This window comes from Stenella coeruleoalba (assembly GCF_951394435.1).
Source record: "Stenella coeruleoalba genome assembly, chromosome: 11".
Lineage (NCBI taxonomy): Eukaryota > Metazoa > Chordata > Mammalia > Artiodactyla > Delphinidae > Stenella > Stenella coeruleoalba.
In genome coordinates, this window is record NC_137157.1 from 1,811,272 (window position 1) to 2,095,349 (window position 284,078).

Sequence of the window (284,078 nt, forward strand, 5' to 3'; positions counted from 1 at the left end):
GTGTGGTCTGACTGGTGGCCACACTCTCCCGACCCTGGGGGGAGGAGAAGCTGCCGTCTCCCCGCACAGAGTCTATTCCTGGCTGTCCTGGCCCAGGGCTTTGCTGAGCTGTCTGGGACAGATGGGGACAGTTGCCTGGTTACCAGCCATGGATCGGGGGTGGTCCGACCCTCCTAAGGGGACAGGGTGAGAGGAGGCCCCTCGGTCCCACTGGGCTGCCCCACAGCTGAGCACCTTGGAGACGCCATCCAGCCTCCTCGATTCCTCCAGAAGCATCCAAAGGGCACAGTGGGTGCCCACCCTGACACAGTCAGCCCCTAGTGCCCAGCTCCTGGGGTGCCGAGATGCTGAGCTGTCAGCCCAGGTGAAGGGCTGTGTCCCTCATTGAGCTGTGAGTGACTCTGGGCTAGGGGCCACCCGAGCTGCAGATGAAAGCCCAGGGACACTTGTGTGAGGGCTTCTGTCCCCAGGGTCCTCAATGCAGGGCTCCTGGGCCCGTGCCAGGCGGTTCTACAGGGAGCCCCTACCTGGCCCTGAGCCGGTGGGCTCGGAGGGAGCAAGGGAAGGCGAGGTCCGGGCACTGCTGAGGGGGGCGGTGGCAGCCAGAGAAGCCCGTCCCCCAGCTGGCAGCAGGCGTGGGTAGGCGAGGGAAGACCCTGCCCGTATTGCCCAGCTCCCGCCTGCTCCAGGCAGGAACCCTCCTGCCCTCGACCCCTTCCCTTCCTGAGGGCAGCCAGGCCATCCCTGGGTGGGGGCAGCAGTGGGGAGGCGGGGCAGCACAGGCAGAGCCCCAAAAGGGGGATTCAGGATGAAAAGAAACACACGTGTGCAGAGGCGCTGGGTGGCCTGGAGGGGCGCAGACCTGGTTTGGGTCCTAGCTTTGCTCAGCTGTCCTCCGAGGCCTGGGATCCACAGAGCAGGGTAATCCTCCTTCCCCCAGGGCAAGGCTTGGCCCAGGTCGCCCCAGGCTGGCCCCCAATTCCCGACTCCAGCAGGGTCCGTGAGGATGCCTCAGCCTCCCTGGAATTCCATGTTGACTCTTCCAAGTGTCCAGGGGTCTTCCTGGCACCACGGTAGCCTTGCATCCCGGTCCCTGTTAAACCCCGCATTGCAGGAGTGTCTTCAGTGCCACAAAGTCTCCTTTCCTAAGTCGGGTTTCCTCCCGACGCTTCACCACGGGACCCGTTGCACGCGTCTCTTGGCCCCGTCGGGATGCATCCCTGGTCCTGCAGCTCCTCGGGCGTAAGGTCTCTCCTCTCTTAGCAGCTGCTGCACTGCCCACAGCCGAGCTTGCATCAGCCTTTCAGTCTGGCTGTTTGAGGGGAGGGGTGGGCAGACCCCCGGTTCTGGCGGGGGCAGCTCGCTCCTGCCGGCAGCTCTGGGTCTGCAGCTCTGCTCCATGGCTCTTCCACCCCAGTCACGAGGGACACCAGCCATTTCCCTCCCTTACATCAACGGCTTCTCCTCACAGGCAGGGCCCCACTTGCCCATCTCAGTTTCCCTGCATCTGTGAAGTCGGGGCCCCTCCCCATGGCTCTCCATCCCCGGGGCACCCACGGGGTGACGTCCAGCACTGGCTGGGGGCCCCTCCCAGTGGCGGTGGCCCTTCTCCACTTTGTCCCCCACAGCCGGCCCTGGGCTCCAACGCCCGCTGCAGAGACTCCGATAAGTATTCCAAGCCGATCTCCCCACGGTCTCCCCACGGTCCTCTGACCTCCGAACGCAGACTGAGATGGCTCTTTTCTCCCGCTGGCAGCCTGGACCCAGAACCCTAATCCGCCCGGTGCTCTCCCCCGAATCCCAAGTAGCGTCCTCCACACAGACGTAACACAGCCACCGACTGTGGCTGGCAGCTGTGAAGAAACGATTACCAGGGCCCGCAGGAGTGAAAAGAGCCCATTGCTGTCCCTAATGGTATTAGGGACGCTCGGAAGAGACGCTTCCTGTCCCACGGGCAGTGCAGGCTCCATGGTCACACCCCCCGCTTCTGCCCTGCTCAGGGGGTCCCCCGTGACCTGGAGGGCCAGGCCGTCAGTGCTAAGGGGTGACACCGACCTGCATCCCTGATGATACATTATCCCCTGATAATACCTCTCCATGTGCATGTCCAGCGACCTTCCAGACAAGGGGGCACAGACCCCCAATCCTCCTGGCACCCCAGACGCGTTCCTCCCATCTCTCCAGCTCAGTTACTGGTGCTGTGGCCTCTGCCTGGGATCATTCTTGGTCCCCTCTTCCCCTGACCTGCATCCAATCCTCCCAGAAGCCCTGGGGACACTTCCTCCGAAACCAGTCAGAACCCCTCTCTTCCTCACGCCCCTGCTGGCTCTTGTCTGGGCGCCGCTCTGGGCCCCACTCACCCCCTACTCCCTCTCTGGGCCCTGCAGCCCATCTTCCCACGAGAACAAATCCTTTCGAACACCACAATGTAAGTCTGTTAAAGGCAAGCCCTGGCTAAGCGCTTCCACGCCCTGCCCCACATCCTGCATTCCAGCCACATCCGGAGCTGACCCGCCCACCCCAGAGCTCATCACGCCCCGCCCTGCCGCAGTGCCTCTGACACCCAGCAGGAGGCGGGGCTCACCTGGGGGGGGGGAACAGGTGTGATGGCCGGTAGGACTGCACAGAGGAGTGGGGGTGGGGAGAGCCGGCCGCCAGGTGGCCTCACCCAGGGCGCTCTGTACCTGCAGGACAGCCCGCTGGGGCGAGGGGACGAAGTATCCCATTTCTGTGTATTAGTGCTTATCTACACGCGTTTCACGTTGCCCTCGGGTACCACTTCCGCAGAGTAAACTACCCCAGACACCAGTGTCCACCCCAAGCATCGCAGGAGAGCAGGTGTCTGTGAGGCCCGTCCCTCTTCCCGGCCCTACCTCCCCTCAGGTGACCGATAACTGTCCTCTGTCACCAAGGGGAGACTCCGTGTTCTTGAACTTAGCGTAAGTGAACAGTTCTGCCCATGGGGAGGGATGAGCGCACACTTACAGCCCAGTGACCACCTACAGCCAAAGGCTGCAGGTCTCGGGCAGGAGGACAGAAGACAGGAGCTGCGCTGAAGGCCCCTTGGGAAATTCTCGGGTGGGAACCCAAAAGGAAGAGTCCCAAGCCCTGAGTCCCAGTTGCAGCTCTTCTGTGACAAGAGTGGAAACCCACCCACGTAGTGAAATTTAACACAGGGTCAAGGCAGTAGACACGAGTGCCCGGCCGAGGCCCAGGGCCAGACCTCAGGGCCTCGGGGTCGGGCAGGCGTCCGGCAGAGCCTGGTCACCACACAGCCCACGTGACACTCAGCTTGGCCCCCACGGCCCCTGGCCCCTTCTTCGTGGCCAAATTCAGAACTCGGGGCCAGGAATCTGGTCGGCCAGAGGTCTTTCCTGACAGACCATGTGTCTGGACAGCAGTGGGTGGAAAACGTGGTGTGGCCTGGGGACATGGGCCTGGGGCTGACGGAGCGGGGGGTAGTGCCCGGCTCCCCAGGGGGCCAGGATCTCCTGGGAGCCTCTGGACTCGCACTCCCCCACCCAGCTCCACCGCTGCCCCTACCAGTTGCTGCGGATTCAGCAAGCAGGCCATGTGACGTCCTATCTTTGCAGACAGGGGGTGTGGCCTGACAAAGCCCCTCCCACCATCCCTGGGAAAGCACGGCTCCCAGCCTGGAGTGATGGCTTTTCTTAGGCAAGAGCCGTGAAAGGAGCACCCTTTTCCCCGGTCATCACTGGGCAGTCATAATGCTGCCCTCACTGACTGTGTCCGGAGCTTCCTCCGGACCCAGTGCTGGGCGGCACTGGCCGCATGGCCTTGGAATGACGGTCAGCCAGCCGGGCGGTCCTGGGACCCTGCACTGTGCTTCCACTGAGGAGGCATGCGCAGGCCAGGGTCCCAGTCCCGGGACCCTGCTCAGCGCCAATCCACCAGGAGTTTAAGGAAGTGGTGTGGCAGCCGCCAGGCAGGGATGCACGGGCTTTGATGTAGTCTTCAAAGCACAAGGTGGGGGTTCACAGGGGCAGCAAGGGTGGGGGACACAGAAGCCTAAATCGGGGTCCCCAGGGACCTCCCATCAGGCCAGACAGCGCTCTCCAGGGACCACGGCCTTCCCTTCCCCTTGGACACGTGACTCCACCTGCAGGGCAGACAGACACAAAGACTGAAACGTGGATGGACAGACTCATGGGCCCTGCTGCGGACCGAGAGACCCCCAGACAGTGGGCGAGGCCAGTGCAGGGGTGGAGGCTGCGTCTGCATTTCTGTGTGACGCACAGGAAGTTGGCATCTCCAGGCGGCTCCGTCACAGCTAATTACCCATAATCAGAATCCCCTGAATGTGTCACCGTGTTTCCTGAAGAGAAGAAGAACCACTTGCCTGACATCATGGAGCTCGTCTAAGGCGACAACAGGTCGGATGCTCTTGGCAGGCACAGAGTTCAGTGTGTTTTACCCCATTAATACGCAGCTGCTCAGGCTTCCACTCGTGGGCTCAGTGTCCAGGCCGACTGCCCCTGGTAACCCTGCCCCATGGACGCTGACCGGCCCCGGACACGGAGGAGAGACACGCCGTCTTCCTCATTTGGCCCCGTGAAGACAGACTCCAACTCCCTGAGGTCAGAGAGAGCGGAGGGGGCTTCTCTCCGTCAGAGACAATGGATTCCTCCAGCTTGGCCCCTGGAGCCCAGAACCCCAGTTCACCCAATCCTCCCCACTGAGTCCCACCGAGAACCCCTCACACGTAAACTCACAGTCCCCCTGGAAAACCACATCCCCTGGTGCATAATCTGACCAGGACATCCACTTTATCCCTGGGGGACCCACCGAATCAAAGACAGTCCTTCCTGAGACTCTCGGGACTGCAGATACCTCCTGAGAGTTTTTCCCTGATTTCAAATGTCATGGGTTGAATTGTATTCCCCAAATTCATATGCTCAAGGTCTAACCCCTTGACCTAAGAACGTGACCTTATTTGGAAATAGGGTCATTGAAGATGCAGTGAGTTCAGTTAAGATGAGGTCACACAGGGACAGGTGGACCCCCTCATCCAATATGACTGGTGACCACATACAAAGGGGGAATGTGGGCACAGAGACAGACACACAGGGAGAAGGACTGTGAAGATGGAGGCAAAGATCGGGAGCTGCGTCTACAGGCCAAGGACGCCAGAGATGGCGGCAAAGCCCCAGAAGATGCTGGAACAGATCTTTCCCTCACAGGCTCAGAAGAAGCCAGCCCTGCCAACACCTTGATCTCCGACTTCTGACTTCCAAACTGTGCGGTTTCTGCTGCTTAAGCCTCCTGGATTTGGGTGCTTTGTTACGACAGCCAGGGGAAAGCGATGGACCAAATCTCTCCCCAGATGGCAGAGGGGTGTCCAAGCATCTCAGCTCAGCTTAGAGAGGTCATACTCTCCTTATAAAGAGGGCTTCCCTTCAGTGCAAAGCGTCCCTTTGTCAAGGCTTGCAACCCTGGTGTAGGTGAGCTTCCAGAATGCAGAACTACCAAGCCACCAGACCCCCCCCGCCAACCTGCTCAAGGTCGCTGCCCCTCTCCCCTGAGACTCTCGGCTGCCCCGTCTGTCCCTGTCCCAGTGGCCCCAGTGGCACTGGAGCTCGAAGACCAGGGCCAGGTACTCAGACAGGAACTCTATTAAAAGAGGTAATTAATAGAAAGAATGAGAGATAGATGATAGATAAAATAGATAAATGGATATTAGGTACAATAGAATTAAACAGATAAAATACATAACTTAAAGGGATAAAATAAACAAACACGACAACATGATGGTCAGTTCTCAGAATACACCAACTTCATCAGCCAACAGAGCTGAGCCTCAGAATCTCCTGGGAAGGTTTTAGAACACGATGCCCACGCGGTCCCCCTCCCCATTCCTAATGCGGAGGTTCTGGTCCTGAGTCTGGGTTGCAGACGAGGTGATTCCATATTTCATAAGCGCCCCCCGTGATTCTGATTCACGGGGCTGGGAGCAGGGTCTGCAGATGATGGTTCCTGCCAGCTACAACCCCAGCTGAAGAGCAGATGTGCTGAATGGGAGGAACCCCATCCCTGCATAGGAGACACGCAGGCTCTGAGGCATCATCTGGAGAAACGCATCTCCCAAACCAGGATTTGTTTCCATAAGAATACCTTTCTAGGGGAACGTTTGCAAGAAGTGAATAACAGAGCCAAAGTGTGGTGTCATTCTGGCTGAAAAGAGAGGTGGCCTCCTTCAGGGAAGGGGAGAGACAAGAGGGGACCTCGCAGAAGTACTGGAGGACCTAGGGAAGGTCCCCCCCGCCCGCCCGCTCCCCCCGCTAAAGTATGATTCCTCCATATCCGGCACTACCCACCCTCTCTGGGCACGACGTTGCTCAGATCTACCTGAGAGAGGTCTTCTGTCTGGGGTCCACACAGGTAGGGGGATGCTGGCATCTCCGGTGCTGCCTCTTCCAGCCTCTCTCTCAAGCTCCAGGAAATGTCTTTAGTTACCTGCGGATCTCCCTCGGGTGATCCTTCACATCCTCGCACTCAGCAGAGCTGTCGCCTGCACATTCGGTGTCCCCTGTTTCAACTATTGTCACCTGTCGAGGGCTCTCTTTGCTCACCGAACACTAAACAAGTATTTACCAGCCTTCTCCTGTTTACCAGGTACTGTTCTAGACTCTGGGGATGCGGTAAACGAGACACATAACAAGCTAGAAGCCTGACTTGAACGCCGAGCTGTGCTGGAGTAGCTTCTATTAGACCGACCCTCCCACCGAGGGCAACTATAACAGCTTGATGAAGTTAAAAAAAAAAAAAAAAGGCTGTTAAAGGACATCAAAGAGCGAACAAGGCAGCCAGAATTTGAGGAGCTAAGAGTCCCCCCAAAAAGGGACACACGTTGGGTGACCCTGAATTTGTCCCCGATCTCCCTCCTCGGGGCAGCTGGCGTGCCAGCATGTGGAGCAGACCGTAAACGGGTCTCCCTGGGCCGGGAAGAGAAAGCGGGGATTCGGGGCTGTCGAGATGCCAGGACCCGAGACTCCAAAAATCCCAGAAGCAAGAGCTGGGAGGGAAGCGAGCCCGAAATTCTACACACAAGGTCCCCTCAAGGCACAGGCTGATTCCCAAGCTATGTGCCCGCCCGGAGGAGAGGCTGGGAAAACAGAATTCAACAGCTGGGACAACTGGAAAGGTAAGTGTCGCTTCAGCAAACCTCACAGGACAGGGAGGTAAAAACTGAGGGTTTCGGGGCTTCCATGGAAAAGGGGCCAAGGGAAGCCACCCGGCCAGCAGTTCATGAGATCTCAGAGGGAGTGAGGGTGAAGGAGAAACAAAGGGGACACTCCTTAAAGGAGGAGAGAAGGAAGGGAGGAAGGAAGAAAGGAAGGAGGGAGGGAGGGAGGGAGGGGCCGCATGGTGAGAACAGGTCAGGGGACACAGGGCACCTGCGAGAGCCCCCAGGGTCAGAGCTGGAACCATCTGGGCATCATGAAGCAGTGGTCTAGGACTACACCCGAAGTCTGAAATCTCCGTGAATTCATAGTGATATAAATTAATGATTGAATAGATATATAAAAAGGAGAAAAGAGACCAATCTCTGCAAAACCGTCACAAATAGTGTTTGTAGACACTCTGCCCCTAGAAGCTGGGGCATGACCCCCGCCCCTGGGCTGTGGATTCCCTCCAAGGACGGCAGGGGGGGGGGGGAAACAGGACCATACAGCAGATAGCCTGACAGCACACCTGAGCCAGGTGACGAGGCCGGCACCACGGTGATCCGTCATGGTGACAGCACGCACCCTTGGTACGTCTCCTTCCGAAATAACCGTAACGGCAACAAGGGGAATACCAGACGAGTTCCAACAGAGGGGCCTTCTGCAAAACACCTGCCCCGCCTCCCAGACGGTCAAGGTCACAGAGGCAAGGAAAGTTGGAGACACTGTCACAGCCGGAGGAGAAGCCCGAGGAGACCTGACGACTACATGTCACGTGGGGTCCTGGACAGGGTCCTGGGCAGAAAAAGGGCATTGGATAAACCCCGAGGATTTTAGCTAAAAGCTAAGGCATTTTGAGTCATGTGTGGACTTCATCTCATAATTATACAGCTAATATATCGACACTGCTTTATTCGTTGTAACAAGTATACTAAGGTGGATGAGACCCTGGGGGGTGGGGGGAATGGGAACTCTCTGAACTACCTTCACAGCTTTTCTGCAAATCTAAAACAGGTGTGAAAAATGAAGTCTACTTTTGAAAATTAACGTGGAGTTCTGATAGAACAGCACCACGGTCTGCAGACCTCCCCACCCGCATCGTGGTGGCCCTGACGCTAGCCTCTGGCCCTCACCAGCCCCCTCTGGCTTCCCTGCCCCGTCTAGCCCCTTCCAGCCTGTCCCCCTGCAGCCGGACCACATCTCTGAAACATCGGAGCTTTCCCACCCCATCTCTGTTACAAACCCTGTCACAGATCCTAGCTTCCCCCGCTGTCAGCTCTGAGTTGTTGACCACGAGGTCCGGGCTGCACTGTCCTCTGTCCTCAGCTCCCATGTCACTCCCTGGGGTAACGCATCCTGTGGTTTCCTGGTTTCAGTGCGCTTTGATCACAACGTCCCACCCACCTAGGACTCTGTCCCCTTCCTGCCCAGGGGCGAACCCCTCCTCACACGCCAGTGCCTCCCCACCTTGGAAAACCTGCCCAGAGCTCCCCATGCCAGGAGAGGGCGGACTGGTCACCTGGGGTCTCCAGGACCCGTGGGGATCACAGAACCCACATGCAGGCGTCCCTTTTAAAGAGAAATGACCAAGGGAGGGACCGTGAATAGGACCCTGGGGCGAGGCTGCCGCCCAGCAAGGGTGACACGGGGGTTTGGGACAGAGGGCCCGCTCGGGGGCTGGAGGTCTCACCAGCTGTCCTGGACCGGGAAGTGGGGGACACGGAGCCCACCCACAGGGTGTCAGCTAGAGCAATCAGAGAAGCACGTCTTCAGAGACCCTGCGGGCCCCTCTCCACCATGTCTGTGTCTGGAATGAGGCTGCTCGTGAGGTCGATCTCATCCACAGAGACGGCTGTACGTTCCATCCTGTCTGCAAATCCCAGGGAACTGCAGCTCAGCACCCCACACACCCCAACCCTGACCACCCGGGGCTCCGGGATAACAAGTGAAGCCTGGCCTCCCGCTGGAAGCCTGGCCTGCCTCAGGGTGCAGAAAACCAGGGTCCACTCGAGATCCTCCACCACCACCCCCAGCCCACCAGGACCTCTGCCATTTCTCCTAAATGCTGCCTAGTTCCTTCACCTGGCCTCCTCCCAGGCCCAGCACGACGCCCCTGCCAGGATGGTGTCAGGAGCCCCCTAACTGCACGCTAACATCATGGGGGAGGGTAAGTCACCTGTTGCCCGTCCCTCCCAGCACTTCTCGCCCAGCGTCCCCACCCCTGACTCCCAGGCCTCTGTTCCCGAGTGCCCAGTCTCTGCCGCAGGGCCTTTGAACGGCTGCTGCCTCTGCCTGAGCTCGGCTCAGGTACCTGTGCAGCTCGGACAGGCAGTGGTCACAGGTGTTGGCAGGACGCCCACCTGCTGTCCTAAGAAGGACGCTCGCAGGGCTTCCCTGGTGGCGCAGTGGTTGAGAGTCTGCCTGCTGATGCAGGGGACACGGGTTCGTGCCCCGGTCCGGGAAGATCCCACATGCCGCGGAGCGGCCGGGCCCGTGAGTCATGGCCGCTGAGCCTGCGCGTCCGGAGCCTGTGCTCCGCAGCGGGAGAGGTCATAGCAGTGAGAGGCCCGCGTACCGCAAATAAATAAATAAATAAATAAAATAAAAAAAGAAGGCCGCTCGCCACTGTGTCCTCAGACCAACTCCAGAAGCAGTGTCCCTGCAGGAAGCACTGCACCCCACCTGACCGCCCAGCAGTGGTCTGGGCCGCCTCACAGACCCCACCTGAGCCGGCAAAGGCCAGGGCAGGGGCCAGCACGACCCCCACGGGGGCGTGCACCTGCGTTCTGAGGATGCGGTGGGAGGTCCCCATCTGCCTCAGTGGCCCCAGATGTGTCCCCTCATCTGTGTCCGAGCACAGAGACCCCACGCCCACCAGCTCCCGGCTCCTGGGGCCGCCTGCATACCTGGACCCACGTTACAGGAGGGGGGCCTTTGGGAGGCCCTGCCCCCGAGACGGGGGGGCCTCGAGCATCTTGCAGCCTGCGCCGCATTCTGCCCGGTGGGGCTGGCCTGTGGCTTCCCCGGACCCAGGCTGAGCCTTGGGGTCACTTGCCCCCAGGCCTGCTGGCAGCCCTCCTCAGCCTCCATTTGCCAGCTCCTGTCCCCTCCATCCTGCAGGTCAGGCGCCCGCTGGAGCTGGGAAGCTACTAAGCATAGCTAATTTACACCAGCCACTCAGGCTGTGAAATGGACCTCAGAGGTGGGTGACAGAGCAGACGGATGCCCCTCCTGGAGGCACACTCCGCGTGGGGGCCCTCTGCTCTCCCTAAGCAGCTCACCTTCAGCTCTGTAGGAGAGGCCAGGCCAGCCAACGTGCAATTACGGAAAATCCTTATCTGGTACTTTTCTTCCGAGAGCACGTCTCCTGTCCTTGTAAATAATTAGCTGAGACCGGCTCCGGGCCACAGGTGACCAAGCTGGATGGCCGGGCGCTGCCACCAGCGCCACCCTCCTCCTGCCGGCCCCGCAGTCCGACAGAAGCCCCAAGCCCAGCAGAGCTTCCTCAGCACTGGCTAGCAGGCTCCTCTGTCCCTTCTGGGCTCAAGCGTCCAGCTGCCCAGCCCTGCCTCCCGGGGCTGGAGGCCTCCTGAAATCCCAGCTCCTGCAGAGCCCGGCCAGGCTTCAGGGGCCTGGAGTCGAAGGCACAGCCCTGCCCGAGAGCCTGCAACAGGAGGGGCACTGGCTGGACGCCGACGAGGCTGCCCCGCGTGGGGCCGGGGGTCCTGGGGGCAGGGGTCGCTGACCTGATGGGCTTCCCCGGTTCTACCGCTCCCCCAGATCTAGAGGTCGGATCACGTGACCAGCTGGCCGCTCCCTCCTGCAGGAACTAACCCTGATGGGTGAGCGCCCACGGGTTCGACTGAGGCCTCGACACCCCGGCCACGCATCTGCTGGGGGAAGCGCAAGCCTGGAATTTGTGGCGAGAGCTGCTGTTTAGGGACAAATGTGTGACTCCTGGTAAAGGAACTGCTCGTCCCTGCAGGGGATCCCCTGCGCCCTCCACACATGTGGGCAGAGGGGCTGCCCTGCCCCAGGCTGCCCTCCTGCTGGCTCAGCCCCTTCCTCTCCAGCTGGACTCTGCCCCCCCGGGAGGGGGTCCTTCCGGACCAACACCTTCCCCCAACCCGTGGGCCAACTGGCCCAACCCTTCCCCGCAGCCCAACCCCCCACCCAGATCCTGGGCTAACCCCATTGCCTGGCTACGCTTCCCGTGACTTTGCAAATTTCTCCCCCGACCACAGTGCCTGGGACCCCCCTGAATCCAGGAGAGATGAAAGAAGGCAGGACCCTGCCCGTCCCTGAGAACCATTTCGGGAAGGCAGACACACACGACTCGTCCAGCTGGGAAATTCAGGCTGACTCAGCGTCGGGCCTGGGCTCCTGGGTGGACGGGCGTCATTCACGGAAGTGGGGCTGCAGAAGGCAGAGCAGGTCTGGGGGAGGTGACACTGGGTTTGGGGTTCAGGGGCGGGCCCCCGGCAGCTGGTCTGGGGGTGTCCACCTGTCCTGGCTGAGTGGGGCAGTAGGAAGTCGCCAGGAGGCGCGGGGGTCTGGCCTCACCCCTTTGCGCCGGGAGGCCTGGGAACATGATAGATGCTGGGAGCTCACACCCCCGATTCTGCAGACACCTTCGGGGGATCCTCAGCCCCAGAGGCCGCTCACGTCTGTGTCTGCAGCGTGGGGCGTCCTGGTTCAGAGTGAGGCCAGGACGGAGTCTGCGGCTCGTGGCTTCTGTCCCTTGATCAGCGCAGGCCACTGTGTACCAAACAGCACAGCACAGGCGGCTTCAAGCTCAGACACCTGCTTCTCAGTCCTGGAGGCCAGACGCCAAAATCAAGGTGTCGGCAGGGCTGGTGTCTGGGGAGGACGGTCCTCCTGGCTTGCAGACGGCAGGCTTCTCGCTGTGCCTTTTCCTGGTAAAGAGCAAGCTCTGGTCTCTCTTATACGGACACCACCCTATAGGACCAGGGTCCGACCCCACGACCCCGTTTCACCTTCATTGTCACCCTGGGGGTCAGGGCCCCAGTGTGCGGTTTTGTGGGGAGGGGGGTACATAAGAGGCAGGAGGGCCAGGCGGAGGAGACGGCGGCTGCAGACTGAGCGCCAGGAGGGAAGGTCTCAGTCAGAGAGGGGGTGTCGGAAGAGTCGAGGGGCTTCTGCCCTGCCCCCCGAGAACCCCAACCCTGGAAGTCAAGAGGATGCCACACACCCACCCCTGCCCAGCACCAGGTGTGCCTGCCAGGTAGAGTTTATTGTTGACTTTGAAATAATTTCAAGTTTATAGAAGAGCTGCCCCGACAGCAGAAGTCAGTGCAGGGCATCCCCCCGCCCACCCCGCCCCAGGTTAGGACATGAGCCCCAGCCTGCACCTCCCCTCCACGTCCACGGGCCTCTCTGCCCTTCCGTTCTTCAGCGTGCATTTCCTGAGATCAGGAAACAGGGCACCATTAGCCACTTGGGGACATCCCACAGCGACACCAAAGCTCTTTTCTGATCTGCAGACCGCCCAGGTGGACCGAGGTCATCAGTGGGGGAGGGGCCGCAAGGCCCAGGCCCGCCCGGCCCCCTCCTTGCGCCTGTCCCTCCTCTTCCTGTGTCTCCCATCATGCTCTTTTCCGGTTGCTTTCCTAAGACCTTAATTTACGGTAAACCAGCACATCGGGCCCCATCTCCTCCGACGGTCTCAGGCCCCGGGCCCCTGCGTGGATGTCGCCCAGAGGGCTGCCGCGCGTGCAGACCCGCGGCCCAGCAGAGCTGGGAAGTGGGGGTTTCTGGTCGGGGGTCTGGGGAGTTCTACCTTATCAACCCCCTGTTGGTTGGAAAGCTACCTCCTTGGCCCTCACTGTGGTCTATGGCTGGGAATGATGGTCTCACAGGGGGTCCCCAGGACATATTGATGGGACAGGTCGGGGAGAACCCTTAAAACCTGCAAGGTCCCCACAGAGCTGGGTCCACCACAGAGGGTCACGACCCCTCACCCACAGGGGCCACCAGGCAGTCTTCTCCAGGAGCAGGTCCTCCGGGATGGCCTCAGGCTCAACCGGACAGGTGAGGCCACCTCCAGGGCCAGACCGGACCCTGCACCGGGCCCTGCAACTGTAAAGCCACCATCCTCAGATACCAGATGAGTTTTACGAGCAGACAATGCATTTCATCGCCTGATTATTATTTTTTAAATTTTGGAATTAATCATCCAAGAACCAGCTACATTTTTTTTTTTTTTTTTTTTTTTTGCGGCACGCAGGCCTCTCACTGCTGTGACCTCTCCCGTTGCGGAGCACAGGCTCTGGACGCGCAGGCTCAGCGGTCATGGCTCACGGGCCCAGCCGCTCCACGGCATGTGGGATCTTCCCGGACCGGGGCACGAACCCGTGTCCCCTGCATCGGCAGGCGGAGTCTCAACCACTGCGCCACCAGGGAAGCGCACACCCGGCTACATATTTTATGAAAAGTTCTATCTCCCATTTAATGAGCTCCATGCAACTAATCAGAAAATAAAATGTGAAAGGTAGGATGATTTAGCTGGTGGAATGGAGAACAAAGGGTAGCAGATTAAGTTTAGGAGAGCTACCTGGGGCAGAGTTGACCTTGGGGACAGTTTAGGATGGGGGGGTCCTTCCAAGGGAGGCTTTGCAGAGGCCAGAGCGGGGAGTGGTTCTGCTGGGCGGGAGCTGGCTGGGGCCCTGGTCCCACACACGGCTCACCTCTAGGACTCGGGGGACGGGTGCCCCTGACGCTGGGCACCTCCATGGGCAGGACGCGACTATGACTTCCTTGCCCAGGGACCACCCCTTCACCGGTCCACTCCGCCCTCCACCGTGGAGCAGACCAGGCAGGCATGCTGGAAAGCACTGGCCACCATGCGTGTGTTTACTGTCGATTTAGCTTCTAAAGGCGCTTAAAGAGCTGAACCCCCAGAGCCCAGGTTGGGTTTTCAAATCTCTAGCCTGGAGCAGAGTTCCCTGTTAACACGCGAATCTCTCTGAGCTGAGGCCTTGCCAAGCAGCTGTCATCCATCCACAGGACCGCGGAGCCCAGGGGGAGGCTGCTTGGGGCACACGGGGGGAGTGGAGTGCCGCGTGGGCATCCTTGGGGGCGGCTGGACGCCCTCTGAAGCAGGGTGACTGGCCCTGCTGGGGGGCGCCTCCCCTGCCCTCCTCCTGCCCGGGGCCCCAGTCCTAGAGCCCCTGACGGAGGATTCAGCCGGGCATTTTTGAAGGCTTCAGGAATGTTAAGGACTTATTTACATAAATGGCCAATAAACATGTGAAAAGATATTCAAACTCAATAGTCATCACAGAATGCAAATCCAAACAACAAAGCCATTGATACCTTTTTGTGTTTAGCAAATTGGCAGAGATTAAAGAGAAGCTAATTCCTGGTGTGGGCGGCCCTCTCCCCGGTCAGTGGGCTTCTGAAGGCTTCCGATTTGCAGGGTGTGATCCTGCCACGTGCAGCAAATGTGCAAACTCACAGAGCTTTTCTACCCCTCACCTAACGATTTCCTAACGTTTAGGGTAACGAATTATTAAATGAGTTGCAGGAGTTTTACATGAATATGTTCGCGGCAGCATCAATCCTCACAACACAAAGCAGAAAGTGGGCTGGATCAGTGTGACTGCAGAGGGGCTGCCGTCCCTGGAGGGACTCCGGGGCCCACATTTTAAGTAACAGGACGCATTTCTATTTCTGGACGTGCAACAGGGCTTGGTCCTACCGAGGTGACTGAGGAAAACAGTGTATAAAACACCGCGCATATAGTGTTCACGTATTCACCCAGCAAACGTTGATTAAGCGCCTACCAGGTGCTCCGTCGACCGAAAAAAAAATGCACACCGTGGGAGCTGTGAGTTAAGTTTTATTTGGGGCAAAATGAGGACTACAGCCAGCGAGACAGCATCTCAGATAGCTCTGAGGGACTGCTCCAAACAGGGGAGGGGAGGTCAGTATATAAGCGATTTTGGTGACGGGGGAGTACCTGCAACCCAGCACACGCTTTTGCAGAATGTTTCTGCTCGTCTCATGAAGGTTCCCGCTAGCCACAAGGAGCAGGTCTCACCATGAAGGACTTTAGTGCTTTTCTAGATATGAGGAGATGCAAGAATTGGGCTCATAAAATCGTCTCCTGAAAATATCTATCTGAACACCTGCTCTGACGGTTTTTCCCAGAGCACAGAGGGCCTCATTCCTGATCTCCACCCTGAACTCCTTTCCGGGGGTGGGGTTGAAGGTCAGCAAGTGCAGCGGCTCAGGATCTGATCCTTGTAGAGGTGGCTGGCGAGTGCCAGTTTGTGGTGTGCAGCCTGGACGAAGCTGGGGATGAGCTTCCAGAAGACAGCAAGACAAAGGTTTGCCCACGAAGAGCAAATACAGAAAGACGAGGGGGTGTTAGTCTCCAAGGGCTGCTGGGCAAATGATCACACACTGGGTGGCTTATGACCACGGCAATGAATCGGCTCGAGGCTCTGGAGGCCAGAGGTCTCAAGGTGTGGGCAGGGCCCTGCTTCCTCAAGGGGCTCCAGGGGAGGAGCTTCCACCCCTGGGCTTGTGGCCTGCATCAGTCATCCCTGCTTCCGTATGCACGGCCTCTCCCTGAGTCTGTTTCTCCACGTCTCCCATGAGGACCCCAGTCACCGCATGCAGCGCCCGCCCTACTCCAACACGACCAGGTCTTCACTTGACCACAGCTGCAAAGACCAACGAAGGCTGCATTCATGGGCGGGGGGTCAGAACTTCAGTGCGTCTTTCTGGAGGACATAGTTCAATCCACACCAGATCACAGTCGTCCACTTCCGAATCCAGCATCTCCTCTGGTTGTCACGACAACCCTGAACTGCCCACTTTACCAATGGGGATGGTCAGTCAGGAGATCAGGAACTCGCCCAGGGTCGCAGAGCCCATGTGGAGGGTGGGTCGGCGTTCTAACTCACCCTCCGTCCCCATGCCCGGGGAGCAGAGCTGTGACAGCCCTGGGGAAGCCCCCATCACAAGTGCCCCCTCCCCTCTCTGGGCTGGCCGCCTTCCTGATCTCGAGTCAACCAGTCTCCTTAGTGTCATGGACATAACTTCCTCGTTTTTCTTTATGGTTTCACTGCCTGTGTCTACAGCCCTGAAACACAAGTGTGGTTTTGTCTTTTTTGGGAACTTTATAAAAACAGAAGCATAGGCATGTGTTCTTTCAGTGCCCTGTGTCTCCCATGCAGCACGGCGGTCTCAGGATTAATCCCTGCTTTTCCCAGATTTGTGTTTAATTCCTTTTCACCACGAGCTATGGATTCATTTTGCTGTTAAGTGTCTCTGGCTTGCCCCTCGAGGCTGTAAAGAGCAGTGAGACGCAGTGCTGAGCCCCTGCAGCGAGGGTCCCCGAGGGGAGCAGGGCTGCCTGGGGGTCTCCAGGCTCACACGCCGGACGCAGCCTCCACTGCCCTTGGAAAGGTCAGCCTGGCTCCCGGTGGGGCTGGACTAGGTCGGTCTTCATTTTCTCTTCTGTATTTTAGAGATCGCTTACATTTCTAAACATTTACTGTTTGAATAATTAAATTATTTTGCAATAATGTTAAGAAAGAGAAAGCGTAAGGCGTTGTGTAGAATTGTGTTGAAAGCTTGGACTCTGCAGCCAGTGGGACAGCCAGCGACTGCGTGTCCCCGAACGACGCTGGGCGAATATCGCCACCTCTCTGGGCCTTGGGTCTTCACAGTGTTGCCTCGTGGGCAGAGGGGGATTGAAGAAATCACTGCCAGATGGGTTTGCTAGGATTGCTATTATCAGAGAGACAAAATCATTTTCAGTTTGGAAAACGATAAAGCCACACAGAGAGCAGATGGACAGACAGCCCCATGCATGGAGCTGACATTCCTTGGAGGGCCCACCCCCAGTGCCACGGCCAGGGGACGAGGAGACTCCACCCCAGGTTCCACGGGGTCCGCGTCCTGCTCTGTCCCAGCCACACTGTCGGGGGGCGACTCTGCCTTCTAGGGGCCTCGTGCCTCCAGGGACAGCCCTGCCCCGTGAGTTAGACTGTGAAGCCACAGGTCAGGGTCAAGGTCCAGCGTCTGAAGATTTGCAGCCAGATTTTAGCTCAAGGTTTAGTGAGGGGACTTGGCTCCTGCGTCCCCCAGACACCTCAAGGCAGCAGTCTCTGTACTTGGGCCTGCCCTTCACACTGACCTGCTATGGGGCTGAACTGTGTCCCCCGGAGTTTCATGTGTTGAAGTCCCCACCCCCAGGACCTCAGAATGTGACTGTATGTGGAGATAGGCCTTTAAAGAGGTGATGATGGTAAAATGAGCTTACACAGGTGGCCCCTGATCCAGCGTGACTGGGGTCCTTATAAGAAGAGACCAGGATGCAGACACACACAGAGGAAAAACCACGTGAGGACACGGGGAGAAGACAGTGTCTACAAGCCAAGGAGAGAGGCCTCAGGAGGAACCAGCCCTGCCCACACCCTGACCTTGGACTTCCAGCCTCCAGGATGTGAGGAAGTAAAGATCTGATGTTCAAGCCGCCCAGGCTGGGGTGTTTGTTACACAGCTCTAGGGAACTGATACATCTGCACCGTCTGTCCCTTTCAAGCTCAGCCTGATTCTTAGGAAACTGTCTCCACAGTGGTTCCAAAAATGGTCCATCCTTTCCGTCTTCTTCTCTACCTTTCTCTTCCCCTCTCTTCCCCTCAAGTCTGTCCCCGGCCACCTTGTCGCGGTCACGGTTAGTTTTATGTGTCAGCTCAGCCGGCCATGGGGGCCCTGACAGCTGACCAAACGCTAATCTGGGTGTGACTGCGTGGGTGGCTCTGGCCGAGATGGGCATTTGAACCAGTGGACGGAGTAAAGCAGGTCCCCTCCCCAGTGTGTGTGTGTGTGTGTGTGTGTGTGTGTGTGTGTGTGTGTGTGTGTGTTGGGGGTGAGGGTGTCATCCACTCCCTCGAGGCCGGGATAGCACAGAAAGGAGAGGAGGGGCAGACTCTCTCTCTGCGAGCTGAGACCTCCATCTTCTCCTGCCCAGAGACATCGGGGACATCGGAGCTCCTGCTTCCAGGGCTTTGAGATCCACACTGGGACCAACCCTCCCCTTCTCAGGCCTTCAGACTAGGGCGGGAGCTGCCCACTGGCCGTCCTGGGGCCCCAGCCTGCAAGAGGCACCTCTCAGGGCCTCTCAGCCTCCATCACCATGGGAGCTGATTCCTACAATGAATATCCTCTTCTGTTTATTGCTCTGCATCCCATTGGTTCCGTTCCTCTGATGACTCCTGACTGATATACCCAGAAAGGCCCAGGTAGAGTTTTGCCAGGAGGGGAAGGCATGGGTTCCAGCCTCTGCTGGAACCTCCCCACGGCACAGTCCCCTGTCCCCACAGTCCCCTGACCGGGTGACACCCATGGCGCCCAGCCAGCTGCACGGCCTTCACGGGTCGGCAGCTCTCTCTGTGTCTCCTGTGCAAACAGGGAGCTGCCTGGGAGGCTGTTACTCGGATTAAACAAGATGAGGGTCCAGTCGGCCACACCGCCCACAGCGGCCAGGGCCCTTCCTCCATCCCTTCCTCTCTCCCTCTCCTCTGGTGAGACCGGCCCCCTCTGGCATCTCGTGGGTAAGGAGGGAAGCCCGGGACGCCCTGCATCAGCTTGTGTCGGGGTGCTCGCCCTGCCTGTCCAGTGGAAACGGCTCCGGGGTGAGAGGAGGGAGACCCAGTGGGGCAGGAGCGTCACTGAGGCTGATGTTCAGGTAAATTTCAAGGAAGTTGCTCGGAGGGTTTTGCAATGTCCAAGGTTACAAGAAAGCAGAGGCAAGTGGCCCACTTCATGATTTCACATCAGCCTCCATCGCATGGTAAGTGGGCACCTCGCCAGAGAGACAGATGCATCCACGCTGTCCTGCCCTGGAGACCAGCTCCCTGTCCTTCGCCTTTCCTGGGCCCTTCAACGCTGGTGGGGGCTGGCGTCGGGTCACGGGTCAGTGAGGGCAAGGGCCTGGCTCAGGGAACGGGGAACAGTCTTCGGGGCTTTCCCCACACGTGCATCGGCCCCCGCTCCCCCGCTCAGCTGTGCCGTCCCACCCTGGACCCAGTGCCCTGCTTCTGCCCTGGTCTCCCCACATCTGACGTCCCACAGCGGCCAGTGGGCCTGTGGACCCCAAGTCAGAGCTGCTGCTTCTCTGCTGAGAGCCCTGCCCTGATTCGGAGGAGCAGTGAGAGGCCCCAGGGGTCCCCAGGCCACGGGATGCAGCTCTGTGGCTCCCTGGCCTCGACCCCCGCATCCCATGATCCCCGCATCCCTCCATTCCATCCCCAGCTGTACTCGGGGGCACAGAGGGCTCCCCCTCACGCAGGCCTCCATGTCGTGTCTGCGCTTCTCACCCCGTATCCCCCAGGTCTCCTTCCCAAGCCCCTCAGGTCTTTGCAAAAACACCCTCACCTCCCCCGGGAGGCCCTCCCACCCCTCATCTGCTCTGGTCCCCACACGCCTTTGCCACCTGACAGAAACGTCAGCCTCAGTGGGGAGTGGGCTCCGGTCCCTGCAATCGGGCTGCTTCCTCGGAGCCGAGGATACGGTGGACAGAGCAGTGCTGAGCTCTCACCTCTCAGGCGAGTTCTGGGAGGTTCTGCTCAGGGCCAGTCCCCTGAGACACAAAACCACCTGGCTGTGAGTCACCATAACAGTGGGCTGACTTCTCTCATGATGCAGAGGAAAACAAGGCGGAGGGGTAGAAGTGGGAGCTCCTGCTCTCATCACTCTATAAAATCTAATCTCTGGGAGGCGTAGCAAGCCAGGCCAGGCCCCCCCACTTCTGCAGACCTGGGGAAGCCACACAGCGCACACCTTTACCCAAGCACTCTCTGCGGGTCACCTGCCCCCCGACATGGGACAAAGAGGTGCCTGGGCTGGTTACACGGGCGTCCTTAAAACTCCTGACACCGCAAAGGGTCAAACAATTGGGGCGAACAAGGAAAAGCACAGTCTGCCATCTTTGCAGGAGACAGTTAGTCCAACACATGATTGAAGAAAGGAATCCTGCCCATGAGAAGCAGCTTTGGAACCACCGACCTCCTGGGTGGAAGCTTAGTGTAGACCAACGTCAGACAATAGGCCACGTGCATACCTGCATGCGCGTGCGCACACACACCCTGCATCGCACAGAGCTCAACTCTGAGTCAGAGGGAGAAGATGAGGTACCAGCCAGGGGCACGTAAGTGCATTCCTCACCTTGTCTCTCTACCAATACCTGATCAGGAATGAGCCCTTCTCATTGAAATAAAAATAAGCGTAAGAGGAAAAAATTGGAATGATGTAGAGGAGGAGATTAAAAATATACAACAGAAAAAGTTGACCAGGGAGCCGTTAATAAAAAAATAGTATCCAGAAAAAAATAATATCTCACAGACCTAAAGGTCCTCATTTAGAATAAGTGGTAGTGAACCAGGAGCTTAGAGCCAAGACACAAGAGAACCATGAGGCAATGATAAAACAGAAAAAAAGAGATGAAAATAAATTGCTAGACTTGGAAGGGAATGCCAGAGGGCAACAAGGCTGTCACAGAAAAGTCCCCACTGGAAGCATCATGAGGACGGACAGCCATAGGCGGGGGTGGGGGCACGTGGAAACTTTGAACAAAATGAAAAATTTGGTTAAGTTTTCAAATACAAGAAAGAATGTGACAGCCATAAACGAAAACGATTTCTGCATGTATGTGATTGTTTGCTCTAAAGAAGAGGAGGTGAAATTCCTGGACTTGAAAGATAAAGAAATAATATTGTGAGAATCCACCTCTTGCCCCCAAACTTACTCCAATATTAGGGGGAGATGTTGGTCCGTCTCAGGAATTTTCTGTCGGAACCTTCAATGTCGGAAGAGCGTAGAGGGATGTTTATCAAGGTTCACGGGAAGAAAATGCCACTCAGTAGTTTTATACCCAGGTAAACTTGAGTACAGAACAAAAAGACAGACCTTTTCTCGTATGTGAGAACACCCGTCACCTTCCTGAAGAATTTCCTAGAGGACGAAAGCCAGTCAGCTCCGAGCTTAATAAAAAAGCTGTAACAAGTGAACTGGCAGGGAGCTCATTATGGAACCTCATAAATTTAATACTCAGGCTGAACCAAGGGTAGAAATGATGGTTATGGAGCGAGCAATAAATATTATAGGCTATAACACGTGGAAATAATGACATAACGAACTAAAGAGCAGGTGGGTGGGGAAGTATGCCGGGCGTTGGGTAAACAAGGATTTTATCCTTCTCAGTACAGGTCAACAGACGTGGTTTAATGTTCTTAAATCAAATAATTGAAGTATGATTCTATTAAAGCGTATAAAGTTGACTACCAAGATAAATAAGAATACTTGTGAAGCCAGAAGTGTTGCTAACTTACCTTGCCCGTCCAGCTCCCAAGTCCACTGGCTTGAAGTTGAATTTGATCAATAGGGAGACTCAACAAGAGAGCGAGGAGAATGGACTCGGGGGTTTTCTTCCTCCGTGTGTTCCCCCAGGTCCCTTGGAGCTGCTGTGTCCTTTGACAGAAGGTCGCTGTTCCCTCCACGTGGCCGGCATTACCCACATTCCAGGAAACTCCTTCCACATTCCGGCAAACTCTCCTTCTCCTGGTGCCTTGGGGTATAGAGCTGACTCTTCCTACATGAAAGGTACACCCACAGCCTGCTTTCAGGAGAAAGAAAAGAGAGGAGAAAAAGTAAATAAATTCAGATAAGAAAGAAAAAACAGCACAACACCAAGCTGTACACACGTGAAAATATTCCAATATAATTAAGTATAGGAAATGAAGGATTTAAGAAAAGCAGTCATAGGACAAACACAAGAGACAAGCCTACAACATAAGGAGACACTTTGCAAGCAAAGGAAGGGGCGAAGCCTTGGAAGCAGATGAAACGACAGCGTCTTGGAGCAGCTAATGTTAAACGTGGAGTGTGAGTTACTGGAGACAAGGAGGGTGACTAGACGATGAAAAGCCAGATTCATCAGGGGAACATTCAAAAGTCCAGATACGTATGCACATAGCATAGCTCCAAATCTTAGCATGCCAAAGTTAATAAAACTGCAAGCGGAAACAGACAAATCCACCACCCATCTGGAAGATTGTAATAGAGCTTTCAAAGGGAATCAAGAAAGCAAAACTATTTATAAGTATATGAAAGACTGAAACAACACAATTAACAAATAGATCGCATGAAAATACAGACTGTAGAGGTCTACACCTCAGAACGGCAGGATCGACTTTCTGAGTATACGCAGAAGACTTATGGACATTGACCTGGATTAGACTATAAGTCAAATCTCAACGCGTTTCAATACCAAAACCAGTTTTACCACGAAACAAAATATACTTTGTGAACATAATTATATTGCAAATCAATGACAAGAAAATAACTTAAAAACCCATACCTTTAGAATGGTTAAGCAAACTGGCCCACCCACACCATGGGATAGGAGTCAGCAATGAGGTAAACTAACGGTGCCCCTGCATATGCAGCTTCGGGGAATTATGTGGGGCAGAGACACAATGCCCAAGGCTGCGTGGTGAGCGGTTCTCCTTATATAACATGTTTAAATGACAAAGTCTTAGGAATGGAAGATGGATCAGTGTTTGCCGGAGGGTGGGGGTGGGGAGGTGAGAGGGCGACGGGTGTGGGAACTGTTTGCTATCGTAACTGCTGTTGGGTTCATGGGGATAACATTGTACAGGGCTTAATGCACGCACAGAAACATACATACACCTGCCTCACCACACACACACACACACACACACACACACACACGAGTCCAAGTAAAGACGGGGCAATCTGAATAAGATCGGTGAATGGTGCCACTTTGGTGTCATGCCGTACTATAATTTTATGTGATGTTTGAATCGGGGAAAACGGGGTGAAATGTACCTGGGATTCTCTCTATATTATTTCTTATACCTGCATGTGAATCTCCAATTATCTCAATAAAACTTTCAATTAGAAAACCTGTATATTAAAAAACTTTAAAATTAGTTGGGGTTTAAAGCATAAATAGTAATCTTAACTATACTACAGTTATTTCTAAATAATACAAAAATTCTATGCATCCAAACATGTTGGACACAGCTGATGCAAAACTAGAGAAAAGTTTACATCCTTAAATACTTTCATTTGGGAAGAAGAATGACTGAAAATAAAGGGCTTGGCAGGTAACTTAAGAAGTTAGGAAAAATAAGAAAAACAAAAACAATAATGTAAATACCAAAAGATTAGAATGAAGGTAATAAAAAGAAAAGAGTAGAAATTAATAAAATTGAAACCAAACTAAAACTAGTGAATACCCCCAAAACTAAAAGTTAGACTTTGGTGGGGAAATAAAAATGATTAAAATTGACAACCTCCAAGAAATTTGTCTAGAAAAAACTTCCAAAAACTAAAAGTTCATTGCACTTCGAGGACAAATAAACCAATATTAGGGATGTAAAAGAGGCTGTAACTATAAATCTATCATGGTCATATTATCTCCAAAGATAAGACAATTTCTAGATTAAGATTTTGCAAGTTCCCCAAAACTCCATTAATAAAAGAGAGAATTTTTTTTTCACCTGAAAATCTTTTCAGAAGTTCTAAAAAGATGGGAGGGGGGAGGAATAAAAATTTTGAAGCTGAGAAACAAACCAATGAAAAATAGCTAATAGAGTGAGTCTGAGAAATCTGAATTCCAAGCAGCAAGCAGGAATATGGAGAACAAAACTGATTTATCCTAGAGAATTCAAAAGGAATGAGGGAGGGAGAGAGGAAAGGAGGGAGAGAGGGAGGGAAGGAGGGAGGGAGGGAGGGAGGGAAGGAGGGAGGGAGGGAGGGAGGGAAGGAGGGAAGGAGGGAAGGAGGGAGGGAGGGAAGGAGGGAGCGAGGAAAGGAGGGAGGGAGGGAGGGAGGGAAGAAAGATGCCCAGGACCCGGCAGCAACAGTTTCAACTGCTGTTGGAGAGTGACTGTGTTTCTAGCTTTTCTCCCCGACCTCACATCCCCTCCTCTACCCCTGCTGGAGTCTGGAGATGTATTTTCTACATTTGGCAAAACTGAGATGTGGGTACCATATGCAAAAGACTAAGACATAACCTGGCAGGCAAACCTCACCTTTTAGGTGAGAAACACAAGTAGTTTTCTGGGGAGTCGGGCCAACCAAAAAGAAAACACCTAAAGACACCTTGTGTCTCCAAGGTGAGGAGTTCCCACAAGAGGACCCATCCAAATGTCCTCATAGCAGAAGTCAAAGTGAGTGGACCCATAGAAGGCTTGTAAACACACTCCACCGTGAGCCATTGGCTCAGGATTGTCAAGTATGGGGACAGTTTCCAACGGGGGAGATAGAGGCCAGAGCTACAAACAGAGCGGTGCCACTTGGAGGGAACAAGGGCTTTTCAGAGAGCAGAAACTTTCCAAAAAGTCATTGAATACCCCAGAGAAATAAGGAAAATATTGCAATCATAAAAAAAGAACAAGATGTTATCTATAACACAACAGGAAATTCAAAGAACAATAACAAAGTAGCGACTGGAAATTAAAAACATGGCGATCAAAATGAAAAACTCTATAGAAAGTCTGCAAGATACAATTGAAACAATCTCATAGTGAGACAATCTTACAAAAAGTTAGCAGAGCTAAAGATGAAGGGATGAAAAACAGAGAAATAAAATTAGAAGACCAGTTCAGAAGGTCCAACACCCAAATAATAGATGTTGTAGAAGAGAGAACTAAAAAAAAATAAATAAAGAGATTCAATCATCAAAAAAAGTCAAGAAAATTTCTCAGAAATAAAGGGCTGATAGGTTAAAAAAGCCCTATAAACACCTAGAACAGGAATGAAAATAGAGGCACAGCAAGGTCCTCACTGTGAAACTGCACAACAGAATAGAGGCGATACTAGAATCCTGCTTGTAGAACAATTTGGCTAAAAGGATGGAGAATCAACAAGGCTTGGGGCTTCTCAGTAGCAACAGAGGAATCCAGAGCACAGTGATGGGCTTCCTTCAAGTCAGAAGGAAAATGGCTGCCAACCAAAATTCTTTACCCAGCCAGACCCTTCGATATGTCTTAATATTCAACAACAAAGTAAAGTAGGTAGGATAAAATAAAAACCGCTATGGATAGGCAGGGTCCAAGAACACTGCTTCCCTTGAACTCCTTCTCAAGAAGCTCGGGAGGCTGTGCCCACCCAGCTGAGAGCAGGGGCCCACCAAGGGGGCTCAGGACACTGGAGATGTGATGCAGGGGGCAGGACCACCACCCTCAGGAGGCTGGTGGAGGCCCCTCTGTGGACAGCCGTCCACAGGACGCAGAGGTTACCCCGCCCAGATTGGAGTGCATCCCCACCGATGCGTGTGGAGGTTAACCCGGGGCCTCACCCCCACTGCATCAGCTGTTTGATCCAAGCTCTGTGCACCTGGGGTGCTGGCCGGGGTTCTTCTCTGTGCCTTACCTCGGCTGTGTGCTCCTCTCCATGCCGGGATCCTGGGCCAGCTGAGGGTGTGCATCCCACCGCACAGATGGAGCTGCTGTAATCCCAGGAACTGGAGGAGGACGTGCAGAGAGAGCAGCCCAGCTCCTGGTCCGCACGACAGTCCCTGAAGGGGCCCCAGCCAGGGCGAGCCCTTGGGTCCCCGCCTCACGCATGACCTGCTCAGGGAATTCTGCAGGAGGCTCCTGCAAACTCTCCAAGATGCTGAAACCAGGCTTCCCCACACACTCTCTTGAGCTTGTTTTCTGTGGGTGCCTTCCCTAGGTGGTGGCCACAGTACTCTGACCTCATAAAGCTTGTTTTGTGTCTATTACTCCCACTGTAAACCCAATGATAGAACGTAAGGATGCATTCTTAGACTATCAACTCTTAAAAATGTGAGAAGATGATTTTCACAAAGTCAAGTAGATGATTAGTCTGGGGAGAGGGTGGTAGAGGGTGAAGTTGTGAGGGCTTCAACAGGGCTGGTGAGGCTCTGACTCTTCACAGAGATGCTGGAAGGATGTGTGTTTCGTGTGTTACTATTGTTGGAACTGTTCACATGCATCATTGAATGCACGATGCATTTCATAGTAAAGACATCAAAGATGAGAGAACTCTATAAACAAATTTGTCCTGATAAATGTGCAAATTTAAGTAAACTTGAAAACTGCCTGGAAAAGCATAACTTCCAAAAAAATGACCCCAAAAGAAATAGCAAGCCTAAATAGACCTACTGGATCAGTATTATAAAGGCCACCCACGTTATATTTTCAGTTTTAAAAGAGGTACGGATAGTTTTATGGGTGACTTCTACCAAATAGTCAATGAACAGATCATTCCAATTTCATAAAAATTTTCCACACAATAAAAAATGAAAAGACTTATTTTATGAGATGAGTATAATCTTGATCCCAAGCCAGTCAAGGACACTATAAGAAAAGAAAATATTAACAATTCAAAGGCAGTAATCCATTAAAAATTGTTCATGATCAAACTGGGTTTTCTTAGAAGTAAAAGGATGCATTATAATTTAAGTGGTGTATAATTCACCACTTAAAAAACATACAATTATTCCAATAGAGGCAAGAAAGTGCATTTAAAAAAATTTAACTCCATTATTGATAAAAGCTCTTAAAAAACTATGAATAGGAGAGTACTTCCTTAAGTTGATGTAGGTTATCTATGAAAAATGACCACAAACATCATACTTCAGTATAAAGCTTCCGGACACACTCTCTTTAAAATCTGGGACAAGTTAAGGATACTTTGATTTGGCAGAGTAAGACAAGATAAATAGTAAAATATATAAAGATTAAAAAGGAAAACTTTGACACTATTGCCAGACAATTTTGTGGTTATCAACAGACACATTATTCAAAATAATAAGTGTAAAAACAAAAAGAATGAAGCCTTAATACATAAAAATCCGTCAAGCAGAAAATAATGCAATGATAGTAAAAGACAATCAGAAGATCTAAATAAATGAAGAGATCTGTTATGTTCATTCACGTAAAGTCTCAATACCTGAAAAATGTCCATTTGCCCACATTATTCCATAAATTCAGTACACATCTCATCAAAATTCTAATAAGATTTGTGGTAGAGCTAGACAACTGAAATTAAAACATATATGTTTAGATATGTGGTATTTATAAACAGTTGATATTTACAAGACACAAATGCAACATTTACCAGATATACATTTATTCGAATTAATATAGTACATTCACCATGATAGATCATACAATGGGCCATAAAACAAGGCTTAATAAATTTAAAAGGGTTGCAATCATACAGAATACTTTCTTTGGCCACAGTGCAACTTAGACATCAGTAACACTAAAATATCTAGAAAATCCCCAAATATTTAGAAGTTAAATAACACATTTCTGAACAATCCATGGATCGAAAAGAAATAACCAAGCAAATTAGAGAAATACTTTGAACAGGACGATAATGAAAATACAACAGACCCAAGTGTGTGCGATGCAGCAGAACCAATGCTTGGAGGGAGATTTACAGCTTTAAATGTTTATGTTAGAAAAGAAGAAAACCTAAAATGAGACATGCAGACTTTCATGTTAATAAGGCAGAGAACAGGAGGAGAGTAAGCCCAGAGCAGGAGGAAGAAAATGAGAAAGACAAGAGCACAGATCAATGGAGCAGAAAACAGACTGGGTAGGTAAGGAGGGACCAGAGGCTGCTTTGGGCTGGTGGGCATCTTCTTTATCTTGACTGTGGGTATTAGGAGCTGAATTGTGCCCCCTCAAAATTCCTATGTTGAAGTCCCAACCTCCAATGTGATGGTACTTTGGGAGGTATTTAGTGTTGGATGAGGTCATGAGGGTGGGGCCCTTGTCCTCTGGGATTGGCGCCCTTAGGAAGAGACACCAGAGTGCTCTTTCCCTGTCTCCCTGTCTCTCTCTACCTGTCTCTCTCTCTTTCCCTCCCTCACTCCCTCCTTCCCTCTCCCCACCCCATGAGTTCACAGTGAGGGGCAGGTGACCACCTGTAACCCCAGAGGAGAGCCTTCCCCAGGAACCCAATCAACCAGCACCTTGATCTTGGACTTTCCAGCCTCCAGGACTGTGAGAAATAAAACCCCCTTATCAAAGCCACTCTGTCTGTGGTATGTTGCTACAGCAGCCAGAGCAGACTGACAGTGGTGATGGTTTCAAGGGTGTGTGTGCATGGCAGCATTCTGATGTGTTTGACAATAGCGTGCTTTAAATATGTGTGGTTAAATACACCTCAGTCGTAATCCTGTAAAGCCGCTTTTTCTAAAATCAAGCTCTTGGTTTCATTGTTTTGATTACTTATTCACTTCTTACTTCACTGATATCTGCTCTTATATGTGTTATTTCCTTCCTCCTATTTACATTGAGTTTACTCAGCTCCTTTTTCTAGTGTCTTAAGGAGAAAGCTTAGGTCAATCACTTCAGACCGTTTTCCCTTCCAATATAAGCTTCCAAAGCACTGCACTAGCTACATGGAAGAGATTTTCACCATAATGTGTTTTCTCATTCAAGTCAAAATATTTAAGTTAATTTAATTAAATCTGTAAAATTTAAATTTCTTCTTTTTTTCTTTTCTTCTTGCCTCATGGATTGTTTAGAAGGTATTTGCAAATATTCGGGAATTTTCCAGATATCATTTTCTGGTTGATTTCTAATTTAATTCAGTTGTGGTCAGAGAACATATATTATATGATTTTCATTCCTTGAAACTTTTTGAGATTTGCTTTTTGTCCAGCACTTGGTCTGTCTTGGTTCATCTTCCATGTGTCTTGAAAAGAGTGGGTGCAAAATTAATTCTATAGTATGGCTAAAATTAATAAAGACTGATCAGATAGGTATGGCCACTTTTGAATAGAGTTTAGCAATTTAAGAAAATATAAGCACGCAGCCCTACCATGGGTTCCAGCACTACGAGGGGTCCACTCTTGGTTGGTGGAATATTCTAGAAATGTAATTAGGTATTGGCTGATCTTGTCTGGGTCCTCCATGGACTTACTGATTTTGTCTCTGTTTTATCAGTTACTGACGGCAGAGTAATGGAATCTTCATTCCTAATGGTTATGGTCTCTGATTTTCCTTTCAGTGCCGTCCATTTTGTTTCATGTACTTTGCATTTATTTTCAGGCACATATCCATCTATTATTCTTTTATTTTCCTTCTATATTGCTATATTTTCCTGCTATATTGACACTTTGTTATTATTAAATGTTCCTTTTTGTGGTACTATTCCTTGTCAGAAAGTCCATCTCGACTACTATTACCAACACATCCCCTCTCAATTTCTCATGCCTATTGTCCGCATGGTATATGTTGTCCATTCTTTTACTGTGTGTGTCTTTGTGTTAGGGTTTGTCTGGGTAAAGCACATATTTTGTTCTCGCTATTTTATCCCATCTGCCAACTCTTGACTTTTGATTGGAGTTTCTTCTATTTGTATTTAATATAACTGTTGAGGTGCTTGGAATTTGGGGCCACCTCGCTCTTTCTTTTCCATGCTCTAATCTCATGTTTGTTTCTATAGCCCCTCTTTCCTGCCTACTCTGGGGTCATCACATATTTCTAGCATACCACTTCAATTCCACTTTCAGCTTTCGAGGTAAAACTGCATTATTTTCTGGAGGTCTCACTATGGATTTATATTACGTTATCACACTCAATTTAAGGTTAATATTAAGTGATTTCTGAAAAAAAAATAGGAACCTCGTCATATTTTCTGTTTGTACCACAATCTTTGGGCTATATGCCTTTATACAGAGACAAATAAAACCTCTGTACATTTTAAACCCAATAATACGTATTCTAAAGAAATTATGAGATTGTGTACACAGGCATATTTGTTTTTATTTATAGAATACTTTAGCATTTCTTGCACTGCAGTACCACTACTGGCAGGGACCTTTCTCAGCTTTGTTTTACTGGAAATGTCTTGACGTCACATTCTATTTTGAGGAATAGTTTTTCTGGAAATAGAATCTTTAGTTGGCAGACATTTTTTCCCTTGGACACTTCAGATTGTCTCTGCAGTGTCTGGTGTCTCTGTTTTTTTTTTTTTTTTTTAAATTGAAATATAGTTGATTTACAATGTTGTGTTAGTTTCACGTATACAGCAAATTGAGTCAATTGTGTATATATATATATATTTATATATATATACACACATATATATATATATATATATATATGGGGGGAGTTTTTCAGATTATTTTCCCTTATAGGTTATTATAAAATATTGAGGATAGTTCCCTGTGCTATATAGTAGGTCCTTGTAGGTTATCTATTTTATAAATAGTAGTGCGTATATATTAATCCCAAACTCCTAATGTATTCCTCCCCCCTTTTCCCCGTTGGTAACCATACGTTTGTTTTCTATGTCTGTGGATCTATTTCTGTTTTGTAAATAAGTTCATTTGTATCACTTTTTATATTGCTCCTATAAGCGAGAGCCTATGATAGTTGTCTGTGTCTGACTTACCTCACTTAGTATGATCATCTCTAGGTGCACTCACGATGCCGCAAATGGCATTAGTTCATTCTTTTTCATGGCTGAGTAGTATTCCATTGTATATATGTACCACAATTCCTTTATCCACTCCCCTGTCGATGGCCTCACTGGTTTCTGTTGGGACATCAGCCATGAGTCCCATCACTGTACCCTCCATGAAATGCACCATTTTCTCTTACTGGTTTCAAGGATGTCTCTTTGTCTTTGTCTTTCGGAGGTTTGAATACCACGTGCCTTGTTGTAGCTTCTTGTGTTTATCCCGCTTTGGGTTGTTGATCTGGTGGATCTGTATGTTAATGTTTTCACCAGATTGGGGGCCTTGGCCATTGCTCCTACAAATGCTGTTTCTACTCCACACTTTCTCTCCTCTCATTCCAGGGACCTAATTTCCACCGATACTGGGCAGGCTCATATTGTCCCCAAAGGTCTCTGAAGCTTTTACGACTTTCTTCCATCATTTCTGTCCTTTTTTTTTTTTTTTGCGGTACGCGGGCCTCTCACTGTTGTGGCCTCTCCCGTTGCGGAGCACAGGCTCTGGACGCGCAGGCTCAGCGGCCATGGCTCACGGGCCCAGCCGCTCCGCGGCATGTGGGATCTTCCCGGACCGGGGCACGAACCCGTGTCCCCTGCATCGGCAGGCGGACTCTCAACCACTGCGCCACCAGGGAAGCCCCTGTCCGTTTTTCAGGTTGAGTCCTTTTACTGGTCTCTCTTCAGACTCACCAGCTTTCTCCTCTGCTGGCTGCAGTCTTCTGTTGAGCCCATCTGGTCAATTTTTCAATTTATTTCCTGATGTTGTACTTTCCTCCTGTAGAACTGCTCTTCTGTTGTCTTAATTTCTTGCTGAAATTCTCTATCTATTTACTCCTGAATACCACATTGTCTTTTAACTATTTGGACATCTTTATAAGAGCTACTTGGAAGTCTTGCTAAATCCAACGGCAGGGCTGGCTCCGACTGGTTTCTACGTCTGAATTCTTTCCTGAGTACACACCACGCATTCCTGCTCCTTTGCATGCCTGATAAATCTTGGTGGAAAGCTCGTTGTAAGTAGTATGTTGTGGGCACTGTGAAATGTCTGCTGTTTTTCTGAGGGTTGTCGGTTCTTGTTACAGTTGGCAATTACTTTGCCTGCCCTCAGAAACTGAGAAACCTGTCTTCCCCGAAGTGTGGAGCAGCTGAGGTTTCAGCTCAGGGCTTTGTTTTGTGTTGTTCTGGTTTCCAGCTGTGCTTATTTTCTCCTGACTCCCTGTGTGCATCCTACACCCATGTGGTCTAGTGCTCACCTGAGGATTTGGGCAGAGTTCATTCTCAGGTTTGGGGGGCTAGCCCACTTTCTGGGTCTCTGGTGTCTGTCTTCCTCGACCACCCCGTGTTCTTTCTTCTGACACCTCAAGCCGGAGACGCTCCTCTCTCGGCGGCCTGGACCGCGCAGGTTGGGGAATGTCCTCGGTCAAAGTCACGGCCTTCCTAAACACATCATCACGAATAATGTCTCCAGTTTCTGCCCCACGGTCCTATGCTGCCTAGTGGTCAGCCAGGCGCTCGGGCAAACCTGACGCTCAGCTTTGGATCTGGACCCATTGGTGCCCTTTGCTCACAAAGGTCCCCCTTACATTCCCTGCTGCCCTGCTGCCCCGAGCTATGTCACCTGCTGCCTCACGCGCCAAAGCTGCGTTTTCTATCACCAAACCTGGGGTTTTGGGAGCAGCCCCAGGAAGAAAGCCACAAAAATGCAGCTCTTACCTGATCAGCAGCGTTCTTTCAAAAGTAAATTCCTCGTCATTTCGTCCTGCCTTTATTCAGTGCTTTCAAAGGGCTGTGCTGGGGAACTGAATTCGGGCTGTGTGGTTGTTTCCTTGGGAAGAGTTGCTGAACCTCGCCATCCTACCATTACCAGCATCCCACCTCCCGCAGTCCTTGCTCCTTCCTGAACCTCCAAGCTTCCACCTGGGGTACTTTCTTTCCTGTCTCATCCCTTAGTATTTCCTGGAGTAAGAGTCTTTTAGCAGTGCATTCTCTCAGTTTTAATTTTTCTTCAAGTATCTTTATTTTGCCATCGTTTTCAAAGCGTACCTCTGCTAGACATAGAATTTGAAGTCGGAATGGTTGACTTTTCTCCCCCAGAACTTCCCAAGTAACCCACTGCTGCCTGGTTTACACAGTCTTGTTTGTCCATGGCCCTCGTGTGTCCAGCACATGGTCTGTCGGGTGTTTCCTCTGCTGATCTCGGCTGGGCTCACGATGGTTGCCAGCTGGGCTTGGATGGCCTCACGTGTTATTTCGTCCTCCTGTGGCATCACCTAGACTGGGTCACATGGTAATAGGATGTGACAGCATTAAGAGTGGGGAAATTCTAAGAAGCCAGTGCCTTTTAAACGTTTGCCTGCATCACATTTGCTGTTGTTTGATTGGCCGAAAGGTGTCACATGACCAAGCTCAGCATCAGTGTGGGGACATGGGGGTGTGAGCCACGGTGGCTGTCACGGCAACGATCCACCATGGTGGCCCCATGAGTCCCATCCCCAAAGTCTCCTTCCTTAGGGCTCAGCTCGTGGTCCGGGGTCACGCTCTGTCCCCTAGTGTGCCTGGTTGATTGTTCATCTGCATGTGTCCAGGGCAGGGCTTGCCGTACGGCTCCACTCTTGATGCTAACGGCTGTGATGCGTGTGCCGTGGAACCTTCCAGAACACACAAGCTGGCTGGGAAACTGAAGTGCAGAGGAGTCAATCCACGCTGCTCACAGGGCTACCTCTCCTTCACCCAGGGCCTGGCCAGGGACTGCTGTACCCTCCCTTGGAGCCTCAGCTGACTGTCCCCTCCCCTTTCAAATAGGACCTTCGGAAGCATCCCAGCAGGCCACCCTCACATTCACACTGAGAGCCCCCAAGGCCCTGTATGCAGACACTCAGTTTATTCCACCAACATTTGAACATTCACTTAACAGGTGTGGTGAGAGTTGACGGTCACCAGGCTCTGGAGATGCAAGAGAAGATGCAGCCCCTTCCCGGGGGTCTTTATGTCCAGGACACTGGGGAGACGCACGTGACCCTTGGGCTGGGCAGAGGGCGGGGGAGGAGGACCCTTGGGGAGTCCACGTTTCAAGATGGGAAGAATCTTATTCCCTGAAAAGCCAAAAATGGAATCTGACCGGGAGAGCGAAGGCAGAGTTTAAAGAGGGCGTCAATCTGAGACACGTGAGGGGAAGCGGGACGGAAGCTGACGTGTGGGGCTGTAGGCAGCTCCCCTTCACGGGGGCTCCGCGTCCTGAGGCTCGGCTGCGGCCGTGTCCTGGCCTTGATGCTGTCTCCACGCCTCTCCTTCTTCTTCTTCAGATGCTCCGGCGTGGCTTTGAACCCACAGGATGCAGGTTGACCCACACAGTCTCTGTGCTCTGCGTGCCTGCACCAGGGAGTGGGTCCTCGGCCCTGGGTGCTCGGGGGGTCTGTGGCCGCCCTGACGCTCACAGGCCCATCACCCAGCTGGTGACCTGCTTGGGCCCGTCTCTTGGTGGCCGGGAGGATGGTCAGTCTTCTCTTGGAATTCCTCGTGCAGGCAGGTTGCCATTCACTTCATTAAGAAGGAAAGGGTTGAACAGAGCCCAGGAGCCGGTGCTTTGAATGTGCATCTTGTTTCTGGCAGATGTGCTGGGTGTGTACAGCACAGGGCGTGGTGGTGATCCTGGGGGGGTGGCCATGGAAGGTCCGCCACGTGTCCTGCCTGTGCTCTGCGGGGGTGGGGAAGCGACCAGGGTCCGTGCCCCAAAGAAGTCACATCCAGTGCCGCCTGGCACGTCACCGTCGGACAGGGCACCACTCGGGGCCCGGTCTGGAGGCCGTGCCGTGAGCCTCAGAGAAGCAGAGTGCAGGTCTAGACCGGCTTCTCAAAAAGCCTGAGTGGAAAGGAAAGCAAAGCAGAGACCCAAACTTCAAATTTCAACCAATCCTAAAAGAAGGTTACTCTGGGTTCAAGCTTTGTCTCAATCAGATGAGGACAACTTACGTCGTGATGGGCCCTGACCCCCTCATCGAGCAGCGGGCCCCCCTCCCCTCCCCACGCTGACCCTGATGGAGACATTTACCCATCTGCTTGGTGGGGGGCTGCCTTCCCCGGGCCTCCCCCTACCCTGCAGCAGAGTCTGGACCCAGCAGGACCGACATTTCGTCTGCTCTGTTCCCTGCTGTCCCCCAGCGCCAGGGCTCAGCCACGCCAGGTGGGCTGCCATGAAAGCGCAGGTGAGCGGTGAGTGAGGGATTCCTGTCATGGGGAGGGGAGTGCGGGGCATGCTAGTGAGAAGGGGCAGGCCCACCACAGACGGCACCCAGGGGAGCATCTGGGAGCAGGGATGGCCCCTTGGGGAGCGATGGCCACTGCGTTTGGTTCCCCTGTGCCTGTTCCCTACAGCATCTTTCCCCCTTCTCACATTTTCTTTTCCTTCTTTGAAAAACCGCAGTTTCTCTGGAAGTCCACGTCGGACGCTGCTGTCCGTGCTCTGGGGCTGATTCCGTTGCCAGACGTTTCTGGGGTCCGGGCTCCTGGGTGCCCCTCTCTTTGTCTCTGGTCCATGGGACTCACGTTTGGGGGACACATCTCAGGAGGGCCCTGAGTGGCCGAGTGGAAGGTGTGTCCCTGCAGAGGGACGCTGGGCTTGTCTCTGCCACCCACCGTGCCAGGCCAGGAGAACAATTATGTCACTGAGCCCCCAGGGAACCCCTCCTCCCCGAAGACAGGTCAAGCTCAGGGTCTGGGCCCAGGACCCCTCCTCCTGTGGACAACAGATGGGGCCTGACACAGACACCAGGATAATGACACACATCATGGACACTGCCACAGACACACACACACACACACAGACGTTCACACGTGCACAGACACACGCAGACACCTCCGAGGATCAAACAACCACTGGAAAGCTAATTTTGAAAACAAAAATTTCCCTGACAATCTGACAGAGTAGGACCCTGCTAACATACACCCCAATTTAGCGTCTGAACACAGTTTTCACCCACTGCTCTGGCACATTTGCATCTGTATTGCTTCCCCAGCAGGTATTTCCCTGGAGCCTCACTGGAAGGGCCTGGAGAACAGCACTGACCAGCAAAGGGAGGAGAGGCCCTACTGCCGGGCTCTGGGAGCTTCCTCAGGACCTCACACCATCCCCACGTGGTGGAGCCTCAGGGCATCTGAGCCTGGCTGACACGCCCCCCTGCCCCCCCCCCCCCCCCGCCCCAGCCATGAACCCTCCCACACCCATTACACAGGCTACTTCCCCAAAGGGATGGGCCGCCTCCGGCCTCACCCCCCCCCCCCCATGACTGAAGGGCTCTCATAGTCCTAATTTAAGGGGAATTTTATGAATCCCAAGCAGAAACCTAAGTTTAATTATTCGAAAGTCAGAAGCTCATTCTCTCTGGGCGACTCACGACAGTTGACCTCCAGCCTCGGGGGTGAGATCGGCTCCGATTCAGGCATTAAACTGATAACGTGACCGAATCGATTTCCTTAATGGATCTGTCATCATCGCAGTTCATGATGGGAGCTCGGCACCGGGAACTGACAACAGCCCTTGAGAAACTGGGCGGGGGAGAGCCCATCGAGCCGGCAGCCACGCACGTTAACGGTCCTGCCGCTGGGACCAGCTCTCCCCGCGGGCGGCGTCCGCCCTCTGGCCCTGGGTCCCCTGGGGTTGCTCTCGTCCTCCTGCGTGCAGGGGCCCAGAGACCCTGGAGGCATCTGGAGGACCCAGGGCACCTGCTCAGGGAGGGTGAGTCGCGGGCCCCCTGAGCATCAGGGGACTTTCCCGGTAGGGACACCAGCATCCTCCCAACGCGCACCGCGTATGGAAGCTACTCCCGGACCACGTGGATTCTGGGGACTTGTGTCCCGCGTTCACGCTCCCGACTCCTAAGCCCTGAGGCTGCTCCGCCTCCTGCCTCCAGCCATGGGGCTGAAGGGAGGCTGCAAAGGGCTGACGGGGCTCCCGCCACTGTCTGTGTCAGCAGGAGCCCCGGGCCCTGGGCTTTCGGCCCCGACGGGGCCCCTCCCGCCTCGGCCCCGTCAGACTGTCTCCCAGTGGGCCGTGTGCCTGAGCGTGTTAGCTGACGTGGCTTTTCTGGGGCGAGACTGGGCAGGCACGTGGGTCCAGGACTCTGCACGTGGACATGGAAAGCCCGTCCAACTCTCTCGGGAGGGAGTCCAGGCCGCCTGTCTGCCCGGCTTGGTGAGGCCTTATCCCTCGGGAAAGGTCCTGGGGAGCCCCGGCAATGGGACCCCAGAACTGCAGAGGCAGCAGGGCCCATCCTTGGAATACGGGGGCCTGGGCCTGGACATGTCCGCTGGGCCACAGCCCGTCACTCAGGGCAGTGCAGCTGCACTCCCCGGACAGGGAGGGGAGGGCTTTGTTCCAGGGTTTACGGCCAACCTCTGACTGAGGGCTGACCCTGCCGAAGCCCGGGCAGCGTGAGACCCAGCTCCCAAAGGAGCCTCCGAGAATGACTCTCCTCTCCCCTCTCCAAGGAGCGTCAGAACCCTGGCGGCGACCACGGGCTCAGCGTGAGTCTCGGTGTCTCCCTGGCAACGGGAGCTTTTCCTTCCTCGGTCTTCCCAGAAGTGAGGCTGGGCTCAGACGGGAGGGTCGAGCTGTGAGGTTTGTGTGGAAGGCACCATTTCTACGCTTAGCGACAGCGCATGACCGAAACGCTCCCCTTGACCAAATTTTATCAGGCCCCCGGAGTCCTGCGCTCAGCCAGACCTGGCCTTGGGATCCCGTGTGCATTCTCGATGGGCCCCATCTTAGCTAGAGTCCTACTGAGTCAGTCTAGAGGGACCCCCATCTTCACCGACGTGCCTACAGCAAGAACCCCCTGTGCCCGGCGTCTCCGGTCCTGGTCTCCCGTCCACTCTGCTCCTTGGCTGTAAATCCCCAGCCGTCTGCTGCGTTGGGAGGGGAGCCTGACCTCCCCTGTTGCCATGGTCCTCCATGAAATCTTCCTGACCGTTTTCCTACGCGTCAGAGTAACTTTTCCTTAACGCTCACCCTCTGCAGAGCCGGTGGGCTGTACGGTGGGGACACGTCCTCGGACGGCACCTATGCCGCTTCCCACGCTCACTTCCCACCTTCACGACGGGACTGGATGGCGCAGCTGGCCGAGATGGGCGACTTTCAGGCTCCTATTGCCCCAGGGACGAAGGGCGACATCACATGCAGGTCCACTGGGTGCTGCCCCAGCTGCAAGGGCCCCCTGCCCGCCACCCCACTAAGGAAAGAGACAGATTTCATCCCTGCAGCCCTGGTGGAAGGAATAAATGAGGTGACCTCTGTAAAAGCGGAAAATTAATATTATTTTGAAGCAATTCCATGACCCTGGGCACAGAAGGAAGAAATAGAAGATATCTCAGAGGCAGCGTGGCCCTAAAGATGCCAATGACTAAATGGAAAAATATATATACGACCAGGAAACCAGACAGCCAGCCGGAAAGGCGGCACACGCGTCCTTCAGGACAACGAGACTGGGGAGACCACCCCCATGTGCAGCGGGGACACCCAGTGCCCCAGGCTGGGACCCCAGCCAGAGTGGAGAGGTGGCGGCTCGTGTGCTGGGCGATCAGGCCCTGCCTTTGAGGCCTGGGGGGCGGCTGAGAGACAGAAAGACACACAGACCTCTGGAGACAGACCAGGGGCTCTGATCACTCACCCCCCGGGAGCAGCGGGGAGCACGGGGCAGCGCTGACTCACAGCCATCACTGCAGCTCCCGCAAAGGCCTGCGCGCCGCCCCTCGTCTGGGAGCAGCTGAGCCCTGTGTCCACGTGGCAGTGCCCCTGGGGGCAGGGTGGAGGGCGTGAGCAGCACCCGGGGAGTGGGCGCCTGGGAACCTTCATCTTAGCGTGTGTGGGGGTGGCCAGCAGGTCCGGGTGGGCACAGGCGGGCACGTGTCTGCGGGGGCGGCTGCTGTCCCCAGCTGTCCTGAGGTCCTGCGCCTGCGCTGAGCAGCCCAGACGCCCGTCCCAGCCCCACGCCCACTTCCTCCCCTCCACCTTCTGCCTTCTGTAGCCCTTCCCCTGGGGCTCACCTGCCCCACCCTCTGCGGAAGCAGACAGGGGCCCCTCCTGCACCCCACTATGGACTTTCCCTGGGCCGGGCTGACCCAGACCACTAAGGGAGCAGGGCCAGTGTGCCGGGAGCCTTTCTCAGCCCTGAAGTGGGTCCTCTCCACACATGCAGGACACTGTCACTGGCCCTGCTGGGGGCACGGTGCCCACCGTCAGTCAGATCAGCAGGCCGGGCGGAGGCCACCACCGCTCCTCGCTGAGCCCAGCACCCTGGGAATCTTCGGGAACCTTCCGGTCCTCACGTTCCACGAGGGGGTTTCCAGAGAAGCACACTTTCTGTGGGCGCCAGCCTCTCTGGGCGATGGTCAGCTCAGGACAAGGATGGCAAAGGGGTCCCCTCCCAAAGGCCAACGTGACAAGTTACTGTGGCACGTGGGACATCAGCAGGAGAGGCCTTGGCAACATCGGGGCTGCAGCGTCCACTGGGGTCGACCCACCCCAGGTGCCCTCTGGACCGACACGACGCCTCTGGGCATGACCTGGGGCTCCTGGAGTTTCCTCCTCGGACCCCTGACTTCGAAAGTGCCCAGAACATGAAGGTGACCGTGAAAAAAACAGGCACGTGTACGCACACATGCACAAACCACCTACACAGGCTTGTACACACATCCTGTCTGGCCGGTCCCGGAACTGACCACGAGGCTTCGCCTGGTCACTGTAGCAACGGTGACAGTGGGACCCACGAGGAAGCCCTGCTGGGACCCTGACCCAGAGCTGCACTTGCCCCACAGCCACGGCCTGCAGCCTGGGTTCACATTAACACCCTCGAAGAGGCAGAGCCAGGATGCAGGCCAACAGGTGGCCATGGAGACTAGCCGTTAAAGGTGGCCTCAGGACCGGGTTCTGAGAGATGGAGCAGTGCGCCGGTGGCACTAATCACAGAGCCGCCCCTAAATAAACAGGCCTCCCGTTCTCTAAGGACGCCGCCCCGCGCGCCAGGAGAGTCTCGTGCCGAACGAGAACGGTCTCCCTTGATCTTCAGGAAACCTGGTGAACTCGGCCCAATTCCCTCTATTCCGCCAACGGGGAAACTGAGGCCCAGAGAATAGGCTTATCTCAGCTTTGCTGGCAGCTCAGACGGGACTGATGCCAGATTCCCGCCCTTCCCATCACACAGGGGGGCGGCCACGCCCAGGGCCAGGCCGTGTGCCGAAGGAACGCTGCCCTCGGAAAAGGCTGCCCTGTAGGGGCTGCGGGAGTGGCCAGCCGGCGGCAGTCGGGGGGGACGGTCTGAATCCTCCCGTTCCTGGGGGCAGCGACCGCGCCGTCTCAGCCTCAGGTCACAGCAGGGCTGGGACGGGCCGTGGAGGGAGGGCGTGACCGTCCATCCCCCACACGGGGAGGTGGACCTCACGTCTCTTCCCCAGCCTGGAGGTGGGCAGCACCGATGCCTCTCGAATTCGGTGGGTCAGGAGACTGAGGCCAGCAGCTCAGGTCAGCGAACAGCAGACGCGCGGCTTCCGTGGCAGAGCCAGACTCTCCCCAGACTTGGGACGTCGGGCGTGGCTGGGAGCAGAGGAGGTGCAGGCAGACGCCGCTGCCCGCAGAAGCCTCTGCAGGCGGCTCTGGGCGCTCGTGTGTCCCCCGATCACGGAGACGTCCCCAGCAGGCACACGGGCTTGGGGCAGGAGGAGAGAGCCCTGCTTAGGGGAACGTTGGACTTGGACAGGCGGACTGTTTGTTCCTGCAGCGCCACCCGGCCCATCCTGACCGGTACACACCCTTGGATCCGGATGGAGGCCCGTGTCCGCTTTTACGAGCCCTGGTGGCCCAGAAGCTCTTTTCTTTTCCCTAGCTTCATGATTTTGCTTTTCCCCCTGTTTTGCCCAGAAGTCTCCGGAGTAGCGGCTGTGAGTGCGGCTCTCCGGTGGGCTGCTTCACCTCCTGCACGTGAACCCCGGCCCCTTCCAGCTCGTTTCTCCGTGTGGACAGAGGGCGGAGGCGAGGGTGGGCCCCTCTCCCCATCAAGCTGCCCTGTTCTGTTTGGGCTCCATGGCAAAGCCCCCAAGCTGCTCCCTGAGGTATCACCCCCGGGGAAGGCCCTTTCTGGCAAGGGCACCCAGGCCCCCTCGAGAGGGGAAGGGTCCACCTGGGGGTCCCTGTGGCAGCAGCTAGGCCTGCACTCTGTCCCTTTCCCTACCTCCCAGGACAAGCCCGGCTCTGTGCCAGTGGGCGGGGCTCTCCTTACTCCCTGTAACTGCTCCAAAGGCCATGAGGTCTCCTTAAAACAAGCACAGAACTCGAATGGCCCGCGGCCCACCCCCCAGGCCACAGGTCCCAGGGCTGACATTTTATCAAGAGCAGCTGGAAGCAGACAGGCAAGGCCTCCCCCAATGCACACATGCCTGGAGGTGATGGACCCTGAACACGCCCAACAGTGCTCTCCGGGGGTCCGAGCGGATTTCCCGGGGTCCTTTAGACGAGGGTCTCCTTCTGGAGCCCTTGAGTGGGGTTCTGCTCCTGGAACTGGGGGCATGTGCGGGAACGGCCTGGCTCACGGACCCTGGGGGAGGGCTGAATGGACGTGGCTGTCAACTTCCCACTGGCTTGGCCAGGAGCACACGGCTTCCCAGGGGATAGTAGTTACGGGCCAGATGCTGTCTACGCGCCGGGGGCTGGGCTTCAGGGAGTATCCTTGGGGGTCCGGGAAAGCCTGGAGGGCTCCTGACTGTGCACCATCACGGTGGGCCTGCCTCCCGGGAAGCGGCCCTGTCACCACCTGTGCCCTGGGCTCTGTCTCCACCAGCCACGCCGGCGACAGCCCTGTCCCAGGACACCGCGGCCAGCGAACAAAAGCCATGCTTATCAAAGGAGTTTTTCTTTATTTTCATAATTTAGCTGAATCGACACAAAACTGAATACTGTAAAACAAGGGAAAAAATGCTGTAACATCTCAAATCTCCCAACCTCTGCCCTCGGAAGGTGTCTACACGCACTGTCCAAAGAAACAGGCGAGGGTGGTGGCGGTGGGGCTGCTGGCGCTGCGCCGGGCGACCCTCCCGGGGCCTCCCTCGCTGCCCCCGGGGTGAGCCCGGGCCGCGGAGCTTGGGGCTGGCCAGCTCGGGACAGCACACTGCGCAGTTCGCCGCCTCTGTGATGCCAAACCCCAGCCTCGGCCAGTCCTTTTACCCCAGGACACACGTACCCATAAATTTGTGGTGACTGAAGGTAAATTATATACTCGTGGGCATTGAAATGGGTCTTAAATAAATGGATTTTCTCTCCTGTCTTTAGTCTATGGGTGGCTAGAGCAGCTTCTATATAGTTTTTTTTTTTCCTTTTTTTTTTTTAGTAGCATAGACCTAGCATAATACTCCTGTTAATTGGACTCTTAGGTAGCATACTTAAGCTGAAACTCAGGAAAATAAAGGGACCTGGCACAGGGTGGACAGGGGAAGGTAAACCGTAACTGTCCCTTACTCGTGGGGCCTGGTGACCCCGCCTTGCAGGAGGGAAGTGGGAAGACGGGGGCTCCCCCATCCCCCGCTGTCTCCACCCTCTGGCATGAAGACTGAGAAAGATAAGGGTGTCCGCTTGAGAAGACGAGGCCGGCCGCACACTGCCCTCGAGTTGCATGAACGGGAGAGGGGTAAGAAAAAGGGAAACAAAATCCATTGGAAGAAGCGTGATCAAAGGACTGGCCACTCCCACAACAGAGCCCCAGGGGGCAGGGACCACCCAACCCAAACAGAGCAAAAGGCAACGGGCCTCTCCGCTAGCACCGGCCGGCATGTCTGCGCCACACCCCTGGTCCTCAGCTCGCTGCCCGCAGAGTCCTGCCCCTCGGCGGTGCCGGGCGCCCCCACGTCCGGGATGCCGGTCCCCCCCGCCCACCCCAGAGACTTCGGGAAGCCCCAGCCCCGGCCCACGTTGCACGACGGCCGGGGCTACCACATGAATTGTTATATAGGATTTTCTACAAATATACAACATATAAAAACTGTTAAATATATAACTTCCGGCTTTGCAAAATACATTTAATGATCTCTTTCAAACAAGTGTTACTTTCGCTTTCTTTAATTTGCTTTCTGGAGCTAAATGGTGATCGGATGAGACAGCAGTCATGGGAGACCCGACATGCTCTCGGCGAATCCTGGATTATCCCACTATCAGAATGGAGCTGCAGAGAGGCGTGTTTAACTGGTTAAAACAGAAAGGGATTTTAGTACGAGGAAGTCCATCTAAGTACAGAGGAGCAGGTGTGCACAGCGAGCTGTGCTCCCGGCCAGGCGCACCCGCGGGGTCCACGCGGGGACGTCGCCGGCCGTGTGTCCTCCGGCCGCATCCTCCGGCTGCTCGGGGGCCCCGCAGCGTTCGTGGGCTGTGCCTCTCCAGCGTGTCTCTGCCCCCGTGCCCCCCAGTCGAACCCAGGGACTCTGATGGTAAGTACGAGTCCGCGTTAAAATAGATTTTGCTCTTTGGTCTATTGAATATACTGAAAGGATAAGAAAATAAAAGCGATTCGGACAGTCTGGGGCACAAGGAGAGGCCACGTCTGCGCCCGAGACTCAGTCCTCCCCGGCCCGGCGCTGTCCTCCTCTCTCGGGCTGGCTGGGCTGCAGCTGCCTCCGCCTCCTTGTCTGCGGCCGGGAGGGTGGCCAGGCCAGGTTCCAGGGATGCCCGGTGGCGCAGCCCTGCTGTATGTCCCAGGACTGACTCCTCGGGGAGGCCGGACAGACTCAGCTCAGGCGGCCGAGGAAGCAGGCTGTCCTTGACAGGCTAGAGAAGCGGAGGGCGGGCGGGTGGCAGAGGGTGGGTGGCATCCACGACCGACCGAGGATTGTGGCCTCTCCAGGGAGCCAAGGTCACTCCTGGGGCCCCTGTGGGGCTGCGTTTGTCAGGAGACCTGAAGGGCAGAGAAGAGAGCCGTCAGCCTCCGCAGACACCAAGGGTTCCCGTCGGGCATGGCGGGAACCCAGAGATCGTCCGCGAGGCTGGCCTCGCCCGGACAGCACACTTAAAAGATGCCAGCAGACCTCCTCGAGGACAAAAACTAGATCTCGGGCCCCAGTGCTGGAGGAGAACCCTACGCCTGTCACAGAGGGCAGCCCGGGGGCACCCGCTTCCTCTGGGCTCTGGGTGGGACCCCGCCCTTGGCCATGATGGGGGCACTGGAGCTCCGTCAGCGGCCAGTGTGAGCTGCGTGTCCTCCGCCCCGTGCTGGCCAGGGCCTCGGGTCTGAGTTGCATCCAACTGTTTCCCTAACCGTGTCTTGCACTGTGCTCTGTACACAGCAGGTACTGCATAACTGCACGGAGCAGAGTGATGGACACACGTGTGTCTCACCCCTACAGAGCCCCGGGAGGCTGCAGAGCTGGGGTGTTCATGCTGGTTGATGAGGCCCGAAGCACCCACACCCAACACCCCAGGGTCCCAGGACATGCGACACAATAGGCCAGCTCACAGCCGTGAGGTGATGTGAGGGTTCCAGCCTCTGCTCTGGGGCAGCGGAGGCATCACCTATAGAGTGACGGAGACAGGAAAGCAGGGAGTGTGGTTTCCACAGAGCATCACAGCCTCAGGTGGTGGGACCCGTGTCCAGCAGCCTCCCATCCCATGTCCCCGCTGGACCACTGGCTCCCTCATCCCCTAGGGTGGACCCTATTTGAGGCAGAGACCCCGAGGCCTGGGGTCCCACAGACAGTATGCAAGTGGCCACTGCCTTTTAGGACCCCAGACCTGGGTCAGGCGCATGGGGCTGCCCTCCCTGTACCGACTCCCAGCAGGCACAGCTCTGCAGGGAGTGGACGGTGTCCTGGGGGTCCCACACATGCCATGGGAATGGGACGCAGCGGGTGTGATGGCCCGGGAGGGGCCTCTCCAGATGTGCTGGGGGAGACCTCCCCCAGAAAGCCCCTCCCCTCTCCCTGCAGCTGCTCGTCCGCCTCCGGGCTGGTCCCGCGTCTACCGCATCCGGCCCGAGCCCCGGCCCTTTGCCACCTGCCTGCGGCCCCGGTCACACTCCCACCAGGCCCCGCCCACGACGCAGGCCCCGTCCCTGTCACGCGGACCACACCACGGCCTCCTGGCTCCTCCCGAGTCCTCAGCCGCCGGGCTGTGTGCAGGCTGTCCGGCTCACACGGGCCGCTCCCCAGGCCCCGCCCCGAGGGCCTCACGCTACCCGTCCGTCCTGTCCTGCGCTGCAATTAGCCGCCGCGGGCCGTAAACCGGGCAAGCGCTGCTCACATCTTCACTGTCTTCCGTCGGTGGCCGGCTCGGGGGGAATGTGGACTGACTGCCTCCGGCCTGCCGTCCTCCAGGACAGACAAGGCCCCTCCCCAGGTGGCTGGGCTGCACATCCCACCCCAGCTCTGACAGCGCCTCGGCACTGCACTCAGAGCCCCTGCAGGGACCCTGCTCTCCACCTGCAGCTCCCAGACAGCAGCCAGGAGCCATGAGGAAGGGCACCTGCCGGACAGGACTCAGCTCGGCCCCCCCTCCTCCAAGCCCGTGGTCCTGGGCACCTGCCAGGCAGGACTCAGCTTGTCACCCCCTCCAAGCCCGTGGTCCTGGAACCCCGAGGCCGGCACAGGGTTCCAAGGAGCAGCTCTGAGAACCTCAGGTTTCCCTGAGGCCCCGCCGGACCGTGCTGTCTCCTCCCCAGCTCTGTGTGGAGCCCGCGCATGCGGGCGCCCCGAACGCATCAGTGGCGAGGGGGTGTTAACTGGACTTAGGTGTTTCAGGCCCTAGCAGGTTGATGGCAGAGCTGGACCAGAGCTGAGGGTGTCCAGGGAGGGTCAGAGCTCTCTGCCCCCAGCCCCAAAGGACTCAAGGCTGCCTGAGGCTCCAGGTTGGCAGGCGCCCACTCTCTCGGCAGGACTAGGGCCCCCACGGGGCTGTGGAAGCAGGGCTGCTGTGGGACCCCAAGGCCGCGAGCACACGTCCGGAGGTGACGGGGGCCCGAGAGAACCTCCACGTGCGGTTGTGGGCGTGCGTGGGCTCAGCCCTCACTCCGTCTCCGCTGCCTGAAGCCCATCCCAGAAGCAGGAGGGCACGGGGAGCAGAGCCAGGGCACGAGGTATCTTTGGAGGGGGGTCACCGTTCCGACCACCGCAGGGTCCTAGCTGCAGATCTCTCTCCACATCTGGCCAGCTACCTGATCTCGGCCCAGGGACCCTGACCCTGACCCCAGTGGACACGTCCAGCCCCAGCCTTCCCGAGTTTGGCAAAGGCCTCCTTGCATATGGCATGCTCGACCCAGGAGTCCAGGAGTGGTGGTGACCCCCGCCTCACTCGGACCTTGTAGGCCTGTCCGTCCAGGCCCATCGCCCTGCTGACCATAGCACGTGGCAGCCACCCCCTCCCCGACCTGTCCAGCCACGTCCACGACGGAGACCGTCCAGCACAGTCACTCACTGGCACCTGAGGGGTTAACCAAGAAAGGAGGCACTGATTCTACTTTTTCTACCTACAAAATTGTATACATTCTTACTTGTAGAGAAACGGGGAAACACATGAGTATAAAAAGAAAATAAAAATCCATCCACGTTTCCATATCAGAAGCTATTTGGTTAAATTTAGTGTATTTCCTTCACACCCTTTAGAACATATCCATGTGTACGATGAGGGCTGGGTTCCGCGTGAACGTCTGCACTGTTTGTGAGAGCAGGTCGGCAGCCTGGTCTGTGCGATCGGCAATTCCTGGGCTGCACACGTGCTCACGGGGCCCCCACTGGATGGACTCCCAGGGACCCGGGCTGTCTCGGTGCCCCCCGCGCCCCGCCTGGGGGGCTGCTTCTCGTCGTCTGCGAGCTGAGATGACAGAGGCTCCACGTCCGCCTTCATTCGACAGAAGAGAAGCAGGATCTGGCTGAGGGCTCATCTTCACTTCTCCTGACGACCAGAGGAGTAGAATAATCTCGCCAACGCGGTCCCCGGCCACTTGCACCGGTCCATCTTGTCAGTTCATCTGCTCAGGTCCTGTATTTCTTACTGATCCGAACAAGACCGCGTGTATAATCTCAGCTGCGCCCACGTGCGCAGGCCAGGGAGAGTCCCGGGCACGTTTACTTCAGGCCTGTCTCCCAGCTCGGTCCACCCTTAGCTTTCATTCATGGTGCCTCACACACACGGAGGTTTTCGTGTGGGGGGAGTAAGCACGGCTGATGTCTCGTTAGGAAGCCCTCACGGCTTGAAGCAATGCAGGCACTTACGTTCTAGTCATTTCTTACAGTCACAGGTGTTTGCCCCTGTAGGTCCCCCATCCTTGGGGGGGGTCTCCACTTTCCTGCAGGCACCCTGGCCTCTGGCGCTTCCTGCCCCTGGTGGGGGGGGGGGGAGGGCTGGATACAGGTCCCTGTCTGCTCTGGCCAGTTCCCCCAGTCAGGTCCGCCTAGAGACAGAACCCCTGAGCCCAGCGGGTCTGGAGGGACACAGAGGCCCGTCCAGCTAACTTCCGAGCCCTGGATGTCGGCTGCCTTCTCCTACCAGGCCCAGGCTAAGTGGGGAGGGAGGCAGGCCCAGAGCTGCCCAGAGAGGGTGGGCTGTCACCGGACACCCCCAGCCAGAGCTCAGACACTCTCTGAGGCGTCTGTTGCCAGACCCCGGGGCTGGCTGCCCCCGGCGCCTGCCTGGCCTTCAGGAACAGACAGGAGGCAGCCTGATGTCCGCAGCGGCTGTGCTCAGATGGGACCCAAGTCCCGACCCAGCCAACAGCCGAGTGCTGGCTGCCAGCTCGTCCCCAGGCCTCGGGACCAGAGAAGAGGCCTGGAAGTCGGGTTTGCAGCCCAGAAAAGTAGTCAGAATGGCCAGGACGAGCTCCAGCAGAGCCACACAGGCTTTGCAGAAGCCAGCAGAGCCCTTCTGGCCTCAGAGAAGCGTTTCCAGCTGGGGAAGCACACGGCTGAGGCCCACCTCGGGCCTCACAGGGGTCCCCGCTCAGGGCCCTGTGCTGGTCCTCACAGCTCACTGGAAAACCAGCGCTGGGCTGGTCGCTGCAGGCGGCAGGATGTTCCCGTGCTGGGAAGCGGCCCACTGGTCTCCGGCGCCCTTCCCCAGGGAGCGTCTTCTCAAGACAATCGGCCAGACCCCCGGGGACACCCAGGAAGCAGCCCCTGCTCTCCTGCAGGCTGCCCCCCACCCCGCCCGGGATCCTGAGCCCCAGGGATGACCCATGAGAAGTGAGTCATGTCTCATCCACATGGCCCTTACCTCCCACCTGCTCAGGGACACGCAGGGCCAGTGACCAGGACCCCGGGCCTGGCGGGACCATGACAGCCACCTGGCCAGATGCTCGGGCTGTGTCATGAGGGCCCTGCTGGATCCCTGTCTCTGGAGAGGGCATCCAACCTGGGGTCCCTTCCCCATCTGTGCATCTGAGGGCCCAGGACGCTGCCCCAGGTCAGCAGGTGGTGTCCTTGTGGCCACGTCCTCCCCCTCCCTGGTGAAGGCTCCCGGGTAGGGGTTTCCCTGCTCCACTGGCCCCCGGACAGTCCCACTAAGCAGCCCTGCGACCCCAACCCCGAGCTGAGCTTGGTCAAGAAACTCGACGTGGGCCCCGGCTCCTTGGAGGGCCCTGAGCTTTGCCAGAGCTGGCCTCCCGGAGGGCACTTGCTCGTCCTGCTTATACATTTCTCATGGGTCAGATCTGTCACTGCACTGGGGGTCTCCCCAAACCCCCGTGGGCTCCTTCAGGGCCGCGGTCACCTCCCTCCCCTCTGAACTGGGCAGTGACGCCCGCTCTGAGCCCGTCCTGCTGACCATGGCTCCGTACGCAACATCGCCCAGACACCCTTTGACCGCACGGCTTTAGGACCTTCTATCCCAGTGGGAACAGAGGCCCAGGGAGGCAAAGCGGCCGGTCCCAGGTGACTGACGAGGCTCCAACACCCCACTTTTGCTGCCAGGGAGCTGTCCTCAACTCTGCTCTCCCCCCCGAGGGGCTTTCTGGGAGCTGCACCCAGCTTCCTGAATCCCGGTGGTCAGTGCCGCTGCTCTCCTGGTGTGCGGAGATCCAGAGTGTCCTGGGGTCGCAGCCTCTGTGTGACCCCCTGGTGTCCCCGGGCCGGGAAAGCAGCCGGCACTCGGCGGGCTCCAGCTCTGCGCATGGCCGTCCAATACCCCAAGGTCATGGGCTGCGTCCTCGGGGTCTGCGGCTATTTCTCTGGGACTCCGCCCCCGAGGTGGACAGAGCTGGTCTCAGGGTCACCTCGCCTTGCACGCTGGACACAGGAGCCGGCCCAGCACTGCCCGCGTCCCCTGCGGTCACCGGGCTCAGGGGACAGAGCCTCTCAGTCAGTGGCGAGAGCCCCGGGAGTGTTTGGTCTGAGGACTGAGCTGTGGACACGGCCGGGGTTCCCGTCCAGGGCAGTCCTTCCCGCCGGGCAAGGAGGTGACGAGGAGGTTTTTCTTGGTATTTGGACGCTATAAAGCATCGTTTATAAAACAAAAGGAAACCTTCCAGCCCTGCGAGTCCCCTGTGTGATATTCCCTCTTCCTCTAAAAGTTTCCGTTTGCCTTTGGGGGCAGGTTGAGTCTTCTGTTTAAAGAGCACAATGTTCTGGGCTGAAAGCCCCGAACAAAAGGTTCTAACGGACCGTGGAGACGTAGAAACTGCAGGGCAGTGAGATGACCATGGCCTGCGTGAGAGAGCTTGACCATGAAGGCTGCTACCACGGAGAGAGTAAAAACAACCGGGGAGAAGCTTCTGGAAAGGCTGTGCATCATCCCATCCATGCCCAGCCACGTGATTGAGTTTCTGGGACCATTTCCTGACCTTATCCGGCCAGTTCACACCCGAGAAGTGTGGTTAACTAACTGACTCCTGAGCCTGGGATGTCCCAGACGCCCGAGGAGGGAGGGCACACGATCGTCCGCAGAGGGGCCTTGGCTGCTCAGACACGTCCCCCTCTGCCCTGCTGTGAGGGAGGAGACGACCGGCCACCTGGAGACCCAAGGCCCTGTGAAAACTCGCACTGGCGTCTAGCGCGCAGGCAGGGAGACGGGACAGAGAGATGCGGCACCTCGAACGGCGGGGCCGGGGACAAAGTGGGGGCGGGCAGCACGAGGGCCAAGGCCTGGTCTGAGGATGCCCAGCGTGAGAGAGCAGGGCCCCAGTCCCTCCCCCGCCCCTCGAGCACCAGCCCAGCTGCCCCGGACGCACCTGTGTCTTGTCACTACGGCTGCTTCTAAGGACCTCTGCCCCTCACCCAATCTCCATCACTCCTCTGCCCCCATCTAGGGGCTGCTAAACGCCAAGAAGAATGACAACTACACCACCTCCTGATACTTAGGGGTCCTTAGTAGGCAAGGAGTGGAGGGTCTCGTCTCCTGGAGCCCACTGCACGGCAAGGTCACGTGAACTGCCCCCAAACAGGGAGCACAGCCCTGATGACATGGAACATGCCCGGCCCATGACGCTCTGGGGAATCTGCAGGGCTGAGGGCTGCGGACAGTGCCTGGAGGGACCTTGCTGGGCCAGTTCTGAAGGGCCAGGCCACGACGGTGCCACGTAGGAGAGAAGCTGGGGAGGGGATGGAGCGGGGCAGGCGGACAGGGGAAGCCTGGGTGGGGTGCTGAGGGCCCTCTCAGCCGGAGGGGCAGTTCCGTCCCTGCCCTGTGGCCTCAGGACATGTCCCCTTGTGCTTAGGAAGCAGCATGAAGTGGCGACCCCGGCCCTGCACCAGGCAGAGCAGACGGGCGCCTCTGTGCACCACTATCTTCGCAGCCCCGCCACGGCCCGAGTCTGGAAGCCCCAGGGCGGCACAGCCAACGAGGACGCGCGGGGTCTGACCCCGGGAGCCCCCTCCTTCCATCCTCACACCGCAGCCCTTGGTGAGGGCTCGGGGGACCACATCTGCCCTGCAGCCTCAGCTCCGGCCGGAGTGGGTCTCTCCTCCTGGGGTCCCTCGCTAACAAGGCCTCCATCTGGCTTCGATCCCCCGAAGCCACTCATCTCCCAGGGCCTGAGGAGACAGACCGCAGCCCTCGCTGGGCTGACGGAGAGCCAGCAAAGGCTGGGAGGGCCGTCTGGAGCCAACTGTAAAGGGTCGGCACATCTGGGTGCTCACTGACCTCCCCCTCGCAAAGCGGGCCCTGCGGGTCGGAGGACAGGAGTGGATTCAGTGCCCGCTCACGCGGGGCGAGGCTGCTGCCGCAGACCATAGGGTGACTGAACCTCAGGGGATAAAGGGACAAGGGCGCAGCAAGTCAGACAGGGGCTCAGCGCCGACATGGGGGTCCCAGCAGAACGAGAGGGAGAAGACCTGAGAGCAAGAGCTTAGGCTAAACCCGGGGATGGCCAGAACCACCCCAAGCCCCGCACCCGCACCTGTCGTAAGCTGCTTCTTAGCCCTCCCTTACCCGAGCAGGGAGCCCGAAGATGAGACACCAGCTCTGGGTGCAGCCGGGCTGCTCCAGGCATCTCACCTGTCCTCACCGTGAAAGCATCCGCCACTCGGTCACCGCTAGGATGCAGCACCTGCACGTGAGGGACCGGGGGCCAGGCAGCAGACTGCTCTAACCAGGGCATCAAGTGATGTGCGACGGCACAGACAGCGCAGCCCTTCTGTGCCACGAGGCAGAGAGCTGCGGGAGGATGGGCGGGAGCTGCCGGGGCCCTCTGGGGGAAGGTTTGTGCTCTTCTATTTAGCTTTTATAGACAAGCAGACTGGAGTGTCCTTACTTTAGGCAGGCTGATAGCTGTAATAATACAGATTTATTGTGTAGCTAAATGTTCTAGCTTCTCTTTCTAATAAAAAAACCTGTTTCTTGATTCTGATGTGGGAAAGTCATGTCTATCTTTAGAACCATTTGTTTATTTTCTTTGGCCTATGACTCGTTCTTGGAGTCTGTCTTCTGAGAGAAGTTTCTAGAAAGTCTGCCCCAGGCTGCGTCGCAGTGGCGGGGTTCTGAGGGGGGCTGGTCCTCGTGGACCGCAGTTTCCATTTCTGTTGAGCTGCCTCGTTATGGACAAGCTGTGTTGTTTCCTCCTCCGGGAGGGAGGGGAGCATCCTGGAGCCTCTGGTTTGGGGTCAGGAACGCTAGGATCCAGGTCCAATCCTGATACAAGGGGTGGCTCCGGTTATAAGGCCCCTGTAAAAGGAGGAGGGGTGACTGAGAGTTCACGCCACCAAAGCAAAATCGCCCCTGAGCCTCGAATTCCGAACAGGGGCAGGTCAGGGGCCAAGCTGTCCCTGTGATGAAATATTCACCCTTGGCTCTGAAGGGTGATCAGCACGTAGCCATTATGGCAATGATCCGGACCCTGTTTACTGGATGGTCCTGTGGTGAGTGACCGCCCAGCACACCCTTCATCAGAGGCTTCACCATCTCCAAGGGCCTCGTTCCCCGCTTTTCTGTGACGAGAAGCCATATTGAAAAAAAGAGTTACAAAGGCCTCAGAGATGCTGGGGGTAGATTAAATGCCCAGTGATGCGAGGGTCCCAACAAAACCGACAGCAGCCTCCACGGGCATTTGAACAAGAACGTCGACGCAAGTGTGTGCACGTGTGTGGAGATGTGTGCATGTGAGTGTATGTGCATTTATGTCGATGTGTGTGCAGGTGTGTGGAATTGTGTGCGTGTGTATGCGTACATGTGTGTGCACGTGTGTACCTGCCGGACAACTCCCTGCTTGGCCCTGGAGGCCTGTGGAGGGTCGTTCTGACTCAGGTCTCAGAGGGGGCAGAGGGCTGTGGTCCAGGACCCTGGCAGCAGCTGCCTCCCTGGGGCCACCCCAGTGTGCATTTCCTGCCCCACCATTGCCCCACCATACCCCCCCTCCCTACAGCCTGGGGTCTGTCACTGGTGAGATTTGGGGTCTTAGGAAGGACCCCATTGAGACAGGTCTGGGTTTGAATCTCAGCTGGGTTCTTCCTGTCCTGTGGCCTCAGGAAAGGGGCTTGGCTGCCACAGCCTCAGTTTCCACATCCACTAAATGGGAGCCTGAAACGGGAGCACCCAGGGGCACAGTTTCCCCCTTTTCACAGGAGTAGAGGCTGTGAGCAGAGCACGGCTGCCGTCCGACAGCCTCACCCAGGACCACGTCATCTTTTTCTGCATGGCGCCCGCATGTCTGCAGAACTGGGGCCTGACGGTACTTTGTCTAGGCTCCTCTGGGTTTATACGGCCTCTGAACAAATAAAGGGATACTGGTGTCCTCGTCCTAAATAAAGTGATGATGCTGGTAATAGGATTTCACCGAGAATGTGGAGGTTTACTGAGGACATCCATCAGGTACTGCAAAGCCCCGCTGCAGCCCAGGCCTCCTTCTCTCAGGAAAACACCCCTCCACAGCCCAGGGCCCCCCTCGAGCAGCCGTGGGTCTGTCCCCTGGCCGAGCAGCATGCCCACACCACACAGGGCAGCCAGCAAGGTTATGGAAATAAACCACACGCCACGTGAGGACGGGCAGGCGAGATGAGATAAAGGATGCAGAGACAGACGACTCCCCAGACCTGGAAGGACTCTGCATTCACGGCGTCTCCTAAGTACCTGTAAGTTCTTACTCCACTTCCTACAAATGAAAGCAGAACACAGAGGTGGCGCCAGTGCAAGCACGTAAGGGGGGCCCCACCAGGGGAGCCGCGCTAATGAAATGCAGCACGGCCACGAGGTGACACCGGGGACGGAGGCCACAGGCCACCCTTAGAACCCACCCACTCCCAGGGTCAGGGCGCGGCCTGGCGAGGAGTGAGGTGACCTCTAGGGACAGCCGAGAGGAAACCGGCCTCAGCCCTATAGCACCAGGGACCTGAATTCTGCCATCAACCGAGTGAACCTGGGCGGGGCTCTTTCCCGGAGCCTCAGGTGAGACGCAGCCCGGCCCACACCTGGGTTTCTGCCCTGTGGGACCTGGGCCGAGGCCCCGGCCACGCGGTGCTGATGTCTGACTGCTGAGCTGTGAGATGGCCAAGGCTCTCCGTCACCAAGTGCGCAGCAGCACAGAAAATTCATCCGCCCCGAGCCAGGCTCCCGGGCCCCAGCCCCACACAGGGGCCTCCAGCTCCACCTGCCCCGAAGGCGGGTGGGTGCCTGAGTCCTGGGGGAGGGAAGCGGCTGAGACCAGCCCGTGCCCCTCACGGGTCGCACGTGGTCCAGTCCAGCTCCACTCATGACCTTGACGCTGCCAGGGTCACGTCTCCCCGGCGGGCCAGCCTCAGCCCAGGCCCCCTCCAGCTCTGCAGGGGGCTGCCCTCGACCTCCCCACGGGCTCAACTGCGCTGGGAACGGCCGCCTGGCCAGGCGGCTTTTCTAAAGGGAGTGTGGGTGGTGCGGGCCGGCCCCGGATCCCTGTCTGCTTTGTCTCCTGGCAGAGTCGGCCTCTGACGTCCCACTCACCCGCTCCGCCAATCCCAGCAGCTAGAGCCCGGCCGGCATCGCAGGATGACGGCCTCGGCCACCGCAGCTCGCGGCCGACCCACCGTCCCAAGTTCACAGGCGATGTCTGGCGATGACGGGGTTGGGGTGGCGTGGGTGGAGGTGTGTCCTCAGAGGTGTCATCAGACACGCTCTCCCCGACACCTGGCCGTCCACAGCGGCGAGGGAGGCCCCGTGTGCCCAGGAAGCTCAGGGTCAAACCCCTTCCCTGCGCTGCCTCCTGTGTCCACTTTCAGGGGCTGGGCGGGTCACCTGCTGGGCCCGGGCAGGCTCCTCACGGTGCCACACGTTGGCAGAGGGGGCGGTGGCCTCGCCAGGCCCCTGTCAGTCAGAAGAGTCCCAAGACCGGGCCGAGGACAAACCTTTCTTGTTCAAATGTCCATCCACATCCAGCTGCTAATAGCGGCTTCACGGAGGGAGAGCTCACAGCCCAGACCACGTGCCCCGCTACAGGGTCAAGTCAGTGGTTTTGCTCTATTCAGAGCTGTGCAACCACCACCACAGTCAACTTAGAACATTTCTATCCCCCCAAACTACACTCGTCAGCAGTGACGCCCCCATCCCACCCCGGGAATCCCCCCAGGAGAGGGATCCTGAGTCACACGGTAGCTCCGTGTCTCACTTTTTGAGCAAATGCCAGACTGTTTTCCAAAGGGTCTGAAACATGCATTTCGGATTCTCTTGATGACACACTGCCCAGGACGTCCCAGAACGACTGGCAAATTCACATGCTTATAACCAGCATCCTTCACGAGGCCTCAACATGAAGGTAAAGAAATGAACACCAACCACGGCGAGGCCGGGGAGCAGTGCCCATTCGTGTTTCAGCTGCTGACCCCCGACGGAGAATCTCTCGCCACACCTTGTCCCCACTTCATGTTTCAGGAACTTTCCACCCCTGGGCTGTGTGCCTTTTCGTCTGCCTGCTGCCCCCGGCCCCAGGGTTAGAAACCAGCTCCTGCCAGGCGGGTCCCCCGACGCCCACCTTGCCATCTGCCTCTGTTCTCGAAAGGTGAGCTGGACTTTCAGAAGTTTGGGATATCAAGGCGAGGCAGGGCTGCCCCTTGAAGGCGGGCCTAGCGTGAGTCTCTCGGTCACTGGGTGGCCTGCAGAAGGCCTCAGTGTTCTCATCTGTAAAATGGGGTGGTAACAGAGCATGGCCCACGGTGGCCGTCAGCCTGAGCAGGTCGACCTGTGCACGTGCTCAGAACAGCCTAGGCGAGTGTCTGCGATCGTCACCGATTCTTACTATTTTCAGGCTCATGGACCGTTTCAGCATCCTTCCTCCCCCTGAACTCAGGTGTCCACCTGGACTTGTCCTTAACCATCTCATGGTTTCATGTGTCATAGTTTAGTCTGTAATCCTTAGGGAATTTAATTTGGAACATGGTGTGAGGTAAGGATGCAAGTTGAATTTCTCCCAAGTATGAAGCTGGTTTTCCCAGCATCTGCTGTTGGGGGCTGCCCCTTCCGCACTGTACCCCCAGTCCGTGCTCACCAACACCCAGGTTCTTCTCAGGACCACATGGTCTGGTTCGTGGGTCAGAAAGAGCAGCAGAAGAGCCAACGTCTTCTCGGGTTTTAACTGTATCCTGGGCACTTGGCCAGACAGGGTCCGCTGTTAACTCGGGAGGGGGATGAAGGGCAGAACAAAGCACTGGCTGCATCACCCAGGGCTGAGCTGCTCACCAAGCTCCCTTTACCCCCTTGTCCGTCCCCAGCAGGAGGCGGACACTGCGGCGTGTCCCAAAGCCTTCCTACACACCGCGGACGAGTCCCACCCAATATAAAATGTGAAAGCATTTTGTAATGTTCCAGAAAAAACTCACTGGAGATTTGATTAAAACTGTATTAAAACTAAGCATCAAATTTGAAAGAAGAGGCAACCTCATAACATTCAGACAATCCCTCACCTTATCAAAGTATGTGACGTCTTTCTATTAATTTATTCAAGTCTTTTAAGTCTCCCATGGGGAGGTTTTGCCATTACCTTCATAGGTGCCTTTTCTTACCAAAGTTATTCCGAGTTATTTTATGTTTTCTCCTGCTACTAACAGGGCTCTCCCCTCTCTCTTTCTCACTTTTATTTCACTTATTTATTGTAATTAAATCATTACACATACTTGCTTGGAGGTGAGAACACACAGGCTTTTGTCCAGTCTCTCTTTCCTGAGTCAGCGGGCATGTTTCTTCCTTAAAGCTGCCTACAAATTTCACCTCCCGTTTTCACCTCCTAACTGACACTTGTGTTCAAGCTACTGCTGACTCCGTGCCCTGGCCCTCAGGGTTGAAAGCCTTTACTGATCTAGTCTGGGGTTGGCAAACTTGCGCTACCAAGGGCCGGGTAGTGTATATTTTCAGCTTTGCGGGCCATAAAAGTCTTTCTGCAAAGACTCAACCCTGCCATTGCAGTGTGCATGCATGCCTAGACAACATGTGAGTGAATAAGCAAGGCTGTGTGCCAATAAAACTTTATTTAAAAAATAGGTGGGGGGCCAGATTTGGCGAGCAGGCGGTAGTCGTCCGACCTCTGATCTAGACCAGAGCTTGTTTGTGTCTATGAAAGCTTACAGTTGAACACAAGTAGAGAAACTTCTATATTCATAACTGGTCCAATTTAATAAATTCTCGAATTAGTTTTCAAGGCATTTCAGGTGATTCTCCAGAGTTTTGGAAATACCTGTTCATTTACCTTCTGTAAGTAATAATGATTGCATTTTCTCATATCAAATAGTTGTGTGAGTTCATTTGCCAGGACTTCCAAAAAGTAACAAGTTCCCGGGTGGCTGCAGGCTAGCCTCACGAGGGTCCATCTTCAGTGCAAGGGCAGCTTTGGTTTCGGGGGGAACACTGGGTTCCAGGGAGAGCCCACCTTCTCGTCCAGGTTAGCCTGGAGGTCTGTGACCATCGTTCTCTTGGTATTTTTCTGAGGAATAAATACAGGGTCTGTCTGGCGCCTTTTTCTGCATCTTCTGAATCAGACACACATTTTATTTGATCTCCGTACAGGGCTTTTCGTTCTACCTGATTCTGAAATATTAAAGTATATTTCCATTTCTTACATAAAGCTACTGTGTGGTGGCCTTTTTTCTGGTTCTTTTAAAGGACTGCAGAAATCAGTCGGCTGTCATTTTAGGCAGGTGCGGGTGGCCTATGTCCCAATCACTACTCCCACCAGGGGGCAGCATCCTGAAAACAATGCCAGGTCCTGGAGGGCCTCGGGGTGCTTTGCTGAAGGATTTCTGTGCCTGGAAGGGCTCCCAGCCCACAGCACAGACTCAAAAGTCTTTATTGAACAAAATGACTTTCTGGGTATTTTTCTAATTCCAGCATCAGGGTTTCACTAGTTCCTAAAATGCCCTGGGTAACTTTCCACATTCCCCAGTTGGCGGGGAAGAGACACCTGTACACTGAATGCTTTCAAGAACATGCCAGTTAAAACCTCTCCGTCTGGAACTTTTACTGGAGAATATTAACATTTTTCTATGCCTTTACTTTTGGTAATCCCCCTTCCCCAGAAAATCATATCTTTAATCAGATTTCCATATGTAGTGATCAGCAGGCTAGCTACGCATGCACTCTTGAATAAGTTGAGGCCCCAACGCAGGCTGATTCTCCCTTCTTCCTTTCAGAACTATTTTCTAACATAAAAAAAACTACACATGACAGAAGTAAAAATGCATTTTTATAGTTTTGCCAGCGATGCAACGATTAATGCCATGCCTTTAAAATATCATTAATATTTCTTTTTCATCTTTACAGGTTTTCTCCGATCTTTTTGAAGGTGGCTTTTTCCATAGCTTGGTTTCTTCATTTTCGTTCCTTCTGAGTTAAAAATAAAGTTATTTAAGACACAAGTATACCGACGAGTCCATCCTTCCCTGTACCCACAGGTGCACTCTCTTATTCTCGTCACATTTTAAATGAGATTTAACGGTCAGTCAGATGCGTACACTGTATCGTCCAGTAAGTGCTGGCCCGCGTCATGGTGTTAACATTCTAACTCCGTCAACCTTACAGCAGCCCTAGGAAGCAGGGAATAGCATTCTGCCCATTTTATAGATGTGGAGACGGAGGCACAGAGAGCAAGGTCACGTGTTCTGAGTTAAGCAGATCACAATTGTTTTTCCAGCGGAGCTGGAAAGACTGACCTCACACCTGCATGTGACTCGTGGGTCGGTCTGCATGTTTTATTTCATCCTTCAACCAACAAATTACACGAAGGTTCTGGTTGCTAGGGTTAAGGTCATTATTTTGGGTATAGTTTTAAATATATCGCATTGTGGCTGGAAAAGAAAGTTGGCACATGCCTCCTCTTAGGTTGGTCAGTAACCTGGATTATGGATATTTTTGTAAATTTCATAAATAATAGAAAGTTAGAAGCAGCCTATTTGTATGTTATAATGTTCACTATGTTGCTGCAAATTCAACCTTGGTAATTTCATTTCTCAAAAGATCTATGCCCTGGTTCTTTTTATTGTTGTTATCAGTGGTGTTTACTTGACCTTAACACAGATTTAAGAGCTGTTTAAATTCCAACTAAAAATTGTGTTTCTGATCACTCTGTTTATTTGTACTTGGGTTTGCTTCCTGTAAACTTACGTTAATCAGTACATAAAGGTTTCTGTGATACTTCTACTAGTTTGAACTGTTATGGATCAGTATCTGTCAATAACTATATACACACCTTAAATGTATCAATATATGCCACCATATTGTTCCAATTTAATCACTTTACGTACTGGTTTCCTTTCCATTTCACTTGCCTAGTAACTTTGTTTATTATTTGCTTTTAAACTTTTTGGTTTGTTTGTAGGAGTGCCCTTAGAAGGCAACACATATTTGACTATTTAAAAAACCGGATTTGATAGTCTCTGCCTTTTAGAAGAGAAGGCTAACCCACTTACATTTATTGTCACCACTGAGGCTGCATTTCTGTCTTGATCAGCATGTTCCACACTGATTTCTGGTTCTGCTCCTTTCATGGTTCATTTCCTTACACACAGTTTTACTTGCTTTTTCTTCCACTGTAGTTTAGGAGAAATCATGTTCTTGTTTCTATTAGTGGTGGCCTTTATGTTAATCAAATGCACTTTTAATGATTAAGCCATTTCCCTAGTGATGTAAGTTCTTTCTTTCCATGAAGAGACATTAAGTGACTCTTTTCTTCGTCTGCAGCTGCCCCCTGCAGCTGTTGTCAAGTTAACCAGAAGTTACAAATCAGATTATACAAAAATAGTCTTCACAACATACAGAGTACGTTAAATAACAGCATCGCCAATTTTGTGTTCAACTGCATAACCACAGTTACAGGAATAATTTATATCTAAGCCCCATGCAGTTAATTGGTATCTAGTCACCACTGATCTTCTTACATATGACCTATGACCTTTCCGAGGTCATCAGCCACCCATTCGTATTTCTTTGATTGGCTCCAGGGCATCTTTCATTGACTCTTTCAGGAAAGGTATGTGGGTGGTACACTTTCTAAATCCTTGCAAATTTAAAGCCATCCTGTTTACTCCCTGTGTCCAGAACAACAACCAGAAATAGGACTGAACTTACAAGTAAAAGCATTTTTTGACAAATCCCTGGAGATGGTCTGTCCTTCACTCTGGTTCTGGGTCTCCTGGGTTCAGAGGTGGCTTGTTTGTGCCTTCAGAGGTCTATGGACTTGTCCTCCTGCCTTAATTTTTTTCTCCAGTACAACCTGGATGATTAGAGAGTTTTCCTTCACTCTTCCGATTCACAGATATTGCCATGGGTGCTTGGGTCCCAGATGCTCTCATTCTGCTTTAATTGGGGGTTTCCCCTGGCTCAGGACAGCTTCTCGGCAACTCTCTCTTTTCACCTTAACGTGGTTATTCTTTGTTCTCGCCACGTGGCTCCCCGCAGCGGCATCCACTTTCCCAGGTTGGATTTCTGTCCTCTGTCTTCTGTACTTATAACATCTCTCTCTTTGGCTTCATTTTCTGGGTCTCCTATGAACTGCCTCTCGGTTTAAGGTTGGTTCACATCCCTGTGTTGATTCTCTGCAGTGACATGTCCATTATCTGCAGCTTCTGTACACATCTCAATCCACTCTGATGTTTTGGGTCCCATGGAGTTCAGCCTCTATTTGGCCCTGCAAACCTTTGGACGTTTGCCTGCATTTCATCCCAGGCTGCCCTTCCTTCAGGCTTCTTGCTCTGGGGTCACAGGTCACAGCCTCTTTTAGCTCTTTGATGCCCACAAGCAGACACTGACCAGAAGCCTCACGTTTACTGCAGGGGTTATTTCCAGAGCTAACCCTGCCTTTCGGTCTGCAGAAAGTGCTCCTCTCCATAGACGGTGCCCATCCTTTCAGAGGCTCCTGCTTATATTTTGGCTGTGATGCTTTTCTTATTCCCTTTTAAACAGGCAGAGGCCAATCCCGGCCAGGAACGAGCCAGCAGGCTCAGGGGGAGGGAGTCTGCACCCTTCCTCTCAGTTCCAGGGGCTGTGGGAGGCTCCGCCTGACCCAGGCTGGCCCAGAGGTTTGGGGTGATGTGCAGAGACCCTCGATCTTCATGGGACCCAAAAGGCAGCTCTCAGTGGGGTCTGATCCCACCAGGGAGGTCAGGTTTTCTGTCTGAGCTGCAGAGTTTTGAGAACGGAAGACTGAGGCGGGAAACATGGCCTTGGTGAGCCCGTCATCTGGCTTCTCCTGCCCCAGGTGAGAGGCTCTTCCTGCTAACTCTGCCCCTTCCAGTGGAGCTCACCTCTGCGCTGGCATCTTTTCCTGGTCCTGCTAGAGCCGCGTATTCACAGAGGGAAGGGGGAACCACGGTGCGGGGAGGCTCCACCTCTGCCTGATTGTTTTCTGACCACTGCAGGGGTCTCTAGGTCCGAAGGTTAGGTCCAGGCACCAGGAGGAGGCCCTGGGCTCTTTGTATGTCACAGGAGGTCTTAGAGCAGGGGCTCAGAGGATAAAAAAAGCAGGGGCATCCTGAGGTTTCTACCGTCCACTCTGGCAAAGCACCCAGCGGGGTCTTACCTGACCTCAGTGCACACTTCTCTTCTCTCCAAGTCATGATGCTATTGCCAGTCGTCCTTATTTTCAAAATCTTTTGAAATTGGAAGCTGGGCAGAGGCTGTTCAGCCAGTGTGATGCGTCTGTCACCCTAGTAATCCAGAAAGCCACGGCCACTTCTCCACAGACTTGGCACGAGGACCAGACTCTTCCTCTCTCCCCCAAAGGTCTGGGGAGCATGCCATCCTCGTGGCGTGGAAGGCAAAGGTCATGGGGGAGAGGGAAAATGCAGGTCTCCACTTGTCTGTTCCTCGCCCATCACAAGCCCATCTGTCCTATGAAACCCTTAAGCCTCACGGCCATGACCGCACAAGGCCAGGTGCAGCCCGGACACGCAGAGCGGAGAGACACCCCCGGGGCCTGGGAGTCCCTGCTACAAGGCACCAAAGGGTTTCAGGAGGGAACGAGGGTGTGGCTTCATTCGGATGCAGCCATTGGGAACATGAGCACATATTCTGGAAGTTGCCACAGGAGGAAAGTCACCAACCTTTCACCTACAGAGACTCCCCTGGGGTTTAGAAATGCTTCTCATCCACTACTGCCCTTTCCCCAAACCCCAAGGCCCTGTGACGTCAGCCTGGGGTCATGCTTACCCCTTCCACAGATGAGGAAACTGAGGCTCTGAGAGGTGAAAGTGACTCCCTTAAGGCCCAGGTGTGCATTACACCTGCCAAGCCTGCAGGCGGCAGGGGCGGGGCAGGGGGCGGCCCTGTCGGGGGTGCCCAGAGAACAGGGCTTGACACAACAGGGCAGTGTGGGGAGGTGCGATCCCACACGGGTCCAGGTGAGCCTGAGACGACGTTCTGGTTGGGGGAGGAGGGGACCCAGGGGTAGAACCGCAGAGACGACAATGCCGGCCTTGGTACCATCCCGACACTTACATCGCCGGGTATATCTCAGTTTAATGGGGAGCTGGCATTTAAAGGGATTTAGATTGAGACACAAATCCCTCTATTTCATTTTTCAAGACTGATCTTTAACAAATGTCTACGCCAAATGCCGTATTTCACACCCTCTGCGGCGCCCAGAAGCCATCAGAGCTGCTCTGTGGGCGGAGGGGCTGGGCTGGGGACCGTGGGTCACACCCGGACCGCAGCGAGAGGGCCGAGCGCAAGACACAACCACAGAGAGAGGTTTGGGTGTCCAGACCCTGGGGCGTGAGGGGCAGGCTGGGGTGGGTGGAGCAGATGCCAGGGGCCCGTTGTTCCGAATCAGAGCCAGAGCCGCACGGGGTTAGGAAGCACATCACTGCCCTGGCGAGTTCTGCCGCGCTCGTGCTGACTTAACTTCCATCTCAAATACACGATCTGCCTTTTCACAGTAAAGCAGCATCAGATTTACCTTTGTCTTTCATGAAAAAATAAATCACTAGGTAATGAAATGCCACGTGTAAGATTACAAGGATGTAGTAAACCAACAGGACAAAACCGTGTTCTCAGCAGCTTTGCCTGTCGTTCTGCCCAATTAGTTCATGAAACGTGGACTCAACAAAGAGTATCAACTCAAACAGCTCTGCTGGAAACCGGGGATGACTCTGAACTTCGCGCATCCTTAATGAAGGCTCACGTTGACACGCTGAGAACGCACTGCATGCCTGCAGGACCACAGGGGCGCTCCCGGCCGTGGCACAGGGCCGGGGGGAGGTGGCAGGCCCCGGACAGCCCTGGCCGGCGTGGCGGGCTGGCTGAAATGGACAGCATGGTGGTAGCAATGTCTGCTCGCTCTAGAACGGCTGTCCTGATCAACAGCGCTGTTCTCTGAGGGTCCCCCTACGGGGACACATACCCCATCGAAGGTGGGGCCCCAGGCTTCCCTGAGGACTGCTGAGATCTGGGACTATTTGGAAAACTTGCATCCCAGGCACCCCCATCAGGCTGAGCTGTAGGACTTGGGTACCTGGCCAGCATCCCCCTCTCACCGAGGTCCTGCAGAAAGCATTCTCTTCCATCTGGTCAGCAACTACCTGACCTCATGTGTTAAGTAACAGCCTCCTTGCAGCCCCCAAAGCGGCCCCTCCAGGGATTCTTCCGGCGTGAGATCTGCAGGCCACGAGTGCTTCATCCGTGCATCCCGGCATCCCACATGGAGCCAAAAAGGATGGAGGACAGGGGGGCGGGGGGGAGCGGAGGGGAGGGGGAGGTGGCAGTACTGATGTACTGATGTACTGATCACGTGACCCGGCTGCCCGTGCAGGGTCAAGGGGAAGGCCACCCCTAGGTACGGAAAAGCAGGTCAGAACTCTGCTGACCCTGACCCTGACCCTGACCTGGTCCTCTTGGTAGGCTGCCTGTCACCTCTGCGGTGTCAGGAACACCCGACCCCACCGTGGTGGCCCGTCCAGGGCCCACTGGCTTTCTCCACTGGACCCCTCTCCTCCTGTTTCAACCCTTGCCATTTACGGATTTAAAATGATTCAAAGGACAACTGCTTTAAGGAAAATCGAGACTCACGCAGCATTACCGTAAACAGCCATCCGCGTGTCACGCCTCCTCTAATGAAACTGGCCGAAAGCGCCCATGGGAATATTGTGGGTTTCGTCAAACCCGTTTTTTGTTTCTGGGCTCCCTTCTGCCGAGAAGATGAAGAATGTCAGTGCTCGCGATGCGCTGGTGCCGGACCAGCTACGTCTGTGTTTACACACAGAATCTATTAAAATGTCCAGCTATTGTTGCCATGATGAATAGCGGTGATTCTAAAGCACCCAATACGGATTGCAGACGGGGATCAGAGTCACGACAGGGTATTTTTCATTGCTTGTGAGGGAGAGAACTGGTGAGTGGCAGGTACCGAGGTTCTCCCGGAGGAGGACCCACCGTCCGCTGGTTCCTCCACGTTTATCCTGGAACCTCCTGCACAAAAGTCTCTCGCCCTTGGGAGCACGACATGGGCACAGAGCATCCAGGCCCCTCCCGGGTGGTCCTTGGAAGACAGACGCAGGGGCTGGCTTGGCTGGGGCCCACCCGTCTCAGCCCACTCAGTGGTGAGGGGGTGGTCCTCCCACCCACAGTGCTCCTTCCAGGCTTTTCCTCTCCCCAGCCCTCCTGCCGAGCTCACCCCTAGGCCCCAGGGCCCTGCTCTCTGCCCCCAGTTCAACCTCCGAGCACCGTGTGGGCTCCGGCAGAACCCGCCATAAACACCATCCGATCAGATTCCAGAAGACAGACGGCAGCCTCCCAGCTCTGCCTGGGGGGCGACTCAGCCCCAGACCTCACGGTTCGGCCAGCTCCTCCTCTGTCCCTCCCATCCCCTCAAGGGGCAGACGTGGCCCCGAGCCCGATACCCAGCGCAGAGCCGGCAACCAGACCGGGAGGGACCATGTAGGTCAAGGAGTCTTCCTGGAGAGACGGACTGGGCTGAGGCCCTGTTGCTCCCCGCCGGGCGGAGAGCTTCACAGATGACAGGAGGCTGTGGCCTCACCCTGTGCCATTCCTGCAGCCTCCTGGCCAGGGCCCCACTGGGCATCATCTGTAGGAGGGGAAAGGCCTGGGCAGGGGCCGGAAGCACGGACCCCGTGGGCCCTCTCAGGGCGGGAGATCCCAGCAGATCCTCAGGACTGACCATCTCCTCCTCCCACAGGGAACAGAAGAGACCGGGCAGAAGGCGGCCGACCGTGGCCTCGGATCAGAAGGGCACACGCCACCTCATCCCGGCTCAGGTTCCATTTCCTTCTGTTGGTTTTCAGAGCAGGAAGCGGTAAGGGTCTGTAATAAACCTTTCTGCTTGCCGGGATGGCTCATTCGTTTGGGAGCAGAGAGGACAAGCACCCCCCAAGTGTCCCCAGGCAACCCTGGCCTTCCCCACACCTGGTGTCGCGATAGTCCTATCTGTGGGAACTCACACCCGGCAGGGAGGCTGGGGACCCCCGAAGCCCTGGGTCATGAAATGGACTGAGCGTGTGTTCCTCCACACGGGGGACGGAGCCCACGGTTCCCGGGGCCCAGGGCGGGCGCTGGCCTGAGCCCAAAGCGGACGGATGGTCAGATGGTGGAGGAGAGAAGGCCTTCGGCTGTGACGGGAGTGAGGCCTGGAGGACGCCGGTCAGGGGGAGTGATAACCGCACCAAAGCCTCCCCAAAGTCCTTGCCCTGCCACCTCGGCCATGGAAGGAGCCACGTTCCCAGAGAAAGACAGAAGGGCTCCCACGAGGGACAGCAAAGTGGGGGCGTGGCACCCCAGACACCGCAGAGCATCAGAAAGGCTGCAGGAGCTCCTGGGTGGCCGCAGGCCTGGGAGGGAGCCTGGCAGGCTCAGGGGGCACCCTGCGGAGCCGAGGGGAACGCAGAGCCGGCCGGGCCAAGCTCTGGGAGAAAGACGAAGCACGGGCTCCCTGGTGAGGCCGGGAAGGGGGCAAAGGGCGCACAGCGGGCCCCGCCGGACCTAAGCCGCCTCCTCCCCTCATCGGCCACGCGGCGTCGGCCACCCAGCAGCGGATCTCACCCGCCAGGGCACCTCTGAGCTCCCCTCCAGGACCACGGCCCCTACCGCCCCTGCTGGGGGACCCACACAAACTGCTTCCACGCGGATGCTGGGGGGCCGCCACGTGGCCCCCCTTTGTCCTCAGCGAGTCCTGGCCCTTCCGACCTGGGTGCGGCCCTGGCCTGCTGCGTGTGGGCCAGGAGGGGTCAGGCCGGGGTCACCAGTCGTCCTGACCCCCGCCTCTCCTCACCCCCCTGCACCCGCTGTGTGCAGCCGTGTCCCCTCCCTGGCACTGCAGGCACGTCAGGGTCCCACCGCTCCTGCCGAGACCTCAGCATCTCACCTGCCGCCCCGCCCGGCCTCAGACAGTGACCTGAACTCCACGCCCAAGCCCATCCCAGTGCCTCGAGAGTCCCTCAGAAGCCGCTCAGGATGGACTCACACCTCGTACGGCCCTGGGTCCCGCCTCACACGCTGCTGGTGATGCCTGGTCCCCTGAACTCCAAGGGCCGGCGCCTGGGGAGCTGGCCGTAGACAGGTCCTGACTTCCGGCTCGGTCAGCTCCCTGGGAAGTGGTGTCGACGACCGACGTGAGCTCTGCGAGGAAGCGTGTGTGTCCATCGCGCGAGGTGCCTGACCTCCCCGAGGGCAGCCGCGGTGCCCGACAGGTGACAGGGCGTGAGATCTCGACACACCTGCAGGGCTGCGTCAGACCCGAGGCTCCCAGACATTCCCTGGAGCATCCTGGATGACTTCCCTTTTTGTGTTCCTGGGGAAGCTCAGGGCACCCCACTGCCTGACTCCTCTGCATTTGGGGGTTGCCCACAACTTTCGGGGAGCATATCCATCCAGTGCCCCTCCCTCGAGGAGCCCGTCCTGCCAGCGGGGGCTGTGCCGGGGGCTGGACCACTGCACGCACAGCCTCCTGAGGATGGGGCGCCCAGAGTGGGGAGCAGGGCCACGGCTGCCTGACCCCGGGAGGGCCGTCCCAGTTACTGACTTTAGGCTGGAGGACCCCTACCCCCATGGGCTGTTGGGCCGTGGCGTGGAATTCCAACGCATCCCAACTCGGCTGCTTTCTGGCTTGGAGCGCTTCCGCTGAGAAGCCAGATACACTCTGATGTCTGAGGCTTTGTATGTGACCTATTTTTTCCCTCTGAGTTTTTACAATGTTGTTTTCATCTCCAGTGGCCTGAAATTTCATGCTGATACGCCTCAGGATGGGTCTTTCTTCATTCATTTCTGGCCTGTGGTGAGTCCTGGCACACAGGAAACCCGGGCTTTGAGTCCTGGGAATTTCTTTAGAAAATACGTCTTTGATAATTCCTTCTTCATTGGTCTCTATTTTGGGATCTTATATTCTTTAGACCTCCTGAATCGGTCTCTAATCTGTTTCTTCTTTTCCTTTCCTACTCTTCCTACTTCTTTTTTGAAGTTCTGCTCCTGGTTTTTTGAGATTTCCTCAATTTTATATCCCAAACGTTTGCTGGAGTTTTAACAAATTCTGTCACACACACACACACTCATACAGGTACATATTAAGTCTGCGAAGACATATACACACATCACGTGTGTGTGCACGTGTGTCATTTCCAGAAGCGCTTTCTTGTCTTCTTACAGCTCTTGAAATAAGTCTTCCTTCAAGGAAGCTACTGCCTTGAGACAAGCAGCCCCGACTCTGGGTGGGAGCTGGGGGTGAAGGTGACCTTGGGCAGCGAGCCTGGCGGGCTCGCCGTGCATCTCCGTGTCTGCACCACCTCCTCTCTGCTGCCTCTGCTGTCTGTCCCCTCTAAGCTCCTAACCCCTTTCCTTGGGTTTGTGTGTGTTTGTCATCTCTCTCTTCCCACCAGACGAGGATCCTGATGCTAGAAGCCCGGCGGGGGGATGGGGGGCTTCACAGAGGGGCCTCAGACCCCAGCTCGCAGCGCCCAGGTTCTGCATCAGGCTTGGTTGGTAGGCTAGCAGGATACCCTCCCCCCAAACTCTTGTCCACCCGAAACCTCAGAATATGACCTTCTTCGGAATTGGGTCTTTGAAGATGCAATTAGTTAAGGACCTTGAGATGAAATCATCCCTCATGTAGGGCGGGCCCTAAATGAGACGCTGGCATCTCTCTAAGAGGAAAGAGGGAAGTTCAGATGCCCGGGGAGGAAGCCGGAGGCCGAGCCTGGTGGGACGTGGCCACAGTCCAGGAGGCCCCAGGACGGCAGGCAAACCCCAGAGGCTGGAAGAGTCAGGAAGGACCCTCCCCGAGGATGCAGAGGGAGCACGGCCGCACTGACCCCTCTGGACCTCTGGCCTCCACACTGCGAGGGGGTGATTTTTGTTCCTGGAAGTCACCCAGTGTGTGGTCACTTGCTACAGCAGCCGTGGGAAGCTCAGAGCCTAAGTTTCTCGGTAAAGAACCCCCCGTGTCCTGACTGCACCCTCTGGGAGTGGGTGGGTCTCACATCTCGGGACTTGGGTTTCTCTCCATCTCCGGGTTTTCAGGAAGTTCCCCTACACTTGGCGTTGGCCTTATAGGGTCCAGAGTTGTGAAGGTGTGATTCCTCCCCGGCGTGAGCCTCTGGGGGCTCCGGGCTCCTGCGGGGCACACAGGGGGCCCCAGCCACGGTCTGGGTAGGGAGGACCTGGGAGCCCTCCTGCAGCCTTTCCACGGCCCCCTGTCAGCTCCACCTCCACTCCACACGCAGGGGGCCTGCGCCCCGACTCCTGAGTCCTGGGGTCTGAGCGTGACGCTGCCGCTCCTCTGGGGTTCAGCTCCCCGTGACCTGCCGAGTGCAGCTGCCTCTCCCATTTGGCTTTGCTGTTACCTCCTCTTCCGTTCACTCCCCGCACGTCCCCGCCACATCCAGGGGTTTCCAGCGGGCAGAAGTGGGAAGCGTGTATTCTGTTCTTTACACCTGGGAGCCTGGTACAAGCACCTGCAAAGTGCCCCCTGACCGCCCTTCGAGAACGTGAGCCCCAGCGTGAGGGGTCCAGTGCTCGGGGCCCCCGAGGCTCCTCCTTCTGTGTGTCCAGCCCTGGGTGGGCACCTGGCACAAGGACCCTGGCTGAAGCGTGGAGGCCTGGGCCACGTGCTGGGTGAGCTCCTTGGACAGAAGGCCCCGGACAGCCTTTCTCAGGAATCTCGGTGGGAGGGGCCCACACTGGACACACACGAGACCCTTGGGTAGTACATTTTGAATCCGGGAACGCAGAGGCCTCCAGGTCGGACCTAGGACTCCTCCCTCCGGAAGCTCCAAGCGTCCTAGGTGGGGCGGCACTGGGTCTGCGGGGGCAGCCCGGATGAGGCCGGCCGGCCCTGGGACGGTGAGGACCGACGACCAGAAGGGGCACTGCTCCCTCCCCACCCCCTGCCCCGTACCGGGCTGGCTCTTCAATCCTGGACCAGCCACGTGGAGGATGGACACTCGGCACGGAGGAGCGACAGTAAGAGCCGCCTGGGCCTGGACGTGGGTCAGTGGGTCAGTGTGCGCAGCGCACGCTGGCCTAAGTGCCGGGCTGCCCGGCCCAAGCACGGCCAGTTCACGACAAGATGCGGGAGGCAGGGGTGATGAGCCGCAGGCCTCCAGGCTTCAGGCGGAGCTGGGCACTCCTCCGTCCCTCCGGGACCCAAGGGAGCCCCCCGGGGGCCCGTCCGCACCTCGCTGCTGTGCACTCCCAGGTCCAGGACACCTGAGCCTGGGCAGAATTTGGACTTCCTGGGGCAAAGGTGATCAGAGGCAGCTCCTGGGAAAGCGCTTCTCTTGTCATGAATTTCCATGACATCCAAGGTCCTGGAGTAGGTTGTACAGACACCCCCCAGAACACCCCTTGTCCCCCACGGTGGCGTGTCCACGCAGCACAGAATTAAAACGTAGGACTTAATTGTTCATCTGAGAGACGGATTCAACCAGGTGGTTTGCTCTGGTCCAGGAGGTATTCATTATAGCAGCTACTGTAGAACATCTTTAACACAGAAGCACCGTGCCTGGCAGATGGAGCATGTATCCGACTGTCCTGAGCGCCACCCCAGCTGCTCATATCTGGACAGAGGCCGAGGGTGGGCAGGACGGCGCTCCACTCGCGGGGGCCTCACGCCTACCCGGGGCCTGGCCTTTTCCTTCCCCTCTGCCTGCTCGGTCAGCTCTGCTCTAAGGGGCCGCGAGAGGGCCAAGGAGGGGATGCTGTTTGCGACCTTGGGGAGGGCCTATGAGGTCCACCTGCTCAACTTGCCCGGTGCCGACTGACGTCACAGGCAGCCCTCGGAACAGGGATCGCGGGAGCCACAGACGCCAGGTCCCCCCCACCGCCCTGAGTACCTCCGGGATGCCGGGTCCCCAGCTCTTCACTGCAACCTGTCCTGGTACCCGCGTGACCTCACCTGTGACACTGTGTGCGCGTCACGAAGCAGCTTTTGCCCTCAAGACACAGATGCTCCTGGATGTTTTTATTCTGTTTCTTCCTCTTTCTTTAAAACGCTGATCGTGAGCCACTAAGTTAATTTCACGACCCACTAATGGGGTGACGACCTGCACCTTGAAAAGAGGTGATCTAGGAGATGCAAACGTCAGCACGTGCCTGGGGTCTGGGCTCTGCTAGTCCATTAGTCAATTTATCACACGGATGTACGAGAGCCCCGAAAGAGGGACCGGGGCTGGCGGGACCACAGGGCCTGCGCCTGCCCTCGGGCAGCTCATGGTCTGCTGGGGACACAGAGAAGGGAGCAGCCATGGCCCATGCAGAGAAGGGGGTGGGGCGTGACCAGGCAGTGGGGGGGCGGTGACAGCCACTTCCGGACGTGGCCCTGGCTGCAGGGGCGCTGGGCTGAGACCCTGGCACCCGGGATGAGTTAGCAGTCACGTGGCCAAGCAATCCTGAGGTGTCTTACAGCCCCCCTCACGGAAAACCAATTTATGCTAAAATGTGAAACCCCACAGTGCTAATCTGCCGTCTGTAACAGGCCCGAGATGCCATCGTAGAAGGGGATTACGTGCTCCAATTATAAGGTGTTTGGGTCAAGAGCTCAAGTAAGCTTTTAAGAAAGTTTTGAAAATAGGTCTCCGCACGCAGGCCAGGGTCACCTCTGCAGACACTTGGGACGATGACAGAGCTCGCTGGTCCCCTAGGGTCATCTCAGCGGGATCTGCCAACCCAAGCACGCGGGGCCCACTTCCCCGGTGGGGATGTGACCCTGCGGGCCAGCACATAGGCGGGAGGTCACTGTCACAGAACACGTCCAGCCACTCGGCCATGTCTCCGAGTGTGAGCGCCTCCCGCCGGGGGAGTGAAGGGGCCCTGAGCGGGTGCACCCCTCCCTGACCTGCCCCGGGTGTGGCGGGGCCTTCCTGCCTGGACCGTGAGCTTCTCCTGAGGCACCTGTTTCAGCACGAGGCGCTCTCCAGGGTGGGCTGATCTCAGGATGCGTGCATCAGACTGTCTTCTCACCTGGAAGACGCGTGGGCCTTCTGCAGCGCCAAGGCCGCGTCTGAGTTGGGCAGAGCCACCTCCACGGCTCACTGACCCCCGGCCGTGGCCTCCCTCAGCCACCCCAGCTGCAGTTTTCACGGCTGGAAACCCGAGGTGATGGTTCTGAGCCCCGAGACCCGTGAGTCCGAAGAAAACGACTGTCTGCACCTTCCCAGCAAACGTCTTAGAGCAACTTGAGGACCTGAGGCTGCGCTTGCAGGGATAGGGTGCTGGGGCTGCCAAAGGGGCGCCCTTTGCACGTAGAGGCCCCCCAGAACCTCCGAGGGGCGGGGGCACAGGGCGCCGGGAGCCGGGACGGGCTCGGGGGCTTGATGGGAGGAGATGCCCCGATTCACCGTGAGGAGACTGAGGGGTGCTGCCTGGGGCCACGCGACCTGGAGGGCAGGCCTGACCCCGCATCCATGCACAGCCAGGCCCGCCACGGAGGGCGGGTGGCCCGGAGCCCCCTCCAAGCCTCACCTCCTGTGGGTGTTCGTTCAAAAGACCCCCGACGCAGCACCTCCGCAGCAGGGCTGGCCCGGGCCCCCTGCACATCCACACGCTGACCCCGGGCCCCACGGATCTGGGGGCGGTGGCCCTGGGGTCCAGGGGTCTGCTTGTCCCCCAGTCTCCACCTTTCGGGAAACCTGGAAAGGTCAGCTGCTTCCTAGACGGTCGGGGAGGCAGCGGCCCCACCTCAGAGGCCCTTCCGCTCCCGGAAAGGTCAGCTGCTTCCTAGACGGTCGGGGAGGCAGCGGCCCCACCTCAGAGGCCCTTCTACTCCCGGAAAGGTCAGCTGCTTCCTAGATGGTCGGGGAGGCAGCGGCCCCACCTCAGAAGCCCTTCCGCTCCCGGAAAGGTCAGCTGCTTCCTAGACGGTCGGGGAGGCAGCGGCCCCACCTCAGAGGCCCTTCCGCTCCCGGAGCAGTGAGGCAGGTGGCAGGTGAGGAGCTGGCACACCCGCACACTTGCCAGGTGTGACGACAGGTCCCTCGCTTCCGCGCTGCACGTGCGTGAACAAGCACGGCCGACGCTCAGACAAGCGCGCAGCTGCGGCTTCAACGACTGGGGACCCAGGGGCGCCTGCAGCAGCCCAGCCCAGCGCTTCTCGTGGGCGGCCCTGCTCGGGACGGGCCCCCAGGCCTGCAAGGGGAGGCTGCAGGCAGGGCCCCCCTGCCTGAACTCCCGCCAACACAAGAGGCCTCCGAGACCTCTGATGGGCTGTCTGGGTGCAGCCAGGGGCCCGCGTCTCCACTTGACGCCCCGCCCTCAGAATGTGCCCCCGGAGGCCTGGCTTGTCCCCACCCGGCCTCCCTGCCGGCGGTGGGACCAGGGCGTCTGTGTCTCATCTCGCAGCAGCTACACCTCATTGGCCTCTTAAGGACGTTGCTGAAACAGCCCATCTGACTTCTCCAGCGGAGGCTGCAAGGGCAGGAAGGGGTGGGTTTTCCTCTAGACTAATTCCTGAGGGGCCGTGGCCCCCGCTTCTCTGCCATGGATGCCAGGGGAGAACTCCAGATCCTTCCATGAGACCCCAGACCTCCCTGAAATAACGTCCCCCAGCATCGAGGCGAGAATTTTGGCCAGGAGCCATAGCCCACCCCAGTCCTCCGCTGTCTACGTCAATGTCACGAGGAAGAGCCCGGATGAGGGGTGAAAATTGGCTGGCGGAGTCCAACACTGTGCGGGCCCAGCGTACGGAGCACCAGAGCCGTCCCCGTGGCCCCGGCCGGGCAGCCCCGCTCCCCTGGCCCACACCATCCCAGCCTGTGCTTAATGAGTTTTCCTTTGGGAAAGGAATCTCAGAGCAAAGAGCCCCAAAGCCACTTTGCCGCCCTCTGCCTCCCAGACTGCGGGAGACCAGCCTGGGGAGCCCAGAGTCCACAACTGTCCCTCTCGGTGGGATCCAGGAGGGACAGAGGCACCCTCAGGGGCTCTCGGGGTCTGTGCTCCGAACAGCCACCATGCCTGCCTGGGGGGCGAGGGGATGGCCTGGACGAGGCCCACGGCCCCTCCCCAATCCTTTCTCTTTAAAGGCCCTTCGTTCCGAGGCCCTTCTGTGGGTTCTAACCGTCCCCCCAGCCTGGAGCTGGGAGTACATCGCCCAGAAACAGGACAACTTCACCGGCAATGTCGTGTGGGCTGACCGGCCTGGAGGGAGTTCTGTCCAGCCTCTCGGGCCGCTGGGCACTCAGTGACCGTGTGATGGGTCTGAGCAGCCCGGCGACAGACTGATCCGGCCGCAGAGCAGGGAGGTTCTGGAGGAGGCGGGGCTGGCAGCCTGTGTGTCCGTCCTGTCATCGCGCGTGTGGGGTGCACCCCGCCCCAGTGTGCTCTGCTGCCTGAGGCCCCCGCACCCCCCGCACAGCCAGCGCCGCGCACCTACCGTGGTGGTCTTTATCCGCCCGCCGGGCTGCGTGCACGTCCAGCCTGACCGGTTGATCAACAAGTCACAGCCTTCCCCCTCCAGACAAGGGAGCATGTCACACCACTGCTTTGTTTTGATGATTCGTGCTGCGGAGAGAAGAGAGAGCTGTCAGCGCTGGCCTGGGGCTTGAGCCGTACCTACGCAGCCCGATTCCCGGCACCGGAATTCAGGGACGGGACGGTCCAGTGGGCAGCGCCTGGTGTCAGTCAGGGTGGCCTGGCCAGACTGCTGCCCCCTCCCTGGCCTCGCAGTCAATCGCTCACTGCCCACCACCAGCTCTGCCATTGGCCACTCAGTAAGTAGTGACTGAGGGCGCTGGGGACAGTTTCAAGAACCTCCCTTCCTGGAGGCAACAATGTACTTCTCTCCTTTGTCTGGAATCTGCGTGGGAGCCAGGAAAGACAGCAGTGGGCGGGGGTGGGGGTAGGTCTCCCGGTCAGGACCCCCCTCAGATGCAGTGGGGACTGCCCGATTGCAGGCCGCAATCCTGGGGCCTGGGTGGGTGCTAGGAGGGAGGTGGGCAGGGGGAGGGTGGGGACTCCTGGCAGATCGTACGGAGGCCGCGGCCCTCCAGGGGCCTCATCCACAAAGGGGACCCCTCCCCCCGAGGACGTCCCAGGGCTGGTGACATCAGGACTAGAGTCCTTGTCATTGTCAGATGGGGTGGGGAAGGTAGACCCCGTGGCCGCTAAGCACTGATGACTCCAAACCCACGCTTCCAGGCAGAAGGGGGCTGCGTCTCTCTCTTCCTGGGAAACCCACCACCTTTCTGTGGCAGTGGCGGGAGGGCCTGGGAACCCATATGTGACGGAGACCCTGGAAGGAGGGACTCTGTGATGGCGAGAACATCGACTGTATGCATGGAACTGTTCAAGGAACCTGGGAACTACGGGTCGTTTTGAAGTAGGACGGAGTGATGCGCGTCCTTTCTAAAGCAGGTTCGACTGCTTTGGCGGCTGCAGCGGCCCCCCGGCCCCACCCTGCTCTTCCTGCATCTTGAAATTCTTAATAACTTTTAAAGGGTCCCAGCATTTCCACTTTGCATGCGGGCCGCCAATCACGCCACCAGTCCTGCAGGCAGTGACTGTCCCTACAAAGGCGATAGGGGACCTGAGAGGGGCCTCAGCCTGTGGGGGCCTGGGCCTTGGGGCCCCTGCAGGGGAGGGTGACTCGGTGAGTCTTAACAAAGGGTGGGCTGGGAGGTGGGCTGGAAAACAGACAAGGATGGCATCCCAGGTGACCCCTTGCTGCCAATTCTGACAAAGCAGCGGGAGCTGCGTGAGCACAGCGGGGAGTGTCCTGGGATCGACGGGCAGGCAGAGGGCCCGTGGGTAGTGTGCTGCCCACCTGGACCCACACCAAGCATCTCTCTACCCACAGCCAGCTGGTCATCCTGAGACCGGCTCCTTTCTAGGCCGAGCTATGGACGGAGCTGTGACCCCCGCCCCCTGCAGTCGCAGGATGAAGTCCTGACCCCAGAATGGCTGGACTTGGAAACAGGGCCTTTACAGAAGTACCTGAGGTTAAATGAGGTCATAAGGGTGGGGCCTCACCCCACAGCATTGGTGCCCTTATAGGAACTGACCTCAGAGAGCTCAGCCTCTCCCACGTGGGATGCAGTGCAGGCGGCGGTCTGTGGGCCAGGAGGGGGTCCCCACCAGTCAGCTGCACCTACATCGCAACCTCCTCGCCTCTGGACTTCGAGAAAATGAATTTCTGCTGTTCGAGACCTACAGCCTACGGTGCTTTGTGACCGCAGCCTGAGCTAAGACGGCCCGGGAGACCTCACAGTGCAGAAATGCCCCGCAGCCAACTGAAGTCAGAGCGGAAAAACACTCCAGCTGAGCGTCAGCGTGGTTCCCACGGAAGAGGAGACGCGGCTCTGCTCTCACGGCAGGTGTGGGGGACAGGCCATCTCGCTGCCCAGAAACGTCTCTAGGCCACGGCAGGCCCGGCTCCTGCCATGCCTTGCGCTCCACGTGGCCCTGCCAGGACCCGCGGGCCACAGGCGGCTGCATTCCCCAGCACATCCCCTCGGAACTCTTTTCCTCATCCGCTCATCGTTCCGGCAGAAGTCCCCGGAGCAGCCCCGCCGTCCCTGGTGCACCATTTTGGTGACAGTAAATGACAACACAAAAACCTCGTCGCACACCAACAAATGCAAACCGTAAACCCATGAGGCAGCGACAGGATTGAAATACACACCCTGCCGAGCCCCGGAAACCCTGTGTGCGTGGCTTAGAGACGGTCGTGACGAATTAAAGAAAGAAGGGAGGGCTTCTCTGGGGTCATCCAGGACAGACGGCGTGGGAAGAGGCTCAAGAGTGGCTAAAAAAAATCTGGACCTGTGCTCCTGTCTGTCTCCTGGGCTGCACCCAGGGAAATGCTGTCAGCGTACTGTGCCTGTCACCACGGGGCGGGGGGACCCAGACCCCAGCTGTGCCTAGGGAGCAGAGCCAAGAGCAGGAACGTGGCCTTCTCAGGTGACAGACCTGCCCTCAGATGCAAGAGGGAAATGCAGTTCTGGAGGCAGGGAGGCCGAGGCGAGGCCCCATACAGAGAGACTGGAGGCCAGAAGGGCACTGGCCCAGACCAGCGGGGCAGGGCAGCATGGGCCACGTCAGAGGCCTGGTCCTGATACCCACGCTTCCCTGGCTGGCCTGCAGGACAAGACAGCAGAGGAGGGAAGGGTTCAATCCTGCACTGCCGTGCCAGCAGAGGATCTCGAGCCAGCAGTGCTTCCCGTGGGCTCCGTCCTCCCCGGGAAGCTTGGTGACCAAGGGGACAGAGAAGAAGCTGCAAGTGGAGTACCTGGCCCAGGGATTGGCCCGTCCATGTGTAAAACACACACCCTTCATGGTCAGGTGAGGAAATAAGCCACTCTTGGCCACCGACCGTGGGGCTGGAGACGGTAGACGGACACTGGCAGAGACCGAGCCAGGCTCCAAGCATGCAGGGGGCTGGGATGCCTGCGGGTCTCCTGAGGCTCCGCCCCCGGCCGCAGCTCAGCTGGGCTCCAGGTCCTTGGTCGAGGACACGGGCCCTGTTCCTTCCCCCTTCCCCAAAGCACAGGGCGCCACCAAGCCTTCATCCCCTCTGCTCTGTCCCACACGCAGTACTGAGGCGGGGCGACGGCGGTGGGGGAACATGCACCCCCATTCTCCTGGGGGGAGCCCCACAAACATAACGGGACAACATCTGAGGGTCAGTCAGGAAGAGGGAGGAAAGCTTGAGGGGCGTAGGTCCCCCAGAGCCTGGCCACACACGTTCACACACACGTGTGCACATGCACAGGAATGCAGAGGTCACACGTGCCCACGTGCAGACACATGCACACACGTAAACACCCACAAAGGCATGCACACCACACCCACACATGTGAAACAGCACACACGTGTACACCACGGACATGCACACAGATACGTGCACACGTTCACAGGCACGCTCACTGCCATACTTGTGCGACCACTTCATGGGCTGGCCTGGCGCACAGCAGTCGTGTGGGCGTGTCTGCAAAACAAACAGGCAGACCTGCTGCCTGGCCCCCGCCCTGTCCCCACCTGGCGCGGTGGCCCGGGCATGCGGGTGCCGGCCCTGAGGAGGGCACTGGCCGGCCAGGCTGATCACTCAGCGCCTTTCGTTGGCCGCGGGAGCTCGGCTCACTCAGCCCCAGCCCACTTCCTGCTGGGGGCGGACGGAGGCGCAGGGCTGGGCCACCACGTCCCAGGGACAAAGGGGCCTTTCGTGCCCACACGTCACCACCTCCTCTCCTCTGGCCCCAGCGTCGTGGCAGCTCCCAGCGGGGGAGGGCATCGCCCAGGGCTGGGGGTGCTGAGGGGGCAGAGGGATGGCGGCTGACGGATGTGGACAGCGGTCCAGCCTGTTCCTGTGTCACAACCACGGGGCCCTCGGCCCGTGTAGGCCAGGGGCGTGGATCTCCCGCTGGCCACGCGCCCAGTGCCTGTCCCGGGCCTCGGGGCCCAGCGTGGACCAGCTCTGCAAGCTCGAGCCTCTGAGAGGAAGCGGAAGCCCTGGGACCCGGCCTGGCCCACACGCCTCTCCCTCCGCCTCGCACGTACACACGCCCACACGCACACACATTCACCGTGTGCACGTGTGGACGTCGGCCTGCAGGGTCCCCATCTCTCCAGTGGCCAGTGCTGGGGCCTTGGGATGGAGAGGCTGGGTCCCTTCTCTCCGAATCCCCCTCTGCGAGGACACCCGGGTGATTCCAGGTCCGGAGGGGCTCATTCCCGGCTGCCGCCCCCCCAGGAGGAAGCCGCCCCTGCAGCCCAGCTGCTCGTGACGGACAGGACAGAAGGCCTCTCGGGACACAGAGGGCGCCGGGCCAAGCTCTCAGGCAGGCAGGGGCCTGGTGGTTGGGAGGGGAGCAGGGCAGGGCCCAGGGCGTCCAGGGGACTGAGAAGGCCTCTCGGGACACAGAGGGCGCTGGGCCAAGCTCTCAGGCAGGCAGGGGCCTGGTGGCTGGGAGGGGAGCAGGGCAGGGCCCAGGGCGTCCAGGGGGCTGAGAAGCGGGGGGCCCGGCAGGGGTGCAGGTCCTGGACATGACCGGACTGCTTCAGGTGGGTCTGGGTCAATCGACTGAAGGGCCAACTTGCCAAAACTGTGGGGCAAACTGTGCCTGGAGTCGAAGACACATCCTGGCAGCTTCAGGGTGACAAGGGCCACAGAGGGGGGCTGTGGGGACACAGCCAAGAGGAGACGGAGTGATGTGCATTCAGGGGACAGGACGGCTCTTCCCAGGTGAGCAGGGCGGCGCTGCAGCCCACGAAGAACCCACGAGGACCCTCAGGACAGGTGCGCTCACCAGGGGTCCTAACAGGGACATAGCTCATCTGCCTTGGGGCCCTGCCTGGGGGACCAGCTCCTTCCTCCTTAAGAGACAGTAGGAGCCCAGCCCCTGTGGTCCCCACTCTGAAAATCAGCCGCCTGGCATCAGAGGGATTCCAGGCTAAATGCACTCAGATCTGACAGCCAGCGGAGGGAGGGGCCTTCGGTTAAGCTCACTTATACCCCAAAAAGCTAATGGTGCTTTACATGTGCAATTTCTCAGGAGCCTGCGAAACCTTCAGAGCTGGTCTCCAACAGCGGAGACCAGCAGCATCTGCTCCGGAAGGCCCATGAGACAAAGCTGTTTTCCTTATCTGCCCACATTTCCTGAGCCCTTGCCCTCACCAGGCCCCGTGAGGCTTAGCCCTGGAGCTGCAGTGTCCACCCTCCAGGGCCAATGCTCTGGAATTTTCCATCTCGGGAAAAAGAGGACCCACGTGAGGCAGGGAAAACATGGGAAGGGCCAGGACGGAAGGCAGAAGCTGGAGGGCCTGAGTTCAGACTTGCCCTGTTCAAAGGGGACACTTAGCGCTGTGGCTTCTCCCCAGTGCTCTCCTCGACTGGGCTAAGCACCCCTATTTGATTCCTTTCAACCTAACTGATCAGCATCCCGAGGAGGTACAGAGGGTCTCAGTGGACCCCAGTTCAATCAGCTCACCAGCCACGGGAGCCTCCTACGGCCGAGAGCCTGTGTGCCCAGCTGTTGATCCTGTGTGTGTGTGTGTACATGTGTGTGTGCACACACCTGTATGTTGTGTGCGCAGGTGCACGCACAAGTATTTGTGTGTGGGTACGTCCCTGTGTGACATCTGAAATTCTATTCTAGTGACTGAGCCGCACGTGTGTGGGGACCCTGCCGCCAGCAACACCCTCTCCCCACCGCGATGCCCATGACGCCGGGACGCCCTCCTTGTTTACCAGCACAAACAAGCTCCGAAGATGTGGAAGCGCAGAAACACGCCCCTGCACGATGCCCTCGCCCACCCCCCCAAGCCTAAGGATGGGACAACCAGGACGACCTTGAAGCCGTCCGGGGTCTGGTGGACAGCACGCCTGCTCAGACAGCAACGGCAGCGGCCAGTGCGCTGCTCGCTTGAGTCTGGACAGATGGACGGGGATCGCGGAGACCATCTCGCTCCGCTCAACGCCTGCGCCCTTTGCTGCTCGTAAATTGCATGGGTCCCTTTGGAATAAACTGTTTCTTCATTTCCATTAACAAGAGTCTGCTTACTTTACTGAACAGCTTGGAAAAATGGGTCGTCCAGAACAAAACCAGCGGGATTCCAGAAATCTCCAGGCACATTCTCAGATACAGCCATAAATGGACCTTGTCCGTCGGAGACGGGGAGGCCGCTGTCTCTGGCAGCATCTAACCCAGAGGTATCTGTCCCCAAAGTCCCCCGGATCTTGCTGGTGACACAGGGGTGAGGCCACATCCACACCCATGAGGAGAGGGGCGGCTGGCATTTAACATAAGCATAGAGATATTAATTACACACACACACGGGAGTCAAATATAACTGGGATGTATCAAGGGTTCTGGAAGAATCTATCGCGTGAAGAGCTGACACAGGCCCTGAGGATGCAGTCCATTTGCTACTGCTGCAGGGAACGTTTCGAGGACCCCAGGAGGGCCCTGGGCTCCCATCTCTGTGCTCCTCGGGATGGCACGTTGAGGCCCCTCCCAGGAGCAGTTACCGGCAGAGGCAGGAAGGCCCGTGGGGCTGGGAGGTCAGAGGGCACCCTGGGTAGCCCCCGAGCTACCCTTAGAGGACCTTCCCGGCAACAGCCACTCTCAGGCCGTCCCTCCCTGGCAGCCTGGCCCCGGGGACGGGAGGAAGCAGAGGCGTAGCGCTCTGGAGGAGGGCACAGCGATGGTGGGAGGACAGGCGAGCCCACGGGAGGCCCCGCAAGGCCTGGGGAGGGCCGGCAGCTGTGTGGAGATGACCCAGCACACCTGGGCCTCCCCGCCTGGCGGGCTCTGGTCTCCCCCTGACCCAACCCGGGGATCGGTGGCCTTGGGCTTGGGAGAACGCAAACAACCGGAGCATCTGCTGGGAACCCCCACGATTCCGGGAGAAATCCACTTTGCCCTTACACACCCGGGGCAGCTTCTGCATTTCACAAACTCCCATTTGAAACGTCAATGCCCAAACACACCAGGTGAGCACACCTGGCGGGACTGAGCAGGCCAGGTGGCTCCTGGGGGCTCTGAACCAAGCTGCTGGGCCGTGCAGGCAGCTGCCGACCACGGGGACCGGCTTGCTAACCCTCACGGGGAGTCCCGTGCTCCTTCATCGATAGACTGACTATTGGTTGTTACTTACGAGGAACCAGTTCGCCTGATCTTCACATCACACATGGGGACAAGGAAGCTCAGAGAGGTTAGGAGATTTCCACATTCACACAGCAGCCGGAAGGGGACGATGCGAGGGCTTGAGCCCGGCCAGCCTGACCAGGGTCCCCCACGCTCCCTGATTCCACGCGGCCGTGCACAGGAACAGGCTCCCAGAGGCAGCAAGAGGATAAGCAGGCAGGCCCGGCCGGCAGGAGAAATTGTGGCTCGACCAGGGAGGAGAGGAGGCCAGGGTGGCATTTGGAGCTCGAGCCCTTGGGGTCCGAGTCCCCGTGTGCCGCTGCTCACAGCTGGGCCCTCGGGTCAGGCGCCTGCCCTCTCTGTGCCTCGGTTTTCTCACCTGTGGGTGGGATGAAGGCCGCTGTGTTGGGGCAGGGTAGGGCGCTGATGCAAGGACAGAGCTGATGTAAGAGCCAGCCAGAACGGCCGCGGCTGAGGGAAGCCCCCGCCCCACCACTGTTCATTCTCTCAGCATCATTATGGGCTAGGACGGCGCAAGGGATGCTGGGGCGCGAAATGCGTGTGTCCCCCAGCACCAGCTGCTCTGCTGCAGGCGGGTGGCTGGCCCTGCAGTTGGTGTGGGACACAGGCCTCCGGTCCCAGCATCCTGAGCTCTGGAGGCCAGCAAGGGACAGCACAACCACACCGAGGACCAGTGCCAGGGCCACTGAGGGGACAGGGAGGTGACCCTCCCCTGGGGCAGCCCCAGCCCCCAGACTCTGTTAAAGGGCCCTTGTGTAGCCGCCGCCTGCCCCGTCCTTCTCCATCTCCGGGTCCGCTAGGCCCTCCACGCTGCTCCACAGCTACACCCCCAGCTGCACGGGACCAACTCAGGCTCCTGTGGTCCACCATGCTGTCCCGAGACGGGCATCTCTGCTGTTTGCGCTTTCCAGCTCAGCTGTGCTATCAACATGCCTTTCGTCTTCTTTTGAATTATCTTCTCAGGACATATTTCCGGGAGAGGAATTACGGGGTCAGAGGGTCTGAGCATCTCCACGGCCCTGGACGCATCCCGCCAGGCTGCCCGCCAAGTGGATCAGACCCCGACCACGGCCAATCATGTGTCCTCAGTTATCTGCCCCCAGGGGAGTTGGCACCGGGTCCCGTCCTGCAGGCGACTCTGTGACCATCAGTAGGCGGGTCAGAGGGCAGCTTTCCGACAGTCTTGGGCCTGAATAACTCTCTCCTACAGACATTTATTCTGTGCACGTTAGGCCAGTGAGCCTGCGTTCTGAGAGCTGCAGGTAGAGATGGCATTTCCCGTCCTCCCTGGAGAAGCTGCTCCGTCCCCGAGACGCCCCAGGCCGGAGTCACAGTGCTCTGGAGGAGGGGCGGGGTCTCAGCAGCGGCCACGGGAGACTCCAGGAGGCCTGGGTGGTGGCTTGTCCCAGCCCCTCTCTGTCCCCAGAAGCATCTGGCAGGTAGAGGATGGATGGGGTCCTGGGGCTCCCACCGCGCTGGACCCACAAGACCACCCAGCAGCAGCCCAGCCCCGAGGGGCCTCCAAGCTGGCTCCAGAGGCCTGGCTGTCAGCTCTGGGCTGCTCTGGCCTGGGACCGGCTGGGTCTGCAGTCAGCAGCCCGGGGACAGGGAGCTGCTTCCCATACTGACGCGCCGGGGCTGTGCTCCGCCTACAGCCCCCTGCCGCCCCCCACAGGGCTGTCTAACATAGACACAGGTATACGTCTATTCACGCGTGTATTAGGAGCTTCCACGTGCTCACACGTTTTGCTTGGTTCCCCATAATCAGAGTACACTGCACGCACGTGTCTGCCCTACCTGCGATTTCAGGGAGGGCTGTGCTGACATTCGTCAGTTTATAGGGTTAGCTTCATCCCCTCAACCTCCCCCCAGTGCCAGGCTGTGCCGACCCCTCTTGTAGGAACTGGGTACATAGAATGGCCTCCAACGGTCCCAAAACATGCTTCGGGGCTTTGCCACAGCTGATTACAGCGGACAGCCGGGAAGGGGGGCCTGTGACGGCAGCGGGGCCTTGGATCACAGCAGCTCCTGGCTACCCACCTGTGTTCCGGGGGCCCCAGACGTCCCAGCTGAGAGCGCGGTGTGGATTCTCACAGCAGCCTCAGACGGGCACAGGGCCGTGGGGAGAAGGAACACAGACCCTGAAGTCCCGGTAAGGAGCTGCCCGGGTACAGGTGAGGGAGGGAGGGAGGGAGGGGCTCCGTGCAGAGAAGCCCCCATGCAGGGCTGGCCCTGCACACACACCTGCTCCAGCTCCCAGCTCTGAGGCCCACTTGGTGACAGACGGACTTCAGCCTGCTGGGACCAGGATGGAGGGACGTAGGGTCCGTCATCTGTGGACCCTGTTGGTGAGGCTTAGTGGGCTCAGCTGGAGAAGCTGTGAGGAGACGCAGGCCTAACAGGGCGTCCTGGGCAGCCACACGTGGCCGCTGACCCTACGTCCGCACTGGTCCAGGTGATGGTTTAAAAGCTCGCTGTGCTGCGGCGCAGGGGTAGTGCACGGAAAAGGGGGTCCACGAGGATGCTGGGGGGGTGGAGCAGGTGGGCCTGGATACACAGGTGAGCATCGGGCCAGGAGAAGGGTGCCAGGGACGAAGAGCCCTCCCTATCCCGGCTTTCCGGAACCTTCTCTGACCCTGCCCGGCTTCTGCTCCTGGTCTGGGGTGGGTGGCTTGTTACCGCTACCATGGCCCCCACTGTTCCTGGGGTCACGGGGCCTGACGCTCAGCACCGTGTGCGGGTCACGTACCTGTCCCCCCTCACTGGTTTGGTCATCGCCCCTCCCCCACCCCCACCCCCACTCAAGACGGGCAGGACAGTAAGGCCAAAACGCCAACAGGAAGAGCTGCGTCAGCACAGGGTCCCGAAGACCCCATCCCATTCCATCCTCACCAGGCCAGAGCAGGAAGGGGGGTCCCAGCCAGCAGACTAGGGACGGGCTCCGAGGGGCAGCCCCCCGCACCCCTGCACCACCCCCAAGCCAGCCGGGGCCTGACTCTGCGGTCCAGGGGTGGCCTCTGTGCCCAACCTGGCCGGGGAGCCCGGGGCTCAGGGACTTCTTGGGAGCAGCCCGCCTCCTCTCTGAGGGGGGCCACCCCAGGGGTCTGGCTCCGGGCTCCCTGAACTGCTCTGGTCTCCTTGGTCACTTGGGATGGACAGACGTCAGTGAGCCAGTCCAAACTGCAAAACCTGTGAGTCACACCTTCCTCCTTCGCAGGCAAGGCAGCTGTCAGTTTTCTGGAGTCTTCTCAGATGTTCTGAACACGCCGGGGCCAAGCACGGGAGGCCCCCGTCCGCCCTTGGCACCGGGATTAACCCATCAGGGAAGCGAGTGGGATGGGAGTGGGCACAGCTCAGCCGCTGGGACCCCTGAGCTCAAGGGGCCTGTCAACCTCTACCTCCCGGGCAAAGAGGGCCATGGTCACTCACTCAGGCTGCACTCACCCCAAGCCATGGGGCACGCCCAGCTCAAGGATGTGGGCCTGCTCTCAGGACCAAGGGGCAGGCGGGGAGACCCACTTTCCCTGGAGAAGCCTGGGGTCCAGTGACCCCAAGGCCATGCACGTTCCCGGGTGGGGTCTGTGATGGAGGCCAAGGCCGGGGGCCCCACCAGGCTGGCACACGTCACACTCAAGACCCGACAATTCGGGAAGAAAAGGCACATTCTCCTCCTGCTCATTCATGCCGAATCCTTTAATCACTCAGAAAAGAAAACTCTGCAAGACCCAGATGACATTTTAAAATTAGACAAAATTTGCTTTCGACAACTTCTAGACAGCATAATTTAGCGAGAACAGTCTCGATAATTATTTTTTCTTTAAATAGTTGCAGTAGATGGATTGATTTTTGAGACGGTTCCCTGATTAGTGAGGTTCATTAGCTGCCGGGGACCTGTCCCCACCAGAGCTCAAGAATGGAGACGTTTCCCTGTATGACTGGTTAGCGTCCTGCGCCCGTGGAAAGCACTCCAGATTTGGGTAAGCAAATTGGATTGAGAGAGAAAAACCCCAGTTGTCATGAGCTACCTGTCTCGTTATTTCACTAGGATTAAGAAATGTAAGTAGAGGGGAAAAGAAAAACACTCCAATCATCTTTCTTGGGCAAATTCCCATGAATTGACAGAAGCTCCTCGAGAGGGTAGAAAGGAGATGCAACCGGCTTTTCATTTTAACCTGAGGCAGGAAAGCATCTCCCTGGTTCCGGGAGGTGGCAGGGCTCCTGGGGGGCAGCAGGGGAGCGTCACGGCCTCACTGTGTGGAGACCCTGCACATCCCTCCGTAGAGAGCTGGGACACACTTTCATTTAGGGAGGCCACTTGTGGAGCCGGGCACCCATGGGGGTGGGGGCTGTGTTGTGGGTCAGTCTCCCAGGAAGTGATGAGGGCCATGGTCCAGGGGCGTGCTCTTGCCTGCATGGGGGAGACGCTGGACATGACAGAGGGGCACTGAGGCTGAGAGCACCGGCTGCTTTCAGGGAATCCAGGACCCCACTAGGACACAGACCTATCAAGCCCTCACAGAAAGTTTCACTGTGAGGCGCGTGAGATACTTAGAAAACCGTCCTCTGTCCACTCATTTCTCCTGTTCACCTGCCCATCCATCCAGTCACCCACCCCTCCATTCACCCAACTACCCATCCACCCAACTACTCATCCACCCAACTATCCATCCATCCACTCGACTCATCCATCCATCCACCCATCCATCCACCCATCCATCCATCCACCCACCCATCCACCCATCCATCCACCCATCCACCCATCCATCCACCCACTCATCCACCCATCCATCCATCCATCCATCCATCCACCCATCCACCCACCCATCCATCCACCCATCCACCCATCCATCCACCCATCCATCCACCCATCCATCCACCCATCCATCCATCCATCCACACATCCACACATCCATCCATCCACCCATCCACACATCCATCCATCCACCCACCCATCCACCCATCCATCCACCCATCCATCCACCCATCCATCCATCCACCCATCCACCCACCCATCCATCCACCCATCCACCCATCCATCCACCCATCCATCCACCCATCCATCCACCCATCCATCCATCCATCCACACATCCACACATCCATCCATCCACCCATCCACCCATCCATCCACCCATCCACCCATCCATCCACCCACTCATCCACCCATCCATCCATCCATCCACACATCCACACATCCATCCATCCACCCATCCACACATCCATCCATCCACCCACCCATCCACCCATCCATCCATCCATCCATCCACCCATCCATCCACCCACCCATCCACCCACCCATCCATCCATCCATCCACCCACCCACCCACCCATCCATCCACCCACCCATCCACCCATCCATCCATCCACCCACCCATCTACCCATCCATCCACCCATCCACCCATCCACCCACCCACTCATCCACCCATCCACCCATCCATCCATCCACCCATCCATCCATCCATCCACTCAAACCTTAGGCATTCAGAGCACTCGTAAAACCCTGAACTTGACTTCCTTCCTCCAATAGTCAGAGATGCCTGGTAGCATCACACAGTGTCACGCGTACTGGGAAGGGCCAAGGAACCCACTGCTCAGGGACCCCTCCGTCCTCCTTCCCCCTGGAGCAAACTTCAGAAGGAGGAGGGAGGGAAGGGGTGGCATCGGTGGCTGTGTTGACCCCACCCTGCCTCCCTCTGACTCCTGATGCATGCATGGCCAATGCATAGGCAACACGAGGCATTCTGGGCTTCCCACCTCCCCCGCTCTTGCGTCCATGGGGAAGGTCAGCCGGCAGTGATGGAAGAAGCCAGGGACAGCCCATGGGCTCCAAGGCCTCTGCCCAAGCTCTTCCTGACTGGCCCAGGGAGGAACTGTAAAGAAGCAACCTGTGACCACCTCTCGAGAAGTAAACAGTGGGGCAGACGGGAGGAGGTGGGGGCTTGGGGTCGCCACTGTAAGTGGGGAACCATCGAGTTTCCACCCACGGAACTAGAGGTGCCAGCGGCTCTTGGAGGGTGTTCTGCAGACCAACCTCCTCCCCTCCAGCAGCTCTGTGCTCTCCTCCCCAACACGGGCACCTGCCAGTTGGCCCTGATGGCCTCAGAGACCCCAACCCCTTACCCCTGCAGGAAGGGAGGTTGTGAGGCCTGTGGAAAGGTATCGATAGGGAGATGCTGGCCCAGGAGGAGGCTGGTGCCTCCCGGGGATGAAGGTGGACACATCACTCCAGTCTCCACCTCCATCAACACATGGCCTGCTCCCCAGGTGCCTCTGTCTTAATGTGGTATTTCCTCCTCCTATAAGGACCCCAGTCAATGGATCAGAGCCCACCTTGATGACCTCATCTTAACCTGATTATATTTGATTACATTTCCACCTAAGGCCACATTCACAGGCACATGGATTAGAACTTCAACACATCTCTCTGTTGAATCCAACCCACCACAGACGCCCTCCCTGGGGCACAGAAAACAGGGTACAGGTCAGGGGGCAGGCCACATCCCACGTTCCATGTCCCACACTCAGGACTGACTAGCACAAGGCCCCCTGGCCCCTGGGAAGAGGACTGAACTGTGGGCGGGTTGTGTGAACTCCGCACGGAGCCTGGGAAATGAGGGGCGCGGTGTTTGATCAAGTACCAGGGAGAGGCTGTGTTTGGACACCACAGCAGAACCTATCATGTTTGCAAGAAGGATACACTGCTTCCAACCAATCAAATAGCTTTGCATGCGTGTTTTATCTTACAATCTGGGAAAGGTGTCTCTAACGGAAGCTTCTCGCCTGTGCTGTAAGATTTACGAAGCTTGATTTAAAGTAATGGGAAGGAAGTCTTTCCTGACGGTCTGTTTATTTGCTCGACGGTTTGAGCCCCTCGTGTTCTGAGAGGCTCCAAAATGGGACAAACTGGGCCTGGACATTCGGATCCGGTTTCCTTGGTTACTGCCTTGATCTGCCTCCCCAAGACTCCCCATAACCCTGAGCTCAGGTCCGGTCGAAGCACAGGGCCCTGCCCGGCATCACTATCTTCCTGCTGAAATCCCCAGAGGCTGGACTGTGCCAGGGTAACGGCAGGACCTGCCAACCACCCGAGTGAAGGTGCTGGATCAGAGAGCAAGGGCCCTGGGGGGTGAAACGCCCACTGCAGACACAGGAATCTAAGACCCTCAGTTCAAGGGCTGGAGTCTTCTGGAAGCACTGGGGGTGGCACGCTGAAATGGGCTCGGTGCCCCGCCCAGGGATGCCCAGCCCTTCCTACTTGGGAGGTGGAGCTGATGCGGTCCCGGTGCCTGGGGGTCTCCGCGCATCGCGTTCATGGGGCTGCTGCTGGATGCAGGATGCGGCAGGATGAGTCTGGGGGTCTCCCAGCAGTTTGGGAAAGCCACCAGCCCTTGGCTTACCGGTACCCCTCGTGCCCTGTGCTCCCTGTTCCCGGGGCTGCTTTCCTTCACTGCTGGGGGCTGCCCGGCCCCACTCAGTGCAGGGGGCACCCTGCCGCCTCAGGGCGCCCACAGCTTGAAGGGAAGGAAGTGCCCAGGGCCACAGGAGGGAGGCTCCAGGCTGTGGTGGGCTGGAAGCTAAGCCCTCTCTCTGAATCTCCCCCTTTTTCTGTTCCAAGAATCCAGCAACAGCTGGTGGCCACCTGGGCAGCAGGATGAATGGCTCCCCTGCCTGGTGCCCAGAAAGCTGCAAACTGGGGGTTATTTACAGCTCTGCCTCCACTAAAAGCACAGGCTGGAGCCAGGGGTGGGGTCTGGGGAACGGGGCCTGTGGGCCTATAGCTTTAGAAATGAAGTCCCATCCACAGCCCGGCTGCACCAAGGCTTCCTCTGGGGCAAAGGCGGCACCAACCCGGCTACAGAGGCAAGGCCGGCTCGGGGCTGGGAGCTGGCCAGAGGGCTCTGTCTGGGCTCCCTGCGGCCTCCGTGACTCCTGGGGACAGAGCTGTCCTCCCCGCTTACAAGGGGGGGCCAAGGTCCCAGGGAGCCAGCCCAAGGCCTTGGGGGACTGCGCAGGTGTGGGGCCAGGTGTTCAGAGCCAGCCTCTGGCCCGTGAGGCGCATCCTCTGCTCTTTCCATCTGCCCCATGACATGCAGCTACGTAAACCTACACGTGTTTTTTTGTCCTGTTGCTTCTTTTCTTTCTTTCTAATTCAACCTTTAGTGTTGCTTCCGTGTCGTGACATCTGTCTCCGGCATCTTGTCACTGAGCACAGGATTCCATCCCGTGGGCCATGCCGGATACCCGTTCTGACTGTGGACCAAACCACCCTGCCCGTGCCCACTGGCCGCCTGCCTGCAGCCTTTCCCCCACCCTTGCCCTCGCTGCAGGGGGTCCACTGTCCCAACGCCCTTCTCCACGCCTCTCAAGCCTGACCCAGACCTCCCCCGTGATGAAGGCCTCTCTCCTGCCCCTTCCTCTGACCACAGGCCCCAGGGTCTCCCTCAGGTGCCCTGACCCTTCACGAGGTCAGTGACACATGAATTTGAGCGTGGATTTGCAGAGTCTGAGCCCCACAAAAGGTCAGCTCCGTGACAGTGGGGCCCGGCCTGCTCTATCCCCTGCTGTACACCCGGCACAGCATCTTGTGCATAGAAGGTTCTGGAAATATGCACTAGAGGGGGGAGGGAGGGAGGGACAGACAGAGACAGGCAGCACTGCGCCCCCGGCTGGGCTCAGGCTGCCTGCTGCCAAGCGCGAGAAGCCCCCGCCCGGACGTCGTCTGCCTCATGAGGGTCCTTCCCAACCAGGGCTCTGTGCCCCCTGGGCCCTCGCAGCTCAGAGCGTGGGCAGACATCGCTGGGGAGGGGGAGAGGAGGGGACGGGAGGAGACCGGGGTCTGGGCCATCGCACGTCGCTGCCTCATCTGCCCTGCTTGGTGCGTCCGGAGGAGGCCCAGCCTGGCGCCCAGCACCTCTGCCACCCCACCCCGGCAGTTCAGCAAACACCCAGCGGGCGGACCCCCGCGGTGGGGCAGCAGGAGTAGCCTTAGCCCTGGGTCACCCACCACACACACACCTGGGAGCCGGGCAGGACCAGGCCCTGCGAGAGGTGTGGGCTCTGTGCCATCAGACGGGGCTGCAGGGCAGCAGCAGCAAGATGGGGGCTCTGGGCGCAGCCCCTCAATATCGGCAGCGGTGCTGCTGCGTGGGCCAGCGTCCCCATCCCGCTCGAGTGGTCCTGGCCACCCTCGCCGCCCCCGTGAGCGCTGGCATGCCCGTCTCCAGAGCCGCGCTCCCGAGGCCAGCACTGGGCCCACCTCGTGAGGACAATGTGTGCCGGCCCCTGTTCGGTCCCGACGTGGCTGTGACGCAAGGAGCCCGACCGGGGCTGGCGGCAGGACAATGACCTCCTTCGGTCCCTCAGCCTTCCCGCTGGAGGCTTGGGAGCGGCTGCATTCAGTGCAGCGTGATTGTACCGGCCACTGCTTTCTGTCCAGGACACAGGAGAGAAGTCGGACAGATGTGTCTTAATATGGGTTTGTTGACACGGCTGCGGGCGGCGAGGGTGCTGAGAAGGGCCTTCCGGCTGAGCGCCAGGCGGGCGTCCCTCCCCGGGGATGACGGGGGCTTCCTGCGAGCCTCGGAGCCCTGGCCGGGGGCCCTGCCCCGGGTGCCGCCCCAGGCGCCACTGGTGACCAAAGCTGTCAGTGGTGGCCGAGGCCTCCCAGGCTGGGCGGGGGCCACACACACTCTGTCTAAGCCTCTTGCTCCACAGCCCTGCGGGCTGGAGCTGCAGCGGCCCCTCCTTCCAAAGATGACACGGGCTCAGAGAAGCCCCCTGACGCCCTCCAGGTCAGCAGCCTGGGGTGGAAAGACAAAGCCTGGAGCTCGGGCTTGTCCCTCAGCCCCAGGGATGACCGGCACACACAGTCCTGGCCGCAGCATCCACACCGGTAAATCAAGGCTGGAACGAGGGTCCCCCTAGTCACTCCAGCTTGTGCATCCGGGTCCAGCGCCCTTCCCCGTGTGGGGTCCACTCACACCCCGGGTGGGAGCGGATGTACCTGGAGGGCCCCAGCACTCGGCTCCTGGACCGTCACCCAACCAGCCCTGCAGAAGAATGCACGGTGGTGGAAAGGCTGGCTCTGGGTGCTCCTCGGGAGGGGGTGACCACAGGGGAGAGGCAGCAGGGATGGGATCCAGCCACCTCCAGTCCATCCTCCCATGTCCCCAGCGAGCCCCCAGAGGTACCGCTGCCACCCAGCCCCTCCCCCAGGACGCTGCCCACCCTCCTCGCCCCCGGAGCCCCTGAATCTTCTCCTGTCACCCGCACCCCGACCCCTAACACGCGGGGCACAGCAGGTTCCTCCCTCCTCCCGTAGCTGAGGCTGGTGTGGGGGAGGGGTGCTGCTCCAGGCTCCCTGCTCTTTCAGAACTTTCCATTTCCTTCTATCACCAGGCAAGGACAGGGCCTGCTCTTCGAGCCTGGCTGCCGTGGCCCCGTGAGTCGAGTTTATGCGCCTGGCCTGTATCTCACTGCCAAGCTTCTAAGAATGTGTCCGGCTTCCGCGGCCCCATCGCCACCCCGCCCCATCGCTGCCCCGTCAGGCAGCCACCTTCGGTGTTCAGAGGCAGAACCAGCTTCCAGTCGTGGACAAGAGCAAGCTTTGGCCACAGGGCGGGCATGAGGTCAGCCTGCCATGCCTGGGGTCACTGCCGCCAGGAGGGTCAGCAGGATGTTTGGGAAGTTTCTGGGTTTAGACAGAACTCAAGGCGGGGGCAATCTTCCCACCACGTCAGGTGGGCGATGCCTTTCCTGCCCCCAGTGTCCCAGGAACGTGGAGGAAAGCCCACCAGGCACTGGTCTGACCCTCCAGGGACATCTGCGGACCAGGGCACCTGCACGTCCTCGAGCCTGTGCCGAGGACAGGTGGTGTGGGTGGAGGAGGGCAGGTGTCAGGCCTCGGGCTGCAGGGCCAGGGCTCCCAGGACACACCGGCTCAGAGCCCAGGGAGGACGACCCGGCTCTGTGCTCCCAACAGCATCAGAGAAAAGGGGCCAGATTCCCTCCCAAGGGACGGCCCATCGCCCGTACCCTCTTCCTGGGCTTCCGAAGGCTCTGGGTTAATCCGCCCCCAATCCTCCGATGGTGTCACTCGGAGATGCCCCGGCTGTGGGGTCCACTGGCTTGGGACAAAGTTCCCCAAACCCATTTCCTCCTTTTTCTGCACGTGTAACTAGAATGCACTTCCCAGGATCCTGCAAGGAGGTGGTGGCCCGGCCAGCGGACCTCAGGGAAGCCGAGAGGCCCTTTCCAGGCCTAGCCCAGACGGCGCCTGCCCTCCCCAGCTACACGGCAGCTCCTGCTGGGCACGAGGGATCCCAGGCCAGCAAAATGGGGAGAGACCCATTTTTTTTTTTGGCCGCGAGGCATGTGGGATCTTAGCTCCGCGACCAGGGATTGAACCCACACCCTCTGCATTAGAAGGTGAAGTCTTAACCGCTGGACCGCCAGGGAAGTCCTGGGAAAGACCCATTTTGATCTTTATAGGAATAAAACAAAATTTTATCGCAGGCTTGGTCATCAGCAAACTTTTCCTTAGAACGCCAGAAAGTCTTCCAGCTTTGCAGCTGGGTAGGCCGTCTCACAGCTGAGGCCCAAACGCGGCCCTGATGCCTCCCGGATGCTGGGTGTGGAGGTGACCCCATGAAACTCTGCAAAGCCGGGCCTGCTCTGAACGGGGCAGAGGCCTTCACTGAGTCAGACTCCCCTCGGGCTCAGGGCCACTGCCCAGCAGGCGTGGGGAGGAGGGGTGTGGAGGCCCTCTCTCTGCTGCCCGGGGCCTCTGCAGGGAAGCCAGCTGACAGGAGACCCCCAGCCTGTCCCTGATCCGGGATTTGGGGTTGAGCGAGGCCAGGGGAGGCACAGCAGGCAAAGATGCAGGGCCCAGCGCGGGAGGCCTGCAGCTGGCAGGTGACACAGGAACCTTGGGGTCCTGGCTCTGCCCCCCACAGTCTGCACGGGTCTCATCGAGAGCACGCACCCCACGAAACCCCCCGTGATGGGTGGCAGGAGGTTTCCAACATCAGGCACTTGGTCAGGCCCCCATCTGGGCTTCTAGGGAAGCTCTGGTGGGAGGGCCAGGTCTGGGATGGTCCAGGGCCCTGGGGAGGGCGGCATCGCGGCCCCTGTTCCCTGCAGCCCCGCTTCCCCGTGTCCAGGTCCTCCCGCCCCCTGGGCCAGGCGCCCTCTCAGGCAGACCGTGATCAAGGCCCGGGACGCAGTGTCTTAACTGCATTAACCTGGATCAGCCCGAACGTGGATGCCGACCCAGCGCGGTGCGCAAAGCACACCCTTCAGTCTGTAAAGCCACGACGGCCTTTGTGGGACCTGGAATCACGCTCTGAGGAGGATGCACTGCAAGGTCACACGTGGGCCTGAAATCCGCCCCCACGTGCCTCGGCCGCGGGCCGGGGAGAGCGCGGTGGGCAGGGCGCGCCGTCCCAGCTGGGGCAGGAGAGGCAAGCGACCATAAATAAACACCCGAGAGGCACCATTTTGTTTGCTCCCTGGTGCTCACAGCGCTGGGCTGGCGTCCCGGGAAGCGAGAACAGAGGAAGCCATGCCCCCAGGTCCACGCCGGGGCTGAGAGTTACCTTCCACGCTGTCCTGGAACATCATGACGGCCCACTCGCTTGAGAGTGGCCAGCCCTCCCACCCGTGCCCGGTACCCGCGGAGCACCCGCTGTAGCAGTGAGCCCCAGGTCAAGCCAGGAAGATGTGTCCTTAAATGGCCTGTGGGCTGCACACACAGGCTTGGGGAGGCGGAGGCACGTCTGGTGGAGGATTCCAAAAAGGCGTCATCGGAGCCTGAAATACCGCGGGCCCTCGGCAAGCCCGTCTTTCCGCACCCCTTCCCCGCCGTCTCACAAACAAGCACAGCCCTTCGGCTCAGGGGCTACAGACAAGGAGAGGTCGCCCTGACCGGGCGGCGACAGGGCCCTGACTCCCCAGCCTGGTACCCGAGGCCTGTCCTACTCCCCGTTGTAGGACAGAGGCTGCTGCAGACACAGAGGACCCCAAGCTGCCCACCTGCTCAGTCACCCAGTTGTCCTGCTTCAGAAAGAGGCAGAGCACACAGGGGTGGCCTGGGAGGGAAGCCACAGCCCTGGGAGCAGCGCAGAGAGCAGCAGACGCCACGGCCAGCCCACCTCAAGGGTCCCCTCAGACAGCCACCTGGACTCGGCTTGTGTGAAACGAGAGTGGATTTTGGCGACAGGGAAGGAAGCAAGGAGACAGCAGTAGAGCTCTCAGGAGTTGGAAGCGGACTGTGGGGACAGAGGAAGGAAGGACAGAAGGGCCCCAGCACAAACAGCCGCTAGTGCCCTGGTCCCTACGTGACCGTCCCCAACACCCCCGGGCCTGGGTGTCCAGGTTCTGCTCCCCACTGAGAGCAACTGTTCTATCAGGAAAGAACACAGGTTGGGCGGAGGTGATCAGAGATCGTACGGACACATTCCCAGCAAAGCTGGAGTCCCCATTCCAAGTGCCCGCCGAATGTCAGCACACCTGGCGGTAACCCACGGAGGCTTCTGAGTGTGGACGTTCCAAAGAAAGTTTCAAAAGGCTCTGGGGTGGGAGGGGAAGAAGGGTGTCCAGGGCACGGGAGGTCACTGATGTCAGGACACACAGCCATCACGGGCGTTAGAGCCCACGTGAATGTGAGCGACGCCTTGGAAGCCCTGACGGGAAGCGAACGCGAGCTGCCATGCTATACCCAGCCGAGGAATCACATGGCACGAACCGTGTTCGCAGGAAATGTGCACCTGGCCTTCAGCCACGTCTTCCACCCACGGGCTCTTCTTTCCTGACACACAAGAGAAAAGTGAGTCCTTTCAAAGAAGCTATGAAAAAACACACTTCCATCTCCTTCTTACATTACCTTTTCCCTCCTGTCCAAATCACCCACCACAAATAATTAATACTTAGGGCTAGTTGCAAAGGTAAGTGTTAAACGGGGCGATTGTATCACAGGCCGAGGTAGGCAGCAGAAGCTCCCGCAAACCAACCCTCCCAGAGTGCATCAGTTACAGCCTAATAACGGTGTTGAAATACAAGGGAAGGCTGTGAGTGTTTGCAGTCAAGGTCCAGGAGAGGGAAATTCATGGGATGAAGGACTTCACATGAGCTGAGACGATAAACAAAACGCAATAATCGCTACCCCCTACTCACGTTAGCTCTGGTCCTTGAAGCCGGCATTGTACCCATTTTACAGATGAGAAAGCAGACTCGGGGAGGCTAAGGGGTTTCTTCAAAGACACACCGTTACTCAGTGAAAGACTCATGATTGGAACCCAAGTAACGAGATCCACGCCCTGGGCTCACTCCCCAGTTGTCGGACATCATTCAGGTCTTGGAGACAGGCAGCTGCCCTCTTCCTGCGAGCCTGGCCGGGGCTGCAGCAGGAGCCGGGCTGAGTCGCAGGTGAGGCTCCCTCCAGCTATTTTGGGGGAGGGGCCACAGTCTTGCCTGCACGTCCAGGGTGCCCGTGGGGCTTGCGGGGCCTGGGCGATCCCCTGACAAACCTGCCTGCTCGTGTGGGGTGCGCTGCGGACGGCAGGTCCCCTTGGACACGGCTCTGCCCCGACAGCAGGGCTAGCAGGAGACACCAAAGGCCTCGCACTCCTGGTTCAGTTGGGTTGGATGTTCTGACTTCCCTGCAGGAGTGGAGGCCCTCCCCATCCCGCTGAGGATGTCTGTGCTTCGCCGTGGAACACCTCAGGTCGGGGATCAAGGCAGCCTCCCCAGAGATGCACTGGGTGGTTGGGGTCTCCAGTGCGGGAGAAGGCCTCGGTCCTGCGGTGCTGGGCGGATGGTGGGGGGAGCCACCTGTCAGGAGCTGTCCCCCTGTTGAGTCTCCTCCCGCTCTGGCCTGTTCCTGGGGAGCCCTTGACGGCCGCTGCCGTCACCGAGGTCATGGCTCTCCCGGCTTCTGCGCTGCGACAAGGAACCAACCTCGTGATTTAAGAAGTGTGTCCAAGTGGCGTGCGCTGGTCCTCCCGGGCTTACCGCAGCCCTGGAATACGAAAATCTCTGGTGCTTCCCGGTAGATACACGTTGGGTGATGTCCCCCCGGCCCCCTAATTTATGGGTAACAGGGATGACAGTCTGACTCCACGAGGTTTAGGGTTTTCATTCAAACAGGTCAGTCAGGACTGACTGTCCCGGCCTTTGGAGACGGTGCTTCCCTGCCGTATTTATTACACAGAATATAGTCACCAGAGGCCGTAAAGCCTGCTGCGGAGAAGCCGCTGTTAATCATCGTCTCCATCATGTAAAATCGCCCTCATGCAACACCGGAGGTGCCTCGTCGCCGTCAGGGCCGTGACAAAATGCCTCGACCCCGCGTTTCCCACATCCTGATGAGCTGGCAAGTTTACAGGGTCGTTACCCAGGGGCTCCGAATCGGCTCCGTCCTGCTGGGAGCTTTGACCTTGGGCCCCGTTCTGCCCAGGCCGCCCCCAGCAGACCCCCCTCCATCCTCGGCCCTCGAGCCTCCTCTGCGGGGTCAGGCAGGGTGGGGGGCTGGCCTGAGCCAGTGCTCTCCTAGGCCTGAGCTGACAGCGGCCACAGGCTTGGCCGCGTGAGTTCAACAGAGCGCGTGGGGGCGCGTTTATCGAGCGTGCACTGGATGGGCCTCCCAGCACCTTCTGAGTGGTCTGTCCACAGAGCCTTGTTCCAGCGAGACCCTCCATTAAAGAGAGCTCCAAACCGCTCCGTGTGCCAAACCGTAACGACCTCTGCAGGGCACGAACACCCTCCATGAAGGAGTGGTAACAGATACCGCATTTATTTATCACGAAAGCCACAATTAAGGGAGGCCATCCCGAGAAGCAGCAAGTTACGGGACTGGGGGCCGCAGGCGCCAGCCCCGCGGCGCGTTCACAGCCCAGAGCCGCCCCCTCGGAGAGGATTTAAACGCACAACCCAAGACCGGGTTATCTGGCTCCTAACGTCCGTCCTTCATCGTTCCGTGATTCACACAGGCTTGGACAGCTGACCAGGGCAGCCTGCCAGACGGAGGAGGGGCCGGAGGTCCCGATTTTCCATTCCCGACGAGCTGAACTGAGGCTAGCTCAGGCAGGAGGTAGCCCTGCGTGGGCGTCTGCGGGATCTGAGCTCTGTGATGTCCTGTTATTCGGCCACTGGTGAGCATGGACTCCCCTTGTGCAAAGTCCAGGAGGGACAGGGCTGGGGAGGTGCCCGAGGGCAGGTGCTTCACCTGCCACAGAGCAGGTGCTCTGGAACGATGCCACAGCCCACAGTGCCCAGTTCTGGACCATTTAAACTGTCCTTGTTCAGAAAGAGAGGCCACGGTGCTAAACTGCTCCTGGGAGGGACTCCAAAAGGACCCTTTCTCGTAGGTTCTTCTCCAAGGAACCTGCCACCTGGAGCCTTGGGAATCCCTGCTGGCCTGGGGCAGGTCAGTAATGCTCACTCCTCAGAGGTGACCTGAGGCTCACGGGCAGCTAGTGACCCAGGTCAGGTTGAGGACGGGCTCCCTCCCCTCCTGGGGGTGGCGCCAGTGTGAAGGTCCACCTGGAGGGAGACAGACGCACGCTGTCCTTCCCGACACGACTTGTCCTGATGGAGGAATGCAAGTGACTAGGCTTGAATCAGGGACCCAGAGGTGCCTTTAGCCTGAATGGGTCTCCGTGGGTCCCACTCTCCTTTTTTAAGGGTTTTGGTGATGAAGCCATGCCCAGTTAGATCACTTGGGCTTTTGCTGTCATCTCGATTAATCCATTAAAGTTGAAGACGGGACCTCCTCTGCCCCGTTGGGCTGGGAATCAGGGCAGCAGGGGGTGTTGGGGGCTCTGCCCATCCTGAGAACGAGGCGTGCAGCCCTCTCAGGCCGGGGACATCGGGGACACCTGGAGACTCAGCTCTCGCTGGGAACTGCAGCTCTGGCAGCCAAACGCCGATTACTTTTGTCGGCGGAGTGAGAACACAAGAGAAATTGAATTAAGTGGGCGGCGGGTTACAATGCAGTGCTGGCGTGCGGAGCAGCCTCACTATCCCAGCAAAGCCCGCGAGATAAACAAACACCAACAGGAGAGAGCAGCCCGGGACCCGGGTGCAGGACGAACGCGGGAGACGTCGCTAATGTGTGTGTGGTACCCGTGTCAGAACCAATATGGCGGCAGGCGCATCACCATCACGGTCACGGCTATTTCAGGAAATGCAATTTTATTAGAAGGTTTCCAGCCTCTCCCCTCGTCTTCTGCCTCCTGACTCTCGGGGGCCGCGGTCCCTCTCACTGCAGCATGCGCTCATGTCCTGGGTGGAAGGCACGAGGCAGATGGACGATTACGCCGTTCGACGGCGGCAACCAGGCTGGGAAGGGGCGATTCTGGCTCCCAGGCTGGCCCTCTTAGGCCCCAGGGCACTGGGCCTGGCTGCACAGGGTGCCGGCTCTGGGCCCCCTCCTCCGATCTCCTCGCGGGGCACCGAGCACCTGCCTTCCAGAAGCCCTACTAGCTCTTCTGGGCAAAACAGGGACCGTGCCCTGCTGCCCTCTGCCCCCCAATCCTCAGGGTCCCCGTCTGGGTTTCCCCAGACAGACAGGGCCGCCAGTGTGGACGGAAGCCTCTCTGGAAGCGGCCGGCCCAGGGATCTCTGCAGCTTGGAACCACAGAAGCCTCTCCAGCCGGGCAGGAGGTGGGCACAGGAAAGAGTGGGTGCTCTGGGGGAGGGGAGCAGGAAGCCCAGGCTCCACCTTCGGGGTTCAGTCTCACCCCACCCCGCCATGGCTGGCAGGTGCTCCGCCGGGTCTCTGGACGCGCTGGGTCCCCCTTCCATGGGCGTCCTGCTCCGATTCTGGCCGGGCGACAGCATAGATCCAGGCCCCCCGATGACGGCTGCCCCCCCGGCGCTGGATCCTCCGTGGCGCCGGGCTCTGGGAGGGTGGGCTGCCCTTGGGAGCACAGGCGTGGCTCCCCTCCCAGCTCACCATCAGACTGGCTTCCTGGCATGAGGGGGAAGAAGCAGCCGCATTCTGGCCTCCCTGCTGACCTCCAGGGGCATGATGCCGGCCTCGGGGCTGCCCTGCATGGAGCCAGGCCTCGGGGCCCGGCCAGGGGGCAGGGGCAGGCATACCCAGGTACCAGCTCCCTCCCACCTGCCACAGGGAACCCCCCGTCTCAGGGAACGGCCCCCGAGCGTTGGGTAATGGCAGCTAGCGCCAACAGCAGGCTCTAGGGCAGTGCAGCTATTGTGTGTGATACCGTCCCCGACACAGTCCCTGACGTGATGTATTTGGCAAAACCCAGACACCGCACAACACAGAGATGGAACCTGATGTGAATGGTGGACTTTGGCTAATAACAGCGTATCACTGTCGGCCCCTCACTTGCAACAAATGCACTAACAGTGCCATCATTAATGTTAACAATGGGAACATGGGGGGCATGTGGGAACACTCTGTACTTTCTGCTCTGTTTCTCTGTGAACCGAAAACTTCTCTAAAAATAACGCCTATTAATTAAAATCAAACAGACGAAGGAAAAACACCCGATCCGGCCAGACAATGTGGAAGAAGACATGTGGCCCAGTCTTCAGCAGGACAAGAGATCGGCCTATCTCCCCAGAGCACAGAGCTGGGAGAACCGGGGCGCGGGGTCCTCTGCCGGCTGCTGGACCACGCCAGAGAGAAGAGATCCCCCCACCGTCCGCGGGTGCAGCGTGGCCCATCATCGGGCACAAGGACCCACCCCAGGCCGACAGCTCCGGACGGAGGAGCAGGCCGGACCCCTCTTCTGCCTGTCCGTCTGTCCTGCCCTCACGGCAACAGTGCAAGGCCAGCATCCTCACCCTGTGGAGCCCCACCCTGCGCCCATGTGGGAGGACCCACAAGGCCAGGGCTGGGTGGACGCAGAGCGGGGGCATCGGGGGGAATGTGGGGAGAATCAGCTGTCACTTCCTCCTGCCAACTCCAGCCTGAGATGCTCAGGAAGGTGGAAAAGGAAACAGGAAAACAGAGATTCCATGACCTTGTTAGCGTTCCAGGCCGGCGGAGGTGGGGTGGGGTAAGTATATATAGCAATCCACGGGTGAGCTCAGCCCCAGCTCTCAGCTGATTAGACAGCAGGACATAATTAGCTAACTAGGCATAACATAATCAGGGAAAGGACCCAGCTCTTCCATTCCACTTCAAAATCACGTTTCAGAACTTCACCTACAATTGTTATGAGCTTGAAAGGTTAGAACTTTTCAATAGCGATGCTGGAAATGAGATCTGAGATCCGTCTGAGACCACGTAAAATATCAATAAGAATTGGATCACAGACCCGCACGTGTGACGTGGACGACAGAGCTCGTGGGAGGACACGAGGGACCAGCCCCCGACCAGCAAAACACATGACGTAAGAGGAGAGACCGGTAAATTAGACCTAGTTAAAATTGGGAATTTCTGTTCATCCAAACACACCAGTAAGCCAGTGACCACACCAGCCTGGAGAAGATGTTAGCAGTACAAGCCCCCAGTGCAGGACTCAGACTCAGAATAAAGAAAGCGCTCCCGGGAATAAACAAACCGCCCAGTCCTTTGACAGATGCTTCACGAGAGATGCTTTCCACCTGCCCAGTAAGCCTGGGGAATCACACTTGCTATTAACCGCTCAACAGAGAGATGCACGTCAATGCCCAAACAAGCTGCCACACTACACCCCACAGGGCGGCTAAACTAAAAAGGCCAACGACAACAGGTGCTGATTACAGCAGAGCAAATGGCACGCCATACACGGCTGCGGGCAGCTCCAACGGTACAGGCACTTTGAGAACCGCTTCGGGCGGACCTACCATAGCTGATGTGCATCTGTGCCACTGCTGGGCATACGTACGCCCACAATTAACGAGTGTGCATGTCTACGAAAAGACACACGCACATGTTCACAGCCACGGCACTCATAATAACTGAAAATTCAAAATAACCCAAACACCCATCTTCTTTAGGACAGACACATAAATTACAGTACAGCCAGGCAGTGGAATTCCACACAGCGATAAAAATAACAAGATGTCGCTTCACACAACAAGGTTGATCTCACAGACACGGTGAGTGAGAGAAGCCAGACACAGAAGTCTATGTACTGTCTGATTCCATTAACGCGAGGTTCCAGAAGACGGGGCACTAGTAACGGGAGGGGGTAGGACTGGGGTGGGGGGTGAGGCATCCAGGCTCCGGCGGGCGAGTAGTGCAAGCCTGCGTGTGTTACATCTCAATTAAAGGATTTTGTAAAAGAATAAACACTTATTTTGGACTTCCACATCCTAGGCAAGGTCATGAAATCGTTTCTGAACTTGCCTACACGGGCATCGTTATGAAGCTGTAACTGTATAGACTTGGATTCCCACGTCCACCAGGGATGCCTGATGCTGGAGGGAAAGCCTTTCGTGCGGAAGGGCTGCATTTGTTTTCTTCTCCCTGGTGCTACTGTTCAGGTGTCAGAGGCACATTCACATTCAAAAGCGATGATGCATCTCTTTAAAACCACACGGGAACATATGTATATGTATAACTGATTCACTTTGTTATAAAGCAGAAACTAACACACCACTGTAAAGCAATTATACCCCAATATAGATGTTAAAAAAAAAACAAAAAACAAAAAAACAACACACCTGCATCTTTGGTTTGCTGCCCCAGGAGGCTGTGCAGCCCAGTCCCCTAGGAAACACGGATCGCTGGGTCCAGGGTCCTGCAGTTTGCCCTTTGCCCTTACGTCCACCCTGGAGGGACCCTTCGTGCTCAGGGTGGAGGTGACGGCCAAGGTCATGTGGGCAGCTGGGCACTGGACCTGCAAGGACTCGGGTACTTAACCCCCGTATGGGGGCCCCGACTCTGACATTCACGGGCGGCACCCCGCTCCCGAAGCTGTGGACCCAGGACGTGAACACCATACCTTCCCCAGTTACCGGTAAAACCTGCGTTAGATCAGCTGCTCGACTACCAGCCGAGGACACCTAAAATGAGGACAGTAAAGCTAAACCAGAAGCAGCTACGGCACAGTGAGGAGGGCCCTCCGGCTGGTGCAGGGAACCGTCCTCACGGGGTCGCACTGACCCGAAGGGCCACGCCCCTCCCAGGGCTCCTCCGACCGCCAGGCCCCGGGCTCCGGCGGCAAACGCGGCTGCGTCTCGCCCATCAGGCAGGCGGGCTCTGCAGATCCTGCCGGGCATCTGAACAATTAAAGGGACACTTTCATTCACCTCTGCAGCTCCCTGCCGCGGGGGCCTCCTTCCTTCCCCCCATCCCCCAGTACAGCCCTGGAGAGCAAGGAAGGGGACGCTGACATCGCCGCCCTGCCGGACGCTGCCGTCCCTCCCCCAGCCTGGGCTCTGAGCGGCAGTCGCGGCCTGGAGCCCGGCCGCCTGGCCAGGAGCCGTATGCCTGTCCTGAGCTTCCTCCCTGCTGACCTCACTCCCCTTCACACCACCCAGGGGAGCCCCTGGACCTGCTTCCAGGCCCCTGTCGGGCACCTGCTCCCTGGCCCACAGGTGAGCCACACCTGCCGGGGGACAGCGCTCAGGCCGCGCCCAGGGCCCCCTCGGTCGGCACAGACACCTCTCTGCACTGTGCTCAGGCCGCGCCCAGGGCCGGGCTCAGGGCTTCTCCCTCCAGTTTCTCAACAACCCCACGGTGAGTGCCACCCCCCGGCCTCCTGACTCGTCACTGCCGCTTCCATCACCAGCCTGACCTCTCCCAGCACCCAGTGCCCTGACTTTCCTGTCCAGAGAGCAGGGCAGAGATCTTCCAAAAGGCCTTCAGACACCACCCGTGCTCCCAGCAGGTGGAGATCAGCCCCTGCCCCCCACCACGGCCTGAGGAGCTGGTCAAAGGACCCGGCCCCTCCCGCCTCCCCAAGCCATACTGGAAGGCTGCGCCGGCGCTCCCTCCACGCGGGTCCTGAAAGCGACCAGAGCTGCCCCTGCGTCCATGCCCGGAGCCAGCAGGACATGGGGGCAGGCCGGCTCCCTGGATTAAAATGCAATTGTTTTGTCGACAATTTCCCTGGCTTGATTTGGTTTTTACCACGCTACTGAACTGAGTTTGAAATTTCAAATCACATGAAAGAGCATGAGCTTCCCTCAAAGAAGGGCCTCCTTGGGAGGTGCAGAGCCCCAGGGCCCACGCTCAGCCCCTAGGGAAGCCACTCCTCGCCAGGAGGCCCGGGAGGGATGCCTTCCCAGCCCCGGGTGGGCGCAGCCGCTCTGGAGTGCAGAGGAAAGCCGCAGGGGCCTCGCCTAACGAGGCCGGCAATTTCGGCGGGAAGGAGAGGCTAGTAAAGGATGCCAGGCCCCACCCTCCTCCCAGAGGGGTCCCTACCACACCCCACTTCCTGGGCCTGCCCTGAAACTAACGGTGTCAGGGTCTCTCTGCTCTACAGAAGCTGGACTCCCTGAAAAGGGGCTGGACTCGCTGGGAGCGACGGGACCCGTGGTGTCCAGCTCCTGTGACCTCCACCCTCGGGAGTGGACGTGACCAGCGTGGCAGGCGGGCTGCACCCACTCTCTCCCTCCACAAGGTCGACCCCCAGGCAGGGCCCACCGGTGCTAGACCACGGCGGCTGAGGTATCTCCCTCTGTGGGCCCAGAGCCGGGCGATGGACTAGGGCCAAGGATGGCCCCGCCACCAGGCTGAGCACTGGTGTTTGCTGCCCGCTGACGCCCACCTGCTCCGGGAAGCCGTGGCCCAGTGATGAGCGCTGGTGTCACCTCTTGCAGGAAGTCTTCCCAGGTAGCCGCGGCCTGAGTCCACAGTTTCCTCTCCTGGGGTCTCATGCTTCCTCCACTCCCCCACACATCTCAGGACACAGTCAGGACCTTCTGTCCCGTCTTCCCCGGGGTCCTCGCTGAGGCCAACAGCCTGGGCTGCTCTCATTCTGCACCCAGGTCTGGGCCTCTCAGCGCTGCCGGGTGTTTCCCAGAGGGCACTGTGGCTTCCTGGGGGGCACTGAAACCCAGGGGCCTCCAGGCTGCAGCTGACCACTTGGGGCAAGCTCCACGCCCCTTGTGGCCCAGTCTCCAGTCTTTAAAGGGGGGCAGATAAGAGTGCTTCCCTCAATGGGCGTCTGTGGAAATAAAAGCAGTGATTCATTTAAAGCCTTCAGCAAGGCCCTGGTGACCATGTAAACCTGCACACGCTGGCCTTTAGGAACCGTTCGCGAAGCTCTGGTGCGCCCACGTCAACTGCAGCTTTGCTTGGGGGGGGGGGGGTCCTGAAAAAGTCCAAACTTAAACTCCGCCCAGGGTCGGGGGCTCCGGAGCTGAGGGCCCCCTCTGCCCTCCTTCCTGAAGGAGACAGAGGATCAACAGTCTCAGGGAGGGGGACCTGCCTGCATCGGCCTGGACAGGGCCTGGGGACTCGCAGGGGACCCTGGGCAGAGCCCTGTGTAACAGGGCCTCACGCACGCCCCCGCCACGACGAGTGTCTGCGATGTCCCTGAGCTACAGGAGCGGGACGGGAGGCAGGCGGCCTGCAGATCTGTCTGCTGATCAGCGCAGAGCCCCCGGCACCCTTCTCTGAATAATGTCACAAGTGTCCCTGCTAACGGCTGCCATCAGAGCACGAGGGTTCCCACCACACGCTGGGGCACATCAGCTCCTGGTTCCTGGAGAGACTCTCCTCCGAGATGTTGCACAGATATTTCTTCTCTACACGCTGACAATCCTCAAATGCTGATTAAAATGTGTAAGATGAGGGCGGCGACGTTATTAGCTTTCTGTTTTATAGCTTTCAGTGCACGAGCCTGGCACATCTGCTGAATTTATTTTTGAGTATTTCATTCTTTCTGAAGCTACTGCAAGTGGAATTATTTTCTTGAGATCATTTTCAGATTGTTCCCTACCATTGGGGAGAAATTCCATTGAGTTTTGTGTACTGACCTTGTATCCTGCAACCTTGCCAAACTCCTTTATTCCTTCTAAGTGTGTACGTGGATTCCTTCAGATTTTCTCTGCAGAAGATCACATCATCTGTGAACAGATAGCTTTACTTCTTCCTTTCCCATCAGGATGACTTCTGTTTACGTCTCTCCCAGCTGCCCTGGCCATGCTGCCAGGACAGTGCTGAACAGAGTGGCCGGAGGAGGCATCCTCGTCTTGTTCCTGATCTTAGGGCAAAAGCGTCCAGTCTTCCCACTGAGTACGATGCTGCCCGGTGGCTTTTCATAGATGCCCTTTGTCACGTTGAAACGTTCCCTTTTGTTTCTAGTCTGCTGAGTGTTTTTATCTTGGAAGGATGTTGGATTTCGTTAAATGCTTCTTCTGCAACTATTGGCGCGATCATGTGACTTTTGACCTTTATTCTATTAATACCATATGTCACAGCTACTGATTTTCTTATGCTGATCCAGTCTTGCACCCTTGAGATAAATCCTCCTTGGTCGTGACGTACAATCCTTTCCACACTCCTGGACTCAGTGTGTTAGTGTTCTGTGGAGGAGTTCTGCATCTGTATCTATAAGGTCTGTAGTTTCCTTGTAATGCCTCTTCCTGATACTTTTGGTATTGGGGTAAACTCAGCCTCGTGGAGTGAGTCAAGAAGTGTTTTGTCTGGAAGAGTTTGAGAAGAATTGACATTAATTCTTCTCTAAATTCGGTAGAATTCACCAGTGGAACCATCTGGTCCCGGGCTTTTCTTGCTAGGATGTTATTAGATTATTAACTCACTGTCTTGACTTGTCATGGGTCTACTCAGACTTTCTATTTCTTCTTAAGTCAGTTTGTGTGAACTTACTTTTTACTAACGGCTGTATATAGCAGTTAGCTCACAGAATTTCTGAAAATTTAACACGACTCTTGCAAGTCACTGCAAGCCTGCTCGGCCCACCACGGAGGGCAGGTCTAGCAGACTCCAGAGAGCAGGTGACACAGATAAAGGGTGGTGCAGGAGGCCAGGCAGGGCTGGACCCTCACTCACACCTCTGCTGCTCCTCTACCCACAGCTCGCAGAGCTTAGCCGAACTGCTGGAGGCCACTCAGCTGCACAAAGGGCATACACAGGTTTCTAAATATGCATACTCACTTTTCCAAGTATTAAAACACCTAAAAGCTTTTGCCCCCAAAGACGGAGGCCTGCTGTCCACTCTGAATCCTGTCCTCTTTCCTCTCAAAGAACAGAGTCTGGGGTCTGGACGTGGATGTGGGGTGACCACTCATTCAAGTCTGCTGCTAAAGGACACTCTGGGAGTTCTAGGGCACAACCAGGGCCGTGGAGCAACGCAGGTGGGCGTGGCCACCTCCGTGGGACACAGGGCTCAGCTCCTCCAGGAAGCCTTCCGGGGTTTTTGCTACCGCATCTGCCCGGTTCAGCCCCCATCAGGTTTGTGCTGCCCGTGACGGCCCCCTCCTCTCATCTCATGCTTCTGCCTCTGCACCCACCCTAGCGCTGCTGCAATGGCCCTGGGGAGAAGCAGGGTGATCCAGGCGAGGCTGCAGGGCCGGGTGCTGAAACACCAAGGCCCCCACCTGATGGAGAACTAAGGGCCACCCAGGCATGGGCCTCTGGGTTCCGTCCAGTCCTCACAGTGGGGAGCTGCCCGTCCCCTGAGGCAGTCCTGGGCCCCTAACCCCTAACACCCTTCTGGGAATTTCCAGCCACTCCCAGCTTCTCCGTTCCTCTCCGTTGCCTCGTTCTCTCCACCAGCATCCAAAGGCCTCACGTTTCCTTCCCTTTCGCTTCTGAGCCTCAAAGCCAGGTCCCAGCCTCCCTGCCCCTTCACAGGACCTTGGGGTGGGGTGGGGGGCTGCAGACCGTGCTGCTGAGGCCACGGCCCACGATGCTCCTTATGCCGCGAGGCCAGTGTGACACAGAGGGGCCGTCCAGGCTCTGCTGGATCGAACACAAAGCAGACTTCGACTCAAACGCTCTCTGAAATTTTGTTTCCCAGTTATGTGATTTTTACCGTATCCTGCAAAACAGACGCCGGGCGCTGCCATCAGAGCTTAAGGAACGGTGGTCTACACTCGCCACCCCTGTCAGACCTTCCCCAACCTGAGCTCCAACCCAACCAGCTGTAGAACAGCCCGCGTCCTGACTCCTGGTCCTCGCTGCTCAGGGGTGACTGGAGTGCCGGCCCCGCCCCCGTCACGTCTCCCCCGCCCCCTGCCTCATGCAAGGCCCCCCACCCCGCCTTCCCAGTTCACCCCCCTCATCAGCTCTGTGCATGTGTGTGGGCTTTGCCTCAATTCACACACCTTACGATTCACGACTTAGAAGTGCATCGTTCAGTGGTTTCAGTGCGTCCAGAGCCGTGCCTCCATCGCGTCAGTTTTAGGGCCTCTTCATCCCCCCAAAAGAAAGCCCGTTCCCCTACCTATCCCCCCCAGCCCCTGGGAGCCACTAATCTGCTCTCTGTCTCTCCGGATCTGCCTGTCCCACGTAAACAGAATCACACACCACGTGCCCTCCGGGTCTGGCTTCCTCCCTGAGCGTCCCGCTTTCCAGGTTCATCCAGTTGAACGTGTGTCAATCCTCGTTCTTTTGTACAGCTCGGTAACGTTCCATTGTATGGACACACCACGCTCCGTTTACCCATCTGTCCACTGATGGACGTCTGGGCTGTTTCCACCTTCTGTCCGTCAGGGCAGATGCTGCTGTGAATGTGTGTGGACAAGTTTCTGAGTTGCCAGCTACAAGTTGGCACTCGTCGTCTACCTCTAGGAGGATTAAACCCTGAGCAGCTGCAGCTGCTGACCTTCAACCCCGCCCTGAAAGGAGTTCAGGGTGGAGATCAGGAAACAGGCTCTCTGTGCTCTGGGAAAGACTGGCAGCACAGGCCTTCAGATAGTTAGATCTTCTCAGGAGATTTTATGAGCCCAATTCTTGCATCTCCTCTTATGGAGGGAAGCACTAAAATCCTTCGTGGTGACGTCTGCTCCTCGTGACTTGCAGAAACCTTCTGCAGAAGATATGTGTTTGACTGCATGGACTCCCCCTTCACCAAAATCTCATATATGCTGACCTTCCCCCGCCTCTTTGGAGCGGTCCCTCAGAGCTCTCTGAGATGCTGTCTCCTGGGCTGGAGTCCTCACTGTGTCCCAGATAAAGCTTAACTCCCAACCCTCACGCTGTGCCGTTTTTTTTTCAGTCGACAGAGTGGATGTGTGTTTTCATTCCTCCTGGGGAATACCTAGGATTCCATTCGGAGTGGAACTGTTAGATCATAGGACAGCTCTTGTTTAATCAAGATCATTTTTCCAAAACAGCTGCTCCCTTTTACATTCCCACCAGCAGTGTAGGAGGGTTCCGATTCTTCCACACCCTCGGGAACAGTTGTTGTCATCTGACGTTTGGAGTCTAAGCCATGCTTTCCAGAATCTTATTGTGTGCTTAATTTGCATTTTCCTGCTGACTCATGAGAGCTGGCATCTGGTTATTCACGTCTATCTTCTTTGAAGAAATGTCTACTCAGATCCTCCGACAATTTTAAAATTGTGTTAATTGTCTTCTCATTTTTGAGTTGGAGGAGTCCTTTATATATTCTAGATAAAGGTCCCTTATCAGATCCACAATTTGCAAATATGTTCTCCCATTCTGTGGGCTGTCTTTTCACTTTCTTTTTTTTTTTTTTTTTCTTTTCACTTCTTGATGGTGTCTTCTGAGGCACCAGAGTTTTTCATTTTGGTGAAGTCCCATTTCTCCATTTTTCTCTTGTTGCTTGTGCGTTTGGTGTCATATGTAAGAATCTTTTGCCAAATCCAAGGTCATAAAGAGTTACCCCTGTCTTCTGCTACAGGTTTCATCATTTTAGCCCTTAACAGTTAGGTCTTTGATCCACGTTGAGGTTCCTGGCATATATATGGCGTGAGGCAGGAATCCAACCTCGTTCTTTTGCACATGGAAATCCAGATGTCCCAGTGCCACTTGTTGACAAGACTACTGCTTCCACGTTGGTCTTGGCGCCCTTGATGAAGACCAGCTGATGCGATGCAGGGTTTATTTCTGCACCCTCAACTCCTTGCATCTACTAATGAGGTGCCTCTTCTGGGTCTTCACTTCGTCCCTGGCGGGGACCCAGACTCATCCCAGACCACAGCAGCCATCTGCACACAGACCCCTCTCAAACAGCCATCGCTGCTCCCGCTTCCTCAGCAGAACCCCTCAAAGGCCATGTCTGGAACAGGCATGTCTCACACGTGGCTGGGAAGAATGTAAATGGGGGACGGGTGGTTCCCTAGGTTGGCACATCAGTTCAGAGAGAGCCTCTGAGCATCACACCTCCTCTCACTCTAAGAGGAGTGTGGTGACGCTCAGCTGTTACCCAGTCTGTGCGCACAGCTGGTGAGCACCCAGGAGGCCTGGGGCCACGGCTCTCCACCCAACACCCTGGGCCCTGTCTGCATCCCAGGCTCCCCGGAAAGGAAAGGTGTATTACGAGATCTGACCCTGACGTTCAGGGATGTGACCTGGATGCATAGTTCCCTGCTCAGGAATACAAAGGCATGTTGGCGAGAAGACAGGCCAGCTCCCAGCAGGTGCCAGGGGTCAACAGCATCAGCCAGGAGGTCCTGGCAGGGACTCCGGAGAGCCTGGCAGGCCATACACAGGAGGACCCTCTCCAGACTGGACTGTACCAGCCTAGGCTGCGACCTCCTCCTCAGGGCCGCAGCGGCCCTCACAACAGGCCTGTGCGGAACTCCGCCTGCCCGCCACACCCCATGGCTCCCAGGAACCCTGCCGGGCCCGGCCTAAGACCCTTGCCCTCACGCCCACCCCCGCACCACGGCTGGGGCAGCGCTACTCCGGAAACAACCCTCTCTTCTCCCGCCCGCCTGCCCGTGCCCGGCCCCTGGGCACCACGCTGCTTTCTTTACTTTGTTCTCTTCCAAGAGAGTTTCACGAGGGTTCAGCTGATGGGAGGAAGAGCCTCCCTTTATAAAGAAAGAGGCCACTTCAGGGAGAGTGGAGCTGCCTGTGGGTGACCTGCTGTGTACTGGGTGGGGCGGGGCCTGGGGACTGGGCCTCGGTCCTCTCAGCGGTGCTGCAGGGTCGTCGGGGCCACACGCATTTCCACCGGTGGAGAGGGGCCCTCGGAGCCTTCCAGAGCTGCAGTGCCGGCAGAGGAGGCTTTTAACCGAGGTGTCCACGACCAGCGGCAGCCCCGAGGGTAGGTGCCGTTTTGTGTTTGTGTGTAAGGACGTGGAGCCTCGCAGGGATAGTGGGGCTTGTTTGAGAAACTCTTTCGCCGATGGTTCCATGAGTTGGAAAGACCCTAGGCAGGTTAGGGTTAGGGTCCAGGCTGAGGGGGGGAGGGGGTTGCAGTTTACCCAGAAACACGGCCAGGAACTCCTCTCTCACCACCAGCCCCCTCCTTTTACAAAGAGATACTTTCTTGGTGAGCTCCTATTCATCCTTTGGTACCCTGCTCAAATGCTCCCTTGAAGATGCAACTTTGCTAAGGTCCTGGACAGGAAGTGACGGCTGTACTCTGGGGTCCCCCAGCCCCTGCCCCACAGTCTGGACCCTAGCCCCCCAGCACTGCATGTTCTAGGTACTAGGTACCCTAAGAGTCAATCTCCCCTTCCAGCTCTCCTCCACCCAGGAGCAAACACCTTATTTGATCAAACGAATGAGTGAGGGGGCGAATGAATGAACGATAAGTTAATAAATAAATGAATAAACACGTGAACAGATGCAGCTGGGCTCTAGTACTTCAAGCCCACGTATTTACCAAACATGACAGGGTCAGCACAAACCAGCCCAATTTAAGGCCCGTTCCTACGGAATTCCAAGCAAGCCACGCAACCCGAGTTTCCTCTTTAGCAACACAGTTCACACTTGAGGAAACATTATGTGCACAGAGCAAGAACACAGAAAGGCAAAAATTAAATTAGATGGCAGCCTGGAAATGCCCGCTGTGCAAAATGCCAGCTAACTGATTTGTATGGCCTCCCCGGAAAACGGCCGGGTTTTAATTTGGGTCTCTGGGACCCAGCTCCTGACATGCGGGGAGGCTCACAGGAGAGGGGTGAGAACGCGGTTTCGGATGAGCAGACCCAGATTCAATTAGTAATCAGTTCTGACCTGCCGCTCCCGAAGCCTCCCAGAGCTAATGACCAGAGGGGAGGGGAGCGGGCCCGCACCTCCCCCTCCCTCCCTCCTGGCCGGGAAGAATCCGTCCATGTCAGCCCAGAAGGCGCTCTGGCCGCTTCTAGTTACAGGAGCTGCAGATGGGGATGCGGTGGCTTAGCCCAGCTCACCAGGGGTCAAGGCAGTCCACCGGCGACCCACTGGGCAGACAGAGTCTAGGGTCAGTGGAGCGGCCTCGGAGCAGCTAGGCCTTTCCTCTCTGTAAAGACTGTTTCTGAGGATGGTCCCCAGAGGCAAGGACGTTAGCACTGCGCATGGACATCTGGCTGTCCAATCACACCCCGTCCGTGGGATGCCGATGGCTAGACGCTCTTAACAAGGACAGACAACAGCTTCTTAGAAACAGAACTGACGCCAGCACGGGTGCTTCCTTGCCCCAGATCCTCAAAAGGCACCAGCTGTCTCAGCATCCTTCCACTAGCCTCCAGCCCCCCCCCACGGCAGTCCTTTCCCACCATCTCCCAGGTGCCCCCGACATTCCCAGAGAGCCCTTCCGGGCGGGCAGCACAAGGCAGGTAGCACGTGGCCGAGGGGCCTGAGGGAAGCAAGGCAGGTCCCGGGGGCGGCCGGGTGGTCCTGGAGCCCCGTGCACCTCCAGGGTGCTTCTGGGCACCCCAAGCTCCGTGGGTGAGGCTCCCGCAGCCAGCTCAGCCCCAAAGGTGCACAGGACGTCGGGGCCTGGAGTGGTGAGGGCCGGGCCTGCTCCCTCGGGCCAAGAGCCCAGGCCCGTCCCTGACTCCTTCCCTGTCCTGCTGGAGGCCATGTGGGACTAGAGCTCCAGGCCCCGGGCCCCGAGCAGACTCACTGCCCCGGCCAGGTCCCCGGACAGTCCTGGACAGGCTCACTGGTGACACTGACCCGGGCCCCTGAATCAGCCCCATCCCCGAGGGGCCCTTCCTTGGGGGTCTTTCTCCCTTTGGGGGCTGCACTGGGATCCACCCGGCTTGTCAGAAAGCCTCTGCCTCAGGGATGATGTGTCCTCGCTCCTGATGCAGCCCTACCAGCACTGCTGGTGAGCCTCCCAGAGTGGCCGGGAGCTCACGATGCCCCAGCCCTGTGCTCAGCACGCCCGTCACCTCTCCCGTGACCTTCGCCAGCACCGCCTGCAGCAGGCAAAGTGGTTCCCCCCACGTCCTAGGTCAGAGCAGGGGAGCTGGTGGGACTCCCTGGTGGAGGCAGCAGATTGAACCAGGGAGCTGGGCCCCCAGAGCCCGTGCAGAGGCTGTAGGGGAGGGGAGGGACCGACCAGAAGAGCTAGGGTCCAAGTCCAGCTCTGGGCGACCCTGTGCATCCCTGCCGCCCCCACGGGATGGACCGGCTGATACCTTGGACCCTCCACCTTGACCACGGTGACCGCGACTCCTCCAGCCGCCCCACACCCCTGCATGGGGCCATCCACCCCAAGGAGCCTGGACCAACACAGGCAGCTGCCAGCCAGGCCCACGGGAGCCCCCAGGCCGCCCAGAAGAGGGGTGTCCCCCCTGCTCTAGTCCTGGGACTGGGCAGGGTTCCGGCCTGGCTCCAACGCTGCCTCCCCCACTCGCCCGCTGGCCCCGCCCCAGACCCCTGCTGGGCCCCGTTGCCTCCGGCCTTGGGATGCCCAGGTCCCCTGCAGAGCACCCACGGCGTCTCCTGCACCAGGGGACGCGCCCACGTCGGTGCCCTAATGGAAGCCGCAGGGACTCCTCCCCGCTTTGTAAAGGCGGCTTGTGGGTCTGTTTCTGAGGACGGTCCCCAAAGGTACCACCTCCCACAAGGTGCCTGAGCGTCAACTCAGCAAGACTGTTAACAGGACGTGTCTCGTCCCCGAGCCGGCTCAGCCTCAGTGGTGCCACCAGCCTACCCAACGGGCGCATCGCGTCGGCTGTCCTGGGAGCCTGTGGCGGCCCCGCTGCACGTCACGAAGCCTGGGGCACCTGCCACCTGCCAGACCCGCAGGCACCTCAGACAGAGACCACACGGGCATCAGGGTCATCTCGCTGGTGTCACCGCCTCCACCCCTCTGCCTGCAGCAAGCCTGACTGGCCAAGAAATGCCCTCTGGCCCCCTGGGCACCTGGCTCCCTGCCAGCCTCCACGCCCACGGCCAGCAGGCAGTCCTCAGGTGCACGACCGGCACCGCCGGGGGTGGCGGCCCTGTGCGGCCCAAGGCCTCGCCCAGCGAGCAGGGCGCCTCGGTGGAATGTCCTGGGGGCTGGAGGCATCTCGTGGACCCTGGGCACGCAGCCTCTTGTGGCCCCCGACGGCCGCCCGGGCCGGGGCTCTTACCGTCCACGCAGGCTGGCCTGGCTCTGGTGGTGCCCGCGATCTGCCCCTTCCTGCACGCGCAGCGAGCCGTCTGCCGGGCGATCGTCCTCCGCGGCTGGCTGCTGTCGCGGTCCAGCGTCACAATCTCACAGGTGCCGGCGGCCAGCTGACCTGCAAGAGAGGCACAGATAGGGCTGAGAGGACGCGCCTGGAGACCAGCCGTCCCAGCACCACACCGAGTGCCCACCTGGCGCCCGCCTGCAGAGGGACCCAGAGGGACATCTGAACCCCCCAGACGACGCTGTCAGACCCACCCTGCAAAAGCCAACGCACCGGGTCAGGCCAGCGCCCTCCACGCTTCTGCAGCATGGTTTTGGCAGCCTTGCCTGGGCGACAGGATGTTCAACGTGCCCCATCTCAGCCACTCCTGGAAGTGAAGGGCTGAGTCACAGGGGAAGGGCCCCCGGTCACGAGTCAGGACCTGGGCTGCACAGGGCTCCGTGACGGGAGGCCAGGCTGGCCTGGAGCGGCCTCGGTCTGTGTCTGGACCGGCCCAACCTGCCGAGAAGGGACCCGTCTCGCTTGCAGGTGATGACTCCATGGGTTTCACTGGCTTCCTCACCCCCCACGTGACTCCTAAATCCAGGGAGGGCACCACTGCTCTGAGGAGCTGAGGGGGCCAGCATCCCAGCAGAGGGACATGCCTGCCTGTAAACCAGGATGCTCTGAAGAGTCCAGACCAGAGACCAGACAGGCAGCGCTGGCTCTGGACGGCGGGTGCCGACGCGGGAAGCCTGGCCGCTGGCCCCAGGGAAGCTGCAGGTCCTCCCCGGGCCTGGCTGGTGCCCCACCGGTCATCCCCGAGCTGTGAGCCTAGATCTCTTGGTGACACCGGGTGGCCCCTCGGTGTGGCCACACGGCCACAGCCTCCACCGGGGCGTCCACTCGCTGCCTCACTTTCCTTCCCTCAGCAAACAATAAGCACCACTGTATGCCGTCCTCTGCGTTGGGCCCTGGGACCACAGTGCGAGAAAGCGGACGGTACTCTGCCCCTGAAGGTCCCTCCCAGCTCGAGGATACGGCCCCGTACAGATCCCAGCCCACCACTACGCAGGGGGTCGGCAGGGAGAGAGGATGGGGGCGCCTGCTGCAGCTCCAACCAAGGGAACGACGAGGAGGTGACACCCAGGAGACAGTCCCCACGTGCCGGGGAGGAGGGTGGCAGTGTCCACCCCACAGAGGAAAAGCTGGCAGCTCCCTGGGGCTCCCAGGCAGCCGTTTCTTCAGCCCTGGGTGTCCTTCCTCATACACTGCTGTCACCCCTGGCCCCCTCCTCCAGGCAGCCCCCGGGTCCTCCAGGCGGCTCACTGCACAGGACTGCCCTGCCTTTTTGTCACTGATGTCACCTCTGGGTGCCCAGCCCGGCCTGGGGCCAGGCTGGCAGGATACAGTGCATGGAGCAGCCACCGGCTCCATCAGCCCAGAGCTGCCCAGGCCACCCTGACCCGGGGGAAGCCACGTCTGGGTGTGACCGACCCAAGAGGCAACGGGGTGTCTGCAGTGGGTACCAGACATGCCCGGCCCAGGGCCTGAAGGGAGCTGTGCACGGGGACCCCAAGCCAGCCGCCCAGAGCCCGTCACGGACAGCTCACGGGAGACCCACACAGGTGTGGGAGGAAGGATGTGGGCCCCGGGCCCCTCCTCCTCGACCTGCTGGGACCCCCCTCCCCTTGCTGAGCAGAGCCTGTTCCATGGCCAACACCCCAGTGCCGCCTCCCTGAAGGCTTTAGCTGTGATTGAAGGTGCACTAACTAATTACACGCAAAATTATATACTGCGCGAAGGAACCAGCAAAAATAGACAGACGCATAAATAACGAAGTAGATAAACAAATGCAGCAAAGGGAAGAGCGTCGTGGATAGCGAGCTGTGCGTTTCTGGTAACAACAGTGGTTAGAGCCTTAGAGACAGACGTGATTACGGGCAACCGTGCATCTGAGGGGGTCCAGGAGCTCACGGCAAAGATGCTGAGACTCGTGGGCTGGTCCGACTCTGCGACGTGCGGTCGGGCAGCTGCGTGGGTTCCATCCCGGCTGTTATTTTAAGCTCTGCGTGTTGCCGTGGGGCTGCTCCGGCGCTCTCGGTCCTCGCTGCCGCCCACCCTGACCCCAGACACCTTTGGCTGACGTCAGTGGCCGGCAGAGGCCCGTCTCCTCGGAACCTGAGCCCCGGTCAGTAACTAACAAAGCAACTGACCGACCAGCCATGGGACCCCCTGACCCAGGCACACCGCGCCTCCGGAGCCTGGACCCTCGTTTGTAAGGGGGTGGCCGGGGGTCTGAGGGCTTCCACGTCCATTGCACCTCTCACACGGCAGCCGTCAGCCTCACGTCGTCATCCCCCCAGGTGCCACGATTCTGGACCACGCCCCGTGGACCAGTGGCGCTGGGGTAGGGAAGGACAAGGCGGCCAAGGGCCCCCCAATTCCTCTGCATGTGCACCCACGTGGAGATGAGGCGGACAGCAGGTGTCCTGGACCGTAGCCAGTGCCCAGGGGCTGCCGTAAAGAGGCGTCACAGACTGGGGGCCTAACCCCCAGCACATTCACCCGTAGCCTGGCGGCTGCAAGTCTGAAATGGAGGCCGCGGCAGGGCCGGCTCTCTCAGGGTGGCCGTGGAGGGGGGGCCTTCCTGCCTCCCGTGGGTCCTGGTGGCCGCTTCTCGCCTGTAGCCACATCAGTCCCGTCGTCACAGACCTCCTGGTGTCTCCTCTTCTCACAAGGTCGCTGGTCATGTTGACTAGGGTTCACTTAGTGGCTTCATCTTAACTGCAGCTGCAAAGCCCCTATTTCCAAGTAAGGCCATCGTCCCAAGTAACAGGGTTGGGACCTGAATGTATCTTTCGGGGACACCATCAATCTATGAAAGGAAGAAAACCAACCTCTGCCTGGGAGTGTGGAAAAGCCGAAAGGGGACGAGCCAGCACCGGGGCGCACGGGCCCAGGCCACGCGCGGCTCCGCGTGCCTTCGGGACACCACGGGTCCCGGTTCACAAATTTATTACCAGCTCACAGCCTAGGCGCCCAGCCCGGCCCCTCTCCATCCCTCCACACCGTGTTTCCTCGACTGCCCTGGCCTCCCCTTCTGGGGTTTCCAGCCCTCAATCCCGTGTTGGGGGTTGGCTGTCTGCAGACTCGGGTCTCCTCCCGGGCTTTCATCCCAGGACCTTCACGTGGTCCTCGCCCTGTGCCGTGACCATCCTCCCCGGGCTGGGCTGGGTCTCGGATGTCGTCCCCGACCCCTGGAGGAGCTCATGGATAAACGCTCCCATCCCCGGCTGCCTCGCCCCCAGGCTCCACCGCGCTGTCCTTAGCTCAGGCACCTCTGGCAAGGTTGGCAAACGGCAGTACGTGACCGGCTCCCATGGGCAGGTCCAGGGCTCCTGGAAGCAAGCAGCCAGGTGAAGGGCAAGGGGACGGGGACAGGGTGGCAGCGCATCACAGGGGCTCAGAATACAGGCTCAAGAGGTGCTCGGCGAGCTCGGAAGCGGCGGCGTCCCGAGACACCAGGTGGCTCTCCCCGCGGGTCACACAGCTGAACACGGAGTTCAGGCATGAGAGGGGTGGTCCACCCGCACCGTGAGGTCGCCTGGTGTCGAGGAGAAGACTGCCCGGCCCCGCCCACGCTGTCGGTTCTGCTCTGGGGGTCGACAGTGAACTTGGGCTGCGCAGTTAACACACAGTACTTAGAACTTGACCACGTGCTCGGAACTCACCGGACTCGCCATGGGCTCAGCGGATCTCTCCTCCAAGGCACTGGTCTGTCCCTGTCTGCCCACACCTGACCTGGAGCTCCCAGGCCCCCCGCCAGCTGCCCAGGAACCCACAGCACCTCATTCAACCTGCATCCGAGTGTGGGGCACAGGGCAGGGGGGAGGACAGGCAGCCAGCTGGCCCTGGGCCCCCAGGGGACCACACTGGCCGCCTTAACTGGGGCTGACGTCCTGGACACCCCCTGTGGCACTCGGGGGGGGGTCTTCTCAAGCCAGCTCCAGGCAGGCGCCCACCCTGCACTTGGAAACCTCTCTGTTCCACTCAGATTTCTGGTTTGTTGTGAAAATGTCACCACCTCGTACTTCAGCCCCGGTGTCCTCTGACCAGGCCAGCGGCTTCGTGACGACGGGTATCCCAGCCACAGGGCCGAAGGCCGGCCGGGACCCCCTGGGAGCCTACTGCCCCCAGGAATGACCCTCCCCAGGTCCCGCCGTGCCCGCCCTTCATCCCCCGCTCCGGAAGCTCGAGGAACCAGGGACCCCAGGGTCTGGGACAGCACCGCGGTTACAGCCGGGAGCACACGTGGGACACGGGCCTCCGAGAGGAGTGGGGAGGCCTGCAACGGGCCAGGCCAGTCCCCACACGCCTCCCGGTGGGCCCTCCTCCTCTGGGAGAGGGCAGCCAGGAAGATTCTAGAGTCTGGGCTCCCCCTTCCCTCCTTCCCTTGTCTCACCTCTGCTCTCTCTCTGTGTCACACACACAGACACACACACCAACACACAAGACGTGGTCGGCGTTTTCTTCGGTGGGGCGGGTGGGATTATAATTCTTATTGTCTTCCCCCAGGTATTTTTGTTACAAAGAACTTGTATTACTTTTAAAACCAGAAAGAAAAAAAAATGCTTCAAAAATAAAACAAACAAGAAATCACAATTCCTTCCCCAACAGCTGCTCCCACCATGCACGCAGCCCACACCTGACCACGTCCTCCTCTGCAGTGGGGACACAGGCTGGGCCTCCCTGCAGCTGCCCCCCCAGCCCAGCCTGGCGCCTGGACCCACAGGCCCTGCCGGGGCCCAGGGAGGAGAGTGTCCATGCGTGCACACGTGTGTGCCTGAGGGGTGATGGGCGGCTGCCATGAAGACGGAAAGAAACAAAACTCCAGGGAGTCTTCTTAGGAGAAAGGCAGCAACATAAGCATTTAACAAAAGCCAGATGCCGTAGAGAGACGTGTAAAAAAAGAAAGAGATGCTCACTTTCCCCCAGAGACAGGCCTGCAGCTTCTCACTAGACGGCGGAGGTCAGGGTGCGTGTGGGTGGTCACGCAAACCCCCGGTTCTATGGTCTGATTCTGTCCCCTGACACTTGTGGCAACGTCATTGCATGTAAACAGCTGGCCACGCTCCCCCTGGACGCTGTCACCTCTGCCTGCAGCTGGGGGTCCCGCAGGAGAGCAGGAAACACGCCCCCAGGAGAGGTCAGGTCCATCACCTCTCACCCCCATCCTGGCCACCCGTTAGGAGGCAGCCTTGCCCAGCCGTGACCTACAGGGCTGGGATCTGCAGGGCCCCGTCCCTGCTGCTGGGACGGGGGAGGGCGCGTGGCACGCCTGCCTAGCTGGTGGTGGCTGAGCCCGCGGAGGGGAGCCTGGCTTGGGAGCGGACCCCCAAGGGGCTCACTGCTTCGCTGCCTCAGTGATTCAGGCCGCTGAATGTGCCCCAGGACCAGGGGCCGGGGGCTCCTACCACCCACGCAGCCCCGGAGGCTAGGAGTGCAGAGCTACCCCCAGCGACAGCACTGGTCCCTGAGGGGCCGGACCAGACTCGGTGGGGGGCCACACCACGCCCTCAACGCTTCCCCATCAAGGCAAGTACCACCACCGTCCCTGTTTCTACAGATTTTCCACAAGCGGCCCACAGAGGTTTCTCCCATGCCCGAGAGATCCTGACTGGGGGCCTGGGGCTCGGGGAAGGGGCCCCGTGGAAAGTTCCTGTGGAACACGCACCCTCCCGGTCCCCGGGCCGCCGCAGGCTGGGAGCGGAGGGCAGCTGCATCCCGAGTGCTCACGGGCACAGTCCCTGCTGTGACGCTTTGGTTGAGTCAAGCTTTGCCAAGTTTCATTTATTCCCTGAGCTGGACCAGGCAGGATGGCCGGACACCAGCCCCTCAGCATCCCCAGCACGGCCCCCAAACCAGGGCGGCCACCAGCCACACCCTGAGCAAGGTCACTGGAGGGGCTGAGGGGCCCCAACTCCTGCTCAGGCCTCATTTCTCAGTGGAGAGAACGGTCTGTAACCTGGGTGTAGGTCTCAGGAGGGCACGGTCCAGGCCCCCCCACCCCCGCCCCGGCGCCAGATGGATGGGATACCAAAGGATGGCTCTGGGCAGCCGGTGCCCCGTGGCTTCCCGGGTGGGAAGAGGCCCTGGGGCGACTCAGCTGGGCCTGGCCCTCAGGCAGCCCCCGCCCCGTTCCCGGGAAGGCACCACAGCCATTTAATCCCGTCTGTGCCGACATCCATCTGGGAGGAGGTCTGACAGAATAAAGGCACTCAGAGAGGATGGCATTCAGCAGTCACGAGTGTCAGCCCTGTGCCTGGATGAGGACGAAACCTGGGCAGCCCAGGAGGCCAGCAGGGCCTGAGGCCGGCACGGGGCCCGGAGCTGACCACAGGCTGGGTCACCTCCAGGCAGACGCGTGACCAGGAAGATGGGGGCCCGGGCAGGTCCCCAACAGGAGGGAAAAGACCCAGATGAGAAGGCGGCTCTGCCCTCGGGGAGGGTCCAGGCCATGTAGGTGCGGACATGGAGACCCACACGGGGACCAGCAGGTGGGAGCCACAAGGCCTGTGGAGTTTGTGGTGGGAGGACCCGGGGGCCCCGGCTCGTCTCTGGCTGGGCCTGGGGCACCACACCGCACCTGTAAGGGGGGGGCCTGCACTCTGGTCGGAAGGGCTGCAGGCGTTCTGTCTCCCACAGAATGGGGTGTCTGGGGATGCACTTAGCATCTGCATGTGCCCCGTGGCCAGCGTGGGTCAGGGCCTTGCCGTGAGTGTCCTGGGCCTCACAGGGCCCTTTGGGAGACGGGCGATGGGTGGTGGTTACAGGGAAGCAGGTTTCAGTTTAAGCTCAAGGAGAACGCATGACAACAGCCGTGACCTAAACCAAACCCTCATCCTCGTCACCTCCGGGTCCAGAACAAGCTGCTCCCAGCTAGGGACGCCCAGGACGCCTCTGAACGAGAGCAGGCTTCGTCCTGCGAGGCGTGGAGGGCGGTGAGATGCGCGGTTATGAAATCCTGCACCAGGACCTGCCAATCCTTGTGAAACCCAAGGAGGGCACTTGATAAAGTCAAGTCCCAGGCGCAGTACACGTGCTGTCAAACGCGCCCGCGGTTCGCGCGCGGGCCGTGCAGGCGCCCACCCGGGCAAACCCGCTCCCCCCGACCTGCAGGGTATCCCGTCTCCCAGAAAGTCCCGCACGCCCTTCGCTGCTGATTCCTGCACCCCTGGCTGTGAGCCACCACTGGTCAGCTTTTGGGACAGGAGCCCGGGGGCTGCAGGACTTGGTCGGGGAGGACACAGCACAGGATGGCAGCTGCTGTGTACAATTGCTTTTAACCAGGATTTACGGTCCAGGACATTGTAACCCACCAGCCTAAATGACCTGGAGCTTCCTCCTCGTCCCGTGGCCCCGTGGTCCAGCCTGGACTGGCCCTGCTGTTCCTGCAGGTGAGGCCACACCAGTGATGGCAACACATCCAAGAGGTCCAGTGGGCCCACGTGGTAGACACGCTCAAATCGCCCCCGGGGTAGGCAGGGGCCCTTGTTTTCTGGGCTGGGGGGCGGCCCACTGGCCTCAAGGTCTCAGATGGCCTTTCCACGTGTGTCCTGAGTACACGGGGGGCTGCCAGCTGGGGGGATGGAGCTGGGGTGGCGGCGTGTCCCCAGTTTGGAGCCAAGTGGCTGGCACCTAAACCCCTCCAGCAAACCTCTCCCCACTGGCCTCAACAGGACTTCCTGGGATGTTGGGTGTAGGTCGGGGTGCAAGACTGCTCCCCAACCCTCTCCCTCGAGGGACCAGGTCCCACCGCAGGGCCCGCCTGCCGCTTTGATTTGGGGTGTCATCCTGGACCTCACAGACACACAGGACGTGGAGCTGTTGCGCTCCTGAGCCGGGAGCTTCAGTTCCCACACCCCCCGGGCTGCAGAGAAGGGCTGCAGGGTCGGTCCTGGGCTGGCCCCTCGCCCCGGCAGACGCCTCCCCCCATAGATGGGCAGGGCAACTCCTCCCCCCGGAGAGGCCAGGGGCAGGCGGCTCCTCGCAGCAGAAATCAGACACCAGTGAGGACCAGACTCTCCAGTCCCACCAGTCCCGCCAGCGACCGAGGAGCACGCCGCCCTCGGTGGGACTTGTGTGGGGTGAGGGGCGCTCAGCGCCTAGACCCTAAAATGCCACCTGCCTTCACCCTCAGAGTGGACCTGTAAGGGTCCGCCTAGGCGGGAGAGGAAGACGCCAGCAATCGGCGTGTCACCGCGCGTCGCCGCGACAAACCAGAGAACACGGAGAGCCCCGCCTGGCACACGGGGATGTGGCCTTGGCCACTGGAAATCGTGGCGTGGATGGCCTCTCACGCCCCGGGACGCGTCCCTCCGCGGCGCGGGGTTTCTGTTCTGCATGCAGGGACCCCTTGTGCTGCGCTCTCATGGTCCTCACCATGTTCCCAGGACACCCCTTCGTCCACGGTCACCCCAAACGGGCATCCTCAGGACACACGTCCCTGAATCTGCGCTTGGCTCATTGCCAAAGTGTCGCACAATGAGAAAATACTATTAGCACCATCAGGAGGAGGGAAGAGTTAAGGAATCACTAGGGGTAACGGGGGGGGGGGGAGCTGGTGACAGCGGGGAGTGGGCGGCAGTGTGGATGCCACTGTCACTGCCGCCGGTTGGAGACGGTGGTGGGAGGAGGACCTCACCTCATGCTCTCTAGCGTACGTGGAACATGTCACCATGGATTTAAACAGCACTGGACGAAAACAGAGCTCAAGGAGGGAGCGAGGCAGCTCCGGTAACCCAGGCAAAGGCGCAAGCGGACTCTGAGTCATCCAAGGAGATGACTATCCCTACTGCCTTTACTGTGGGTTAAACTCACCAGCCAGTTCGGCCCGAGGCCAAGAGACAAGGTAAAGGGGAGGCGGACGGGCGGGGGGGACGGAGCAGCTCCCAGGCTGAAGGCCTCAGAGGGAGGGGGGAGGCTGGGAGACTCCCCACACCCGGTTCTGTGTCTCTGCGGTCAGGACACCCACAGGAGTGCTCAGGACACCCCCTGCGGAGCCCTGCCCCGACGTCCTTAGAAGGACTTCAAGGACTGCAAGACGGCTGTAGCTGCACCTGTAGCTCCCGTTTGCAAAGGGCTTTCTTCACCTGCCCCTCAGCCACGAGCCCCCCACTCCCCAGCTGCGACTCTGAGCTGCCCGCTGCCCCGGCCCAGCACTCCCCTCTCCTGCTGCCCTTGGAACCCGGCTCCAGCCCCCACTCGCACTAGTCCTGCCCCCAAACCACAGGCTGCAGCCCTCCGTCTTCAGCCCAGGGGTGATGGGGGGGCCAGGGCCCCGACGTCAGCAGGAGGCAGCGCGGAGTGCAGAAGCCCCGGCCTCCTCATCCACAGCCCGTCTCTCCTGGACAAAGCGAGAGCCACTTTCGAGCTGAAGCTAACTGCCGGGGCCCTGGACTCTCTAACTAAGGCAGCCATGTTTAGTTCCACCCCTAACTAGACAGACGTTAGCGTGAGGGTTCAAAAGACCAGAAAAGAACACCTTTTACAATCAGATGGAGCATCACAGTCTCGATATCTGAGTTACACTGAAATCCAGTTTGTGGTGAAAGCCGAGTGTGGCATTCCGGATCGCCGTTCACCTTCCACTTAAACACGCGTGGCCTGTCCCCAAGTCCAGGTCCCTGTGGAAGGGTGTGGAGACCAGCCAAGGGTGATCTCTGCACGGGCTGGGGGTGTGAGGGAGACAGAGAAATCAAGGGAAACCGGCGCTTCACAGAAGGCCCCTCCCGGGGCCCGGCACAGGGGACCAGCCCCGGCCGCTCTGCGGCTCAGGCCTCGACGGGGCGGTGGCCCGACCCGTTAAGCTGCGGCGCCGTCCCTGACCTTTTGGGCGGCAGGACTGGGTCCCTGGAGTCGAGGTCCCCCCAACAGCGACCCTGCCTGGTGATGCCTCACGGGCACCCTGTCCGGAGGGACCGGGGAGGGGAGCTGAACTTGGGATAATCGAGAGGGGCAGGTCACCTTCGCAGATAGATGGTCCTCACGGCTCAGAGCATGGCACCCGCCTTCTCCCAACTTAAAGACAAGCCTTTGAACGCACCCTGCTCCGTAAGCTAGCCCCTGGCTGTCCCCAACGACACGACTGTGAAATAGAATTATGGCCTGCCCAGCAAAGTCACAGATCTTCTCATGCAAACCTCCCAGAATCCAGCTGGCTGGTCCCAGCCTGCTCCTGCCCTGTCACCGCCATTCCTGTCCACGGCCGCGCCCTCTCCTACCCTGGGCTGTCCCGTTCTCCCACCCGGGCCACGTCCTCCTCCCAAGCCCAGAAGCAGGATGGGCTGGGAGGAGAGGGGCAGGGGGCAGCCCCCTGCCACGGCCGGGCGCCCCCTCTGGAACCTTGCCCCTGCCCACTGCCTGGCTCGTCCCGCAGCCTCCTGTAAGTCTGCAGACGTGGGAAGGGTCCCAGGAAAGCACGGGGGAGAGAGGAGAGAGTCCGCTTGTGGCCACCAGCTCAGCGAGAGGCCTCTGCTTAGAGACGCCCGCCCAGCAGGCCCTTCCGAGAGAGGCTCGCCTGGGCTATCTGAGAGCCTGGCTTTTTATCTGGATAAGAGCAGGTGGAGGGAACTGTGATAAAAAGGAAAAGAATAATGGCTGTGATTACGGCAATGGAGCAGGCTTTCCAGGGTCTCTTGGAACCGAGATCAAAGCCTCTCTAGTTAAGTTCCCTGCAGCGGCTCCACTGCAGCCTTAACATCAAATTAGCGTCCCGCCCCCTTGGCCGAGCGCCCCTTTCCCCTCCTCCCCAGGCTCACCCAGGCTGCACAGAGAAAGCTGCAGGGTGGGCCGCAGAGATGCCAGGTGACCTGAGCTAGCAGAAGCCACCACGTGGCGGTCGGGGACCTCCCCCTGCTGTCACTGCCACTGTCATCAACCCACGGAGGGCAGGGCAGTGCCCAGAGGCGGGACGCTCGTCCTTGAGATGTGAGATTTCAGAGCTGGCTGCCAACTGAACTTCAAGTTGGAAACGCAGGGACAGATCAAGAGCCCCTGAAACACCCTCTGCCGCCGGCACCTGGGGAGACACACGCCTCCCGCGAGGAGCAGCTGTTTGTGGCCGGTTCTGGGCCCTCAGTCTGGGGAGGGGAAGGTCATGAGAGGCGGCCCAGGCCAGGCTTGCAGAGGGCAGAGGGGTCTGGGGTTGCGTGTTACCTTGTGGGGCTGTGCGCCCTGGAGAAGGCTGGACGGGGACAGATTCCTCAGGACACACAGGCCCAGAGCTGCCCCTCCACCTGCCCGGCATCACCCACCATCCCTGGGCCCCTGGCCTGTCCTCCCTGGTACCTGCTGTCAGAGCCTGGCTACTCTGGGCTGTGCCCCCTCCCCCGCTCAGGTCCACAAGGGCCCCTCCCCACTCATGCCCCCAGACCCCCACTGAAAGGACACCTGTTGGGGTGCACCGGGCCACCGCACCTTTCAGTCCTTTTCCTCTAGCTGGGAGGGACGGGGCCAGTGAGGATGCTGGTGGCCACGCGGATCACCCCCCAAGTTAGCGCAGTCCCGCTGCCTCCCCAGACTCCACAGAGGGGCGAGGCCTGCAGGGTCGGGGCTGGACAGCTCCGCCCGGGAGGCCCTGTGACCTCTCCATCTGGAGGGGACCATCCGAGCCTGGACCACAGCGGCCTGGCCTTGCTGTCGGGGACCCTGGGCCTCTCGGGCGGGTCCTCGTCCTCTGTGCCCTGGTCTGCACGCTGAGCCAGGGAGACCCCAATCTCGCCACTCCGTGCTGCCCTGCGAGCCTGCAGGGCCCAGGCGGGGTCGCCAGCCTTGTCAGTCAAGGCCCCCCTGCTCTGCAGAACCAACCCAGGCCTCCAGAATCCCCGTCGGTGACTCCACCCAGGCCCACCTCTGCCTGGAGCTGCACGGCCAGCATCCCAGAGGCCGTGTCCTCTCTGCTGTGGTCACAGGGGGAACAGACTCACCACTGCAGCCAACCCCGTACCGGCCACAAACCAGGGCGGATCCCCCAGCAGCGGGTGCCCAGGCCCCTCCTGACCAGAGAATTCGCCAGGCTCTGCCAGCACCCAGCACAGGGTGAGGGCTCCAGAGAGGGGTCTACCACACACCCCTGGGTGCAACCGCCCCCGGGATGGCACACAGAGCTGGGGGCGGAGAGGCTGCACCCCGACTCGGAGCGCCGGCCACTGTCCCTCTACACGTCGCTACGTGCTCTGTGACATCACCACACGCCGGGACAGCCTGAAGGTGTGAGATTTCCCCGGGGCCTCTCACTGGGGGAGCGGGAAAGAGGCTCGGGTCCCCGCACAGAGTCCAGTCCATTCACCGTGCGGTGGGCGCAGCTCCGAGGAGCCGGGCTGGGCTGGGTAACGAGGCCGTAAGGGGCTGTGGCCTGCGGGGCTTTGTCTGACCGCACGGCTCAGGGTCCCGGCGTGGTCGCAAGGATAGTGTCAGGCGAGGGAGCCCGGGGCCAGCTGGCCAGTGAACACGGCCCACACGGCCCCCCCTCTGGGCTTTGTTGGGGACGTCAGAGGAACAGGGACCCCACGTCTGGGTCCTGGAGGGCTCCCTCCCTGCCTAGGCGGCCTTTCCAGGCCCGTTCCCTCCTGGAAACGCAGGGGGTGGGGGGACGGCCAGCCCCGCCCATAAGGGGGACGGTGCCGGGATGCTGCTGCCCACCGGGAGCCACACACCTCTGCTGGGTGCCCACCTGCCAGGCGCCCGAGGCTGCGGCTTCACCCCGCCCTGGCGGCAGAGGGGCCAAGACCCCAGAGGCGGCCGACGGCGCCCTGGCAGGTCTCGTCCACAGCAGCTGGGCTCACCTGACCTTCAGGAGCCCTGTCGGGGAGCAAAGCGGGGTGCAGACCCTCCCCGGGTGTCCCCGACGGCGAGCGCACGACCCCTCGGTGTCCCAAGCACCGCCCCGACGCCGCAGGGCTCCGGTCCTCCCCGACCCCTCCCACAGCCTGCCGCCGGCAGTGCCTCAATCTCTCAGCGAGGGGGAAGCGGGCCCTCGGGCCGGCTGCGTGGCTCCGGGCTGAAGAGCAAGGAGCCGAGGGCGCCCGCCCCAGCAGACGGCACTGCCCGCCCCGTGCTGGGCGCTGGCCCGGGCCTGCTCCTGCACTGACGCGCGGGCGTGTACGACGCGCCAGTGAGGCGGACAGAATGCTTTTATCGTTCTCCCTGAGGCAGCAAGCGCTGCCCCGGAACGGCCCTCACGGAGCCCCGGCCCGTCCAGCTGGCTCCCCGCCAGCGGCCCCGCGACAGTGTCTGTGAATGAGGCGAGCGTGGCTGGAGGCTCCGCGGCCCGGGGCCCGGCCCGAGCGCACTGGAACGCTGTTAGCACAACTCTGTGGACACGGGGTGATTATGCTGCGGTTTACGACTTCGCAAAAGTCAACAAAAGGCAGCCGGCGTCGCCCTGCTCCGCGCCCGGCGGGCCTGCGCCAGAGATGCCAGAAAGCCGGGCACACCCTTGCTCCGGGCCCCGTGCGCCCCAGACCTCGCCCGCTCCAGCCCGCATGGCACCCTGTGCTGCTCAGAGCCACGGCCTGGAGACGGGCCCTGGGCAGCAGCCTCCCTCAGCTAGAAAGAGCCCAGCGCCGTTCTGCTAGCTGAGGCCCTGTTGGAGAATCTGGCATCTGCTGGGTCAGCAGCACAGAGGAGACCCTGGGTCGGCCTCCCAGGCTCCTGCCCCCATCCCCACCCCGACCCCCGGGCACCTGGAGCCCAGAGGAATCACCGGGTCGTGGTGGGCCATCTCCTGGATGGGGCACGGTGTCCACGCGGGGCCAGTCCAGACCTTCCCTTGTGAGCAGGGGCCACCCCTGCCCTGCACGTCTGGGACCCTCCTGGCGCAGTTCTCAGTCTCATGACCCAGCATCACTGTTAGCAGTGACACCCCTGGTGACCAGAAATGTCCCTGGCAGGCGACGGGAGGAGGGGCCATTTGGGCCATGACGTCCCCGAAGGGCTGTCTGCCCCCTCCCGTCGGTGGCTTGGACCCAGGGCTTCTGCCCGGGGCAAGGTGGACGTTTGGGGGGGCGGTCCTATGCTCTGAAGGGTGTCCCCCACCCCTGGGCTCCCCCGAGACGTGGAGACCAGACATGACTCCAAGACCAGCCAGATTCCCCGGGGCCAGAACCACCGATGAGAACCCGACTTGGAACCAAACCATGACCCTGCTTTTTCAAAGACACTCATTTCAATCTGAAGGGAGTTCATCTGACCTTCAGACCATTACTGGGCCCTGGGGATGCAGGATGGGCCAGGGCCAAGGGGCTGGGTGCCGGCAGGAGGGGGTGGGGCAGGGGGCCGAGCCGAGCTGCTGGGCCTCAGTCGTCGGCACCGGGCTCCACGTGCTGCCTGAGCTGCGAGAGGGGCCGAGAGGTGGGCTGCTCCCAGCTGCCTTTCAGGATGTGCGGGAACTGACCCCCGCAGGATGACAGTGACGGTGGAGAAAACCTGCTTTCCCTTCATGAGGGGACTCAAAGGCTTCGGTGTCCCGGGGTTGGGGCCGAGTGCCCTGAGGCTGAGGGCGTCAGGGCAGAGCCCTCGGCAGGGACAGCTGAGGCGGAGGCCACTGTCGGGGGAGCCAGCCCGGGACCCCGTCAACGCCCCGTGGCCACCAGTCCCGAGCGTTTCCTCTTCCAGGAGGGGCACCTGCAGGCCAGGCTGGCAGGGACGAGCCCCCCTTCCCAAGGTGCTGGGAGTCCTGTGCAGACCCTCGGTTGCCACTTCCCTGCACCTTATCTCAGGAGAGGGCGCCCCTCGGTAGCGTCCCCGATGGACGAGGACACGTGTGGCCGTCAGCTGGGCACGGGGAGCCCTCTGCCTTCCCTGGCCTCCAGCACCAGGGGGACAGAAGGTGGCCCAGGCAGGGCGTGGGGACAGTGGCTTGGCCTCCAGTGGGCCCAGCCCTCCAGAGGGGGCAGCCTGGGGGTATCTGTCCCCACACCCTTCGCCCGCCTACCAGGGAGGACACAGGGCTGACACCTGCAGCTCGTCCGGCTTGGACGGGACATCTGGGGACAGACCTCTCACCTGTATCGGCAGAAGGCCTGGGGAGGTTTCCTGGGCTGCAGAGGGGACCAGGCCCCATCCCGCCCTCCCTGGCTGACCGGCTTCCTGGCTGGGGCACCTGAAGGAGGCTGATGGCCTTGGTGGTTGTAGGCAAGGAGCCGTCCCCTGGGCGGGGGCCGGGTGGGCAGTGGGGGGAAGGGCTGGAGGCCGAGGGGGGTTCCACGCTGACACCCCAGCAGCCGGGGGCCCGGTGGGGTAGCGACCACCCTGCCTGGCATCCCGATAGTCCTCGCCTGGGTGGATGTGAAGTGGAACAAGGTAACCTGTGCTAACAAGTGCCCCTCCCCGTCGTCCCAGCTGGGTGTTACCTCCCAGGCCGACCTTGACCCCTCTGACCCTGCCAGGACCTTCAGGGCAGACCGAGCCAGGTGGCAGTCACTTCCTGGCCCCGTGCCCATCCCAGTCCAGCCTCCGGGACCACAGGCTCCGGCCTGGCCAAGGTGCCCACCATTTCAGAGCCTCGGTTTCCCAGCCTGGGCTCAGTGGGCAGCCTCCCTACCCTGCACCCCATGGGGTCCCTCAGGCGCCCCCTCCGTCACCTGCAGCCTCTTTGCCAGTTAGAGTGGGACAGGGCTGGCCTCTGGGGTCCTGCCTCAGCAAGACCCAGGGTGTGGTCCTCCCAGGTGGGATAAGCCAGGTGGGATAAGCCCAGGCAGAGGGTCTCAGACAACAGAGACGGAATTCTGATTCTGCGGCTTTACTCCCGAGGGTAAGATAGCACCTCTGTGAGCTCGTGGAGAGTGGGGTGGGACACCTAGCGGGCCGGCTGTCCTAACCATCTCAGGGGACACCGTCAGCAGCGCCACGGGGACACAGGGCAGCCCCTGGCCCAGACCGCACTGACAAAGGTAGACAAAGGCCATTTCACCCGCCCTGGGGCACACGGAAGCCGCCTCTGCCTGGGACTGCCAGCTGCGCGGCATGAGCCCACTGCAGGACCGGGTGATGGAGACTGTCCCGACGGCCCTGCCGCCCACGGCCCCATCTCGGGAGGCCTCGGGCTCGGGAGACCCAGGGTGGTTCCGAAGAGCCCAACACAGTCTGACTGGCTCCGGTGCGCTTTATTAGGCAGGCGCGGTGGAGCCCAGGCCAGGGTGCTGATTGCAAAGTCCTGTTTCCCCGTTTCAGGGTGCATCGTTGTGGATTGCAGGAAGCGCGGGGTTGGTGGGGTCGCCGCCTCAGAGGGCTGGCTGGTGCTGTCTGCGCCGAAGGAGCTTAGCCCCACGCCCTAAAACGCAGACGGGAGCCCCGGGGAAAACCAGTCCCCGACGAAGGAGCACAGGTGACCCTGTGGAGGAAAGATCGTCTTCCCGCAGAAACTGCTGGAAAAACCGGAATCCCACACGTGAAAAGCGCATCCGGACTCGGACATCCCACCCTCCACGAAAACAAGCTTAAATGGGGTCCAAATAAACACAGCAATGTAAAACTTCTAGAAGAAAAGAGGAGAGTCTACGGGACCTGAGCTGTTAGATAGATTGGACACGGAAAGCACGACCCAGGAAAGACAAGAATTGATGAACTTGGCATTGGCAACGCTAAAAACTTCCATTCTCGAAAGAGGGAGTGAATGCAGAAGCCACAGATGGGAGAAAATACTTGCCAACTACACATCTGACAAAGGACTTGTATCCAAGATGTACACGAACACCGAAAACGCCACACTAAGGAAACACACAACCCAACTGAAAAATGGGGAAACGATCTGAACAGACTCCTCCCCCAAAATGGCGAATAAGAGATGAAAAAATACTCCACGTCACTTCTCATCAAGAGATTTCAAATTAAAACAACATTGAGATACCACGCACGCCTATTAGAATGGCCCAGATCTGAGACGCTAACATCGCCGAATGCTGGTGAGGAGGCAGAGCAACGGGAACGCTCGTCCATTACAGGCAGGGATGCAGGACGGCGCAGCCACTTTGGAACGCTGTCAGTTTCTTACAGAACCAAACACACTCTCACGAGCCAGAAATCATGCTTCCAGGTATTCACCCTTATTTATTTTAAAGCTTATGTGCACGTGCACACACACACACACACACACACACACACACACACCACATGAATGTTTACAGTAGCTGTTTATTCCTAATCACCCCAAACTGGAAGCAACCATGATGCCCTTTAGCTGTGAGTAAATAAACAAACTGTGGTCCATCGAGACAACGGAATATTACTCGGTACTGGAGAGAAATGAGCTACTGAGCTCCAAACGACACGGAGGAACCCTAAACGCATATGACCTAGCAAACACACCCAGTGTGAAAAGGCTACCTTCTGTATGGTTCCAAGTATTCTGGAAAAGACAACGCCACAGAGACAGTAAAAAGATCAGTGGTTGCCTGGGGTTTGGGGAAGAGAGGACAGGAAACAGGAGGGGACAGGAGAGCAGAAGGGAGGGAGGGAGGGAGAGCGCAGGGGAACTTCGGGCCAGTAAATCTCTCCTGGGTGACACTGTGAAGGAGAATACACAGAATTATGCATTTCTCAGAATCAGCACCACTTCACAACACAGAGTGGCCCTTAATGTACACAAGCGAGTCATTTAGGAGGTCGGGGGATCTCCAGAAGGTGTTCAGGCAGCATCAGGAGCATCTAACCTGTTGGAAATGTGCGACCCCACCTCAATGGAAGAGGTGGGAAGGTGCTGCCCCATGTCACCATGGAAATGCTGGAGTCTGCGGGAACTGAGGCACAAGGAGGGGGTGCACATAGGTGTGTCCCGGCTGCTGGAGTCATTCCCGCGGGATACAGAAGGACAACTGACGCCGCTACACATCTACCCCTGACCCGACGATGAGGTAAAGGTGGATGATGGAGCCAGGTCCTCGGTGCTGCCTTGGGTGAGCGAGGTCAGACCCGCAAGGGGAGGAGGTCGGGGTGGTCCAGACGGTGACGGCTCAGAGCTGAAGGCACGTTCAGCCTAAGGCAGAGGCAGGCGCTTACCTGCAGACGTGCATGTACACAGGTGAGTGCACACAGGTGTTTCCTGGCTGTCAGGGGAGAGGGCCCAGGAGCAACAGGGGCACCCAACACCCCGATTTTGTTCTCTAACTCCACTGTCCCCTAAAGGAACGAGGACTCCTTGGAGAAATGGCTTACTTCAGGATTGGGTAGGAAAGATACAGCCTGGAGTATCTTGTACCGCCAAGAAGGAAGAAAGTGCTCAAAAAACAAACAAAATCACTGGTTGGGGAGGGGGTGTCAAAGGCACACAAGAGCTCCCAGTGGCCAAAGCTGAACAGGTGAATAACCAGATACGTGACGCAAAACCAGGTAGGAGAGTCTGTGAGTCCACGCTGACACCCGGAGGTGACAGGGTCAGTTAACATGTGGAGAGCAGGGGCACGTTTCCAGGGCTGAAGAATCCCCTGTAACGAATGTAGGTGCACTGCCCGACCCGAAGCGGGTGGGCGTGACTCCCCACTCCTGAGTCCTGGGCTGTGCAGAGCGACTTCCTCCAGAAGAGAACAGGAAGACGGGGAGGAAAACGAGGAACCTCAGAGGGAGAAGCCTCAGAGGGAGAAGCCTCAACCAGGTGACCAGCGTCAGTGTCACAGCGATCGGTCACGCTGACAGCGTGAGCCCTGAGGTGATGGGACAGGACAGTTACCTCACCTTCCCCCAAACCCACAACCCAGTCTAATCATGAGGAAAACGTCAGACAAAACCTAATAGAGGGCCTTCTACAAAGCATGTGACCTGCTCCCCCAAACTGTCGAGATCATCAAAAACTGCGAAACTGTCAGCTGGGAGGAGCCCAAGGAGACAGGATGTCTAACTGTGAAGTGGGGTCCTGGAGAGCAAAGGGACGCGAGGTAGAAACTAAGGAAGTCTGAGCACATACGGACTTTAGCTAATGATGACATACGATAGTGGCTCCTTCACTGTAACAAATGCCCCGAACTACCCTAAGATGTTAATAACAGAGAAAAGTGCACACGAGACATATGGGAACTTTCTGAACTATCTTCACAACTCTTCCCTAAATCTAATACTGAAAAAACGAGTTCTATGGAAATACCTGTGGAAATGACGAAGGGAATTAAGCCCCTATGGCGCAGATGCTGAGAAGCCCTCAGACGCTCTCCGAGGCCGGGCCAGCATCTGATGTGGGAAGTGGGTCATGCTGGCCTCGCTGGTCTGTCCCCACCCCCGACACACACACCTGTCTCCAGGCTTCCTGAGGACTACACTGAGTCCTGGGATTCTGAGGTCAGCCTTTCGCTCAGCGAGAACGACCTTGTTCTCTTTACCCGGGGACGGGATTCACGCACCTTCTGGTCAAAGCATGGCACCCATGAGATACACGCCACAACTGAGAGTGACAGGCCCCGAGGGAGCAGGTGAACAGCGTACGGATCCTGCCCACCTCCATCAGGGCTTCTGTCAAGGTCAAAGGGGACAGCTCTAGTGGGAGCTCCCCCCAGCCACCTTGTAGCAGCTGTCCTGCATTCATACCACCTCCTCCAGGAAGCCTCCCATGACTGCACCCTTCCCCAAGCATCCACAGCCTTGCAGGCACCACGGCACGCGATGACTCCTTCCTTGCCCAAACTTAGGTCAGGTTCCGCTGAGACCTCTTCTGCTCCAGACCTTGGCCTTGGCCTGCTGAGCCCAGTTTGGGCAAAGAATCCTGCTAAGCCAGTTTATCTGGACTCCTCCCCACACCTGGTACCTAACTGTTCCTCTTAGTAAGTTTCCACCCACTCCCTCCCACTCCCTCCTCACTGCACAGGAGCTGAGTTCATGCTAACCTGTTACAATAGCCCCGAATAAAGACTTCCTCGCCCTTTATAACAAGGGCCCACGAGCGTCATGGGCTGGAGTCCTGGGGCCGTATGGGCAGAGGATGGGCCGGCTCCCTGCGAGGCCACCAAGGGTGGGGCCGCATTTGGCCCGGGGGGTCTGGGAGTAAAGGGGGGACGTGGGGCAGGGGCGCCCCCCATCCCCACTACCCAGCTCTGCTCCTCAGAGAAGACCCACAGGCTGCCAGGACCATGTGGCCATCAGCGGTCATAGCTCAGGTGGCCAGGGGGCCCCAGCCCTGCCCTGCACAGGCAGGACCCCTGGACGGCTCATCAGTCAATCAGAAGAAGGCCCACCCCGCTCACCCAGGCTCCCACTGCGGGGTTCCACGTGCTAAGCAATATGGGCAGGTTGGGAGGTCCTCCCGGAAGGCCCTGCCCTCAGCAGAGGCCATGATTCTCCACCCCAGCTCCGGACACAGGGCTGGTGAGGGTTTGTTGAATGACTGCGTGAAGGTGCCACGGTCCAGACCGTTTCTAGTGCTTCTTCTGGCACCCTCGACTCCCACACCCTAGGGGGCCCAAGGTCCACGGTGGGCACTCGTCAGAGGAGCCGCCAACCTACGTGCACTGACGCCCTGCAGTGCCGGGTGGGGGCAGCCACTCCCAGGGCAGCATCGGCAGCCGAGGACCCCCTGCAGCAGGGCCCCAGATGTCCGGCTCTTGGGGTAGCCTGAGCCATCAGTCATGGGACAAGATCCAGTCTCCAGGGCTGGGTGCAGGCACAGGGCAGCAAGGCTGCGGTCGGGGATGGGACGGGAGCTTCTCTCCTTCCATCCTCCAGCCTGACCACCCGCAACTCAGGCTCACGCCCCTTCCTTTCCTTTCTTCCTTTCCTATTGGATTTGACATTGGCATTTCAATAAGATGCCTGCAGCTCTGCACCCCATAAACACCCAGGTAGTAGTGCCCAGAGCCTGGGACTGGGTGTGTGCAGCTCAGAGACACGGGAAGTGGGTTTTGACCTCGGAGACAAAGGGCTCCCCCACCCGCAGTGTGCAGCCGGGCTGGTGCGGAGGCCGTGTCTCCGTCCTGAAGCCACCACTCGGGTGGACGCTAGGGCTGCCGGTCCCTGTGCAACCATCAGTCCCTGAACTGTAATGTGAGTGTCAGCCTAAGTCACCAAAGTCCTCCTTGAAAGGGGGGCCTAGGACTCTGGGGTCCAGCTGCGTCCTGCACCCCTGGGAGCACCTGGCCAGCAACTGTGGGAGAGATGGTACCTCCAACACAGGGTCCAGGGCTCCCAGGGCTCATGCCAGGGCTGGATCTAGGAAGAACATGGGCCAGAAAGCCCCAGCTCTCACTAGGAGTGAGGACACTCAGGCTGAAGGCAGGTCACTGCCTCGGGAAGTCAAGCAGCTCACGTGGTCGTCCATCCCATCCACCACTCCTCTGCTCTGCAAAGGTCAGCAGAGCCGCTCATCGGGCAACTCCAAGCCCACCGCCCTCACGGGCAGGGGCAGGGGAACAGGACGGGTGTGAAGGAGCTTCGCGAGCAAAGGGGCCCGGACGCCCCCCTCGCCAACCAGGGGGACGGGCCTCCGAGGCCACGTGGCCCAGCTCCCCACGCCGCCACGCGCCCGAGCGGCCTGACTGCCAACGACGATCGTTAAGCCGGCCGAGCAATTACCCAGCACCGGGCAGCGCCGTCCAGGGCGTCTTTATGAGCAAGTAAATCCCGAGCTTGTTCCAATAAAGCATTTACGAGGCCTCTTGTCTCAAAAGTGCGCGGATGGCCTTTTCTCATTCAATCGACGCTGCAGAAGTAAATATGAAGACGTGAGAACGGGAACACGACACGGAACGCCACGCGTGGACACGGTGTCCGCTCGCAAAGCACGTGTCAGGCCTGGGAAAGCGGCTCTGGGCCCACGCGGTGGGGGCAGTGCCGAGGCCGGCAGAGGACGCCCACTCCCACTGAGCCCCCTGTCAGAAACGCCGCGGCTCCCTCCGCCACGTCTGCTTCCACGCAGCCTGGAGGTACGCGCGCAGGCCAGACTCCCTGGGTTCGAAGCCTGGCTCTGCCTCGGTTTCCCTACCTGAGAAATGGGCAGAAATAGCACCCACGGGGTGCGGCTCTCAGGAACTTGGGTATGTGCAGCTCAGAGACACGGGGAGTAGGTTTTGACCTTGGAGACAAAGGGCCCAGGAGACAAAGGGCTCCCCCCAGCGGTGTGCAGCCGGGCTGGTGCGGAGGCCGTATCTCCTGGGGCCTGACTCTCCTGGGTCAGCGATCTCACTCCTAGTAAGAATGGGGACTTTCTGGCCCATGTTGCACAGGGCCGAGGTGTTCACTCACCAGGCGCTCAGGGCAGGGCACGCCTCCTTGAGTGGGCTGGCCCAGGACGTGCCCTTCCCACAGGCCCGCACGACCCCAGCTACAGTGTCGATGGACACGCACCGCAGACACTCAGCAGGGAATGGGGCAGACTGACCACGCAGCCCGTCCTGGGGGGTGTTCCCTGAACGCCAGCCTCCCTTCTGAGGTCGGGGGGGCCACCGTGCTGCACGGTGCCATCCCCCAGCTGCTCTAACGGTCACTCAGCCTGAGGGGCGATGGCAGTGAGCCAGCAGGGCGAGCGCGGGCCCAGGTCGGGCGCACCTGCAGGCCTCTTACGAACTGCCCGTGGCTCCTGCAACAGACGTCACCTCCGACGGGCTGGTCTCCAGCAACGCAGAGAGCAGTGCCCAGCCCCAGAGACTGACGGGGGCCTGCAGGGCTCAGGCCAGGGTGGGCAGCTTCCGGGCGTGCCCGACTTGCCGGCTTCTGGAGGCTCCTGCCTGTTCTCCACTAAACTCAGACCTCTGCCTCTGCCATCACGCCCCCTACTTTCTCCCTGACCTCCCTGAGCCCCTTATAAGGACCCACACGGAGGACCCGGGAGTGGAGCAGCTGGCCAAGGTCACGGATCAGCACAGGACCAGGGCTGGCCTCGCTCCGCGTCCCCCTGCCAGGCCCCCTGGCCTCGTCGTGGCTGCAGCCAGCTGTGCTCTCGGGTATCAGACGGACCGCCTGCATTACAGAGTGAATGCCACTCGGCCTTCCCCAGACTCCGCCAACTCAAGCTCCGAGGTGGGTGAGGAAGCCGAGGCCGTCTTTCCATCAGTGACGGCCCTCTCCACACGTTGAGTCATCACCACTTTGGCTTGGGGACCTGAAGGCCTTTCCTGGAGCGAAGACGGCAAAGGTCCCTGACTCTGCAGCCACGGGCCCCCCGGCAGCTGCTCACTGCAGACTGTGCGGCCCAGAAAACCACAGACAGAAGATGTGGGGTGCTCGCCCCCCGACACTGTGATTTGAATTTCATGAGCTATTCTCTTTAAGCGTGTTCAAACATTTCAAGGTGTAAACAACAGTTCTTATCTCAGGAGCCCCGCGTGGAGGGTCCACCCTCGCAGCCTCGGCCGCGCTCCCGGGGGGCGGGCGGGGAGCCTGCAGCTCCTGCTCCCTTTCAGGGATGCCCTCGCCTCCAACGCCCATCAGACGGACGCCCCTCAGCACAGCAGGATTTACTGAGGGTGCTTCCGCATTCCCGGTGGTGGGCTTATAATTTTCGGATAACGGCACTCGAAGTCTTGTCCCTGCTGGGGGTCACACACGAGCCATCAACAAGTGCCCCTCCCTCCAGGACCCCCGCCGGACACCTTCTTGTTCTTTTCTGAAGGATGGCGGCGGGGGGGGAGTCTCAAGTTCGCTGCTCAAGGGGCGACCCAACCCCAGCAGGTCTCCAGTGCCCGCCTGTTTGGGAGTGACGCTGCCCTGAGGTCAGCTAGACCCTCTGCCTCACGGCCTCACTGCATTGGGCCCCCTGGTTCTCTGCTCCTCTTTCTGGATCAGCTTGGACGTCACCTCCACCAGGAAGCCCCCCACCCCGGCCCCAAACCCAGATCAGCTCTGTGCTGCTAGCGCCCGGGTTCCTGCTTCAGCGATCCGTGAAACCCGACGTGCAAAGGTCCACCCCCTGGGAGAGAGGGTCTCCGTGGAGGAGGTACCTGCCATCCATCTATGACTCAAACCCAGAGTCTGAGAAGAAGACCTCAGGCTTCTGCTGGAGAAGATGCGCTTCTACTGGACAGAGGAGTGACCGCTGCAGTGGTGAGCGGCACGTGGGGCTGCCCCAGGAGGCCTCCAACGTCCAGGAGGGCGGGAGGCGCCCGGGAGCCCTGACCCGCACCTGCTGCCACCCAAGGGCGGGGGTGGGCGGCGGGCACCTGTGCTCACCGCGGGGCCAGCGAGGACGTGTATCCATGTTCCCTTGACCCAGCGGGGCCTCCGTGTCCAGCCCGGAAATGCCCCGGCCTGGGCCACCCCTCCTGGGTTCCCCGGGTGCTCCGGGCAGAAACGTCGTGAGCCTTGTAGTCCGTCCTGATTCACCCGTGCCCTGCAGGGGGCCCTCCCACGGTGCCCGTGTTGCGAGGCGGAGGGGCAGAGCGTCCACCCTCACAGCCTTGGCCTCCGCACGGGAAGGCGCCTCCCACTCAGGAGGCATTAGTCGTCTGCAGCCCCGCACCCATCGCCGCGCTTCTGTAGGTGCTGCTTCAAGAGAAGAGGGACTGACACCCGTGACAGCAGCTGGGGGCTCACCACCGCTCCCCACCATCCCCCGGGATCCGAGTCCACTTTCCCCATGACGACAAGTGCCTGCCAGCGCCTCTCCGAGGAGCGTGGAAACCAGGGCCAGAGGCCGTGATACTCACGCAGCTGTGGCTCGGGGCCCCGCACCCAGACGGCGGGAAGCTGGCCGTCGGGCCCAGAGCCCTGGGCGCTGGGAGGCTTCCGTCTGCCCGAGGGAGGTCCCGCCTTGAGTCACAGGAGCACGGAAAGGCTGGAGGGCTTCTGGAGAGGGGGCCCTGCCCTGCGCTTTGTCACACAACTCACAGCAGCGCCACCGCCCCCCCCACACACACACAGAGGAAAGGGCCCCGTCCCCGGACAGGCCCCCCAGAGAACTCTGCTCTAAAATGCACGCGCCTCGTCCTCTGCAGGGTGCGGGTGAATCACGACGGACTACAAGGCTCACGACGTTCCTGCCCAGCATCTGCTCCTGGCAAAGAACACAACTAACTAACGCCCCCAGGACCCCTAGACGCAGGCCCCCTGGGGCTGGGAGTGCATCTGGGGCTCTCCGCCCCCTCACCCCAGCCCAGGGCACCTGCTGTCCAGGCAGCATCATCTCAGGCCAGCACCTAAGACTCAGGCCAGTGGGCCTCACGGGGGCGCCCACCGAGGTGCGGGGAGGCTGGGTCACAGGGGCACACAGACCCCACGGGGAGCCTCCGGGTTCACAGACAGGGAGGACCCACCGTCACCCCACAGCCACCCAGGGCCCCCCCAAGCTGAGAGGGGCCTGCTGTACCCCACTAGCAGGAGAAAGGCTTGGGGGGCTGAGGGGACCCCGTGCACCCATGGGTCTGTGGGCACACAGACGTGCCTCTCTGGGAAGAGGCCCCTCCTCCAGCTGGTTGGTTAGTTTTTATTCTGGTGAATTGCCCGTAACAAAATTCACTTTCTCAGCCATTTCACGTGCGCAGCTCAGCAGCACTGAGTCCATTCACACTTTTGTGTGACCACCACCACCAGAACTTTCTCATCTTCCCAGACGGAAACCCTGCCCCCAATTACACACTGACTCCTCCTCCCCCTCCCCCAGACCCTGGCCCCGCCGTCTACTTTCTGTGCCTGAGGCTGAGGGCTCCAGGGACCTCACACGGGTGGAATCACAGTATCTGTCCTTCTGTGTCTGGCTTATTCCCCGAGTGTGCTGTCCTCGAGGCCCAACCACGTGTCAGAATTTCCCCGTTTTAAGACCCACTAATGATGGGCGGTACAGATGGCCCACACTGTGTAGAAGAAGGGGCCCTCCTGCATCAGACTCTCAAGGGACCCTTCCATCTAAAAGGGCCAGGACGGGTGGGCTGGGGAGGGGCTGTCCTTGCCGCGGGAGATGACAGAGCCCAGGTCAGGAGGAGAAGAGGAGGACAGCAGGGGATTTGGGAGGACGCGCTGGCCTGGCTGGGGCACTGGAGCGGGCAGCCCGTGGGGAAGGCGGGTGGAAGGCAGAGCTGTCCAACGGGGGCCGAGCTGGCCCTGGGGTGCTCACGACATGGAGTGCAGCAGCCGAACAGGTGGTCTGACCTCGGGCAGAGGTCCCGCGTGCACACCTGCCCCATGACACAGCCACCTGCGCCACGCCTGACACCGCATCCCACCTCAGTGGGCACCTGGACCAGCGTGCCTGCGTGAGGGGCCACTGTGTGGGTCCCCAAGCTTGCATCCGCATCCTGCCACCCTCAGGGCACAGGGGTGGCATCAAACCACCTCAGTAGAAGGGATGCGGGACCTGGGTTCTTTCTGCCTGGGGAGATGCCACCAGCGGGGACTGCGTGTGCCTCGGGCCACGGGGACGCCTGGGTCACAGCCAGGGCTCATGCACGAGCCCAGCATCGGTCCAGAGCAGTAAACCATCGCCATGCCCCCCCATGTGTCTGCGTCTGCTCAGGTGCACAGGTAAGAGGCAGGGCGGAGGGGTGACCCTCCCCTTGGGAACTCGATGGCCAACCCCAGAGCAGAAGCGGCAGTTAATGTGCTTTTTAATGATGTGCTTTTGCACATAAAAGTAAATGTGATTTTTACGTAAAAACAAGAATATCAGAGAAGAGAGAAAACACATTTCACGGAAAATCGCGCCACCCAGGGAAGCCGCCAAGGTGAGCTCTCCAGCACGTGCTCCCCCCGGTGTTTCCTCTCCGTGTGTCCCACATAAACACCTATGCTTATAAACACGGAACTCCAGGGTAACCGGGGGAGCTTTGTACGCACAGTGTAAGCCTGCTTTTCTTCATTTATGAAAGTATCACTGATGTTCCCACCTCGGCGGCTGGGGGTACTGTCCACATTGGAGATGCCGGGAGACCCTCGCCATCTGCCCCGGGACAAGCTCCCCAGTCCCTCCCGACACGATTTCGTCAGATCCCAGGATAGCTTTCCGTGTGTCCCAGGACAAATTCCCCGAGGTGGGATTTCTGGGTGCAAGTACCCTTGAGACCAGAGGGCACACGTGTCCCAGAAGCTGAGCCCGGGGATCTGCAGCTGAGTCTGCAAAGGGTGATCTGGGGCCGCCCAGACGTCACCCAGCAGGACAAGAGCTCTGAGGCCTCCTAAGGTCTGACCCTGTGCAGACTCGCTGGGCTCACAGGGCTGAGTCCCCCGCAATCGCCACCTTGTCCTGTCCTCCATATGCAGAGCCCAGCATCCTCCTTTGGAGGGAGGCCGCCCTGTCACACTGCCCGGGGCTGTGAACCCAGAACCCGAGCCATGTGGGACTCGGGGCTCCCTAGGCCTGACCCCATGGGCACCTTCAGCCCTGGGTTAGCAATGCCCACCCCAGCTGTGGGCAGGGGCCAGGACCGCCATGCCTGGATACTGACCCCTCAGCCCTCAGGGCTCCAGACGCCGGCAGCCTCTCTTGCTGCTCAGGCCAACGCAACGAACAGATCGTAATTATTTCCACTGTGTGCCTTGGAGTGACAAAGGCAGGGCCCGATTCTGGAATCAGTCAGTCTCGAGTTTACACCTGAGGTCGACCAGGGCACTGGTGTTGGGTCACCTCTAAAATCTCAAAAATCTCACGTGTAAACTGGAGGTAATACCTGCCTTCAACCTACAAGGGCTGTTAGGGTTACAGGAGGTGGTGGATGTAAGACACCGAAACAGAGAGATTGGTTCCCACCACCATCACCACCACAACCATCACCTCCACCATCGCTGTCACCACAATGACCACCTCCGCCATCATCACCACCACCACCACCACCACCACAGACACGCGCTTATTGGCTTAGCCGGGTGCCACTGGGCCTCTCCTCCCTCAGGGCTCTGCTCCCCGCCCCTCTCTTCCCCAAATGGCCCGCCTCCACCCTTGCCTGGAGCCCCACCTGTTTCCTCACAGGTGTACCGCTTCCCCACCCGGCCTTCCCTCCACCCTTCACTCACGTGCCACCCTAGGGCAGGGGCTCACGGTGTCTCCGCTGGACAGGCCCCAGCTCACGGTGCTGTCAGCACAGAGGGGAGCAGGAGGGGAGAAGAAGGGGGCCTCTGCCTGGAAGCCACCCAGCCCAGGCCCAAAGGCTCCAGAGCCACAGCCTCCTCCAGCCCCACATGCATGTCATGTCTCCATGACAACCCTGGGCAGCTTGCCACTGAGGAACGCCCAGCGGGCACCACGTGGATGGGGACGGCTGTTGGTGCCAGACGGGTGCCCAGTCCCCAGGGCCTCAACCTACGGGACCAGGTGCCACGTCCCGGTGCCTTCAGTGAGAAGACAGATGGAAGGTGCCGGGACTTTCCTATGCCCCCCAGGGATGCCCTTGGGCACATCCAAACTGTATCACGACCCTGACTGACAGCAGATCCCCTACTAAGCAAAGGACCCCCAAAGCTGGGTGACCTCTGGACTTCTGTGACCCCAACAGCCCACAGGCAGAGGGGCCTGGCCTTGAGATATCCCACCCCACAACGCATTCTCCCAAAGCGACCTCTGGAGGCCGTCCATCACTATGGCTGAGGGCCCCACTTCCTGGCAGGCGAGCCCATCGCTGACCGTCTGGGAAGCTGAGTCATTACAGTAAAAATCGCTTGTTGGAAGAGGCAACAACTGGCGGGACTGCGGCCATCTGCCTGGGCGCCCCCATGCCCCGCCACGTCCTGAGACGCCAGACATGGAGCCGGGGTCCTCCGTGCCCCGAGCCCCTCGGGTCCCGCCTGCTGCTCAGACAGGCCGCCCGGCTACAGGAAGAGCCGCGAGAGAGGCTGGAGCCAAGAACGAAAACTGTGATAAAAGCTATTTTTTAGGAAACGAAACCTCCCACCCAGGAGAACAGAGAGGCCGGCACGCCTGCGAGCTGGTATGCGTCAGCTCTGTGCCTTCCGTCGTGGTGCACCCTGCATCAGGCTTGGGCACCTCGAGGGCACAGGCTGGCAGCCCTTCCTCCGAACCCTGTGCGACGTAAAGGCGCTACCTACACCAGTAAATCACCTGCTCTCACACACACACACACACACACACACACACACACACACACACACACACACACACACACACACACACACACACACACCATAATAAAGAGGTGCATACACACGTGTACACACACACACGTGCACTTTAAAAAGGTGAAAACCAAGAGTGGACGTGCCTCTCTGGGCAGGACAAACGTGGCCACACGGCTGCCAACAGCCCCTTTCACCTCCCAGAGCCTTCGAGTGGCCTCTGCTCTGAAGCTCGGTGGTGGGTGCCCGGGGCCCCACTTGCTGGTCCTGCCGGGACCCCACCCTGGGCTGCCACCTTCCCGGGGGCCCCACGTCCCTACACACACCCCACCGGCTCTCCCGGCTCTGGGCTGTCCGAGCACGGCCCTCGCCAGGCCCCCTGGCCCCCCGCTCATTCTCCAGGGGTGTCGCATAGTTACCAAGGTGGGGCACGTGTCCACGGCTGTTATATCTTAGCTGGAGTCTGGAGCTCTAGCAGAAATGGGGCACAACAGGGCCACCCCAAAATGAAGATCAGGTGACAGAGGGAGAGCCTCAGGCGCGGGCCGCAGGACAGCACGGCCTGGATGGCCAGCGGGCGAGCGGCCCACCTGCGCTCTGGGCCATGGGCTCCCGCACCCCCAGCCAGAGGTTCTTAGCCCGGAGAGGCGAGCAGGGCGCCTCAGGCAAGGCCTGCAGATTGCTGAGAGGCTGCCAGTGGCCCTGAGGGGCGGGGCTAGTTCAGCCTCGTTACAGGACGGCCCCCGAAAGAACACCAGCCCCGAGCAGAAGGAGACACAGCGCATCTGCACCAGGCGGCTGCGGGGGCTCCCTCCCCCGGAAGACGGATGTCTCTGGGGACCACCTGCTGAACATGCCATCCTGGCAGGCGCAGGGTCTAGAGCTGCCCGCCACGCCACGCCCCTCTCCTGGGCTTTCAAGGGGCACCCAGCCATCAGACTCTCAGTCCACAGGCTGGGTGTCCTCAGCAGTGCCCAGAAGCCCAAGATCACCTGTCCCTGAGCCCTGCCGGGCCCTGACCCCTGCTGACCCCTGACCCCTGCTGACCCCTGAGCCCTGCCAGGCCCTGACACCTGCTGACCCCTGACCCCTGCTGACCCCTGACCCCTGCTGACCCCTGAGCCCTGCCAGGCCCTGACCCCTGCTGACCCCTGACACCTGCTGAGCCCTGAGCTCTGCCGGGCCCTGACACCTGCTGACCCCTGACACTTGCTGACCCCTGACCCCTGCTGACCCCTGACACCTGCTGAGCCCTGAGCCCTGCCGGGCCCTGACCCCTGCTGACCCCTGACACCTGCTGAGCCCTGACACCTGCTAGCCTGCCCTGAAGGCATCCTGCACACCTGCCCAAGGACAAGCCTGCCACCAGGCTCGGTGGACCTCGTTTGGAGACCTCGTCTATCCATTCATCTGTGCGTGCACATCTGGAACATGCCTTTGAAGGGAGCCAGCGAGGCTGCTGTCCCCTCCTCCCCGGCCGTGTGCCCAGAGCCCAGTGCCAGACCTGGCCCTCGGGGACCAGCTAGCAAGGCTGGCCTGGGCCCTCTGAGGCCATGTCGCCTCCACATCCCCTGGGCTCTGAGACAACTTTATCTCAGTAACTTTCAGGAAAACAACACCTTTTTTTTTTTAATGAGATGAAAAAACATCTACTGGCTCACGACCAAAATACGTACAGATTAGCGGCTTTGAAGCCCCTTGCACTCACTCCCTTGTTAAACCCAGGAAGCTAGGCACTCCTCTCAAGATACATTTCAAAAGCTTTGCAAGATGCTTTCTTAACACAAAAGTTAAGATTTAAGCAGTAATACCACTAATTCCCCTGCAGCGAGCTTAAACAGAGCCCAATGGGAGATCACGAACGTTCCGTAGGAACCTCACGGAAAGTTGCATTATCAAACTTAACGATTTATTTTGCATAATCTTGCCACTTAATAAGGCTACAGATAGCATGCTGGAGAAGTTTTAATGTATTCGGCTTGGAATTCCGCTGTTGTTGAAGATGGTCTCTGTTCTTAAAGGATTAGTGTCTGGTGATGTTAGGGGCCCTGCAGACAATAATTAACCAACAAGGGGTGGGGCGGACCTCGCTGGGCTCCCAGGGGTCCATGGCGGCGACGCGGAGCCCCCCGCCCAGCTCCTCTCGCCCAGGACACACTGCCATGGCCTCTGCGGCCCCTGCTTGTCTGGATTTGGCCTGGAGAGCAGCTTCCAGCTCCCCTGCCCTGGAGGACCTCATTCCTGCCAGTGGGGACCGCTTGATCCTCAGAACAAAATGCATCCATGTCCCCAGCTTTTTCTGTGCGGCCGGTCAGCGCCATGCCATCAGCTGCCCTCGCTCGCGGCATATGCCAGCTGGAGCTGAGGGCACGGCGCTGACCACCGCTACCCTGGGGGCTGGAGAAACAGAGGAGCCTGGGGGCGACCGCTTGGGGGACAGGGAGTCCCCCTGAGTTGGAGCCGGTCTCCTTGCAAGACCCCAGGGCTGTACCACACCCCCCAGGCAGGAAGGCGTTAGGAGGACCCCTCTGTGGTCGGGGCAGTGAAGCCCGGAGACGTGGTTGCACAGCTGCAAATACGCTCGGAGCGCCAACTCCGAGTGCGACGCGGGCTCACCGCTCACTGGATCACGGGCCTCAAGGAACACTTAATTCCAGACTCGCTGATGTGTGGCTCTGTGCGCCCAGGGCCGTGGGGACAGCTAATCCGGACAGTCTTGCAGCCGAGAGTCTCCTATGGACGAGGGATCACCCTCAGGCCGGGGTCCAAAGGGCTCCTGTGTGCAGAACACAGACGCGCACAGGAGGGGCTCGGCCCACACGCCAGCTCCACCCTGAGGCTCGGTGACGAGCTGGTGCACGTTTCCACGGTCTCGGTGGCCAGAGCTCCACGCCGAGGGTTCCATCTGCCTGGCCATCTACGCTGCACTGTCCACCAGCAGGTGGCTGAGGGGAATGGGGGACCCACACAGGAGCCCCTGACTACTGTGAGGGAGCCACGTGACCCCAGGCACCGGCGTGTGTTCAGGTCGACACGTGCTCGGCACTGGCAGCAAACCAAGAGGTTCCCTGCACGCGTACGGCCCGCAAGGCCCCCTCGGGTGCTCCCGGACCATCCCAGCGGCCCTCTTGAGGGGGTCAGACACACAGACGTCTGCCATATCCTGGGCAACCCACGGCCCCAAGCCCGGCCGGGCCCTGGCTGCACCCCGAGGCTGGGGCAGCTCTGCCGGCCAAGAGCAGCCCCCGGACCCCCAGGGTCATCCCTGTGAGTCCCCGAGAGACACAGACATCACTCCAGGGATGGAGAAAGCACAGCTTCGAGGGCCTGGAGGGTCTGCAGGCCCCCGCACAGGGGCTGGTAAGATGCCTCTGTTTCCTGGCATTTGTCACGATCGGCCTCCTAGGAAACCATGGCTCTGTAAGAGCTACGTCTTGAGTAACAAGAAAAGCAACAAAAAGAGCTCAAAGCAACAGCCTCGCGGACCGAGGCCTTCTGAGGTGCGGGCACCGCGCTGTGAGCTGCCCACGCCCCCTCCCCACAATCTCGGGGGCCCTTCATCACCGTAGCGCAGCCGGGGCAGGGAGGCCAGGAGCACCCCGACTTTACAGACTGGGAAGCGGAGGCCCAGGAGGGCAAGGCCACGGCCACAGCTGGCCAGTGCCCCGGCCGGCTGGTGGCGAGGATTCCACGGTGCCCTGGGGTCAGACCCCCAGCTTGCAGAGCACGCCGCCCTGGAGATGGTGCAGGCGGCGGGGAGGGGGGGGCCTGGGAATAAAAGTGCCGTTTCCAGCAGTTGGTCACTTGAGATGCGGATCGGAGGGTCAGGTGGAACGTTTCTCTCGACTAAATAACTAGCCAGACGCAGCCCTGCAGGCCCCAGGCCCCCCCACCAGCCCCATCAGCCCAGCTGCGCAGCCCCCAGCCTGCTCGGCTCCGAGCTCCCACCTGCTGTGGAGGGATGGCCCCTGTAAGCTTTCGGCCAGACCCATCTTCCCACCTGAAAATCCACTTCCCTGACATCTGCCGATGTCATTCGCTGAGCCCCACGCGGCCTTGGGCAAGTCCCTCTCCCACCGGGCCTCAGTGTGCCCGGTACAAGGAAGCGGCCACACCAGACGCTTTCCCACCGCCTCCATCTCCAGCAGTCTCCTTTTACAAACAAACCCCAAGGCCTGCCAGCGACACGAGTGTGGGCCCAGGCCGGCCTGTGCACACGGAGTCACTCCGGGAAATTCGGCAGGTGATGCTCTGATGGCACCAGCCACTTGGGCCCACTATGGCTCCTGCCTGGGTCCAGGCGGACACCCCCTCCCGCGGCTGCAGGCAACTCGGTCGTCCTGTCTCCCTTCCCTCACCCAGCAAGCTCCGAGGAAGCCCCTGTGCCCAGGACGGCAAGGGCTGGATCTCCATCACACGGACCAGACTTCACACTTGATCAGCCCCAGGGGCCCCGCCCAGCGAGTCCCACGGCCTCCCCTGAACCTCCCAAGTTCAGTCCCAGAAAACATATGGGTGTCGGGGGAGCACCACGAATGCTCCCTTCGCTGTGTCAACTGCTAAGTTTTCCAGGAAATTCTGTTGACACTGGTGCTCCCACACCCCAGAGCCCCGGGAGGCCGAGCCCAGCCTCTCGGCACCCAAAGTGCATCCAACACGAGGACAGGACGGGAAGGCGGGAAGAAGCTGCAGACACCAGCCCACCTGCCCGCGGCTGTGTCGAGAACCTTCAGCCCAAGGCAGCAGCGGCTGGGAGGCGGGAGGCATGGACCCCGGGCCTGGGGAGGGGGGAAGGGCAGCCTCGCCCACACACGCTGTCCGAAAGGCAAGGGATGCTCTAGCGGCGCCTGCTGGCCTAACCGCCGTCCCCGGCCCCCGCCGCCCTCTGGTCCAGGCACGAAGAACACAAGTCCTCAAGGTCGTAGACGGTGAGCCCAGACTGCACCGAGCGACCACGGGCTCCCAGGACGGTCACCTAGGATGGGGGGAGGGGGTCAGTGACTGATGGGACGGGACGAGCTGGTCCCTGGAAGGACGTTGGCTCAGGACCCACAGACTCCCAGGGCAGCACTCCCACCTCCCAGGGAGCCCCCGTCACGTGTGCAGGCAGACACCAGCTACTCCTGGACCACGTGCTGCACCACACCTCCAGTCACTTCTCCAGCGGCTGAAGGGAGCTTCCGGCCACGAGGCTCGGCTGCGCTCCCGTGGGAAGGATGTCCTTTTTGAGACAGAGGGTGGCATGTCCCGGGCCATTGAGAAACACGCCTGCGGAGGACAATGCCCACAGAGGCTTCATCAAGCCCCCCGCCCCCTTCAGCCACCTCGCCCTCCTCACCTCTGACCTCTGGGGAACCGCATGTGAGTGGACAAGTGTCCAGCACCCAGGGAGACGACCCCTCACCTTGCAGCACAGTTGTGGGAGCTGCCATGCCCGCCAAGGGCACAGGGAGGCCACTGGCCCAGCAGGCTACCTCCAGGCGCTCTTGGTCTGTCCCCCACCTTCTGATTCCACTGCCTGGGCACACGCTGGCCCTCCCTCACCTGGACCTCCCCATGGCCACCTCTCGTGTCCCTGTCTCCTCCCCAAACCAGCAAGAGGCCTCTGTCCACAGTGAGGCCGCCCTCAGGACCTCCCAACACCTCTGCGCCCTCCCCCACGGTCAACTCAAGGCATCACAGGCCGCCCTCCAGGTGGCTGGCCGCATCAGATGCCCTCCCACGACAGGCCGGGGAAGCAGGATCCCGACGGGAAGCCTGCAATGGGGCCTGGGGGCTGCTCTCCTGCTCCCCGAATCTCTGGCTCTCATGGTGCTTTCCACCCAAGAGGAACCACCTTCCATTCTAGAAGATTCCTCAGGGAAAGCACCCCCTCTTTCCTGCCTACACCTTCCCAGCCACAGTGGGAAATTAACTCGATACCCAGAATCCTGCATTTCGCTCTCATCGCCAAGCCACACACTTCATGAAAAAGAAATATGCGAGGTTCAACCAACATGAGTCAACACATCAGGATGACTTGGGAATCAAAAGAATAAACGTTACAAACACATTTTTAATAACGTGCTGGGTAACTGTTAAGTTGGCAACAGACTATTCCAAATGGAATCCAACGTGCCTTGGGGGAGGCCAGGCGCCAATGCCAAAGTGGCTTTCACAAATTTCTTTAAAAAAAGAGAGAAAGCAAAGAAAAAAACAAATAACTTTCAAATGGACACGTGCCGTCCACGAACAGAGGCAGCGTCCTGGACCCGTGAGGTTAGCTCAGCCTGCAGACGGCAGGCACAGTGTGGGTGGGACAACAGGACCTCCAAATGCAGGATGCAGGGGTCTCCCAGGGCTGCCCCTTCCATCAGGGAGCAACGGGGTTCAGGGGGGAGGAAGCCCTGCTCCACTCCACACTCCTATAAACTGTACTGGCCCCCAGCCCCCGGGAGAATCCCAAACACAGGCAAGACCCAGACTGGAAGGAAGCTGGTGCTTGTTGCTCTAAGATCTGCAAGACCTCTGGCCCTGGTGATGGTGTCAGTGCCCAGGCACAGGGGCGCATCCTCTTCCACCCCACCATGGGGTGAGCGGAACGGTGGACCCCAAAGAGGGGTCTACCCAGAACCTCAGAACGTGGTTTCATCTGGAATAGATGTCCTTGCAGATACAGTGAAGGCTCCCAGGATGCGATCACCTGGATCTGGGTGGGGCCTAAATCCAAGGACCAGTGTCCTGATAAGAGAGACGAAGATCTGAGACACAGGGAGAACGACACGTGACAGCAGGCAGGGACTGGAGTGGTGGGGCCACAAGCCCAGGAAAGTCAGGGTCGTTTGGAGCCACCAGAAGTGGGAAAGAGGCCTGGAAGGAACCCACCCTGCAACGTCCTGACCTGGACTTCTGGCCTCCAGAAGGAGAAGACAATACATGTCCGTTCTTCAAGCCCCTCCACCCCGCCTCCGGTCATGGTCCTTTGCGACGGCAGCCCCAGGAAGCTGACCGCCCACCTCTCCATTACAGGGTCCACCGTGGAGTCCACGTCCCTCATCTGAGGGAGGCCCCTTCGTCCTCAGCTGGCCTGGACACCGAGGAAGTGACCACAATTCCTGGAGCGCAGGCCTGAGATGACCCCCACACGCCCACACAACTTTCCGGAGCCCCTGCTGCCTGCACAGCCTCAGATCCGCGCCCACCAGCCTCCCGCGCCCCACTCCTTGCCTCAGCCTGTTCGCCGGGGCAGGCACTCAGTAGGTGCTTAATAAACACGCATCCCAGCAGCTCAGCATTTCCACCGCAGCCCACCACACAGAAAGTCCCTATGCAGCTGGAAAGGAACTGTCCTTCTCCTGTATGTGGGAAGGCAGAGCCATGGCCGTAAATAGAAGGTAACCATAAATATATACACACGACCGTTAAAATGAAAAATGCCCACCAAGCCCAAACAAAGCCATCTCGTATGCACAACGTACGTGCCCTGGCTTTGGGAAACGCTGATTTATGGACGGAGGCGCATTGAGAACTTCCGGGCCCCCCCCCAGCCCCACCGCCGGGGGACTCGGCTTCTGCTTCAACCTGAAACTCAGTGGCCGTCACACCCGTGGGTTCAGGTGCCAGGTGGGAAACCGTATCTTTGCCGGAACGCTGCTAGAGCACCTGCCCGTCCAGGCCTCCTCGGGACACAAGGTGGAGGTGAGACCCCTGCACCCCTGGCACAGGTGGCACTGGTGATTCAGCTCCTCCTGGCCGCTGCTCCCTCCATCACCCCTGTGTGGCCTGTCGGGTTCCTGTGGTCACCGTAAAAATGATCGCAAACCACAGAAATTCATTCTCCCAAGTCCTGGAAGCCATAGGTTCAAGGTCATGGCGTGGGCAGGGTCATGCTCTCTCTGGAGGCTGTGGGGGAGGGCTCTGCCCACCTCCTGCAGCCTCGGGAGGCTGCGGGCCTCCCTGGGCTTGTGGCCACATCACCTGTCTCTGCCTCCATCTTCGCGTGGCCTCTCCCTGCATCTCTCCTAAGGACACTTGTCCTTGGATAGAGGGTAGACCTGGATCCAGGACAATCTCATCTGGAGAATCTGACCTTCACCACACCTGCAAAGACCCTGCTTCTGAATCTGGCCACGTCCACAGGTTCTGGGTGGACCTGTCCTTAGGGGGCCACCACTCGACCCCTCAGCTGTGCATTTCTCAAAGGGCACACACTGGAGCTTCTGTTCTGCTCGTCACATATATGGTCCCACTGGACCCGCCAGCCCCAGCACACAGCCCGTGCCCGGCATACAGCAGGCGCTCGATACGTGCACCACACTGTGTGGGCGTGTCTAGCCAGGCCGTCGCCCAGGCAACTGGCCCCAGGAGCTCCCTGGGGAGGGAGGGCTCAGGAGGAGGCTGTGGGTTTGCAAAGCACAGCTATTTATCAGCGAGGTCTGGGCTGCTGTCAGTGAAGCACATCGGAGGGCCTGCTTGGCCGCTCCTGTGATCAGAGAAGAAGAGAGGTAATTGGCTAATAAAATCCGCCTTCTCTAGGCACAAGCTGACTTTGAAAAGAGTGTGTGTTTTAAAGTCTGCACACCCTCCTCCAGAATCGCAGGGGAGAGCACAGGGCCAAGGGCGGACGTGTGTGTTAGGCCTGGGGCTTCGGCAGGGTCCTCAGGGAGAGTCCCAGAGGGCAGCATGCTTGCCCGAGCCTTCCAGAACACAGCCTCCTGCCCAAACCAGGGGCCCTGGAGGCTGGGGGCCAGCGGCAGAGGGGGCCGCCCTCGGCAGGTCCAGCCTCAGGCCCCTGCGGGACTCTGCTGTCACACCAGGAGACCAGGGCCCAGAGCCAGCCACTGGCACCCAGAGGCCACAGCCCAATCCCTGCGGTCTCACCCCAAGTCCAATGCAGGGTGGGGAACACAGGGGCCGACGGTCAATGTTGAGGATGGTGCCCACCCTGCCTGAGACCTCGGATGGCCCCCAAGCCAGGGAGCCGGTGCCCGAGGTACCCGCCAGGGCCGTGAGCTGATGGACGGAGGCCTCCGGGGCTGCCCTCGGGGTGACCACCCCGTGCCCTCCAAGGCCCGAGCCATCACTGACCAGAAGTCCACGGAGGTCAGAGCAGTGAAGGCCACAGTGGCCCTTCCAGCACCCGCTGGACTCCCCCAAAGCCTGCCCAAGGCGCCATTTGAGTGTCCCTGGGTCACAGCTGCCTTCGAGGCGGCCAGCACGCGGCTGGATAGGCACCGCCCTGACCGTCCTGTCCCGCCCCTGGGAAGGCCCGAGTGTCCAGGTTCTCCCAGCCCATCTCAGCCACCGAGAGCATCTTGGCTTGGACGCCACAGGTCGCATCACACCTGCAGGGTTTTCATCTGACAGAGCAGTTAGACTCGCACGTGCCCCTGGGAGAAGGAAAGGGGAGCAAATAGACATGGGCCTGTGGACGGGAAAGGCCGGACCCGGGGTCGCCCACCCCCAAGGGTGGGCCGTGAGGACCACCAGGTGCACCCACACCCCGAGGCCTGGCCTGGCCACAGCCGTGTGACTCCATCCACGGGGCTGGGGTCTCAGCCACGACGCCCCACTCAAGTCCCCAGAGCAGTGACCTGAGTCTGTGACCTGCTTTCTCCAAGGACATTCATGCTGAAAGGGACCATGGAGGTGGTCTGGGCAGTGCCCCCCAAGCTCCCCCGGCGGCCAGAGGGGCTGGGGCACAGGGCAGGCCTCCCTCCCGCTCCCTGAAAAGTTGTGTCTGGACAAAGCGGTGACGTGAGCCATGGAGGACCTCATGGAAATCACCGTGGACACCATCAAGGTCACACAGCTGGGCGTGGCAGCGTGCACGCAGGGCGGCCTCGGAGACACCACCGGACGGTGCGACCAAGCACGTGGCCCGGCTTCCGCCCTGGGCCGTCTGGGCATCGTAGGCAGCCAGTGGCAGAAGCAGCCGCCCGCCACGTGGACTGCAGGAAGAGGATGTCCAGCAGAGCCAAGCTTTTCTGGGGGTGCTCCCCACCTGCAAACGTGTGCCCAACCCCCTCCAGAGGGGTGGTCCCGCGTCCAGCCCCCCAGCCCTTCACCCACACAAAGACACACCAGTGCCTGGAAGCAAGGGGCTGGTCCTTCTTGCCACCCGGGTCGCGGCTGGGGAATGGGGTCGGCCGAGAGCAACATCCCTCCACCGCCAGCCCGTGCTGTCAGCTCAGCAGAGTCCAGTGAGCCCCGCTCCCCGCAGCTGTGGGCCACCCGCGCGGACAGCATCTCAGCCCCACGCCGCCGGCACAAGTCAGCCCGCCGTCAGGCCTAATAACGCAGAGGAAGTGGGCAGGTCCCAGCCTTCCTGCCCCTGACTCTCCAGGGCCACTCGGAGATGGAAACTCCGTCAGGGAGGGCAGGGCTTCAGTCAAGCCTGGTCAGTGGACTCCAAACCCCGGCAGGCCCCCGGCCACCCCCGCCCACCAGGCTCTCAGGACCCAGGCTTGCTTCTGGCTCTTTCCTGGGCCATCTCCCCCAGGAACACGGCCCAGCCCCTCAGTCTGATGGGTCCCAGAGGGGCCGTGCGGGGGCTGGGCTTGTCTCCCACCCCTTCAGCTGTCCTGGGCTCCCCCTTCTTTTTGGGAGGCCCTCTCTGTGGAGATGGTTCTGAAGAGCCTGCCACTCTGCTCAGAGAGAGGGCACAGGTTGGGCCGGCAGTCAGAGCCCTCGGTAGGGACGGACGGAGGGCCCTGACCTTCCCCGAGGACTCCTCGGAGCCAGGGCCCAGCGTCCCAGAAAGTGCTGGCGGCCACAGCCGAGGCCTCCCAGGCTGAGTCAGCTGGAGGACGAACCTCCGAGGGGCAGGGAGTGGGGTGTGGACCCAGGCCGAGGCTCGAGCCCCTGGTGGCGAGTCCACCCGAGATCAGCGAACGTCCTTCTCAGCTAAGCGAGTCTGGGTGGAGCGGCCCGTCTGTCCATGTCAGATCACCCAGAGCAAGTTTCTACGATCCTTTCCAGCCTGCCGAGGAGGAGACTGAGGGTCCCAGTGGCCCAGTGACTTGCCTGATATCACACTGCCACCCAGCTTCCTAATCCCACAGGCCATCTGCACAAGCACATGTGAGCCACTGGCCAGGCACTGAGTCGGCGAGGCAGGCATCAGGGTGTGTGAGGGGAGATGGATGTAAGACCGGGCTGCCACTTGCCCCCGGATCCAAGCAGAGAAAAAGTGAGCCCATACGTCGGCCCACGTCCCCTTGACCTCTGTGACCTGGGCCTGCCCTTGGACGTCGCCAGGCCTCGCCTGCTTCATCTGTGAAAATAAAGAACAGCACGTGGCCCCTCTGGAAGGCACCCCGCAGGGTGTCGGGTGCAGGGACAGGACCGCAGGGGCCAGGAAGCGGAGGTGGAGGCCTCACCCTCTGCTCCCCGCCTCCAGGCTGGGGGCTGCATCACACGTGTACGTGTGTGTGTGTGTGTGTGTGTGTGTGTCCATTCACACCTGTGTGCCTGTCCATGTGTGCATGTGTTTACGTGTTTGTATGTTACACGTGTGTGTGCCTGTGTGTGCACACAGGAACAGACCTGATGAAAAGAAAGATGAAAGGAAAACGTCACAGGAGGGCAAGCTGGTCACCACTACAGTAGGGCGGTGACTGCAGGGGTCATCAACGTGCATCTCAAAGGAGCCCTAAGTCCATTTATTAAACGTGTGTGTGAACGACAGCATGTGTTACAAACAGATGCATAATTACTCACTTTACATCATCCGTTACATAGGTTCATATTATACTCCATGCCTTTCCTGTAACGATTTACTGACATGTAAGTGCAGGGATACAGGGACGGCTCTGATTCTAGATCAAGTTCACTGAATTGATTCTAGATCAAGTTCACAACGTATCTCACCTACTTCACGTGCCGAAGGGCATCACGTATAATGCACGTGAGAGTTTAGCGAACGTCACCACATCCACGCACACATTCACACACAGGAAACGTCAGCAGTGTTCCATGCATCGCCAGGGATCCACCACGACCCGCCTCCTCCAGGCCCTGGTGGCCCTCCACCAGGGAGGGGACCTGGCCGTCGCACTGCCCCCTCTCTGCTGGTGCCCTGCACAGGGCTGCGCCCCCAGGATGGGCAGACACCCTGGTGTCAGACCCCTGAGCTGGTACTCGCGTGGTCCCCTGCACGGCTCCCCAGCGTCCTCAGGGCGGAAGCCAGGCGGGGCCTGAAGAACGTCCAGAGCTGCGGTGGGGGCATCAGGCTAACAGCGGCCCTCCTGAGTGTGCACGTGTGTGCCCAGGCCCTGGGGAGTGTGACAGCAGCCGCGCCACGCCGCAGGGGCCCCTCACGCCTGAACAGTCGCCCCTGTGTCCAGTCCCCTTCTGCTTTCACTTTTGCAGCTGTCAGGCACTCAGCAACGAGGCTCCCATTACGGTGAGTGGGTTTTATGCAGATCCTTCGTCGTGGAAATGGTAGTAAATGATGATAAAGGAGCTGGGCTATTTTCACGCCTTTTCGATGCCACCCCGCCTCCCCGGCAACCAGTCCCACTCACCTGGCCTCGCAAATAAACTCTGCTTGGGGGCAGGGGAGGAAGCCTGATCAGCTCTCTCCGCATGCGGCCCAGAGACTCAGGCTGGGCACCCCGCAGCCGGCAGGGAGGTCTGGGTGGGTGGCTGGAAGCACCTGGAACGCAGGCCCCAAGCATCTGTCCCTGACTCTCCTCCGCTATCACAGCCTCTGAGAATGATCTGGGTGTAGCCTGGGCCCCCAAACTGCTCCCATTCTCAGAAGCCTGACATGGGGTCCACAGCCCTTGCCCACAGTGGGCGACCCGCACACACCTGCCCCCTTGTGCCCCTGGGACCCCCATACGTGTTACAACTGGGATGATCTTCGGATCCAGCAAACATTTCCAACGGACTCCAAGGTGCCAGGAACTCTGCTATGTCAGTCCTAAGACCTCTGTCCACATCTTAAACTCACAGATGTAACAGACACAGTACACAGTAACACTGTACTAACTACTGATCTCGTAACGACTACAGCAATTAATGACCACCGCGCAGAACCATGACAGTTAACAGAAGACCGTGAAGGGACTGTACGTGGTTAAGCGTGCTCCTTCCCAGCCGCCGGGTCCCAGAATTCCGCTTCACTTCCAGAATGAAGAGCTAACTAAATAAATAAAAGTCGAATCCTGTTTGCTCAACAGTTGGCCCTCAGAGCAGCTGTCCAATTCAGAAGGCAGCGGCGATTCAGAAAGGACCTCTGGAATCGAGGCCGGGTCCACTGCTAGGGCAGCCAGACATACATGCTCGTCTCCCGAAACACGTTCTCAATAGGAACACGCGAAGGCTGTGAACAACACGCCCACCACCTCCCAGGCTCCCCTGCCCCCAAAAGGAGTGAAGGAGACAGACAGACCTCAGGTCCTCACCTCCAGGAACAAGCCAAATGGCCCATCGCCCTGCCTCTCTGTGGAGTGGTTACTGTTCTTGTTCCATCAGCAGCAACGTGAAAGCTGTCATCTGTGCAGTAACTGAAAGGCTTGGAGAAAAATATCTTAAAGTCTATGGTAGAGGGAGATGGAAAATATTTTTTCTAATTGTGGCCGTTTCCTTAAGGCTGTGTTCTGAGACCAAGCGCAGTTAGGGAGAGAAAAGGGTGTCTCTCCTCTGCCCTCTCCCAGTGCACCACCACGCCGATGCTCTGCCCCCAACCCCGATTAAGAGGCTGTATTTGAAATCCGGTTGCCCAGACTGCCCCCTCCCGCCCCACCTGGACTGTAGTTCACAAGCACAGGGCATGTCAGGCTGCATCCGAACGCAAAGGACGGCTCTGGCTTTCCAGAGGAGGGTCAGGGTGTCCCGAGCGGTGAGCAGCAGAAGGAACTACCCTGGTCCCTGAGCTCCCACACCCCATGCCGTGGCCGTGGCCATGACCGGGGCCTTTCTCACCAGCCCTCCAGCCGCCCAGGCCAGGCCCGATGCGGCAGGCAGGACGCTCTCACAAAGACCGGTCCAGCCAAGGCTGCAACTAGGGACCACAATACGCCTCTCTCTCGTCCACAGCCCTATTCATCTTCACCAACAGTGGGAGACAGACTGGCCAGAGGGGGACGGATTAGCCACAGGGTGACCCGCATCTCCGCACAAAAGGCAAAGTGTGGAAAAACGGCTCCCTGGGTCCCCCATTCTTCACCTCTGAAAAAACCTGATTCAAGGAAATGGCTATTTAAACAGCCCTTTCCCACTTGTCCACAGACAACAAGTCACAATTGTCCGTCCGCCCGCCTCGCTGCCTCGCTCCCTCCCTCCCTCCCTCCCTCCCGCTGGCCAGCACACCACTGGAAGGAAGTGGCCTGGAACCTGCAGCCTCCAGCCGGGAAGGGCCTGTGTCTCCCCTGCATCCAGGGTGGGCCCGCCACCCTCCCAGCGCCTGCCCGGGGCTCCTGACCCCAAAGGGCGGGAAGGGCAGCTCAGAGAGGACAGGGCTACTCTCCAGGTCTGGCCTGTCATCAGAGGCATGCAGCAAAGGGCACTGCATCCCAGAAAGCAAGTACGTGACGTTGCAGGGTGGGCCCCATCCCGGGAAGCACGGACATGACATTTCAGGGCGGACGCACAGCACTTCCAAGAATCCCAGAGGGCTGTGCAAACACTCAGACTTCCCCTGAGCACCGCCAGAACGCGTACCTGCTCCCGGCCCCGTGTCCCACCCTCCTGTCTCCACACCGTCTTCAAGAACGTTGAGGAGCCTCTAGCCCCTCCAGAGTAAACGCTGAGGTTTCCGTGCAGGGCTCTCCAATAGCCCATCCACAGAACACACCACACTCTCAGAGCAAGCCTAGTCTCTAATACGCTGGCCTGCCCCACACACAGATTCTTCAAATCCAAGACATAAACACTCTTTTCTCTTCACCAAAACGTACGTCTTGACCTTAAGATGCGGGGCCTCAGGAGGACGGCAGTGCCCTGTGGAGACAGCAGGAGCGGTCAGCTCCCAGCAGGCAAACAGAAGGGAACCGTCCAGCCCCAGGCTGTCAGAGCTCCACTTCCTTGCTAAGGCAGCTTGAAAACCATGGAAGATGCCCCTCATCACAGGAACTCCCACAGAGCCAGGCCCTTTCGACCTTAGCAGCAGTGAACACAGGAGTCCCCCTTTCAAAATGAATTCCCCCCGAGAGGAAAGATCAGCGGGAGGGAAGGGTGAGGGCCTGCGGCCCAAGAAGGCTCAGCTGTGCAGGGACCCCCGGCCACCTGACAGAGGACACAGCCAAGATCAGACCTTAGGAGGCTTGCCAGCCCCAGGGGACCAGCCACCCCCAGCAGAACCGTCCTCTCCTGAAGCAAGTCAGCAAGCCGGTCGGTGGTGGACGGCTGGCCTCCAGCTTAGCGGAAACACCAGGTCCTCTCAGGGCAGGCCAGGCCTGCAGCAGCCCCTGGGACAGTCCCCTCTCCATTCAGGGCCTGGACTCAAAATCAAGGGAAGGAAAAGGACACCGGGCCAACGGAGCAGGTGACAGACCGAGGCTGGCCTCCTACACCTACCTGCTTCCCCAGGAAGCCAGAGGCAGCTCGTTAGCTAGTCAGGGAAGCAGCTGAATGTTGCCAACCCTTCCTTTGTAAGAGCCACGAGCTAATGAGGATCTGCCCACACTCCAGGCCACAGCAGCTCTGAGCTCGGCCGGTGTTCCCTCATGGCCAGGGGCAGCAGCAGGCAGCGCTGGGGGCAAGGTGCCTGCGGGCAAGGGCACTGCTAGCTGCAGGCAGGAAGTGGGTGCTGCCTGGGCCGTGAGTGCCTGGGTCGGCTGTTCCAGAAAGGCCAGCCAGGCTGAGCCCACGGTGCACCAGGGTAGCCCTCCTCCAGGAGAGCTGGCCTTCGAGTCAGGAAGTTTCCAGCAGTGCCCAGGGTACTCGGGCAGCCACCCACCACGACCATACCAGCCCGCGTACTCCTGCCCTGGAACCCTGAGGCAGGGCTACCCCTCCCACAGATTCCTCCGGCTGCGCCGGTCCCACTATCAACTTGCACGACTCAAGCAAGTCCCAAGAACGGGATCCTAAAGACAGCCCCGCTCTCAAGCAGGCACCGGGAGGGCAGGGGGGCCGGACTTGGTGCGGGGCCAGCTGCTCTGGCTGTCAAGTCCCTGCTCCTAGAGCCCGCGGGTCCTGGACTCGTCCGGAAGGCGGCGTGGAGAGCGGGATGCGGGCGCGCAGGCCTCGCCCTGGGCTCCCGCCGCCCGGGCCCCGAGTCAGGCCCGCCAGGATGGAGCGCGGGTGCCATCTACCGAAGGCCCGCGGAGAGCGGCCGGGCGCCGCTGCCAACGAGCCGTGCGGGGCAGGGGACGGCACAGCAGCCTGGGAACGGGCCGGAGCCCCGGCGGCGCGAGAGCCACCGAGGTCGCCGCGCCAAAACCCCGCCGCGCGCCACCTCGGACCCCCGATGTGAGCGGAGCGGCAGGGTCCGTGCCGGCCGCCCGGGCCCCGCAGTAGCGCCAGGCCGGCCGGACCGAGAGCGGTGGCGGTGGCGGCGGAACGTGCTGGAAGCCAGGCGCGCGGGGGACAATTACCTTCTTTCAGGAACTGCGCGTGAATCACCAGGACGAGGAAGCAGCAGAGCGCGGCCCCCGCGAGTGCCCAGAGCGCCTTCAAGAGCTGCATCGCGGAGTGCCCACTCGGCCGACGCCCCCCTAGTCGAGCAGCGAAGGTCCAGGCGCCGCATCAGCGCCCCGCTGGGTGCAGCCGCCGCGGCCGCCCGCTCGCGCCCTCCATCCGCGCCAACGCCGCGCTCCGCCGCGACTGGAGGCGCCGCTCCGGGAGCCGGGCTGTGTCTTTTTGGGCAGGGGGAGGGGAGGGGAGCGGGCGGGGGCGCGGGGAGGGGGCGGGCGGGGCGGGGAGGTTAGCACCGAGGCTCTGGCCGCGGCGGCCGCCCGGCCACCATCGCGGGCTGCGGGGCGCCGGGGGCCCGGGCGCGGGGGGACGGCCGCCGCGGCCCCATGAATCAGCCCCGCCGTCGCCCCCGGAGCCGCGCCGCCGGCAGGGCCCGGACGGCGGGCCGCAGATTGCGCAACGGCCCGGCCGCTGGCCGCCTGTCGCCTCCCGCCGCTGCCCGGCGTCGCCTTCCTCTCCAAAGCCGCCGCCGCCGCCGCGCTCGCTCCGGCCCGGGGCTCAGGGGGCCGCGCCGCCGCCGCGGAAAACCGGGCGCGGGGCCAGGGCTGCGCGCAGGGCGCGGGGCCGCCGCACCATCGCCGCCGCCGGGGCCCGCGCGGCCGGGCCCAGCCCGCAGGGAGAGAACTTGCGCGGCCCGGTCGTCCTCGGACGGTGCCGGCCTCCGCGCTCCGGGAGCCCGCGCCTCCGCCTCGGTGGCCGGTTGAGACCGGGCCGGCGCTCCCGCGGGCCGCCCGCCCGGCTGGCGTTGCCGGGGGCCGGGGCCGAGGCCGGGGCCGGTGGCGCCCGCGCCGACAGGTGGGGCCGGCGGGAATGCGCGCCTCGCCCACGGGATGCCGCCGCTCTGGCCCTCGGCGCGTGCCCACTGCCCGCTCAGCTCGGCCCTTCTGGGAAGGCGGCGGGAGGGGCAGCGCGGCGCTCGGACTCCGGCCCGCGCCCGCCGCCCTCTGCGCTCCGCCCGGCCCGCCGAGCAGCCGATGCGTACTGGGCCGCGGAGGGGACCCGGGGGACCCCCGCCGCCCTGCAGCGCCCCCGCCTGGCGCACCGGCGGGTCAGGCGAGGCCGGTCCGGCCGAAAACCGCGGGTCGGGCTCCACCTAGGCGCGCAGGGGCCTCACTGCAGAGGCGGCCGCGGCGGGGGCTGGAGCGGGTATCGCGCGGCCTCCGGTGCGCCCAGCCCCCCGCGCCCTACGGCCCCAGGAGGCAGGGGAACCCGGCCCAGGCGTCGCCACTGCCCGGGACTGCCCTGCGAGGGCTTCTGAATAAACGGCCCCTCGGCCTGGAAACACGCTCACTCCACATCCCGGCCCTAGTCTGTGCCATCCCCCAGGCCAGCGGCCGCCCCGCGTGCGTGGGCGCACAGTCAATGCCGCGGGCGGCTCCACGTGCAACAGCGGGCCCCTTCCTGGCCTGGCCTCCTCCGGCCTCTGGGAAGGGCCGGTACTCGCCTGAGCCCCAGAGCTGAGGCATCTGGGTCCTGTTTAGAGTCGCCCCAGAGGCCAGTATCTAGGCCTCAAGGCAGTTTTTTCCTGCATTGAATTTCCAATTCAATTCCAAATGCCCAGCAAAGAGCTTTGGCTGGGGGTGAGGGTGGAAGCCTCTGGCTGAACCTAACCCCACCGTGTGGGGTGGGTGGAGGACGGGACGGGACCCACCCTCAGAGGGCCCTGGTGAGCATCAGGCCTGCAGAGCAGGCCCAAGGGTGCACATGAAAACTGCTTCCTTCCTGCACAGACATTTAAGTGCCGGGAAGGGAAAGAGGCCGGTCCTGGGAGGGCTCCTAGAGGTCAGACAGGTCAAGGCCCTCCGTGTACGCTTGGGCACACTGACACCAAGTCCTCCAGGACCAGTTCCAAGCTTGCCCGGCCTGAGGTGCTGTGCCAGCCCCAGGTCAGAGGGGAGGCCAGCCCAGAAGCGATTCCACACTCCAGCTGCATCATGTCCATGAGACGGGAACGCCGGGTCCGAGACCCCACCTGGAGAAGGGGCCATAGCCTCCCACAGGCCAAGCAGCTCAGGCCCTGCCCTGGTTGGGGGCTCTCTCCCCTTGCACAGCCCCTCAGAGCCCCATGTCCTGTAACAGCCCCACCCTGGTCCTTGGCCTTCCCCCCCAGGCACTTTGTAGGAAACCCCACCTGCCGCAGCCTCTGAAGAGCCTCCCTTCCTGACACAACAGAGCCTGACCTCCACCAAGGTCACTGGCGGTCAGTCCTCACCCGGTGCAGAGCTCTCCTCCTCAGAAGGCTTCAGGGTCACCCAGTGCTTATTACATACGCACACCCAGGACCCCAAAGGGACCTCAAGGAGGAAACAAGGCCAGCCTCTGACATCCACTGGGCCCTGATCCGGGGCCTTCTACTTGAAATTTTGAAAATTTAAAGTATTCTAAATTCCCCAGGGGAACTTTTACAAACAAACTAACCATTTGGAGGATCCTGCTATAAAGGGAATTAAGAAAAGAAAGTTTGTGAGGAGAAACATGGTGTAAATCTATTTTCAACAAGTGCAACAGGAGGTGCTATGCCGCGGGGACCGGAGCATCCTCCTCTGGCTCTGAGACCTTCTGCAAGGAAACGTGTGTGGCGTAGCTTGTGCCCTTAGAAGAGGTAACAGGCGACAACCGGGGGGCCCCGTGGCTGGTGCCCACAGGAGTGCGTTAGCTGTGCAACCACGGAGGCCCATGGTGCCACTGGGAAGCGAGTTTAAGATGGCAGAGTGGGGACCACATGTACCTCGGGAGGGGACAGCCAGGGTCTGATCAGAGAGATGCTTAAACATAATAATAAAACCATAATGGTGTCGGGACTCAAAACGAGGGCAATCTGCAGGCCAGGAAGGGTGGGGAGTCCTGGGGCCACAGCTGCTGGAGGGAAGAGGAGGGGCTGCAGCCAGAGACGTTGGAAGGAGGCCCAGGTCCTCCAGCGTCAGCACCTGTGACTCCAAAGGGGAGGCAATGCCTCCAAGAGGCACAGGCCCGGTGCTCACGGGGGGCATCGTGGAGACAGCTGTTGTCAGGCTCAGGCCAGAGCCAGAAGAATGCTGTCCACAAAGGGAGGGGTCTTCTGCCTGGGGACAGTCCCCAGAGGGCTGGAGGTAAGGACCAGATGGGGCAAATGTGCCTCTGTTTAATGTGTCTTTAACTGAAGTTTGACACTCCCTTCAAGTGAGCATGCAGGCTCACAGGAGTTTAGGTGTAACTGTGATTTTTGTCACTACCAGAAATTGCAGGGATCTTCATATCACATTACAGCTCTTGCAGACAGCTTGAAATATCACCCTGACTTCAAATTATGGTTGTCCCACCGCCAGACATTTTTATGTAATGTTTTAATAAAGAAGCAAACATATTACTATATCAAAATAGGTTTCCCAACATTTGAAATTGCATTTTGGTGTAACTGGTTTCCTTAGTAATCTTATATATTTTTATGGTGTTCTGAGAAAGGTTTCACAGGCATCGCCAGATTGCCAAAAAGGCCTCTGGCACAAACAAGGCCTGGAGTCCCCTGCTCTTCTGAGAAAGGGAGAGCAGGAGAGAGACACAGCAGGGCAAAGTGGAGATCTTTGGCCACCCATAGCAAGCAGGGACGGAGGTCAGAGGCAGGACCGTCCCCCAGGGGGGAGGTGGACGAACATCCCCAGGTTATGGCCAGCCAGCATCAGGGTAGCCTGGGCCCTCGCTTCCCCACCAGCTCCCCTGCTTCTTCCAGGGATGCCCATCTGTCCATACACCCTGCCTGTTCCCAGAGAACCTACGGTCAACTCTCCCGGTTAAGCAGGAAGCCAGCTGCTACCCAGGACAAGGGTGACTCACACTGACCAGTGCCTGTACTCACATCACCCCTTATTCCTGTGCAGAGAGGACCTGGCAGGCAGGGCCACCAGGTGTTTACAGAAAGAGAAGGAAGACCCAGGACAGGTATACTCTAACACTTAACCCTCAGGAGGCAGAAATCAGTAATGACTCAGGGAAAAGTAAGGTAATAATAATAATTCTAAATAACATCTTTCTCAAAGGAATTGGAGAGAATGTGGCACCAGTAAAAAGAAATAAGGTACCATGAAAAAAAAGGGAACCAGGAGAACAAGAAGAAAGTCTCGGGAATCAACAGGACTAACCGATGTTAGGCTCCAGGGCATGCCCTGAGGAGTAAAATGGGCATGGCTGGAAACAGGGGTGTGTGGGAAGTAAAGGACACTTCCCAGACAGAGAGCACATGGAGAGAGAGATGGGAAGGTTGGTACAAATTGAAACATGCAGGGCATATCCTGGGCATCAAACTTTCACTTATAGAAATTCTAAAGGAGAAGGAAAAATGCAACACAGAGGAGAAAACTCAGACGACTGAACACATACTCGGATTGCAGCCCCCAGACTCAGAGTAGGTTGAACAGACAGACCGAGACCCAAGAGATGCAAGAAACTCTGAGAAGCTGGCAGAATAAAAAGAACCAATAAGGTGTGTTTTGTGAAGTCAGAAACAGATGGAGACGCCAGGGTTTCCATTAGCAACACGGCTTCTAGAAGCCACTGGAGCAGGTCGTTGGGGGCTAAAGGGAAAAGTTTCAGCATCTAGAATTTTATACCCAGCTAGACTGCCGACACAGTTTCCCACTTAAGGGCACACAAGGGTTCAGTTGACTGGCCATGCACCCGAGACAAAAGTTGACCTGGAGTGACACTCCAGCAGAGAAAGGAATCAAGGAATCAGATGTGGGAATATGGGATAAAAGAAAATCTAGCATCTTTGACTCTTTAGAAATGAAATAAGCTGTGAAGTATGTGCTTAAAAACACATTAGGCCCTCACACTTGGAAGAATCTTCGACCGGTAGAACCTTCACTGTAAAATGTTCTCTCTCTTTCTTCATAGTTCTGGTCACAAATCCAGTATCTTTGCTGAACAATATTTATAGAGTAGTATTGTAAACGCCATTGATTTCTTTATAAGTTTTTAAATCCACAAGTAGACAGAGCGCAGAAAAATGTTTATAGTAGAAAGATAAATATACATTCTTAAACCTTGATTTTTTTTTTTTTTTAAATTACATGGAACAAAGGAAGGTATGGTGTTGAAGCAGCGCTTCTGCTTTCTTCCGGCTCAGAGTGAGGGGTGCTGAGGCCCTGACCAGGCTGATCAGAGGTGGTGGGTCAAGGAATGAACATTGAAGTCAGCACTTACTGCCACAACACTGGGTAAAAATAAATAAACACAATTTACAGCAGGAAGGACCAGATGATGAACAGTTTCGTCTCTGGGGAAAAGGTCAGGGTGTGGGGAAGACAGGCAGAATCTTGCTTTTCATTTTGAACCCTCATTTGTTATTTGATTTTTTTTCCAACGTGAGCCATTTAAGCTCTGTGATTTGAGAAAACCTAGTGTCATAAAAATACTGTAAATAAATTGTGTTTTGTCCATATAATAGTCTGCACTTGTTGAAGAGAACGAGGCAGTAATATTTATCTAGAAAGATAAAGATACAAACAAAATAAAGGCTGTCACAGCTATGTTTTTAATGAAGTGTCACACTCTGACAACCAAAGGCCATGACAGCAGAAGGGGTAGGAGTGTTGCCCCTGGCTGATAGGGGGAAGTCACCCAAGTGGAAGAGAATCAGTGGAGTATCCCAGGAGGGGGCAGGACCAGGAAGATGCAGCAGGCGGGGACCCAGCTGGCAGGCTCAGGGGCCAGGGGACTGGAGTCCAGGGTTCTCAGAGAGGACCGATTTGCTGGTGAGCATGCCACGAGGCCTGCAGCCTCCTGGAGGCCTCAGGTACAGGAAGCCACGAGGGGGAGGAGTTGGGATCTAGACCTGGGGCAAATCCAGTGCAGCCTTGGGGGCTGCAGATGCCCTGGGAAGGACCAGGACACTGGGCCACAGCTCTGCCTCTTCCTGGGTATGGGCGAGGAGAACAGGCCTGCAGGGCAGCCCCCGGAGCCGCGGGCCTCACCTTCACAGGGATCAAAGCAAGGGCTGTGGGGACGGCTGGAAAGTGCCCACCACCATTTACCTGGATGAGCCTGCGTCCGCAGGTCACTTCAGAGGACCTGCCCCACCGTCAGCAAGAATAATTAATTAATGTGACAAGTAAGCAAGGCCTGACACTGGGAAACACGGAGGAGAGGCTCCCTGGGAGCTGCAGACGCGCACCTGGGACAGGAGGGCTGGGCGCCCCCCTGAGCTTGACTGCCTCCCCACTACGGTCCAGCTTCACCCCCAGACAAGGTTGGAAGGTTCCAGCTTCACCCCCAGACAAGCCATCCCAGAGGCCACAAAACAGAAGGGCACCCAGACCAAACTGTGATACTCAAATTGCATGGTTGCCTGAATTGGCCAAGAGCACATAGAAGGGGCAAGGGGTGAGATGGGGCAGGTTAGCAAGGATAGGACGGGCGGAGGAAGGGCCACTCCCGGGGATCCCAGGCTCAGCCATCGTGCTGCCGAAGCCACAGGCCTCTGTGCTCACGGCTGAACCGCAGCAAAGCTCGACTGGGACCAGGGTGGGCGTCCTAAAGAGAAGAGGCCATCGGCTCACCAGGGAGGATGCAGGGAGGCCGCTCAGGTCACCGACAATCCGGACGACCGGGGATACCGTGGGGGAGTCACTCGGAAGCGGTCAGACACGGGTAATGGTTTAGAGATAGTTATGGGAAGACCCACAGGAGGCCTGGATACTGGGGAGCAGACGTGTGAGGGGCTGGGTGCTGGGAGCGGGTGGAGTGTCTGGTTTCAGACAAGCTCAGTTTGGGGCCAACTATAGGCATCTAAGGGGAGATGGGAGTGGGCAGATGGCAGGGTCTGGAACTGATGGAGGAGACCTGGGGGGGGACAATGTGGGGGCCTCCCTATGGGGGCTTCTGAGGCTGAGACACCACACGACATTGCTTGGGTCCAGAGGGGGTCGGTTGAGAAAAGATCTGGGGTGGGTTCCAGGAGGTGCCAGGGAGGATAAGGCAGAGTAGGCAGAGGCCAAGGGGGGAGGGGAGACCTCAGCAGAGGGCTCACCTGGCAGGGGGTCTGCGAGGAAAGGACGGCCCCCGGCCCCCCTGGTGGGTGCTGGCAGCTCCCAGGCCACTCTCCCAGCACCTGAGTCACCCCCAGAACGGCCTTGTCTGGAGTCACCCCCAGAACGGCTGACAGGACAGCCAGCTCTGTCATCCTGCAGCCCGGACGGAGCCCACCGCCTGGAGCTCTAGATCCTGCGTGGAAGCCGGGTCCATGTGTGCTCGAGGCAGGGTCTTGCTTGTGTCGCCCTTGTGCCCCCGCCCAGTGACTGCAGGCCCCCGTCACCCGCAGGCATCACTTCAGGCATCGGGCTGGGCCAGGCCCTGTGGTTGCCAGGAACTCCTAGGACTGCAAGTCCCCACAGTCCTCTGAGCAGAAGTCTGCATCCACCGAGCTCGGCCACATGCCCACTGATTTCCCACGACGACCCCTCGCTGAGTACCTGCCCCACCCTGAGTCCTCACCACGTCCCGGGACCGTGCTAAGTGCTGCGCGCACAGCAGCAGGGGTCCCCACCCCCCGGATGGGAAAGCTGAGCGCTGAGGGCAGGGCCGTCTGTCATCAGTGCCCACTCAGTTATGCACCTGGGGGTCCAGCGGAGATGGACCCCACGCCCAGGCTGCCTCTCCTTCAGGCTGACTGGGATTCAGGATACACGGAGCCACCCGTGGCCCCATCCCCGAGAGCAGGAGGGTGGGTCCCCAGCACTGCCGCACGGTTGAAGGAGATCAGAGAGGGCGACGGGGCCAGGGGAAGGGGTCCAACCAGCAGCCAGCAGCGGCCTGAGGTGAAGCAAAGGGCTCGGGGGCTTTCCTGGTGGCGCACTGGTTGAGGGTCCGCCTGCCGATGCAGGGGACACGGGTTCGTGCCCCGGTCCGGGAAGATCCCACATGCCGCCGGGCGGCTGGGCCCGTGAGCCATGCCCGCTGGGCCTGCGCGCCCGGAGCCTGTGCTCCGCGATGGGAGAGGCCACAGCAGTGAGAGGGCCGCGTACCGCAAAAAAAAAAAAAGAAAAAGAAAAGGGCTAGCGCTCTGGCTGGAGGGCCACAGCCCCAGGCCCAGCTCAGCGCTGGCCGGCCGTGTGACTGCTGGCCAGCTGTCAGTCCCTGTGCCCCTCGATCCCTCATGAGAGCTTGGACTTGGGTCGGAGCTAATCAGGCAGCGGGCACTGCACAGAGCTGGCCCCCAGCAACGTCTTCTTCCCTCTGCTCCCTCTGGAAGGGGCAGCACCCAAACCCCAGGGAGGTCGGGGGGCGGGGCTCACCGTGTGGCAGCCCTTGTCTGGAGTCACCCCCAGAACGGCATCTTTGAGCTCAAGTTTTGATTCTGTGTAAAGGGTAAAGGGCAGAGTCCCTGGCAGGGCTCACTCCTCCATTAGCCCTTTACATCCAGCGCTGGGGTGGGGGGAGTGAGTTCCAGACCGTCTCTCTCCTCTCTCTAGAGCAGAAGGAGGGAGCAGAGCAGATGCCCGGGCGGCGATGGAGGATGCGGTGGACGGCAAGGCCGCTAGCGGAGGGAGCGTGACCGGAACGCTGGGGCTGGGGCTGGGGGCGGGCGTGCGGGTCAGTTTCTCTCACCACCAGCTGTGCTTCAGGACGTCTGAGGCCAGAGGGAGGGTCAGCCTCAGACGCAGACAGACCCGCACGGCAGGAGTGTTTGCTCTTTCGCTCTCACTTCTCCTGTGGGCCCCTCCAGCACCCCCAGGAGAAAGGTGATGAACTCAGCAAAACCCACCAGCCGGTGCCGAGCCGCCCTGCCCGACACTCACAGCTACCATTGCTGAGCCCTTGTCTCCCTGCTCTGGGACCACCTTGCCGGTTCCTGGAGCTCGCCATCCGGCCAGGTTCAGGCAGCAGCCACGTACTGAGCCCGCCTCCTGGCACCCCGTCCCCGCCCGCACCCCGACAGCCATGGCCCGGGCCTCCAAGCGAGCAGGGCTGCGTCTGGGAGCTTTGCACCCAGAGGACCTCGCCCGCCCAGAGGGTGTGATGCCGGGTGAGGACTGAGTGAGGGGTGGGCAAGGCGAGCAGGGCCTTCATGGAGGAGCGGACGTGCCGCCCCAGGCTGGCCTCCTGGGGGCCGGCGGCTTCCCCGCACCTGGCCGGCTCGCCTGCCCCACTAGCCCACCTGCGCAGCTCTCTGCCCCCACCGCTGCTGCCCTGCCCTCCCCTGTGAAATCAAGCAGTAAACCACACTCTCACACTGTAGGTGAACTTGATACCTCCCGTCCGCTCAGTGTCTCCTAATGAGCCTGGGAGGGAACCGCTGCCCGCGGCGGGCGGGCGATGCTCCCAGCCCCTGGAACAGCTGTGCACGCGCTGCCCTCCTGCGCGCCTCGGGGGCAGCGAAGGGCAGGATGCCCGCAGCCGGCTCATACCATCCCAGTGAGGGTTCACCTGCCCCTCCGGGAAGCAAACATGGAGACTCTGGTGTTGTTTAAAAACAGTGATTTCCTGTTGAAGAGTCCTTGAGGAAATAGAGTCAAATTCAAGATGTCCCCGCCCTACATCTGAAAGTCGCATCCTCAGAATATGCCCAGAGCAGGCTGCAGGCGCAGAACAAAGCCCTTCACACGTGACTCAGGGCAGCTTCTTTGTAGCAAAACCTTCGAAACAATGGGAGCCCCTTCCTACGGGGAAGGGCGACGGCTGCCGCCGAACCATGGGAGGGGACACCGCGGGACAGAGGGAAAGGAAGGAACTAGACCCACTGTGTCAACAAGCATGAGCCCCCAGACCACTGAGGTGAGCAGAAGAGCAGGCAGGGTGGCCCCTGGGCACAAACACCGGGCTGTGATCAGGGCTGGAGCTCTGCCCTGCGCTGCTCATCACAGGTGGTCCTCACAGCGACCTCCTGAGGCAGAGGTTCCCACTTGCTTCTGAGGAAACGGAGGCTCAGGGAGCTCAGGGTCTGCCTAGAGTCAGGCAAGGAAGGGCTGGGCTAGGGCTGGGTCCACCTGCCTGTCCTCGCTACCCAGAGGCTATACCATTCTCAGAGCTACTTCATCTCTTCACCTATCCATCATCCATCTGTCCATCCATCAGTCCACCATCCACCATCCATCTATCTATCCACTCATGATCCCTCCACCTGTCCACCCACCCATCCATCCGTCCATCCATCCATTTGTCCATGCAGCCATCCATCCACCCATACATCATTCATTATCCATCCACCCATCCATCCATCCATCCATCCATCCACCTATCCATCTTTCCTTCCATCTACCCAACCGTACATCCACCCATCCGTCATCTATTCATCCATCTGTACAGCATCATACATCTATTCATCCACCCATTCATCTACCCACCCACCCATCCGTCCATCTATATATCTTTCCATTCTTCTATCCACCCAGCTGTACATCCATCTATCCCCTACCTATGCCTAGCTCCGGTCCAAGCAAGGAGCATTCAGGAGGGAGAAAGACCCAGACCCATTCTCCTAAGCCTGTGCTTGGAGGGAACGGACGCCGCTCCTGGGCAGTCCCAGCCCCATGAGGCACATGCTGTGATTGGGGTCAATAGGGGCTTCCTGAGGGCTGAACAGGGGGCTGGGTGGGTGGCAAGATGGAGGTCTAACGTGGCAGACCTTCCCAAAGCTAAGACCTGAGAATTACAAGCCTTCTATGCAGACATTGCAAGGCCTCCATCTGAGGGAGAAAAATGCCAGATTCTGCTCAAAGCAGGCAAAGAAAGCCAGGTTGAGCCAGGCAGAGCCAGAAATGGTGAAAGACTGGCGGCCCCACAGCCTTTTGAACATTCCTGTAAATGCTGCTGCGATTGAGCATCTCGTGCTTTTCAAGCTGGAGCCGGAGGCTTCCCCACAGCTGCTGTTGTAATAGGAACCGGATCTGGGGACATCTGTGCTCCTGTTCTACTATCCACATCTGGGAGAGCTCGCCGGTCCCCTGCGCCGGCACCCGAGGAGGCCACGCCCGCTCTGTGATCTCGGGCCCCAAGCCCCTGCCCAGCACTTGGCCTCGAGTCAGCCCTCACATGTTCCCAGGCCCACCCCAAGCCTGAGGCTGTGGGCCCTCCAGGGGCTCCAGCCAGCCTCCCACCCGCCCCGACCATGGCCAGTGTCCCCCAGAGAGGTTCCAGGCTGGCAGGCTCTGGTTCCTGCTCCACCCCCATCTCGCCACTGCAGGCCCCAACCCCTGTCATCCGTCCTGCCCCGGCCACTAGGAGGCAGGTGGCATTGTACGGACACTGGCCAGACCACACGTGACGAGGGAACTCTGACCCCCAGCCTACCTTACAGCTATCAGCCCAGACGCTCAGCATGTGGGCAGTGACCCCCAGCTTCCCTTGTTTCTTTCCCTGATCCCAACGCAGGACCACCCGGGAGAAGCCAAACATGCCCTTAGCGAGTCACAGGGACGCCCTGCTCTGGTTGGCGGCCCAGCCTCCCCAGGCCCAGCCTCTGCCAGGCACCTGGAACCCAGCCTCCGTTCTCCGGTACAGCTGCCTCCCCGGCCCCCCGCCGTGCCCCAGTCTCTGGCTAACAGTCTCTGCTTATTCTCCTGTGGGCAGCCTTCCTCTGCTCCCACCAGGGCAGAGCCCAGCTGCCCACAGCAGGGACTTGAGACCACCCTCCCCCCGCCATTCACTGCCCCCCCCGACTCCCGAAGCCCGTCCTCACAGTCATTCCTTCCACTCACTCCCAAACACCACCTGCAGGCCCGGCCTCATCTCGGGCTGCTTTGGGGAGCCCAGGCTGAGGCACCCTTTCTAAAGAGAACAGCTGGGGAGCAGTCTACGCTGCCCTCCCAGAGTGGCTGGGTTCAGGAGGGACAGTCCTAGGCAAGGAGCCCGACGTGGTCCTGGGGGCACTGCCCAAGACAGGTGGGTGGGAGAGCAGCCTTCGCTCGCGGCAGGGCAGTCAGGATGCCAGCCAGCAGCTCCCCCGGGGCCCCTGATCCTCAGCCTCCAGGACCTGCAGAAGCTGTCCATCCAGGAGCCGGTACTCCCGCAACCCTGCTCGGTGAGCTGGAGCAAAACCAAATGCGCCATGACCACTGCCCCTCGGAGGGTGGCCACTCCTGCTGCGGGTGAGGCCCGCTCCAGTAGTGGGTGCAAGAGGCGGAGGGAGCCGGGCATCCCTCACTCCCGGGAGCAGCTGACCCACCAGGGCAGCAAGATCTCTTCACCTGAGCAGAGGTGCAGGCTGCCTCCGGGGACCAGGCCTTCCAGAAGGAGACGCTGGGAGCATCACCGCCCACCATTCTGCATCCAGGGACTCAGATGTCTGGGCCAGCTTCTCCCATCCCCTCAAGAGCTCCGTGCTCACCCCCCCAAGCTGCTGGCGAGGCCAGACAGACCATTCAAGACTCAGGACACTATCCCTTTGTCCTTCCAGCCTAAATGCCCACGGCCGTTCCCTCTGGAGAAATGCACAAACGAGCCCCGGGGTGAGGATCGGCCACTCGTCTGCAGGAATCCTCACGGGGTCCACACAAGGGCCCGGCTGAGAACCGAGAAGGAGGTGGCAGCTGGCCCTGTTTGCTAAATGTCAGAGAAAGGGCTGAAGGTCGGGGGCTGTGGCCTGGCTGCAGGGGAGCAGGAGGCCAGACCCAGCCCAGCATCGGGCCTGGAGGCAGCCCTGCCCGCTGGGCATGGAGCCCTCCCAGGTGCTGGCCTGGGGTCCACCCAGGGCCCCACCCCCAGCACCACTCCCTATACAGAGGGGCATCCGCCCTCGGGCGTGGCCCCAGTGGGTCTGGGGAATGCTGCAGATCTTGCGAGTGACCCCTCTCCCTGTGGAGAAGGGGTCAGGCCCTGTGCTGACCCCCAGTGACCAGACACACGCCTGCTGGGGAAGAACCAGAAGTGGGGGCACCATGGCCCTCGAGGCTGTGACCTGGCCCTGGGGTTCCCCAGCCAGGGTGCAGGCCACCCCTCCTCGGGTGTGATGGCCGCCCTTGGGGGGACGCCAGGCCTCCCACAGAGACGTGGCCACCCCACCAGAGTCAGGGGCCAGCTGTGGGGTCCCCAGTGCTGCTGGGGAGTATCCCACGCACCCCACTTTCCAGAAGGGGGCTTGGGAGTGAGGATTGGGGGATATTAACAGTAGTGGCAGCGGGAGCGACATGCTGACCTTTACTGGGCACTGCCTGTGTGTCCAGAACTGATCCAGTCCCTGCCTCGGCCCTAAGAGGTAGTTACGGGACCCCCAGAGGCCATTCCCTGAAGCCCACCCTGAGGCTCTCCCGGGCCCCCAGCAGGAACGCTGGGCCTTGGTGTCACCGTCCCCACCTCGGTAATAACAAAAGTCCATCACCTTGGCCCCGGCCATCCTGCAAGCTACTGACAGGAGTGAATAAGAAAGTGGGTGTAAACTTTTTATAAACTGTCAGGTTTATAAACTGGCAAAGCTCACACGTTCTCATCCATGGCCCCCGGTCCCCGGAGGCCACGGCCAGGTGCCCAGGAGCCCCGAGGGGCGGGCACGTCAGCAGAGCAGAGGTGGAGGCCCCGCGGAGAGCCCTCTGGCGCGGACACCAGGACCTCTTCACACAGCGGAAAGCACGCCTGAGACCCGAGGTGGAAACCGCGGTCATGAACCAGAACAAGGCCTAAATGACAACATGGGTGCCCTTGAGGGCCTGGGCGGACAAGGCACAGAGAGTTTGGGTGCATTTTTCACCTAAACGCGGTAGAAACCCACCCACTGTGCCTGCTGGGTGCTGACATCAGCGGCCCCAGCTCACTTCCGGATCAGCCTCACGGTCCCCAGAGCAGACAGAAGACTCCCACATCCGGCCTGGGACCACAGGGATCCAGGCAGGAGGCTCCTGCAGCCGCACAGAAGGGAAGGGCTCTGCTCTCCAAGTGCTGTGTCGTTCCCACCTTTAACATGGGCAGGATGCTCTGAGCGCCTGTGGCGGGCGCACCCGGCCAGGCACCGAGCTGCACCAGCATCCCGCAGAACCACACGGCAGGAGCAGGTGGACCCTCATGACCTGGTCAGGCCAGCAGCCCTGCGGCCACGCCGGCAGGACGGCTTTCCTGATGGACCAGGCGGGTGAGGTGTCCTCTGTCATCATCACACGTGCACCTTCCCGTCCACTCCTCCTGTCCCCGGGACCCCAGGACCCCCAGGACCCCACACCTGACGGCCGCTCCAAGCTTGAGAAGCAGGGTCCTGCGACGGCCACACCCACAGGAGCCCAGTGTTTCCCACAACACAGACCTTCCCCCGGGGACGCAGGGGCAGGAACAGCACGGAATCCGTGCATCCAGGAACCACGGAGAACGGCCAGCTGCCAGCATGGCTTTCACGGCTGCCATTGGGTCTCAGGCGTGCTTTCTGCTGCGTGATGAGGGCCTGGTGTCCGTGCCGGACTCCGGCTCTCCCCTAGGCCACCGCCCCTGCTCTGCTGATGCGTCTGTCCCTCTGGGCTCCTGGGCACCCAGCCATGGCCTCCAGTGACTGGGGGCTGTGGATGAGAACACGGGTGCTTTGTCGGGGTCCCGACGGATCAGTGCTGAAGAGCCAGCCCGGCACCAACCCAGAGGCTCACGGGGACACGGCCCCAGGAAGCGACGGGGCCAGAACTACAGACATGGCTTCCTGCTGAGACGATGGGGACGCCCCTCCCATGGAGACACAGTTCCTGCATCCTGACTGCAAAGGCACTGCGGCCTGGAAGCTTCAGCGTCCCAGGAAAGAAGACGGTGGCCGGCGGCTGCTACCCAGACACTCATCTGCGAGGCTGAGACGCTGCGTGCCTCCTGAGGCCCCGAGGCACTGTGCCCCCTCCAGCCAGCCCCCTCCTCGGGACCGCGCTTCTGTCACCCCCAGGGCTCCAGTCACACCGCACCCACACACACATCCACAGCCCTGCTCACGCCGTGCCCTCGCCCGGACCCCGCCCGCGGCTCCTTACTCCTCCTGAAGGCTCAGCTCAGGCCAGCCCCGGTTGCCTGGACAAGTCAGTCTTCCCCAAGTTGTCGGCCCCAGAAGACCCATCTGTGTCTGCGGGGGCCACAGCAAGAGGCCCTGAGAACTTGGGAGTGAGAAGAGGACATCGCCTTCCTCCGGACCCCACTCCTGGCACGGTTCCATCCTGCCACAGAGCCGGGGTCAGCCACCACAAGGCCATGGGAGGGCCATGGTCAGGAGGGGCTGGGGGGGAGGGGTCGCAGAGGCTCCGAGGGCCAGTCACCCGCTCGCCCGGGGGCTATCAGGACAACCCTCCTCAAAGCAACCCCGGCAGCCCTCCATCCTCATCGGCTTCAGAACAGATCCGCTGCTGGGGGCCCACATCGGGTAACGGGGTGTCCGCTGACCTGCTTAGCCGGGCTGCGGGACAAACAGCACAGACAGAGGCTGAAACAGCAGACCTTCATTTCTCACAGCTCTGGAGACAGGACGTCCAAGATCCAGGCGCTGCTGGCTCGGTTTCTGGAGGCAGTTCTCCTCCTGGGTCTCCTGCGGCTGCAGACGCCCTTCTTTTTCCCTTAGTCCCCCTACGGGGGCCCCACTTTGTGACCTAATCACCTCCCAGCGCCATCACACTGGGGGTTAGGGCTGCAGCCTATGAATTTGGGGACGTGACTCAGTCCACATACAACACCTGCTAATTGTATACTTAGCGCTGAGCATCTGTTCACATGCCCTCCCTTGGAGCCCTGGTGGCCGTGAGTGGATGCCCGCAGGTGGACCACGCGTCTCCTGTCACTCTGGCTCACAGGCACTCAGGGTCTGTCTGGGCCTCCTGAGTGGCCACAGCCCGCCCAGTGCACCTGCTCACACCTCGGTCCACAGCGTCCAGTCCGCGTGCCCGCTGGGGCTCGCCTGCCCGCGGCTCCTGGACCCCGTCTCCAGGTTCCTGTCTCCCAGTGGCTGCACGCTGACCACGCTCAGGACACGTGTCCTGGTCGGCCACATGGATTAAGACACACAGGGACAGAGAGACTTCTCCCCAACCGCCACTGCTCCCAAAGCGTACCCTCAAACTGGCCCTGGCAGGGGCGCGGCAAAAACCCATACGGGCCCTGACTCCACCCGATAACTTCATTATCGGCTTCGAGGCTGCGTCCCTGTAAGTAATCGGCTGCTTGAAGATGCAGGTGATCCCAGCTCCAGCACCCTGAGAGGTGCGATGCCTATTCACACACAAGATGTCAGCTCCGGAGAGGGACGCCTTCAAACCGAGACTTAATTTGTCTGGGTGGAAAACGCGCGACTTTAAGAAACACCCAGGGCAAGTAGCAAATGAGTGCGCGTGCTGCAGAGAAGCAGACGGCGATCTGGCAGCTCCCAGCAAAGTGAACACAAGCTCCCATTACAATGCGGCCACAGAAAGCGAAAACGCGGTGATGACCACATTGGGATGGCGGGAAGGCGGCACGTGGCGAGAATGAACTGGCACCGGCCCGGCCGCCGTCCATCTGGGAGTTCCCGTCGCCTTCCCCGTCCCCCAGGAGCTTGTGCTGACCCTTCCGATGGGCAGGTGGCCCTCCCTCCGCCCTCTGCCCTGGGGAGGTTAGAGATGGGGCACCGCTGCCGGGGGTGTGGGGGGCGAATCTCCCATTCGGGCGCCACGGGCCAGATGGGGTGGCCTAAACCACAGACACTTACTGTCTCCCAGTCGTAGAGGCTAGAATCTGAGATCCAGGTGTCTCAGGGCTGGTTTCTCCCAAGGCCTCTCTCCTGGACTGTAGACGCCGTCCTCTCCCCATGTCCTCACGTGGTCATCCCTGTGTGTGAGTCTGTGTCCTAATCTCCTCTAATAAGGACACCAGTCCTGTGGGACTGAGGTCACCCCTGTGACCTCATTTTACCTTAATCGCCTCTGTAAAGACTCATCTTCAACTGAGGTGCTGGGGGATTAGGGCTTCCACACATGAGTCTGGGGGACAGAGTCAGTCCACGACACCCCTCCCATGTCATTTCCGCTGTTGTCACCTGGCCCGGACCCCACAGCTGGGCGCTCGCCCCTGGTCCCTGCGACCGCGGGTGCAGGTGCCACACCGGCTCTGTGTGTGCTGTCTTCCTCCGTCCGAGGACCAGTTCACTGTGTCATCCTCTGCTTTTCCCCCAGGACAGAGCAGGGAGTGCATGCACGACCCTGTGAGCCGGTGTCAGATGCTTGGTGGGAGGAAGCATCTCCCCGACCTGCTCCCCCAGGCCCGGGGGGACCGACGGCTCCCTCTGAGCCCACTGGGTGGGCCTCCCTAGCTCCGTCCCAGTAGCCTTCCCCAGGCCCGTGAGGGAGCCCCTCCATCCCCAGGACTCGCTCCAGGAAGGCGCTGGCCATGCTCGGAGCTCCCCTAGTGCCCACGGGCGGGAAAGGTCGCTCTGCAAGGTCACAGTGAGGAGTCAACAGGAGGATGTGGGTCCAGGCCCGGCCTCCCCCATGACTGTGCAGGGGTGCAGGACAGAGAGGGGTCAGGAGGTGCCCAGGCAGAGTCCTCAGAATGGCGCTCCCCAGGGGGGCAGTCAGAACAGGCTCTGGGCCAGCTCCGCCCTCTCCGGGTAAAAGGCCTCCAGGTAAACTCTGGGGCCTGCTACCCAGGGCCCACGTGGGATGCACAGGGACGACCCAGGGGGCCAGCGCCACACGACAGCCCCCCACAGACACTCCCCTCTCCCCTTCTGCTGTTGATAGCCTGCGCAGAATTCCCCATGGCCACCTCTAGAGGGAGACACTCCTAATGGGTTTTGGCTGTTTTATGAGATTTTAAGTCACACCTTGAGTCTGGGACCCCAGGTTCCTCCCAAGGCATCAGGGGTCTCTCTCACACCAACCTCCCCATCTAGAGACCCTCAGAATGGGGATGTTACAGCAAACACGCGGCAGCCTTTTTGTCCAGAGGATCTGGTTCTCAAAGAAGCCCCAGGCTCCAGGCATGCAGGGCTCCTTCCAGAGTACCGCACACCCTGCACCCCGCACCCTGCAGGCTGGCCTGGGAGCTCCCCAGCTTCTCTGCACTGCTCAGCCTTTCCCCCCATACCTACAGAGCACCTGCTGGCTGCAGGGGCTGGGTGGGGACACAGCTGATCCGGCCCCCGAGGAAAGAGCTCGTGACTTAACCGGGGGCACGGCAGGGCCCAAGGCACTGTCCAGCATCAGGGCTTAGGGAAGAGACGGCAGGCGCCATGGGGTGCGATGAGGTGCTGACCCCACACAGCTGGCAGAGGGCGAACAGGGGAGGGGGGCAGGAGACGGAGACGCCCCTCAGGGGGCAGGGCTGCTGGCACTGAAACCTCTTAGCACGTTCTGGGGAGCAAGCAGGCGTAGCAGGAGCCCAGAAACTGCCTGTGAACAACCAGCCATGGGACCAAAGGGGGTGCCGAGTCCCCGGCCCACGCTGCCCTCACCCCCAGGCCCCCATCAACAGAGAGCGATGACCACGGCCTTCGCAGCAAACACCCCCCCGCTTCAAAGCTGGGCAGGACCCTGAGACTCAGACGCTGTCCGCCTGGCCCCAGCAGAGCCTCCGGCAGCACAGACTGACACTGCGGTCCAGGGCCAGCCGTGAGGTCCAGGGGAGGCCGTGGCTGCGCCCGCGTTAGCCGCACGTGCCTGGGCTGGCCGCTCGGAAGGGAGACCCGCACGCCAGGCTCTGGAAGCTAACCGGTGTCTGGGCCGCAGGAAGTTGCGTGCGTCCTTTTAGGGCCTGTGGCTCCTTCCGGGCAGTGACCAGCACCCAGAGGTGGGATGTGGGCAGAGGACGGAGGCTGAGAACCAGCTGCCCGAGATGCTTCCTGTCAGATCCTAATGTGAGGCCCCTGCGGCTGCACACGGAGCTGGGACCAGCAAGGGGCCCGGCTGCAGCCCGACCAGGGGAGGGCAGGTGCCCCCGTGTCCCTGTGGCTCTTCTCACCGGGGATCTATCCCCCACCAGGAGCACCTCCGAGGGACCTGCATCCGTGTCCCCCCGCCGGACTCTGCACCCCACCTGGCCATCTGAGGGAGCCGCATCCAATGGTCCAGGGCCACAGCCCCATCACACCCGCCGGGGATCCGGCTCTGTGGTCCCCGCATGCCCTGCTGCCCTGGCCGCTCTCGGGATTCCCAGCTTTCCTCTCACAAACCAAAGGTGTCCCAGCGTGGGCCTCCCTGGGAGGCATCCCTCCCCGGGTGAATACAGATGGTAGAGGCCGATTTAAATACATCTATTAATTATCCGCAGCTTAGCCTGTGTGTGTGTGCGAGCTGCCGCTCCTAAATAATGTAATTTCGGAAGCCTCAGCATCTATTGCATTTAATTACTTCTCCCTGTGGTACGCGGGATCTAGATGCACAGATAGCCACGCTGCCCCACCAAACCCCAGGGGGCTGCTCCGTGGCAGGGGCTGGCCGGCTCCCCCCAGCCTCCATGCAGCCCAGGGACGGGGGATGGGGGCAGGGGCTGGGGAGCACGTCATCCGAGGAACCCCACCTCTTCCCCCAGGCCCCTTGGAGCCCCCCACTGGCCAAGATAGACTCACCTCCTCTGCCCGAGACTTCCCTCTGCCACTCCCAGGTCCCATGGGTGGTCCCCTAGGTCACCCTTTCTAAACTACCAACACATCTGACTGCCCCGAGGAACAGCCTTCAGAGATTGAGGTCTTAGCCAGGACACGAGTCCCAGGCACCAGGACACCCAGCTTAGAGAGCTCTCGGGCAAGGAGAGTGGAGGTCCGGCCTGGCGGGGGGCGTGTCTCAGACCAGCCCCACTGGCCTTCTGGGGGCCTCGGTCTGGGAGGATGCTGCTTCTGCCCCTGGAGAGATGGACATGACCCCGGGCCCTCAGCCTTGGGCCCTCGGGCAGGTCTCCCGCAGCCCCAACCCCTGCCTCCTCAGCCATGGGGGAGGGGCTCAGGCAAGGTGCCCCAGCAAAGGTCACCCCTCCTCTAAGCCCTTTGGAGAGGGAGTCATTGGCTGCAGGAGGCCTCAGTCCACCGGGTACCCACAGCCTGGGGGTGCTCCAGGGTCCCCGGGCACTTCCGGGGTTAACTATTCCCTTCTGCCTGTCTCCTTTCCTCCCTCCGTCCTTCTGAAGACACAGATGCCCCCGAACTTCCGCCGCGTGAAGGTAAATATGCCAGACAAGGCCGTGGGGATGAGCTAGAGGTGGTGCCCCTGCCTCGGAGCAATACCCCAAGGCCGCAGAAGGACAGGGTCTGCGCCCCTGGCACCGCAGGAGCAGAAGGGGCTGCTCTGACCTCACAGGAGGGGTGCACCACCTATGCGGGTGGGATGAGCCCAGGGAGCCAGCCACACCGCAGGGCCACGCACAGCACTGACCCCACAGTCACCCCGTGCCACCAGCTTGCACTCCACCCTCAGACACTCACAGAGCCCCCACCCCGCCTGCCATGTGCCAGGCGCCACGCCCTGGGCCGTGCCCCGGAGTCAGCAGTGAGTGGAAGGCGACAGGCTGCCCAAGGGCGTGGGTCCCACGACGGGGTGACTCCATCCCCTTCCTCTCCCTCTGATGCTGGCGGCTACCTGAGCGCCCCCCAGCCTCCACCCCCGCTGACCCTGAGTCCTGGCCGCCATGGCCACATGGCCCCCTGGGGCCCACTCCCCAACAGCACTGTCCAGCCACCTCCTCAGACACAGAGGAGCCCGAGAGGGGGCAGGACCACCGGTGGATGACACGCCTGCCCACAGCATCTCCGCAGAGCCCATCCCGAAAACTCTGACATTTGGGGACACATGCGCCCACCCCTTTGTGAAGATGAACACGTGCAGGAGGGGATTCTAGGTGTGAAGGGGATCCCAGCATTTACTAATTCTTAAATCATACCCCGAACACCTGGGAAAGTTTGAAATAACAATAATTCGGAGGTCTAATCTGTTAAAACAATAGCTTTTAACATTCACTTGTTACTGGCAATAAGTGGGCATAATAATTTGATGATTAAGCCGCTGTGACCTTCACTGAACCTTAACAATTCTCATTTGCATTCTCATTAAAATGACAGTTTCAGTCTCATTCTTCGAAATCCGTAATACTCTCCTTCCCAGAATTTCCAAAGCCTCCCTAAAGAGTAATTAACTCATGTGATTAAAAATGTAATATGGAGGGAACATTTTTAACTTACGAAGGTACCAGGTTAAAAGTTTTCATATGCACTGTATTCACCATAAATCATTTTGATTAAAAAAAAAACCCTCCCAGAACGAGAAGTAAATGGGAAAGCTTCATTGTCAATGTTGGATTATGATAATTTCTTTCCTATCCTAATTTTTATTAATGGAAAAAGTGATGAACTAAACTAACTCGTCAAACTTCTGCCCCTTCAAAGACGTAGCCCAGGTTCCCGGGCACCTTCCCCAGAGACGAGACCTGGCATGCGGCCCTTTCAGACTCTCTGGGAGATGAGCCTCTTCCCAACTCCTCAAAGGTCCCTCCCAGACCCCCGGGGGGACCTCTGAGCAGCCCCCCGAGGACAAGGACCAGCTCTGGGGCACCAAACAAGGGGAGCACGCTGCGTGCCCCGTATTGGGGCTATTTCCCCATCCCCGCTGATGCTCACTTTCGGAGGACAGCGGCCTGGAGAACATGACCGTCCCCACCCGGCAGGTAAGGAAACGGGAGCCGGGCAGGTTAAGTGTGTCCACCTACAGGCCTTGCCACCTGCTAAGCGCCAAGTTCTCGGCCAGGTGCCATGACCCTGAGATGCCTCTGAGCAAGGATGCCTGAGCAGAGAAGGAGGCACTGCGGTCCAGGCCATTCCGCTCGGGGTCTCCTCTCCCCGTCTACCTGACTACTGTCACCCCCTGACACACCTGCAGCCTGGCGGCCCCCACCCAGAGCGGCTCTGGACATCTCCCCTGTCCCAGCACAGGGCCTGGCAGACTAGGTTCTCGGGGATGTTAAGTGAATGCGTGAACGAGTGAAGGAGGCACGAAGGGCAGCCCTGAGCAGCAACGCAGGACCGGCAGCCTCCCCCAGGGGCGCGGGCCGACCTTGGGCACCAGGCCCCAGGCCCCAGTTCTCAGCCTCTTCCCTCAGGGCCGAGCCCGGGGTGGGGGGTGGGCCCAAGGGGGTGCCGTGTGGCTGCTGCATCTATTTCCCAGGAGCCCGGCAGACCCCCCTGTGCTCACTAAAGATTTATTTAAGGTTTTTCCAGTTGTCAGCGCGGTAAACGGACCCTTGACGAAATCAATGAATCAAGTAAGCCCAGTTAATCTACAGGAGACCCTCCTGAGGGCGTGTCCCACTCTGCCTGCCACTCAGAGCACAGAGAAGAGGTGACGGTGAGCTTCCCGATTATGCCCAGAGCCGGGCACCGCGGGCTCCAGGCACTGGGCTGAGAGGCAAGTCCCCACACAGGGCAAGGACCAGGCAAAGGGACAGGGCCCGGGACGGGGTCCATTGTGAACAGGTGCTCAGGAATGGGGAGATTCCACTCATAGGGCAACGCCCTGCAAAGGACCAGCTGCCGGCAGGAGGTGATCCCAGGCTGGCCGGGTGGGGCAGAGCCGTGGGCCATCAGGGCTGCGGTCATATAGACGCAGAGTCAGGAAGACCCCGGTAGACTTGTCCATGAAGGTACCCCCGGGCAGGGGCTGAGATTGGGGCCCAAACCTCACCTAAACCTGCCTTCCTCTGTAGAAGGCCAAGCTGAGTTCAGTTAATTTGCAACCAACTCAGTTAAATCAACACCATTTGGTGGAAAACCATGCAATCTGATTTACAGATTTAAAAAAATCCCTCCAGTGCATTCCCTTCTCCAGACACAGCGACGCTGTCACCTCGGTGGAACCCCCGGCAGCCCCCGGAATGAGCTGACTGTCCGCTCCCTGTGGCCACACTGGCCCCTCAGGTGCTTCTGTACAGAATTTAATGCACGCGTCCCCTCGTGCCCCCACTGGACCACGGCCGGTTCTTGTAAATAAAGGTTAACGGGCACAGGGATGCCCCTTGCTCCTTTCCGGCAGCGGGAAGCAGTTGGATGGGGGCTGTGGACTGCCAAGCCAAAACTGTTTCCCATCTGGCTGGACAGGAGGGTCGGCTGACCCGCGGGCTGCACCCCGGGCCCCTCTATCCCCGAAGGGCCCTCAGCTCTGTGCCACTGTCTCCCAGGCCCGGGGCCAGCAGGACCCGTGCACATCCCCCAGCCCCAGCACCCAGCCAGAACTCGGGATCCTGAGCTGTTCGAGAGCCTGGCCTAATGGGGGGTCTCTGGGGTGGGGACCTGTGACCCCAGCGGCCCACGATGACGCAGGACCCCCACGCGGGCCCTCCTGGGAGCAGAAGCCGGGCACTGTGCCTCCCTGCAGGGTCTCTGACCATCAGCACCACGGGGCCTGAGGAGCCGTTGGCAGGTGGCAAACATTAAAGGGGCCGCCATGTGTGCCCAAATCCGCCCTAGGAGTCGAGGGGGTGTTAAGGCCTTGCCCTGACCTGGGGCGACAGAGTGGGGCACCGAGACCCAGCACGGAGAGGTCCCCCAGTGCCAGACGTGGAGCTGAGGGCCCGGGAAGTCCAGCCTTTGTGGGGGGCGGGGAGCAGGGAGGACACGGACTTCTGAGGAGCACCCCGAGACCGGCCAGCCTGTACGTGGCCGCTCTCCAGACACCGCCGTCCCAGGAGAGGGGGGTCCTGGTGCGTCCCGGCCCCCAGCACGGTCCTGAGACTGGAGCAAGCCGACCCTCTCGACCTGCCCACACCCCGCGAGCTGGGCCTCCGGCGGCTGAGACCTCACGCGGTAAAGGATCAGGTCCCATAGAGACGGGCCGGCGGCGCCCCGTTCCCGGGACCACGCCCCCCACCACCACCGCAGAGGCTGCACTGGCCTGGCTGGCCTCTGGGTCCCCCACCTGGTGGCAGACAGCATCCCACGGTGGCCCCGCTGGGACCTGAAGGTGGCGAGAAGAGTCACGAAGAGCTGGTGAATCCCTGGAACCCTGGTTCGCAGCTGCGGGAACTCGGAGAGCGGTCCCCAGGGGTCAGGGCCCTCCACCGGCCCAGGCCAAGCTCAGATGCACAGCGAGCACAGGCCAGGTGCCCCGGGCAGTGCAGGGTCCTGGCCGTGGCCCTGGGGAGGCCCGTGAGCCAGAGGCCCCTCTGATGGAGGGAGCGCGGGCCGGCCCTCTCGGGGACCCTCCCAGGACGGGACAGACGAGCGGGCACTCTTGGCACGGCGGCCAGCACGCAGCCCCCGGACACACGGCCCTTGAGGGCTGCGGCCACGAGAACCCTCCCTGCCCCAGTGACCCCATTCGGCTGTCAGCTAGACAGTCAGAGCGTTTCGTTTCCTCCAGTTTCCTCAAGTGGCGCTGCCTTCCCACAGGGGCCTCGTGCTCTTAACTACTGTCCACTCACCGTCCACTCCAACTTCCTCGACTGGCCCAGAAGCCCCTGATCCTGCAGCTCTGCCCCGACAGCTTCCACCCGAGCAGAGGTGGGTGGGGTCGGCTGCGGCGGGGTCGCTCCAGCCTGGCGAGCCAGCGAGGCTGTGGCCTGGCTCTGCTGGACCAGCATCTTCAGAAGGGCCACACGGGGGAGGGTCCTGCCCCTGGGGCCTCTGATGCGGGTGTCTCTCTCCTTGTAAGATGCTGCAGAACGCGTGTAAGAAAGATGTACAAGCACTACCTGCCTGCCACTACACCATGCACGTGATCACACACACACGCACGTGATCACACCCACACGCACGTGATCACACACACACGCACGTGATCACACACACACTCACGTGATCACACACACACGCACGTGGTCACACACACGTACGTGATCACACACACGCACGTGATCACACACACATGCACGTGATCACACCCACACTCACGTGATCACACACACACCCAGAAACAACACGTGGGGACGCAGCCCAGTGGGTCTATATTTAGAGCTGAACTTTAAGTCAAATATCAAGGAGTTCTGGAACGGAATTCTTGATGGGCTCGTCCATCCAGCGTGTGCTTAGAAAACGAGTGAGGTTGCTGTCACCTGCCCCACCTCTCGGGGGGGCCTTCAGCTGTTCCTCCATCTGGGAAGCCCCACACTGGACTGTCCCCTGCCTGTCCCTGGGGGTGAGTGGAGAGGGGAAGCCCGTCCTTCCACTAGGAGGCCCTCAAGCCAGAGGGGGCACCTTCTGCTCGCCGAGACCCCTGCATCCCGGGGTGTGGAGGGCTTAGAATGACACTGTACAGGGACCCAGAGCAGCCCCAGTGGCCGCAGGGGACAGTGGGTCAGCAATGCACGTGGACCCACCTCACGAAGGCCCGAGGCAGGAACACCGGCTAAGACTTGCGGGGCCGTTTTCAACAACAGCAATTTTCTGCACAAACAGAAGTGAGTCTGCTGGTTCTGGACACACATTGGTCTGCAAGATCCTGCTTCAGTCCCAGGAGGGAGAAGGTCAGAGAAGGTGTTCCCGTCAAAGCAGAGGGCCCTGGACCAGGACCCAGTGGTCCAGGCTCCAGGGCCCCGTCAAGGCCTCCATCCACACGGAGGGCCCAAGGCATCCAAGTCCAGAAGGCATTGGGACGGTGAGGGACCATTGGGGTGGGTCTCCCTGGGGTAAGACCCTGCATTCGAGCTGAGTGTGTAAGTCAGAAGGGGAGGTGTCCCCGGTGCGTCCCTTCGTCAGATGCATTTCTCCTTCCAACAGAGCAGGAGGGCGGGAGAGCCCAGACCTCGGCCGCTGACCCAGAGCTCAGCAGAAGGCGGGAAGGGACTGGTGGCGCCCCGCGTCCTCCCCGAGGCCTCCCCGCCAAGGCCCCCTTCTCCCACCAGGGCACACGGGCTAGCGCCGCACCTGCGTCATCCCCCTCAGTCCAGGACTAGAGGAACAGTGTGGACAGATGGAAAACGCCCAGCACCGCCGGCCTCAGCACTGCGGATGGTGGGGGAAGAGCCAGGGCTGACGCTCAACCTTCCCGTGACTTTCGCCCCAGACCTGCTCCCTCCACCCGGCTGGGCCACTGGGCAGCTCCCAGCTCTCAGAGGTCAGAACCTGCACGCCACGCGGCCCTGACAACCTCATCCTGACTCCAGGGTGCGGTCCTGGGTCCTGGACCCACCTGCCTGCTGCCCTGAAATAGCAAAGGCTCCCAGGTGATTCTCCTGGCCTGTGCCCACGGCAGACATCGCTACTCCATCTCCTACCAGGCCCAGAAGATTCCAGAACGCTTCTCAAGAGAGCCTGGCAGGCATCTGAGACGAGACGATTGGTGGCTGCACGAGATAAGCGTGCGCCATCCCTGGACACCATCACCAGCCCACTGCGTCCTCTTGTCCACCACTTCCTCTCCCCCCACCCCTTGCCCCGTGGTGTGTGTGTGTGTGTGTGTCCTGCTACAAAAAGCCGAAATCGATCGTGCCCTCCCCTGGCACGGCCTGGCATCCTCCCACTCAGCATGGGCAGGCTGTGGCCATCAGTCATCCAGAAATGGCCGTTGAGGCCGCTCTGGACCCGCGGTCGCTGCCTGCAATTGGAACAGCCCACAGAGGCGTCTGCGTCTGTCCGCTAGGGCACACTCAGGCCAGAGCTTTTCTGACAACTTGGACTGGGAAGTCTGAAGTCCTGATTCCGGGACTCCCAGGCTAGTGAGAGACAGCGTGAGTTTTCAGAGAGTTCCGCTCCTGCAGCCCACCCGGAGGGGGAACGGACACTCGGGGAGGTCTCCTTAGGCTGAGCTGGCTCTCCTTTATTCCAACAGTCTCTGGGGGGGGGGCGGTCTGGCCTCCCGGGGCTTGGACCACAGGACACCACGTAGAGAAGCATCCGCTCCTGACATCAGGAAGCGCCCAGGTCTTTCACTCACCCCAGGCTGGCCGAGCCCCTACTAAGTGTCAGGTCCTATGCTGGCCCTGGGGACGCAGCCTTGCTCGGGGAGGCCCTTGAGCCATTCGGAAGAGGACACGAGGCGGGCACATAACCCCAAGCGTGTGGTTCCCACTGCTGTGTGTGTGGTGACAGGGAAGGCGGGGAGGTCCAGAGAAGTCGCTGTCCCAGCAGCAGTGGGCCCTGTGGGCAACCTCACAGCGTTGGCACCAAAGTGCCGGGCTTCTGAGATCAGTGGGCCAAGTGCTCGGGGTGTTTCAACGCTCTGTGGCTCCGTTCCTCCTTGGGAGAAGCGGGACCGTGATAGCACGGGGCGTTGCAGCCATGAGTCACTGCATGTCAACCACCTGGACCGGCGCCTGGTGCAGACCGAGCTGCCAGGGAGCAACCAGATCGGAGCCTGAGCGGCCAGCAGTGGGCCTGGCGCTGCCAGTCTGTGGTTGAGTCCAGTTCTTACACCCGGGCAGGGGACCTGAGGCTCGTCCACTTCTTAAGGCCACGTGGGCAGCGAGGGCCAGAGACAGATCCCGACACCATGCGGTGGCCCCAGAGCTGCCCTGCTCCTGTCACATCCCTCCCCAGAGGCTGTCACTTCCAGAAGAGTGGACAGACTGGACAAGGGCCAGCCCGAGCCCTCGGTGGTACCATGTTGCTTGAGTCCCTGTAGCCTGCTTGGTAAGGCCGCGGGTCCCCTTCTCCAAATGCCACCGCACGAATACAATGAATAAGATTTAAATTCGAATGAGGGCCCCTCTCCGAAACGCATGCAGAATCACTGCCGCACCACAAGTTCAGGACTAGCGTGGAGCTGGGACTACAAGTCCACCTCAGGCTCTGGGACGACGGGGGACACACCCACCCGAGGTTCACACTGTTCCCGGCGTCACTGATGGTCCCCGGGGTGCCAACGTGCCGGCGTGTGGGCTTCGACGTCAGGCCCGCCTGCGAGGGCAGAACCTCCACCAACCCCAGACAACTCAGCAGTGAGTCTCAGAGGCAGAGGAATGCATGATGGATCCTGCCTTTGCCTGAAAGGGTTATAGCCCAGTTCTACTCGGGAAAGGAGGGCTGCGTGTCTACTCTTCGTATTTCCATTTCGGAGACAATTTACGACGAGATGGACAGTGCCCGTTCATGCCGATTAATTTACATTTTACATTTGGGTCCATTTGATGTCTGTAAAGAAGGTCTTTGGCCAAAGCCTCAGCGTGGGTGTGATGGCACCACATAATCCCATTCCCAGAAAGACAACGAATTCAGTGAAAACAACTGACTGCAGGCCAGCCAGGAGGGGGCCTGCATTCAACACCGGCTGTACGACAGGCCTCACAGGGGACGGGACAGAGGAGCAAGGAGATTGGGACAGTGATGGACGGTGGGGGAAACACCCGCACCCTGTGCGGGCTGCTTTAGGCAGTGGGACGTAGTGACGGGCAGGGGCAGGAGTGACCGGGGGCCTGGCGTGGGCCTCTGAGGTTGGGCCCTGGTGCTTCACGCACAGAGCAGCCCAGAACCCTGGGCCCAGCCCGCTGAGACCGGCAGAAGCCCAGGGGATCCACAGCCCTGTCTTGAAGTCCGGGTCTGGGTCTAGGCTAGCCCTGCTGTAGCTGAGCCCAGACCCGTAGCCAGAGCCACCCAGCTGACCCACGGACCCCCGCCTGCCACACTGAGCCACTGAGCGGCCGGCTTGTTACACAGCGCCGCACGGCAGCGGCTGACTGGAGCAGGCCCTTAATTTCGAACGTAGGCTGGCTGAGAATCGAGCTCGGCGGACCTGAAGAACGGTCAGCTTACTGTCCGTGGCGGGAGGTGGGGGAGGGAGGGAGGCGGGGAGAGTGGGGAAGTGAGTGGCATTTCAAAGCATCTCCGGAGACTTAGCTACATCCCCAAGATCTTCCTCAATACTTTTCACTAAAAGCAAGAGCCTGCCCGCCAGGGATCAACATCCCAGGGGCGCGGGTGGGTTCGGGGAAACCTCCAGTAGCCGCTGTTGACGCCTCCTCCACTTGGAAGCCGCCCTTGCAGTCGCAGCCCCAGTGGCCACGTCATCCCTGGGACTGGGGACTTCAGGGTCCCCACCCGTCCTGGGACATGGAAGAATCCAGAAGGGAGAGCATGTGGTGTGGGCGTGGCCCATGGCAAGGCGCCTGGCTCGGCTCTGTAATGAGCAGACTTATCTTTGCTCCTGTTTCTGTCACTGACGAGACGTCAGATGTCAGGCAAGTTAGTTAGATGCCAAATATCAACTTTCTCAATTCTCCCCACTTAGAAAACGGGGTGGGGGGGGCACATTATCCACCGCGGAGCAGCGGCTTCCAAACGTGCACGTGCATCAGAGCCCCTGGAGAAAGACGGAACGAGTCCCACCTGGGGGTCTCCGATTCAGGGGGTCTGGGATGGGCCCAGAATCTGCTTTTCTAACTGGCTCCCAGGCGAGGCCAACGCCCCGCTCTGAGAACCACCCGCTTAGAAGAGGTCACGAAGGTTCTGGGAGGTGGTACCTGTGAAGTGGCAGGCGGGCCGCCAGGCGACACCGAGCCTCCGGAGGAAGGTTGCTGCCGCCTCCACCATGATCACTTAAGTAAAGTTCTCCGCACCACCCAGGTGCAGCTGAGTGACCAGGGCCAAGTTCAAGGTCCCCTCTGCCCGGCCCCAACCATTGCACTTCTGTCCAGGGCTGACATCTCAGCGCCTTGAATGGCACGGGCACGTCTCGAAAGGCAAAGACCTGGGATACCAAGGGGAGGGCTGGGACATGGGGGACCCCAAACCCAAGGTCTCCCCGACGGGCTCAACCTCCCACGAACACCTCGGGGACCCGTCACAGTCCCGCCCAGCAGACGAAGGGATTCCGACCGGCATGCAGTGCAGGAGGCAAGGTGGCTCTCAGGCCGCAAGGGGCTCAGCTAGGGGACTCACTGCCTTTTCATCTGAGGAGAGAGACGCCATCAGACGCTTTGATCTTTCTGTTTCTGTGTGTACGCCTCAATTTTGGCAGTCCTCTCCTGGGAGCTGGGGGAGAAACACATTTTCCTCTACCATTTTTCATCTTCTTTTATTTATCAAACTTAGCTTCTCTTTTGGTGGATTAAAACAGACTTGGACAGAGTCTGGAAAAACAAACTCTTCTGAAACAAGACGAAGACTGAGTCTGGCCAAGTGGCTATTCGTAGCCTTCGTGAGCTGCTGGTCGGAACAGCCCGCTGCAGGCAGCCCCGGCCCTCCCCCACGAGGCTGGGGGGCTTCCCGGGAGCCTCCAGGGCCACAGCGTCCTGGAACCAGCCAGCCTGACACCGGCACCGCTGAGGGGTCTTTCAGAACCACAGAGAAGCCTCCGGTTGGGGGATGGGCATGCTGCTCGCGTGGCCCTGCAGCCCACGGACGGACCTAAGGAACCAGAACCAGAGACCGCGTGGCTCCCCTTCCCCTCCCGGGCCTGTAGGATGCCCCAGGCAGGAAGGATCTCATCCCAGGTGCCTCTTCCTCTGAGAGCTCCGAGGGCGGGCGGTGGGTGCAGCGGGGTCTCCAGGGGCCGTCCATGTGCACGACAAGGGTTTGTGAGTGAACCACTTTGCACGCCTGACTGGAGCACCCACAACCTGGGACAGGTGAGCACAAAATGAGGAAAGAAAGCACCCTGATGCTGAGCAGAGGGGCTGTCAGTGAGGACCGAGGACGGAGGCCTGAGTAGAGGATACGCAGGTGCAGAGGAAGTGCTGAGGACAGAGGGGGGAGAGGCAGGAGGGAGCCCGGCCCACTGGCCCATGGGGGACAGTCCGCGCCCGGCGGCCTGGGCCAGCCCTCCTCCCTGCCTGCTGCGCCCACAGCCCTGGCTCCTCCAGGTGCCCACCTGAGCTGCTCCAGGGACTGACAGAGGGCCCAGGTCTGCCCTGGTGCCCCAGGGTGGCACCTGCTCTCCCCACCCTCACACGCCGGGCTTCCAGGAGCCTCCGGAACGGCTCCCTAGGGTAGGACCTGCTGGCCCACAGACCAGGAGCCACCCACCCGCAATCCAACACGTGACACGGGGCACCCACTCACCCCCCCCCCCTTTCAGCAGACACTGCGGGCCTCGGCCCGGCCGGATTTGGGGTGGCATCCCGGGACAAAGCGCCTCTAACAGGGACAGGCAGCAAGGATGGTGCTCTGGGCTCTTTCAGGGCCAGCACAGCAGCCTGGGTGGGGCTCTGGTCCCTGCAGCTCCGCCCGCTCCTCTGCAGGCCCGGCCAGATCTCCTCGCCCGGTGGCAGCTCTCTGCATGGCTACCTGCCTGGCCACCTGCGTCCCTAGCAGCCCCCCTGGTTCCGGTGCGTGATCAGTTCTGGGTGTCAGCCCTGTGTCTCCGAGAGACCTCTGGGGAGCAGGGGAGACTGTGAAGCCCTGATCCTCTGCCAGCGTCAGCACAGAGGCGTCCGTGATGCCCAAGCTGGCTCCAGAGACTGAGAGGCACGGCCTGGGCTGCCTGAGCCCTGGACTCCACAAACGTGCATTGAACACCTACTGTGCGCTGTGCTGACCACTGGGCCGCAGGGCCTCAGGGCTGCTGTCCTCTTGGGTGTCCCACTCTAGTCACGGAGTAAGTAACACCAGGGAGAATAAACCGCAGTGCGTCAGGGAGGAATTTGCAGGCCCCGAGGCAGGGCTGCCAGGACGCTTGCGCAGGAGGGCAGGGGGGACCAAGAGTACGATCCCGGAGAACCCTGAAACCCAGAGGCCTTCAGCAGCGTGCTGGCCGTGGCCATGGCTGCGGTTGTGTGTAGGGCGATGGGGGTCAGCGCGCAGATGGAAAGGCGGGGGCGAGGGTGGGGAGAGAAAGGCACATCCGGAAACATAACAGATCCTTAGGACTTGCAAACGCTTGTGGAACCCAAGTGTTCAGGAATGTCTGGAGGTGGCGAGTCATCGCTTCTGGGAGTCTTTTCTCTGCCGTCTGACCCGCTGGGGGCTGGGTGGGCTGCACCCGCTCAGAGGAGATGTCACTCTCGGGGCAGCTCTTGCCAGTTCAAAGTGAGCCTCTAACCTCCATCCCGTTCACTCCACGCACTACCCTTTAGGGCCGGGGGGAGGGTGGGGGGAGGTTTGGGCTATCAGCTCTGTGCCTGACCTCCTCCCGGACACCCCCAGAGCTCTCTCTCACCTGGATTTCAACCTGAGACCCCACACTCGCCCCGTCTGGGCTGCTCGATGACGCCCTGGTGGCCATAAAAGCGGGAACTCAGGGCTTTGGACACGCAGGTCTCCCCAAGGCCCGGAGGGGCGACGGGGCCACGGGCCTTCTCATCTGCACACGGCACACGACCACCCAAAGTGTGGGACGCACACGCACGTGGCAAATCCTCCACGCGGGGGCTTAGTGCAAGTCGGAGCTCTAAGGAAAGCGGGTAGGGATGCGGCCACGGAAGCACAGCTGGGCCTGCTCTCTGCAGCCCGGGGGGAGCTGGTGTGATGTTAACGCAATGAACGCCGAGTGCACCCTCACCCCGGCGCCGCCGCTCATTGGAGCAGAGCCCACCGCAGCATTCGGCGCAGATCTGCGTACGTTAACGAAACGCTGCCCGCTCAGGTGTCACCTCCACTGAGGGCCGAGGGAGTCCCCGGCAAACCCTCCAGAGAAGTGGGCGGGGTGCGGGGGGTGCCCCCAGCCCTGACGGGTCCCCCAGGGCGAAGCACGGAAGCAGCTGTCGGGGGCAGGGCCGGGAGTTCTGGGGAAAGTCGGGGACCCGGAGGTGCTAGGTACGTCTCGGGACCCACGGGGAGCCCTTCCTGTAGGAGACTCCCCCTCCCTGGCCACGCCACCACAGTCGGATGCCCCCTGGTGTGGGCCACCTGGCCGGGGCCTCCCAGTGTCCACAGGCCACGGCTGGCCGGATCCCAGCCCCCTCAAGTGTCAGGTCCTGGCATCTCAGGTGAGCCCTGCCTGGTTGCTAAGGGAGCAGCTCCCACTGTGACACTCGGCCCCGCTTCCCTGCAGCTCCAGGTCGACTGGAGTCCTGGGGGCCACTCCAACCTCTCCTGGCGGTGCGGGGGCGTGGTCTCATTAGCCAGGACACGCCTGGATGGAAGCCACCCTCCTGGCCCAGATCCTGCCAGTCTAGCCCCCACCTGAGGGCAGGGTCTGAGTAAACCCCACCTGGCCCAGACCTCAGAGTCAGGGGCTCTGCCCAGATGGGACCACCGTCCCCCTAGGAAGGCAGGAACACAGCCGGCCAGCGATGGGAAGGGCAGAGAGGTCAGAGTGCCAGACTCCCTGTTCGTAGCACAGATTCTGTCCCCGTCCAGACATCTCTCAGTCGCAGAGGCAGCGTCTGGCAGGGTGGCCTCAGGTCAGGGCTCGCCTGGCAGGAAGGCTCTCCTCGGACATCAGACCCCACCGCCCCCTCTCCTGGGCGACATTTCCTCCAGAGTAACTGGAAAGGTCACCTCCCGTCCACTCAGGCCGGCTTCACAGCCAGGATTACATTTTATGATCCTTTTATGAACATTTTGTCTTAACGTTCCACAAATGCTATTGCAAAAAATGACTCGGGCCCGACCTCCCGCTCTGGGGAGGGTGCGTGTCTTGACTGACGGAATTTGGTATTTGGTAATCAGAGTTAACACCGTTCAAAATCCTAACGTGCAGCAGAGCCAAAGGAGGGATCAAAAACAGGTAGACGCGACCCCGATCGCTTCCCTGGCAAGAGTGGGTGCCAGGCGCCAGGCCTGGGCTTGGGAGGTGGGGCCGCTCACCCGAGGCTCGCGGGCGCTGGGTCTGCGGAGGGGCCAGGACACGCCGCCTCCTGCTTGCCTCCCAGGCAGGGATGCACGGTGGCGGGCACAGGGTCACTCCTGTGAGCCCCGCACAGCAGGACAGAGATGTGCCGTCCACGCAGCGCTCCCAGCAGCCCCACCTCAGAGGTCAGGGTGGGGCTCTGCCCCCTCCCTGCTCCCGCTCCGTAGTTCCCACAGCCCCTCCATCTAGCCCTTGCGCGCGAGCCTAGCTCCACGTGGTGGGGCTGTCCTCCCCTAGAGGGAAAGGGACTGGAAGAAGGGAACGTCCACCCTCCCCAGAGCAAGGCCGAGCCTCCCTGCTCCGTGTCCCTCAAGGCCCTTTCCCCTCCCGAGGCCGTCCTGACCTCCCTTCTCCCCTCCTGGCCCAGAGCATCACAGACCCACCAGGACCACACTTACCTCCATGCCCTGAGGCCAGGGTCCCACTGAGTTCCTGGCAGTGGGGTTGTTGGGAAAGCAGCTGCTTCCCTGGTCTGCTCATAGGGGAACCCCGCACCCTGGGGGGGTGGGAAGCAGGGCCCAGTCACCGTCCCCCGGTCACACTGGGTTGATACTAACCACCAGGTGGGTCAGCTCTGTCTGAAAATAATAGACGTCTCCTTCCGAAATGCACCTACGTCGCCTCTCAACAACCAGAAAGGGCGGCGCTGGATGAGGAAACTGGGATGCAGAGACGTCAGCCTACCTTTATGGGTTGAACTGTATCCCCTAAAAAAGAAATGTGCAAGTCCAGACCCTCAGAAACCTCGAGAGCCCAAATGTCCTTATTTGGATACAGGGCTGCTGCAGACAATTAGTGAAGATGAAGCCTTACCAGAGTGGGCTGGGGCCCGGATCCAATGAGAGGCGCAGAGACAGAGACGTCCCCGTGAGGACGGCGGCAGACACTGGAGTGACGCAGCCGCAGGTAAGGAGCCTCCAGAAGCTGGGGGAGAACGGACGCCTCCTCGGGGAAACCAGCCCTGCCGCTCAGGCTTCTGGCACCTTCTCTGACAGTGCGGCAGCAAATGTCTGCTGTCTGAAGCCACCCCGTTTGCGGTGCTTTGAGGCCCCGGGAAGCCCACGTGGCGCCCAAGGCCACCGGAAACAGCTGGAGACAGTGGGCCGGGAAGGACACTCAGGCAACCTGAACAAGCAGGGCTGAGCCGGGGACGCTTCCCAGCCTATGAACCCGGGGCTGTGGGCCCCACCAGGCTGCCCAAGGCACAGGGAGCAGCTCCCCAAGCCCCGAGCTGCAGGGCTGCAGGACCGGCCGGCCGCTTGCCCCTAGGAGCAAGAGCCCCACTGTGAAGGGTTCGGAGCCCGGGGCCAAGACGAGGGGCGAGCTGAGCCCCCAGCACAGGCCGCCTCCAGGGACCCTCCATCTCACAGCACAGAGGGGGACCACCCACAGTCCCTGTGGCCGACAGGTAAGTGTGACCAGGTGGACCAGACAAGCCGCCAGACTTTACAGCTGGGCCAGAGATGGGCCAGGCCTCAAGCAAAATTCTGGGTCTCTGCATACACACCCATAGGGCATAGGGTAATGGGATCCCTGGGTCCCTGCACACACCCAGGAAGCATGGGCAGGGTCCCTGTCCCTGTGCACACACCCAGGAAGCACGGGCAGGGTCCCTGTCCCTGCGCACACACCCCAGGAAGCACCGGCGGGGGAAGGGCTGCAGGTGGGCCGCATACGCTGGGCCTGCCCCCTGCCCCCGCGTCTCCCTGGCTGAGGGTCCTTGCGCACATCCCTCAGCCCCGGGCCCCTCTTTCCCCGTGGGAGATGCTTTCCAGGGTTCCTTTGAGCACCAGAGCTTCACACCCACAGATAAATCACCCGTCTGGCCCGACACTACCTGGCCGGCCTTTAATAAATGTCTGCTTTTATTACTGGTGATGAAACATGGTCCGACAGCAAACACCGAGCAAACCCACACCCCGAGCGCCACAAATCTTCGTCCAAACGTCGGAGCGAAGCCGGAACCGAGGCCACGTGTTCACAGACATTAGTGACTAAATTCTGAATAACACCATTTTGTAAAGAAGGAATTGGTGAATTATGAGATGATTTTAGCTCAGTAACTTGAGAGAGAGCTGAAAGCAACACATCAAGGCTTGGATTCATGGAAAGAACAAAGGGCATGTTTGAGGCCACATGGGCACCCCAGGAAAGGGACTCTGTCAGGCAGCGTCTACCTCCCCCGCTGCTCCTGGTGTCTATAGGTTTCCCCCTGCGGCCATCCCCCTGCCCGGGCAGCCGTGGTCCAGGGCAGCTGGTCCATCCCCGGGGGCGGCCCTACCATCTTCAGCCCATCAGCATCCTCCATTTCCCACCCTCAGTCCGAGGTTCCAGACGGGGTTTGTGCCCCTCGCTGGTCCAGCCAGGACACACCCCGGCCTCCCCAGGTCCGGGCCCAGTGCTGGGAGGGAAGGCACAGCTCTGGCTGCGTCTGGCAAGCTCGTTGGAGCCACGAGGGAGCCACCTGAGAGGGGCAGGGGTACCAGCAGCCCACCTGCCTCTGGACTCGGACGCTCCCCCATTCCAGGAGCCAATGGCCCCTTTGCTGTTTAAGCCGGTTTGAGTTAAGCTCGTTGTCACCTGTGACCCATAACATCTCAGATGCTATGACCTCCTGGGGCTCAGCTCCAACGGGCATCACACTGCCCTGAGCAGGGCTGGGGTGAAGTGGCACGGACCCAGCAGGGCCCCCTTCTCCCCCACCCAAGCACCGCCATCTGCCCTGTTTCCTCCGCCTCCCCAGTGGCCCACGTTCCACTCCCCACCCCCCAATCCACGATTGCCAGCAGCCACAGGAGCCTTTAGTGGGCTGAATCAGACTGTGTTCCTCCAGAGGTTCCGTCACCCATGGAACCAAACCAGAGCCCTCTCCTGGCCCCTTGGCCCCAGGACTGCGTGCCCGCACCCCTGGCTACACAGTGACAGGGGCTCCCTGGCCATGCCCTCCTGGGACGTGTGCACAGGCACCCAGAGACCCAATGCCCCGTGCTCTGCGGGGCTGCGTGCAGGGCCCCAGAATTTTGCTTGATGTCTGTGTGTTTTTCTGGCCGGAAGATGCAGGATCTGGGACCTCGGAAGCTGCCTCTCTCAATGAACTTGCTCCCGGACTCACTGAGTGTTTAGGACTTAGCCGTGTCCCCATGGAAGACCACTCCTGGCTTCTCGTCATCCAGCGCTCACTCAAATGTCACCTACGGGGAGCGGCCCTCCCTGACCACTCGCCCTCTGCAGCTTCCCCGCCACCATCGAGCTCCACTGTCGCAATTCTCTGAAGGGACCATGCAGCCGCCAGATGTACCTGCCGCATACTTATTTATTTGCTTTAGGCTTCTCCTCCATGGACCAGGGGCTCCAGTGCCGGCTGGTGAGGACATGGGTGATGGTGCCCCGGGCCTTACAAGAGCACTGGCACCGACAGGGCTCTCGGGAACCTCTGCCCATGTCACGGCGACAGGGATGGCGAGCCCAGGCCCAGACAGCCTGGCAGTCGGCACGGAACCACGCGCCACGCCGCCTCCCCAAAATGCTCGTTACTCTTCGTTCCTGATTGCTGCCGAACGCGCTCGCATCCTTCATAAACGCTGTGCTGGCGCGAAACAAAACAGCAGAAGATGGGAGAGAAGAGCTGCATTGACAAACTACACCCACCCCAACGCAACTCCGTCTTTAGGAAAAGTCAACACAATAATTCTCTTTGCTTCAGACCAGGTGCCCAAAGGGAAATCAAATAGCTTTTCTTGCCTGGGAAACTGCAGCAGCCACTTTGGAGGGAGGCCACGCGCCCTCGCTCGTCCCGCCAGGCCCGTCCCGCGGGGGCCGACCGCGCACAGTCTACACAGGAGCCCGTGTCCTATTATGGCGCCTAGCTGCCTCTGATTACCTGGCAAATAAGCCAATTTGGGGGCCCACTGGGGTCTTTCTGGCCACCTCGCCTTCATTACCATAGAGCCGGCATCCGCCGTGAGACAGAGAAATGTCATTACGCACCAGGAAAGCAGGGTCTGAAAACAGCAATTACTTGGCAGGTCACAGGAGGCCCCGGGGTGCTTATCTCAGTGGAATCCGGCCTGGCCTGATCAGAGCTGCTGCTTCAGTCCAGGACCCTCGGAACCTCCGGGCACTGGCGTCTGATCAGTTTCCCAAAATGAGTGTGTCCCCCAAAATGTGTGTGTATACATGTCTGAGCATTTAAATCTACCGCACACTTCACGAAACATACACTAAAAAAAGAGACATAAAAAAGGAGATAAACATGGAGGACCTCTCTTTGTGGCCCCCAGTGGCTCGTCTCCACGGCACCTAGAGGCCACCCCAAAACCAGGAGTCAGGTCGTGCGGGTCACACACCGTCCCTGTTGCTTCACACATTTTTCTTTTTTGTTGTGGTTATAACCCTTTAAGAATGTAAAACCTGGACCTCCCTGGTGGCACAGTGGTTAAGAATCCGCCTGCCAATGCAGGGGACACGGGTTCGAGCCCTGGTCCGGGAAGATCCCACATGCCGCAGAGCAACTAAGCCCGTGCGCCACAACTACTGAGCCTGTGCTCCACAACAAGAGAAGCCACCGCAATGAGAAGCCCGCGCACCGCAGCAAAGAGTAGCCCCCACTCGCCACAACTAGAGAAAGCCCGGGTGCGGCAAAGAAGACCCAACACAGCCAAAAATAAATAAATAAATTTAAAAAAAGAGACTGTCAAATCCATTCTTAGCTCCCTGTAAATATAAAAGCTGCACGGGCAGAAGTACCACGCAGTAGGTGACAAGGACATCTGTGTGCTGCCCGGAAACCACGGGGCGCCCACAAAGACGCCGCTGTAACCGTCCTCATCTCCGCTCCCTGCCCCCAGCAAGCCTGCCCTCGTGGGCCTCGCCCACCATGCCCAAGACTCACCGAATGATCTACCGTTTGGGAAGTGGAGGGTGCCAAGCCTCTGCCACCCCGTCCTGATTCCCCAGCCCTGACACCGGCATGAGGAGCTTCTCAGAACCAGCAAGCCCCCGGCTCTGCTCCCCGCTCCCCTGGCCACGTTCACCCACTCAGGCAGCGGCTGTCACTGAGGACAGGACGCTGTTGCCATGGAGACCCAAAGTTAACAACTCCTCGGCAGGTTTTCAAAATGTCACATGTTGATAATCAGGCTGGAGTCATGTTCCTCCAGTAAAGCGCTGGGCACAGCAAGCTCGGCCACGGACCCCTGCCAACGGGTCACGCTGGCGCACGCGGGCTCTGTATCTGTTCGCGGGCAGGCGCACCGTCCCTGGGGGCTCCCTGGGCTGACACGCTGTCAGCACCACAAGGACAGCTGCTGGGCAGGCTCCCCTGTCGTGGACCTGAACTTGCAGGCGAACAAAGGAAACCACTTGTTTCCTGGCTCGAGGAAGGGAAAGCCCTGGGACGGACAAGTCTCCTCTGTGCGTCCCAACAGAGCCTGGGCTGCCCGCCTGCCCTGAGCCGGGGGCGCCCAGGTCCGTGCACGAGTGTGCATGCACAGGGGTGTGCAGGATGCACAGACACAGTGCTGCACCCCCCTATGGACGCTGCCTGAGAAAACACCACCGGCTGCTGCAAAACGCGGCCGGCCCAGCGTCAGCCTCACGGCGTGGATCAGGGAGCAGGGGGCCTCCCTCCCCCGCAGGGTGTGCGCATGCGTGTGCACACGTGTGGCCCGTTGTGTGTGCGCATGGGGGTCAGCAGGCACTCACACACGGTGCAGTCGAGCAGCCTTTGCACGTGTGTCTCTGATACACGTCTGAGATGTACACACACCCAGGTGCCACTGAGGTCAGAGAGCTCATCTCCACACGAAGGTGGCCCCATGCTCTTCGCTCTTATTATAAGTGCACCGGACCCGTAAGTGTGTGTCTTCTACACCCGCCCCCCATACGCACACATGTTACATAACGCGGAATACGTATGTGTGTGTAGAAGACACTTTTCTGAGTCATATGCAGGTAGAGTAGGCCTGTCATTGTCACACGATCCTATAGAAACGTCCCATCTTCTCAGGAGTCATGCACTTACACACACACACGCACAATCAGAACCAGAACATTCCATGAGAAAGGTTCTGCCCTCACCCCCCTGACCACCACCATCAGCTCCACCAGGCCCTGGAGACTGGCCAGCGGTGTCCCTGCCCGGGACACACGCTCAGGGGGTGGGAGCCCCACACCCAGCAGCCCAGGGGCAGGGAGGGGCTGCCTGGGATGGAGGAGGGGAGACTCCCAGACCTAAGGACAAGGGCAGCATCTTCACGCCTGCCTCCCCCTCCTCCCTGGCAGGTGGAGAAACAGCACCGCCTTCTCCGAGGTCAGACAGCTTCCTCTGGACGCACGGGACAACCACGTCTCCCAGCCAGCCTTGCGTGGAGCTGGACCTGGGAGTCACTCTGGGGGAAGGAGTGTGACCAGAGGGCATGTGGCTCTGCCCGCCTGGCCCTCCTCTCCCACGCGTCCTCCTTTGCTCCGCCCCCTTCTGCGGGGACCATGTTGGATGGCGGCCTCACAGCCTCACCAGACGGCATGAGAGGGTCCCTGGGGCTGCCTTGGCCATGGGCCCCGTGACCCTCTCTGGGCTGGGAAGGGAGCCGAAACCCACTGGGATCAGGCTGAGACCCTGAGCGGGAGGCACCTGTGACCGCCAGCCCGTGAATGCAGGTGTAGATTTGATTGTCTGCCACTCACCCTCCTTCAGGGCAGAGAGCAGTCTCCGGCCCCCCTGCCCTGAACCAGCCAGCGGCACTCAGGGCATAATCGTCGCCTTGGCCCCAAAGTCATCCCTTTAACCCCTGAAACTGAAACCCCAAAGAGACTGTCCTGGAAACACAAGCAGTGCCTGTGAGCATGTGCCCAGCGTGGGGCTGGAGAGAGGGACACGGTCTCCGGGAAAACGCAGCACCTGTTTCCCCAGGGGAAGCCCTATCCAGAGACGAGCCCCCGCAGGAGCCGCCCGGACAGCCCACGGCCCAAAAGGGGCCACGAAGCAGAAGGATGTAAATACTTGAAGGTTCGGTTTCTATCCTGCGAGCGTCCTGGAGCTCTGGCCCCAGTGCCCAGGCTGGGGCGCTGGCAGCAGCATCCTCGTGGAAAATCCCCATGGGTCCGAGCTTATAGCCTTTATGACAGAAAGAAAAGGGGAGGGGACCCTCCCCTTCATAGGGAGCAGAGGGCATGACAGGAGGGGCCTCAGGGGACAGGCAGGAGAGGAGGGGTGCAGGCAGGCCTGGGTCGGCCTCCAGCGGAAAGGCACCGCCCACCACAGCCCACCGGCCGGCCCGCCGCTGTACGGCCTTGCTCTCCCTGCCCTGCGGACGGACGGGCTCCTTCCCGGGATTGGAGGCCCCTGGTCTCCTCCTCTCCAGGCTCCGTCGCCCCCGGGTCTCCCCAGGGGACATGAGTCCTCGGGCAGGCCTGGACAGCCCGGGGGTGCTCACCCCTTCCTGTGCCCAAGTGTTCCTGGCAGCCTAGTGGCTGCCTCCTGGCTCAAGTGCAAAGTCGAGGGCTTAGCGTCCGGGCCCTTGGCAGGCTCGTCCCCTTGCCCCTGCACAGCGGCCGGAGGGAAGTCCCGCTCTGACCCCTGGGGACAGGGTAGAAGCCGCAGGTCCAGGGCACCTGACGCAGTGATGGACCCGAGCAACTGCCCCGTGAGCGCACCTGCTCAGAACCCCCAAGGTCACCCCGTCCCAGGAGCAGCACGCCGGCTGGAGAAAAGGCGCCAGCCAAGGGCCCTGGGGGTTCTCGGCCCACCTGTGAGCAGGGCGAGGAGACGGGAGGCCCCTGCCGCCCCGGAGTCTGCCCTGGCCCTCAGCTTCTTTCTGTAATATGGCAGCAGGTTGAACCAGGTGACGCCCGGGCCCACGTCTCCCCAGGAGGGCGCAGCGCGGGGAGTGCACGGCTCTCCACTGCCTGCTGCTCAGGCGGGCCGCGTGCACGTGGACGTCACGGGCAGAGGAGCCTCGCGGCACTGCTGCTGCTGCAGGAATGCGGGTGCAGCCCCGCCTCCCCCTCAGGTCTCCATGGCAACCGAGGTGGCTGCAGGGCCACCGACACAAGAGGGGGCTGTGGCTCCCCTGCCTGACGGCCGGCCACGCGTGGAAGCCGGCCCAGTTCGTCCTAGCTGACCGCTCACCCGGCCGCGCTTCCTTCCAGAGTCCCCCGCCGTGCGCCCCGTGCAGGCTCACTGTGAGGTGGGCCATCACCCTGGCATCACCCACAGCTCCTCCCCGCACCCCTCACCCAACCCATGGCTGCCCTGGGATTGAAAATCCCCACTCACATGGTCCAGCCTGGTGGAAGGCCCTCACCTCCTGCCTGCACCACCTCTGCTGCCCCTCTTCCCACAGCCATGCCCTGGTCTGCCTTCTGGAAGGTTCCGGCGTCCAAGGCCAGGGTGGCCAATCCTCCAGGCAGAAGGGATGGCCTGTGGGCTGCTGGGAGCAGCCATCCCACCTCTGCTCGGAGCCCCGGCCCGGGTCGGCATGCTGCCCTCCCTGCTCTGGGACCCCCTCGGCCTCTGGGATCCTGGGATCTTCCCGGGAGAAGATTCTGGGTGAAAGCAGCCACGATGGGGTGGAGCAGGGAGCTCTGTCCTCTGCCGTGGAGCCCGACACTGGAAGAGCATGTCCTCCATGAGGCTTTCTCGGAAAGAATATGTCTGCGCACGACGGCTCCCAGGGACCCCAGGCCAGAGGCCACAGCTCCCCTGGCGGCCCCGCATTCACTGATTCATTCATCCGTTCATCCATTCGCTGGTTCACCAACTGATGCCGACACACATCCGTCTCCACGCAACACACATGCATCCGTTCGTCCGCTCTTGTGGCCTCAGAGGGAGGACTTGGCCGGGCTGCGAAACACAGCGCTCTCAGATGAGAATTAGCAGGGCAAGTCGTCAGCACAGCCCAGCCCGGGGCCCACGTTCCCCCAGGGCTGGACCCGGGCCCACACTGGGGGGCAGGAAGGAGGCTGGCGCGGAGCCTGGGAGGGGCCCTGGGGCCCGCCTGCCCCTTCGCAGCACCTTATCTCTGAGTTCCCCAAACACACACACCTGACTTTCACAAAATGAATACCCAAGTTAGGATGGGCATTCATCACGTGAGACATAATATTTAAAGGCAAAGAAATCATTTTTAAAAAATGACAAGGACAACTCAACGCCTCCCTTTCAGTGGAGCGCAGCCCATCTCCCAGTTGATGTCATTGTTAATTTTTTCTAATGACACATTCAAGAGACAAAGCAAAACAAAAGAACCATCAACTCAGCACTTAGAGCAACATATTTTGACAGCATGTTTTTAAGCGAATTCCCCTCTTCCAATGAAAGCGCCTTCTCGCCGTCTTTTAAAGCCTGTTCAGCGTGTACCAACGTGATTGCCTCATTCTTCTCACCATAAAGACTCTCAGACACGTAATGGCAGCACGATCAACATGCAAATGCATGTGTTCACGGGACATTGTCTCCTCCCGCGGGGACCAGGAAGGAGGAGCAAGGGGAGATGCTCCCCCGGGAGCTCCGCGCAGCGGGCGCCCTACACAGTCCGCTGTGCAAAGCCGGCACGCACAGAGTTAATGAGTGAGTGGCGCTCAGATGTCCGTTCCTTTCCTTAGGACCAAAGCTCTGGGATCAGGGTCCGGGGGCTCACGGGCTCTGCACAGCCACCCCCAGATGGGGCTGCGAGCGGCAGCTCTCAGAAGGCTTGGCCGCTGCACCTCCTTCCACTCTGCCCATGGAGGATTTTGGAGTCAGTCGTCCCTACATATAAGGGCCCTGCGGTGGGAGCTGCCCTAGGATCCTGCAAGGGTGCAGGGACCTCCCCACTGGTGCACACACAGCCGGTGTCCCCGTCACCTGGGCCCTCACAGGTGTGCCCTGTTTCCCACCTGTACCGGGAGGCCGGCGGCATGGAGCCCTCACACCCACCAGCCACAGGAAGGCTGGTGCAGGGGTCCCCGAAAACCTCCAGGGCCGGCGTGCCTGCCCCCGGGCTCCACGGGGGTGGCCTGGCGCCCTCGTCCGTCCGTGATCTGAGCTTAGCCAGAACAAGCATCCTCAGGAGAACCTAGCTGACGGCAGGCACGGGCTCAGGACGCAGGGAAACTTACGGAATGCCTGTCATTAACCCAAGGACCGGCGCCCCACGAGCACAATAACGGAAAACGCGTTGTGGCTTTAAAATGTCTGCATCCACCCCTAGCGGGAAGGTTTCTGCTTCTGAGGCCGGTCAGCCGCTGAGACCTCAGGGGGCAAGGGGCCCCCAAAAGACAGTCCCCCACCGGAGGAAAGGTTTGTGGGCCCTCCAACAGCTGAAAGGTAGCTCTCCGTCAACCAACGTCGGGAGGCTGCCGGGGGCTTGCAGGTCAGGTGGACAAACACAGAGGCGGCAGCTGGTGGCTGTGCCTCTGGCCGAGGTGGCTGGATGCCAGGTCTCCACTGCCAGCTTCACCTCCCGTGTGCGTGTGCGTGTGTGCGTGTGTGTGTGTGTGTGTCGAGGGTAAACGTCAGGACGGGTACATGCATGGCGCGCACACGCGCGTCGGTTTGTGCTCACACGGGTGCGCACTCTGTCGTGCGTTGCAGGCATGAATGTCCCTCCTGTCTTGCTGATTTCTGGCCGGTCAGGGAGTGGTTCTGGCCGCCTCCTGCCTTCCGCCCGTGACCCCTGTGCTCTACGTCCCCCCCGGCCCTCGGTCTGTGCTGACCCCCAGCCCTGTCTCTGCTCCCCAGGCCCTGGCTCGTGGCTCTCGGGGTGCTGACTCGGAACGCACCCTGTGCCCCGAGCCCTTCTCCACTCACCCCTGCAGGCTGGCACCTAGCCAACTGCCCGGGGCGGCTCCGGGTGGAGGGTCAGGGTCAGCCCTTCCCACAGCAGGGCAGACGGGGCAGAGTCACCCGCCGGAAATATCCCGTGGAGATGTCGGGGCCGGCCGAGCGGAGAAGCTGTGCCGGGCACTGCGGGGCCCTCAAAGCTTTCACGTATTTCTGATCTTTAGAGAAAGCGCATGCGGTGCCCGCTTCCAGACGTGAGCAGGTGAGCGGTTCTGGGCAGAAGCATGGTGAGGGCGGGGTGGCAAGAAGCAGCTGGGAGTCCTGGTGGGCGGGGTGGGGGAATCCGAGTGCTGGAAGGAGGGCATAAGGGGGCGCTCCACGGCAGAGGGCAGAGGGGGCCCCAGGCTGGAGGGTGCCGGGTACAGAGAAGCAGGAAGAAGGAGAGGGGTTCAGAGGGGAAGGGCGGAGGCCGGTCACGGCGATGCCCGGCCCAGGACACCCGTGAGCTGCCCACCTCTGATCTGACTACCCCTGGACCCCCGGGCGGGCAGGCGGACAGTGCTCCAGAATCATCTGTGGAACGAGCATCTCCAAGGACAACGTGGCCCAGTGCCAGGAGAGCCTCAGGTCACAGGGGACTTGGCCCCCCTTGAGTTCCCGCTCGTATCTTGTTTATTAGGGAGCTGTGATCCCACTCGCCGCCCCCAACTCCCCGCTCACGACTCAATCACACAAGCTCCGTCCTCCCTCCCAGGCAGACCCTACAGCATCCACGTCTCAAAGGAAACCGGGTTTGAAGGAACATGGCAGCTCAAACACGGGAAGCGGCCGTGCTCCGGGTGTCCAGGGAAACCCTGAGGGCTGGCGCCCCCCGCCCTTCTGGGCCCTGCACTCGCAGCCCTGTGCCCCGCCCCGCCCGAGGCCAGTGCACAGCGAACAGCCGGACCCCTGGAGAAACGGCAGTGTGTGTGCCCGCAAAGCCCCGCACACGAATGTTCGCAGCAGCTCATTCCAGTGGCCCCGAGTGGAGGCAGCTAGATGCCCTGCGGTGGGCGAACAGCCCAGGCAGCCACGCGGAACCTCCTTGGCCAGAGAGAGGCGTGCCCTCTGCGAGGTGCGCTGACCTCCCACGGTTATGCTCGGTGGGGCAGCGGCCGCGCAGACGGCACGACGTGGATCCCGGAAAAGGCAAACCGTGGGAACCAAGACCTGATCGGTGGTCAGCGCACCCGCACAGAGGCCCCCCCAGGGAATGCTCTGGGGTGGGAGGCATCCTCCGTGTCCCGTTTGTGGTCTCCACAAAGACCTATGCGTGGGCCAAACCTCACAGAGCTGCAGGCCACACAAGGGAGTCTGATTCTGGGTAAATATTTTACATTATTAAAGATGACCCCAGCCCACCAGATTGATTCAACATCAAGAAAGGGTCACGAGCCACAGTTTGAGAAATGCTGGGCTGAGCGGGTCCTAGAGCCTGCAGAGGAGGGACTCCTGGGAGGGGCAGGGAGGGACTGAATCTGTCGGGTTCTCCTAAAGTCTACGGGCCAAGGTCCCTAGACGGGAAGACTCTGGGTGCTGTGGGGGCCAATGGTGATGATGATGAGAGAGACAGAGGGACAGAGAGACAGAGAGGGGGAGAGAGACAGGGAGAGAGGCCATCTTTTCATCTACGGAAAGATGTTTGGTGCAAAGGCTGATGCCCTGCGTCTCCCACAGGTGGGCTCCACCCCTGAGACTCCCCCGGGGGACGGCTGAGGGCTAGGCCACGAGACCACATGTGGGCATCACGGCCCGGCCGGGGCGAGTGAGTCCCCAACCTGGGTCCACCATGCCAGCCCGGCCTGGGCCCAGGTACTCCATCACCCTCTCCATCCGGACCCCTCGCCAGCCCCGCCTTCAACACGAGCTGCTTTAACTCACTGTCACACGTTCCTCCGTCCCCACCACAGCGCTAATGGGTTGTCGGCTGGGGAGTCTTCAGTGACCGCCTTCCAGGCACCACTGCCTGAGCACAGGGCGGAAATGGGCCTAAAGCCAACCGTGCCCACTGCGGAGGTGCTCAGACCCCTCCTACCTGAAACCCGCAGGCTCTAAGCCCCACCCTGAACGAGCCCACCCAGTGCCCTAGGCCACAGTCACTTCCCTGGCTGTGATGGCCCGCGGCTCATAGCAGACCCCTGGCCATGGCCACTGCTGTCCCAGGACAACTGGACCCCGGGCCTGTGTTGGGTCAACCAGGCCCTGAGCAGTTCCGGAACACGAGCTTCAGAGAACTAGATGGAGACCCTGGAGCTGGGGATCTCAGCTCTGGGGTGACCTGCGGTTCAGGGGCTGAAGCGCTGCCCCTAGGCTGTCACGTCCAGCCCCAGCCATCCTCTGTGAGGACCTGCCAGCTCTAGGTCTCCTTCTGGAAGGAGGTGGCCCTCCAGCCCCTCCTGGGGTCTCTGGCACCTGAGTCACCTCAGGCTGCTCCTGGTGGCCCGAGGCAGCCCTGTGGTCCATCCCCTAGGACAGGCTGGACACCAGGCGGGTCCCAGGGGTCACTGAAGGGCGCTTCCTGCCTCACCAGGCCCCCTGCTTGCTCTGGTCTCAGTGCCACGAAATCACCTGGGGTGACTAGAATATGCCCCCTGAATTGCACCAGGTCACCCACAATAAGTGGACATGGAGTCCAAGGCAGGACACCCCAACAGAACGGACTTGGTTTCCAGGGCGCCCTCCTGCGCCCTGCGCATCTCTGAGCATCCCCAAGCATCTCACCTTCCCTGGGACTTGGAGGGGTGACGTTCCCAGGCAGATGTGGGCTCACCCGCCTGGCGCGACTGGGCCCTACCCCACCCCGCACCGGTCCTCCACACGTCCCATGAGCATCATTTCAGCAAATGGAGAAGGGAGTGTGGCATGTCATAGGCCAGGCCCGTGATGTTGGAAGCCGACCACCAAGACAGGGAACTGGAAACCCAGATGGCTCAAGGATGGAGCGGCTCCAGTGGCCTGGGGGGTAGCGGGGGCTGCCTGCACCCACCCACCCTGAGCCAGACGTGAGGGACGGACGGGTCTCGTCTTCTTAACCCCGTCAGCCCCGTGTCGGCTCTGGGCTGCTCACCCCGCTTCTTCGTGCGAAAGCCTAAACTCCGGCGTTGACACCAATGCTGGTCAGATGCCTGCTCCTCCCTAAGGAAGGCGGCAGCCAGTGACAGGAGCCAGGGAAGACGCAGAGCGGCCCCTGCGCAGCCTGGGCCCCGTCTCTGGAACAGAGTTTCCCTCCAGATGGGTCCCAGTCCCCTCTGAGGCCAAGCTCACGGCCCCGCTTTGCTCCGAGCAGAAGCAGAGCACAGGGGGTGGAGCAAACACGGACCCTCCTCCTCTAACGCCATCCTGCCATCCCGAGTTCACAGACACAGGCCAAGGCCACCCGGCAATGAACGCGCTGCTTAATGACAAACCCGATACCGCCGGGGCCGCTCCAAGCGGTGACTTTACCTCCTCGTCCGTCTACCGTCAGGCCTGACGGTCCGGAGCCACGCAGCCACACTGGCTCCCCCTCGACCCCACGGGGCCGCCCTGGATCCCCGAAACCCCACATGTGTAACAAACCCCGTTCATCCAAGACACAACGCCCATCCTGGCAACAGAGCTTCAGAACAGCTTTGTTTTTATCTTCAACTTAATGATGACTCATGCCTGGGTGATTATCTCGTGCTCTTTTTACCTGGCACCGGGAACAAACGATGCCATTAGCACCACAGAACAGGAGAGAAAACGGGAGACAGCGGCAGAGGGGATGGGATCTGGCGTCGGGTGGAGACAAGCTCGGGGAGAGTCTGCACGCTTAACCCCGGGGGGCCTCCCCGCAGGCCTTGATCTGGAACCTTCCATTCCTCACTGTTTGATGTTGCAAAATAAAACAAGCCCAAATCGCGGAAGAGAGTTCCTGAGACGCACTAACATTACTTTTGAAAAGTGCCCAGATGCGCACTTAAGAGCTGCATCCCGCTGGGTAAATAAAGCCAGAGGACGGCGAGGAGGCAGTAACTGGTGAAACGGGCCAAAGAAAACCCATTTACAGCCTTGTTTCCACGCCCTGGATTCTGCACTGTTGCAGCCGAGGCGGGAAGAATTCAGCAGGCATTAATTTCCAAAGAAAATTCCATCCACACTCACGTTCCCCCGCAAACAGACGTCCTCGCGAGTGTAAGGTCCCCAACCCCCGACCCCGCCGCCGGGTTCTTCCAGCACTGTGGGCGGGGCTGCATGCTGAGAGTGTGGACGCTCCTCCCACACTGCTCTGCGGGGCCCCGCCCCGCCCCGCCCTTGGGTCTGCCCTGGCGTTTGGGATCCGATGCAGCAAAGGCAGGCTGGTCCTGAGGGAAACGTCCAGACCCAGGGCGTCTGTTCGCTCCTTTGAGCTGCATCCTGCCCCCCTCTCCCTGGCCGTCCAGAAAGCTCTGTGCAGCCCTGCAGCTGGGCCTCCCCCTGCGGTCACTCAGCAGCCCTGGGCCATCTGAAGAGACCATTCCCGCTGCTCCCTCCTCTGACGAAGCTCAGGGCGGGGACCCAGGCTGGCTGAGGCCAGGGGGGTCAGTGGGGGGCTCGGACATGTTGGCACACCCCAGCCCACCAGGCTCTCCCATCTCCGTGCTCTGGCCCGGGCGCCCTCCCGAGCCTGTCCGGCCACCCACATCCTGCAGTGAAGCCCTGTGTCGCTTCATCCCGCGGGATCAGCCTCAAATCATGGTTTCATCTCCAGGGACAAGCCGCACTCCCAGAGGGAGAGGCTCCGGCTCTGATTCCCTCTTCACAGTGATGCTGTCCACCTGGCGTCCCATCCCGGACACGTCCTCACGACGTGCTGTCTCACCCCCCAGGACGGGGTGCGGGCGGTCACTCCACCGACCAGAACACGCGCTGTGCTTGCTGGCAGGCCCTGCCCCACGTCCTGCTCCCCGGCATTCAGATGCGGGGCAGGCACTCAGAGCAGAGCTGTGACTGGCCGTGGCCGTGGGCAGGAGGGGATGGAGATGGTGAGTCGGGAAAACGGAGCAGGGATGCAGCCAAAGCGTCCACGATGCTGCCTGGGGCCAGGCCTGGTCTCCCGGCCACACACAGGAGCACATGCTCAGGGCACCCTCACGCCGACCCCAGGCGTGCGCATCTGCCCCTGGGGCAGCTGCCACGGATGCCCCAGACGATACAGCGGACGTTCATCCTCTCACGTGAGATCAGGGAGTCGGCAAATCTCGTTCCCTCTGCGGCCTCTCCCCTGGCTTCCGGTGTTTCCCAGCATCCTTGGCGTCCCATGGCTTGTAGAGGCGTCACTCTCATTTCTGCCTCGGCTGTCACGTGGCTTCTCCCTGTGTCTCTGTGTCCACTCCTCTTTTTACAAGGACCCCCAGTCACTGGGTTTAGGGCCACCCTTCTCCAGTATGACTGCATCTTAACAATTACATCTGCAAACACCCTATTTCCAGATACAGTCACGTTTTGAGGTCCCGGCTAGATACGAATTTTTGAGAGGATGCTACTCAGCCTGTAAGAGTGGTAATCTCTGTGTCAGGGAGGAGAGCATGCCCAGACAGGTTGAGCAACTGGTCCAAGGTTGCACAGCTGCTACGTGGTCGAGCCAAGACCAGTTCCTGGCAGGACACTTGGAGCCTGGCCCTTGTCCTCACTGTCACGGGAGTCCAGCCACTCAACGGCCCACGTTGCGGATGAGGAGACAGAGCTTAGAGGGTGCTGCTTGCCTGTGGTCTCACCACGTTTGGGCCGAGCGGCTCCAGGGACCGGGGTCTCCAGCCTGCCTCCCCTGGGACTGCCGGGCTGTGCTCAGTCCCCTGCGCAGCTGCCCTTCGAGACTCAGGCCTGTTTCACAGACATCATCACCCCTGCTACATGACTGCCTAATAAACAGATTAGGGCCTTAGGCACCAGAGTTATTAAAAGTGAGAGATCCTCCAAGAGAAGGCGAGGGATGCGTGGAGCCGCCATCGCCTACAAATATGTAATGAAATTTAAATTGAATCTGGTTTGAAATCATTTACCTTTTGACATCACGAATCAGTGCGCTAAGCTTCGGCTGAGAAAGCAAATAACCTCTCAAGCAGAATGAAAAATTACTCTGTCTCTTTTGATTTCATGTTAATTTTCAAATGCAAACGACCCTAAAGCTCTCTGCCTGGGGTCAGCCCCTCAGAGCCTGCACTTGCACGAGGTCCGGGCCATCACGGGCACCCTCCCGGCCGGCCCTGCAGATGTGGGAGCAGGTTCGGCTTCCGTGCAGGTGAAAACTGCTCCAGGGGAGGAGGTGAGGGCCCTTGCCCGACCAGAGTGACCGTCCACACACTGCTTGGGGGACACTGGGCAGGACACCCCTCAGCATTATGGTGCCCCGGGGTCATCATTTTCTGCTGGGAGCCTCGGTCTTCTCATTCATCTACACAGTGGCCACCATCGCCCAGCTCAGCTGGCCTCCGGAGGACCCTCGAAGCTGTAGGAGTTCCCAGGCGGGACCTCGTGGGGACACGCAGGATGCCTGTCGGGCAGGAGGGGTCCCAGGGCCATCCCGTCCACAGCCAGGCATCCTCGCCGGGACCCCGCGTCCGGTAAGGTTACTGGTGGTGATGGAGTTGATGGGGACACGGCTGAGCTGCCATTCAGGTGGGAGGGGGCGTTATGAGGCCCTCACTCACCTATGTCAGCCCGCTGAGGCCAGGCAATGAGCCTCGGGGGTGGGTGCTCCTGCGTTCCTGCTCCCATTACACAGATCAGTAAACCGAGGCCCCAGAGGCCGAGCAGCTTGCCTGGTCCCGTCACTGCGTGTCCAAGCCGAGACCTGGACCAGCTTCCGTGAGTCTGTGGGTCGTGGGGCCTGAACGCCAGAGCCGGTGCGGCATCCGTCGGATTCTCTGAGGTTGGAAGTCTTTCGTATTGAAGCAAATCAGAACCTGTCAGCTCATCCTCAGCTTTGGCCATGACTCGAGTGGGGCGAGCACAGTGGGGCTCCCTGGGCCGGCCCTCCGTGCTGGACACCGCCCTGCTGCTCCCAGACGACACGGCAGGAGGTGGGAGCCCAGCAACTGTCACGGATCCCGTGTGAGCCTTGCATGGAGTCTCCGGTCCCTGTCCCTGGGGCCACACTGGCTGTGCAGACGGGAGCGTGACGGGCGCCCAGGTGGGCAGGGAGACGGCACGCCAGGTGCCACTTCAGACGACCCTGCAGCCGGTGCGGGGACGGCGGCCCATTACAGGACCCGGGCCTTGGTGTGCTCAGCGAGGGCCTGGAAGCAGCCTCTGCCCTGCGGACTCAGCAGCGCGTCTGCCCTGTTTCACAGAGAGGAGAGTGAAGCCTCAGACGCTGTGTGCTGCTGGGCTCCCAGCACAGACGAAGCAGCAGCCTTGGATCCTGGGCCTGTTCCCAGGGCCACGTCAGCTTCCCCGACTCCGAGGGGCAGCATGCTGACTGCGGCCTAGAGGCCCCCGGGGCTGGGAGGACGCTCGGTTGGGCCTGGAAGGTCTTCCTTGAATCCCACTCAACTCCTGGATGTGCCTGTCCAGCCCCTCGGGACCCTGGCTGCTGTCCAGAGAGGACCTGGGCCTGGGCCCCTTTTGGGGCTGCTGTTATTTCTTAATTAGCCCGGCCAGACAAAGGGGCTTTTCACAGGCACTGTCCCCTGGGCTGTCACGTGTGGGCACCACTGGGCTGGAAAACAGAGTGGGCTTTGCCAGGACTTCACCCCCACCGTGCCTGCCCAGAGAAGATGGGCAGGGAGGAGAGGCCGGGGAGGGAGGCCGGCCTGGCCCCCCCAGGCTGGCTGTGGCAGAGGACCCTGGTCCCGGGAATCACGTCTCCGGTCACACTGCTGCCACCAGGTGAAGGGATCCAGGTGTCCAGGCAGCAGGAGGCCAGGGTCTGCTGCTCCCTGGCGAGGGGCCGCTTTCCACTAGGACACAATTCAGGGCCCCCAGGTGGCCCAGAGCCAAGCCCTCGGGCAGAAGCCCCGGATGTCAGTGTGCTGGGCTCACCAGCGAGGCAGAGCCTCGGGGCCAGATGCAGGGCCCAGGGCCGGTCGGAGCTCGTGGCAGCTCCGTCACCTGGATCCCGGGCCTCAACCTCTGGGGAAGGGGGTCAGGAAGCAGGCGGGGGCGAGCGTCCCGGGGGCGCGTAGAGTGCAGGGATGCTTCTACTGTGTGCCTGCCGCCCGCGGGCAGCCCGTGCTCACCCCCCCACCCCGGGAGAGCTGCCACGCCGATGCGACACCGGCCTGTTGAATGTCGCCAGCACCACCGTGCCCAGGAGTTTCTCCCTAGGTCACCGGGGGAGCCTGGCAGCCGGGACAAAGCCAGGATCTTTGTTTTCCTTCTCGTCAACCTCCACCTGAGAGGAACTGAGGGGTCTCTGGGCCTTTGCTTCACGAAGGTTGTGAGTCTGGGCGAGGAGATGGGGGTCTACGTGAGCAGCGCCCCCGGCGCCACGAGGCCTCAGAAGACCTCGCGGCTGGCAACTGTGATGGTGACTTTTTTTTTTTTTTGCGGTACGCGGGCCTCTCACCGCCGTGGCCTCTCCCGTTGCGGAGCACAGGCTCCAGACACACAGGCTCAGCGGCCATGGCTCACGGGCCCAGCCGCTCCGCGGCATGTGGGATCTTCCTGGACCGGGGCACGAACCCGTGCCCCCTGCATCGGCAGGCGGGCTCTCAACCACTGCGCCACCAGGGAAGCCCTGTGATGGTGACTTTGACAAGTGTGATCCTGGGAATGGAGGGAACAGAGCCACGGGAAAGCGGGCGTGATGCCTGCACGAGAAGGCAGGAGAGGACAGGTGCGGGGAGCTGAGGTCCACTGGTCCGAGGCCAAGGTGCCAGAGGAGGGAGAGGTGGAGATGACCGGGAGAAGAGGTCATCGGGCAGGGCTCAGGCAAGACCAGCACCCCAAAGCCCCCTTTTGCAGGACAGGAAGCTGCAGTCTGGCAGGTCCAGCCCCATGAAGTTCCCACTGCTGGCCCTGTGCTGGGGCCTCACCGACCCAGGGCAGCTCTGTACCACTGCTCCCCACCCTGCGAGGGCCCGGCCCCGCTCTCAGGGTCACAACCACCCTGCCACATGGGGGGTCTGGGCCTCTCGGGTTTCACCCTAAAAATGGAAATGACGGTGCCTACCTCGCCTGGTTTTGGAGGTTGAAGATGATTCGTCGAGGTGCCAGGACAGCCAGAGTGATGGCCCAGAGTCAGTATTCCTGCTGGTGTCATTTCAACCTTCTGAGATGAGTCCTTAACAGACACTGAGAGCCTTACACCCAGTGGATCTTCCCTTTTTGCCTTGTCTGCCAGGAAGCTCAGAGCTAAGCTCTGTGCTCAGTTTCAGGAGCTCCTTCTGTCTGGGCTGGTAATTCTCAGCTGGGATGAGGCTCCTGGCTGACAGGTAAGGGGACTGGCCCTGCAGGCTCTAGCTCTGCCCAGCACAGAAGCCACCTGGGGAGATCCAAGGGGCCCTCCCCGTGCAGCCTCGAGACCCTGAGCCATGTCCGTGGAAAGGTAACTGACAGAACTGCCCCTTGGCTCCAGTTCATTTCTGCGGGACAACAGATGGCTGCCACGCCAGCTCACGGGCACACCGTTGACGCCCAGAGAGCCCACCCTTGAAAGTCATAGGAAAGTTATCCCCAACTACCCAAATTCAACGTCTTAAGAGGCAACGGGTTTTTAGAGAATTTATTAATCAATTTGACAATGCCTGGGGATTGTAATATAAAAATAATCAGTTGGCCTTCTCACCAACGTGAGACGCCAAGAAGGTGTCATTTAACTGTCCAACGCCGACTGCCACCTTTCCAAACTTACTGTTACATTAATTGAGATGAAAATGTTGCAATTGGGAACTTCAGAAGAGCATGTGCTCGTTCCATCTGGAGCCTGTGCGCACAGACAGGCAGCGACTTGGTGGTCCGCACCGGATTCCACTCCCGGGACGCGGGGAAGACCCTGAGGCCGGCTGTAACCACAGGCCAACAAGGAGCGTCCAAGATGGAGCAGGTTCCCACAGGAGACCTGAGCCTCACCAAAGTGAAGGGAAGGGAAGGAGGGCTGGGTCTTCCCTCTGTCCCGTGCCACCCGGCAGCTGTGAGCCCTTGCCCACACCAAGGCCGCCTGGACCAAGCATCCCTACCTGACTGCTCCCTATAGCATCCCTGGGGAGGAAGCCAGCAGACAGACGAAACTGCACAGCGAGTCCCCAACAAGACTAAAGGGCGCCACGCATAGGACACACGTGGCCCCCGGGGGAGAGGCAGCGCCAGAGGTTGCAGAGACGGGCCAAAGCCAGGCGCCCCGGCACAGCGACAGCGTGGACTTGGCTCCAGAGTCAGGCCCGGTCAGGGCCTCGGCCTCTCTCGGCCAAGCTCTGCTCTGAGGCCCCAAGCTGCCTCGGGCAGCCTCTGGTCCTCGTGTCCGTAATGGAGGCTGAGCCCAGATGACCCACCACGAGGGAAGAGAAGCACATGGAGAGGAGTTACGTTCGAACGTACACTTGTGCGCGTACACACGCACGCACGCACACACCCTACAAACCGTCTAAGTGTTGGTATTGTCCTCATTTCGGACTTTGTTATTTTCCCTTAGTTTTTGCCTAAAGTCTTTAAAATTACCATCTGTCTCCGGGGCAGAGCAGAAGGGGGCTATTTCCTGACTGGAGTGAGGCCGTGACAGTGACAGGGAGTTGAGGGCAGGGGGCTCTGGCCACCTTGCCTCCTGGGCCAACAGATGCAGGCGCGTGTGCAACGCGGGCCCAGCCACCCCCCCTGCGTCCCACCTGCGCCGTGGCCGGCATCCCCGCTCGCTGCTCGCTGCCTGCGTGCCACGCTGTGCCCCAGGGACCCGTCACACCCAGCACCAGCTGCGGCCTGGGGAGGCCCAGCAGACGCCCCTCTCCCTGCCCTGAGTAGCATGCAAGGAGGGAGGAGAGCCCACCCAGCTTGGGGAGACCCCACAGAGCCCTGGGGGAGGGGGCACACGGAAGCAGGCTTCCCCTTCCCCCTCCCACCCACCCAGCAGTTCAGCCCCGGGATGCGTGCACGGGGAGGGGCCGTCCCCACCGGCCACGTGAGCAGTCCACGACACCCACACGCAGGCCTGCACGAGCCAGCCTCAGGGAATGGCCCTTCAGAGCTTCAGGGGTCCGGCTGGAAGGGCAGAGCCTGGGAAGCAAGCACTGCGTTTGACTCGGTCTCTGCAAGTGTGTTTTGTAAAATCAAAACTCACGATGAAACGGCTCCTCTGCAGACCCAGATGCGGCTGAATGAAGGGCATTTTCCAAAAGGAAGGCGCGCAGGGCTTTGTCAACTGCCTCCCAGGGTGGGCGGGCCTCTGGGGGCTAAAGGAGCCCAGGAGGGCTGGACCCTGGAAGGCACCAGCGAGGACGACGCGCCCACCTCCTGGAAGCCTGAGCCACCCCCGGCCAGGTTGGCCCAAGCAGGAGCCAAAGAGGCCAGGCCATCCACAGGCGCAAAACTAAAGCACCCAGAGGGGTGATGGGGCCCCGTGGAGTACCAAGCACAGCACAAGCCCCGAGGCTACCTGCTGACCAGCTCATGCCCTAGCGGGGCGCCCCGGCTGCCCCCAGCTCCCGAGACTCTGCACCTCTGGCTCCCAGACCAGCCCTGTGCTGTGAATTTCAGGGTCCTGGCCACCCCTAAAAGTGCAGCGTGTCACCCCACACCAGATGACAGCAGTGCCCGTGCTGGCCAGGACGCACACGGCAACACCCCCTGCACCCAGGTCAGGGGAGGATGGTCCCTCAGGACTGGGGATTTTCTTCTTTGTTTATAGAATGTTAAGGGTTACATTCCATTTACACTTATTACAAAACATTGGCTCTATTCCCCGTGTTGTACAATACGTCCTTGAGCTTATCTTATACCCAATAGTTTGTACCTCCCACCTCTCCCGGCCCTGTAGTGCCCCTCCCCCTTCCCTCTCCCCACTGGTAACCATTAGTTTGTTCTTTGTATTCTCTATATGTTTTTTTTAGATTCCACATAAAAGTGATATCATACAGTATTTGTCTTTCTCTGTCTGACTTATTTCACTTAACATAGTACCCTCCAAGTCCATCCAGGTTGCTGCAAATGACAATATTTCATTCATTTATACGGCTGAGTAATATTCCATTATGTATAAATGTACCACATCTTCTTTATCCCTTGGTCTACTGATGGACACTTAAGATGCTTCCATACCTTGGCCATTGTAAATAATGCTTCTGTGAACATTAGGGCCCATGTATCTTTTTGAATTAGTGGGTTTTTTTCCCAGATATATACCCAGGAGTGGGATGACTGGGTCATATGGTAGTTCTATTTTTAGTTTTTTGAGAAACCGCCACACCGTTTTCCACAGCGGCTGCACAAATTTACATACACCAACATTGTACCAGGGTTCCCTTTGCTTCACATCCTCGCCAACAATTGTTATTTGTGTTCTTTTTGATGTTAGCCATTCCGACAGGTGTGAGGTGATATCTCATTTTGGTGTGGATTTGAGTTTCCCTGATGATTAGTGATGTTGAGTATCTTTTCATTTGCCTGTTGACTGTCTGCATTTCCTCTTTGGAAAAATGTCTATACAGTTCTTCTGCCCATTTTTCAATCAGGTTTTTCTGATGTTGAGTTGTAGGAGCTGTTTATATATATTGGATATTAATCCCTTATTGATCATATTGCTTGCAAATATTTTCTCCCGTTCAGTAGGTTGCCTTTTCATTTTGTCAATGGTTTCCTTTGCTGTACAAAAGCTTTTAGGTTTAATTAGGTCCCATTTGTTTATTTTTGCTTTCATTTCCTTTACTTTAGGAGGCGAATCCAAAGAGATCGTGCTGTGATTTATGTCACAGTGTTCTGCCTATGTTTTCCTCTAGGAGTTTTACAGTATCCAGTCTTACATTTAGGTGTTGGATCCTTTTTGAGTTTACATTTGTATATGATGTAGAGAATGTTCTAGTTTCATTTGTCTTACCTGTAGCTGTCCAGTGTTCTCAGCACCACTCATTGAAGAGAATGTCTTTTCTCCATTGTATATTCTTGCCCCCCTTGTCGCAAATTGACCATAAGTATGTGGGTTTATTTCTGGGCTCTCTCTCCTGTTCCACTGATCTATGTGTCTGTTTTTGTGCCAGTACCATGTTGTTTTGATGACTGTAGCTTTGTACTATAGTCTGAAGTCAGGGAGGGTGATTCCTCCAGCTCTGTTCTTTTTTCTCAAGATTGTTTTGGCTATTCTGGGTCTTTTATGTTTCCATACAAATTTTAAAATTACTTGTTCTAGTTCTGTGAAAACTTCCATTGGCATTTTGATAGGGATTGCATTGAATCTGCAGGCTGCCTTGAGTAGTATGGTCATCTTAACAATATTAATTCTTCCAATCCAAGAACACGGTATATCTTCCCATCTGTTTGTGTCATCTTCAATTTCTTTCATCAGCATCTTATAGTTTTCTAAGCACAGGTCTTTTGCCTCCTTAGGTAGGTTTATTCCTAGGTATTTTATTCTTTTTGGTTCAATGGTAAATGGGACTGCTTCCTTAATTTCTTTTTCTGATACTTCATTGTTAGTGTATAGAAATGCAACAGATTTCTGTATATTAATTTTGTAACCTGCAACTTTACCAGATTCATTGATGAGCTCTAGTCATTTTCTGGTAGCATCTTTAGGATTTTCTATGTATAGTACTGTGTCATCTGCAAACAGTGACAGTTTAACTTCTTTTCCAAGTTGAATTCCTTTTATTTCTTTTTCTTCTCTGATTGCTGTGGCTAGGACCTCCAAAACTATGTCGAATAAAAGTGGTGAGTGTGGGCATCCTTGTCTCATGCCTGATCTTAGAGGAAATGCTTTCAGCTTTTCACCATTGAGTATGATGTTGGCTGTGGGTTTGTCACTTATGGCCTTTATTATGTTGAGGTAGGTTCCCTCTAAGCCTGCTTTCTGGAGAATTTTTATCATAAATAGATGTTAAATTTTATCAAAAGCTTTTTCTGCATCTATTGAGATGACCATATGGTTTTTATTTATTCAGTTTGTTAATGTGGTGTATCACATTGATCGATTTGCAGATATTGAAAAATGTTTGCACCCCTGGAATAAATCCCACTTGACAGTGGTGTAGGATCCTTTTATTGTATTGTTGGAGTCGGTTTGCTAGTATTTTGTTGAGGATTTCTGCAAATATGTTCATCATGTTGACCTGTAATTTTCTCTCTTTTGTGTGATATCTTTGTCTGGTTTTGGTATCAGGGTGGCGCTGGCCTCATAGAATGAGTTCGGAAAGTGTTCCTTCCTCTGAAAATTTTTGGAATAGCTTCACAAGGATAGGTGTTAACTCTTCTCTAAATGTTTCGTAGAATTTACCTGTGGAGCCATCTGGTCCTGGACTTCTGTTTGTTGCAAGTTTTAAAATTACTGATTCAACTTTATTACTGGCAATTGGTCAGTTCCTATTTTCTATTTCTTCCTGGTTTGGGTCTAGAGGACTGGAGCCTACCCACCAAGGGACCCCTAATAGCCACCTTGGGCCCCAGGGCTCAGGGGCGTGCCCCTGCTTGGTGACACTCCACAGGCTGTCATACGTCCTCACTGGGGAACTAGGTACCATCTGTGCCACCCCCTGGGGCCTGGAGCTCATGCCTGGTGTCTCCTGGAGACTGTGTCTCCGTGAACCTTTCCCTTTTGCCAATTTAATCTCCTTTCAGTCTAACAAACCATCCCCGAGACTGTCACAGCTTTTCTGAATCAGACAGTGGTCTCACAGACCCTGACCCACGGGCGGTGGCAATGGTCTGCACTGGGTGTGCTTAGGATGACGTTTCTGTAGACATAGCGCCAACTGCCAAGGCTGTCCGGATGCCTTTGGGTAAACATTCTTCCTCAGTCCCCAGACAGACATCACCATAGCCTGCAGGCAGTGCTCTGCGTGTCACAGCCCTGGTCGGCCAGATGGTGACCACGCAATTCCACACCCCCAGGGGGCAGTAGGTGTTTCACAAGGTTAATGGCAAGATCCAGAGCTGAAGAGGCCAGCAGTCATGTTCAAATCCTAGCTCATCACACTTGGGGAAGACAGGAAGACACTGTGGGCCTCTGAGACCCTCAGTTTCTTCTTCTATAAAAAGGGAATCATATATCCCGTCTCCTGCTGAGAAGACTCAATGCCACAAAGTACGAGAAGTGCCTGGCACCTGACTGGCACCCAGCAGTGGTTCAAGAAATGTCCTCTCGGGGACTCCCCTGGTGGCACAGTGGTTAAGAATCCACCTGCCAATGAAGGGGACATGGGTTCGAGCCCTGGTCCGGGAAGATCCCACATGCCGCGGAGCAACTAAGCCCGTGCGCCACAACTACTGAGCCTGCGCTCTAGAGCCCACAAACCACAACTGCTGAAGCCCGCGGGCTTAGAGCCTGCGCTCCGCAGCAAGAGAAGCCACCGCAATGAGAAGCCCGCGCACCACAACGAAGAGTAGCCCCCGCTCGTTCGCTGCAACTGGAGAAAGCCAGCATGCAGCAATGAAGACCCAATGCAGTCAAAAAAAAAAAACAAGATTAGAAAAAAGAATAAGTCACTGAAACAAAACTTTAAAAAAAGAACAGAAATGTCCTCTCTGGGAGGGCTACAGGCTTTTGTGTGGGTTCCTGAGCACGGGAGCATTCCGGATGCAACTGGTTCAATCCCAAAGGCAAATAATGTGTGTCCCACCTGCAGGCAGACACGCCCACAGTGGGGGACAGTGTCTACGACTGCCCTGCCCAGAGCGCTCACAAGGAGGCTTGGGTGGGGTGGGGTATGGAAGGCACCCAAGCACCCGAAGTCTCCCCAGTGCAGACCCCTGGCCGCACCCTGCCGGCTGAAGGGACCCCTGCAGTGGCCTCTGAGATCCATTCGGGAGCCCCACCCTGTGACTGTACCTCTCTCTCTCCCCCGTCCCCTCCTTCCCTTCCGCGCCTCCTTCCCTCTCCCCTCCTCCTCTCCTCCTTCCCTCCCCCATCCCCTCTTTCTCTCCCCTCTCTTTTTAAAGTTGCGATTGCAACTTAACTTGGAAACAGCAGATACATCACCAGTAGGCTCCCACAACTTGTCCAGACCCTGAAGTCCAAGACCCACCTGCCCCTCCTGGCGTGGTGTCTGGACCATCCCCTGCTGCCCCTAAGGCTGGCTGCAAGGCCCATCACGGGTCTCCTCTCCAAGCCTCCCAAACCCCTCAGGACCAGGCTGGGGCCCCAGAAGACGGCCTGGCTTTGTTTCCACCTCTCCCACCAGGAACCCTGCGTGCGTCCCCTGCCTTCCCTGAGCCTCACTTCCCTCTACAATGAAAAGAAAACAAACATTGAGCTGGGAGGGTTGCCGTGAAGATCTAGGAGCAAGTGGACATGCTTTGCTGGGCGCCTGGCAGGATGCCCATCCACCAGGACTGCAGCTGAGTGACATAGCAGGGCCAGCGCCCACCTCTCCACGGATGGCCCGCGTGGACAGGGAAGCACCACTGCACGGACAAGCCCTGGGGTGACAGCACGTCTGTCTGGGCAGCAGATCCAGCCGTGGTCACCAAAGCCCCGAGACGGGGAGTCTGCCAGGGCTGGGGAATATGGGGGCTTCAATCGGGACCCTGGAGGCAGGATTCCAGAACGACGTGGGGACTCGTGGTGGGACAGGAGCGAGAGGCGCCCCAGAGGGGAGACTCCTGGGCAAACAAGGCCCTCGTCTGGGTTATAGTTGGGCAGGAAAACAAGGCGCTGGCCACAAGGACCCCGTGGCCCGGGCGACCTGTCTCCTTTTGGAACTTTAGTGGGTTCGAAAGTTGCTAAAGGCCCTTCCGCCACCCAGGTAACAACACTTGCCAGATGTAGTCTTCCAAGTCAGGGTCGAATGGGCAGGTCACCCCATACCCACCCCACCCCGTCAGCTGAATCAGCATCAGAGCCTTTTTCACTCACACATGTAAACGGCTGACAGCAGCAGTAATCCTGGGTTAACTCATCTGCGGCCCCTGCCCTTCGCAGGCCCTGACCCAGCCGATGGGACCAAGCTGACAATGGGAGGCCCAGGTCCTGCCCCAGAGGGGCTCCCATCCCTGGGTGAACGCAGGGCCACACGGCGTGGAGCTGGCAGGCCCACAGCCCCCCACTTCCGGGGGAGCTCCAGTGAATGGAGATGTCCCCAACTTCCAGGCGTGCACAGGTCACAGGCCTGGGCCCTCCCACGTGTGGCCACGCTCAGCAAACGCTGGCCTGGAGGGCCCTGAGTCCAAGGCCACGAAGCCCTGCAGGGCCTGGGCTGGCTCCTGACCCTCCCACACGGCGTCCACCTGAGTCCCTGGAGAGGACGTGCTAAGGCTTCGGCCGCCCTGATGGGAACCTGGCTGGCGAAGGCTCTGGGCACTCAAAGCCAAAGCGGATCCCGCCCGGCTCCGGCAGTGGGCAAGGCTGTGTGGAGTGTCCGCAGTCACAGGTGGCCTGGCCCGCCCCAGGGAACTTTCCAGGCCCCGCGGACTCCCACTAGGGACACTCCAGTACGTGTCACGTCTGCTCCATGGCACGGAATCGGCTCCCCTGTTTCTCAGAAGCGTCCCACCCCACTGCTGGCCCCAAGAACAGAGCTTGAGCAAACCGGGTATCAGGTTGGAGGGGGCAAACCCAGGTCTGGCGTGACACTGGGAGGAAGGTCCCGGGCCCCAAGGGTCCTGGCCCCTCCAGCAGGCTTACTGCCCCACATCCTCCAGGTCACAGTGGGTGGGGCTGCCATGCTGAGTGGACAGAGGCCTCTGGGTATCCTGCCCGCTTCCCAGGGTCTAACAGACAGAAACCTCCTGACCACCTGAGACAGTGGGGGTGACTGGAGCATCTTGCAAAATCTCCACGACGACAGCGTCCAGTGAAGCCGTCTGCACCCTCCCCGTGCGCACGAGGCTTAGGAGCTGGCGGTGGCCGTCGGCCACCCGGCTGTACCGCGTGGGCTCCTGCTGCTCCTGTCTTGAAAATCTGTTCCTTTTTCATGCTGGAACCTTAAGAAGAAGACGGAGCTAAAACACACTGAACTCTGACCACACTCAGCAAATGCATTTCTGTTGACCACGGAACACTGATTTTGACTAAATCAAAGTTCTTGTAAAGAAGCACGTGGGTTGCCACGTGGCAGTGGCCTGTGTCTCACAAGGCCTAAGCCTGCCAGAAGGTTTCAGAAGTCCTCGGTGCCCACGTCCAATGTCCCAGATGCCGACGGTGAGAAGTTTTGCTATTTTCTTAGCTTGAGAGCTCACGTCTCACTGTGGTGGGGTTCAGAAACCTCCCCAAGTTCATTAACACACACCTGCCCCCAGGTCTGGGTCCTGACCATTTTTAATGTGTGGAATGCATGTTGTTTGGGCCGACCAGGACGCCAGAGCAGAGGTCTCCGGGGGTCACGATGCGGTGGCTCCCGACAGAGCTGGCCCGACTCAGACGCGTGTTTCCAGAACCCAGCGAGCTCTGGAAACACACGCCACCCCCGCGGTCATCTCAAGGTGACCGTCTCCCTAGACGCCGCCCCTGCCCTCCCGCGCTGAGGGAGCAGAGGCCTGTCCTCTCCAGCTTTTGCAGACATGCATGTGATAGGTCCTCCGAAACACAGCCCAGACGGCCAGCCTCTGCCGCCCTGCAGGGTTCACTCCTACGGCCACAGAGCCTAACACGAGCCGGGGAAGAAAAGAGACACGAAAAGAGACACAGGGAAATGCACGGAAGACCCAGTGTGGCTCCGTGGCTGGCCTCCTTCAGCCACTGCAGCGAGGACCATAAATTAGCATCAATTGATTAGCAACGAGTCCTATCAACCCATTAACGGCATTCAGCGATGCCCGGGGAAGTGCTATTAGGTAATGGAGCTGCTATGGAGAAGAATAATTTAGAAACAGAGCCGGAGAGAGGCCTCTCGCCTGCATCCAGTGGCGTTCAGGGCGGCGTGGAGGCACTAGCATTTTAACCGTGCGACGTCCTGATAGGAAAGCCCTCCAGAGAACTGTCCGGATACCCCTCCCCGAACCACAAGGCTTCAGGCAACGGGTGTGCTTTAAAACTGCCTTCCTCAACGCTCAGTTAAAATCAGATGTGAGGCAGGTCTTGGAAAACTAGCAACGCCCTGCCCCCCGATGTCACCCAGGGACCTGACAGCAGGAGACCACGGCCTAGCCCGGCTCCAGCCGACTTGTTCACGGTCCGGTCAAGCAGGCCAGGAAGACTCCGCCGTCACCTCATCATCGGTGGATTTTAGTAACAAGTTCGTAAGCTCAGAGACGTTCGCAATGTTGGTACTGACCTTCCTAAACATCAGGGGAAACCCTCCGAATAGAACTTAGGAGAAAGCGGCCCATCACAGGCCGTCAGCAAGGGCACCGGGAGAGCCTGCCCGGCTGTATTAATCAGCCCCTCTTGCTGGACATTCAAGACACCAAGACAAGGCAGGTGGGGACAACTTGCGGAAGGGAGTGTCCTGAAAAGTTCAGGGCCCTGGCTACCCCGCTCCCATCTCTGCAGGGACTCGATTCTGTCTGTCCTTTTGGAAAACCATTCCGGAGCCATCAGTAAAGCAGGGGTGCTGTGCTTGGGGCCCTGCCCTGGAGAGGCCCATGCCGTGGACCCAGCACGACTGTGACCACAACAGCAAGGGTCTGCGGTGAGTCCACAGCCCCAGACCCGGGGGCACAGAGAGGGGCCGTGAGAACGGGGCCACACACACCCTTCCCAGCCCTCCTCCAGCTCATGCCTGGGCCTCCCGGGGGAGAAAGGAGACCCTCGCAGGGCCCCCGGCTCTGTCCCCATCCAGGCCCACGACATCCTCCCACCTGCGGACACCACTCACAGTGCACGGGCCCGGTGGCCCGTCAGGCTCCGCTGGCCGCCCTGCTAGAACTGTCAGGGCCTGTGGGCCCGGGTCAGAGGCAGAGGGCCTCCTTCATGCGGCGAGTGTTTACGTGCGCCCGTGAGATGTATCCATCCCCTCTCTCCAGCCACAGCCCCGGATCCCTGGGAGGATTCGCGGGGTCAGAACGGCGAGGTCAGCAGAGTGCAGCCCTCCGAGGGGCGGCTGTCTCCCCCTGCGCCGCCCCGCCCTGGGCACCCCAGGCACCCCCTTCTCTGGAGAGATGAGTCTGGACCACAGGGGTGTTCGGGCGGCCAGAGCATCTCCTGAGCACACTCAGCTGCTGGACCTGGCAGCCAGGGCGGAGGATCTGAGCGCAGGCGAACAGGCCAGGGGGAACCCACGGCTGGGGCAGGAGGCAGGCCCCGGGCGAGGATGCCCCTCGGATCAATCCGTGCGTTTCCTCCCCAGCAGCTCCCCATATGCAGAATGTGAGCCTGTCCTGCGGGGGGTGGGGGGCGGCCCCAGGATGGAGGCCGAGCAAACCTGGCAGGGGCTGGAGGGGGGGGGCGGGGTCTTTCTTTTCTAGTCTCTGTTGAAGCAGAGTTGCTGTACAGGGCTGTATACGTGGCAAAGTGGCTGCGTCATGCGGACCCATCTATCCCCTCCGTTTCCGACTCTGTTCCCATACAGGCCATTACAGAGTACTGAGTGGAGCTCCCTGTGCCCTACAGCAGGGCCTTATTAGCCACCTGCTTTACGAATGGCAGTGTGTGTATGTCAGTGTCCCAATCTCCCAGTTTACCCTCCCCCGACCCCTTTGGTAGCCATAAGTTTGCTGTCCACATCTGTGACTCTGTTTCAACAGTGTGGTCTCGAGAGTTCACGGTCGCTCTGAACGTCCGGAGGGTGGGTGCAAGGCCAGGCTGTGGCCAAGGGGCTGGCAATGGGGGTAGGCCTGAGTCCTGGAAGCTCTGGAGCCAGGGACGCCCTAGGCGTTGGGGAGGAGGTCAGAGGGAATGTGGCACCAAAAGAAGGGGCCTTAGGAAGCCCGTGGGCGGGGAAGGCGAGGCTGGCCCTTCCGGGCTGTTCCCCTGCCAGGACCCCAAGTGTGAGTCCCCAGCTGTCCTCCACCCTCACCCCGCGCGGGGCGACCGGCACACCCACCGCCTGCCCACCCGCTGACCTCCCCCAGCCCTGTCTGCCGTGGGCGCCCTGAGGTGCCGTGGCAGGTGGCTCCGGGATGTGGGAGGATGTCAGCCTGGGGAGGGACCACGGGAGGCGGAACCCAGCCCCCGAGTTCACTGCCAGCCGGGTCCCAGGGACTCACTGCTCAACTGGCAAGGTCCTTGCAGGCCCGCTCGGTGTCAGGGAGTGTCCTGATAGGTTTGCCCTCCGGCTCAGCCGCGGTGGAAGCGGGCACAGCAGCAAACCTTCCGCAGTCCCTGCTCTGCATGGAGGGCCCCCCACCCCGCGGACGAGGCCACACGCTCCCTGTGCTCAGGGACACCTGGTCATCAGGCCCAGCCCACCGGGCACCAGGCGGCCCGAGCAACCCACGCCCTCTTTGCAAGTGCACTCGAGGTGTCCGTCCAGCGATATTGCAACTTCCTTGTGTGAACTACAGCGAAGTCTCACTGGTCCTTCAGCCCAAGGATCCCAAGTCCAGGCGAGTGGACGCTGCCCTCTGTCACCCTGGGATGAGCGGGTCCTGGGATCGCAGGTCGGATCCCTGCAAGGTACCAGACTCACTCCCTTCTGATCCTCGTGACGTCTGGGGCCTGGAAAGACCATTAGCGCCATCACCACCTGGTGCAGAGACAGAGGCCCCAAATCAGAAGGGATGCGTGTCTGTGGCGTGTGTACACACGTGCGTGCACAAAACCAGGGACACGGCACGAAGGGCCGGGGAAGTGGAAGCAGCCGGCACAGGGAGGGGAGCCCTGAGCTCTGTCCGCTCCTGCTCTCCAGTGCGTGGTCCCCAGGCCTGTAACCTCCAGGGAAGCCGCCAGGCCACACCTGTGCATCCCACTTCTCTGGTTAAAAAGGAGCCGGTGAGGAAAAGCTCTAGGGATAGTCAAGTCCCCAACCACCCCATCCCCGTGCTGCCCTGGGCTCCCCACCTGGGGTCTCCCGGGACTAGGACTCTGGCAGGGTCGTCAGTGGCTTTGGCTCACGACACGCGAGTCTGGGACTGAAAAGCAACCTGCAGGCCGGGGCTGGGGGCTGCGGGGAGACCCGCACAAGCGTGCGTGTGCGCGTGCGTGCGTGTGCAGGAGTGCTGCCTGATACGGTGGGATGTGCGTCTTCACGAGCTGCACCCACATACACAGCAGCACATCCCTGCCGCCCCACGGTCACAGATGGCACAAGGAAGGCGCTGGGGTAGGGCTCCCGAAGGAAGGCGGCAACAGGCTGCCCAGGGACTAGAACACGCTGCCTGTTGGGGAGGGGGGTGGGCAGGGGCACATCCTGAGGCATAGGGGGTCTGCATGCTCCCCCTGCCAGCACAGGCCGGCTGACCCCGGGCACCATCCCCGTGCAGGGGCTCCTAGGGCCCAGCCAGGGCCCAGTGACAAGGCTGGCGGGCACAGGCCGGAACAGAAAGAGCCTGGCGCAGCCCCGTCGGGGATACAGGCAGCAGGCTCTGGCGTCCCCCAAAAAGGCCTGAGTAAAGGCGGCTTCCAGGCAGCCAAGGTCCCGCCAAGGGCAGCCTAACTTTTGGAGGGAATGGCATTCATGAATTTGTTCCAATGGGCTCTAGACAGAAATCTCCCAAATCATGCCTCTTGAAAAGGTGAGCATCGTCAAGCCAGTGGGTAGATGACGGACAGGTAGTGGGCGGGCTGCCCTGTCCCCGTTGGGTCAGGAATGTTTTATTGCCTCTAAATGGCTTGATCACCATGAGCAATAAAGTTACGTGTGAGATATGGAGAAATCAGGACGTGGAGAAGAATCTGAGACCAACCTCAAGCCCGAAGGCTGGTTCTAAGCTCTGCAGACAGAAGCGTGGGGAGACGCTGTCCCCACCCAGCAGACAGCCTTTCCCACAGCCCAGCCGGTCTGGGCACGACTGGAGAGACGCACCTGCCAGAGAAGGCGACCGGCTGAACGTCCTCCCACCCCTGTGTTGGCTGTTCAGCTACAGACGCGGTCATGAGGTTGTCACGCTGCTGGCACTAAGCCCCAGGACCAGAGTCCCGACTCAACGAAACCAGGAAATGCCAGAACAAGCCTGTGGACTGCGGACCCACAAACTAAGTCAGAGGCCCCAGGGATGGGGGGATTCTACCCCCAGGGGACACACAACAAGGGCTTGGTTATCACCCGGGGGGGGGTGGAGACTACTGGCACCGAGTGGGTGGTGGCCAGGGATGTTGCCCAACACCCCACCATGAGGAAAGTTCACGCTGGAGAGCAACCTGGTCCAAACGTCCACAGTGCTCCGGGGAAGAAACCCCAGGGATGTCATGAGAAAGCAAGTATTCAAGGAAAATAAGGATGGAGTAGAAGCTAAGGAAAGGAGGTGAGGCTGCTGGGAGGGTCTGGAGAGCTCTCCACTCTGGCAGTGTGAAAGGCCCACCAAGGACGCTTTGAAAACAGTGAATGTTTCATCGAGATTCCACACAGTTTTCTTTCTTCTCCTTTTCAATCAGACGGTGTTAGAACCAGATTTGATACTCCGGATCCAACAACTTCAATTTTCACAAGACATCTCTCCGGCCCCGCCCCCAGTCCTTTGGCCACACCCAGACCCTCAGCCCCACCCCTAGCCCTTAGGCCTTGCCCCCAGACCTTCGGGGCACCCCAAGTCCTTATGGTCCAGACCTTCAGCCCCGCCCCGGGCACAGCTCACTGCCCAGGGCGCCAGGATCAACGAGTGTTTTCTCAGAGAATGGGGCAGTCACTGCCCGAAGGCCCAGAGCCGTGCCAGCCGGCATCCAGGTGAACACACAGAGCGCTGGAGAGGGAAAGGAAGCGGTGCATTCAGGGGAGGCTTCCTGGAGGAGGAGTTCTCCACCACTGGGGGCAGGGCATGTTCTGGAGACCAGTCCAGCTCAGGGTTCCCTCGCTGCATTCAGCAGAACTGTGGGGGAGTTGCCGTGCGAGGGACCCCGCGGACAGTGGGGTATCGAAGTGAGTAATACCAGGGCATGCAGGAGAGAACGGGCACACGCATCACATTCCCATGAAGGGAGCCCTGGGGTGCCGGCCCCGGGCCGAACTCTGCCAGCCAGCACAGAGGATGGAGAGGGCCACCGGGGCAGGAAAGACGGGCTTTAGTGAGGCCCTGAGTGACGTGAGCGGGGAGGCGGCGAGACGGGGAGGAGAGGACTGGTGCCGGCTCCGTTCTAAGGGAAGCCACGCGTGGGGATCTCCCGTCGGCCAGCCTGGAGGCAGAGGGGCCACCAAGGACGATGCTGATGTATGCAGGAGGGACTCGGGTGGCGGTGGGGAAGACAGGATGGAGGATGGCTAGGTGTGTTTTGGAGAAGGACTCACAGGAGGCTGGGCACAGACACAGAGCTGGAGGCTGCCCTGCCATGCAGAGGCCCTGGCGAAGGCCAGGCAGGGCAAGAGGAGGCTCCAGGGCTGGAAGGGGATTCAGGGCCAGACCCTGGGCCGAGAGTTTGGGGCAGGCGGTGACCTGCGAGAAGGCAGCCAGGACCCCAGCAGAACAGGGTGCCGGGCCCAGCTGGGGACCCCGTCCTCTATTGCCTTTGCTTTGTGCTAACCATCCAGCACCCCCACACTGGGACGCAAGCGGTCTTGCCCATCTCTGTGTCCCCAGGCTTCCTAATTCCTCATCACACGAACGAGCTGAGGCACAGACGCCAGGGGCCGGCTCTGCACCGCTCTGGCCTCCAGCACACTTAGAAGGAGGGCCAGGTCCCCAGGTGGGACCCCGCAGAGGCCAGCCCCTCCACGGGGGAGGCCGACTCCACAGCAGGTGACACACCAGGGCCCAGGACGGGGAGGCGGGAACATCGGAAGATGAGTGGGGTCTTCCCCAGGGGACATCTCACCAAGCAGCCACTGTCCCACCGGGCCTAGACCCACCATTCCCGAGGACGCCGCAGGCACGCCAACTTGGAGCTGGGCCTCCCGAGAGCCACGAGGACCAGGGGATGCCGGAGGAGTCCCGCCGGCCTAGTTGGAGACAAAAGTGATTCCACACTCGACTCCTGCCAGCCACTGGAATAAATAAGTAAACGTTACAAAGCCTGCGGGAGCCCTCCACCACGTCTGCAGGGTGAAGGGGAGACGGGGCGACTTGCCCAGATCTGCCGCCAGCTGCCGCCGGCTCGTGCTGCCTGCTGGGAGCTTCAGTTAGCACCACGCCAGGGCCCAGATACGGAAACCGTGGGGAGGGGGACGTGGAAGGAGGAGCAGGCCATTGCTGGACGCTTCCGCAGAAGCCGTGGGAGCCCCGGGGCAGCCCGGGCAGCCGGAGCTCGGCTCTGGGGTTCACGGATGGCGTGCAAGGTTGCCTGCAGAAAGGGACACCACCAGGCACTCTCAGCCCCGTGTGCCAGCCCCGGCCCCTGAGAGGACAGCCAGTGACCATCCCCCAAACAAATAAAGTCCAGCAGATCCAGCGGCCAGCCCCCTCTGCCACCAGCATCCGACTGATCCCCTGTCACGCAGGAACCCTGACCCACATCCTCCTTGTCAACCCATCTCCTCCCCAACGCTCAGCGGGCACCCACGGCTCTGGGTGACAGGTGGCGTTCTGTAGAGGTCATTAACTCCAGAGCACCACATTTTAATGCAAAAATGAGCCCTTGTAAATCAGCGCAGCTGCGAAGCTATATAAAGAAATGGGGATGTTAATGTTTTGCTTTTCTTCCCATTTCTCGTGCCACATTATCATAACATTTTCCCGTAATCACACCCATAAAAATCACCTGAAAATACTTCATGCCACAAAAGCTGATCTCCATATCTCCTCCCGGGGGATGTCAAGTGGCAGGTCTTGAGCGAGAAATTCCAGGGTGGAATTCAGCCCAGACGCCTGGTACCGAAGACCCGGCCAGTTGAGTTATAGCACACAGCCCCCGTTTTGGAGGTGCTATCCTCTGGCCTCGCTGCAAAGAGTGAGTTGCCAGGGGAGTCCTGGAGGGCGTGGCCCCTGTTGGCGGTGTCTGGGCTGCGGGTGGGGGGGGGGAGGGGTGTGGGGCTGGGGGGGGGCACCAATCAGTCCGTCTGGCTTCCAGGGGCATAACCTCCCCCAGCTCCCCGATCCCTGGGCGTGGAGTTCCACCAACACAAATCCCACAGACAGGCAACCTATCTCCTTATGTTGTTGAAAGAAACACACAGCACATCTTCTCCGGCCAGAAATTCATCAAAGAAAAACACAGTAGGAGAAAAAAAAAAAGATGAGAAATAAACTTCTGAATGTCATCACTTCATTCAGTTTCCAGTATTTCCAATCTCACCTCTTGGAAAACCCCAGAAATCAAATTTGAACAGCAGGAAAGTGGCATATTCTGATCTCTCCTAAATATGCAATAAATTGTATTTATAAGGAAAATGCAGCATCAGAAAGCCTGCACTTCTTTAGTATTCTAATGGATTAAAAAACAATTCAGAAGTTGTTTGTAATTTCTTCTCATAGTTGCATGAGGTCTATGGCATGAGAGTTAACTTAAAGCTACCATTCAATTTTGATGAGATTTATTTGAAAAAAAAACAAGTCGAAAACAGTCACATTGCCTCTCGCACCCTACTCCCTGGTACTTTCAAATATAAGACTTTCCTCCCACCCACCGTTTACATGCCAGGAGCAGCTGTCCACCAAGCCCGTCCAAAGAGGAGACAGGCAATCTACGTGAACGCACCGCCTTCTCGGACTTCGAAATAAACACCGCGCACGGTGTCAAGTCACGGCTTAGCGTCCTAAGGCCGCCACTAGCTCATCATTCTCTCCACCTCCCTCATGGTTTATTACAGCCAGTATGTTGTAAGCCAGCACAGCAGACTGCATCTTCGGGGTCTCGGGGTTGAGCACAGCACACAGGCAAACCACTATGGTTTCGCCAGAGCTGTCCCACTCCATCCAAGAACCAGGTCCAGGCAGAACTCTCCTCTCCAGATACGCTAGGGGGAAGACGATCTAACTCAGCGTTTTCCAAGCCATGAGAACAGAGGTTTCCCCAGACCAGAGTGAAGGAGAGTTTCAATTTTCTCATGGGAGCTCATCACCTCCCCAAGATAAGTCTTTACCAACCGTCCATCCCTGCTGTAATGGGAACGTACACAGAGATGGAGTCTGCATCTCTAAAGAAAGCCATCAAGGGCCCCCTTCCTCTTTCTGTGTCTCCTGTCAATTGTTCCCCAATAGGAGAAAAATGACAAGGCTGTGTCACTATAGCAACTAACTTAATTGGTGGACTGCAGGTCTTTCTCCAGCCAGAGGGTGGAGCCCATCTCCTTAAATATGAATGTCAGCGGCGGCAAGGAAGGGAGGGCTTTCACGGGGCCAAGAACAGGAGAACACCCCTAACCCAAAACGACGCCGAGAAAGATTCCAGTTTGCTTCTAGCGGCGCCAGAAAGTGAACACCTTTAGTGCTGCAGAGAAATGCACAGATTAACAGGCAGGATAACTGAATCCTGTGTGACACTTACCAGTCTCCCTAACTAATGACACAAATAGATCTGCTCCAAAACACAAAAACATTTTGGGTAATAAAAATCCTTACCGATAACAGAAACAATTTACAGACATGGGTGCTATAACTATTCTTCTTCATCCCAGATATACTGGAAAAGAGAATGAAATCACAGGGACTGTTCCATTTGCATTTATTTGCTTTATATCAATTCTAAAAAAAAGAAGTTCTTTTTTCTCTAGGGCTGATGTTCCAAGCTATCGATTATTATTATGTCTAGTTTGCATTTTAGTGTTTTCATTCCTCCAAGTGCATATGTCTACTTTGTATATTAGTGAAATGTTTTAATTTCTCCAAGTGCCTTTCTGGTGTAATGGGGTGTGTCCAAAAACGTTATCTTATTGTCAGTTATTCCGTTCCATGGAGGTGGAAACAACCATAAAAATGTGGTTAACCCAAGCTTCGGCTATTAATGATTTCCGCCATTCTGGATTAGATGGTTTTTTTTTTTTTTACCAAATGTCGTCGTCCTGGTGGAAGAGCTGTTTCCAGAATGCCAGGGAGGCCTCCGCAAAGCAGCCTGAGTGTCCAATGGGATCTCGGGTTCCACCAAGTGTCTGAGCAGCGGGCAGGCCCGGACCGCCACCTGGAGCAGGCAGCAGTCTGGCAAAGGTGTGAGTGTCAGGACAGACATAGCGGGTCCCCCTTCATGTTCAGGAGGTGCTGGGTGGGGGGGGGGGCGTGGAGTGAGCAGAGACTGCACACAGAAGGTGAGAAAGGAAGGCCCTGGCTGGCGCACCTGGGGTGGGAAGTGTTGAAGCCACAGGGCAGGGCGGAGGTGTCATGTACTTAACAACAATTAGCAGTTGCTCCTCTCTGTACCCGGAGGGCTGCCTCCCCAGCCAGCCTGTTGTTGCCGGGTTCTCGCCTTGGCACCAACGATGTTGTCCCCAGAGCCGGGGAGGGACAGCAGCCTGGGGACTTGGGGCACAACAACCCCCTTCCCAAACACTGCTGGATGAGCCCCCCTCCCGTGCTGCCACCAGGAAGTGCATTTAAATGACACCTCCTGGGTGAGCCCCGAGTTCACCTGCCTTTCACCTGTTCCCCATGGCCAAGGAAGCCGGCTGAGGCTCTTCTCTGGAACCCTGGGAACGCTGCCCCAGGGCCCCGAGATGGCCGCGAGGAGCTGGGGAGAGGGCACAGACCTCGCTCAAACCCCCAGAACAGCCCCCTTCCAGGCAGCCAGCGCAGGAACGCATTCGGAGGGGCAGGCAGGGTGCAGCCGGGATGGCGGTGCCAGTCTGGGCAGTCGGGCTTGCGGCCCCACGGGGAACCTTCCCGCTCGGAGACCCCTCCCCACGCGTCCCCACGCGTCGCCAGCAACTGCAGCGAAATGCACAACCCGGCTGAGACCAGCAGCACGACTCCTGCTCTGAGCACCGGGTTTCCCCCGCCATTCGGGGAGGATGAGGGGGGGCTGGGCTGTCCCAGGACTCCGCGACCGCGCGCGCCCCGCGTCTCCATGGCCCGCCGCGGTCCCATTTTGGAGAGAGCGAAGGCTCGGGCTGGGAGCTAGGTGGCTGAGGGATGCGAGGTGGTGGCGGGGAGCGAGGCTCCGCGCCGGCCTCTCTCTCTCTCTCCCTCTCCCTCTCTCTCTCTCAATTTTTTTTTTTTTTTTTTGTAAAGAATCCATATTTTTCCATCGCCCATGGCAATTCTCCATGACAGGTGTTCCTCAGCGCCCGTCCTTTCCTCCCGCTGGGATAGGAAGGGACCCGGACCCTGTGCCAGGCGGTCGGCCGGGGAGCCCACCTGCCCGCGCCATCCCGGCCCGGAGCCTGTGCCCGGGACGCTGACCACTCCCCACCCATCCAACCAGCCGCGAACCCGTGTCCGGAGCATTGACCATCCACCCCCACCGCAGTCCCTAGGCTGTGCCCAGCGTCCCACCAGCCTCCATTCCCCCAGCCCCCAGCCTGTGCCCCGGGCGCAGCACCCCCGACACACCCAGGCAGACCCCGACCCTGCTCCCGGTCCCCCAGCCCCCAGCCTGTGCCCCGGGCGCCCGCCAGCCCGCGCCACCCCAGCCCCGAGCCCGTGGCCCCGCGCCAGACCCACTGGTTCACCGGCTCGGGTCCTCGGACCCTACTCGCTAAATGCCGGTGGAAGCGGCGAGCCCTCTCCGGGCACCCCAGCCCTCACTTATCTTTTTTAGGAAAGCGCCGGCGAGCCTGCTTCCCGGGAAGGCAGAAGCTCCAGCCGCGCGACCTAGCCCGAGCCCCGCTCCTGCCCCAGGCGCCCCGCTCCGGACTCGGCCGCCGCGTCCCCCGCCGGAGTGTCGCCAGAGGAAAGCTCAGGGCAAGGCGCTCCACCGACAGCCCAGGCAGCGCTGCCCGCCCGCCCCGGACCTGCCGCCGCCTCCGGAGCGCGCGGCTCGGCTCGGCCGGGAAGCCGCCGGCTCGGCTCGGATCGCGGGCCTGGGCCGGGAGTGGCGGCGGCACGCCGGGCAGCCGCGGGCATCGCCGCGCAGGGACGCGCCGCGCCACCCGGGGCCTGGTGCCCGGGCCCTGCCCCGGAGTCGGAGGAGGGAGGCTCAGCGGTGGCGCCGGCCTCCGAAGTGCCGGCCCCTCGCCCTCCCGGCCCAGCGCAGGACCGGCGGGGACCCGGGGGACGGCGCGCCCCGAGCTCGCAACTCCTCACGGACTCCGGGCGGCCCGCGGGGCGCCCCGCCGGAGCCGCGGCCCGGGAACGGGGAACGGGCGCCGGGGCCGGGACCGGAGGGCCGGCCGAGGACCCGGGCCGCGCGGTACTCACTGCAGTAGGCGATGAGCAGGCTGGCCAGGATCATGAACGCCCAAAAAGTTGAGGACATGCTGGGCAGAGCGGTCGCATCTTGCCGGCTGCTGGTCCTGGGCGATGGCGCCATTGAAGCCGCGGCGCCCGCGCGGGGGGCAGCAGCGCGTCTCAGCAGCCGGCCCTGCCCGCGCCCCCGCGCCGGCCTCCACGTGCGGGCCCCGCGCGCGCCATCCTCCACCGCCGCCGCCGCCGCCGCCGCCGCCGCCGCCGCGCCCGGGCTCCGGCCCACAGCGCCCTGCGCCGGCCCGCCCCGCGCCGCGCGCGCCCGCGCCCGCCGAGCCCGGGGACGCCGGCCCTGCCGCTCTGGGCGTCGCTGCGCGCCCCGGCTCGGCGCGCCGGCCACCAATGCGAGGGGCGCCCCCGATGCGCGTGCCCGGCGCCGCGGGGGCCCCGCGGGGGCCCAGGTGCTGGCTGGGGAGGCCGGCGGCGGCCGAGCGGACGAAGCGCCGGAACCGCGCCTCTGGATGGCGACAGAGACGGCCCGGCGCGCCCGCGGCCTGGGCATCTCGCGGGGGGGACGGGCCGGCCAGCGTGAAGTTTGTGTACTGGGGCTGTGTGGTCCGCAGGCCCGTGGCGCCCACATCCTTTCCCCGCCCCTGCCTACAACGCTGGGTCCCAGACCTTGCCTGGGCTGGGGTTACCAGAGTTTATTCCAAGTATAGGGGGCTTTGGACCCTTTACGCGGATGGGCCTTGTCATCCCTGTTCTGGGTTTTTTGTTGGCGTCCTCAAACCCCTGGAGAGCACAGCCTTGGACCCGCGCAGAGTCAGCTGAGCACCCAGGGAAGGCTGCTCCTTTCCCCAGGCCGGGCACTGCCAGGCCAGGACACACGTCCCAGGAGCCCTGTCCTCGGCCCCTCTGCAGTGCCTCCACCTCTGCCTACCGTCCTGGCCTCGGTGAGCGGTCTCCGTGCGCACCATTCACAAGGCTCCAGTCTTGTGTCTCTAAATTCCCCACCCGGGACTGGTCTCCTGTGTTAATGCCGAGGATGGAGAAAGTGCGTCCTCTGAGGTCACTTTCCCCATCCCCACTCCTCCCTCTCCTGTCCCCTCGGCAAGACAGCTCCCAAGTCCAGGGGCTGACCAGATGGTCCAGCTACCCGGGGAGGCTCTGACCCTGCGGTGCCCAGACACACCGTCCGCCTGAGCACTGCCTCCCTGCCGGCTCGTGGACACGCCATAGAAACGCATCCTTCCCAATTCAGGGGTTCTTCCGGATTCTGCGTGAGGACGGGGAGCTGGGGACCCATGAGGTACTGTTGGAGCTGAGGACCCTTTCTCGGGAGCCGCTAGAGGGCCTGAATAGCTGGGAGAAGCAGAGATGGAAGAAGTTCACTCACGTCCCTCCTTTTGCCTGAGTCCTGGCTGGGGAGGCCCCTGAGGAACCAGGGAGACTGGCGTGAGGGAGTGAGGGGACAGCTCTCCCAGGAGCACGCACACGTGCACATCACACACATGTGCACACCGCATATACACACACACACAACATACATGCATGTACGCGTGCGCACACGCACACACACACACACACACACACACGCGCACACACACACACACACAGTGGGGGAAGCGAGCGCGCAGAGAGCAGAAGACGCAGGCCCGGTGGTCTGTCTGGACCCAGGGGTCGGCTCCGTGGGCGCCTTGGCCAGGGGCTCGGGCAGGGCTGGTGTTGTAATATGGTTGTATCTAGGCTGATTTTCTTCATACATTTTCTGGTCCTGTTTAATTACAGTCCTCTGACTTCCCGTCTCAGTGTCTTCCCAGCTGCGGCTGCCCGTCTCCCGTGGCTGGCAGGGAGGTGCTGCAGAACCTGGACCCCTGAGAACTGGGGGGGGTGGGCGGGCAAGAGGGCAGGACCCCTTGTCTCCTCTGCCTCTGGCTCAGGGAGGGGCGCCTCAACCGGAGTACATGGAGCCGCCCTGGATGCCTGCATCGCCTTCACAATTCATTCATTTGATTTCATCCTGTTAAAAGGATGTACCTTGTAAAAACGTTACACCTTGCATTTCATCCTGTGCATTGTTCTGGGCATTCATTTACTCAATGTCAATTTACTGAGCACCTACGAGATGCCAGGTGCTGGAGGAGGGAAAGTGGACCAGGCATGCACTTTCTGTCCCCTGGAAATGTGTGGCTGTTTTAGGAAACCAGCCACTACAGTGCAGTGTGGCGGGTGCTGTGAAGGGGGGAGGGCCGTTAGAGAGCCCGCTGGGGCAGAGGAGAGGAGAGTTGGCCCAAATCGGGTTGTGGGGTTCCATAAGGGCGTCCCAGGGAAGCTTCCAGTGGTTTTCAAACATTTTTGGTGCCATCCTTAAGACACACACACACACACAGGCAGACAAACACTTGAAAGTTTCACAGAACAATACTTATACCCTCAATACTCTCTGATATGTTCGATTCTATTCTAATTCATTTCTTAAAGTGCTGGTTGCCCACCCAACAATTTTTGCTCACTGTAATTTCCTTTGCTCGACAAACACTGTTCTATAGAGAGATGTGGTCTGTGTTGAACTTGGAAGGATAGATCGGGGCTGTCCTGCGAAGGATGCAGGAGATGGTGATGGTGGATGTTTGGGGAGGGTGGTCTGAGCAGAAGGAGGGGACACGCTGAATGAAACAGTCTCCTTCATCCTGAAACTCAGGCCAGGAGATTTTTGTGGCCGCAATGTCAGGAGTTTGACATGTATTAAAAAAAAGAAAATTCAGTGGCGCTTGTTGAAGACGGTAAGGCAGACTATTCAGGGCCATCATGATGTGTACGGGGACCACTGGGAAAGGATTTTGCAGTGGGGGAAGCAGACTGGGCTCAACCCTGCCTGCCGCATGGGTGAGTGGACATTTATGGCCAAGGAGCAGGTGAAAGTCAGTGGATGGAAAATGAATAACAGGAAACATCAGGGGTGGGGGGGTGGGGGGGCTTCTGGCGAAGCCAACCCAACAGGATTCTTGCTGCAGGCAGGCCAGGTGGTCAGAGGTCACCTGGGGGAGTGGGGGAGGGTAAGGAGCCTGATCAGGTTCTGAATAAACAGACTTAGCAGCATTCTCGGTAAGAGTGGATCCTACAAGGAAGTAGGGCCTAGAGAAGGTTCTGGAGCCTGACTAAAGATTGCTCGAGCAAAGAACCTTTGTCAGGTGGAAAACTTCAGGAAGTCGGAGTGGATCGACTAGCATGCCCTGTACTGAAAACTCTCACCAGAGAGAGGAAGAATAATGGAGTTCTTGGTGCTTATGACTCGGAATCCAGGGACATGGAGAACTGGACACCCAGTGAGGCCGGAAGGGGTAAGGTGGTGGGAAAAGAGACAAGGTTGGGGCCTCCTGACCGGAGGCCGGCGATCCTGACCTGATCACAACGGCACAGCTAGGAGGCAGCCCAGAAGTAGGGACAGACACCGGTGGTTCCTGGAGGCCCCGTGAGGGACCAAGATGGAAACAGGATGGGGATGAGCAGAGCGCTGAATTCTGTTGCTAGGCAACAGAAAGCCAGCTCTGGATCCAAGCATACTACCCAGTGACAGTTTGTTGTTGTTGAGTGGCTGGTTTTGATTACTAGCCAGAACTGATAGAACATTAAATTTTGAAACTCGGGTGAGTTTATTAGAGAATCACACCACCACCTTCACTTCAAGCCTAGGAAACAAGGGATGGAAGTGTTCGACCCCGAGGAAATCCTTGGGTCTCACCCCACATCAAGTGGCTAGTCACAGGGCTGCTGAGACCTGGCCCGGGGAGGGGCGCCCTGCACCGTGGACGGCTCAGGTGGCCACGGAGGCAGGAATGGACGGACCCCGTAGAGGAGGCGTGGCTCGTGAGGGTGGGTCCTCACGACTCCTTCCAAGTCTGGGCAGGAAATCTTGGCTCATCTTCGAGATAAGCGTGCCTCATTTTCCCCGCTCTGCTTTTGAAAACAGGAATACTGGTTGTGGTTTTCCCATTCGCTTTTTCTCCTCCATACTGAATGTCATATTTGTCACTCTGTCATGGGCTGCCAGGCTCCCTGGCAGCTCCCAGAGCTCCTGAACTGAGCAGGATGTTTTAACTGGGTGAGATGGGATGTCTCCACTGGGACAACGGGGAGGGACTTTGTTATGAAAAAGCAGGTCCCCTTTTATGAAGAATACATGTGGGTCTAGGTAGCAGGCAGCTAAAGGGCTGGACTGTGGTGGGCCTGGCTGCCCCTCCTCTGGAAACACGGCCGGTTTCCCTTTGAGGGCTGGCACCCTTGTCTCCCGTGTGCGTTTGGAAAGACATCACTTCCAAAGTGAGTGCAGGGGGAGGGTGGGGGAGGGGAGGCAGGACAGCAGTCAGTCGGCAGCAGGTGTACAAGTCCATGTGAGAGGCAGGCTGGCTGCTTCTCTGGGAGAGAGGGGATGAGGGGACACAGGTGCACTCAGGAGTTGTTCAGGAGATGGGATTGACCGGCCGTGGGAAATGGGAAGGGGGGGACCAGGATGGAGGTGTCCTGAGTGACTCCAAGATTCTGGCTAGGAAACCGAGAAGAGGGTAGCGGTGTCTCCTTGCAGACGGCAAATAAGTGAGGTCAGCCGCTTCCTCTGTGAGCTTTCAGGCTGATGGGGAAGCTGCAGCCCAGAAGGAAGCGTCAAAGGGCAGAAGATACAGAAGCAGGAGTGGGAAGTTTAGGCAGGTGCAGGCTGTGATCTCCAAGGAGATGGAGAGCAACCTGGTGGAACTCTCAGCCCCTGGAACAGTGCCTTCCAGGGACTTGGTAGAGGGAATCTATGTGTCATTTTTATGAACAATCACCCATTTTATCGATTCAGTCTTAATAATGATAAGTGGTGCTTTTTCTGTCCTGTGTGCCAGGCTCTATTCCATGTTCTGGGCAGGTAGAGACGGTTGACTCAGCCTTCAGAACCATCCCCTGAAGCACTCCGTTTCTGAATTTACAAGTGGGACAGCTGGGGCGGGAAGGAGGTAAGGGGGTCGCTGCAGTATTTTTAGCTGGTAAGGGCTAGCAGAGGCCGGACCCAGGGAGTCTGACTCCAGACAGGGTGCTTTTCAGCCCTGTTGCTCCCCTGCCTCTCATTACTCAGTTAAGTTCACTTACAGTAAAAGGGACGGATAAGCAAAAAGAAAATCAAATGTTCCTTCCTTCCACCACTCAGTTAACCACACTTGGCATTTTGTGAGTAACTTTACACTTCTTTTGGCACGTTCACTCTGTACATCTTTATTTTGTCTTATTTTTGTATCAGCTTAATTGAAATATAATTTACATTATATTTGGGTATGGGTATGATTCACCCATTTAAATAGTGTATAATACAATAATTGTAAACACCTGTGCAATCATCACAATCAATTTTAGAACATTTTTATCACCCCCCCAAAAAAAACCCCAGACCCTCTGCTGCCCCAGAGCCCTCCATACCACCCTGGCAAGCCCTAGACAGCCACTAGTCTACTTTCTGATTTATAGATTTCTTTATAGATTTGCCTAATCTGGACGTTTCCTATAAATGAAATCATGGAATATGTGGTCTTTTGTGACTGGCTTCTCTCTTTTAGCATAATGTTTTCAAGGTTCATCCATGTTGTAGGCTGGCATCAATACTACTCTCCTTTTAATGGCTGAGTAATATTCCATTGTACGGCTTGACCCCTCTTGTTTATTCATTCATTAATTCATAGATATTGGGTTCCTTCTGCCATTTGGCTATTATGAATAATGCTGTTAGTCACATTATGAACAAGTTTTTGTGTAGACATATGTTTTCATTACTCTCAGAGACATGCCTAGGCGTGAAATTGCTGGGTCCATAACTCTTGTAACCAGGCTCTTTATATGTAGTGGACGTTATTTCACGACACCACATACTCTTCCAGAACGTTGTTTCCATGCAGTCTGAAATTCTGTAATGCATAAATACCACGTTTTTTTTAATCGATCATTTTTTGGGGACATTTAGACTATTTCTAAGCATTTAGAAAGCATTTAGACTATTTAAGGATTTCAGCAATGAACACACTTGTACTTAAATCATTTCCTGTAGTTATGGTTATTTGTAGAAAAATATCGTAGAACTAGAATTGTTAGGTCAAAATAAGGTCACTGGTTTAAGGTCTTGCTATATATTACTAAATGAATTTCCAAATAATGTTATATTAATTTACATTTCTCCAGACAGTACCTGACAGTAACCATTTCAGTCGACCCATAGCAGCCTGGTTATTATTACTGACTCAAGTAACTTGGACAATTACTTAATTGATAAAAAGTTCTTATTATTTTTTCCATTTGCATTTATTTGCTCTAATGAAGATTAACATGTATATGTCATTTTAACATCTTTTGTGAATCACTGTTTATATCCTTTGCCAAGTTTTCTCCTGGTGTTTTGTCTTTTTATGATTGATGAGTAAGAACTCTTTTAACTTTGCAATTAATTTCTTTCAATTTTTTGAAATGTAAAAAATACAGAAAGGTATAAATAAGACAGCAACAGGTATTACCAGTCTTTCACCTATAGTATAAATCTTTTTTTTTCAGCTGTTGAATGGATCATGGGACAATTTTTCCATTTGTAATTTTAAATATGCTGTCAATGGGAATATGGGTTTTCATCTTTTGTATCTTTTGATATTTATAACAGCTTTACAGAGGTGTATTAGTCGGGGTTCTCCAGAGAAACACAACCAATGAGAGAGAGAGGCAGAGAGAGAGAGAGAGAGAAAGATTGATTTAAGGAATGGGTCATGAAAGTGTGGAGGCTGGCAAGTCCAGAATTTGCAGGACAAGGCAGGCTGGAGACCCAGGGAAGAGATGAGGTCACAGCTGGAGTCCAAAGTCCATTCAGAGGCAGAATTCCCTCTTCTTGGGAGACATCAGAGTGTTTTCTCTTAAGGCCTTCAATTGATTGGATGAGGCCCACCCACGTAACGGAAGGTCATCTATTTTCTCAAAGTCTGCTGTTTTAAATGTTAATCATACCTTAAAAATAACTTCACAGCAATATTTAGACAGGTGTTTGACCAAACAACTGGGGACCATAGTCCAGCCAAGTGGACATGAAATTAACCATCACAAGAGAAGTAATTGTCATACAATAAACAGCATACATTTGGAATGGACATTTTTAATAAATTTTGGCGTGTGTGTGCCTGTGAAAACATCACCACAATCAAGAGAAAGAACGTATTCACATCCATCTCCTGAAACTATTTCCACTGGCCCTTTGCAATTCCTCCATCCCACACCTCCCTGCTCAATCCAACCATGGTTTCTGTCATGATACGTTAGTTTGCATTTCCTAGATACCTATAAAAATGGACTTATATACAGTATATCCTCCTTTTTTTCTGGCTTGTTTCACTCAGTAAAATTCTTTTGAGATTCATCCGCGTTACCGAAGAGATCAATAAATAGTTCATTCCTTTTTACTGCCGCGTAATGTTCCGTTGCATGGATACAACTGTTTTTCCTGAATTCACCTGTTGATGGACATTTGGGTTGCCTGCAGTTTGGGCTGTCACAAATCAAGCTGCTGTGAACATTCAGGTGTAGTTTTTGTATAAGCACATGTTTTCATTTCCTGTGGGTCAATATTAAGGAGTAGAATGGCTGGATCATATCACAGCTACAAACTTAACTTTGTATGAAATGGCGAACTCTTTTCCAACATGATTGTCCCACCTTACATCTGCACCAGCAGTGTATAAGAGTTCCATGTGCTGCATAGTCTCACATCCTGGTGTCTTTTTTATTGGCATCATCCTATTGGGTATAAAGCAGTATCTCATGTGGTTTTAGTTTGCATTTCCCTAATGACTAATAATGTTAAGAATGGGCTTACTTGCATATGGGCAAATAAACATTTCTGTGGAAAGTACCCACAATTTTTTACTGAGTTGTTGGCTTTCTTGATTTTTGATAGTTCTTTATATATTCCAGACACAATCTTTTATCAGACATGTAATTTGCAAATATTTACTCCCAGTCTGTGATTTGCCGTTTCATTCTCTGAACAGTGTCACTTGAAGAGCACAAGTGTTTAATTTTGATGAAGTCCTATACATCAGTTTGCTCTATAAAGTACATATTTGGGTGTCCTATTTAAGAAATTTTTGCTTAGCCCCAGACCAAAAATGTTTCAGACATGTTTTCTTCTAGAACTTTTATAGTTTTAGGTTTTTCATTTAGATCTATGATTCATTTTGAGGTAATTTTGTACATGGTGTGAGTTACACATACAAGCTTATGTTTTTGAATACGAATACTTCAATTGTTCTGGCACCATTTGTTTGAAAGACTATCCTTTCTCCACTGAATTTTCTCTGCAGCTTTGTGAAAAACTGGCTGACAGCATTTGCGTGGCTCTATTTCTAAACTCCCCACTCTGCACCACTCATCTATTTATCTGTCTTTATGCACTGATTTGATTACTGTAGCTTTACAGAAGGTCTTGAAATGAAATAGTGTTAGCTCTCCATTTTTTTCTTTTAACTTTCCTAGATTATTTGCATTTGCATATGAATTTTAGAATCAGTTTAGGGTGTAATTGTCAACTTAACAGTTTTGAGTCTACTGAGCCATGGACACTGTGTATCTTTCCATTCAGATCTTATTTAATTTCTCTCAGCAATATTTTGTAGTTTTCAGTATACAGGTCTTCCCACCTTTTGCCGTATTTATCATATTTTTGGTACAAAATGATATTTTATTAATTTTTAAAATAACTTTTATTTCAATTTTTGATTGTTCCTACTTTACAGAGTTTCATTCGACTTTTTATATTGATCTTATATCCTGCAAAGTTGATAAACTCGGATATCAGATCTATTATCTTTTTGTTGATTCCATCAAGTTCCTTCAGAATCCTAACTTCTGCGAATAAAGACAGTTTTACTTCTTCCTTTCTAATCTGGATGGCTTTTATTTCTTTTTCTTACTTTATTGCATTGGCCAGAAATGCCAACACAATGTTGAATGTAAGTAGTTGGAATGAACATCATTGTCTTATTTCTGATCTTAGAAGTCAACCTTTCAGTCTTTTCCATCATGCCTGTTGTTAGCTGAAGTCTTTGCACAGGTGCTCTTTCAGGTTGAGGAAGTTCCCTTCCATGCCCAGATTTTGGAGGGTTTTGTCAGAAATGGATATTAAATTTTCTAAATATTGTTTCTGTGTTTACTGAGACAATCATATCATCACTTCCTTCAATTACTATTTTAGTTGTGTTTTCATTTCCATTCAGTCCAAAATACTCTCTCATTTCCCTTTTAATTTCTTCTTTGAACCATAAGTTATTTGGAAGGGGCTCATTTAGTCTCTAAACATTCAGAAGATTTTCTAGAGATTTTCTTTTATTGATTTCTAATTTAGTTTTGTTGACAAAGAACATAGTTTGCCTGACTTGAGTCCTTTAAAATAATCTGAGACATGTTTTATGCCTAGAATGTGGTCTATCATGGTAAATATTTCATTTGTCCTTGATAAGAATGGAACACTGCTCTTGTTGGGCGGGATGTTGAACAAACTTCTGTCACACTGAGTAAGTTTTCAGCGTTATTCATATCATCTGTATCTTTACTGATCTGTCTACTTGTTCTATCAGTTACTGAGAGTCATCGCAGTCTTTGCCTATAATTGTGGATATCTATTTATCCTTGCAGTTCTATCAGTTTTTACCTCAAGTATCATATTGTGAAATTCTGTAATTAAGTACATGACCACTTAGGATTGTTGTGTCCTCTTGATAAATTGATCCTTCTATCATTACAAAATGGCCATACTTATTCCCAATAATAGTTTGCTATGAAATCTATTCTGCCTGAAATGAACATATCCACCCTATTAATATAGCATATCTTATTACTTTTTACTTATTTGTGTCTTTATTTTGGGAGTGAATTACTTCAAAACAGTACACCGTTGGACCTCCCTTTTCTATCCAGTCTGACAATATCTGCTTTTCAGTGGGCATTTAGATAATTTACGTTTAATGTGAACATTTATTAGTTAGATTTTAAACTACCACACTGGCAGATGTTTTCTATTTTTCTCAGCTGTTCTTTTCTTCCCATTTCTCTCTTTTTCTGCCTTCCTATGGATTAATTGAATATTTTTATGATTCAGTTTTATGTTTTTTTTCAGCTTCAACTCTGTTTTATTATATTAGTGTCTGCTTCTCACATTGTAACTTTATTACACCACACTGAAGGTATATTATTACACCACTTCATTTACAGTATGAGTAACACACATACCTGCTATTTCTGACGTCCTTATTTGAGTAGATCAGTTCTTCCATTTAGTATTATTTCATTCTGCTCGAAGTATTCCTTTTACCCTATCTTACAGAGCAGATCTGTAATAGATTCTTTCATCTCTTGAATGTCTTAAAAAACATTTATTTCACCTCCATTCTTGAATAATACTTTTTAAGTATAGAGCTCTATGTTTACTGATATTTGCTTATTTATGTGTTTCTTTTAGCACTTCAAAGATGTTTTGTCACTATCTTCCCTCCTACATTGTTTCCAACAAGAAGTCTGTTGTCTTTCTTACATGTGTTCCTCTGTATGTAACGTATATTTGTTTCTGGCGGCTTTGGGGATGTTCTCTTTAACAGTGGTTTTAGCAAACCGATTATTATGTGTCTTGGTGTAGTTTCCTTGTGCTTGGAGTTCTCTGAGCCTCCTGGATTTACACATTCACAGTTTTCCTCAAATTTGCCAATGGTTTAGCCGTGATTTCTTTAAATATCTCTTCTATTCATATTCCTTGAGGATCACCATTACACACCACCTAAAGTTAGCCCACAGCTTGATAATGCTCTAATTTTAAAACTGTTTTCCCTCTGTTTCCTTTCGAATAGTTTCTACTGCTATGTCTTCAAATTCATTAATCTTTTTCTCTTAATTTGTAATCTACCATTAATCCCACTGGTGTAATTTTCATCTCAGACATTATAGTTTTATCTCTGGAATTTCCTTTTGGGTCTTTTCAAAATATCTTCCATGTCTCCGCTTAGCTTTGTGACCATATGCCTTACTGTTTCAAAAACTTTTAAAATGCTTTGTCTGCTACTTCTCACACCTGTGTCAGTTCTGGCGTGGTTTCAATTGATTGATATACCGCCTCCTGATGTCCTCTGTTGAAATGTCCTCTACATAGAAGTCCTGGAGATTTTTAACCGGACAACAGACATTATGAGTTTTCCTTGTCGGGTGCTGGATAGTTTTGTGTTTCTGTGAATATTCTCAAGTTTTGTTCTAGGTTGCAGTGAATTTACTTGGAAGCAGTTTGATCCTTTTGGGTCTCGCTTTTGGAGATTATTTGGGGTGGGGGGCAAGAGCAGTACATAGTCAAGAAGTAATGATTTTCCACTGTTAAGGCAAGTCCCAGATTTTGAGCAGTCTACCCATTGCCCCATGAACCTTGACGTTCTGTCTGGGACAAAGTAATAGGAACAAGCACTACTATTGGGCCCTGTGTGAAAAATGGGAACCATTACCTCTGATCCTCTTGTGGTTCTTTCTCTGGCCTGAGGCAGTTTCCACCCACATGAACTGGCTAATTCTCAGCTGAGAGTGGGGATGCTCTGTCGATCTTGGGTTCTCTCTCTGGGCAGATCTCTCCTCCTAGGCATTCTGTGGGTGACCTCTAGCCATCCTAGTCCCTCTGTACTCTGGCTCTACATCCTCAGCTCTGAGAACCCACCCAGCTCCACCTGGGTCCTGCTCCCTGCAGTGCAGCCTGGCAACTCTTTCCAGGCAGTAAGTTGGGACAACCCCAGGCCTCCCTTTGTTTGTTTTGCATCTTCCAGGGGTCACTGTCCTTTGTTGCCTGATGACCAGTATCTTGCAGACCATAGTCTCATATACTTTGTCCACTTTTCGATTGGTTCAGTGGGACGGTATATTCTATCACTGTTAGTCCATCATTTTTGAAAGCAAAACTCTTCCTGTTTGTGTTTTTTATAATTAAGAGTCCTCTACCCTGCAGGATATGTGATAAAGTAGTCATCCTTTCAGTTACTCAGCGCTTAACGCTGTGCTGAGCCCTGGAGAGGGAAGATCTCCAGCACAACCCCTGGCCCCTGGGGAAGAGTCACAGCAGATGTGACAGGCGCTTCAACGGCCAACAGGTGAGCATGGGGGCCAGGCATTGCCATGCCAGCTCGGGGCAGGGTTCTGAGCAAAAGGCAGTGGCTGCTTCCAGAATGGATGAGAAGGTGTCCGCTGAGAGAGAGCACTGAAGGCAGAAGAAGCAGCTGTGCAGACGCCCAGGGACAGAGGGATGTCCAGGCAAAGGTACATCCTTTGGCAAGTCTGGAGGTTAGTGTGTGGGGGAAGGAGCAGCGGAACTTGAAGTGAGAGCATCCGTTCGTTCATCGTTAACTGGGGCTCAGTCCTAGAGGCCCCAGTGGCCTTGGGCAGGTGTCCCGACCCACAGTCACACGGGGGTGCCGAAGGGTGTGTTTGCTGGGTGGAGGCCTGAAGGAAGGCCCAAGAGTCAGGGCTGAGGTGTTTCAGGGGCAGCCCTCACCCTGAAGGTCTCCCTAAGCTTGGTGTCAGAAGACAGTTCTCAGCCGTCATCATGACTAGATATTTAATATTTGGCTACAAATAGTTAATAATATTTGGCTACTATTTTGTGAGGTGTGATATGGCTTCTGGTTTTATAATAAATATGTCATTATTTTGAAGCACCTACTGAATTGATCAGGGCTAATTTAACAGGATACCTGAGATTGAATAGAAAATGCTACAGGGAAAAAAGTAAAGAAGGAGTAAATGCATAAATAAGCAGGGGAAGGGGAGTAGACAGGTCGATGGTGTTGAAGCTGAATCCAGCCCTGCCCGGCCTGAGGAGCCGCCCCAGCTGCCCTGCTTGTATACCGCCATCCACCACTCAGATCGTGGGGTCGTCACGCTGCACTGGGTAAGTGATGCAGCGTCTCAGGCCCAGAGAGAACAGGCCTGTTAAACGGGCCCGGCATCTCAGAGGGTCCGTGTCCAGCCCTGGGCACGAGGACAAGGGACCCTGAGCGTCTACCCACTGCCCACGGTCCTTCTCTCTGTGGCCAAGCCCTTACAACCTTTACACCCTGGACTCTCCCAACCAGCCCCCTGCGGGCACTGGATCACACCCCTGGGCTCGACCCACGTGGCCTTTGTGGTGGGTCATCTCCCAGCCTCGTGTGGGCGGTCAGCACTTCTCGACCACTCTTCTGGCCTTCTTGGACTTTCATTTTGAACATTTCCAAATGCATGCAGTTGTGGACTGTTCTGTGAGCCCCTTCCCATCACGGGGCCCCTGCCCACTTTGATTCATCTTGTCTGTCTAAAGGCCCTTCCTGCACTTTCCAGAAATGGCCCTAGCGCTGAAGCAGGTGGACCCGCTTGTGTCCAGAGATTCCGCAAGGCTGAGGACATGTCTGCTGGGGGCTCTGGGCACCATCCAGGTGTTGAGGTGTGAAGATGGTGCTAGAAAGCTGCTGGCCTGGCAGGCCCTGCTGCTGACGGGTGGATAGCCTTGCAAGGATTTTCTCCCCCAAATTGCTTTTATTAAGTACTTTTAAACACCAACTTTAAATCTTGAAACAGTTTTAGATTTATAGAAAAATGGTGAGGATAATACAGAGTTCGCATATACCCAGCACGCATTTCCCCAGCTGTCCACATCTCAGGTTAGTGCAGTGCGTTCGTTACCGTGCTGATACCTTATTTGACACTAAAATCCATGTTCTCTTCAGATCTGCTTCATTTTCACCCGATGCCTTTTGCTTTTCTTATTGTTTGGTCCCAGGACCCCACTGACGTCCCGCGTGACCTTTGGTCATTATGTCTCCTTAGGCTCACTGGGTTGGGACAGTTTCTCAAATCTTCTTTGCCTTTGAAGACCTTGGCAGCTCCTTGAGAAGTGCTGGGGAGGCGTCGTGTAGGTGCCCCATCTATTGGGATTTGTCTAATGCTTTTCTCAGGGTTAGGCGGTCCTGGGTTGTGGGAGGAGGACCACAGAGGCGAAGTGTCCTCGTCACCTCGCATCTGGGCCCACGCTGTCAACCTGGCGGATCGACGTGGTTCTGGCCTCTGCCACTCGGCTCAGGTGGGCTTGTCAGGCTTCCCCTCGTTTTACTCCTCCTTGGAAGGCTGTCATTATGCAAGGCCCACACTTAAGGGGTGGGCGTTGTGCCCCGGCTCCTTGAGCAGGAAGCGTCTACAAATTACGTGGAATGTTTCTGCCCGAGAGATGTGTCTCTTGTCCTCTTTGTTTCCTCAATTATGGATTTGTATTAGCATGGACTCGGGGCTGTTTTTACACAGGTTAGGAGTTAAAGCTGTGCCTGATTCATCTTGTCGCTGTGGCCACTGGGCGCTCTCTCAGCAGCTCCTGTATCCCTTTGGCATATACCCTCATCGCCGTGGGTGTTATGTCTTTAGCAGATTATTCAGTATTTTCAAGCTATGATTTTATCCATCTGTCCACCGGTCTGTACAACAAAGCATCTATGATAAGTGGAAGACAACCTGGGAGGGGACCCTGTGTCAGGGCAGCCTCAGGAAAATCACAGCTGGTTTGTTGGAGATGGAATTATATTTCCTGCTGGGCTTTTCCCAGCTCTATGGGGTAGAATTGACACATAACACTGTGTGAGTGTAAGGTGTACAACGCAGTGATCGCATGCATGCACATATGGCAGAATGATGATCATGCTAAGATGGGTTAGTATAGAGGTTCCTCAAAAAATTAAAAATAGAACTACCTTATGATCCAGCAATCCCGCTTCTGAGTATGTACTGAAAGGAGCTGGAATCAGGATTCTGAAGACATACCTGCACCTTCACGTTCATTGTAGCGTTATTCACGGTAGTCAAGACACAGAGACACCCTAAGTGTCCCCTGGTGGATGGATGGGTAAAGAAGACGTGGTATATAAAGACGATGGAATATTATTCATCTGTGAGGAAGAATGACACGTGCTGCCCTTTACAACAACATGGGTGGACCCTAACGGTGTTGTGCTCTGTGAGGTACGTCAGAGGAAGACAAATACTGTGTGGTCTCACTCACATGTGGAATCCGAAAAAAACAAACATAGAAAGAGAGAATCGATTGGTGCTTCTTCCTCTTTTGACGTGATAAAAAGAGACCCCAGCCCCATCACCAGCTTCCAGACCCCCAGCTGCAGGCCTCAGGGCAGGGCTTGAGGACGGTCCCAGCTGACCGCTCTGGGGGTCACCTTCGGGTGAAGGTCTCTGGCACCCAAGCTCCAGGTGATTTCCTCTGGACACTGACTGGGGTGCCCTCCCCACTCTGTCACAGTTTATTCGTATTATGACGGAGGGAGGGCTATGTTGCCAGTTTCACCCTGTTCCTCAGAGCCCTGCAGGTTCAGGGTAGGGCCTCGGATCCCACGGAAGGGGAAGGTGGGATGGATTTGACCAGCCGGGGTTCCCACTATCACGTCAACAGGGGCAGCTTCTGTTGCTTTGAGCCTTGAGTTGCCCTGAGATGCCACTTGAAGAACACTCCAAAGCCACAGCTCTGAGTGTCTCTCGGAGGCCTCAGTCCCCCTGCAGTGGCTATCCGTCCCCTTGCTGCCCAGCCCTGGCCCCTGCTTCTGGTGGCATCACCCCAACTGCATTCTCCCGCAGGGAACTGCCCCCATGTCTTTGCCTGTGTGTTTGGGATGGGCTGGTCCATCCCCTCACCCCAAATTGGCAGGATTCCCCCCAAACCAGTGATCAGTTCCTGTACCAGCCAGTTCTAGGGCTTTTGCAGAAATGACTGGGAAAGAAATTGTTCACAGCGGCCTCCACACGTGGGACAAACGCCTGGGGCTGTTGAGAGGCACTGCGTGGAGAGGCCCTGTCCCCAGGACTGTGTCACGCAGAACCCAAGGTGGGGGCATGGAGGGACCACAGGGGACGTTGCTCACCCCTTGGTCTCCAAAGCCAGACTCAGCTCAGAAGGAGCACCGTGCATCCTTTCTCTTTTTTTCAGCTGTGCAAATACACACGCTCCTTCAGGATGCAGTGGGTTTGAAAGAGGTCGCCCACTTCCAGTGAAAGATTCCTGCCATGAGAGTCATGCCCGCTGAGACCCAAGCCTGGAGAAAGCCGGCTTCATCCCGCCTGCCCGCCCTCCACGGGGAGGACGCATCCGGAGACCCCGCTCCCCGAAGACCCCCCTCACGCCCGCCCAGCCTGGAACATATTCTCAGGAGGCTGTTTCACTTCTTGGACTTTGAGACCAAGAGATTAATGGGCTGAAGTTTTTTTTTCAGGGGCGCTGCCTTTTGAATGGTCCTGTAGTTAAGATGCTAATGACTGTTTATAAAACCTTCTCCTTCTGAGCCCAACTACTTTCTGAATAACAAGGACTGTCCTCTTTGTTATGGTGGAAAGCAGCATTGAGAGCAGAATCCTTCATTAAATCACTGTTTGCATCTTCTTTTCCTTACATGAAAAAGGAATTTACTAATGCTCATTAATTTTTTGTGGTGTGAATAAATTGTAGGGAATTCTTCTCCCCACAGCCCGTTTCCTTTGTGAGTGAGGACAAACACCTTCATTCCTGGCTGGGCTGTTGGACAGTGCCCTAAGAGAACAGCTTCTTAATCAAAGTCTTAAAAAAAGACGCTTCGCCAACCTCATTCAGAAAAACATTGCGTGAGTTTGCGGGGTTGGAGCGAGGTCAGCCTACAGTCGCAGCTCCGGGGCTGGAAGCAAAACTCCCTGGTGGCCCTGCCCGCCCAGGACCGGCTGACCCTGAAAGTGCAGGTCCCTCCTCGCCCGCGGACCCAGGGCCCACATCCTGCTCATTCTAGGGACAGGCCTGAGGCCGAGCGGCCTGTGAAGGTGACCCATGAGCCCCAGGCGGGCCTAGGCCCTGCGCCAGGCTCCCTTCTCCATCCCTCCGTCCTGAAGTGGCTGCCACGTCTCCTTAGATTCAAAGCAGCTATGCTCCTTCCCAAGTCCTTTCCTCCGCTGCTTCCAACCCAAGCCCCACATCGGGGAGGGAGTGCATGAACGAACAGGCATCTGGACGGTTGTATTTGCCCATCAAAAGTTCAGTGACCAGCATGGGCAGAGCCGGACAAACTTCCCTGGGGCTGCTCTGTGTGCTCTGGTCCCTAACCCGCCACCCCCCCAAAAAATGTGTTTTCTTGTGGCTCTGGAGCCAGAAGCCATAAATCAAGTTGTCTGCAGGGCCATGCTCCCTCCGACAGCTCCAGCGGAGGGTCCTCCAGCTCCTGAAGGCCGGGGGCTCCTTGGCTTGTGGCCACATCCCCCTTCCCTGCCCTCGTTGTCACGTGGCCCCTCCTCGGAGTCTGCGTCTTCTCTTCTTCTGCATCTTAGTCTTTTATAAGGACACTGTCATTGGATTTAGGGCCCCCTGAGTAATCCAGGATGATCCCATCTTGAGGTCCTTAGGTACATCTGCAAAGTTGCTTTTTCCAAATAGGGTCACCTGCACAGGCCTGGGATTAGGACGTAGGGGCCCCCATTCAACCCACTCAGCCGCTTTTATCTGTAATAGATTTTCTCCATCTGCTTTTCCAGACCGTGGTGTTTATTGCCCACCCCTGACAGCCTAGCAGTGCCACCCTGAAGGGCCCCCATTTGCTGCAGCTGCGGCCAGTCTCCCGCCGACTCAGCCCTCCCTCCTGCCCACCCCTCCCCCGTGCCCACCACCACGCTCTCTTGTGACTCAGGGTTTGTTGTCAGACAAAATGGTTTCACCATGAGCTGTGGAAACTCAAAGTCTTCACCTCACCTCTCTCAGTTCAGCTTTCGTCTCTGAGCAGTTGGTCACTACGACATCCTCGTAGGGCTTTAAGAGGTTAGATGAAATGCATCGCAAGGCACGTGCACAGCCCCGGGCTCCATCAACGTGTGCGAGAATGGTGAATAACCGAGGTAAGGCGTGTGCGGTGGGGGGGCGGCAGCTGTCAGAGCGTCTGGCTGGGCCATTTGGCTGGTGCAGGGCACACATCAAAGCTGGAATAAAACAGTGGACCTTACACGGCATCTCGGAGCCCTGGAGCTGCCCCAGGTGCATTGACCTCACTCTAAGGTAAAGCTGTCCCCATCCGCTGAATTTCTATTAGCCATGATCACGTTATTGTTGGGTCAAAAGAAACAAAAAAAAATCCTTGACATATATTAACATTTGATACCTAAAATAAGATTCTACCTTAAGAAAGTAAAACTAGTTACATTCAATATGTTAAGTCAGCAAAGAACAGAGATAGATGAACAGAATATTGGTACACAGGCCAGCTTCCTAACACATCACGTTGGAAACACCCACACTTGAAACCTGTCTGCTGGTCCTTGGATCGGGGATGTCCTATGGTTGACATGGTGACTTAAAGTAGCCAACCGACAAAACCACAGAAGCAGAGTGGGACCCCGTGAACAAGGAGCCATAGGGTCTCCTGCACAGGACTGCGTGGACATCAGCGGCCAGCCCCCATCCCCAGGGTACCTGAGCCCTGCACCTGCAGACACCTGGGTGTGCACCTGGGGCAGGAGCCCACACTGATGGACATCAGGTGCGGCCTCCGCCCTCCCCTCCGGGGGGACTGTGACACAGAGGAAGGGGCAGGGGTTCTGGTACGCCTGGAAGGGTGTGTTTATCCCTCAGGTCCTGCAGTGTCCACCCCGCAGCCTGTGGGAAATGCTGCAGGGGTTGACCAGCAGGCCTGACATCAGCCCTGGCCCTGTGGGTCCCAGGGAGGGCAGAGGGGGTGAGGCTTCTGACCAAGTTGCCTCCTGGGATCGTTGTCTGAAATGTACAAAGTGGGATCCTAATTTTGCCCACAGGCAGAAACAGAAGGCTTTTATCATCGTTGTGATTATGAAAGGTAGAGTTTCTTATCCTCTCATCGGATCAATGCCTGGAGACCTCTGCCCTCTACAACCCCGTGGGTCTCACCTCCTCCAGGATGGCCTCCTACCACCTCCTGTGCGTCCGTCTCACCCTGAGTTCCCTGTTCCCAGGCTGATGGTCCCCAGTGGGACCCGGTGCTGCTGTCTCTCTCTTGGGCATGGGACCGCACTGCCCCCTCCATGGCCTCTGCACACACCGAGTGCTGGACGTGCCCAACAGTGACGCTTCTTAGAACTCTGTGGCTTCACCTCCTGCTTTGTTCAGAAAGCTTTCCCCCTCTGTCAAAGGCTAATGTTTTATTTACCCTTTTTATTTTCGTTATATATACTAGGATTCTTTTAATTGGGATCCCGTTAGCCTGTAGACTTTGACCTATTTCTTGCAGTTAAAAAAAAATCACCTAGTCATTAAATACAATTATTACTTCACTCTTCTATCTCTTCAATCTACCCAACTATTACATGCTCTTGATTACTGTAATATTAGCCACAATAAAAATCAGAGAAATTTATCCAGAATCCTATAACACCTACAAATTAAGGGTCTTCTTTTTTTTCTAAGCTCTCTCTCAGGCTCTGTCCATATGCCTGTATAATTCTTGTTATTATACAAGAGTATATATATTCTTGTATAATATATATATTATACATATATATAGTATATATATGTATACATTATACATATATATAATGTATATATAATATATATTATATATAATATATATAATATATTATATATAATATACATAATATATTATATATTATATCTATTATATCTATTATATATTATATATTATATATATAATATATATTATATATATAATGTATATATAATGTATACATTATATATGTATATATTATACATATATATATTCATTTTGTACTAAATCTGTATTTTTTTCTACTTCATTCTACAAAAATAACCATTATTTTTGCTTTATAGTCTTTACAATGTGTTTTTGCTCGAAAAATTCTAAATAAAAGACAAAAATATAAATAATTTAAAATCCTATCACTTAACAGCAACCACAAGGATTTCCTGTCAGGACAGGGCAGCGAGTTTGTATTGCAACAACTCCCTTTGCTCTGCACTCATAGAAATGATGAACCACGTGTGAACAGAGAAAATGCAGACAGTGTCAGGCTCTGAAACCAGGAGACGCGCCTCTATGAGTTTCATTTCAAGAGGTGGGGGGCAGGGAGGGGAGGGGAGAGTGTGACTGTTGAGTGGGGTGAACGAGGGTCACTTATCTCTGGGTCCACACAAGGAGGACAAGGTTTGACACCTCTGTATAATGGAGACCAGAATATCAGACTGGAGATGAGTCGGGCTGTAGCCAAGGGGTGGAAGGAGCCCCATGAAATAAGACTGCAAATAGCTTTTGCTCTAAGATCCAAGGACCCTAATTTGAAGGGAGCTGCAGGCCTGGGGAGATGAGAGGAAACAGACATAACCGTGTGGCTGGGATCTGAGCCTGGTACCCGCTGGCATCACGGATGGGCCTGCCTTGTCTCCAGCATCCCTGCCAGCCCGCACACGATCCTGTGTAAGACCTGGATCTGGATGTACCTCAGGTGGAGTGGAGGCACGGTCCTCAGGTGGGGGAGGTGAGAGCAGGGAGAAGGAGGCAGGAGAGACACAGGAACAAAGGGAAAACCGCCCCAAACTCCACCCATCAGATCTGACTTGGAAACCCAAACTGAGAAAGGCCTACAAAAGTATAAGTCTGAGAAATAGAACCAAGGAAATAAACTCCTGCCATAGAAATGGGCTGTAGGTGAAAATCATTCAGACCTTCACAGAGAGATGAACAGAAGCGTCAAAACAAGTATGTTGAAGGTGTTTACAGAGATAATTGAAGGTACAGTTTCAATCACAAAAGAATAAAAAACAAGGAGAAAACAGAGAAAACGCTAGCAGAACTGATTTTTGTGAAAAATAACTAGCTGGAGACCTTAAATATTGATTAAAAGCGAGTCATTAAAATAAACTTTATACTCTGTAGCTTGTCTTTTCATTTTGTTTATGGTTTCCTTTGCTGTGCAAAATCTTATAAGTTTGATTAGGTCCCATTTGTTTATTTTTGGTTTTGTTTCTATTGCCTTGGGAGACTGACCTAATAAAACATTGGTATGATTTATGTCAGAGAATGTTTTACCTATGTTCTCTTCTAGGAGTTTTATGGTGTCATGTCTTATGTTTAAGTCTATAAGCCATTTTGATTTTATTTTTGTGTAAGGTGAGAGGGTGTATTCTAACTTCATTGCTTTACATGGGGCTGTTCAGCTTTCCCAACACCATTTGCAGAAGAGACTGTCTTTTCCCATTGCATATTCAAAGAAGATGTGGTACATACAACAGAATACTACTCAGCCATAAAAAAGAATGAAATAATGTCATCTGCAGCAACATGAATGCAACTAGAGATTATCATACTAAGTGAAGTAAGTCAGAAAGAGAAAGACAAATACCATATGATATCACTCATATGTAGAATCTAAAATATGACACAAATGAACACATTTATGAAACAAAATCAGGGACATAGAGAATAGATTCATGGTTACCAAGGAGGAGGGGGGTGGGAGAGGGTAGTAGGGGGATTTGGGGATTAGCAGATGCAAACGGGTATATATAGAATAGATAAACAACAAGGTCCTACTGTATAGCACAGGGAACTATGTTCAGTATCCTCTGATAAACCATACTGGAAAAGAATGTGTATATATATGCATGACTGAGTCACTTTGCTGTAGAGCAGTAATTAACACAACATTGTAATTCAGCTATACTTCAATAAAAAATAAACTTAAAAAAGAAAATGAAAAAATAAACTTTATAAAAAAGGAAGACGTGTGTTGAACTCTAGCCTGCTTGAATGCTGTCAAAATGAGAAGTACTGAATTGGAAGGTAGCACAAAGGAAGTCATCGAAAATACAAAATCCAGACGTGCTGAAATGAGCCTGTTTCAGCTTTAGATTAGATGCATGACAGCAAATGCTTCATTTCAAAGTGAGACCACCACACAGGGATTTCAAAGTTAATGGCCGAGAACTAATGGAATCATTCTTAAAAGCATCACCAACCTCAAGGTTGCAGAAGGTCAGGGAAGTGGAGGTTCAGGAGGGCTTTTGAGAATTTTTGAAGAGACCCATCTGTATCTCAAAATTCCCAAAGTGACTACTGCCCACTTTGCTAAGAGATTAAAGTTTAAAAACTTCATCACAAGAGACTCAGAAAAAGGTACTGAAAAAGCCAATATCCATTCTGGATGAAAAATGACTTGTTAACTTGGAATTGAAAGTAAACTCTTAGCCTGAAGGGCATATATCAGAAATATAAACAAGAGTCATACTTAGTGACAACATTTTAAAAACATTCCTTTTGAATTTGGGAACAAGACGAGGAGCCAGCTCTCACTGCTTCTCTTCAAATTTTCACTGAATTCAAACCAATGCAATTAGACAAGAAAAACATTGAATTCAGAAATGATAAAAATTGTACAATTATGTCTGTTTGCAGAAGATATGATTTTATACCTCAAAGAAACAAAACAATCAAATAAACAAAACTACCAAGAAGGCGTCAGGATATGTGATTTTACAAAATTTCAGTTGCTTTCCAAAACAATAATAAAAAACATAAAAGAAAAAGTTCCCATTTATCTCCCCTCATAACACTATAAGGTGACAAAGAGTTACCAGGCCTCTATATAGATTATAAACTTCAAAGGACAAAAATATAGATCTGAATAAATGGCTAGATATGTTTATGAGCTGGAAGTCTTAGTGGTGTACACAGGTCAATTCTCCTTCAACTAGTCTTTAAAGTTAATGTAATTCCCGTCAAAATTCCAGTAGTATTTTTCACAGAGCATGACAAGTTTGTTATTATATATTGGAGAAGGACAGACAATAATGGAGTTAATTGTGAAAAAAAAGACGAAGGGCTTACCCTACCATGTTTTAGAACATATTGGATGGCTGTAGAATTAAGACAATATACTGAGAGTCCTGTGACAGACAAATAAACCAATGGAAGGCAATAACCCAGGATAGACCCAAGTACACGGAATCAATATACGGCAGGGCTGAGATAGCCTCAATGAGAAAAAGATAGATTTTTTTTTCAATACATGGGCAATTGCTTATCAATATGGAAAAAGTATCATTATTTCATATCATATTCAAAAATTATATCCAGGTGGACTGAATACTAAGTATTAAAGAGCAAACTTTAAAATACTTTAGATCTCTTTTGATAAGCAACATAATGGATGAAATATCCTGTTAGAATAGCCCTCAGAATGGGGAATAAAGTGCAAAATACATGCATTTAAATTCTTGTCTCTACTCAAAGGTAGCAATAAAAATCTTCAGGAATAAAAAAATAACAGGAAAGTACAAAACCAGGCTCTAAAGAGATCGGTGACCCATATAGGCATATCCCAGCTATAATAACGTGGAGTTTGCGTGTCTGACGGTGGCACAGAGAGGACCCAAAATAAGGAGGCAAATATGTGTCCCTGTCTGTGGTTGGGACGTGCTCAGTGAGGGAGGAGTCTGGAGATGAATTTTCCCTGAAGAAGAGAAGAAACAGACACTTGTATCAACTCTGGTTCTTGGTAGAGGAAAAATGTAGATTCCTTTCCTCTTGGTAGAGGAAAAATGTAGATTCCTTTGAAGATCCATACATCTCAAAGCTCTGTGGAAGGTTTATGGCTTGAATACACATCTTCTGTAGAGCCCTACAACACTGTAGTTGATACTTCGCTTTTAAACATGGTCCCAGGTTCAGAGGGCTCAAAGGTCCTGGCGGAATAAAACGCAATATTCTCTGTAATTATACACCCACAAACCCAACCTCAGGGCCTGCCCAGCGAATGGCCCATTGAAAACACCATAAACACACAAATACACAGGATACTGCCAGGTAGGGAAACACACACAGCAGCAACACCACCCCACAGAGATGTCAGATTTGGCGGATCGGCAGGTGTAGATTATAAATACACATGCGTCACGTGTTTCAGTGGAAGAGGGAACATAAAACATGGACAGGGAACGAAACACTATTAAACATGGGAGCTTAGTAATCAAACAAGCAAACAAACAAAAACTAGTTAATCCCTGGAAATGAAAAATGTCGTAACTAAAATGAAAAGCCGTATGCACAGGTGATATATCAGAGAGCTTGAAAAGGAGTTGCAGCATCAAAAGAGAGTGCAAATCAAATGTGACGTGACGTTGGGGAACTTGGATCCCCCTGACAGATGAGAACTTGTTTCTCAGTCGTGGAGGAGGGAACACATTCACACACTCAGAGACAGAATGAGCAGGAGATCGCAGGTCGAGAGCCCTGGGGAAAGGTGATGAAGCCTTTGAATAGCATGTCAAATTTCAGCTATGTTCCTGCTCTGAAAAAAAGGAAAAGGTTTCTCACTGTACCCTTATAACATTTGTTTAGAAGAATTATTCTTGAAAACCCACAGTCAACATTTGAATCGTTCATTGTTCCTTTGGAAAATGAGGACATAGTTGCCTTATAAACTTTATTGTGTAAAATATAAGATAAAATTGTATTCCTAGTTTATACATATTCTTAAACCCAAATTCAACTTTAAAATAATCTGCTGTGATATTCCAGGTTGTATTTAGGTTTTCTTTAAGTGAGGGGTCCTTTTTCAGGACTAGTGTTTCTTGGACATGTGGGTTGCCTGCACTGACCAATACCCTCCCCAAGGCAGCGCCAATTCAATTCACATTTCCACCCCCAGGGTGTGAGAGTTCCTGTGACTTGCAATCAGATGGGTGAAAAATGGTGGGGTTTTTCCTTATTTTTATTTGAATTCTGTTAAGTGTGAATAACGCTGAGCATCTTTTCATGTGTTCAATGGACACTTGTATTTCTTTTATCTGAAAACTATCTCTTTTGGTTCTTTGCCTGGTTTTCTTTTGAGTACTTCATGTTGTACTTTGGACTTATACACACATTGTAAATTAAGACACGACCATGTGTTGGCCATATGTATTGAAAAACATTTCCCTCTCTATTATCTGTGTTCTGTCATTGTTTCTGACATTTTTAATCTTGAAAACAATTTGCCTTTCTATATAGTTAAAATAAAGAAGGCTCTCCTTTCTCCACTGCACCTTCTTTGTACCTTTGTCAAAAAAATCAGTAGGTCATCCATGTAAGGGTCTGATACTGGACTCTATTCTTTTCCATGGATCTCCTTGAATATCTTTATATCAATAAAACACCATCTTCATTACTATAGCTCCAGAGTCAGTCTTTAAGTATTAAAATCAGGTAGTGCAATTCCTCTAATTATATTCTTCCCTTTTGAAAACACCTTTAGCTATTCTGGTCCTTTTGCTTTCTTATATAAATTTCAGAATTGGCCACAAAAATTCCTGCTGGCATTTTGATAGTAATTGCATATAAACCTATTGATCATTTTGAGGAGAATAACATCTTTATTACGTTAGTTTTTCAATCCATTACCAGTGTGTGTCTTTCCATTTCTTTAGGTTTCTTTGATTTATTTAATCAGAATTTTATAGTTTTCAAATAATAGTATCTCACCTGTTTTGTTATTCCTGTGTGTCATATACTTTTTTTTTCTTTTTGCGGTACGCGGACCTCTCACTGTTGTGGCCTCTCCCGCTGCGGAGCACAGGCTCCGGACGCGCAGGCTCAGCGGCCATGGCTCACGGGCCCAGCCGCTCCGCGGCATGTGGGATCCTCCCGGACCGGGACACAAACTCACGTCCCCTGCACCGGCAGGTGGACTCTCAACCGCTGAGCCACCAGGGAAGCCGTCTTCTTGTTTCTTTAACTTGGGGTTCATTGAAGTTCTCGGATCTGTGAGCTTTTAGTTTCCATGAAATTTGCAAACTGTTCAGCCATTAGTTTTTAAAGTATACTTCCTTGTGTCCCCTCTCTGGGGGTCCCATGTACACATCTATTAGGCTGCTGAAAGTTTCCTTATAGCCCACTGATGCTCTGTTAATTTTTTATGTCTTTTGTTCTCTGTACATTTCAATTTAGATAGTTTCTATTGCTATATTTTCACACTCTCTAATATTTTCTTCTACAAAGTCTAATCTACCGTTACTCCCAGTTAGTACACTTTTCATCTCCTGCACTGTAGCTTTCATCTCTACATGTTCGATTTGGGTCTTTTTAATATCTTCCATGTCTCTACTTAACATGTTCAATCTTTAGTACTTTGAACTATGATATGCAGCTACAATAACTATTTTCAAGTCCTTTTCCACTAATCTTAATATCGGTGTTAGTTATGGGGTGGTTTCCATTGATTGATTTCTCCCTTCATTTGGGGCTGAAATTTCTGCTTGTTTGTATGCCTGGTAATTTTTGATTAGATACCAGACATTATTAACTTTACCTTGTTGAGTGTTGAATATTTTTATATTCTTAAAATGTTCTTGAGCTTTGTTCTGATGTATAGTTATGTTACTTGGAAACAGTTTTATTCTTTCAGTAATTATTCCACATTTATTAGGCAGGACCAGAGCAACACTGAGTTAGGGCAATTTTCCCCTATTACTGGGGCATGACCTTTCTGAGTAATCTATCTAGTGTCCCATAAATTAGGAGGTTTTTAGCTGACTTCTAGGAACAGGTAATATTCCTGGCCCTACGTGAGTTTTGGGTATTTTTCTCACTGTTCTTTTTGCTCTTCCTGAACTTAAGTAGTTTCCTCACTTTTATATACCAATCAATATTCTGCCCCCTCTTTCTGTGTCACTCTTTTAAATATTCTGTCCTACAAATTCCAGCTGCTTTAGTCAGCTCGGATTCTAGGCTTGGTCTACTCAACTCAAGCAACTACCAGGCTCCCTGTGGGTTTTCTTTCTCTGTGCTCTCAGTGATGGGAAACTCTTTAGGCAGTCAGCTGGAGCAGTTGGGGAGATCACCTCACTGGTTTTCCATCTCTCAGGGATCCCTGTCTTTCATTGCCTGATGTCCAGTATCTTGAAAACCATACTTGGTTTTAATTTTTCGTATATTGTGTCCGGCTTTGTTGTTGTTTCAGGCAAGAGGTTAAATCTGACCCCCTTTACTCCATCTCTGTCATAAATGAACATCAACTCTGAAGTTTTTTTAAAGATGTGACAATATAGAACATAAATACACCTGAGTCCATATGGATATAAATGAATGACTGAATAAATAAACAAATGAGAGAGAAGAGACAAATCTTCATTGTAGAATAATCCCAAACACTATATATAGATAATCCTCCCTCTGGGAGGTAGAGATTCATCCCGAAGAGTGGGTTAGTCTCAGGGATTGGTTTCCAAAGAATAGGCTAGGAAAGGAAAAACAGTAACTGTACAGCGGAGAACCTGGCAAATACCACTGTAGCCAAGTGATGGAGGTCAACATCCCCAATGATAAGTCATGTGATATCATGTGCCCCCTGATACGACGTGATGAGAAGGGCACTTCCCCTCTGCACGATTATTTCCAGAAATCCATACCCCTAGTCTAATTATGAGTGAAACAACAGAAAAACCCAGGTTCAAGGATATTCTACAGGGTACATGGCCTGTACTCTTCCAGACCTTCAAGGTCATAAGCAATAAGGAAAGATATAGAAAAGGCGGCAGACAGATGAGACTGAGATATGACCACTAACATCACGGAGGATCCTGGATTAGACCCTAGAACAGAAAGAGGACATTAATGGACAAACTGGTGAATAAGCTGGAGTTTCATTTAAGAAAAATGATTTGAAACATAGCCCACACTGCAGTAGAGAAGAAAGGATAGACTCTCCAATAAATGGGCTGAGATCAGTTGGATATCTGTACGGATCCCTACACTTCACCTTACGTAAAAATCCATTTCAGATGGATTACAGGTCTAAATGTGAGAACAAGGAAGCTTTTAGAAGAAAGCACAGGAGCCTATCTTTACGGTCTTCGTGTAGGCAGATTTCTTAACCAAGACCTAAACTGGGAAAGTGGAAGAATTGGATTACAGTGAAATTAGGAATCTCTGTTTATCAGAAGATACTGTTAGGGGAGTGAGAAGGCATCTAGCAGAGTGGGAAGAGATATTTGCAACACGTGTGTCCAACACGGGACTCATTCCACAATATGCAAAGAACTTCAAATGAATAGGCAAGAAAAGACAACCCAACAGAAACAGGGACAACATGTTTGACTAAGCACTTCACAAGAAGTGGACTTCCAAGTGGCCTCTGCAACTTTGGTGATTTCTCACGATCTGTGCACCAGAATGGGGAAAAACGCAGAGCACACAAAGGTGGGGAGGAAACGGGGCAACGCCATCTCTTAATTGCTGCAAGTGGACGTGTGCCCTCCAATCCCTTTGGGAAACCACTTGGCAGTATCTACTGAAGCCCCAACTAAACACACTCTGTGATGGAGCTATTCCATTCCCAGGTGAGGGACTGATAGACACGTGGGCATGTGTTCACCAAGAACCACATACAGGAGTATTCAGAAAAGGGCTTCTGGTGGCCCCCAGTTGGCGGCTACCTGCTTGCCCATGAATAGAATGGGCGCAGACATGTTGATATATTCACATGATGGAATCCTTTACCTCAGTGGAACGGCTGAGACGCAACTTCATGCAACAACGTGGAGGAATCTCACAAATACTACTTTGAGCAAAGGAAGCTGAATGTAAAAGACACCATGTATGTTGGAGCCCATTTACCTAAAGTATAAGCCAGGTGAGAGCAGTCCTTTCTGTAAAAGGCAGGAAGGGGTTACACCCTTAGGAGGATGGGGTGGTGACCTGAAGGGAGCACCAGGGGCTCCTGGGGGGTCACCATGTCCTGCTTCTTGATCTGAGTTTTGGTTCCGTGGGTGGATTCTGTCTGTGAAAATTCAGCAAATCAGACCCTTTGATACCTTTACGATTATGCAGCAAAACCTTGTTAGAAGAGGTTTTATTTTTAATGTCATATTTTGATTTGCTAAAGCTTTGTTGACGGTCCGAGGACTTTTATTATTTTCCTCTACATTCTTGTCCCACATTTGAGATAATTTGAATAAAATAAATACATATAGAGAATGAGCAGTGAAAAGTTCATATCTTTGTATCTACCTAACCCTCTCTCCCAGTCCCTCTGTAAGGCAACATCTGACAGTAATTTCGTTTCCAGAATACTGCCTTTTCCTCTGGAAGGTTCTGGTCGTATTAACATAGACTTTTGGAGCTAGGGAATGTTTTAAGTATTGCCTAATATAAATGACTCCTCATGATCTCTAAACTGTATTCTCGCTCTTCTTTGCTTCCTGTGATATTTAAAGTATTGCAGATCACACAAAAAGATGGAAAACTTAATGCGGATAATACACCGGGTAATAATAGTCAAGGAAGAAACAAATTATATCATTATATGTTAATTTCATTTCTATATCTAGATGCAAAACTCTTCAACAAAATGTAGACATGAAATCAGGCTGGTTAGTGTATTTAAAAGGATGACCAGTCATGGACGAGCAGAGTTTTTTCCGGGAACCGAGAAGCTGGCCTCGGTGGACGCCATTCACCCTCATGGCTGCTCCTATGAACAGCTCAGCTGCTCGTCCTTGCTTCCTGGGTGAGATGTTGGCGGATCTGGTCTCTCTTCTGGTTACTTTCGGATCTTCAATGCCCATGTAGTCCAAAAGCTTCACTTCAAGCCCTCATCCGAAGTAAATCTTCTCCGTGGTGGCATCTCCAGTGGGGCTGTCAGGTGGCTTATGGTGGGGAGAGGTTCCCTTGTCTTCTGTCCTCCAGGCTCGATTTTCTGTCCCCATCTCACAACTGCTCTTCAAGACCTTTCTAGGTCTACCCAGAATTAATGGGTCAGAGGGCAAGGGCCCAGGCTCCGGGGATGCAGGGGCTGTGATGTGTCGTCGGCGTTCTCTCTGTTAACTTGCTTTCAGACAAGGTACTCCTTAGGCATATTCCTATGGGACCTAGAGTCCAGCCTCTGGAGTGGGTGACAGCCCTCCTCTGCTGGCCACCCAGAGCGCTTCACCTGCCCCAGTTCTGTATCACATTCTTCTGGGGCAGGGCTTCTCCACAAGGGCTCAAGTCTGGCTCTCAGCCAGGAGCCGGGGAAGCATGGCCCTGTGTCCCCTGTGGGTGGAGAAACCCTCTGCTCCCTCTGTAGCTGCCTTTCTCTCTGCTTGACCAGACAGCAGTATTGAGTCATGGTTAATGCCAGACCATCTGACATTCAATTCTGGCATTTCCTCTTCCCACCTACGAGACCGGGGCTGGGGGGGAGCAGTAAGTCCCTGATCTCTTGGAGACTGTCTTCCTCATTGGTCAAAGGAGGTGCCTGACAGCCCCCACCTAGGAGCATTCCTAGGGGAATGGATATACACATGGGCCCTCAGACCAAGGCTGGCACGTGGCACAGATCCCACACCTCAATGTTAGCCAGCAGCACTGTGTCCTCCGCTGCTCCTGGCTCTCAAGGCCCATCCCTTTTTCAGACCCAAACAGCTTCTAGGCTCTTTGCTCCAGTCCCAGTGTACAGAGGCCAGGCACGAGGCTGCTTCTCTTCAGCACATCTCATGTCACTTGGGCCCCTCCCCCTAAGATCCAGTTACTCCCATTGCATTTGAGAATCCCCTTTAGTTCTTGGTGTAATTTCTCCCTTACAGAGAAGGGTGACAACAGAGGGCTTCATAAGTCTGGGGGCTCCAACACGGATTCACTTCTCACATCAGGGTGAAAGGTGTGCCTTCTAAACCCTCCCAGATGGGTGAGCAGCCTCGTGACAGATCCACTTTGAGATCTCACTGAGCCTTTGAACCCCCTCGTCTGCCGTATCCCAAGGTGGTCCTGGCATTTCAAGCTCTCTGAGTGTCGGCCACCTTTTGGTCCACGTCTCAGCCCCCCATCCAAGCAAACCCCGGGGACTACAGCCCTGGCTCCAGGTTCTCTGCTGAGTGGGCCCATATCAGGAAACTCAGCCTGGTCCAACTTTACGTTCCTTCCGCCATTTTCCACACCCTTAACTTCCATCCCATACGTACTCTCCAGTTTCTGTCTGTAGAAGTTGGGAAGCACAGTTCTTCTGGGATACAGTGAACCCGCCTCCTCTGGGTTTACTCTCTGAACCTCACCTTTTGGGGTCTGCTGGGCCTTGAGTCTAGTCCTCGGTCTGGAGGCCATGAGAGGCGGCGGGTGGGTCCTGAGAATCAGCAGCGTCTTGCAAGGCAGACCCTCCCAAACAACAGCAGACCCTCCACGACGTCGAGAATTCAGCTTTTGTCGTAATGCTGCCCCTGGCAGGGTGAGCCTCTGAGTCTGGTTTTGGAAGTCTCAGCTCTGCGGCAGCAGGAGCAAAGGGTCCCTTTTTCAGGGCAGATGTGGCGTCTTCTGGTTGCGTGTGGTGTGTGAGCTGGGAGGCCTCTCTTTCCCCACTCTGCCGAACACAATTAGGAACAAACAGCCAACCTTTCCACACTTGTTAGTTTGACAAAATGTTCTGGGGCATCAAATCAATGGTCACCCAGAGCCTTGCCCCTTGTTAAGTGTTTGCTCAGGACTATCCAGTCCTGATATTTTCTTGGGTCTCTACTGCTATGTCACACCACAGAAATAGAGCCAGTAGTGCCTTTAAATTGAATCGGATTCAAGAAGCAATTCCAGAAAGCCTGGAAGCAATTCAGAAAACGTATCCTTAAGATTTCATTCCTCTAGGGCCACTCTTCATATCAAAGTCTGTGTCAGTCAGGGTTCTCCCAAGAAACACAACAAGTAGGACTCACGTGAGCATTTATAGGAACGGGGTCACGTGACTGAGGGGCTGGCATGTCTGAAATCCGTAGGGAGGCCAGCCAGTGAGGAACTCAGGTGCAGGAGTTGATGATGAACTCTTGAGGCAGAATTTCTTCTTTTCCAGCAAATCTCAGGTTTTGCTCTAAAAGCCTTCAACTGATTGGATGAGGTCCACCCACACAACCAACGGTCATCTTCCTACTCAGAGTCAACCGATTGTAGACGTCAACCACATCCACAAAATACCTGTACAGTGGCGCCTGAATTCATGTTTGATAAAATAACTGGGGACTGGAGCCCAGCCAAGCTGACACAGAAGACTCACCTTCACAGTGACTAATTCTAAATATCGTATCATGTTGCACTGATCTGTTTGTCTATCTGTGACAATGTCATCCTGTTTTGATTAAAGGAGTTATTTATACTTCATGTTAAAAATAGTGATCCTTGGGGCTTCCCTGGTGGCGCAGTGGTTGAGAGTCCGCCTGCCGATGCAGGGGACATGGGTTCGTGCCCCGGTCCGGGAAGATCCCACATGCCATGGAGCGGCTGGTCCCGTGAGCCATGGCCGCTGGGCCTGCGCGTCCGGAGCCTGTGCTCCGCGACGGGAGAGGCCACAACAGTGAAAGGCCCACGTACCACAAAACAAAAAATAAAAAAAAAAAAAACAATGCTTGGAGAGTCTATCTTCCAAGTGCAATTTTCAATCACTTTGTCCTGTTCCCCAAAAGACCACATTAAGGATCTGGTTGTGATGCTGTTAATGCACAGTTAACACAGAAAGGACGCCTACTCATCTGCCAGCCATGCAGTTGCATTGCTAGAAAGCCAGAGACTGCACCGAAAACACCATCAAGATTCTACACGAAGGCTGTGGCGGCCCAGCTGGAGCACAAGCTAAGTGAACAAAAAACGTTGTTTTGCAGAAACATGCAATTTCAAGTGGAAGCAGACAGAAAATCCCATCCACAATAACAAAGCAACCATACACTTTCTAAGAATGCATTTAATCCAGAAGGTGTAGCCCTGACCTGTGGAATATCATAACATCTGGCTACATCGTGGGAGATGTGTCCTTTCTGGAGGGCGGGTATCAGGCACCCAGACAGGCAGACATTCAGGTCAGGGATAACTCCAGAAACTCATGCAGGGTGGGGTGGCTACACTGGCAGGAACGCTGGACATGAAACAGGACCACATGCCCGTGGGCCCCATGAGGGCCCCTCCTGCCCTAGTGTTTTGGAGTTAGTTCTTTAAACTCCATGGATCTCATTTTTTTTTCCTTGAAAATGGTCATCGTAACACCTACCTCTTTACCCATATGTTTTTTTTTTTTTTTTAAGGAATTGAATGGAACATTCTATGGAAACCACTGTGTTATCTGCAAAATAAGTTTCCATGGCTGGAGCGCCAACATCATGCAGGACCGTCAGATAGGAGTCACGTCACTTTGTCTCTGCGTGTGCACATGTGTGTGCGTGAGTGTGCGTGTACCCACGTGTGAGCAATCTTCACTTTATGAACTTCTCAATGAATAATTCCTCCTCATAATTTCTCAGGAGAAAACTCTGTGCTTTCTAAAACCACACCTGGAGACGATTCTCTGGACTTTTCTACCAGGGAGCATCTTCCAGGGGCTTCTGACCTGCCCATCAGCTTTTTCCACTTCCTTGAGATGCAGGCTGGTGAGGCAAACTGACTGGCTAAGTACACTTGGGAGTTAGCTGTTTGAAATGCAGACTTAATTCGTGTTACCAAAGGGTCTTAAATTATTCAGGTAACCTTGGATGAGTCAATTAACCTCTCTGGGCTCCACTGTCTTTATCTGGAAGATGAGGGGGCTGCAGGAGATGGGCTGCATGATGGTTTCTGACCTCCTGCCTGGCTTCTGTGCTCTGATGCGGGGGTTCAGGTCCCCAAGGTGCACGGATTCCTGGTGCTGATGGCACAAGTAAGAACCATAAATAAACTGTTTCCAATGTGAAGATGTTGTCATAAGACTAATATGTATCTTCAGGTAGAGAATAATTATAATCTTCAGTGAACAAGAAAACCACCTGAAATTATAACAAATTTAAGCAAATACCCTTGATGACAAAAGAGGGACTATAATTCAGAGGTGGTTCTCTACGGCTGCAACATGATATGTTATTAGGGCCTCAGAATAACAGCAGAGATTTTTCATCTCCGGCCGCACTCCTTACGGAGGGATGCTTTGTGCCGTGGACATCTCCTTGCCAGCCGGTGAGAGGAACTGCGCTGGAAGATATTTAATACTCAACGATAATAGGATTCAACGCTCATTATTCAACAGTAGGCATGGGTTCTGGCTCATGGTAATTATTAAAATCATGTTTATGCCGAGTAATGCAATGAACATCACCTATTTTTGACCCGACCGTGCGCAGAAGGTGGGGGAGGCGATGTTTTACATCTTATCAATTGGATTTAGAGTGCGCTTGTGCTGCAGCGGGAGCGGGGGCCTGTCCGGGGTGATCAGCACCATGGCTGGTGGGTGGGTGGATGGCTGTCGGGCTTCCCAGGCTGCTCAGGTCTGAGCGGACCCCACCTTCTGCCAGGGAGACTCAGGGACCCAGTGTCTCAGCAGGAGCTCATTTTAGCTACGGGATCAGATCCCAATTTCCTGGCCTGATCAAGGCTCTTCTCTGCCAGACGCCATCTTGCACTGGGTCTGCAGCAGCTAATGTTGGTGGTGCATCAGTTTGCATCGTAAAGGGCAACAGCCCGAGCGGGAGGCCAAGGTGAAGTCCTCTCCAAGGGCCAACAAGATGCTCACGAGACCCCAAAAGAAGCAAAGCTTGCCCCCACTTCTGCAGACACACCTTCTCACTTTCTCCAGCCACAGATATGAGATCGCGCGCCTTGATGCGGAAAACCCCAAACGTCCCCGGGTCTTGCCCCACCTGCTCACCCAGGACCTTTGTTCTCCTACAACTTACGGAGCTGTTACTGGGAGTCCCCGTGCCTGGCAGGGCCAGACACTACTTCACTGCACAGCTCTCTGTGTCTGCTCTAAATGCCAATGGCCATGCTGCGGGTTCCGATTCTGTCTCCTGTCAGAATTGGCGGCCCTGGAGCTTCAGGGCAGAGCCGTGTCCCTGGCATCTCAGTATATATGCAGGACTCGACTGTCTGCCTCAAAGATGCAGTGAGGGGCCCTCTGCTCTCTCCTCCTTGCACTTAGCCCTCTGGCCTCAACGCAGAGCTCCTTGGGCACCAGAAGTTCAGGCTCCGGTGAACCCTCAGGGGTCCCTCGCATCACAGGACTCAGGGGCAGCTGGGATCTGGACGGCTACCTCCCCAGGCTTGCTTCACTCATGCTAATCAGCTCGTGCCCTGGGGGTGAGGATCCGTCCCCCCAAGGCAGGGCTTCTGTGCCCACCGATGCTGCCCAGCAACCGCACCAGGGTTGGACCACAGCGGGCCAGGATACGTCCAGTGAGAGGATGGACAGTCACGCAGGTCCACCTCTCTACAGAGCAGTTGCCTCTGCTCCTTCTCCAGCTCGATCTCGGGAGCGCCTGGGATTTGGCTAACTGTCAGAATCTTCCCCAGAACAGAGAACATCCTCCCAAGTCCGTAAGGCGCCTCTTGAGCGCTGAGCGCTTGTTCTCATTACCTGCGGGAGCAGCCTATCTGGGTGAGTGCAAATAGATTTCGTTTTCAGCTGCGAAACTGCTATTCCAAATTTCTTCAGCCTCAGCCCCTGTTCTGTTTCAATTCCTCCGGCAAATGCCTTTGTGGAAGGAGTCTGACAGCCGAGGGCTGATGAAGCCGCAGATTGAGTGCCGGGCTGGACTCGCTGGGAGCAAAAGGGACGTGAAGACGTAATGAAAAATTAGATTGAAAACCATTCTTAATTTATAATGCAAAATAGATTCAGTGTAGATGGTGGCCAGTAAGCTCACCGCCGTCCAAGGGCACGAGTGCGTACATGCGCCGACGTGCATGTTTTCTGCTCTTGGGTGGCTGGTTTGTGCTGTCTGCTCGTCCCTCTTTTAAGACCACCTGGCAGCCCCGGGCAGAGCTCCTCGAAGAGGGGGTTGGAGTTCAGTGGGTGATTGGGGGGGTGGAGGCGCACACTAGGTGGCTGGTGAAAGTGTGCCCTGAGACCGAGTGCTGACATCACCAACAGAGAGACCTGGGTGCTGCACACGGGAACCCGGGGTCTAGCCCCTCAGGGTACCCCTGGCCTGGAGCATCCCCACCAGCCGGCTTTGCAGCCCTCTCCTCCGACCCCGATGGAACGATCTCTCGAGGGGCCAAGATTGCAGCTCCTGCAACCCCATCTGTGCCGAGGTCAGAGCCCTGGCTGGTGGCGGAAGCAAGGGCCCTGGAAAAGGAAAACAAGACCCTGGACAGCTGAGGCCGGCTGGGGTCGCGGGTGCAGAGACCTGTGAGCGGCCCTGAAGTGAGATGTGGACATTCTCCCCCGAAGGCAGGACCTCCCAGTGCATGGAGAATACTCTGTCTCCCCAGCATCCCCATCTCCCTTCAGCCCTGGGTGGGATGGTCAGCCCTGGGGGTTAGATTCCACCGTCGCCTCCGCCACCTGACACCAGGCATCCTTGGTCCATTGTCTGTGGGGTGGGGGAGTAACATCAGGGCCCCCAGGACCACCGAGTGTGACCTGCAGCAGGAAATACGCAGGCTGGTCTCAGCTCCTCTGTCTCCCGACCTGGAAGGAGCTGGGCAAGGCTTTCTCCTTCTTTCCTCCAGTCCCCTTTAGAACGTCGTGACTATGATGAAGAAAACTCATGAAAACCGGAAGATGGAGCTCAGAGCTGCCACCGAGCTAGGGCTCAGAGTCCATCCTTCAAGGCCCCGGAAGGTGGGCATCCTGCAGCAGGACCCAAGGCGCCCCTGCCAGATTCCCGTCAGCTCCCCGGGAGGTGTGAGCATCTCTTACTTTGCTGGTCCCCCGCCATCCGCTATGGGCTCAGCGGTGTCCTTCCAGGTTCATGTGTTGACCTTCTAACCCGGAGCTGGGGTCTTTAAAAGGTGATTAAAGTAAAATGAGGTCGCAGGGGTGGGCCCTGATCCAACAGGACTGGAATCATTATAAGAGGAGGAGATCAGGACCCAGACACACACGTAGGGATGACCGTGTGAGGACACAGGGGGAAGATGGCCGTCTACACACCAAGGAGAGGTCTCGGGAGGAACCAGCCCTACGCCACCTGGATCTCAGATGCCAGCCTCCAGGCCTGGGAGACAATTAATTTCCACTGTAGCCCCCCAGTCTGTGGCTTTGTTGCAGCCACTGAACTGCCTGACACCCCCTCGGACATGGTTTGGTCACCTGCATGGGGAGCGACCTGTACTGACTGATAGGCATGTAAAAGCCAGAGCAGGTTGAAGGCAGGTGCTAACCCTGGGATGGCCGGCAAGCTGGGTGTGTCACCGTCTGTCTCTCTCGGGCTACCCTGGCCGCGGGGTCTGGGTGAATCCCAGTTCAGCTCTCCCATCTCAGGCCTCCTTGCCCTCACCCCACGCCTGCTCCAGCAAAGCCCCAGGGCCCAGGGAACAACGTGCACCCATTGCTCGGCCTCCTGATTAGACGCTGACGGTTTCCTTCACCCTGACATTTACTCTTCAGTATCTTTTCCTCTTTCCGCCTGGAAATTTTAATGAAAAAATAATGAAGATGCTACTAACTATAGAAATCAGATAAAAAAGGAAGTAAGGCACCAGAGCTTGTTACTGATCAGGAGAAAGTTCAAAAATAGATAAATATTATACATTCCATCAAAAATTTACAATTAATTACCATTTTCATACCATTGAAGTTGTCAACGAATTTGATTACTCTTCTCAATTATAGACTTTGCAAATTCCCCCCTTCCCAAAGTACAAGTGACATTTCTAATTGCTGATCTAAGAATCCGCTTCCCAAAATAGATGGAGAAGACAAAAATAAGTGTGGAGATGATGGTATTTCATCACCCAGTATTGGGCAAACTGTCACGGGAGGGGCAGGGGGCGGAGAAGCTGGCCAGTCCCGCAGCCTCAGGCCGCATCGGGGAAGATCCGTCAGGCCCGGCCCGTCCGGCGTTGGGGAGGTGCTGCCCCCGCCCACCTCCTCTGTTTCTTCGTTTCTAGGCCTTGACACGCATTGCAGGCGTGTACAGCTGTACACACTTGACGGTGGTGGCCCTCGGCCAGAGGAGGGTGGCGGTGGGCCGGGAGGTGCCCTGAGTTTGATGCCACGCTGTTTCCAAGGCTGCGGGACCACCGGTGACTCTCTTGGGGTCAGCACCGACGATCTGCAGGGCAGCCTGGAAGCAGGTCTCTGAGTCCAGGCTTGCTGCCCCTCCCTGGGTTCTAACTGCAGCTACAGTCGCCTCCCCACTTGTGCTGCAGGAAAGTTTCCGGGCAGATTCTGCAGTGTCCGAGGGGCAGCTCCGGTCCTGGGGTTGGTCCACAGCCCATGTGGCCGGACTGAGTAGGGCAAAGGCTCCTCTTCCTCTGTCCTGCGGCTCCGCTCTGCTCAGGACCCTCAGGTCACTGCGCACAGTCACGCCTGAGACGTAGACGCACCCCCGTCCCACCCACACCCCCGCCGTCCCTCTGTCCCCTGATGGCTCCCGGACCCTGCAATGGCAAAGAGGTCACAGCCCCCTTCTCGCTCCCCACACCCTTGGCCAGGCTTGCGGTCTGTGCCGTGGCCCCTGGTTCTGCATGTGGGGTGTGGTGGACAACACGGTTCCCGGTGCCAGGACGCTGCTGCGCGATGCCTTTGCCGTGTCTCTGGCCTCTCGGCCCTACTCCCGCCCCTGGCCCTGAGGTCAGAGCCATTGGTTCCATCTACAGAGAACCCCTAAGGTCAGCAAGGTGGAGGCTGGACTGAAGGACACAGCCTTTGCGTGGCAGAGCAGGGACAGAGCTGACCGCCCCACTGCTGCCTATGTGGCCGTCTGTCCTCACAGCTAGGATGTGGACAAAGGGCTGCTTATGTACACCTGGGTCTCCCTGGACCAGGCAGAGGGAGGGCAACGCAGCCTGTGAAGGACAGGTGGTGGTCCGGGCTGGGGGACGAAGCAGCCTGGGAGGGAGGCGTGGTCCAGGATCACGTGTTCGCAGAGGAGCTGGAGAGCGAAGAGGATTCCGGCCACGGAGGGCTGGCCGCTGACCTTGGCGTCCAGATTTCGAAGCAATGCCGGTTGCTGGCGTTGCATTGCCCTTCACTTGATAACCCTTAAAAGCGCGCTCCGACCTCTAAAATTCAGGCCGCCTCTGGGGAGCTTTGCGCGCGGGTCTGGAGTGGCCTTGGCTGGGCCAGCCCTGGCTCTGCCCCTCAGCCCCTGGCCATCTCAGGCAAGTGACCAGGTCTCCCTGGAGGTCAGCTTGTAACAGCTGTGAAACGGGCTGTGCTGCAGACCCAAGTCGGCTCCGAGATCTGTCAATCAATCGATGGATTTACCCATCTCTCTTCATCACGGGGCAGCATAAGCTTCCCGAGGGCCCGGCGGGGGTCTGGATTCCTCCTCATGCTGGGAGGCGCTTGAACAGCCCGACTTTCTCAGTCACATGCAGAGAGCGGCGTTGCTGCTGGGTTACTTAGAAAGAACATCCCTAAGAGCATCTGGAAGCAAAGCCAGCAAATGCACACACACAGCCTGTGTTCACACGCGTGTGGGTTAGTGTGACAGGAGGACGCTGACCACGACCCACGCCGACTCCCACTGGCCCCGAGGCAACCGCCAGCAGCCGTCCTGTACCGCTGTGGGCGTCTTTGTGCTTCAGGTGAAGAAATAGGGGCTTCCGAGGGTCCGTGAACTCTCTTCCATCACAGCGTCTCGGGTCGTGTCTGGCATGGAGCCGGTGCGGCAGGAGCCTGGGGCGGAGATCTCTGGCCACGAGGACCTCGCTGTCCCCAAGGCTGGGCTGAGCTGAGTGGCAGAGGGGCCCAGGCTGGGGGCGCCTCGGGGAACCAGGGCCCACGTTCTGCGCCTTCTTGGGCTTCCCGGGCTGGGCCCGCTGCTCGGCGCGATGGTTCATTTTACATGTCAGCTGATTGGCCGCGGAGCGTCCAGGCATCTCATTGTTCTAGGTTGGTTTGTCTGCGGTGCAGATGGTCCCTCCCAGTGTGGGAGCCTCATCCGATCCGTCAAGGGCCTGCATAGACCAAACACCTGGAGGAAGGGAGCGCTGACTCTCTCCTGAGCTGGGACGTCCACTTGCTCCTGCCTTCCGCTCAGACTTGTCCACCGGGGCTCCTGGCTCTCAGCCCCCAGCTTGGACTGGAACTAAGCCCCTGGCCCCCTTGGCGTCCAGCTTGCAGATAGCACAACTCGGGACGTCTCAGCCAGTTCCTGTACTAGACCTATTTATGGTCCGTATCCTACTGGTCTGTTTCTCTGGAGGCCCCTGACTAATACACTCCGCTAATGGACACTGAAGAGCTGATATACTCCAGGCGGGTCAGGGTCCTGAGGAAAGGTCACCGGCCCTCTGTCTGGTAGGACACGATGGATGGGGCCTCAGGTCACTTCTCTACAGCTCGAGGAGCCCCAGCGGCTGGGGCTCGGGGCTCGGGGCCGTCCATAGCCGTCACACAATCGAGGCCGCGCGTGAGAATCGGAGGGGCGGACTCGTCGTGAGGTGCACAGACAGGATGGTGGCTGGCTTTTGTTACTCAGCCTGGAGCAGCTAGTTCATTAAACATTAGAATTCCCGCCTCATTGTTTTTGTGGCTCTGACTCACATCTGATGGGAGATTTCACGATCACCCATAAATTTGAGTGCTCGTTTAAGAAAAAAACCAGTGGTGGAAATTTATGACTAATCGTGTGAACGTCTAGAAGCAGCCTTGAGCTTCCCGGGCCATGTGAGGGGCTCAGAGAAGCAAAGGCCCCTTGGGACCTGCCCCGGCACCTGCGGCCCCATCTCCAGGCTCTAGAGCCCCAAGGTGGGTGGAGGGAAGACCCACCCACCCCTCGGTATGTGCTTCAGGACACACCGGGCTTGGACGTAGCAGCCGACAAAGGCCAGAGTCCCCCTGACTCGCGAGGGGAAGTGTGTGCTCGTCGAGATGCGGAGGAGATGAGGTCTGTGTCTCTGAAGGCCTGTGGGCCCGTGTGCTGCAGGAGGCAGTGCGGGGTGTGCGTGTGGGGTAGAACGGGTCTCCCAGCTCCCCGGTTAACACGAGGGTCTCCCCAGATCGCTGTCTTGAGTGCAGACCTGCCGCCTTCCTGCGCTGCTGAAAGTCGCCCACCTGGGAGGCCTGGGCACGCACCCTCGGAGCCTCTGCCTCTTCTCTGGGGGTCCTCCCCACCTCAGAAGGCCGTCTGCGCCTGCCCAGCAGCTCCTTGCCCATCCGGGGGCCCCACACCACCCCGGCTGGGGGTCATCGTGCCACCTGTGCTCGGGGCGGGAGGCCAGCGCTAGGCACTCAGTGCCCGGAGTCTGTGCCCAGCGGCAGAAGGCTGTTTTCCATCACTGGTGGTGGTATGTTGCTTATCTATGTAAATAATATTTTAATTTAACTTCCAACTTCTTGAATTCTTCATGTCTCACATGTTCTGAATTAGGACGGGCAATGCATCCTGATTTATCCTGGATGCTCCTTGTTTGAAAACCGAAGGTCCCGGATCTGGGGAACCCTCAGTCCCAAGCAAAGCAGACTGGCCACCACCCCATTCTGGATGCGGGTGTGAAAAGTGAAAGCTCCGATCTGACCGCACCCTGGTTTACGCAGATGGGGGACGAGTGTCTTGTCTGTGTCCTGACACCTGCGGGCTGTTGTTGTCAGGAAGCACCTGACTTGGCCTGGCCTCAGTTTCCCCATCTCTTTAATGGGAGTAAAACCTGCCACGGAAGTAGGAGCTACAACGTAGGCGGTGGGCTCGGCTCTGCTGAGGACTTCACCCAGGGGAGGGTGGCGACCGAGACACGCTTCATGGAAATCGTACTCCAGGCCTAGCAGGATGTTGTCGGTCGGGTCACTTGGGGCAGCTCTAGCCACCGAGCCAGTTTCCCTTCATTGTCCCTGAGATCTGAGTCAGGAGGCTGCTGGGTTCTACGGTTGACCCCTTGTCGCTGGCATCCCCAGGGGCTGCAGGTGGATCCTTGGGTCCAGGAGCGCTAATGGCGCTACTGCTGATACCGGCAGCGTGTTTGCCCCGGGAGCAGGGTCTGGGCCATTTTTCATTAAATAATATAACTGATTTGCACGGGTAGGTGAGGACGAACAGCTTTGCCCCGCAAGCAGCCTCAGGAAAAAGTAATCTAGTGTCGTTCTTCACGGGCTGAAGCCATGCACCCAGAATGTTCCTCACTCTGACTTAAATGCATCTCCTGCCCCCTCAGAGCAAATGCAATGTTCCTTTTTATGACTATTGTTTATTTACACGGAAAAAGTTTAAATCAGGCCTGAACTACCAACAGCCACAGCTCCCCGCAACCTGGCACCAGACACAGAGACCCCCCGAGGCCCCCAAATGGGCAAGGGCTCTATCATGTGACCCGCCCCCAGTTAATTTCCCCCAGAGGCCCTGGCTGGCTGTGTCTACAGGCCCGCCGCGCTCACAGACCCCAGCCTGGCCCAGACCTCTCCCTGCGGTCTCTCCCCGAGGATCTTCCAGGGGAGGGGGGTGGAGACACGTGGAGGGGACCCAGGGATGCAGTGGGTGCCCAGCCCGCCCCTGGGCCTTGTCTTCTTCCCATGGGACCGGGCAGCCGCCTGCCCTTTCACATCTGAGAAGCAGAGAGAACCACACCGCCGTTCACTTGGCGCCAAAGTGACTTTTCTTCTTGCTGCCACCGTCGTAATGACTAGGTTATTTGTTATCCGGTGTTGATATAATGACAATCACAGGTATCAATGGAATAATAATATGGGAACATGGTATTATTAGGGAGGCCCCATGGGTGAGGGGCCAGGGGTCTGGACGCCCCGGTTTGCTCACTGCTGTGTCTCCAGCTCGGAACCCGCCTGGAGGGGCAGCCAGGAGCACCTGGAGGGATGCGTCTGGGCAGACATGCAGACCCTCGGGCTGGGAGGCAGCGGCAGGTCAGCGCGGAACCCCGACTTTCCGCAGGCACCCGCAGACACAGGACGGGCCGGTTCCAGGAGCCACGTGCAGCCCTGGCTGAGCCAGCTTGGACCTGAGCCCGTGGCTGCAGGTCACATTCACTCAGGCTCTCCCACCTTCTTACCGGCCATCCAGTGAGGGCTGACTGCCCGGCGGTCGGGGAAGGGAGGGAACAGGCAGTCCCTCCGGAGGGGCAGGGGTCCGGGGGCCCGGCAAGAAGGAGCCTTGTGGCCGATGTGAGAAGGCACGGGCTGGGGCCTTGGGTGCCCGGCTGCACCCACAGGGTCTGCTCTTGGCCTGGACCTAGGAGCTCACCTACGAGGCCGGCCCCTGATGCACCCCCAGGCTGGTGCAGAGGGAGGGAGGCCTGCTCCCAAGGTGCAGGTGGCCCCTGCATCACCCAGCCCTGGTCTGAGGCCTCTCCCGTGGGGTCTGGGTCAGGGGGAGCTACATGGAAGCTGGCGGCAGGGAGGCCATGCGGAGGGGCCACGTGTGAAGGAGGGGGGCGCTGTGTGCGCTGGTCAGGCACTCCCTGGCCCAGACCTTGTGATGGGGACGGCTTCGACTCAGTGGTCCCATCAAGGCACCAAAGGCCCCAGGACGCAGCTGTGGGGAGAGCTGCCAGGAACCACGGCAGAACGTGCGGCATGCCCGCTGAGAGGACGAGGGGCCCCGGGAAGGTGGCCAGGGGCAGGCCCCACTGGCCCAGCAGCGCTCAGCTGGGGACCAGTCTGCTCCCTCCCGGGGGGCAGGTGGCAACATCTGCAGACGGTCTGGGTCGTCACGACTGGAGCGGGGCACCACTGGCGGCCATTGGACAGAGGTCAGGGAAGCTGCTGGCCTGCAGTGCTGAGGACGGAGTCACCGCAGAGAGCGACCTGCCCGGCCCGGCGTCTCGAGGCGGAGGCGGAGAAGCGTTGCATGGATCATGGAGGCTGGGGTGTGGAGCAGCAGGTGTGCGTTTTGGAAACCGGGCTTCGTGGGTCCTGTGGCACATGGCACAGCTCCAGGCCACACCTGGAGCCTGCCAAACCGGGCTGCGTCGTCCCAAGACTTATCAACAGATTTGAGACAAAGCCTGTGATTTTAGCCTTCAAGTCAACCTGGCTGAGTTACTGGAAGCCATTCCAGTAATGCAAGTTCAAGTGCATTTTTGAGAGGCCGGGAGAGGTTCTTGGCTGGTGGCCATGCCTGAGGCTCACGTTCTCTTCCTCTCTGCCAGCCAGTGTCTCTTTTCAAGGGGCCAGAAGGGCTAGGACAGGGGCTTCCCCCGGGGGTCACCGTGAGCAGGCTGGGAGCGGCAGCAGGTGGGAATCTTTACTGATGCCCTGACCAGAGCGGCCGGCGAGGAACCGGCTGGCTCCCTGTGCTGCGGCAGGCAGCCCGTTTGTGCCGGCGCGGCGTGTGGACCAGTGGATGGGGAGGCCGGGGGAGGGTGGAGGGGGGGTGGCGATGAGCAGAAAAGGGGCGGGGTGGACGTGGGCACGGCAGAGGGGCTTAACGGGATGCGCGTCCCGGGAGCCGCCCTATAGGGAAACTGCGCGAATACTCGGAGGAGACAGCGACCGGGACGGCGTGGCAGACGGGCCACGGTGACAGTTTCATCACAGGCTCATCTGTCTTCCACTGGAGACCCCGATGACGCATGAGCATCAGGACCCTTTAAGATGCTGCGCCAGAGAGACGACACCGCCGCTTGCGAGCGTCAGTCAGTCAAACAGCGGGGACGAGGCTCCCTGTGACTTGTCTGTTGTACGCTCAGAAGCCACGTTAGGGAGCGTGCGTGACACACGCCCGTGGTTCCCCAGTTACGCAGGTAAAGCCCCGGTGGCCGGCACGGAGATCTGGGGCAGGCTGGGTGGGGTCTGTGAGCTGCTTGACGGCACATGTGTTCTTCAGAAGAACTTCAACTTGGTGAGAGCAAGCGACCTCACGTGAACGCAAAGGGTAAAAGACAGGGAAGGGGCCACTTTACTACGTGATAAAAACGGGAAGCCCAGACGGTGCCGATCTCCCCTTGAAAGGTGAACACTTCATCCTTGTTGGTGAGTCTCCTCTCTTGCTGGGACCAAGGGGTCCGAGCGCTGGGATTCAGAGAAGAGGGAGCACGGATTCCACTCTCTTCGGGAGGCCTCTCCCTGCCCCAACCCGATGGAGAACTGTGAATCTGTGGGGCGAGTGCAGTCGTGTCCTTGCAGCAGAGACCGTGGTGGACGGTTTGGGCCCACGTGTACAACCAGGTGCAGGGGAACCCGAGGCCCGCCTGAAGACGGGAAAGTAGGTTCTCAGGAGTGAGTTATTGACCTGAAGAGCTCTCCGGAGAGGGGAAGTTGCAAGAGTTGCCCGAACGGGGTGTGTCGAGCCGTAAACACTCCTACTTCTCTGCCAGGAGTTTCACGTCTAGGAATTTATCTTCAGGACATGATCTGAGATGCACTCAGAGATTTCCACACAAATATATTAATTCCTTCGATATTTAGCAGGAAAGATGGTCAGTGGCCTCCATGTTTCCTGGTTTACGTCCATCTCGCGATCCTGTTTGATCTTCCTCGTCCACTGGTTTGTCATCTTTCCCACCCCTGGATGTGCGCCCGGGACAGTGGGGTCTGGTCTGTCCACACTCTTCTCCCCAAGAACAGCACAGGAAAATGGTGACTTTTCTTAGAAGAGTGAATGGCCGGTAACAACAATCAGCTATACTCCGTAGATCCTTAAACAGCCATTAAAGTGATGTTTTTAAAAGAGTTCGAACAATGAGGGCAAATGTTTGGGAGACAATGTTAAAGAAAACCATGGGCCCCAGAGCTGCACAGACCCCCTGGGATCACAGACACGAGGCGCACATCGGCCGCGGCCCCAGGCCAGACCAGGCTGTGGGTACACATGCAGCCCCACTGATGTGATCGCTCGTCACCGGCCGTCATTCACCCCAGATTGCTGGCCGGGGACCTCACCCTCTAGGAAACTTGGTCATTTTTCTCTGAGATCCTGCAGCGTACGTCAGGGTCCCCAGGACCATCCCCAGGCTCCGTGATTTGCTAGAAGGACCCACAGGACTCAGCCCGTAGTCCCCACAGGTGAGATTTGTCAGGGCGACACGACACAGCAAAGTTGGCAAGTGCACAGGTGAAGCCCGAGGCCCAGGGCGGGCTCCCAGGGTCCTGCTCGGAGAGTCACCAGGAGGTGTTCAATGCCCCAGCAATGAGTTGTGACCTCACGTGTGAGATGCTGTCTACCCGAGGAGCCCATCGGACGCTTGTGCCCAGGAGGTGTCAGAGGGCTGGTCATGCCTGACGGGCACCCAAACTCCAGACTCCAGGAGACCCTGCACTCAGCACAAACTACATGGTCTGACAGTCCAGGTGCAGAGCGCCCCTCCTCATGGGAGGGCTAGGACCCTCAGAATCCACGTGCCCAAGTGCTGGGGCCCAGTGTGCAGCCAGGCCAGCCTGCTAACCTCCCAAACCTCGTGTCTCTTGGGACCTGTTAGTCCCCTCGCCCGTCTGCTGGGATCTTGGCTGCAGGGGCCCCACCTCTGGTGTGGCTCCGTGGCAGCCTCCCTCCCGAGGACAGGGGGCGCGTTCCAGAGGCCCCTGTACTTTACCTTGCCTCATACCTGGCAGGCACGTGGTCCCCAAGGTCTGTGGGAGCCCCAAGGGGACCCACCGCCCCTGGACCCCCACCCCACTTCTTGGTCTGCACCCCATTCCTCAGTCCCCTCCATGTCCCTGGTCTCCCACCCGCTCCTGGACCGGAGATAGCCTGGCACTGGACCATTCCTGTCTCTCTCCCCAGCTATCGGGTGACGGGGTTGGACTAAACGCTTTCAGTTCTGATATTCTTCGAGTCTGTTATTTTATTTGTGGGTAAAATTAGATGAGAAGAAAGCCACCTCTGTATAACAGTCAGTCCTGAAAGAAAAGGCAAATTAAATTCTTCCTATAAGCCTCTGTCGCCTTTCATGTAAGAAGAAATAAAATCTGTACAGAGTGTTTCCTCCCCAGGACCAGACCTGCATGCTGAGGCCTCATTCACTCACTGAGCAAGTCCAGCACCTGCAGGATGGCGTCTAGGCTGGGAGTGAATTAGTGTGTGTGTGTGTGTGTGTGTGTGTGTGTGTGTGTGTGCATGTGTGCAGGATTGACTCTGTGTCTGTGTGCAGGTGGGCACGTCGTGTGCCTGTGGGGGGTCCAGCCCCTCGGGGGAGGACAGGTCCCTGACGTCACGACCCAGAGGAGGTAAACCGGAGGACTGGGCTTTGTGTTTTCTATTCAGCAGGAGAGAAACACAAACATTCCAGGTGTTTGTAGGTTAAAGCTGGGAGACTAACTCATTTTGCGTAAAAAGAGTAAAACTGCGAAGGATATGCACAGGTCCACGTGCAGACACCGAGTCAGCGGAAAAGGAGCTTGGCTCACTGAGGCCGCCCCAGCCCACGGGAGACCCCCGCCAGCTCTGCTGCCCTGTCTCCTGCAAACGCGGGCTGGGAGTCCAGACTCCACGCACTCTGGGCAGGGCCTGCCCGGCAGCATCTCGGGGGAGGGGTTTGGGGAGGCGGCTCCTACCAGGAAGACGAGAGCAGAAGAAGGTCCCAGCTGCTCGTGGCCTCCTGTTCAGTGGTTCTGGGTGGGGTTCTGCTGGGCACCGGGGTCAGGGCACTCAGAGCAGCTGGGTGAAGGGCTAGAGGTTTATAAGGAATGAGCGTGGGGGGCACACCTATCTGATTCCCTTCCCTGCGTTCCCTCGTCCCCCAGGACTGTGAGGACATCTACCTGTGGTCTGGGCGCATCTTGAATTGCGGGACCTCCTGCTGTGGGGCTGGGTGTCACAGGGGCCGTGTCCCGCCACGTCAGGGGCTGCTTTCAGACTCTCATCTGCATTTCCATTCCAGGAGTCGTAGCTCTTCTGGCCTGAGTCCCTCCTGATGCCCTGAAATCCGACTTCTGTATCTTCTCCGGGGTCTTCTATCTCCCCCTCCTCCACCCTGGGGGCTCCAGGGAACCTCACAGCCACCTGGTCCAGCCCGTAGCCCCGAGGCCCTGGCTTGCTGCCCACCTCTCCCCCAACAGTTTCCCATCCTCTGTCCCCTCACAGCCGCCCTCCCATGTGCCCACATTACACTCGGCCACCAGCTCCAGTCTTGGGCTGGTCCTTTCTCCTCCTTGATTCTCAAATTCCTCCCATCAGAGCCGGGAAGGGCATCCACGGGTGCTCAGGGCCCCTCACGGCTCAGTCTACTGATGCTTCTCCTCAGCAGGAGGGAGATTATTTTTGTGAAGTGCATCTGCAAAACACATCTGTTAATTTTCTGTATTTGTTTATCCACAGTAGAAATTCGAACTGGTAACTGTTTCACATGGCAGCTCACAAATAAACAGGAGGAAACAACACAACAGAAGGACTCAGAGAAGATGAGAGTTAATGTCATCACGCCAGTAAGCGGGCAGTCAGAGAAAGGTGGGGACGGAGGGAGGAGGTTGCAGAGGAGAAGGTGAGTGCATGTGGACACGGGGAGGGAGGGCGTGTGGACACGGGGAGGGGGGACACACAAAGCCCCTGGGTGGGTTCCATGCCTCTGGTTGTACAGAGCTTGAGGCCCCAAGGGAGGAAGGGGGTTGAGTCCTCTTCACCCCAGGGTTAGCTCCGATGGAGCCAGAGGCCATCACATGGCCCAGCTTCCCCTCCCAGCCCCCGGGGTGACAAAGACTGGGTGAGGATGGAGGATGAGCTCGTGGCCAGTAGGTTCCTGAAGGTGAAGACGGCCAGTAGGGCCTGAGAGCACAGCCCCTGGGTGAGGGGGGAGGCACCCAGAACACACCCTCCTCACGTCTCAGCTCGGGCAGCAATGGCCAAATGCATTATGGGGGCTGACCTTGAGCAGACACACGTGCCCACAGATCAGAGGCTAAAGGCCAGACTCAGCGCTGGGGAGGGCCCTGGTCCCATTGCCTTCTTGCCGTGTCCCCTCATGCAGAGAGAGAGGGGGATCTGGCATCTCATTCTTTTCTTTTCTCATTCTTGTGGGACACAAGACACTAATCCCATTGTGGGGGCCCCACCCTCATGACCTAATCACTGCCCAATGACCACCCCCCTCCTGACACCATCCCACTGGGGGAGTTAGGGCTTCAACATAGGAATTTGGGGCACAAACTTTCAGTCTATAAAAGACCCAGAAAGTGCTGGTGTCATCTCAGATAATCTCCGTCCTAACCCTGTGAAGGGCATTGTCACCTCATCTTACAGAGAAGACACAGAGGCTGGGGAGGGAAAGCTGTGTGTGTGTGAGTGTGCAAACACACGTGTGTGCACATGTGTGAGTGTGTGCACACGTGCGACCAGAGCTGACTTTTCCTTGGGACGAAGGGGGCAGGCCTGTGAGACATCTGAACATAACACCAGAAGGGAGAGGGGAGGCAGGAGACAAGCCTTAGAGCTTGGTGACTTTGCCCAGGGACACCTGGCAACTTCTGGAGATAGTTTGGGGTGTTCCACCCCGGGGCAGGGTGCTGCTGGAACACAGTGGGGCCGGCCAGGGATGCTGTACACCCCAGGGAGGTGCTGCTTCTCACCCTGCAGTGAGCGGGGTGACCCTGCCAACAGTCCTTCAAGCCGGCTCCAGATGTCGGTGCAGTTGAGACCCCGTTACCTGGTTACCTGAGAGGAGCCGGGACCCCGAGGGAGGGGCTGTGGGTGGCGGTTGAACCCCCAAAGGATGTCTCTGTACACAGCTGCCCATCTTCAGAGTTAAGTTCCAAGAAGCCCTGTCATTCTGAAATTAATGGTGAGTGGGTAATTTTTTCCCCTTTCTTTCTTGCTTTTTAACTTCAGATGATTGAAGTTGAGGGAAGGGACTACCCAGCGATCCCTGGGATCTAGAGACAAGGAAGCTGGGATGAGGGCGATGGGACCACCCTCTCTGAGCCACAGAGCAATAGTGGAAGATGGGGCAGGGGGCGGAGGAAGAGGTGACAGCCCACCACTGCGGTCCTCCCAGCCCTTGCCCTTGGGGTGTGGGAGGGACGCAGGGGTCATTTCACCGGGCCTCCCTAGTCTCCAACAAGACAGTGAGCTGCAGAGACACCCATGGGCCCCAGCTTTCTCTGGACACCGGCTCTGTAGCGAGGGTGGTGCTACTTAATTCTGTGACAGCCCCGCAGAAACTTCTTGTGGGACGACCCCAAGTCACCCAGCCAAGGAGCAGGCCTTGGCCCCACCAGGATCCCAGTTTACCCTGTGCGGGGCCGGGACAGCGACTGTCTGCTTTCCCAGCACTGTCTTGTCCAGCTGACATGGTGTCTGACTTCCAAGTGGGTCCCTGAGTCCCGCAGCACCCGGCTGGGTGCATCCCTGCCCACGGCCCCACGCCTGCCGGGCCCTCTGCAGTTGGGTGCCCAGAGCAACAGCCTTCTCTGTGCTTGGCCTTTGTCCTGTCTCCCTGGGCAAGGGGCTCAGGGAGGAAAGAGTGATGGGTGGGCTGGAAAAGCAGCTGGGACTGGGTGGGGGGCTTCCTCGGAAGGACTGCCCCACACGACACCCCAGGCGGAGCTTGGACAGTCTGGAGGCTGAAAGTGCAAGGTCCAGGTGTCGCAGGGCTGTTTCCTCCCGACCTCTCTCCTGGGCTTGTAGACGCTGGTTTCTCCCTGTGTCCTCACATGGTCGTCCTTCTGTGTGTGTCTGTGTTCTGATCTCCTCTTCTTACAAGGACCCCCATTAGAGGATTAGGACCCACATGACCTCACTGTAACTTAATTATGTCTTCATAAGGCCCATCTCCAAATACAGCCACATTCTGAAGCCCCGGGGGTGAGGACCCGAGTCTATGGATGGGGAGGGTCACACTCCAGCCATATCAGGACCTGAAGGCTCAGTGATGCTCTGAGAAAGAGGATGTGGACACTGGTCCAGCTCTGCTGGCTGTGGGCAGAGGAGGATGGTCTAGGGCTGGGAACCAGCAGGGCCCAGCTCCGGCTGAGGACCGGGTGGAGGGTGGCCCGGAGGCCTGGGAGCTTCCTAGGACGAGTGGGAGGCCGAGAGGAGGAAACATGGGTCCGGCGTGCCCTCCCTGAGGGCCTGGGGGTCCCAGCCCTTCAGGGGAAGCTTCAACCCTGGCTCTTTCCAGGA

The 284,078-nt window shown here is 57.8% G+C and overlaps 1 protein-coding gene across 3 annotated transcripts; it reads right to left on the reverse strand.

Moving 5' to 3' along the window:
- Positions 1-42,763: 42,763 nt before the first annotated feature.
- TAFA5 (TAFA chemokine like family member 5) lies at positions 42,764-233,370 on the reverse strand. 3 transcript variants are annotated; one of them, XM_079936990.1, is made up of 4 exons: positions 233,195-233,370; positions 112,985-113,134; positions 73,394-73,521; positions 42,764-43,618 (listed from the first exon to the last, which is right to left on the reverse strand). In XM_079936990.1, the coding sequence occupies exons 1-4, from the start codon at positions 233,304-233,306 to the stop codon at positions 43,610-43,612; spliced, it is 399 nt and encodes a 132-aa protein (XP_079793116.1). In that variant the 5' UTR covers positions 233,307-233,370; the 3' UTR covers positions 42,764-43,609. The 3 variants fall into 3 exon arrangements, with proteins under 3 accessions (XP_079793116.1, XP_079793117.1, XP_079793118.1); XM_079936991.1 differs by lacking the exon at positions 233,195-233,370 and adding an exon at positions 158,500-159,674; XM_079936992.1 differs by lacking the exons at positions 42,764-43,618; positions 73,394-73,521 and adding an exon at positions 104,832-105,178.
- Positions 233,371-284,078: the final 50,708 nt, after the last annotated feature.

Coding starts and splice junctions, on each gene's coding strand:
- TAFA5 (XM_079936990.1), bottom strand. CDS start 233,306: ATGGCGCCATCGCCCAGGACCAGCAGCCGGCAAGATGCGACCGCTCTG. Junction 113,135..233,194: donor CCTGCTCATCGCCTACTGCA/GTGAGTACCGCG, acceptor CCTCTCTTGCAG/GTCAGCTGGCCGCCGGCACC. Junction 73,522..112,984: donor CAGGCCAGCCTGCGTGGACG/GTAAGAGCCCCG, acceptor TTCTCTCCGCAG/CACGAATCATCAAAACAAAG.